This window comes from Tachysurus vachellii, chromosome 2, assembly GCF_030014155.1.
Source record: "Tachysurus vachellii isolate PV-2020 chromosome 2, HZAU_Pvac_v1, whole genome shotgun sequence".
NCBI lineage: Eukaryota > Metazoa > Chordata > Actinopteri > Siluriformes > Bagridae > Tachysurus > Tachysurus vachellii.
In genome coordinates this window covers 14618071-14833070 of record NC_083461.1, presented here as the reverse complement: position 1 = coordinate 14833070, position 215000 = coordinate 14618071, and the positions used below count along the sequence as shown (strand labels likewise).

Genomic DNA, 215000 nt, shown 5'->3' with positions numbered 1-215000 from the left:
TTGTGGAAACAACACAGAATGCATTACACAGAAGATATTACTTTTCAACAGTCATGTGGAAAATTTGCCAAACCAAAAAATAAAAGCTTTATTATATTGTTGCATCGCTAGATCTCATTACTAAACAGCAATATATGTGGATAAACACAGTATGTTGTATTTGTTTCAAGTATTGCACTGAATGCAAGTTATCTTGTCATTTAATCGGTTTAGTCTATTGCATTCCACTGTGCATTGCTTTAAAGATAAACTGTAACTAAACTATAAACCTCACTGCATTTCTTAAATGCTATAGTAATGCAGCATTGCTTCCATATTAAAATGTAATAACTATCCTATAATATCCTGTAATTTAGATTAGCTGAACATTGTGTGTATATATAGTGTTGTATTATATTATAATATATTATTAAAAAAATATATATTATTTGAATTATACAGGGCTTAGTGGTTAGCACGTTCGCCTCGCACCTCCAGGGTTGGGGGTTCAATTCCCACGCGTGTTTCAGTTTGCATGTTCTCCCCGTGCCTCGGGGGTTTCCTCCGGGTACTCCGGTTTCCTCCCCTGGTCCAAAGACATGCATGGTAGGTTGATTGGCATCTCTGGAAAATTGTCTGTAGTGTGTGATTGAGTGAGTGAATATGAGTGTGTGTGTGCCCTGCAATGGGTTGGCACTCCATCCAGGGTGTATCCTGTCTTGATGCCCGATGACGCCTGAGATGGCTCCCCGTTACCCGAGGTAGTTTGGATAAGTGGTAGAAAATGAGTGAGTGAGTGATTTATACAGGAATGGAGCAGGAACACATCCGGTAATGCCTTGCATTTCCAGGATACAAGAATTGATCCTAAGCTCATGTTACTGTCTGTGCAGGGTTATACATGTTTTGCCAGTGTCTGTGTGATATCCACAAAACATGCCATCTGCATGTGAGTGAGTGTGTTTATGTATAATGCTTTGGATTCAGCAGATTGTTCAGGGTATATTCCTGTCTTACAGTATGTGTGTGAAACCTCTCATCCCTGACCGGGTTGAGCAGTTACTAAAGATGAAGAAATAAATGGAAATAATATCATTGAAATATTACAGTTCAATTTTATTTGATAACTTGGTCTAAACCACATAGCTTGAGTTCAGATATGAAAGTTTTAAGCATTGCTTTCATAGATTAAGTTCAAAACTACATAATTTCTGTTTATGGTTCATCTTTATACCTGTCATGTTTTATGTTTTATGTTATGCCTCAGTTTTTTTTCAGGCATTTGTAATATTACATCCTGCTATAGAGGATTTGTGATAGGTCTGTATTAGACTGTACCCTAGCCTCAGTCCACTAAAGAAGATTTCAGGTGGGTTTGAATTTGGGGTTCTGCCCTGGCCTTTTCAAAAACTTCATTTTGAGCCACTATGTAGTGGATTTGCTCAAGTGCTCAAGTGTCAGGAATGTTGTCCTATTGTGAGGGACATTTTGCAGCTCAACTTCAGCTTTTGACAGATTGCTTCCTTCTACTGAAGTATTCTCTGGTTCACTGTGGAATTTGCCTGACTCAACCTGAGAGTAAAATGCCAAGCCAAGAAAAAAAAAAAAAACTAAACCACAATGTTCATATCCATGTTTAACATTTCTGTCAGGAGCTTAAGTCAGTGAGATTCTTGATCTACATCACGTTGATTTCTAGCAGTTTTGACCTTCTCTATTGACCTGATCTGTGCTCTTTCTTACAGCTGACTCATTCACTTTGTTGTTGCACAAGAGACACCTGTATCTGTTACTTTGGATGTCTAGTTAATAATTTTGACATTCTGCATTTGTACTCATTAAAGGATACTTGGGATTGTATGAATTTCTATTTGTATTTTAGATAAGGTAAATTCATCAAATTGAGTAAAAGTCATGCTTGTTATGAAACCATTGCACAGTTTTTTGTGTCCTTTAGAGGATAAGGGTATCTAGGTCACAGATTAAGTTCAATCCGACCTGAAGCTTTATCTGTCTCTGAGGGCTACTGCCCCTCACAACAATACCCCAGTTCCGATCTCAGGTCACTGGATACTCTTATCTCTGTTTAGTCCTTCACCCTAGTGCACAATAAAAGCATGATCAGCCTGGCACTTTAAACAGGGCTCTTAGGACAAGTTGTTATTTAAAGTCTAATTAAGTCCGGTGTCTTTGCAAACACAGACTTATCTTTAAAACACAAATATTTTTCTCATATAAAAGATTACACAGAAAGATTACAAATAATTTCCATATGTGCTTTATACGTTTTTCTGTATTGCATTAATTCATTCATTCATTCATTCATCTTCCACCGCTTATCCGAACTACCTCGGGTCACGGGGATCCTGTGCCTATCTCAGGCGTCATCGGGCATCAAGGCAGGATACACCCTGGACGGAGTGCCAACCCATCACAGGGCACACACACACACTCTCATTCACTCACGCACTATGGACAATTTTCCAGAGATGCCAATCAACCTACCATGCATGTCTTTGGACCGGGGGAGGAAACCGGAGTACCCGGAGGAAACCCCCGAGGCACGGGGAGAACATGCAAACTCCACATACCTCCAAGGTGGAGGCGGGAATCGAACCCCGACCCTGGAGGTGTGAGGCGAACGTGCTAACCACTAAGCCACCGTGCCCCTTGTATTGCATTCGATTTGTTAAAAAAATCTTTTAAAGAAATCCATTGTTAGATGCTTGAATTCTGAATGTAGGGCATACTGATATACATTTACTTATCCACTTCTTTCCCACCTCTTCCTAACACACACAGGTCTTATCAATAACTGCTAGCTGTCAGAAATGTTAATGCTATCCTAGTTTGACACGTAGAGATAAACTGAAACTGCACTTCTTCCTTTATACCATTTTTTTCTTCAACTCTCCCTCTTCCTTTCAGCTTGTCTGCAATATTCACTGAAATAGCTGCTTTTCAATGAACAATACAACAACTTCAGCAAGGTCAGCCATGCACATTACGTGACTGTTTATTCCTGTGTTTTTTGTCTGTTGGTGCTGTGTGTGGTTAGGAGGGCAGTGAGGCAGGAGTAGGCTAGTAGGCAGCTGATGTGGATGGTTAGGCAGTTGAAACTGGTCTGAATGGAGGAGGGAGGTCTTTATATGGATTTAGGTTTTGGTTCAGTGAGGTGAGATGCACAACCAGCACACACCTCTTTAATCCTGCTGAGCTCAATCAACACGCGGTGGCATTCTGTTTATTCCCTGTACAAGAAGTGACCAAGCAGATTATAATAGAAATAAGGAGTTTTATTTAGTCCTGAAAAGGCATGAAGCTTGGTGATTGGCCACAAGGATGTGATGATGGGGGAAATCACTGTGATTCTATGTGATGCAGTGCTTAACTAGTTTGTGAAGGTTAAAGTCAGAGTATTACAAGATGAGAATGGAGGAAAGAGTCACTGAAAGAGTCCTCCATAATCTGGCGTAGAGCCTCTGAGCTTGCAAGAGTCCAGCAGCAGTTCTCCTCCAGATGTGGTTATCACCTCCTCCTGAGGAAACACACACCAGCAGCCAGACAAATGAGCAACAGCCCAGGTACAGACAACAGCATGCATATGTTTAGTACTGAAATCAATTCTCTCTGTCAGTAGCACAGATGGAAGGACAGTTGTGCTTACTGTGGTTGTGTTAGTCACACTCCTTGAGCTTTTTGATCAGCACCCTGTGAGTGTTTGCATGCCACTGTGCATGTGTAAGTTTGACAAACTATGTGTGTATTCATCCCAGAACAAAAAGTGTTTTTGAGAAAAACTTAAGTAAGATTGCAAGAAGTTAACCTTATGGAAGTCGATGAGGTCAGCTAAAGTAGCATGGCGGTTTTGGTCCACTCCAAGGAAGCTGTAGTAATCACCCGAGGCATCGATGAGAAAGTGTTTGAAGCCAGAGGCTGTCCGGTAGGACAGCGTGTATCCCCAGATCCTTTCACTCACTCTGACTAGGAAACAGCCTTCAGAAGCATTCATTAGCAAGGACTCAGACTCTTGCCGAGAGATGATCCCTACAGGTGTGTGCAAAAAAAGTGTGAGAAGGTGTGATCCATTGGGTGAGATGGATAGATGACATAAAGAATGTGAAAAGAGAGTTAAAAAAAGAACAAGACACATTCAGATTGAAGAAAAGCCACCCAGAGCAGACATGAGTCAGAGCATGGCAGACAGGACAGAGACATTGAGTGATAGGGAATGGGTTGTACGTGCTAGAGAGCACAGATGCTTTGGCACACTGTTGTTGTCCGACAGGCCTCACTGTCGTGTTGCCATGGTGGAATAACATCACTTTGACACTCATTAATCTTATCGTTTCCCCAATCAACCAAACTGCAAGCTGTAAATTACTGAGCTTGAGTTTTGCCACCTCTGTTTCTCTCCATCTCTGCAGTCTTGTTCTAACTCTGTGCACTGCACCTCCACCCTGTCATCTGTTTCTTTTACCACTTGCTCTCTCTCGCAGTCCAATCGATACTGCTCTCTCTGTCTAAAACCACTAATCTAGTCTCTTGTTACACCAAAGTGCCTGTTACCCAACTTAGCAACCTGGAAGCTTATTTTCTTCCAGGCTTGGGAAGATTTCTTTGCCATTTTATCTATCATGAACCTCTTAATATAGTTTCTTAAAGAGAGCATGAGATGTTTCTTAAAGTTTATAGGCTAAAAGCGTAGGACACTGAATATTGCATTCTTTACCATAGAACCAAGGGGAAATGGTATCTCTGCTCCTCTCATAGCCGGCTCTTCTGGGCTTTTGTTCCTCTTTAAACCAGCGTATGATGGATTCACGAGATGTTGGCCTAGGTGGCCGAATCCACACTGGGCTAGAAAAGAAAATAATATTGAAAGAAGATTGTAATATTATTGTAATTATTGTGTATTGAAGTATTAGTACATTGGTGTTAATGATCAGTCTAGTAACATATAGGATTTAGAGGTACCCCTCTGATATTGACTGTGTCTGTGGGCTGCTGTATCTGCGGTTCTGTCTGCGGCGGCACTGGACAGGGGCGACTGCACTTGGAACAGCAGGATGTGATTGGCTAGCATCGGATGGAGTAGTTGATGGCCGATCAATGACATCACTATGGCGCCGGTTCTGAGTCGAGCCGTTCAGATGCGTCTTCTGGAACAGTCCACTTATTCCAGCCACAAGGCCTTTCTCGATGGCGCGCAGGGACTGGCGTTTGTACTCATCTCTAGCGCGGCGAGCCTTACACTTCATCTCCTCATCAGCCGCTTTGGAGCGGCGCACTATGAAGCACACAGAGATTTGAATAGAAATCAGACGCTTTAATGGGACTGGCCCACTTGTACAATTTCTTCTTCCACTCCACTTGCTTTCTCACATTGTTCCTGCCATTCCTTGTCATCCCTTTCGCTTCTCTTTTCTTCCTGCTTCAGAGAGATGTACAGTTCCTTCGCTCGCTTTTCCTCTGTTTTTCGGATTTCCTCCTCACCTCTCTGTCTCTCCTCCTGCTCACATTTCTTGGAGCCAAAGATAAAATTAATTGATCATCCTCATCTCTACTCAGATAAAGTGCATTGCTGGAAGAAAATTCCTCTGCTGCTGATCTGATTTTCATTAACGACTAAGCTACAATGATTAATTTGGAGGATTGTATCATTAACGCTGACATTATCCTTTTAACTCTGAGCATCAAAGATCAGACCTACAAATGTTGGCCTTGTCTTGCAGAGATCACTATCGTCATTGTGCGAGATTGCCAAGTTTTAAATAATTCAACATGGCCTCAAAATACATAGTAATTAGGTATAATTGAACCCATTCACCTTTGCTAGTTAGTAAAGGCTTGAGTGAAGTAGAAAGTATTCTGATACTACTTTATCTTCATGGCAGTGTGTTGAATTAAACTAATAGGATTGGAGAAGGATGTCATGCTCCACTTGACATTGTTTTGGTCACTCTATTGTAATCAGTTTAAGTGGGGAAGACTATATTTGATTTTGCATTAGCATAGACCCACCTTCATCTCCTCAAAAACACATAAATACAGTCTACTTCCTCCTCAAAAGCCCCAGTTCCCCCAGTTATGTCATTATAGTTTAATGCTCTTTGCATCCATATATGGCATTGCTTATATAAGTTATCGTTTTTTTTATTATTTAATATTAATTATTTTATTTATTAGTTGGTATGTGATTGAGATGCTGCTTGCCTTTGAAGTAAATATGCTCATTCTTATCTGTGAGTCTTATCTGTGAGTCTTATCTGTGTGTTATCTGTGTGTCTTATCTGTGTGTCTTATCTGTGTGTCTTATCTTACTTTAAGTCTCTGTGTTGTTTTATGTAGCACCAAGGTCCTAGAGAAATGCTGTTTCATTTCACTGTGTACTGTGCCAGCTATACTGTATGTTTGAAATGACATAAAAGCTTCTTGACTTGACTTGACTTGAATTGAGAACTACTCAAAAGATTGAGTGATCTGAACATGACAGATTATACAAGGAGCAAAGGTTGTAGGCTTCCATTCCATACAGGTTCTTTGAATTTCCATTGGTTGAGATCTGGAATTTTTTTTTTTAAACTTTAAGCAGATTTGCATACTTCACTGTGGCTGAGAGAAAGCCTTATATCAGTTTGGGGAAAGAAATATATATATATATTATATACAAGCACATAACTAATACATTTATTATGCTGATGTTTATTTTTTCACTCTGTTTAACTGATAAAGACTACATATGTTTTGACAACACCAACCTTCAGCTCCTCTCGAATACGATCCTCTTCCTCCTCCTCTTGCTTGGCTGCCCTTCTATCATCTGTCTCCTCCCTCCATTTCTCAGCGACAAACCGAGCCTTCTCCTTTGCCATGGCATCCCGAAACTTCTTTTCAATCTCGGCTTCCTTCATACGCCTCAGAAAATTCAACAGGGAATGTCTGACACACTGCTCATCATCTCACTTTCAGTTAATCTCTCTCACTCACTCTTCCTCCTCATTTTAGGTGACTCACATCTGTCAGTCTTCACACTTTCCTCCAATCCCCTTGTTGCCTGTTCACCAATTTTTATATCTCTTACTCAATCCCTTTTCTTTGCCCTCCTTCTATTTCCGTCTCCTTCTATGTCACCATAATAGCATCTTTTTTTATTATTATTCATTTCATGCTCTTTCTCTCCTCCCTATCAATCCCTCCCTCCTTCCCTATAGTCCCTGCATTCATGTTTTTAGCCTCTCTCACCAGAGCTCCTTTGCCTCACGCTGGGCCTGCTTCCTGGCCCTTTCCTCCATCAGCTCTTCTACAATGTCATTGTAGGGCTTGTCTCCTTTGGCCTCCCCCATGACCCAGACCCACACGTCGCCATCAGAGCCCAACAGCCACTGAATGCCTCTACGGTCACCTGCCCAGAGAACACACAACCAAATACATTGAGAGTATTCTAAAATCCCTGATATGATAAAGACACAAGAACACACTTGCTCTCTCTCGCAGTCTACAGCAAGAACATGATAACTTGCGATACTAGCAGTATAAATCTAATAAGTATGTTAGAACAAAAACATGACATAGCACATAGTCATCTGGTAATGCTGTCAGAAAAGAAACTAAAACTTATTTTACTATACTACTGTTATAGTAAATGGAACATCCCATCAGCTACTAAAGTCTACTATGCAACAATTTGCAATAAAATGTTCTGATGAAAGTTATGGGAAGGTAAATAGTCATAGCTTTTACTTTTTTCTCAAACAAATCACTCCTGCTTGTTTTAAATTTTGATCTGTTTCATTATTTCCTTGTACCATATGCAACAATATTGTGAGCAGTAGCTCTTTTTGCTAAAAACTGCATATTACTTTTTCAAAAATTGAGACTGGCTTTGTCAAGCCAACATCAAAATTTATCATGACAAAATTTCTATAATAAAATATAGCTTGTAATGTTGTTTGACACACGAGAATGTGCTATACAGATACCCTGAACATTATACTCACTCCTTTTTTTTGGACTGGGAACTCTGCTCTCCCTTTCGTTCCAGCGGCGCACCTGCTCCTCACGGATCTTATAGAAGAGAATCTGCTTCTGTTCTTCATTTAGCTCCTGTAGCAGTTCTGGCTCGATGTACATATCTTGAAGAATTTGCTGCATCATCTTGACGGCTGTGTAGTTATCACACTCGTAATCCTTTTCCTTGTGGTTCAAGTCTTGATTGAAGAAGGCTTCCCCAGGGAGAGGAAGACTATACTGTAGGTTTTAAATGGCAAGGAAGGCCCAGGGTGTGCTCTGTTTAACATGGAGTAAATATATATCACTTAAAAGCCACATTCCTACCAGCAGCCCTAGCATTTCTAGAACTTTCTTTCCCATGCACTCTTTTTCTACAATTGTCCTCTTTTTCTTCCTCTAGCGTCTTGCAGCCTCTTTTTTCTGCTACTTGCTCTCTTTCTCCTGGTTTTGCTTCATTGCGTAGCTTCCCTAAGGGTTTTAATTTCACCCCTCTACCTGATTCTCTCTCTATCTCTCTCTCTCTCTCTCTCTCTCTCTCTCTCTCTCTCTCCCCCCACACACACACACACATACACACAAACTCTCTCTTTCTGTCTCCTGCAGTGACCCTACAGACAGGTGTCCCTGACATCAGAGTCTGTGCCTGACAGTTTTAAGACATTTTCCCAAAACGTGTATACATACATCTGTTTGCTGTCACCATGTTGTGGGATTCCTGTCTGATGTAAAAATGTTGTCACTTTGGTTTTATAATAATACAAAAGAGAGAGAAAGAGAGAGAGAGATAAAGAGAGAGTTCATGCATATGTTTGTGTGTTACCTGACCTGTCCCTTTCTCCCCTCCTTTCCATAGTGCAACTTTATCTGTGCGTCTCATGTTGCTGTAGCACTGTAGCAGATGGTGTTAACTCTCCTCCCCCTTGCTCCGCTCTCCAGGTAGCCCTTGAGCTTTGAGAACATCAGTCCCTCACGTCTCATTATGTCTTAATGCTCCCTACACCCCTAATCGCCAGTAACCGCTTTCTAATTGTTGTCTTTATTGTTTTGTATTCATTAATGGCTATGTAATTGATATATTGCATTTTTTAATGCTTGTTTTATTTCACGCATGCTCATTCTTGTGTTTTGACATCTTCTAAGTCCTTTTATAACTACATTCTATCTACAGTGGAAAGCTTTGTTTCATTGTATCTGCTGTGCATAGAGACCCGATGACTTGCAATGTACCGTTCTGTCTATTTGTCTTGTGTTACCTTTTACATCTCTCACACCACCATCCAAGGAGCCAGGACACAGAAAAACACACAAGTGCACATGCACACACACACACACAACCTTATTAGAAGCCATGGTCTAGACAGTTGCATATTATAAATAGAACAAGACAAATTATACTTGCAACCATTTATGTAAGCTGGTGTCTCTTTGTTCTTTTTTTTTTAAAATAGTATTTCTATTATTTCTAATCTGTTCTAACTGTAACTGCCACTCAAAAATGTTTAAAATGAAGAGAATGGGTTAAAACCTAAGCTCAGTACAAGAACATATAAATCTAGGACTAAAAAAACACAATATTTTCAAGCATACAACAAGTAAGTACATCAATTACACTGACCTATTTAATGTTTTATTCTTTACCCTCTACGATGCTGTTGGAAAGGTGGGTTTCTTTGTTTGTTAATTTACATAATTCATAATGCCAACTCCAAAATAAACACTAATTATCCCACTGATGTAATAATCATGTCTAACAGTGAGACTCATTATCAAATGTAATTAATCAAAAACAAAAGCCTGTCAAGTCTTTCAAAGGCTACACTGTTAACAACAGCAGGGTTAATTCATAGTAGGTGAATTTAAACAGACATCAAAACTAAGTAATTCTTTTGGCCTCTTTCACTGTGCAGCACAATCTATATTTTACATTTGCTTAAGTTTAGAAATCTCTTAAAAGCCTTATGCATCTATTACCTACTTGTTCCATTAGAAAAAAAAAACCCTGGTCTCTGGTTACACATAAAATTAGGCTAATTAATAATTCAGTAAAAATAGATTTGGATACTGCAAGGAGGCAGACGGTCAAAACTCATGTGAAGATTCAACAAAGTCTAAGGAGATATCTGTATGGCAAAGGTTTATGAATAACGATGCGTAAATGTTCTAGAATTATTGTTAAGGCTGATGCTAGTATTATAATAACTATACTTTTTACAATCAAATTTCAATCATTTTACAATAAACTACATACTAATATTGTCTTCTTTTTTAGGTCTTAATAGATAGTAAAAATCAAATGCTATAATACTGATAAATGCTGCTTAGAGTCATGGTGATTGGTCCATTTTCAGAATCAGGATCCAAGCCTGATCCAAGTTTAAGAGTATGGGCAGTGCACACCTTAATCCTTAATCCTAAATACATGAAGTAATCTTTGTGTAATCTTGATCTTTATTTATTTATTTATTTATAATAGTTGAGTTAAATGGGGGGCACGGTGGCTTAGTGGTTAGCACGTTCGCCTCACACCTCCAGGGTCGGGGTTCAATTCCCGCCTCCACCTTGTGGGTGTGGAGTTTGCATGTTCTCCCTGTGCCTCGGGGGTTTCCTCCGGGTACTCCGGTTTCCTCCCCCGGTCCAAAGACATGCATGGTAGGTTGATTGGCATCTCTGGAAAATTGTCCCTAGTGTGTGATTGCATGAGTGAATGAGAGTGTGTGTGTGCCCTGCGATGGGTTGGCACTCCGTCCAGGGTGTATCCTGCCTTGATGCCCGATGATGCCTGAGATAGGCACAGGCTCCCCGTGACCCGAGGTAGTTCGGATAAGCGGTAGAAAATGAATGAATGAATGAGTTGAGTTAAATATAGAAGTGAGAATGTAGATGACACAGGCTTATACAGTACAGTCAGTCAGTGGTTCTACTCACCTACACATTTGTTAAACCTTACTCCAAAATTTGGTACATTTAGTAATGACTTTTCCATCACCTTGTTTCCAAAACTATCAGCAAAGCTGTGCCAGATTCATGTGGCTTTCACATCTGTTTCTTCAGATCTCCTCACCACCACTAGGAACTGCTGTTGAATCACAGCTAATCTTGATTAAGGTCATCACAAACAATTTTGACCACTAGGGGCTGCTCATCTGCTCATAGTGTTGTCATCTACAGGTGAAGTGGAAGGTGGATTTTTTATTTTTTTTGCTTTGTGCCTTTTCTCAGCACATAATCGTGGCTTCCAAGATTGGCAGAGCCTGCCTGTGGCTCTATGGAACTGGCTCTGTAGACCTCCCTGTGAGCAAATGGTAGTTGTGGTAGTCTAGTGATTAAAGACCTGCTCATGTGAGCTGATGGGAGGTGAGCCTGAAGCCAGAGGGCTACCAGAGCTACTGTCCTTTTGCCCTTAACCTTCTAATTCTTCAAGGGTGTCCAAGTGTCAGATTATATACTTTCTTTCATTTAAAGAAGGGGTTTGGGGATATTTGAAGAGAAAACATCATATGAAATATATGGTTTTACATAAAGGAAGGGACATGAAAGGAAGTGGATATAGACAAATAACTTTATATTACATATGAAATAAGACAAATGGAAGACTGATGTCAGGTGGATGTTTTTAAATGCATCACATTCACACATAAGAGTTCTCGTGGCTTAGTGTGTCTGAATCTGTGTTTTTTATTCCACCTTACATTCCTCAAATCCACTTTTTGACAGTTGAAAGTACATGAAAATAAGCTACCATCTGTTTTCTGCATTCTGAGTGAATTACAGAATGTTTAATGTCTTCAAAAAGCCCTGTTTTTCTTCTCTTCTCAGCATGTCAGAGTTTTTACCTGTCCTCAGTACAGCTGGTGGTGACACCTCCCTCGCTGCCTGTTAGCCTAGCGTAGTCGTAGTATGTAGTATAGGAAAGACAGTACCAAATATATAAGTATACAACCTTGAGGGACCTCAGTGGTAGGCTATTTTATGAATTGTACTATTTCCATTCCTTTACCTTAACCCATTACATTTTTACAGAGATGACATGATTTATGCTAATATAACAGTAACCTAGCACAAAATACAGAATGCTGCATAACATTAACCACATTTGAAAGCCAAATATAGGCAATTAACAAATCCTCTAATAAAGGTGCACTTAGTAAGTGATGATTCCTTTGATCAGACCATAAACCTGCAGTCTTTCAATCAACATTATTCCTATTGCCTACTCACCGACTCACTTTATTCATATATTTTGCAAAAGAAAAAATAAAATAAATAAATAATCGAGAATAGTTCATTTCCGATTGTTTATCTAAGAATTAAGTTAACAAAAGACAGGATTAAATCTCACATGACTTTTCAGTTAGCACAGAAATGCGGCATGAATGCTAATAGGAGAAAATCATTTTGAATCAAGGATGATGCTAAAAAGTCTAAAGATACTTAAAGTCATGACCAAATCATTGTTTGATCTTAATATTAAATAATTCATCTTACATATCCTTTCCCTCTTACAAATGGTGACACTACATGTGATGACTATCTGTTCTTGAGCAAGTGATGCTGTGAATCTGTATTATGTTCTATTTTGTATTTTTGCTTTTAATACAGATGCCACCCTTTTGTATTTCTTTCTCAAATTCTCAGAAGAGAAGGAAAGACAGCAACCATTTCCTGTGGTAGATTCAACCTGTTCTTCTGCTAATTGAAGCAGATATGATGTCTGATTCGTTTAAACACCACTCTCTGCACCACTCTGTAACCTCAGCACGGCTGTCGGTCTGGGCCAGGATGTTTTGTTGTTTTTTGTGTGTTGAGGTTAATTAGTATAATTAGGCAGGATGACTGTGTGGGCTACAGAGAGAGAGAAAGAGAGAGAAACGTGCATCTGATTGAAGTACAAAAGGATAAGCCATCAGTATTGGTATGCTGCCAGGCAGATACCCTGCCATCAGGTATGCCGCCATCAGTTGGGTGATTTTGGGGCACCAGCGGGGTCATTCTCTCACACTACATTGGGAGTAATTTGTGCCCTTGCTGTTGGTCCAGGTGGCCATCTTATGGCTGTGCAGCCTGCAGGGAAGCACTTAAATATAAAAGGACTCACAGTCACTTTTAATATTGACTTTATAAAAGCCTCAAAATCACAACAACAGGAAATGATTCTGTACCAAATTTCTGCTTTTTTGCTTTAGAAAGCACAGTGAGTGCCATAGAAGGACTCAAAATCTGTATTCAATATACTCAATATTTGGACATTTGTATTACTTAGATCCAGCATTCAGCCATCCAGTTAGCACTATCATCAACTGGGCAGAAATGACAAAAAACTGGCTGTGTGAGTTGTGTTCTTGTAACACTCTCTCTGTGAATTGGACATCTGAATCTAGTTGATAATTCCAGTCAAAATTGGCCCAAGTTGGTAATGCAATACAGACTTGTCATGATGACTCAAAACACTGTGCCTTAATGTATTTTAAACCTTCTGCAACTTAATTGTTTTTAGTAAAATCTTACATTACACATCTGAGAAAAAGAACATAGTATTTTTCTTAACTGGGGCTTTAGAACTAGCGATAAGAAGTGCATCTGTTTTATAGATCTTAACTTCCAGAGAAGTGTAATCTGACAGGCCATAAATAGCTGCTAATTTATTGTGTAATTTATTATGATAAAATTGCTAGGGAAGGGGAGAAAGATAAAAAAAAAATGTATAAAAATATACTAAATGTTATAACTTATTACAATTCTAGTGCCACTATAATACAACAGGCTTAGTAGAGATATATATACAGTATACAGTAGTGTCCATTGTTAAAAGTGATATTCAAATACAGTTGACATATATTTTCTACCCCATTCTACGATGGGAGAACATCTCATTTTTTCAAATTGGTTTTCAGTATGTGGATGTGGTGTAATAATTCTCAACATTAAAGCATTAGTGTGGATGGAAGCTTCTTTTTTCCAGAATATGAGGTTAATAAGGGTGATATTAGATTACATCTCCATCCATTATGTAGGTTCTTTGTGCACCTTTTAAACTTATATGTACTTTCAGTGTAAAATGAGTCTATAAATACTTTATTCATTCCATTGCTATGGCTAATAAAGTAATACACTGCATAGGGATAATGTAGGGATATTTCACTCAGGTGTCAAACTGTGTGTAGTTTCAAACAAAACATGACACGTTCTTTTATATCACAGATTTACTTTCATTTATAGGATAATCTGAACAGACATAGGTAGATGAATTGTAACATTGCCCCAGTACTTTCTGATATTAAACTTAGAGGATAACACATCTTTTCAATTTATGAACTACTGCACTTTATTTTACTAAACCATTGACTGGCTACAGTAATGTACAGTTGCCTTAATAACCAACCCCAACCCCCCCAAAATGAGCTTGCTATTTCTTCTTCTGCTTGATATTATTATTATATCTGTATAATATTTTGATGCAAACAGCAAGAGGCATGATTCAAAATAGCATATGATCAGAATTTTTAATGTGATTTTATATGCTTTGATATTGCATTGTAGGCCAGATACAGATTGTGTTAAATAGTTTAATATTATATTGTATTAATATTGTATTTTTGGGAAAGGTTTAGATTTTATATGTTATTTAGATCCTTAGAAGAGAAATTATTTAATTATATGCAGAAATTATTTCATTGTTACATTCAGGATTATCTGATAGAAATATTTCAAATGAGATTGGTTGATTAATTAGCAGATTTATTGACTTATATATTTAACTTTTAAATTATTTTATAATATTTATTGTTTCCATTTTTGAAAAGTTGTCTAATTCAAATTGTGATGTAAATTCCAGAATACAGTTATTACATAAAAACGTATTTATTAAAAGCTATAAAATTCTAAATAATATATTTATTTCTTTATAGATTTCTTGGAAAATGTCACTGAGAGGTAGACCATATTTAATTTTCTGTTTCTTTAGCTATACATGGTGCTATCCCTACCTACCTCAGCTCTGCTGTAGTGTACCTGCGTGTAAATTTTTCTAATTATGTTCATAATAATAATCACATTGTTTTTATCGATTTGTCTCTACATGAGCTAATAGAGGAATTATAAAAGACATGGAAGGCTATGGAAGGCACCAGACCACCAGTCTCATATTCGTAGACACACTTTTGTTATTAAAACAGTAATGGGTTTTTAACTATTGTTTCAGTTTAAAATTACATTTGGTATAAATTACATATTCCACATGCTATGAGAGGTTTAAAATTTAATTTAAAGTTAATGCATTATAGCCTATTTTGTTGGGTTCCCTGGTTTCCTCCCACTGTCTAAAAACATGTAGATAGCTCGACTGGCTGCGCTAAATTGCCTCAGGTGTGAATGTGTGTGCGTGGAGCCCTGCAATTGACTGGTATCCCATCTGTGGTAAATTCCCTTGCAATGCACCCAGTGTAACTGACGATAAATGAACAACTGAATATAGTCAATGCATATTTGTGAATGTATGATGTATGTAGAATGATGTTTATAAAGTCAGATGACAGATGTAACTACTTCATTTCTTTAAATAATAAATAAATAGTGAATTAATTGTGCAATATTTGCCTGACTCTCTAAGGTGGCAGTGGCTCATGACCATCGATTTTTTTTGTGAGTCTGGATTATTCTATAGTCTACTATCTAGTACTGTCTCGTATCCTTGTAAATAAGTAGTTGAAAGTCATCCAGCATGCAGGTTACTGGTTTTGAGTAGTTTTAGATATACCTTTATAAAAGTGGGACATTAATAACTTAATTTAATACAGTTATTAAAGCAGTGCGTGGTATCACCGCACAAGTAGGAAGTTTAGCAAATCAACAGAACCTAATGGGTTTCAAAAAGAGACAAATTGTTGCTCACTTTAAAGACGTCATTTGTATTTAAACCTCTTTTAAATGTATAATTATTGAAAAAGACTAAAAATAATTTTGAAGACTAGTATATTGATAGTTATATTGACATTTATTAAATGACTGATATACATAAATGATAAATAGGCCTCTGTTCCACCTGCCTCTAAGCTGCCACTGCTGAAGGTTTTATGGAAGGTGCATCTTAAAGCTGGTAGAATTCCTTTATATTCAGTAAGACCTATTATCTGTCATACTTTGCACCAGTCCGTCTCACTCAAGTGGAACTTCAAGCCTATATGAAATTCCAGCCTGCACCAGCATTGACAGGCTCTGTGGTGTGGAGATGTGGGGGTCAGCCAGTTAATTCAGTATATTAAACATGCAGAACTGTTTCACAGAGACACTGCTGCTCATTTCAGGTGACAGATACAGTACATCTTACTTCTTTCTCCTGCCCTTATTGTGTCTATTCTCTCCCAATTCCTGTGATGCACTGTGCTCTTTTCTGACCAGTCTCTGTGGCTCGGCCCTTTCCATTCCTCAAACTGTTAGCCATCTCCCTGGGGAATCAGCTTGCCTACGTCAATAGTTATAGATATAATAGATGGTCCAATTTAGGAACAGTCAACAATACAATGTAGTCAATCATATTATCATCCAGCTAACAGTCTTTTGACAAAAGCTTTACAAGATATGCTTCTGAGGAGTAAAAAAATAGCTAATACTGGGAGAGCTAGAAAAAAAAAAAACAATCCTATGTACCATTAGTCGAAAAAAAGTGTAAATTATTACACCAAACAAGGTGAAACAAGTAATTATCTTTATCCAAATTAATTCCCTTATAGAAAAGTCACATGAATAATTACATAATAAATATCTGTCTGTCTGTCTGTCTGTCTGTCTGTCTGTCTGTCTGTCTGTCTCTCTCTCTCTCTCTCTCTCTCTCTCTCTCTCTCTCTCTCTCTCTCTCTCTCTCATATACAAGCTTTTTTACACGTTTTTTAAAGAGTGAAAATATTACGTGACATGCTTTTCCTGCTGTCTTTTCAGATATAGTGAATATGTTTCTTTTTTTCTTTCTTTCTTTTTTTTTTTTTTACACATGATTTATTTATTATTCACATTCAGGGTTCTACTTTTCACATGTATTATGTTATTTAAAAATGTCACATTGATTTAATTTTCAGGACATCAAGTAAAATGCACCTTTGCATATTTTTTGCATGATCGCATATTACATGACATTACATGTGAAAGTTTTCCATAATGGTTGATTATTATATTGGTTCCTGCTCAGACCACACGAAGAGGAAATATCATGTCGTTCTTACTGAATGATGCCAGACACAGAGCCATTATTTCAGTTGTATTTTGTTTGTAACGTGTTTTAATATTCATGCTCAAGCCAAATCATTTTTCTAGCTTTTAGGGGGAACTTCTTTCATGTTCGACCTTTTGGTAGAAGGCTAAACATGAGCAGAGACATCAATAGCACCAGTGTTTAATATTTTTGCTGATTAATTCCACTAAAAAACATTCTCACCTGAAAGAAAATTAGGCTAGTTAGGAACTTCTTGCTCTGTTTTTTTCCAGTTTGAAAATAGCTGATGCTAAATAATGAGTTTAGATTTAATTAGGGGAGCTACTTTTGTGGATAATAAACAAGTAAATGATTAAATCTGCTGACAGTCTGCTCTGGTGGAAACTTGTGAGGACTATCTGACTCCACGGGTCCTTGTTGCCATGGAGACAGCGCTGGTGACTGACTATCTTCCTATTGGCACGTTTTGTAGATTTGTGCCAGTGATTGCTGCAGATATCTGTCTGCCATGCATAGAGTGGGTGGCAGGAAATAGAGCATTGATCACTGTGTAATACCCGCCAGTGTGTGGAGACATTCTCTGATCAAATCACAAGGTGACATAGAGATTTTATTCATAAAGCACCAAACTCACGTCTTCACGTCCTCAAGCAAAAACAGAGAAAAGACAAACTTGAATTGGGTTATGTCTTAGAATGGTAGAGCTGTTGGAAATGAAAAGCTTCCTGTTCATCATATTCTGCATCTTTATTTTTGTCCTGTTGTATGTCATATATATCCTATATATGACATACATATAATTAAGACATCTATTATATTTTCTTTTCTTTTCTTTTTTTTTTTTACAATAGAGAAACAACATAGAGATGACACACTATTTGGTTTCTAAGTAGAAGCATTTTTGTTAAATAATGGCATATAAATCTCTTTTCTTTTTTAATGCCTCTTTAAATCAACATCCCAACCACAGTCATTATATAATTTCATAATTTATTCACATTGTATATTCAGGTATCCAGTGTTCTGAATTCTGTCATAGCAAGTTCTTCCTGTAGTCCACAATGCAGTTACAGAGTTTAGAGTGTAAGTCTCGTGTCAGTAAAAGGGAGGTGAGGGCAAAGGAATAGAGCCTTCATGGATTTTAGTGTTTCATTCTTTCCAAATCCACTGCTTTAATGTTAGTTTAATTCTCCAGTCCTCTGAAGTTATCCAATCAGCTATTAGAGGCTTTGAAACTGGACAGACCCTTAAGCTCAGTGGAAAGGTGGCAGTCTCTTTCTCTCCTTATAGGTGAGTTGTATACAGCAGCCCCCTGCTCCTCTTTTTCCTTGTGAGTAGACTGGACTTGCTGATGCTCTAGTCTTCCAGGGGATTTGGTCGAGTTGGAGGATTGGTGCACACGCTCCTTCCCTGATCCCAGTACAGTTATAGAGATGACTGTCTTTGCCTTAGTAGACTCTGTACGTGGTCCCAAAGCTGTCGTGTAAGTGACAAGGCTTTTGTGTTTGGTTTGGTTCCCCAGTGCATGTGATTCCAGGCTGCAATTTGCCAATGACCCTACTTCAGTCTCTGAATTGATAGGTTGGCTAGCAGAGGCTCCATCCTTATAATGCAACACTGTGGTGCTTCGATCCTCTGCTCTGTCCTCCGGGTTGGATGCTTGAACAGAGGGGATGATGGGAACAGAGCAGGCACGATGAGAAGGAGGAGGAAATGCAGTTCCCTGATCCAGACGAGTGCAAGGAACATCAGCCAGGGTCAACCTTTCTCTGGAATGGGCAAAGGCTTCAGTCTGCATATTCAGAAAGGAGCGGCTGTACTGATTACCTTCAGTTTGGGAGTTACACCTAGAGAGAGATAATAGATTGTGGATTAGCACTGCTATGAAGTATTTTTCTTCCCATTTTCTTGACTATATTTCACTTACCCAATTGAAGAAACCACTCAGACTTAGAGAACATGGTGTGGATAATTTATTCTCAAATCATCTTCCCGGTAGGACACTGACTTTGAGGTAGTGGTAATGTAAAATCTCTGTGTAATTGTTCATAATCCACAAGTCAGGCTACCTTCCTTTGACAGCATTAACTCTGGACTTTTTCCTACCCATGAAAGTCTTATCTGAAATTTAAGTCCTTCATATCAAAGCCTGAGCGTCTGTTACCTGGGCCTGTGAACTGATGAATACCCATTTGGACTACTTCATTTGAAGGATAGCTATTCAATTTACATGCTCTGATGCCTTATCAGACCCTACACACCTTATCCGACAACAGCCCGAAGAACCTAGATAGCACATAGCTCTAAACTGGGACAGCTCCCTGGAATAATGAACATGGTTCCTGGGATGTGCCCAAAAGACCAAAGCAGGTTATTCAAAGTTTGTGTCAGGTAAAGTCCCAGAGACTCCTGCCTGCTTTTTATCTGTCACGGTTTTTAAGGCAGCACAACTGCAGGACCTCGACCCAATTACCCACTCCTCTAACTCTTGCCATCCACATACAATATTATAGGAGGGTAAAATATGCAGCCTTTGTGTTCAAAATATATATATAGTGACTAATAAAATAACCCGAAACACTAACCCATAGTCTTGTTATTTGATATTAAAGCCTAATAACAGGCTATAAATCAGTTCTGATTCATAAAGGACATCGGTAGTGGCAGTTTAACTTGCCACATTGACACATATAAATATCTAAATACGCTATTCCTGAAATATCTATGTTATAATAGGATCTACTGTAACAGGGTCAAATCTATCTCCTATTCTAATCACTCTTATTATTTCTCTCTGTTCTTTTCTTTCTCTTTCCCCCTTGCTTTCATGGGGACACCAGAGGGTGTCTCCATGGCAACAGGAGGGGGAGAGGGTTAGGGGTTGATGTTGATGTTTTAAGGTTGTTAAGTCTAGAAATAGGTCAGTGTAAGATTGCCTACTTGTTCCTTTCTCTACCCCCAGTTCACTAAGATATTGTATTAGTTTATCGGTTCTTAATTCTGAACAATACTATTAATTACCAATATACAATCTTCCTGCTGAGACACAGACCCGAGTTTCGCTCGTGTGTGCATGTGTCTTTGTGCTGAGACATGTGGAAGATCTACTCAAAACCCTTGAAGGCAAAACTCCAAAGTACACGGTTTACGAATACAAATTATGGAAATAGGGCAAAATAAAAGAGCTGGTTGTGAGATGAGTTTATGACTCGCTGTGAAGTTGGATCATGTTGACAGCAGTCGAACATCTCTAGTGTAAGCACTTCATACTCATAGGGTTTAATGTTATTGAGGCATATTGCAAATATTTTTATTTGCAATCTTAACTTTTAGCTTTTAGTCTTATTCACAGAGCCATGTCTTATCCTTGTACTTATTTGTAATACTTTAAAGAAATAGTGTCAAAAAAAAAGGAATCAAAGAATAGTAATATCTACTATATAAATATATAAAATATCAATTTCATTTGAAAAATTTGTAAAGCTTCTTTAAGACTATGTCTATTGTTAAAAGCATTATAGAAATAAAATTGAAACCGAAATTGGAATACCTTCTCAGAGACTCTAATGCAGCATCTGTAGACTCCACCTCTCGAAGATGTTTGTAGCTATGAATATAATCCTTCGATCCTCCAGTTAGATAGTGTCCTGCTCTAGAGATGGGTGGTGTCCATCGTGACGCAGGTTGATGATTAGATATTGTCTGTTTTGCAGCAGGACTACAACAAAGATAAGACATAAAACTAAAATGAGAACTTATCTAAAATAAATTCAAAGGTGCCATTATAAGACACTCAGGTAATCTGGTCAAATACAATTAAATTTTTTTCGTTACAAAACGTGAGACACGTTTTAAAATCGTGCTTGAGTGTGCATGCGTATGACTCTGAAAAATCACATAGCTTAATTGTTAAGAAGCAAGAAGAGCATAGGATAGTTAATTATACATGATTTGCAATCTGTCGAGCTGAAGAATGCCAATTATGCATTCAATTCATGTGCCTACTGCCAAGTGTAAATCATAAGTTAGTTCTGAATCATTTTTTTTGGATGTCATATTGAAATGCATTTTTGTGCAATATACAACACTTACGCAACAATTCTTTTAACATTATTTATCTTTACACTTGTCTGAGCATATGGAGTCGATTAATTCTCCTCTATTCTTGTGTATATGCATTGGGAAAGGAAGAAAGCAAGCAAAGGAGAAGAAAAACAGGGAAATACCTGCAACTTTTTGCTGTAACCAGACTGCTGCTCTGCTTGGGTGACGAGACTTTGTGATCGTTGGATCCTATATTGTGGCCTGGTGTCAGGGATGACCCATGGGCTTTGCAGCACTGTGGAAAGTAGATGACAGGTGATATGTTTCTAAAGGTTAAATGCTACTGCTGTGACACTGTTCTGCTTTGTAGCACTTCTCTTCCACATTCTCCTGTCTTTCAATAGATCTATCCTTCAATTTCTTGCACTCATAAACCCAACTTGCCCCCCCCCCCACACCCACACACCCACACACCCACACACCCAAACACACACACACAGACACGCACACATGTTCTTGACTCTTCAGTGCCAGAGATTGAACAGTGAATTATAGACTAAGCAGTGAGGCAGAATGTAGTACATTCAGTGATATATGTCCCCTCAGCGAAAGGAGAGCCACTTTAATTAGATGTTACATTTAAACAGCAGATTAAGAGAGACACTCTCTGATTACACTCCCTGTCGACTTTCTCAGTCCTTCTGCATGAATCGGGAACTAATCCCAGACAAGATTACATTAATGGATTCCTAAAGAATTTCTTTCATTCTCTTTTTTGCTCCCCCAAAATTAAATCCATTATCTTGTAACAGGCCAGAACATGGAGACTATTCAAAATGCAGCCTCAGATGCCCCCTAAAGTCATCTGAGTTACCAGATAATGCTCTTATTCTAGTAAGTGACACACGCTTGCCTCCCTTGTCCGGTGAAATATCATTAAAGCTACTGGTTTCACTTGAAAATAGTGTGAAGCCTTGCAGCTGATAAAGTGTGTCATCCTAACACTTGTCCCTCCTCAGGGACCTGTTAGCATTTTTATTCTCTCTAGCAGGAAAATTGGATCATTTTTGGCCACCCTCTCAAATCCTCAGCTGGGTGAGAATGCTCTACCGGGAACAGAGCTGACGGTCTCACCGGTGTAATTGCAGGAACTTTCGGAGAGTTTGGAAAATGTAGATTCACGCCCAATTGAAAGTTAACCCAGGGCCAGAAATGCAGACCTTTGGGTGCAATCTATTCAATTCAAGTTTATATTAGTGGATTTGAGCATATTATACATTTTCATGACCTACTGGTAGAGATTTATTACTGTTGATACACTTTACTTACAGATGCAATTTTGCATGACAGCTCACACATGGCTATGATAACATCACCAGCCATAACATGTTCAAGACTACTTTTACCATTGAAAGAAAAAGTGAGGCTTGAGTGAACTTATACATTGTTGTTTACAATTTTCTGAATGATATTAGAATGTTATGACAGCTCAATTTGCAGAACAGTGTAGCTCTAACATTATTGATCTCTGTAATTCTGTTATATCAGTTCCACACAATCTAAGGCGAAATGATCCAATTTGAAAAAAAAAAACAAAAAACACCAAGTGTTATTTATATTTAGCTATTTATAGGGGCTTTTTTTTGCTTCTCCGTTTTCTTTAGAGCATGATAATGCTTTTTTTTTGGTCAAGAGAGAGAAAAAAAGGTTGCTGAAGGAAAAACTGTTTATAGCTATACAGCATAAATGATTACAAGGAACTTGTTTTGTGAATTTTCCACAACAGTAAATATGCCCAAACCATTAAAAGTATGACTGGTAATTTATTAATAAATTGAAAAATTGTAATCACTGTTAAATTCTGGGATGTGCTGTTACAGGAAAAAAATCTGCCCCAGGGCAGTTCACGTCACAACTCCCTGTCAAACAAAAATAATAACTAAACAAACATTAAAAAAAACAGTCGTATGCACATATCTACTCACTCACTCTCACTCATTTTCTACCGCTTATCCGAACTACCTCGGGTCACAGGGAGCCTGTGCCTATTTCAGGCGTCATCGGGCATCAAGGCAGGATACACCCTGGACGGAGTGCCAACCCATCGCAGGGCACACACACACTCTCATTCACTCACACAATCACACACTACGGACAATTTTTCCAGAGATGCCAATCAACCTACCATGCATGTCTTTGGACCGGGGGAGGAAACCGGAGTACCCGGAGGAAACCCCCGAGGCACAGGGAGAACATGCAAACTCCACACACACAAGGTGGAGGCGGGAATCGAACCCCCAACCCTGGAGGGTGAGGCGAACGTGCTAACCACTAAGCCACCGTGCCAAATATGGTAATGCTTCACGATTTTGCGTGTCATCCTTGCCCAGGGGCCATGCTAATCTTCTCTGTATCGTTCCAATTTTAGTATATGTGCTGCTGTAGCAAGCACTGCACATATCTAATTAAGACGAAATATGACCTGGAGTAATATAGCTCAGGTGCACGAACTGACACAGGCAGAATTCACACACCATGCAGACAGCATTGGCATGACAACATCTACCATTTCTTTTAATCAATGTAGGCTGCACCCTATTTGGGTTTACGTTATGGACATTAGGAACAATGTGCAATGAATCAGTTGTCATAAAAGCCTTATGAGTGTGTCATATAAGGTTATGAACATTATTATAATTTCTGCTTAAAACAGTACAAGCTGAGGAAATTAAGAATTCTTTATTCAGTTCTGTACTTGAACTGTCAGTATCCTTTGGTCAAATGAAAATCATTGCTTATATCCATGGAAGCAAAAAATAAAAAAAGAAATGTCAGATTTTCTTTCTATTTCTATACAGTTCCTCTGTAGAGAAGCTTTTTTTTGCAGCAGCAAGGTAGACTGCTGATCAAATGGATGTGATGTTTACTCAGAGCTATATGCTCTGCTATTTCTGTCAGTGTGAGGGATCACTGGTTATGGTGAGAGCCATGGAGGGCATCATTCCCTGAGCTGCCTGCTGGCCAATTGTATTCATTACACATGACTGTTATATACAGAGAATGCATTTTGAATTCTCTCAAAGTCACACATGGGTGGCTTGGTTTCCCATCATCTACATAAAATAAGCTGATATTCATGAAAATGAAGGTGACACATTGCTCATTACAAGTCTTTCAACACAAATAAGACAAATGCTCCTAGTGAAGTGAAGTGTCCCAGATATTTCACCTTTTGATGCTGGAGGTCATAATCAATCCTGGGGCTAGATTTGGACATGAGACGGGAAGCAATGAGACTGCAGTCCCTCAGAGTGCGGATCTCAGTCTGGTGGGCTCTAGGCTTTCCCCTTTGTCTCCTGCAACATATTAAACAGTTATAATCATGTGGTTTCTAATAAATCCATGTTAACATTTCTTTTGTTTACTTTTTTAGCAACGAGGACAAAATGAGTTATTTCATTATTGTAACTTTCTGTAACCAAATGTCATGTTAGCTCAAATATCACATTCACAGTCATGGACGTCTGTCTGTTTCTGCTTAATTTGATAGTAATAATCAAACTCTCATGACAAGTAATGTGAGTATATCATCAATTATATTTTCACATCTACATTTTTTTCTTCCTTCGGCTGCTCCCTGTTCGGGGTCGCCACAGTGGATCATGTAATCTGCTTATTAGATTTGGCACAGGTTTTACGCTGTATTCCCTTCCTGATGCAACCCTCACATTTTTACCCGGGCTCGGGACCGGCACTGAGCTTTAACTCTTCAGTGGCTGGGTTGGCGCCTTGCCCGGGAATGGAACCCGGGCCACGGCAATGAAAGCACGGGATCCTGCCGCTGGACCACCTGGGAGCATTTTCACATCTACATATTTTCAGGAATTACACATAGATGATATTTTTGTTCCATTTTTACACTGAATAGCAGTTTTGCGACTTTTGCGAATAAACCTACAAGATTGGATGTTTGGATGGGTTTTTCCAAAAGGAATTTGCTGGCATGCAGCCCGCTGCCTTTATCTTCATGTCAAATTGACGTAACACTTTAATCAAATGACATTTTTGTTCATATAATTACAACATAATAACGGCTTACTATGCAGCTTAGTGTACTTGTTCTATGCTGGACAAACATAATGGTGATGTGCCATAGCTTTCCATGTGAGCTTAACTGGAAAATCGAACAAAGCAAAGCACTCCTATAAGATACTCTACAGTGTTTCCCTGCACTCAGCACTTAGTAATAATATTGACATGAACTTAAGTTGTAACACTGTTCCATACCTATGGTTTAAAAATATGTGCAATATGTTTTATAGTGTATGATGTATACTGTGTTCTCTGGTCCGACATGAAAGTGTGTTTCTTATTCATACAGTATATAAGTTTTTTTTATTGAGGATGGGTTCACTTTTGTGGCTGTAACTCTCATAGTTTCTTTCTTATGTCATCTCAGGGAGTTTATACTTGCCAAAATTGACTCTTCTTGCCAGTTAGGGATAAATATAAGTTTAAATATAAAATGTAATAATATATATTTCATAATTTAATATTTTTTATTTTCCCGCTTTTCGAAAATGTCCACTGTTAAAAGTGCTATACAAAAAAAAATTAAATTGAATTATTAATAGTTATGACAATATCATAACACTGACTGCAAATTAGTAGTCAGAAATCATCATATTGATTATCGTGAGTAAACCGAGCTGCATGCTCTCTTTATAATGTTCTAACATATAACATAAGCCCAGGCAACTTGCATGAAACTAGACCTTTTGACTGCTGATGAGTATTTTATAAATGTTTATTTAGAACTAATCCTATGGTTTATGCAGGTGTCATTCAACTCTATGAAGTATTACTAGCAAGAATTTTAGTTTTCTTAATAATTTTGTACTTCTGGTTTCAGTAATTTATGTTAATGACTCACTTGTTCCTGCAGTAAAGAGCCATGCAGGCCAAACCCAGCAAGCTGATCCCCATGGCGATGCTGAAGATTGACAAGATCTGTCTCTGGTAGGTCTCTCCACTCTCTGATAAGACAGACACAATAATGGTCCAAAGTTAATTCGCTGTGTAAATTTGCCATCTCTGTGTTGGTCCTTATTGACTCTCTGCTTGTCTGTATTTATTAATTACAGGTGTGTGAAAGTATAATATTGAGCAGTTTGGACAAGTACTTCATGGTAGAAAGATAATATCAATTATTAGACATAATGGCGATATATAAAATATGTCCTCATCTGGCTTATATAACTTTTGCATGTTTATCCAGAGATATTTTTTTAATTAAATTGTGCTAATGATTTGTATAGAAAAAGCCATCTATAGTGATGAGCTATGTGTTTGTCTTCTTTCATTATCTGCTTCGCTGTCTCTGTCACTCTCTCTTTGTTGTTCTCGCATACACATTTTCAGAGGAAGCCATCACTGACACTTAGATAAAAAAAACAGTAGTCTAATGAATGTGTGTGGATAATCCCATTTCTCTGATGATCTCAGGGTAAAAATGCACTGGTCAGTAGATTTATTGTTTTCACAATGACATATATCTGGGGAACACAGTGACTCATAATTTCTGAAAACAAAAATATGACAGAGAAAAACAACAGCTCTGTACTGGATTTCCTCATTGTATTTACATCCCTCCTGTCAGTTATGTTATAGACATGCCCTCATTTTTACTGCTAAATTGTGCAAGCATAGCAGAATTCAGTGTTAAACAGCCCCCATTGGCAGAAACAATTTTTGTGGGCAAAAAGCACAATCTGTTGCTCTGTTTACTCTGATGCCAAATGAAATAAAATTTGTAAAACTGGGGGCTGCTTATGAAAGATGGACGCGTTCCATGATAGATAAAACAGCTGACATCTAAGAGAATAAAGCTTGATGCTGACTTCCACCATCATGAAGGAAGCCTAGGGAAGTTAAAACTGGTCATTTGATCAATAAATGATTTTTTTTTTTTACCATCTTTATAGCTATCCTTGTCACAATTAGCAATCTAGTTGAAGTGAATGGGTTTGTGCAGTTAACACTGTAAATGCCAGACATACAATTTTTTCCAATGCCCTTATAGGATAGCTGAAATGTACAATTTGGGAATTTTGAGAAATTTTGTTGTAGATAGTTCAAGATTTTTAGCAGGGTCATCCACAGGTGAAACACAGTCCTGGTGCTGTCCCAGAAACGTATTTCGGTTGAAGACACATCTAATCACAGTCTGTGACTCTAGTCAATAGAGACAACCTGAAGTGCCAGTGCAACACACAACACAATCACTCAATCAATAAACTCAGGCTTATAGAGCGTGAATAGGTTATGCACTAAAATCACCAACCATAAAATTGAAATTATTGTTTAGTATTTTTTTTGATAGTCTTGTTGGTGATGGTCACTTGACAATTTGTTGACACACTATAGATAATGTGTTGACAGTTCATAGGGGTCCATAGTGGAATATTCAAAGAATGTGTTCGAGGTGGGAAGTTTATTATTAGTTAATCGTAACTATTCTAAATCACAACTTAATAATAATTAATCTTTCTATCACTGGCAGTTCATACAGTAAATATTCATCATACCCGCGTGTGATTATTAAAGGAGAAAGTGGCGCTGGATGAGAGTATTAACTGTGTAGTCAGCTGTGATGCAGGAGATCTCATCTTGTCTTTCTGTCTACATATTTCTCTCTTACACAGACAGAAACATATATTATAAAATGGCTGTGACCAGACTCATTTAAGATCCAGATTAAAATCACTGGAGAGTAATACATATCCATTTCTCTCCTTTTTCCTCCCCTCGTCTCTCCCTCTGTCTCACTTTCAGGATGTTTGAAGTAGAGGTACTAAAGCAGACATGTGAACCTAGGCTAATAGAAAACTTCACTAGATTCACTCATGGAATATATTCAGCTGTCAAGCAAATGACAGAGGGCAGTGGGCGTATGGGAGTGCGGGCGTAGAAAAATGGAAATGACTTTTATCACAGGGGAAGAAGATAGCCAGTGACAGATAGAAAAGTGGGGAAAACAGCTTCTATAAAAAATCCTCTTTAGTGCAGTTTATGGTTCCTGTTTGTTGACACTGCTTAAAATCTGTGGCTACTCCAGTTTGTCAGTTAAGGCAGCCACTTATCCTATCGGCTGTGTGGTGTTTCTTTTCTCAAGAGTCACATTATACAATGTGCAACCTCGGCAAGTGATATACCTTTGGGCTTAACAGGTACTAACTGGGACACTAAAAACACACATACACACACACCCTAATATATATTTACACAGAGACACAAAGGTATCATGTACACACACCTGCATATCTTGCAACACTTAAATAGAAGCTGCAGGTACAGCAGGTCCTCTGACCTCCCATTACCTAGCACATCCACTACCTGTGTTTCCATGGTAACACCAGGGCAGCAGTCAGAAGTTTTAATGTTTAGGCATGCACTTTGATGCACATTAATTCTGTGCAAATGAAGTCTGTGTTTTATGTGGTCTGTAGCCGGCAATCCTCAACAATGCTACTGTCAACAATCTCACTAGGGGGGGAAAGGACTGTAGGCTCGCGCACTCCCCTGCTGCTCAGAAGAGTGCCAGCCATCCACATAGTAATCACACGATACGGCTGAGTGGTGCTTGACAAAGTCAGGAGGTAAAACAACACAGGTGTACACCCTCGGCACCCTTTGATTTGTAACACTGCTGTGTGAGAATGGGAAAACCTTGTGAAACAAGTGATAACTAAAATGATAAATTGCTACGAAGAAGAAACAGTGCATGTGTTTTGTGAGATGAATTGTAATTACAGAAAACGTTTTCCTTACCCATGAACTCGATGCCAAGCTCATCTGCTGCTGGAGGGAGTAAAAGAGAAATAAGTGAGTGGGGGAAAAAAATCAAATGTATTTAGAATAATAGACACATACTTATAGATTCTCCTACTTTCTGACAAAGACATTTCAGAGCACTTGCAGCATAACAAAACTATTCAGTGTTATCAGCCAAAGCAACATATTTCTGTAGCACAATGATTGAACAACAAAAAAAGGTTTGTTCCAGTCAGCCCAGGGGGAGGGAGGCAGAATGTACACACACCGTTAAATAGCTTGCATAAAAGTCCAACTCAGCCTTTACCACTGCCTCTCGATTAGAATTACACTCCTGCACAGATTGCCTGTGGAAATAGGCTCTGCAAATGCCTTTGTTTGTCTCACACACCCAAGGGATGCTCATAATTGTCTCTGTTGGTCACAAGTTGTTATTCATTCCTCCTTTCTATCCTGCAGTCTCCTCTTTAAGAGTGCCTGCTCCAGTGGCGCAGGTTAACGGACGACTAGCTTTCTAAATGCAGCTAGGGCTCATTCTCAGTCTCGCTCAACCCCAGAACCTCAGGGTCTGATAAAGAACTGAGCACTTGTGTTCTTTTTATCTGAACAGCACCCCTTTTTCATGCCACTGTAACATAATCTCATTTAAATTAAAGGCGAACCCTCACACATAATTGCTTTTCTGAAAGAGGTGGGCTAAGGTTTTTAAATAGACCATGGCTTCCCAAGGTTGTTGAAAGATTATTTTTCATGGATATACTAGACATAAAAAGGGGAAATAAAACACACAGACAGGAAACATTTGTTAGTTGATAAATTGTAGGAATTATCAATGCCAAGAGATTATGAATATTTTCATGCAGTAGTAAAACAGATTTAAAATGATAAATATAATTCTAGCTGAGGCACATTAATGTAATAGACATTAAATAGACATTATGTGTTGCTTAGTGATGACAGTAGATAACAGATTGCTCAAACATTCATTAAGTAAGATTGGTAAAAGCATCAGGGCTTAGAACTGGTCAGATGGATTACATGAATAGAGACTATTGTTTCTAAAGTAGCTTTGAAAAAAAAAAAAAAAAGCTTAAATAAAATTACATTGAACAACTAGGGATATTCTCAGGATTTCTGCCCATTTTGAGGAACATGGCATGCTGTGAATTAGACACAGTAGACAATGGCTGCAGAAGAGGAGTAAAACAGCAGCTGATAAACTCATGGCTTATCCTCCCTCCTGCTCGAGTACTACATATTTGATCAATTACAGAGAAAGCCCACTGTTTATTGACAGCTTGTAATTATTTCATTATACTGTGCTGTATTATGGGACCGAATTCATTTGAAATTGGAAGCCTCATCTCTACAAAGGTAGATGTCCTGGCATTGCTATTTTAGTACATTTTGCTGCTCAAGAGTCATGCTATTTAATATGTGATGTGGAGAAAACAGATGCCTTTTAAAGCTCTGAAAGACAAAAAGGCATGGGTGGCAGCCCAGGATGTCATATTGATGCTGCCAGTGCAGCTTGAATGTTCAAGCAGCTGCTGCTTCTGATTGCCCACCCAAACAGCCACATATATTCATGTGTAATTGCGGTGCTGTCACCAGCTGTACCCACGACATCATTAAACTTGTGTATTGGTTCTTCTGGACTGGCATATAATGCATACTGCCCCATCCCAACTACAGAGTACCCTTGGGAGAGACTGCCATCAGGAGATAGGAGCCCCAGTAATGCCAATGTAGACAATGACCTGACATCAATAAATCATGTTGCCATGTATTGTATGGAAACAAAAACATAATTGTTTCAAATTCACAAGATTCACTTTTTTTAGTTAGTAAGACTTGAAAGCATGCCTAAGTGCCACTTATCACTTAGTGATACCAAAATAGAGGCTTTGCCATGGGCAGTCATGAAGTCTGAGTCACTGAAAACACAGTTAGACCCCAACAAGACTGCAGCTCCTCCAAAAGCAAGTTCCTCCATACAGTATATTCTGCAGTTGAATATCAGCTGAAGGTTATGAACACAGGAGTGATCTCATAAGTTTTCCACTAAGCTCTTCTTTCCAGCTTTTAACCTCCCAGAACAAATAAATTGACAGACGACATGGTAGGGACATTTGACCTGACATTCTGCACACATAAACAGTGAGCTTTCACTAGAGTCTGACCCGCAGAGTTTTAGTCATTGTTCTGAGCATTGTTCTAAAGCTGAAAGCTGGGCAGAGAGAGCTCATATCAGTTAGATTGAGTGCTAAAAAAGCCTGCTGGCCCTCTGTGATGGTCAATCTGAAGATAAAGAATGATGGCTGATGATGATTTTCTATAGTCCAGTGTGCAAAAGATAGATTGTTTGAGAAGGATAGAAAGACAAAAAAATATAACAACAATGCTTGATGGCAGATAAAGTCTCCAGGGGGTGATTTGTGGCTCATTTGGTGGGTTAAGTGAATAAAGGTGCACTGACCCACAAACAAACAACGGGCGTAGCAGCTGAGTGAAAAAAAAAAACAGAGACCTCAACAGAGTGGAATAAAGAAACATTGGATACATAATGAGCTATGAAAAATGCAAACCGTGTAATGTGACATGATGTATTGGTCTTGGGATTTCTCGTTATGAGGGTTGCTCTGTGACACTGTATTTGTTTTCATGGCAGTATTCTAAATTAAACACATTATCTGGATTTACTGGCTCATCTCTGTCAAAACTGTGTGAAAGAAAACAGTCTAAGCATCCTATCTTTTGGGGGATCATAAGTATTAATGTCAAAACCATCCATGACCTGGAGTCTAAGAGAACAAGTGGTCCACTCTGGCTCTCTGGGTGGCCATGGAAGCTGTCAATCAAAGAGAGACTCTGACCTACTACAGCTGCTTTGAGGCCATTCATATAGAACAGGGAAGTTGGCACTTATTTCTGGCTAGTAATGCATTAAGTTCAAAAAATATGTTGTGGTTTTATACATCACAGAGGAAGTATTAGCTAATCCTCGCCCTCCCAGGTGTGGAGTACTAGTTAGTAAGTGTAAATAAACAATGACAATTAAGAGGACAAAAGTGGGGGAAAATGGGTAAGAAAAAACACACAAGACTGGATGCTGAAGCAACCATAAATAGCCTTGTTGACAATTTGCTGTGCCATTTCCCCCATAACCATGCAGGTGCAGTAGCAGCGAGATAATGTAGGTGCATCTATGATAAAGACGATGGGGCTCCCGGCAGAGAGAGATCCACCTTTTGTAGTATTATATACAGACACCAATGAATGTTCTCTGTGAAAAATACAGATATGGCAGACCAAATTCCATTACCAGCCACACAGCAGGTTCGGTGACTTCAAACAGCTGTAAGTGGAAGTTTCGGTTTCTCTCTCACTTACTGTAAAAGATCACTCCTTAAAAGCAAAAGCATTCATAGGCCGTTCAGAAAGAGCTACTTCTAAGATACATGCTGGATATCTCTCTTTGCATGGGCTCCTTTGCTTTTTCCTCTCTATTTCCCACTGTGCTTTCACAAGACAACAATAGCTCTGCAAAACCACAAAATCAGCAAGATTTTTAAGCTTCTATTTTGCCAAGGATTTATACTTTGCCATCTTTGGTCACACAACAAAATAAATGGCTTGGATAAGGTAAGGTAGCTAGAATAGACTACATAGACTATTTGATGTAAAAATATCTCAATTCTGAGTGTGATTCAGAGGGGGATGGGCTTCTCCTTGGGATTTTTGGTTCTTCTCAAGGATTCTTTCTTTTTAGTTTCATCTGAGAGATGGGATGAGAGATGGATTTTTCCCGCCGCTGTTAGCCTTAGATTACTTAGGGGTTAAGCTGTGTTGAAACAATCTGTATAGTAAAAACCACTTTAAAGTCTAAAACTCTAAATTACATTGACAAAGGAAACACTGGTAAGACAAATGAGTCAGTTATCTCTCTATGAACTTCTGAAATCATCTGTCAGTGTCCGTCTTAATCTGTTTGCAAATGCCCATACCAATCAAGAGTCCAATCTAACTCCAAAGAAACTAATGATTTTAGTATTGACCTCAAATTAGCAAGACAATTATTGCCTTTCTCTGTATTCTGTTCACATAAAGGAAAAACAAGGCCTGCCTGCAAAATGTTAAGTTTCCAATGAACCATGATCCTTCAAAGACTCACATTCAACCCCAAATCTACCTGTTCTATCATAGAAAATGCATTTTAAACTAGTTTGTTTAAAACACCAATAGTTTCACATTCAAATGCTAAGCTCCTAGCTGTCTAACCGAGAAGACAGGATGCAAATGCATGCTGATTAAAAACTATTTTCTCTTAAGACTGCAGCATTGTAATGTTCTGCTAATTTCAGTACTTAAGCTGGAGAATAATTAGCTTCCTTTTAGCATATTTGATTTTTGGAAAGCACTTTCTAACTTTTGCAGAACAAAAGCCTTTCAAGATGGATGAAAAAATCTAAAATTATTGAAAAGAAAGTAAGAAAGCAAATTAAACAGGATTATGTGTTCCACTGACTTTATTGGGGTTCATATTGAGGCTTGTTTCATCATTGATGTATACACTTGTAGAGCTGGCTAAATTCTGTCTTGATAATGAGTTGTCAGTTTCAACCACAGTTATCTTGTATGAGGAACAAACAAATAGTTCCTTTACAAATTCCAGAAAACCAGTGAATAGGCATGAGGAACATACTTGGGTTGGAGAGAATGGGGTCTGTCTTAGGAACAAACTGGTCACAGCGAAGTCCACGGTAGCCTTCTTTACATCTACAAGGAAAGAGGGAAGTGGAGAGGAGGGAAGAGAAGAGATGAGATCAAAGATAAAAGAAAATTAAAAAATCTGTAAATATCACAGACCTAGATAATACATCTAACAATTTTCTTCAAGAGATAATTACATTTCTCTAGCATATAGCCCATTTAAAGTTATTATTTTTCTTCAATTAAGTAAAAAAATAACTAGCCCAATAAAGATAGGAATATCCGACAGTTTACGGATAGATCCCTAGTTCTCTAGGGTAAGGAACATATTTAAGTACATAATTATGTCAATGAATGGTAGGACAAAAAAGTGTGTGTGTGTGTGTGTGTGTGTGTGTGTGTGTGTGTGTGTGTGTGTCCAGGTTAGGTCATTTTTATCACAAAGATTTTATTCTGAGAGTGAAATGCGGATATATGAAAGGCTAAGCAGAGTTTGAAAATGTATGAAGGGAGAAGGGATAAGAATAAGCTAGTGTAAAAAAAGGAACGACAACAAGGCAGGCTTGGCCAGAGCTCTGTGGTGTCTGCATTTGCAAAGATAACACTGTCTTGGTGCTAATGTCACCACCCAAAGGATCTATGTGGCTGAATTGGAGGCACAGTTTATTGGACTCTTGCTGGGAGATCTATGTGAGATAGACACATCCAAGCTAGAGCAGCATAACATTCGGAGTCTGTAAAACTATAGTGATTACCAGCTTTCCTCCAGCCAAGTACTTCAGAAGCACTGTGAGAGAGCTTTCTAATTTCTTATCCCCTTCACACCTCCTCTGTTCATGTTCTTTCTCATTCAGCCCCAAAGCAATTGGACTACTTTATATAAATACCATTAACTGCATTGCTGCCAGATATACGGATATACTGAGTCACATCTGTTTACGTACAACTCAGAGCTTCAAATCTGCATTAAAATCCACTCACATTTGCTGGACACATTGTCATTTTTACAATTATAACCTGGCTTTAAACAAATAATGCACACTAATGACAATGCAAAAAAAAAAAAAAAATGCAGGAAAGCTAAAAACCCAACTGATTTCATGTCTCAAAATTTCCAGAACATGGCTGACAGGCAAATGTCTGTGTGCTTGTATGTCTTTTTGTGTGTCTGGTTTAGAACAGCAGGAATGGTGGTGGCTCTGAATGAAACATTGGAATAAATGACTTTATTAATTAGTCAAGTGACAGTGCACGAGTAGCCATGGAGCAGGTGAGTCTGATACGTCTAACATTTTATTCAGGCTCAGCTTTCTGTGCACTGGCCATCTAATGCTGACTCATGTCAATGGCAACATGAAGATCTCTATCAGCCAGACTGTTTTATTTCTCCTGGCAGACATTATATTGAATTTTGAAGTTTCCTTTCATCACCAAGAAAACATAATACTTCCATTCTTAATTGAACATCCACATAAACAAAACAGCACACAAAAACTCCCCTGTTTATTATTCCATTCATGCATGTCCATGGATCAAGTATATTTCACTTTTGTCCAAGTAAATTTATTTCCATATTAATGTGTATGGGCAGCATATCTAAATATATTTTAGACTATACTTGCCTATTACTCTCATTTACACTTCATACATAATCATTACTTTGGTGAAATCTGAGAACCTCGGGAGAAATGGGTATGACTTTAAATTAGCAAGGATGATGCAGTTGGATTTCATTTGCTTTCAAACAGGCTGAAGAGTACATTTAAAGAATATCCAGTAACACTTCCAGTAAGCAGAAATGTAACCACGGGATTTTATGTTTTGGAAATCCTACAATTTAGACACTTTTTTAATGCCACTAAAATTAAACTTTTAAAGAGAGCTAATAAATTTGAAAGTTGAACAAAAAAATAATAATATTAATATTAATAATAATATTAATACTACTACTACTACTACTACTAATAATAATAATAATAATGATAATAATAATAATAATAATAATAATAATAATAATAATAATAATGATGATTATTATTATTATTATTATACTAATAATGACAACAACAACAATAATAATAATAATAATAATTATAATAATTATAATTATAATAATCTAAAATCATTTTAAATCTCAGGTAGAAATATATCTCATATAAAGATTTCAGAATTGCCAATCCATCCAGGAATTTTGTCAGACTGGAGCAGACTGACCTTGATAATTGAAAAGTTTCCCTCCAGCAAGACATAAAAAATGGTGTAAAGCCAGAAAAATAGTTCTACATGGGAATTATGACCTTGGGGACTGATTTCAGATCAAATTACTTAAAGAGAGGAGTATTCATCCATCACATACATCTAAGCCATTTCAGCATAAAATGATCATATTTGACTGGTTTTGAGCACTTTTGTAAAATAACTGAATAAATGTACATATGGGATTTATTTTTGCTGAATTACTGTTCATCAGACAATTTAAAATAAAGAACAACAATTTAAACTTGTAATAAGGCATAGAAATAGATCTTGTAAAAGATAATCAAGCAGTTTAACATGAATGAGTTCATATATACTATATGGTCTTCACCAGTCAGTGCTCCTCAGTCTCCAAATAACTTGTGCAGAGGAATAATGGAGATATGCAAGTATGAGTGCTTAACAGAGTAAACAAGATTATAAATGCGAGTGCCTTGAGGGGTATTTATTATTATAAGTAAATGTGTATTTTGGGTTTTATTAATTGCGCCCCCTGTTGGTTCTCTTACCCTGTAGAGAGACAAATGGAGTGAGGAAACCAGAAGGTGAAACAAGAGTGAGAGAGAATGACAGAGGAGAGAGAGAGAGAGAGAGAGAGAGAGAGAGAGAGTAGGATGTGTTCACAGGAAAGGAGGGGGAGGAACAGGAGCAGAGCAGAACTCAGCCTTTAATTAATGCTCAACTCTTTAATTAATAGTGAGTAAATGGACATGGGGTTGGTAGGCGACAGTGGCAAGTGTGTGTGTGTGTGTGTGTGCACGTGCGTTTGTGTGTGTGTGTGTGTGTGTATGTGCGCGCGTGTGAGTGTGTGTAATTTGCAGCTTTGATGCTTTATCTCCTCACTGCATTATGCACATTTATGCTGTACAAGCTCACACCAACAGCTGATCACTGCACACTGTTCTCTCATGCAGGCAGACGAACACACACAAGTTGTAAACATATTTGAAAACCATATATACCCTTGTACCTTATTGTAATTAAAGTACATGGGGTATCTAACAAAAAACCCTTTCTATTATATATATTATAATACTATATACAGGGAGTGCAGAATTATTAGGCAAATGAGTATTTTGACCACATCATCCTCTTTATGCATGTTGTCTTACTCCAAGCTGTATAGGCTCGAAAGCCTACAACCAATTAAGCATATTAGGTGATGTGCATCTCTGTAATGAGAAGGGGTGTGGTCTAATGACATCTACACCCTATATCAGGTGTGCATAATTATTAATAACTTCCTTTCCTTTGGCAAAATGGGTCAAAAGAAGGACTTGACAGGCTCCGAAAAGTCAAAAATAGTGAGATATCTTGCAGAGGGATGCAGCACTCTTAAAATTGCCAAGCTTCTGAAGCGTGATCATCGAACAATCAAGCGTTTCATTCAAAATAGTCAACAGGGTCGCAAGAAGCGTGTGGAAAAACCAAGGCGCAAAATAACTGCCCATGAACTGAGAAAAGTCAAGCGTGCAGCTGCCAAGATGCCACTTGCCACCAGTTTTGCCATATTTCAGAGCTGCAACATCACTGGAGTGCCCAAAAGCACAAGGTGTGCAATACTCAGAGACATGGCCAAGGTAAGAAAGGCTGAAAAACGACCACCACTGAACAAGACACACAAGCTGAAACGTCAAGACTGGGCCAAGAAATATCTGAAGACTGATTTTTCTAAGGTTTTATGGACTGATGAAATGAGAGTGAGTCTTGATGGGCCAGATGGATGGGCTCGTGGCTGGATCGGTAAAGGGCAGAGAGCTCCAGTCTGACTGAGACGCCAGCAAGGTGGAGGTGGAGTACTGGTTTGGGCTGGTATCATCAAAGATGAGCTTGTGGGGCCTTTTCGGGTTGAGGATGGGGTCAAGCTCAACTCCCAGTCCTACTGCCAGTTTCTGGAAGACACCTTCTTCAAGCAGTGGTACAGGAAGAAGTCTGCATCCTTCAAGAAAAACATGATTTTCATGCAGGACAATGCTCCATCACACGCGTCCAAGTACTCCACAGCGTGGCTGGCAAGAAAGGGTCTAAAAGAAGAAAAACTAATGACATGGCCTCCTTGTTCACCTGATCTGAACCCCATAGAGAACCTGTGGTCCAATCTATTATACTAGCATGTTTTCGCTGCAGTACTTGAGTAGCTGAAAGAACACAACAACAACAACAACAACAACAACAACAACAACTATTAACCTGATACTGCCATAGTATTACCATATAGCATCTAATGTATTTACAAAGCTGTGGCCTATTTCTTGTTCCCTACTCAGTTTAAGGCCATTAATGAGGCAACATCAGAGAAGTTTACATATAAAATATGCACCACTAAAGATCATATGATTATGATAAAGATGAATAACGATTGGCATTAACATTTTCCTTTAATGGTGTAAGAATGACTAGGATTATAAATGAGAGAAAATTGATTCAGTTAGTTTGGCATATGTAACTGTCATGTTTAATATATTGTGATATAATGTATTGTGCTAAAGCCATCAGACCTTATAGCATTTGCCAATAACAAAATTAGCAGCTTGAATAGATAACTACTTGTCAAGCTTGTTGTTGTAGTGTTCATGTGTTGTAGTGTGTGCCACAGTCTAGCTTGTAGGCTGGAGGTTTTTGTCTCGTATCCACAGACAGTTCCTGTTTACGGTTCACAGTTTTTGGTTGTTTATGAATCACGTAATAAATAATCCGCTCTCGCATCCACCTCTTCTTCTATTCCTGACAAGTCCTAGCAATAAAGATTTGCAAATCGTGATTTTTTTTTATGTTCATTTTTGCAACGGATTTAAAAACCCAGACACAAATGAAGCACACAGTATACACAGAGGTGTTCCTCCAGTAACACTCCAGGGACACATTTTTGTGTCCCAATCAGCCCTGACAAATCTCCTCACTGTTATTGATGGACTCAAAGGCTGTGATGAGTCCAGTCTCTAGACCAATCTTACATCAATTCTTCTCATCCCCTCTCTCTCAATCTCTCTTGCCCTCTTTCTCAAAAAAAAAAAAGCCTGACTCTCCTACATTCACAGTCAGTCCATAGTCATATCTGCCAGTGCAGCCCTGTTTGTCTGAAAGATTCAAAAGAAGGTGATTTAGCTCAGAATGACATTGACTGATGACCGCAGCTTCAGCTGTATGCATGTGAAAATGCTATGCGGTGCAAGTATGTTCTTATGTTCACTGTTCCTTCACAATCTCATTCTGAGACAGCAATGTGGAGTTTGTTTTCCTTGCGTGAAAATCATACATAGATAAAAAGCAATGTATAAATGAGATCTCGTCCTGAAGGCGTACTTTTGTACTGAACTGACTCCAAACTCAAAGTCTTCCACCTTTCAAGTGCTTTGTAAAGCGACAAAGTTTTACCTTCAAAATAAAGCTATTAAAATGGTAATCATGAGTGAGCAGATAAGCCTCTTTGTACTTTAGTTTGTAAAGCACAAACATTCTACTCAAAGAATGTTTTTTCCTGACACTGCCATTGTCAAGACTGAGCACAGGGATTTGCTAGAAATTATCTTCTAGAACCAAAAACCTATCAGTAGGGAGCACCTTCTGTTTGTGAACAGTTCATGAACATAGTTCCAAATGCCTGAACTTGTCAGGAATAATGTGGAGACAACTCAGTGTACTCAGTGAATTGTTTCTTTCCAACATGTTGTGGAAAAAACATGACTGTTATCATGGGATGTAATAAAACTGGATACCTCAAATGCTCTGTAATGTTTTTTTTATTGTCTCTCTCTCTCTCTCTCTCTCTCTCTCTCTCTCTCTCTCTCTCTCTCTCTCTTTCATATACAGTAATTAAATATTTACTTACGTTTTTAAAAAATACATTCAACTTCACTCCATTTATTTTTTAGCACAGAGAAATGCCTTTTCCAGAGTAAAAAGATAATAAAAATGCATTACACTCCAGAAGAGTATAAAACAATTAAAATACAGTATTTTTTAATGATTTACTTTTACTTCAGTTTGTAAAAAATGAAACAATCAACTTCACCACATTTATTTTTGACCACCCTTACAGAGTAAAAAAAATTAAAATAAAAACGCATTACACCCCAGAAGACTTGCAAGTTAATTAAAAAACACTTTTTTTTTTTCATTTTAAATAATAAAATTCTGAGACCCAATCAAAATAAAGCAGTTTCTGCCAAAACGCTACACTGCAGATGCCAAATATTTAGTCATGTCTGAGAAAGTAGAGACAGATGAGCATCCCTGGCCCAAGTTTCTTCATTTTTTTTAATGCTTCAGATGAAACAGCATGAAAATGATCTATAAGCCAAAAAGTGTGAACATCCAAACTGCAGAAACCTGTACAAGTAAGCCATACATTAGCTGAGTGAACTAGACTATCTAGCCCAATCTTTTGATGTTTTACAGCAGGAAAGCATTGTTGACTTGATTATATCCTAACATACTCGCTCCTAAGCGTGTAGCTAACACTCAGAATATTGACAAAGGAGAATCTTACTCAAAAGCTAAAAACCTATATGAATTCATATCAGCAAGCTAGATAAAGTAAAAACACAGCAAGCCACTGAAAACAAACCAGGATTTGGCTTTTCTTTATAAATATACTTTTTTTCATAGAATATAATTTTCTTTATTTAATGTTGAGACTCATGATGATTTTAACTCCGAAAAGAATAAAAAGTAAAAGTTGTGCCAATTATAGACATTTAACAAGTAATTGGTAAAGTAATTTTTCAAGCAATTTTTCAACAAAATACTAATTCACTCTCAATTCAGAAAATGTCACTACTTCTAATTTTATTACACTAAATTATTACTAATGGAGCACTACTTTTTCTCAAGTTGATAATTCTTCTTTCCATCAATGCTTCTTACTAGAAGAAAAACAGTAGTAGTTCAGTTTAACGCTAGAAATCAAAGAGACAGTTATAATTGACTCTTTATAATTTAGCACAGATCACTATTGTCCTTTCTGAAAGGTATTAACATTAGCTGTCATCCACCAGAACACTAACACTAGTGTTAGTCTTATTATAGATCAGTATGCATTTGGTATAGTTTTGCCTGACACGGCTCCCACTTGTAATTTCGCATAGCCGGAGAGTGCTGTGGTACCATGCCAGCGTAAAGCTGTTTCTGAAGTGTGTTTCGCCAGCTGTTTGGAGGGTGGGGCCGAGAGATGGAGGGAGTGAGAGATAAGAGAGAGGACTGCAGCATGGCCTTTCTCTGACTCACCACCATGTAAGTGTGGCACAGATTCAGGTGCAGGTGCTGTTCAAAACCTTTAAGATAAGAGGTAAAAACAAGGCATTCAAGCTGCTGTCAATACAAACAAGAAAAAAGAGGAGTCAATCACAGAATGCCAAGCCTAGCAGTCAGCCACACAGACCAGAGGCGGAGAAAGGATGCTGTGTCACATCCCAGGCACATCCCTGTGCAGTGCAGTTTTTTAAATGTCAAAAAATAACATAATCTCATTAATTATATGTGTACAACACATACCATCATTTCTCAAGAGCGTTAAAACCATACGTTCAACCATACGTTCAACAGCCGAACACTTAATTCTTATACTCAGATTTTTGTGTTCTTTTTCATACAGTACTACAAAACACAAACACACAAATCACAAATGGATTTATTTAAAAAATATATGCAGAATATAAAATCGGTATTGAGCTCATTCCGTTCTGCAAGTCTATAAGCATGGCAGTCTTTCAAAGGTTTATAAATGCTTATTTTTATGGCTCTATACATTATTTGGCTGTTCTGCTTAATACAAAACAATTCCTTTCAACCAAAACTCCATTTCCTGCAAAGACAGGGCTTAATCATTTTTATTATAACCCTATCCTGAAAAATATTAATGCCAATTAAATAAATCTGTGAATGTGCCTGCTGACAAGATAATGATCAAGAAAGACTCTCATAGAATTGATTTTTGGATATAACCCAATAAGCTGATGAAACTAAGCCTATCTGTGAAATCATTACCACCTGGTCTCACATAAACACACAAAGCGTATTAGACAGTTAGGAAGACATGCAGAGTCATTCACTGCAAATATTCGAACTATCCGAGTGTCTTTCTAGGAATATGGATGACATATAATCAGATGTGGCTCAGCAAAAGCAGTCGAGATGCAGAAGCTCTCACTATTTAATGCAATTCTTAGAGCCCAAGATCGGTGTTTCCCTCCTGCTTTACATTTCAAGAGCACACAGATTATGTCTATGGGCATATCTGGGAGCATTTTCCAGACTGAATGAAGTGACTGTTGACTTTGTTTTTTTTTTTTTTTTACTTTAAAATGCATGCATACCTTGCATAAAATGGCAGCCCGATGATTCTGGAATAATTTTACGAATAAAGCTGGGGATTCGAGCCAAGGTCACATCCCCAGATTTATTACCAAAAGTGAGATTAAAGGGATAAAACGAAACTGTTGAGGAATATTTGCTAGATTGCGGCCTAAGCTGAAAACCGGATGAGGTTAGAATGAGGGTTAATGGAAGGTTTACAGAATTTTTTCTCATTTTTATCCTTTAATCTTTATAATCAAGAGAAGATCAGTAGAAGATGTACATCATCAAAGCTAGCGAACCTGGTATTGATCGGTTTGGTTATCCAATCAAATAGCACATTTTTATTTCTACACATGCCTTGTTGGTTAAAGATTCATCTTTGAGATGACCTTTCTTTTTGCTTTCAAATGTTACTGGAGAAGTGCTGGACTTACACAATATAGGGAGTTCTAATATATTTTATATGTCATAGCAAGATGATGACATATCCCAAACGAATACAGGATCCTTAGATAAGCCGTAAATGAACTCTTCCTGAGGAACTCGCTTGTATCATTAAAATCCACCCTGATCAATTGAAAATGAATTATTGATAAATTGCTCTCTCCTTATGATGAAGAATGCTTAATGCTATTTTTCTCCTCACTGAAAAGCTTTGGGACTAGTTGGATTAAGAGTTGTTGATGGCTAAAGGCTTCACACATGCCTCATATTGTCAACATCTAATTAAATCTGCAACATAGTAGTGACTGCAGGCCAAATGAAATACATGACATATGTTTATGGCATTTTTGAGGTCTTGGTTGGGCTCAAATTAGAGGATATATTTAGCAACAGAACTGCTGGCCTTTTGAAGTCATCATAAACTTTCTGTACATTCTTTCTGACAGCTCCTTCTTCTGGCTTGAGTAATAGCAGTAGAGGCAGCACTAGAGGCAAAACCCCAAAAAAGATTTACAGAAGCATGTGCAAGTGCATTACTAAGTTTGATACAATAATCTATAGCAAGATGTTGGGAAAAGGGTTTGATAGCTGCGTTCATTCTGAAACCGACAACCTACTGTATGTACCGGCGCTAATGTTATAAGAGTCCATAGTGGAAGAAAATGTCCCAGACCCCATGTGCCATAGTCATGAATATTAATGCCATTGCAACCTTTTACATGTTCATGTTGCTGCTCTCACTTATGCTGCACGGATAAATCCAGAGTGGTATAGGCGAGATGAGCAGATGTGAAATTACTCTAGGGACTGTTGCGTGTTGGAGCTGAATTTTTAAATTCCTTTCCACTTTTTTTGTGCTATTCTGGAAATTTATCTCTGGAAGATCCCTCTGTGGTCGGCTCAGAAGCGTCCTAGCCAATTAAGCAGCCAGAACCTCCATGTTAGATTGCTGCTGCATTCATTACAGAGGCTTGGGATGGGCTTGAGAATTAAACTGAATGCACTGAGCTGAACGTCATTGCGGCATGCATCAGACGGCTACGGATAAGGAGCAAAAAGATTGTGTTTTCCTAGGTTTGAGTGGTCTTGTCACATCACAATGCATTTTCTGGTAGTGCTAACACTCTAGGCTCCCAGAGGTGCAGTCTCATGGGTATTAAATTAACTCAAAGATTCTCTGGGCTCTGGATATTGGCAGTCACCAGCATACACATTTGCTCCTTTTGCCAATTTTTCATATTTGCTGTTATCAGCTGTACTCTTCTTCCCTGTTAGACCACTAATCTGAATAACCAAAAAGCTTTATTTTTTCCTTGTGACCTTGCTGCTTACAGCCTCACACATGCTGGCATTTTCAAATTGCTCCAAGCAAAAAGTGGTGTTGTTGTCTTTTACAAGCAATGTGTGTGATTTTGACATTTGCCTCTGTGATTTTAATCCTGTCAGTTACATTTGGAATGATTGAGATCAAATAATCGCAAATGCTAATGTGCTTGAGGGGACAGACACACAGATTTATCATGCCCAATAGTGGACATGTACAAAACAAATCTATTCAAATACACATTTGGGCTACCATCAAACCTGCTATGCACTAGGAACAGCATTTAAGCGAAAACAAATGAATGCACCACTGACATACACACATCACGCAGAGGCTTAGATACTGTATAAGTGGAGCGGTGCCAGACTTGGACACTCTTCTACACAATCAGCTAGAGGTGATGGATTAAGGTTCTCTCTCACTCAGATGCACTCTTCAGCTCCCTACCGCCTCCATCTCTTAGTCGCAGTGAAGGGTGAACATTTTGAATGTGGCCCTGCAACTGCAACACCTGGCTCATCCCCAAACTGAGAGGTTTGTTTATGGCCTCCATGGAACTGCATGTCCATGTGGAGAGGACAGGCTTGTCGGAGGGCAGAGGGAGCTCTTCTACTTGCTCAGGAGTGGCTAAAACCCATAGGCTGACATCATGCCAGGGATAATTCACTGCAAGAATCTGGCCAGAGAATATCAAGAGGTAATTGAAGCATCAGGGGTCATATATATTTGCACACAGAGCACACTGTGAGCATGAGCTCATGCATCTTTTCAGGCTCTTGCAGGGGAAATCAGACAGCCCTAAGCAGCACAACTGGGAGAATTAAATTAGAATCTAATCAATAGCAATTCACTGCTGTCCTAAGTTTTACAAATAACCTTTATTCTAAAAATGCCCTTATGAATAAATCAGAAAATATTGGTGTATTTACACGATGTTGGTGAATATATATCACTGTCCACCTCATAAGTATAAATCTGAGAGTTTGACAGTCAACTGGGAGGTTGTTTTTCAAGCGTAATTTTGCCCTAATGAGATTTTTAACCATAACTTTCCCTCAACAGGCCATTATTCAATTCTATGTGCATCACAGATTCTTACTATCATTGGATCCTTTGTCTCACAGAAAGGTTCCAAAAGATATTTATATATGTGGCTTTAAATCTCAAACCTGATCTGCCAATTCTAGCATTCTAGCACTTCAGGATACTTTCAGCTTCAGGCAGTTGTCATGGTGATAGATTCTATCTTGTATATGTACTTAATGAGCAGTTTAGAATGTATGAAGGATAAATAATAGAAATATAGACCTATTTTAAGAGAAATCCCTTCCCTGTATAAATGTAACTAACAGACAGGTTTCATCCTTCATTATTTAACATTTTAGGAGCAACATGTAGACACTTAATAAGCACTCGCTTGCATTTTATGAGAGCATTTGGCTCAGTAATGTTACATAGATTTATATGTTTTTGAGAATGGAGGTGGTGTTTACTTCATAGCTCACTTAGATAATATAATTGTTTAAAAATGCATTCCTCAGATATAAAATAACACTGTCAATATTTTTTTCTTTTTTCAACTAAGTCTATTTTGGACTCTTTCCAGCCCCAAACATGAATATAGTTTCCTTCACATATGATCATATTTCCCCTACATAACAAGAACTCATCTAATCTCTGCAGGGAACAATTTGACTCCATCAAGTGCCCTCCTCTTGCTGGGAAAAAGAACGTGTCAGGAGTATCATGTATATTTGCGGAATAGTAGTGCTGTGTGAAATAGCATCAAAGGTTTGAGGCACTAATCAATTTGTGAAATGTAATAATTCATTTTTTCGAAGAGTCATCATAGCTTCAATCTTAAGTAATGGGATAAAGAATACAGCTTTACCATCTAATACGTACTGTATGCTTAATTGGAAGAATCTTAGAAAACCGCAGTGGTGGAGAATTGAATTTATTCTGCTGCTTATCTGCTTTAACAGATTTAACATGCACAGCCAGGCACTTGCCAGAGACTCAGATGCAGGCGAGGAGCAGCACAGATATGTCTCTCCTCTGCTTGGTCATGCTCCTGTTGTCCTCACTGACAGAGGACTGAAGTTGATTAGTGTCTCCATACCAGTAGCTGTCAGATGGACACGCGTCTTTAGGTTTCATTAGAATCTAATTAAAACTGCTTTTAATGTCTTAGTAAAGCATTAAGCTAATTTGCTATCGCAGTGACGACCAGTCTATTAAATTCAGAGCAAGCAGAGTTTTGATTAGACCTTACCGTAACTCCGGAAATGCATAACAACAGTGATTTGCATGAGATCTCCAACGTATTTTCCTGTAGTTTCCATGGATATGGTAATCTGTTAGTTTTCATCTCAGTGCTTTGTCTGGTACAGATGGATGACAGTAGCATGGATGTGAGTGTGCTGTGCAAGTGGAGGGAGATGAGATGAATATGGCACATCTTTTCACACTCCCATCACTACTGCTACTGGAAGAATGGGTGGGTGAGGGGGCTGGGTGCAAGTTTTACTAATGACTTTCTTTGATTCCATACCACTTAATTATGCATTGCTAGTCAGGATTTCTACCATCAGCTTTCGCTTACAAAGCTGAAAAGTGCATGTGATGGAACCTTAATCACTAATGTGCTTTGGAAAATGAAACCCAGTCTGTGAAATCAGGTCTGATTGCACTCAATAAACAAATGCATTTCACGAGGGCGGAACATAATCAAGATTAGGCAGAATACGTGACCCACTGCTCCAGGCATGTTTGTGCATGTGATTTCTGAATTAACCAAGACACTGATGGAATATCAAGTGATAGTCAGGTAACCTCTCTATGTCACCATCCAATTTCCACATCAAGTAGCAATGAAAATTGGACATCAACAATGTGCAAAGACAAAGGAAAATACCCCCTGAGGATTTTCTTTTTTTCTCAAATAATAAAAAAAAATTCCAAGAGTAGGGTCTGATTGTCAGCTCAATGGCCCCTGGCTTCCCACACAGTTTCTACCTACACACACAAAATACCTTCTCGGGACTGATTAGCGAAGTACATATTAAAAGTAATTATCTGTGAAAGACTGCATTTTAAATTTCACTGAATTTGTAGCTGGAAGCCCCAGTATAAATCCTAAGGTACCAAAATTAAAAATGAACTTGACTGAGATATTTATAAATTACCATTCTTGGTTGTCCCAGGCAGCTCTTAATATTTTTATTTTCCTTAGCATGGCAGCATCCTCTCTCAAACTTTTATCTCTCTGCCTGGACCAGATAATTCTCTCCTCCCCTCCTCCATATTAATACTTGTTCTTTCTCTGATGTATTAGTTGCTGATACAGCATAGCAAAACATCCCAACATGGACTCTTAGTAAAGATAGAAAAGAATAGTAAACAAACACAAGCATAGCATAAGCCAGTATCCACAGAGGCAGAAGATCAGGATGTACCTTGGACCTCCTTTTTAACAAGTACTGTGTGGGCTTTGTTTACTTGCCTGCTACCTTGCTACCTTGTAATGGAAGAGTTCATACACCATTATACTCAAACCCCATACACACACACACACACACACACACACACACACACACACACACACACACACACAGTAGAGCACAGCACAGCACAGCACAGCACAAAGACTACTGCTCATTAGTGGAACAGCAGTTGTTGCAATTTAACCAGCTCTCACTTGGAAACAGTCTAACTGAGATGACCTCCAAAACCACTCATCAGTACAGCTGCTTTACTGCAATAGCAAGCTTTTCCACATGTTCATTTAAAGCAGCGTACGTGATGTTACAATGTGGTCATTTGAGGGCATCCCTCTGATTGATTAGAAACAAATGAGTGTATAGCGCAACACAGCAAAACAAGTGAATGAGATGCTGGAAAGTCTGGCATCTAATGTGACTGTCTTTTCTAGATTAATTTCTCAGCAACTCTCTCCTCAAAGCCCAAGCCTAATGTGATGCTATGACCTCAAGCAGCCTTAATGGAATAATAAATGTGTTGGTGCTTTGAAAGTTGGAACGCCTCATCCTGGAAACACACACATATATAAACACACAAGCTTTCCAACTGCACAGACAATGCCATTTTCTCTGATTTGTCCACTGGTTTGATCACAACTCTGTACGAACGTAGGATTTTCTGTAGAACATTGTCTATCCATGCGTGTAAGGACTGAGGGTCGTGATAGACAGCCACGGAATACAAATTCATACCTCACACTGTTACATTCTTCATCTCAGTAGACATATTTGTTCCCAGTGGGCTGGATGAGATACTGTTGCACAACACAGCATCAGATTCTTGATGAAAGGCATGCTGTACGTATAACTCAATCCACATATTGTTACTAAACTACAAAAAAATACAACAACTGTCTCATAAAACAGAGAGCAAAAATCAAAATAACATCAAGAAAAATCAGAATATTATATGTACACACAAAGAACTATACTAGCACTGTACTGTACTGGGTAGCAACTCACATGAACCTGAAAAAAGCCTCAGTTTTTCAGTCATTTATGTTGCAAATGTTTCTTTAAGATTCTTGTAAATTGTGACATGATTTCATCATGCAATATTTTTGAATTTTCATGTGCACTTTCATGCTTTGAATCTCCTGTTCTACTACATCCCCAAGGTGCTGTGCTGGATTCAGACTCATTGTCATTTTCATGAATGTCTTTTGCTTTGTGACATTGTGCATTACTTTACTTTAAGCAAGCCATTAGAAGATGGCATATTGTGGCCATGAAGGGATGCACATGGCTAACAGCAATACTCAAACAGGCTGTAGCATACAAGTAATGATTGATTGGTTTTTATCTGGTCCAAAATGTGCCAAGAAAACATTTCCCACACCATTATACCACCTCCACAAGCCTGGACTGTTGACACAGACTGAGTCCATGGATTCATGCTGTTGGTGCCAGATTCTGATCCTACCATCTGTGTGCCACAGCAGAAATTGAGATTGCTCAGACCAGGCTACATTTTTCCAGTGTTCACCTGTCCAGTTCTGGTGTGTCTGTGCGCACCTAACCCCTAACCCTAACCCTAACCCTAACCCTAACCCTCAGCTTTCTGTTCTTGGCTAACAGACGTGAAACCCGACATGGTCTTCTGCTGTTGTAGCTGATCTGCCTCAAGGTTTGATGTGCTGTGCATTCTGAGATATTTTTCTACTAGCCACAATTGTTCAGAATAGTTATGTGAGGTACAGTAGCCTTTCTGCCAGCTTGAACCAATCTGGCCATTCTCTGTGAGCTCTCTCATCAACAAGGTGTGTCTGTCTGTAGATCTGCTGCTCACAGGATTGTTTTCCTTTATTGCATCATTCTGAGTAAACTCTAGAGACTGTTATGTGTGAAAATCCCAGGAGATCTGCAATTACAGAAATACTCAAACCAACCTGTCTGGAACCAACAGTCATGCCATGCTCAAAATCACTTAGCTCACATTTTTTCCCAATCTGTTGGTTGTTGTGAAGTTGTTGGCCCGTATCTGAATGATTTTATGCATTGCACTGCTGCCGGAAGATGATTAAATAGTTTCATGAATGGGTAGGTGTACAGGTGTTCCTAATAAACTGCACCATGTGTGTGTGTGTGTGTGTTTGTGTGTGTGTGTGTGTGTGTGTGTGTGTGTGTGTAGCATAGGGAAAAGTAAAAAAAAATAAAAAATGCTCCATGGTTTGAAGTTAATCTCCAGATTCCATATTGATCTTTTTTCTTTTTGATGAGTTACACATTTGAAGCTCTGATACTCATCTCATGTCCCAGTCCAGTTTTTATTTTCAGTTGCCTCTGTTCCTGATTCTAATACTACATATTTTTTTTCTCGAGGAGGAGCCCTAACACAAGCCCTCTAGCATGCTTCTGAGACAAAAAAATTGATTTTCTCCTTCAACATGCACTGATACTCTGTACATTTTATGCCTCTCAAGGTAATTCATTGTGTGATGAAAAGGATTCTTTGAGTTTGTAATGGCGTACAGCATCTACCTGGTTACCTAGGTGATATACCTTTAAGCAGTGGTTCAGGATGTACAGTATTAACCAGATGCCTCCAGTCAGTCTGTATCCAACTTACTGTAGCTTTCCTCAATACCTCATACTCCAGAGTGCATTGCTGCACGTGCACAGAAAAAGAGGCCAGTCAACATGTTTCTAGGTCTATAAAGGCTTAGGGGTTCAGATGAAGAATCTGATAAACATGTGGATGGTAATAACAAGATGGAGAATTAAAACAGCATAGTAACAATAAACTGGCACATATGAATAAGGTATCTTTTATGTCGCATTTCCCACTGATGTTACAATGTCCATATTTATTATTCAACATAATAAATTCTGATATTCCCAAATTTGATAGTTTGCATCTCCAATCCTGATAATAACTTTTATATTGCTAATTATTGATTATTGCTAATTATTTTTTATTGCTAATAATAACGGTGCATTCAAAAATTCATGATTTAGTCATTAAAGCCTTTATATTGCATTAATTGAATAAATTAAGTCATTAACAGAGGCTCTTTTAGTCACCAGGGAGAGGAACTAAACAGATCTGACAAGAGACCATAATTCCAGAAAATTCCTCCTCGCGCTGGTAGGTTGGTCAGTAAGTAATGAGAGTAATCCTCCTGATCACTTTACTGTGATGTGATAAATGAAGATTAGCCTTATGTAAATGAGCAACATTCAGTTTAGGGCATTTCTAATGATAAGATTAATAGATGCAAACTGAGAATCCCTATGGTATAGTATCAGACAGGGGATTTGTAGCATAAAAGTAGATTAAGTCTTGATTAAGCAGAGAGGCAATTATTTATGGTCTAACTCAGCTTAATGTAATGCAAGCAAATAAAGCTTATATTGCAGCTAATTCTAACAGCCACAAATGTCATCCTACCCAAAAGCATGTACAGTAACTGACTTGAAACAGATTAGCATAGTATAGTCGTGCAAATCTAACCTACAAACAAATCAAGACAGTAATCCTGCAGCACTTATCCCTGTATCAGCTATAATTATAGACACATTTCTTATGATCCCTATGTTTTGCTCCATTGAGACAGCTTAAGCTCTGGTATGCATCTTTTATACAAAACAGAAAACAAAAAAAAAAAAAAAGACCTTACCTATGAGACATGTTTCGGCTATATTACAGAGAAAACATAATGGCTGCTTTCAGTAGGATGACAAAACCCAATTATAGAACGTACAGTACCATGTTAATTGGTGCTTAAATAATGCTTAGTCTGTAATAGCTATGTAATATTTGCGGTAGCATTAGTCTCTCAACCCTAGTATAATAATAATTTCCCATTTGCAACATTTCTGCCTTCTGATGTGTTTTCAGTACTCCGGCAACTGTTGATTAATGAACTTGCAATTGTGCAAATTGAGCCTCATTATAGTTTGTCAGGCTTTTGTGAATGTGTTGTAAGATGCAGAATGTTGTTGGCATGCCAATTCTACCTATCCCACCATTTCCACTCGTCTTCAGTGCAAGACAGGCTACTGTAAATTATTAACAGTGGCAGTGGTTTTAGATCAGACAGAGAAATAGTTTGAGATCATATGAATGTTTAAAAACATGGCACTTTGACTGGAGTGTTGCTTCCATTTCTAATTTGAGCAGATCACCATGGATAACACAACAGCATTCAATATTCAATACAAACATTATAAGTCACATCACTATGCGCAGAGACAGACATTGTTTCAGAGGATGAAAAACAACAAAGAGAGAGAGAGAGAGAGAGAGAGAGGAAGAGAGGGAGAGAAGTGTAAAAATACAGCTCTGCTGTTCACATTTTTACTAGCTACCATTGTGAGGAAGGATGAATATTTATCCTTTATTCAGAATTGTTTGCCAAGTCCATTTCTTGGCTAAGCTGTGGATATTGTTCTTGATGGTGCAGTGTTTGCTTTTCTCTCTGCACAGATAGCCTAGCAGCACCTGGAGGGTTTCATATGCACTTCTGCAATGGCTTTTCTGAGCACTTTATTGACCAAAGGGCCCAGTGGAAAGTTCCACCCATTATTCTATATATTACAATCTGACGTCCCATTCAGGATGTGTTCCAGCCTTGCGCTCATTGTTCTGAAGCTAGATTTTATGAGCCTAACCAGGAGAAAGCAGTTAAGGAAGATGAATGAAATAATATAGTCTGAATCTGATCTGACCATTCTCCTCTCACATTTTATGAAAATTCTCAAAATGTGCATATAATAATCTCCTTTGTTTCAGGTTATTGCTTCTGTCCAGACATAACAAAAGCAAAATGCCAGAAAGGAAGCACAGTCAATGGAACAGATTTATTCATTAATAAAGCACTGATGAAGTTATACTCGCTGTGGATTTAACAACCTCACCTCAAACATTTGTCAAAGTAATATTTTGCCGGTGATGATTTAGACTGACCTGAACATATACATGTTCCTTTTAAGGAAAGAAGAACAGATCAACAAGCCAAAATGTCTGCTGTCTCATCCACATGGACAGAGTAACTCATGCTGATCGACAGCAGGCAATGTACTCTATGCTAATCAGACGGAAATGTAGATCGGAATCATGCACATTATTGCTGTTTGTCAATAGAGTGTATCATGCTTGTTGAAATGAACAGGTTGGCTGATAATGTTTAATATGTTAAAAGTTTAATAGCTGGTTGACTTTGCACATCTCCCAGGTCCCTAACATTATCACACATCATGATTATATAACATATGCCAGCCTAAGAGACAAGGGACATGGTGATGAAGCACTTTATTGCATAAGCATGTGTGACAGTCTGAGACAGGTCTTTATATAATAAGCATAAATGGATTTAGCCTGTTCTTTGGCATGACAATACAGCTGATACCCCACAATGTCTGTTAGTTCTCAGAGATCCTCTCTTTCTATCACATATCACTATTCTAGCAGGGATATTCAAACTTTTTTATTGAGGCACAAGCAAAGAAAAAAGGGAATTACAGGCTACAGGCTATGTGCAATAATTAAAATGCATAAATATATAATAGACCTGCTTGACAGCCATCATTACTTTTCCTGTAAATTTAAAACGACAAGCTTAATAAGCGAGGGGTTTCAAGCAGTTTGAACAGTGCTGTGTGAATTAATATTTTACACATTTCACTCATTAGTTGCATTTCTTAAATACAACAACTGAGTCCTGACAATTAAACAGATGCACTCCCCTCTCTGTGAAAAAAAAGAAAAATATTAATTTAGCCAGCATGCCTGCTGTCCCCTGCAGTTCTGTTTTTCTTACCTTTATTAAGAAAACAATTTACTAAAAGAACACAGACTTAATCAGTTTAAAATATCACTCAAATTGCATCATGTTTAACAAAGTCCACAACATTAACATTCTCATACTGGCCACAACAAATATTAAAGCATATGCAACATACTGTATGAATACATGCATATTAAATAATAATAAAAAAAAACCCTTCAAAACCCTTGATACAGCTTAATAACAGTAAAATAGAAATTGAAATGCATTTTTCTTAAGTTGCTGAAAAATTAGTAGAAAGTGGTAGTTGAGTGATTAATGCCTTGGAACTCAGTTTTTGAGTTTATATTTCAGGACCACTAAGCTGCCACTGTTGGGTCTTTGAGCAAGTCCTTAACCCTGAACTGCTCAGCTATATAAATGTTGTTATTGATAATGGGCATCTAGCCTCTTATCCATCAAGGGAAGTTAAGGGAACCTACAGATTGTAGCTTATCGTTGATACTGTAGATTTTAAGAGCAGGTTCAGATGGGTCACCATTAAAGTAAAATATAGTTTGTTAATTTTTAAATGAATTTTGCTTGAATTTTAATTTTGCTTTGTTAGTTATGACAAAATATATTAAAGCATCTGGAAAAAGAAGTCTTACAAATGAAGATGAATGAAAACACTATGAATGTGTTTTTTTTATAAAATATAAATAAAAAGAAGTTTGGAAAAAAAAAAGAATATTGTGAAACAGGGATTCAGGAAGAAAATGGCAAAGCAAAGCCATCAGTGTGGATCAGCCTTCAGCGGAGATCAATAGAATCAACTAGATATTTTTACGAAAAGACTACATAGACTTTTTGCAGTTGGTGACAGTTTTATAAGGACTGGAATTTTAAAGAAAATTGCTGCGTGCTGAACTGGATAGCTATGTAAAATATTACCACTGTGATTATTGCCATTCTGAGAATGCACCCATAATGGTTTACAGAGCTCACAGGACCATGCAGATTTATAGGAAGAATCACATGGCTGCGTGTTCTTTTCTATACCCCCCTACCCTGTATCGATTCCAGCCTAACATCTCCATAATGGAGAACACTTGTGCTAATAGAGAGTGATAAAGTAACTTCATGCTCCTACTTAAACCTTTCCATTCAGTCTTTGTAGACCTGGGGACTGTATAAGTCAGCACAAATGACTTTCTGTGCATCAGGATCTGTACAAACAGGGCCCCTTGTTTTATTACTTGCATAAATATGATGAATCAGACCTTTTATTTCATCTTATAGTTGAGAGCCTATTACATGCGCTAACTCCACTCAAGTTAGTAAAATGTGTGATTGTCTGATTTCTGCTTGACGCCCTCACTCATGAGCTGAGCTGGAATATATTCAGTGAAAAATAACTATCCCAGTGTACAGTATGTTTGTTTAATCTGCCTTGGTAGATGACTAAAAAACTGAAACAATCTATAATTTTTTCTATAACTTGAAAAATATAGAAACCATAAACAACACCAAGAAACCCAACATCAACACCAACAATAATAATGCCACATCAACGCCAACAGAAACACACATTACACATTACACCATCACCTCTAATAATAATAATAATAATAATAATAATAATAATACATGCCACATTTGGGACTCTAATGCTCGGTTGTATAAAATAAAAATTAAACAAATAATTTACCAAATGCCATAACTGTAAGCATATACAAATGTAAATGTAGTATTACTTCTATCAGCCTACTACTACTAGTACTACTACTACTACTACTACTAACCATTTTATACTATTTGGCAAGAGTAATAACAAGGATCACATTTTGCAGTGCCTTAGTTTTCTCACCTCTCCACACATCTGAATAAACACCACGATAACTGTTCGTGACCTTCCTGTGTGTGTATTCCTCACTCTGGCCTGACATTCATTAAATTGAACAGTTCATTACCATTAGCGGAAATTAATCCAGTCTAAACCACTTGCAGGCAGGCTTTCGGAAGAAAATGAGAATCTAATAGCCATTTTGTTGACAGAAAAAAGAATAGAAGAAAGATGGAGAAAAGTGTTTAAAAAAGCACATACATTCTGCTTCAGAAGTGGGAGCACAGTGAGTTGTTTGCTCTGTGAGCTGACAGTACAATGGCATTGGCTTTTTTTTTTTTTTTTTTTTTTTTATGAAAACAACAATCATGTGCTAAAATGATGGAAATAAGTGTGTCCTACATCCTCACTCCTCTGTTTTTAGCATATTGATTTGATGCTTTGTGAGAAGAGATGAGGACACAAGTCAAATCTGGGTGAAGCCTGATGTGCAGTTTCACACCCAAGTGCTTGCGCTCTTTAGAGGGAGACACTAATCAGGTCACAGATGCTGATCAGATACACATGAGGAATGAGCATTATGGCATCACGAGTTAATACAAGGATGTGTAAAATCAGACAGATAAGACTTTGTCAGACCTCGACACCAATTTAAAAATGAATACTCATTCACACAAGTGACCTGTAATCGTGACCACTCACATGAGAAGCAGAAGCAAGAGAAATGGAATTGAAATGAAAATAATCAGAATAAATCGAGTTACAGAATGAAATGAATCTGAATGTGAGAAGGCTATCTTTACTCTCCTTCTCTCCTCCTGTTATCCTTTACAATAGTTTGTCCATGCATCTTAATGCCACAACTTCCTATTAATTTCGAATTATTTATAGCGAACACACTTTCCCTGAGATTGCAACTCTTCTTAACACATTCTGCCTGAATCTGGGCAAAGGCGTTCTCATTTGCATACATTTGCATGTCATTAGCACATCAAACCTTCTGACTTAAAAGGCATGCCATGTCAAAAAGTATTTTGCATCTCTCTACTCTTCCTATTTCCTTTGCTCTTTCGTACTCACTGCATTTTTCTGTTATGGATGTCAGAGTAGAGAAAAAAATCTTGGTGCTTACTTTTTGTGTGGATTTGCTAAAAAACTAAAAAAAAAAAAAAAAACCCAAATGGTTTTATAGTAATATACATATGTGTATTTTCCTATAAAAGCATGTGTTCCAATACTTTCGATAACCTACAAATTGGGTGGTCTAGATGCTGAAATTGTGATCTGTGTGTGTATGTGCTCTGAATGACTGAAAAACATGATCTATAGCTATAGCACTTTTGTCATTTAAATGGTAATTGTTTATTTTTTTTTTACTAATTACCACAGGCACTGAGATGATGAGAGTGTTAATGGCTCATTGAATTACATATATTAGAGTTAACAATAATGTCAACGCCCCTCCTCAAGCTTTTCAGTCTCAAATGACCTTCCTCTGAGCAATAACACAAGTCTCAACAATAAAGCAAGCCGTAATTAAAATCCTAATAGAAATATTTTTAACTTAATTCTTACCATTGAGCAGCAAAGTATCAAGTCCAAATCTGAACTATTATATTAATTCAAATGTTAATAAAAGGCTGTGTGGGCTAATTAGGGATTAATTCTGTCTCTAACCTTACTATGTCTCCGGGTAGGTTTTTTAAAGCTGGATCTACATTCCTTCATTACCTTTACATATTAATATGATTAAAGCTCATTGAAAAAGTAAAGACATCACAAACATTTTGTGTCTCAAGCCTAAAATTTCATTAAATGTTGCCTGTAGCTCTTGGTTGATTTAAAAATTAAGCATTGAGGTATTGTAATACTGCCCTGTGGCAATGAAATTCAAGCTAAACTTTCAACATCGAATGAAAAAGATTGCAAGGTATGCAAAATGCTTGTCTGTTGAAACCAAATACGTCACTTATACATCATACTGTACATCTTGCATAAGATTCATGTAAAGCAGATAAGCTGTTCAAGTTCAATCATCATAAACAAGAGAAAATGAGCTATACAGTATAAAGATATCTCACTGGCCTCTAATTTGACTTCAGAGGGCTATAAAAAAAAGGATATGATGATTCTTGTGCCCTTGGTTAATCCCGAGGAGGTTATACGAACAGTAGGGTGTATCACTCTTCTGAGACTTATATAATGCAGATCTTTATGTGACAACAATGTAATTTATGAAAGATGAAATTCATACTCCCAGCAATCCCATATAATATGATTTAGGTCCAATGCAATAAGACGTGGTAACATACAATATGAATAATGGAGGACAAACAGTTCAATTATAATTCTAATATATTTTTGATAGTTGTCGCAATAAAAAAAACTAGAAAATAAATCCAAGTCAGTTATAAGTTTAAGAGAAAGATCTGGGAAAGAGGAATAAGCGTTATCTCATTCTGATGACTAGTATGATGTTTGAGGTTTCCATTCACACAGATTTTTTTTTTAATTGCACAGATCCTGAAAGGATGTGCCAAAAACTAGAAATATTTTCTGAAGGTGGCATATAAATTAAGATTCAACAGACGCATTTAATTAAAAGCTCTTTACTATTTACTTGATTCTTTTCTTTTCATTATTCCCAACTTTAGACTGTTTAAGTCATGTTCATTAAATAAAGAGCCTAGCAACAATCTAGTGACTTTTTGAACAGATAGCAGAAGGAGTATTTGACATGGCTCTCCAGCTCATATCACAGCTGCTGATTGGTTGAGAGATCAGGTTCCCTTTTCTGTAAAAATGAGTTAACCCACTTTAGAAACCAAAATGACGTTTGCTTCACACACTTACAGGCTCAATAGCTATGAACATGTCTTCCCTTTCAGTGTCTTCTTGTTTTTACATTTCTGGCCCTTACTCAAAGCGACTTATATTTAATCTCATTTTATACAACCAAGCAATGGATGGTTAAGGGCCTGTGGACCTGGGATTCAAACTCACAGCCTTCTGACTGGTAATCCTTAAGCACTAAGCTACATTCTTTTTGCTGTTATTGTGTCTTGTTACTTCCCTTTTTTTATTTTACTTTTACAAAAGCAAACACTTACAATATCACATATACACATATACTGTACCTATCCGGTTAATATCTAGAAGTGTTATAGAAAGTGTTACCACAAAGTGTTAGCTGTAATGCTCCTTTAGAGTCATGGAGCTTTTAAAGTTCTCACTCCAGAATGCCAGGATGATGTGATTACTGGACATTTACAGTATATAACCTTTCTCTCAGTGTTAGCACACTTAGTATGATTAATTATGTCAAGCCCTCTGCCTGACAACTTGCCTCACTCAAGATGGAGAAAGAGCAATACCCCCAGCCCCCACCCACCTCCTTTGCTCTGTCTTTTTCTATTCTTTTCTCTCTCACTCCTATCCAGTCCATTCAAATCCAATTCACGGAGCACTCCATCTGCCATCATGGCTGCCACGCAACAACAACAGCAATAGCAAGAATGACGGCAAAACAGAGACATAAATAACATTGCCAGTGTATAACAAAGAAATAGCTCAAGAACAGTTTAACAATTTAGTATCTAATGGCTTGTGACAGAAGTGTTCAATAACGCAAAGTAACTTGGTACACCTTGGCTTTCTGTGCTCTCTCTCTCTCTCTCTCTCTCTCTCTCTCTTTCTTAAGCTGTTTTCTGTTCTGACATTAGGAAGACGATCAGTTTCCTGGAAGAACAATCACTGTCTCCCTCTACACACTCATTTGCAGTATAGCACTCTTGACATGGAATCCCTTGTTTATCTAAATAGGCAGAAACATGTGTCTGTGTTTAAACATCCATGTTTCAATCGCACAGGTCTGCTCTCTGGTGTCTGCTGTGTAGGTAATCCACTTATACACACAGAATGAATTGTCCACAGATGTTCTTCCCCCCACACAATCTCAGCAGCCCAGAGGAAGGACAAGACTGGCAGACACTTCTGCCATACAGTGCAGATTATCAGTAGTACTGCCATATGTAGTATTATGGTGAGATATGCTCTGATGTATTGCTTTGAATTTTTGAGGTTTTGCTATATGAGACATTTTGTTGTAGGCCTTTGTCTAGGAAGAATGCAACTGGCTGTGTTTGGAACTATATTTGCATTCATAATCAGCTACTCTGATTAGCATTCATTTACAATTGTGCATAGCTAATCATATTAATATCCATTGTCTGTAATAAGCAATTCTAAAAGCTTATTCTACCCTTTACAACCATGCAAATTTGACATACAAGTGGTTGCCTTTTTTTTATGAGGTAATGCATGGCTTATAGGATACAGACATGTCTAGTTCACTATCTGAGGAGAAATGAGATAAGAGAAGACTGCAACTGGGATTAACACAGCCTGTCGTGATCTGACAGCCAAGGGATAATTTACTCACAGGCCACTCCTGCGGGAATGGACAAAGAGTTTAAAAAGCGAATGTCCTCATCATGAATGTGATTTATTTTGTCATATCAGATCTTGTTAATCCCCTTGCCTTGGCCTCCTGGATCTTGCATGGTCATTTTACACCTCTTTCTCAATCATTTGGTGTCAATGCTGCTGAGAAATCCTTCCTTGTGATATTTTCTGTGACAGAGAAGCATTTATTCATTCATGACGCACTGCTTTCTCTCTTTTTTCCTCCTTTAATTTTTCCAAATCCATAACGGTTCTCCTTCTCCCTCGATACAAGCACACTTTTCCCAGAAATGTAATAACATTAAATAGTGGCGAGGTAATTGTAATTTAAAATGCATGACATTCATTTAAACTCAAGCTGTTTTGGATATAACAGTTTGTACCCTATTATGAACCAACGCAGACATAAACTAAAATAGTATCATGAACTAATATGCTGAAGAGTACTTTTAAATTGCTCTCTATCCTCCTTTCACAAAAGTGGCAAAGGTGAGTAAAACTCTTTCTCATCAACTCATGAGCTAAAATTTTTTTTTAAAGATTAGACCTCAATATTGCGGATTGGTTTGGTTAGAGTTTGTTACTATGACAATAACAATTTACGACACTTAAAATCACATTAGCTTTAAGTAAGAAAAAAAATCAAGCACAAAAATGTGAGTGACAGCTAAAGTATTGTAAATGTGTGCTTTTTAAAGAGTTTAAGTGCATATTAACTGGTTGAGGTTGGTACTTAAGGGCCTAAGATGGCTCAGGCTAGTTTGAGTTTCCTTCAGAAGTGTCATTACTTGATGAGAAGCAATATTCCAGTCTGTCAGTATAAATGGGTTTGAGAATACAAAATAATGCTTCATGTAGATTAAATGAATAAGCATGTCTAAATTATCAAAAACAAAGTTTGTTTCTCTGTTGCTATTCATCATTATTTATTATTATTATAATTTATCTTTCAGAATTTAGACAAGAAATTCTCTTGGGTATAGAAGCCATATGTTTATCAGGTGGAAAAAGACCATACCAGACTGGGCCAAGTTTTTTCTTTACTAGCTGAGTGGTTTTAAATTAATGTAGCATAAAATACCTTAAATAGGTACACTGGGTTGCTAATGATTTGTAACCCCACCATTTTCCTGCCTGTAAAATATTCTTCAGTTTATTGTCTTGGGCAATTTACCAAAAAAAACAAATGCTGTAGAACAATAGATAGCAATTAGAAACCTATAGCATTTATAGTTGTGTGTGAACTGAAAAAGCCTAGTGCCTGAGAAATATTTGTGCACAAATTGATGTATTAAACATAAGTGTACAGTTATACGAGATATGTGCGAATGAGTGTATATGTATGTATGTATGTATGTATGTATGTATGTATGTATGTATGTATGTATGTATGTATGTATGTATGTATATATGCATCGAAAGTTAAAGAAACATTTGTAAACTGCTATCACATTTGAATTTATTGTATATCCAGTCTAGATGAGCTGGATGAAGTAATTGCTTTATGTATTATAATGCCTTCCATTCAAGAAAGTAATGCAAGGGCATTTCAGAGCCATAAGAAACCAGTAATTATTCTTTCAGAGTAGAGTCACTCATTTCAGAAAGAGCTGGCAGCATTCAGATCCTCAGGTTTTAGTCAACGGTCCCTCCAGTGAGGAAGCTCTGACCATAATTACACTTTCTAATACAAGAGTAGATCCTGGCTTTCAAACTCTCATCACATGCACACAAAAAGTCGATTACAGAACAGCTAATAACTCATCCTATGATACTCTTTACCTCTTTCTGGTAACACATTAGGACACCGTGCTTTCTTTTGTACAAAACTGTATAAATTAGCAGTTACACAGGTGTTCCTGTTAGAGTGGACAGTGAGTATATATATATACGTACAAACACAAATAGCCAATACTTAATACAGCAGCACAATACATAAAATAATGCATATACAGGTCAAGAGCTTCAGTTAATGTTCACATCAAAAAGAATGAGGAAACAGTATGATCTCTGTGACTTTAACTGTGGCATGGTGGTTTATTCCAGATGGGCTGCTTTGTGTATTTCAAAAACTGATGATCTCTTTGGATTTTCACATGCAACCTTCTCAAGAGATTAAACCCTGAGTAAACCCTGAGTGAGTGACAGTTCTGTGAGTCGAAACACGTTGTTGATAAGAAAGGTTAGAGGAAAATGGCCAGATTTATTAGAGCTCCTAAGTTAGCTATCGCAACTCCTATTATCAGTCTTTACTACTGTGATGAGCAGAGAAGCATCTTAGCACACCCAAAACATTGAACCTTGAGGTGGACGGGCTACAACAACAGAAGACAACATTAGAATTCGTTCCTGTCAGCCAAGAACAGGAATCTGAGGCTATCATTGGCACAGGCTCAAACAAACTGGACAATTGAAGATTAGAAAAAATCATGTGTTTCTAGATTCAGTGAGTCTGAGGTAATAGCTTCAGCGTTACTATAGACTTCCTGTCAGCTAAGAATAGTCTGTTCAGTCTCCTCCAACATCTCTCATCAACAAGGTGTTTCAGCCTTCAGACCCTCCACACACAAGATGTTTTTTGTCCATTCTGTGTAAATTCCTGATACTGTTTTTCTGGAAATCTGCAGAGATGAGCAGTTTCTGAAAAACTCATACAAGCCTATCTGGCACCAACAACCATTCTCTGGTTAAAATCACTCAGATCACATTTTTAGAAGTTTTACAGATTTTAGCTTTCAGTATTTTCAGCTAAAGAGTGAGTCTGTTATTCACACCTCAGATCTGTCAGGATTTCCAGTAAAACCCACCGTATGACACATTCAGGTTTTTCAATCTATGTCAAATATGACCAACCAGATGTAAAAATGTGTGAAATTATGTATTTTATGTACAATTAACAAATCCATATGAAAAGTCATTCAGAAAGATTCAGAAAATGGGACACAGAACCTTGAGGGGGGGAAATCAAATTTAAGAAGCTAATTTAGATATTAATGCTTGTTTTAAAAATATATTTTTTGCATTCCTCGTGGGATGTTAATCCAAAAGTAATGTGTCCTGTGGCAGAGGTGGTTGCAGTTGCAAAGATATGAAGTAAGTAAACAATAAGCAGGTAGCAAATAATCCAGAACATAGAACAAAAACATTGGTCATAAAAATGTGCAATGGTCATGCTGCTCAACAAATAGAACAGACTAAATAACCAAAATCAGAATATGAAATACTGTGAACAAAGTTTGGCATGCCAGGAATAAAAACAATAATGCATGATGGAATAGTGTTTGGTGTGTATTTATACAAGTGAGTATATTGACTGTGACATGGACGTATAGGCAGTTATGTTTGTAGTTTGTTGCGTAGTCTAGGAGTTGGAGTTCCTAATTTGAGTCTGGCATTTTAATTTCTTTCTGCTGCTTGTTCAGTTGTGGTCTGGTGACTGAAACATTGAAGCACAGCTGGTGAGTCCAATCTGGTAGGATTCAATAGCAACAGGTTTAGATGGTAATATTTATATACATGTCTATGCACTGAAATAGGTCAAGATATGTGGCAGTGAGTGTGGTAGGCAGTTAGGTGTGTTCTCTGCCCTATGAAGAACCAAGATCCTCTATATACTGTATGGCTGTTGTGTTGTTAAACTTGTTTTCAGATTTCTTGGTTGGCCTGGACCATAGGAAACAGGTGAGTGATATCCTGAGGTGAGAATGTCCATGATCCCCAATTCTATTATAAAACTGGACTAAAACTGGGACTGGATTATGTGCCCCTGTCACATGCAAGGTGCTCAGTGATACCAAATATCTCAAAAGGGTTGTTTGGCAGTTGCAAACGAAGGGAATTTAGAGAAGCAGTCAATGATAATTATTAAGACTGTGTTTCCTCAGGAAATGGGAAGATATGTCACAAAATCAATGTTACCATGGTCACTGATGAATGGGCAGAGGCATATGTTTACTTGCCGATAGGGTTCTGGGGACTTTAGATGAACTTGTTAAGCATGCTTAGCCACCAGAATTTATTATGCAGGAGCTTGTGGGTTTAGTGAACCTGTGGATGTTCAATGGCAGGGATAAGCCAGGGTTATGAGTTTGTCACTCAAAATAGTGGGCACATACATGCTTCCCATAAGGCATGAACCATGGCACAGGGTCATCTTATGATTGGGTCATATCCATTTTGCTTAGCATGACTTGAGATGCTTAGCAGTCTTGATATACTCATGGTTTTTGTGGTTGGTATAGATGATAAAAGGCTCTTTGGCCCCCTCAAACAACCGCAAATAGTTATTGATTACCATTGTCACAGTTTCTTTCAGCTGACCATAATTTCCAGGAACAGAAGGCAATGTGATAATGATTGGGTTTGTGTCTTAATCAGAGAGAAAGCACAGACCCAGTGCTTGTTTCTGAGGTGTTGATCTCCCTGATGAACTGTCTGAAAGACCCGGGTGATTAAGGATTAATCCTTAATCCTTAATGATTTTTTTCAGTAAGAAAAAGTTTGTTCACTTTTAATTTCTATATCTATATAGACCAACTTTCACATTTACAACTCAAATCACAGCTTGACTTTTCACATCATTCAGTTCTTCTGAAGGTGCAATGGAGAGGCCATATGACATGGCACAATACCAGAAGTGTTGCTAAAAGCTGTTTTTCATTCATCACCCTCTCTGTTGTGGATGAGGCCATTTACACTTACTGTAGCAAGTCCAGTTTGGTGAATGTTTTTGTCTTTCAGTGTTGCTCTAGGTATGATGGAGACAGTGTAACATGATAGTAAGGGGAAAAGTGAAAAAGTGAACTCCATCCATGAGATCTATGGGTTGCAAATGTATTTCCAGGAAGAAGTCAAGTCAAGTCAAGAAGCTTTTATTGTCATTTCAACCATATATAGCTGTTGCAGTACACAGTGAAATGAGACAACGTCTCTCCAGGATCATGGTGGAGTAAGTAAGTCCTAGCCACATAAAGTGCAACTGTGCAACCTGGTGCAAACAGTGCAGGACAAGACAAACAAGACGGACAAGACAGTGCAGGACAAAGGACAGTGCAAACAAAAAAATACAAAAAAGACAATACAAAAAATACAAAAAAGACAATAAACAGAAACAGCACCGACCAGTGTAAATACTGTATGTTCAACAATATTGCTTGAAGTAATACTATAATGAACACAGTTTCATAGCAGAAGGTCCCTGGGATAATGTAAAGAATTGTGCAAACAGCAAATGACTGAAATGCAAAAAAGTTTGCAAAAACAGCATGTAAACAGCATATAAACAGGTTGATGGATGTATATTGGAAGTGTGTGTATTTGGTGTAGGTCGGTGCAGTCCATACAGGTGATGTGCGTGTGTATGTTGTGCTCAAAACAGTTCAGTTTCAGTTATTAAAGAGTCTGATGGCTTGTGGGAAGAAACTGTTACACAGTCAGGTTGTGAGGGCCCGAATGCTTCGGTACCTTTTTCCAGATGGCAGAGGGAGAAGAAAGTGTGTGGGGGTGTGTGGGGTCATCCACAATGCTGTTTGCTTTGCGGATGTAGCGTGTGGTGTAAATGTCCATGATAGAGGGAAGAGAGACTCCAATGTTCTTCTCAGCTATCCTCACTATCCGCTGCAGGGTCTTGCGATCTGAGATGGTACAGTTCCCAAACCAGACAATGATGCAGCTGCTCAGAATGCTCTCAATGGTCCCAAGAAAAACCAAGCATGACTGGGAACTTGGTGGAGGGTACTGACTTGCAGTTAAATGGGTTTGGCAAAGTGTGAAATTTGCCACCTCCAATTGGTCCTCGGCAGAGGGTTTGTATTTGGAGTGGAGACTGAAAAGGACAGGGTTTCAAGGCAATGTTCTTTTACTAGAACCTAGTGTGCTATGATGCCATTATTCTGGGTGTTCTATTTGTGCAGGCTCTATTTGTATAGGCTTTATGATACTTGGGTTAGGAGAGGACTATTCTTCCAAGGGTTATGTGCCTCACCATTTCAGAAGCTGGCAGGGGCAAACAGACAGGTCAGTAAATGAATTTAGTGTAGCCTGATTGTCATGGAAATCCAGTTCCGTTATGATGTCCAGACATAATCCTTTGCTGGTACACTGTCTTTAATTTTGGTTTGTTCTACTAGCCATCTACCACTGGCAACCAGTGCCCCGGACTCTAGACAATATATAGAGAAGATCTGGTTGCCCTGTTTGATATCATGGAGCCCTTTCCCCGAATCCTTTCCCTCTGAGTAGGGTGCAAACAGTTGAGGAAAGCAACATTCAACAAATGACACAGGCTCACCTCTTTCTTAGAAATTCCGCCCTATTCACTTGAATATAGGGAACAATGTAACAAGAAACTCTTACACAGGACTGGATTATAGGTATATTTCTGGGTGTGCAATGAGTGGGAGAGCTTGATAAGTGGGTGCCACCTGTGGCGCTGGCTGCGATGGCAGCATGCTGCTTAACTGTGTCTAACATTGAGCTGGTTCAGCTGTTGTAGATATTCTCCTACTAACCTTTCTTGAAAAGCAAGTGCTCTGTCCACTCGAGCTTACATGCTGCATATATATATATGTATGATGCTAAGAGTGATAAACTCCCGACCCCAATATTGTCTGCATAACGCAAATTACGTTAATGATGCACCTTTGTGTGTTTTATGAATTTGATTTTGTATTAATTGCATGCATTAATGCATTAACGTTGACAGCCATTATATATGTATGTATATACTGTATAGGTGATTGGCGAATCGTAATAAAGTCCAGGTAATGTGTAGGCACTTCACGTTCAATGTGTAGGCTTGACGTAAAATACACAGATTTCCACTGCCCACCACGCATGCTATTAGCTTATCAAAAGCTTATTTTATTTTGTTTATGGATACTTATTAGTAAAATAACTAACAAAAACTTGAATCATAGATACGGATTGTTGCAGCATCATGTAGCAGAAACATGTGCAAAGAATGAAGCAACCCTAAAAATAGTTTCACCTGTGAGAGTAAATAAAGTCTTACCTGCAGTGTCTGTGAACTCCTGCCACTGTCTCGATGATAAAGCATTCTCCTTCGTTCAGACAGAAGGCTAACTCTTGGCTGTCTTGGCAAGGTTTGAAGAACTCAGAGCGGACAGTTGGGGTTGTAGGTGCGACTTCATGAAAAACAGACAAATAGAAAGTAATGAATAAAAATTTAATTTACTTAAAAAATATATTATAATTACAATTTACAGACTGTCAATTCTCAATAGGAAAAATGTTCTATGTTATGGCATTAAATAAGTTCATAATTTTCAATAAAACAAATTTCATAATACATCCTCTGTTTTTAATTGAGTCACTGAGCAAAAAAGATAGTCCAACATGTATTGTACAGTGGCAGGGTTAATAATACAGTGCCACAGACAATAGACCAGACGGAGAACACTTAATGAGAAACAACTATCTGTTGGTAGTTAAATACAAACGTTCACAAAATTACAGTACTTTGGTGGCATACAGCATAGCATATGCTATGTGAAAACAATTTATTGGCTGCTTATTATCATTTAATTAGTGTAATACATGGTAGACTAAACTCAATTCCACCGGCTCAAATCACAAATGAGTCAATACGAAGCGAAGAGCAACATTGTCTAAAATAGTCATTGTGTTATTTTGCATGTGCAAATAATATGCATTGATCCAGCTGTGCTTGTTTTATTCTAGAATGCTAGCATTATGTACCCATAGCAATACCTGCTGCCAAGCTCAGCTGAAAGACATGCACACTGCATTAATGCACGCAAATACACACACACACACACACACACAGAGAGACAAAATTTAGAAACATATCCATCAACAAATGCAATAATACACAAAAAAACTGGCAGCAGTAACATGACAGTAGAATATTGCGCTACTAATGCCAGCAGACTGGATCGGTTATCAGAATGTTACCAGGGACGGTTGGTTAGAAAGGGCTTGCAGGACTTTAAAGATAGATCACATCAACATATGTGCCCATTTTTGCACCACCATCAGTCATGAGTAAAATAAAAAGAATGGCAAGCAATGCCGACAATGATTTCTTTCTAGCCCAGGCTGTAGCCTATTAGTAACAGTCGTGTCAGGTTATTACATAGAGCAAACACCCCCTGATATTCTCAGTCTGTAATGAATAAAAATAAGGTGGATTAATTAACTGATACCCTATTTATGGAGAAAATAAAAATAGACATAAAATATATTGTCTGAACCCACAAAAATACAGATAACAGAGCTGTTTTGTGTTTAAAGAAAATGATTACCTTTTGTTTTCTATGTTTGTTATTCTGATGAAACATGCCATGAACCCAATAGGCATTATGGTCTAAAAAAACACCTTAGTGTGGTTGAGCATGTTTTTATATCTTGGACCAAAGGCCCCAGAAGGATAGCACTATCTAAGAGTTTGACAGGGCCGTACAATGAACAATGTTTTTTGTTGTATTAAAAAAACATTAAAAGAGCCTAAAGGGAGATTTTAGCTCCCATCAGAAATAATGACTGGCTGTCACTGCTCATGACAATGGGCAGGCATAAGGGCAGGCATTTGCAGTGTTGTGGTCAAATCAATCTGTTGTTCTCATTGATTGATGAACTTCAGGTCAGAAGATTAGCTCCTTTAAGACACTAATGGATCAGAATGGTGTTAAGATGAGAACATGAGGAGACAGGGATACAAAGACTACTGTCCTATAGGCTTTTTATGCAAATTAAGACCAGCACCGAGGCCTATGCACCAAAAATAGATTCATGAAGTTCTATGTACATAATTCAGCTGCGCCATTAGGAGGCATCAGCTAGAGTTTTATCTTGTCATCTAGCTCACTGTAAACATTGTGGGGTTATAGCAGGATATAAATCATCTGGAAAGTATTGATCAGAAGCCTACTGCATAGAATGTTTCTTTGTAAAGGCAGAAAATGCTACCTCTTCTAAGATTATTATTGTCAGTTTTATCCTCTAGCGTACTCTTTAAAACTAGCCAAGAATACTACTACTGACAAGACAGTTGATCAGCAATCAGCTGCGTTTACTGTGTGACCCAGGGCCATTCATAGACCAGATATTTCACCACCAGATTTGATTAAGATGCTCATAAAAAGGGACCATCTGCAGGCTACGAGAGCAGAAACATGCAATAAATATCACTGTGCATCAAATTAAAATTACGAACCATCAATAATAATTGCATCAATATGGGTGCTCTTGAGGGACTGGGGAGGTGTTTAACGAATTAATGAACATTGTAATCGATGCTCAGGGATTCTGAGCAGTTATTAGCAATCAGCAACCTTTTATGTCAGAACACTGATAAGTTTATTAGTTCTTTTCCTAATTGATTTTTGCACATCAGCTCAAACTACAGTACTAGCCATACTATTCACAGTTTCCAGCTGTCAATGCTAGTGATTTTTTAACCTTTAGGACATTTTTATAGCCTTGACATAAATCAAAGGACTACAATTTGCCCATATAGCATGGATGGTGGCTCCCATCAATTTTTTGCCCACCTCATACAGTTCGCTCAGCTTTTCAGCTGAGGAACAATTTCATTACACTTTGTATACATTATATAACTACAATAGAACTATTAGTTTCCTGCTGTCATTTAACTACAAACAATCTCACCAGCTTCAATTTTTTTGTCTCTTTATGCTAAAAAGACAAAAGAGTTATTACTATAGAAAGGGCAACCTATTAGGATGATAACATTAATATAAAACCTGTTTGAATGTGAATCATTTGAATTACTGCCAGAACTGTGAAATCTACAGTACAGTACAGATAACAACTGTTCATGTACTTTATTAGATCTTGTGAGAAATCTAAACTTTTATATATATATATATATATATATATATATATATATATATATATATATATATATATATATATATATATATATAAACACATTCATAGATTTACAAAGCAAATTTGAACAAGAGTGTTTTGGGAATATTAACTAAACCAACCAAGAAAAAAAATTAAACCAGTTCTTTTGAGGACCTCCACCGGCATGGAAGCTTCCACATCTGTAGACAATTTAATAAAAATGAACTATACTGAAAGCAAGCTGAACAGAAATTGAAATTTATTGGTTGCTGACCCCTACCAACTGCAATATGAAGTCTGCGGGATTGCAAACATGTTCTGTTTACCACTCGGTGTAATGCTGTGACCTTCCACTAATATTGCTCAGTAATGTGTAAAAACAGCTTCAGTAATTGCTCAGGTGCTGATGAGATAATTGTTCAGTCTCTACTCAATGACAGAATTATCCCTGTAGTTATTCCCTTAATACTTTATTCATCCTGGTCACTTCAAAAGTAGCCCAAAATGCAATTTAGTAAAGACATCAATGTCATATTACCCCCATGTAGAATACTATAATATAAACATGGTCCAAGTAAAAAAAAAAATAGTATTCTATGCCCAGAAATATGACATGTACTACATTGCCAGTGCTATATAAAAAGAGTGAATTAATATGTATGTGCAAAAACATGAAAGCTGAAAGCATAAAAAAACCAAACCAGACTGCTTCCATACATACAGATTCAACAGATTAAACTGGATCTGGTAGAAAATAAATACACCAAATACCTTGTTTCAATAGATATTAATTCATTAGATATATTCAATATTCAATATAAGGCATATGTAAATTAATAGACAACAATGGAAACTATGAACATACTGTTTTTAGGAATTGGCAGAGATATATTATTTAGCTATAGAGCATACGATCTAGATAAATATATGCAGCAAATATAATAATGAAATGTGCATTATAGAAAAAGAAATGCACACAGTCACTCAATCAGCATAGGAACTGGGATGTACATTTACATTTGTAGTAGCTTTCTGAACACCCTGCCTGTAATCACCCTGCTCATTAGTGTGCTCAGGCTGTGGCTGATCTCTGGGGAGAGTTCTTTCACACTGTTTACAGCCAAGCCCATCAAACAGACTGTAGAGGATACTGCCTTTACCCATCATCCCCCACTCCCCACAGCCATTCCTTTTTTTTTTTTTCAAAAAAAGTGATAAGAAGTGTGAGTTTGGGGTTGTTCTGAGACAAGTCCATGTCTGATGGAAACTATATTGTAAAGTAGTATTCCTGGTTCTTTTTAATCGTATTAATGAACAAAATGTGGTTCAGTTAGTAATTTGGAAGGTACTTGCTAAAAGCAATGAATTTTTTATCGTTGTCTCTATAATCATACAGTTATCTAGGCAAAACTCTGGCTATAAGAGAAAAGGTCGTGATACCAGGCCTGATAGGTCACAGGTAGCATTCGCTTTGTCAACACCTTTCTCTTAACTCCATCATGTTCGTCACAACATCCTCTGTCAGACAAATGGAGGTTAGTGAGGGGGCAGAAGCTTAAAAGGGAATGTGCTTCTGGCCAGCAGGGTGGTGGGCTGCGAGGATTTGGCTGCATTGACAGCTTGGAATAGCTGTAGACACAAACATCTGTCACACAATCACAGCCCAACTTGTCCTTCACCAATCAGATGGACAGGCCCCTAAGGGCAGTCTCCTGAAACATCTTCTGAGACATGTCTGCAATCTAAGCACACATCACATCCATCAGAGAAATCTCCAGTAGGCTATAGATCTGAAAGATATTCTAAGGCCAATAACAAGCACATTTCTCTGTCACTGTGTGTTTTTTTTTGTGTCAAAATACAACCAGATCAGTAAATTATCAGTTGGTGTTAATGATTCTTTTTATAACAGAAGCTCTCAGTAATGCTGGATATAATTCAAATCACAGGGTTAAATTAAATGTGCATATTATTGTTTCCATAGTAACAACTTATTTACTCTGACTTGAATGGTGGATGCTCAACATAATATAAGGTTACTTGGAAATTGATTAAAATATCAACATCAACCACCCCGTTGTTGAGTTTTTTTTATTTCATACATAGGCAACATTTCAAAATATAGTGTTAGCTGAGCCAGTAGTTCCCTAAATCTACAGATGGGAAAAATGATGTGTCTGTTATGCTGTTGGAGTATTTTCCTGGCATGTATTTGGTCCAAATGTCCACTTAGAGTGATGTGTCACTGCAAATCACCTTTACCTTTTGATGAAACAGGGCAGTCCTATAATTACCCCATCCACAAGGCATAAAGACTTAATGAATGATGTCAGATGCTTTGAATTTCATAGTCACCAATTGAACCCCAACTGGATTTTGGGGAAACGTGTTAAAGAGAACCCTCTAGGAACATCATCAAAACAACCGAGGGTAAATCTTTTGGGAAATTGGTGTTTGTCCCGCCAGTTCTATTGAAATGACTTGCAGAGTCTATCTACTGAAGTTCTACTGTGCTTGTCATAGGCCAACACATTAGTAAGACACTTAAACCTTTGATGGTTCAAATGACACAACATGTGACAAAGCTGAAACCACATCACTTTAATCCATATAAAAAAGGACTGCTGGGCAGGTACATCCACTTATCTGATAATTAGAGTTTTTAAGTAAACAGTGATTTAAAGAGCTGTGTTAGCATTAAGTTCATCAATATGTGCCTTTTGGACTGGCCTTGAGAGACATGTAAAGTGCTCTTACAGAGGGGGATGTTGAGAGCAGCGCATTTAGTAATTGAGGAAATGATGTTGATGAAGAGAACAGAGTACTCCTCTCGTTTCTTACTTGCTAACATCAATAATGTTGATGTTAGCAAAGTTGTAAAGTTGAGGCATCTATAGACAAATTTTTTTTTTATAAAGAAGAGAGGGATGTGGTAGCCTAGTGGTTAAGGTGTTGGGCTACCAATCGGAAAGGTTGTGAGTTTGATTCCTACGTCCGCCAATGCTGGGCCCCTGAGCAAAGCCCTTAACGCTCAGTTGGATAAAAAAATTTAAGTCGCTCTGGATAAGGATGTCTGCTAAATGCTGTAAATGTAATTTTAGGGAATACCAATTAGTAAATGTGACAGTAAGACTCATAAAGTGATGCAATATTGTTGAGAAACTAGCAATATTCAAGATTCAAGACCATGGGAAAATAAAAACAAACTAAGCTATACCGGTTATTTAATTAAAATAACAGGCTAGTTGTCAAACCAGTTACCTAGCTACTGTAGACTAACATTACATAGTATAGTAATAGTATTCCTTGTTTAAACTTGTTGCAGCTAAAATAATAAAAGAAAAATGCTGTATGTCATTTATCAAATAACCAAATATTGGAAGTTAGGAATAATTACCCTGCAAAAAATTTCATTTGCTGCTTCAGGTAAATGTTACAGCAAAGTTAGCTATACAATATGGTCCACTAAGACAGTATAAATTGCTAGTACTCAGAACACCAGGCAATAACAGGCAAGTTACATTATCAAATACAGTAGTCAAATGTATTTTAAGTATTATTCTGTGTTTGACACAGATTTTATTTCCCAGTGTAGCTAAACTGGAAGATACTGAGGGAAGAGAATTGGTCACCCATGTAAGGAAAATGTCAGAATGCCCTGGAGTGGGAATTAGAGAACTCATTCTTCATAGAAATGACAGAAAACAGAGCCATTACTGAATAGAAGCAGAGAGTATGAGATGGAAGGTAAGACACTTTACCTTTTTGAGAAAAGGTAAATTGAATCCTCTCAGCACCCTGAAATGACTCCTCTACAGATGATGACAGCTCTGCATGGACAGAGTGTGCCTGCATAACCTGAACTGACATTTAGGACAAAGGCTAGCACTCCAGAGGATGTAAAAACAATTTTAACTGTTTTATGCAAGCCCGGGCAAACATAAGTTCATGATCAATTAAGCACAGAAAGTATCTGAGTGACATGCCATCAGCAAATGGCTTTAATTAAGCAACATATCTAGCTAGTCTTCCTTGGTTGTAAAATAAAAAACAATATTCTTTTATTACTCGTCAATTGTATCCTAAAATGGCTTAACTACACAATCCAGACTATTCAATTATGTCCTAATGACATTACAAGATATATTAAGCTTTGAAGCCTGTGCCGTGAATGCTGGCTTTATCAGTTTAAGCCAATATAACTGATTGTAGCATTTCCAACTCCAGACCCACAACTGATGCTTCATTGACTTCTGTAACGTACATCCTTCAGCCTTTGACTCAGAAATCTTAAGGAGTCTCAGCTTTTTATAAAAAATAAGTTATTATATTATGTGTTTATTAACATTTAATATCATTTTAAAATAAAAGTAATATTTCACAAAAGTAATTTTAAAACAAGATGAAAATTGAGGATAAGTAGAATCTTGTTTTGGTTCAAATTTCATCGCTAAATATGTACATGGTACACATGGTAACCAACCACATCTTAATCCTCTTCTTCACTTCTTTTATTTCTTACACTTTTTCAAACAAATCCAGGAATATATAGTTGTTTTGTATGTTGAATGTCGGTGACCTAAAGATTTCTTATTGTGAGATCTTTCTCCTGTATCCCACTGTGGATGTTCTTACAAACAAATATACAAAGAAATATCATTAAAAATAAGTATAAATGTATGAATTATTTCAAATTCTATAATATATTAGCTATGGTGGTGTTCACTCTAGTCTTCCTTTTAGCTTGTTCCTATTTCTTTCCTCCTTTTTTCATTTTCTGTTTTCAAGCTGGTTAAACTAGAGCTTTTGGTCAAACCCCAGCCGTCTGCCATTGCTTCAGTAAAATATATCTATACAGCCACTGTAATCCTAGGCGTACTGCCTGGTCTCTGTTTCTTGTTTATTTATAGTCTTGTATGGGCAGCCTGAGCACATACAGAATAACTGACAAGCAGCATGGATGGCTTTCTTCAAATACTTTCTTATTTGTGTTCTAGAACTTTTTACTTTTCTCATCTTTGCGCTGATGTGTTTTATCTGGCCACGCTCTGCAAGTTTGGTGATTAACATAAAGAAATGGTTTTTGAAAAATGAGTAGTTTGGACAAAAAAATGTGCCTTTACCTTGTGCCATTACCTTCATGATTTCTGAGCATGTGTTAGTAGTTTCAAGTGGCTTATACTACACTACGTGTAGATAACCTAAAAGTAAATGCATATTTAATGAAGCTTGACTGCTTTTGAAGGAAAACAAGTGAGGTGCATCACTAAAATGAGCTTCAAAGTATTTTCTAATGCAGTGTATTGATGTGAAGAGAAATGCAATGCTACCGCAAGAGATATATGCAGAATAAAACTCCCTGAATGAACCCTACAAAGACATTAATTGATATTTTGGCACACATAATCTTGACAATGAGGCTGATAAAAAATGTACCACCAGAGTTTCGAATTACACACTACTGTGTTTTAATGATGTCTCCTTGCAAATGCCAAGCAACCCAGGAGCCTTTAGCCTTCCCAAGTTCCCTGATGGACTGCAGATTTGGCCGGGTTTTCATCATTTGATCTGCTCAAATGGCAAAGCCTCCCACAATCTCAAAACACATCAGACTGATTCATGCCATGATTAGAGAGGGCTTAAAGAAGAGGCATACTGCATTGCATTCCAGAAAACATAAACAATATAAATGTACACATTGATATTTTAGGTGTTTGATTTATTGTGTGTATAACCAAGATGCCCCAACATTACAGGGCATCATACAACCCGAATAAACCGTATATCTATGAAAGAGAGAACTATAGAAGCATATATTTAGGAAGCACTTTTCTCTTTGAGTAACACAGACAAGTTTCTATCCACTTCTGGAGAGGCACATACTTGAACTAGACCATTCAATACAGTAAATATATGACAAGAGTAACCTTGGCTAAGAGTGGGAGCTTACAAGGGCAGAGGGCGTCTCCTTTACCTCTGTGCCCTCTATCTCTCCTCCCCACTCAATTTCTGCCCCAGAGAGGAGACCCAGCTCGTTCAGGCTCACTGAAAGCACGGCTATATTTAACGTCCAATGAAATATTTATCCACTGGCTGATACACGGGAGAAAGAGGATGTGCAGAGCAAGCATAAACACGGGGAATGAGCCAGAGACAGAGAGAAAGCCAGAAAATGAGTGAAAGAGAAAACATGGAAATGGTTCAAGTCATGTGAACACAGAACGCTTACATGTGTAGATTTGCAAACAAGTTACATATTGAAATGTTTGCACAAATGTTTACTCTGTTGTTTTATTCATCCATTTTCTCTTTTCCCTGTTTGTCGCAAATGCAAAATGGTAAACATGTGCGCACATTAATTCACGAGGCAGATAAAAGATGGAGCATGATTTTAAATTCAGATTCATCTTTTAAGAACAGTCTTCAGATGCATTTCTCAGCTCTTAAATTAATCACACCTTTTTTATTTTAAAAGTCAATCTCTGAACTTAATCCCTTCAAACAGATGAACTCACATTGCAGAGATGCAATGTTTGTACTGCTTAAGCGCATACAGTACGACTATTCATAAGTTGCATGCTTACACTCCATGAATTATGCACTCTGTGCTTTTGCTTGCTGATGAGAATAGGCAGGTCTCTCAGCAGGAGGTTTGGAAAGGCTTGGAAGCAAACCAGCAAGCTTGTGAAACCTACATGGAAAGATAACACACCGGCATGCCAGTGTGTATCAAGTTTAAAGGTGATATGGTTATTTATTTTCCCCCTGGATCCTTCCTATTTTTTCACTAAAGATCGGCCTTACCTGTAGGGCTTTTTTCTGGCAGCAGCATGGTGGCGTTGCTGCTTCACAGCTTCAGGGTCCACGGTTCAATCGTGAGCTCAGGTTACTGTGTGGAGTTTCATGTGTTTTGTGTAGGTTTACTCCCACTATCGAAGTACATGCAGTTAGGCAGGATTGTGTGTGTGAACAGTACCCTGTGCTAGCTTAGTGTCAGTATGTGTATTTTACATTAGCTGTGTGAATTAACTGTAGCCTAATTTAAACCACCAAGACTAGACATTTAATAATGTTGCTAAAAGCTGATGTTAGGTGAACACTATCCCACATCATACTTGCTCTTCGTGTAACATATAATCTGTTCAGCATGAATAATGTTAGATCTCTGATTTGCTTGTACTGTACATGTCCAGGCCCATGTGTTTTAATGAGAAAGAACAATATTATGTAGTGCTCATTAGTAGCTCTGAATGAAGTATTCTTTTAGTGTGTATGGACACAGCTTTGGGCATCTGAATGCCAGTCACACTGTCTCACTTAAAGTCTGTTGGCATTGCTCCCAGCATACGGCTCACAGCTAGCTACACTAAGGACATGCATTAGGACTCTATGACACAGTAGCCAGTAGCCTGGCCCAAAAATAACACTGTGATTGACACTCTTTTGTGTTTATTTTTTTTTTTGCAATTTGCTTCAAAATACAGACTACTGAAGAAGAAATGTGAGGAACGGCTTTCACATTTCCTTCCAACAGCCAAGATCAATGACGGACTCCTACTCTGAATGACTGCTGTTTTTCCTGTGAGGAGAAATATGTGGATGTGCTCACTATCTAATCTTCAAGTCAATATGCGCCACTGTGCTTTGCTTCACACACCGACTTTATTCAAACAAACATTAGGTACACAAGATCCTTGGAACTCCAGCAAACAGGATTACAAGCCCATGTCTGAGATTCCCCTCTCACAGGCACATCAGAACCAATCATCCCGACACACTCAGAACAAGAGAGGGGTCATGCTATGTCCCTTCTGGAGTGGCTGTTACAGCCTCTGGGTCCTGGCGCCTCTGAAGCTTAGTGTGTGATCATGTTTAACCTTGGTACCCTGCTAAGTGTCATGGTCATGCCTGCTTCGTGTGCATACTTGTACCACTACAATATTGGTAGAGTGGGAGAACTGAACAATGCAGAGGAAGACAAGAAACATAATGCAGAGCTACAGAGCTTTCTTTCTATGTCTTTCTCGTTCTGCCTGATATATCCATTAACCAGCAACCCTGTGATTTACAAGGCAAGTATTTATAAGAGAAAACCTAAGTGTGCATATATACTACTGCAAATGTTCTCTTTCTCTCTCTTTCTCAAATGCCAAACACATCAACACAATAGAATCAACAAATATCCAGTTATACTAAAAGCTGTGCAGGATATTTTTGATTGAAACTATTAAATGATAAATATTTATTTGCAGGAACTATTTGTACATAAGTGATTCACTCTACATAAGTGCATGCTGTAATCAGTTCCACCAGAGTGCGAGTGAGTCTCATTTCATGGTGTTATGTGCATTATTATGCCTTGGCAAACACATTTTTTTCACATATTTATATGCATGCCATTTATGTAGCAAAAAAAAAGCTCATTCGTGCATTTTCAATTTTCAAAGTAACAACCAAGAGAGTTTTAGCAGTACAGAATACTCTTTCAACATACAAATAATTGGTGTGATTAAAATGTTGCCAATGTATAGCTTACATATTGGTTGTTATTTAATGCAGCGATACAAATATTCAGCATACATTTGTAGAGCTAATGTATACCTAATAGACTAGATAGACTCTAAACTATCAAGATCAACCTTTTTCACCCCCCGTTATTATTTATTTATCATTCAAAATGTGGCAGTGGTGGCTCAAGTGGTTAAGGTTCTGGGTTGTTCAGCAGATGATTGGGGTTCAAGCCTCAGCACTGCCAAGCTACCTTTGTTTGGCCCTTGAGCAAGGCCCTTAACCCTCCCTGCATCAGGGGTGCTGTATCATAGCTGCCCCTGCGCTTTGACCCCAACCTCCTCAGCTGGAATATCTGAAGTAAAGAAATCCACTGGGTTGTAATGTATATGTGGCTATAATAAAGGCTTCCATTTTTTATTTCATTTCATTTCAAATGTTCAGATGTACTTTCCATGATCTATATTTAACACCACAGCAACTAGGAGCAAAGACCAATGGAACGAATTTGTAATATCCAGAACCTACACTTTTCTTGACACAGGCCTCTTCAAACGTTTCTCATTGGGTTCTTTAAGTACTTAAGGGAAATAACCTTCCTAAATTCTGACTGTAGGGTTCTTAAGAGTTTTAGATTTGAGTGTTGAGTGCATGCCTACCTATTTGACCAACCATACCATTAGAAGTACATATAAGTATGTACTTATATTTATTTTCTGTCAACACTGAGTATGCCATGAATGTATCTTGCACCTTGGGTTCAGGAGAAACGTTATTTAATCTCACTGGGTACTTCAAGTTGTATACGGCTGTGATGACAATAAAGATGTAGTTGACTATAAAATAAAAAGAGTTAAATACAGTAAAAGGCAGAGATAGGTCATGCAATTTTTTTTGCTAAACTCTTTAATAGCATGAAACCTTGCAAACCTTGTAGCAAAGGTCTGATCTGTGCATTATTGTACTGATTCTTACACTATGATGTATAGTTGTGGTGGAAAAAATACATGGTTCTTACAATTTTACAATTTACTCCACATACATATGTACATAGTCCTTTTTTTTTTTTTTACAGATTCATCAATATCTGTCCCTCTTACCATTTACTTTATTACATCCCATATTTTTTTTAAGATTTACTCCTTCATCTATTTCTATTTCTATTGAATCTTTTTTGATTTGCTAATTTATAAGCAGTTTGTTTAGTATGTTACATGTGCTGTCACCGAGACAAATTAACATATGTGGCAAATAAAATTGATCTGTGTCCAGTCTGTGCTTTTTTTTTATCCTTAATGAAAAGGACTCTATCATCTATACCATGTCACACAGACATTATTGGACTGCTGAATTATTTTGTTTGCATTGAGAATATTGGAATAACATTGCTCCAGAACTCAAATGACTGTAATGTATCTTTTGATGGATGGATTTATTTGTATTTTTTCATGAAACACTTCTTTAATTATTACAGGCCATTTATTTAAGTAATTTATATTCCTTCTAAATCTCTCTTTAAAAGCCCTTCTTTCGATTTCTAAGTACTTTCAAGAGCTCTAGGGATGCAATGTATATATGAAATTGAAAATGAAAGATCATAAACCTAAGGCTTTCTTCAAATGTGAGTGATTATACATTAAAACAGTAGAAAACAACACACTCTAGGATTATTCAAGTCTGTTCCCCTGACTGCGTACTAAATAATGTGTAAAGTGTAAAGTCACCACTTAGCAGTTATGAATTTGTCATAATTTCACAGCACTGTTAAGGGGACTGTCTAGTCTGGCACATGGCCTAGGTATTTGAGACTCAAAGAGTGGACTTAGCATTATTTTTATTACAAAATTGTAGCAAAATCTAAAATCATAATTACTGAGGGAAACAGAAAACTCTCTCACCACTAACAAGAGGTTTTGTTTTATATTGCAATCTTATATTAGGCTGCTGCACTCTCTTTATGCATCATCTAAATCAATGTGGTGTATCATTGCACAGCACAAATAGAACCTACTGAATGTTGAATCTAGGTAGCTAAAACACGATCCCTTGCTGAAGCAGAAGAATTTGATGCCCAAGGCCTCATTGTAGTTGTACTGTCTGATTCATAGATGGAAAAAGTAGTAGTCAGTTAGTTGAATGATATTAGCTAGCTAAATAAAACACCAAAACACACTAGCTAAAAAGAAGGAACAAAGTGCACATGCCTGTTATGTAAATTATTATTTGTGTATTCTCTTCCATACTTTTTCTTTCTGCTTTATATTCTCTGGCCTGTTTTTTTTTTTTTTTTTTTTTACCTAGTTTGCTTATATTAGCTGTCATTAGCTTGTTCCCTGACTATTTTACCAGAGTGAATATAACTGACAATTACAGGTCTGTGATAATGACTCACGGTAGTTTTTCTCTCCTGACTCAGTAGTGCCAATTATTTTATTTTTAACAACGATGGAAAAAAGATATTAAATCAAAAGCATTTTAAATGCAATCAGGAAGCATTTATTTAAATGTATGTTTCTTAATTTTCAAAGTTTTTTATAATTTTAAATAGTAAGAATGTTTTTGTATTTCTTGATTTTTTTTTTTTTTTTTTTTGATTAGTCATCTCCAATTTCATATTAAAATATTCATCAGAAATAAAATTTTTCTTATTTAAACATATTCCTTTGCCTGGGGATAGAGACTGCTGGAAGTTTGAATGAAGTCGACAAACCTTGGCAATGAGAGAGATCTGAATGGAAATATAAGCCTAATACAAGCTGATGACTCATACCACTGAGGCTGTTTTGGCTATTGAGGCTACTGATTCATGACATGTAGTAGGTGGCACTCAAGCTAGCCAGGCTTCTGACCAAGGAGACCATGCTGTGTATTTTTGCACGTAGTACATAAAACTAGGGTAAAGAAGTAAAAAGTAGGCTGTGGGTGACTGAGCAGCAGTTTCAGCCTCTTCACAGGCTGTATTGAGCAGTTTAAAAGTCTGGACACAGTCAGTGGTGGAAAGAGTAATGAAAAGACATTTTAAAAGAAAAATAATACATAAAAGATAAAGAAAGAAACAAATTAACTATGTGTGTTATATTGTTTTTTTGTGCTGTTCAAAGCACAATAATTCCCCTTTTCCACAAAAAAGAACCGAGTGCTGGTTCAGTGCTAGCACTGGTGCTGGTTCAAAGTTAGTTCCACTGGGGAACCTTCTAAGAACCGGTTTGCTTTTCCACCGGCTAGAGAGCCGTCAAAGAGCCGAGTCTGACGTCACTGTATACGTGTCACGTGTGCCAGCAACGTTAGCACAGCAGCGGCAAACACAAACACATCAACAATGGCGGATGTTGCTTTACTGTTAATGCTCATGGCTTTGTGAACCTACATTAATATCCAAACGCGGCGAATCCAACATGTACGTGCAGCTCCATGTAATTTGTATAAATGGAGGTTGTAATCGAGAAAGTACATAATGTTATTTTATCATTAACACAGAAAAAAGTTAGCCTTAGCATGTAGCTACCTACTATTATGTGTGCTGATAATGTATCATATCGTGATAAAGTAAAAGTGTATTAAACATTAATATACTTAAGGTACATTATCAAATGTACTAACAGTAGCCCCGCCCACAGCCCCTGACGCAAGCAGTTCTTAAGACTAGACCAGCAATCAAAAAAGAAAGAACTGGTTCTAAATTAGGCTCTGGCTCCGAACCAGCACCCAAACTGCCTCGGTGGAAAGATAATTGAGGCATTGTACAGAACTATAGGTAAAAACCAATCAACCAGTTTTTTTTTTTGTGGAATATGAATCATCAGTCATTTTAAAAGACATTTAAATGTCTTAGATCAGCCAGATGGATTGGGTCTAAGGCGGACTTCTGTATTCGGCAGTGGCCAAATGGTGGAACTGTAAACAAAGCCACTCTGTAGCCAATGGTCTTTTGTTATAAATCCCCATTGATCTACTTTCAGAGGATAGAGGCATCCCATCAACAACCTTGTGATTATGATGATATGCGATAAAGCAATAACAATGAGAAAATTAGCTAAGATCAAAGGATATACTTCTCTGTTATACTAAGTGACAGAAGAATGGGATACAGGATGAGCATGGCATTGCAGGCACCATTTATAGGCTGTGATGAGGTTATGATCACAGTCATGGTCACATGGTGAAAATTCTGCAAACCCCTCATGGTGGTCTGAAAATAGGGAATTGACTAGATGTTGGAACATTTGGGAAAATAAAATTAAAGACAGAATCGTGAGGGTCTTTAAAAAAAGCATATAAATACCAAAATACTCTGTCTAAATATACTACTGTGTCTGAAAGTGACTACATATTAGGTAGTAGATTTTATATATGTTAAATCATTCGCATGTAAGAGAAGACAGATCTAACACAAAGAGTATTGGATTTTGTATCATAGATCTATTTCAAAATAAATAAATATTCAAAGATGTGCAAAAATAGACTGGTATTGTTTGCTTGGGCACTGTAATTCTTCTATAATGAAAATTTAAGTAAAAGGGTGTTTTGCTCTGAGGCATATTGCTATTTCTATAAAACCATGCTTTGCAAAACAGCCTTTCAAACCTTTGGCTTGTTGGGTAACAAACAAGTATGTAGAGGTGTGACTGTATATTTGTGCTTCATTGCATAAGCTACAGCCAGAAATGACAAACTCTCACTTTTTCTATATGTCTGATACCTTTTCGCTCTACATGATGTAACCCCCAGGACCGTGAGGCCTAACATAGTGATCTGAACTCATTTCTATGATAATACAATTTCTCCTCGCTTTCTGATTCTCAGTCGCTATAATTCCTTTGCATTGTTTACAGCTCAGTGGGACTCCTGAAGCTTTAAACTTACAAACTCAATATGTGATGCTTTGTCTCCAATTTTGTTCACTACACGATGTCACAATCTGTCACTTACAGTCAGAGGTCTTAAAAATGTCACTCGTAGGTGATATTAATGAGCTGTCATGAGACAGCTGACAATTTTAAAGTTTATGGATAATGCCTATATGATACAAAAATAAGCATAATTTAAAGTAAAGACATTTCCACTGAGCAGACTGTCATTTTACAACAGTTTTAATCAGAAAAAAAAAAATAGGCCAGCACTGAGATTGTTAGTAGCTAAAATGACACAATCAGGACATTGCAGCAAAGTTTTGTCTCAGCAGTTCGCACAAATCAAAGGTTGGAAGTTCAAATCCTGGGATTACCAGAGTGTCACTGTCTGGATCAAAACCCATATACTACATTAACAGTATGCTTTGTTTAGGATCTGCTTTACTTGGAAGCAGCTAAAAATACGTTCCAAGTTAAATGTAAAAAATGTATAACTGACTTTCATTTAGCCATAAAATCAGGAGTTTAACCAAATTGTGTTAGCATTTTTATGTACCTTGACCCTTGCTATCCATCTAAATTATATTTCATATCATCTAAATGGAAGAATTCCAAAATGCCAACTAAATTTTAGTGCTCAGAACATAATATAAGTGGACAAATGAATTTTAAAGTGACACACTGCATAAAACAATATATATTCCCAGAACAATTTATGCACCTTAATAGCATGCTAATAACAATAAGTATCAGTGGTGTGAAGCACAGATTAAACAAATGCTTGACAAACTGAAATCTGCTTTCCAATTACACTTTCATCTTCCATCTGCTATTGTCAGTGAATGTCTGAGTCACAGCTGAGCATCGAGGGCGAGCTGCACTTCCTGGGATTCTTTAGATGGTTACTTCATTTTCTTTTCCTTGTAAACAAAGCTTTTTTGGATTACTGTGCAGTCAAGCCTAACTTTTTCATTATCCACTTTTCGCTGTAGGAAGGCAGAAGTCCACTCCAACTTAAAATATATATCCAGCATTGAGTCATGACTTCCAAATTGAATTTTACGACTGGAACGTGTGAAAGCTTCAGCACATTTTATTCCTGTGTTGGTTAAAACAGTGAAATATTTATCATTTGTTGTATAACGTGTTCTTCTCTCTATATATCAGAGGATGATAGGTGATAATCATTGAATGGAACTCAGTTCTTCCTTTTTTCATCTTCCCTGTCACACAGTAATTCTCTTTTTTATTTCTGTCACACAGACAGACAAACACTTATTCGCTTGTCTCTTAATTCTCTCTCATACAGTCGCTTAACTCTTTCTACTGTCTCTGTGTCTCTGGAGGCACCAACCCACACACACACAAACACACACACGCACACCGCACACACACACCGCACACACAGACACACAGACAAACAGACAGACACGCACACATACACACACAGAGACACACACAAACGCACACACACAGAAACACACACACAGACAGACACACACACATGCACACCGCACACACACACAGAGACACACACAAACGCACACACACACACACACATACTGCACACACAGACAAACAGACAGACACGCACACATACACACACAGAGACACACACAAACGCACACACACAGAAACACACACACACAGACAGACAGACACACACGCACACCACACACACACAGAGACACACACAAACGCACTCACACACACACACACACACACACACACACACACACACACACACATACACACACACACACACAAAGGTTTTACTGCAGCTCTTCTTTCACAGTTAAACTCATCACAGTGCATCGTCCTGCTCATGCATCAATTCCTGCCCCTGTCTGATAGGTTACGCTCTGCTGCTGCTACTTCGTATAATTAACCTGTCAACGCTATCAGCTGGAGCTGGGCATTCTTGTCCAATTTAACACCTAATCCTAATATATTTACAGCGTCAACTGAGCACATCTGGATGTTTTAATTTCATAAACCTTGATCTCTTTCCAGGTCACTCCTCTTTAAGTCATGATTTTTTAGTATATTAGTACAGAAACCTCCTTTTCAATCAAAATCTTGATACTTGGTTGTTATTGCTATTGAACTTTGAATGGACACAAAGGCTTCAGAACAGAGGAAACAGAGGGCTTCTGGTTTCTCTGTAGCATATACACAATAGAGTAGTTTATGCATTTATTTCATGACAAAGGAAAAAAGAGATTCTGGAAGAAATAAGTATTCAAGCTGCTATAGCATAAGTGAAACAGAAACTTTTCTCACAGATGTTCGGTAACATTAAATCTGTAACAGTACCTACAGTAACTACAAATGTTTTACCCTTTAGCATGTTGCTCAACCACACAGTTACACACATTTATCATTGTAATTACAAAATATAATGTTCTCCAACATTTTAATAAACAATTTATCTCAGGGTGATTGGTTATTGATATAACACTGTCATAATTCACAATATAGCTTTAAAATCAATATGAAACCTGGTGCTTGATATTACCACCTAAAATATTTGGTAAAGTAAATAAAATGATAAAAAATCCATAGCTTGTTTTTCTTTCCATTCTTGATGTTATGAAGGTATTATGTTAGAGTCATGCTCCTGTATTTATGTATGATAAATGTTACTACACTGTTGGAGATGATGGAGATTACAACAATTATAAAAATGAATATCTATCAATAAACAACAAAGCTGCACATGTGAACCACAGTCTTCACGGTTTATCTAACTAAGTGGTTGAGAGGTTTGATTACTGATCAGTATGCCATGAGTTTAAATCCCAATGCTGACAATTCTGATCAAGGCTCTAAACTTCTCAGATGATTTTACAGTATAAGTGAAATTTTAGTGGGATAATAACCCTAACCCTAACCCTAACCCGACAACCTAACCCTTACCCTAACCCTAACCCTAACCCTAACCCAATGCAAAATGCTGTAAATGTTAAAAAGTAGGGTAACAAACTAGGCAAGCTCACAAACCACACAGTGATGGGTTAAACTACTGTTAGGTTATGGTTTTTTTTTAATATCTAGAATAAAGTTTCTATGTGCAGGTTGTGTAGATGATATACTTATTGAAAGTCACAGTCATGTTCCTGTCCTGTCTAGTCAGAAGAATTGTTGAAGAATACATAGGTAAAATATTTAAATATAAGGACTTTAATGATCAGCTGTGGTTAAGTGGTGCTTTTACTGTTTACCCTAAAAAAGTGGGAAAGCCAATATAATACAGTATATTACTCTTAATATAAATGGTGAATTTGAAAAATGTTTTAAACAAAACAGAAACAAACACCGAACTTCTGTTTAATGTGAGTCAATTGGTATTTTTTGTTAGTTTAAAAATACATTTGTACATTTTGCCAATGTAAAATTTAAACTGTTGGCAAATTGCTGTGATATAAGTGGACTATAACACTTACTGATGTAATTGGAGATAATTAAGTTTGGTATGGCATCATGTTTTATTTTGTATACCTTCTAGACTCTAAACACTAGACATTTAGATTTTAAACTCTCACACATAATATGATGTTTTCTAGTTTAAAGATAAATCATGAATGCAAAAATAAATGTTGTAAAACATAAATAAAACAACTTTCAGTGTTGAAGATACAGGAAGATCGTTAAAAACTCTCAAAATCAGGTGTAATAAAAACATCAGGTGGGTGTGTGCGTGTGTGTGTGTGTTGTGAAGACTGCGTCATTGTTACATTATCTCTCTATATATGTTAAAATATATTTAAATATCATCTAAATATGCATTCTAAAATCCCCCCCCCTTTAAATAAGCTTGCTGTACCTCATCGTAAATTTGAAAATACAAAAAAAATAACGATATTAGCACAAAGATGAAACATTTGCAGCAAGGTGTAAAACTCAAAATGGAGTCTGGGTCATAATAATTGGAAATGATAGAGCAGGTCACATATGAGTGGATTAAATAACCCATTCAGTGCAGTCCTGACTCTCATTTCTGAAATCACATTCTCTACATGTCATACTATATATAATTACCTCTTACCTCTTATTATAATCAGCCACCTATAAAACACATTTACTTAAATATTTAGTAGGATAATATGCATGAATTAGGACTGGTTGGGGCAAAATGATATCTACTGTGCTGGGGCTGCTGTTGCACGTATATGAGTGTAAGTGCGGGATTGTGTTGCAGTCGTGCGGATTGTCACAGCTAAGCTTAGGAGTGACAGGCATCAGGGGAAATAACAAAGCCCAGACGCATGTGGGACAGCTGACAGAGGAGGGAAATTAGTGAGTGAAAACAGAGCCAATGAGGCATGAAGGAGCCTCTCCTCCCTCTCTCTCTCTCTCTCTCTCTCTCTCTCTCTCTCTCTCTCTCTCTCAATCTATCTATCCCTACCTCACTTACCCTTGGCAAATGGAGTTGCCCTGCCCAGCTACACTAACCGTCGCAAGGCAACAAACCCCAGGAGAGAGAATGGATGGATGGATGGATGGTTGAAAATGGGAATGAACCAGAAACAGGTTTGTTTAGAAAAAACGTCAAAGTAAGCCATGCCCTCCAGGCTGTCAAAAATAATCCACATATTAAGGTGCGTAATAACATGTGCACTCACTCACACAAACACACACACAGTTCCATTTGAACGCTGATTGGTTATTACTATTTAGCTTCTATAGGCTGCACTCATCACTCTGATGCTGATTGCGTATAAAGATCTAAACCTAAGCACAGAACCGGAAGCATGCTCTCTCCTGCAGCTTCTCATTATTACTCTTATTATTACTAAAACCTTAGGGGCTGATCGGGAAAATATGTTTCAATTACATCCAGTGAGAATTCTCTATCATTTCCCATTCTGCTCATTCTCTTGTCAGGCAATTTTTGTCAGGCCTCTTAATTTACGTTCACATGTGTACATGGATTCATACATACATACATACATACATACATACATACATACATACATACATACATACACACTGTACTCTACTGTACCTCAAGGAACTTTTTCAACAGCCTCTAATGTGGGCAGCTGAATTATTATATTGCACTTTACACTTTCTAGAGTGTGCCATCACGGCCATCTGCACATCTTCCTGGTTGACCGGAGATGGTACAAACAGACAACAGTTAAAATCTACTGAGATAGCTGAGATATTTTACTGAAAAGGCCAGAAGGTTTGGATCTGTTCAACAGCTAGAAAAGCAGACTGCTCACAGGACAGAGAAAAAACAATGCTCTGTTTGCTTTCTTTCTGCTGTGTACATACGGTATATGTGTTGTGTGTATAAAATGGGTTTGGACTAAACCCTACATTGATTTTACCAATCCATTCTCATTGCAGAGTCTATGACAGAAACACAAAGAACAGGGTGAAAGCCACTTCTGCCGTGACAGACATTCACCTCTACTATTCACCGCAATATATACCCACCACGTGCTAGAGCATGAGGGCCGATTTACGAAACCGACTGATCTCCCTGTGCTGGAGAAAGCAGAAGGTGTACCTGCAGTGACACAAGTAGACTTGTAGAAGTAGAAGTAGCCATATTCAGCCTTATAGTCTACACTAATATCAATTCAGAAACATAGTCCATATAATCCTTGTAATGATCAGCTTCTGCTTTGCACTGGGCTGTTATACACTACCCTAAAGTTGATGATTTTTTCTCCATTTTATTTTATTCCTTATGGTCTCTATGTATAAGTGCTTGCTTATGGGAATGGATTACTGCTCATTGACACCGGTCTAGATTTAAGGATTTAAAGATTATAGCGAAAATGCACAAAATGCTCCCTGGATTTTCAGGACAATGCACTGTGAGATCATTTTTGTCGCCAAGTTGTAAATTCTACTCAAGCGGAAGAAATGGCCTGCTATATTGACCGCCTGGGTAGCTTGTGATCTCATCTAAAAATCCCCTGCAACAATTCTACCCCTGAAACAGGGATCCCTAAGGACATGAGGACAAGCATTCTGACCATTTGACCTGCCTTTCAGGGACAATTTTAAAATATTGACCTGTTAGTGTGTAATCTTTGTGGGGATTGCTTTTATGAATTAGCAGAAACTGCCTGTGACCTTTAGTGACCTTTTTAGCACAAATGTTCTGGCTGGGAGTACGAACAGACTGGAGGATAATTCATGAAGTTAAGAGCTTATACTGATAACTCAGGACACACACATAGCTGATTTCATTCCTCACTCTCATATTAACTCATCAAATTTGCTCTCCATCCATGGGGAAAATTCAGAAGGTCTTGTGCAAAATTTCTACTATTTGCTTTGTTCAAGTACTTAAGATTGACTTTTCCCAAATGTTGAAATTAGGTTTAACAAGTAATCCAGCTCCTTTACTGGGACCTGCTATCCTGTTACCACTCTCAGATGTCAGGCTACACAATATATGATTTCTGTAATTCTTTTACAGTTTAATTTCGTAGCTTTCCATGTGTTTCTGATTAAATATGAACAATACCATCAGTTTATACCATATCAGCAGAACATACTGTACAGCTCCACTAGCACTGCTGGTATTATTCCACATTAACCCATACAGTATCATTAACTTTACTGTAAATCTCAGTAACACAATCTTTACATGTAGCTGATAATTTATGCTGAGTGACTAATTTTCCAATTTTCATTCCTTCCATTATATTGTCATCTAACCTTTTGCTATAACACATTAATTATTTTTAATATTAGTATAATAACTATGTTGGAAATGTGCAGTCATAAAGCAGGCATTTACAGGTAATGGTAGCCAGGATAGGTAGCTACTTTGCTACCTATGATATTTTAAATAGATAACACCCAATAACTTTATTTGGAAGCCCTTGTTATTTTTTTCCCCTTCATGGCATTCAGACTATTCTCTCAGACTGTTCATTTTAGCAGTTTAATACAGTGTAATAACACTCAATCGTTTTAGCCGTTTCTTATAGTATAATCTGAAATGTTAATTTTTCTGAAAACTGGAATTGAATAAAAGCTTAATAATAGATGGATACAGTTTTTCATTGTTGTTTATTATGTTGATTTTTCATTCTTTCGCAATTTTGCTTATACTTTATACAACAGTAGAAATTTTTTACAGTAATAAAATATTAGCAATACATGGCTCATACCATTATATACTGAACTTATTTATATCACATCACAATAAATAAGCATTACAGTATGATTGCTGTAATTATAAATTAATCAAACTGCTTGGCAACCCTGCTGGCAATATTTAATGGTATATCTGCAAAGTAATTCTTCTTATCCTGTACCAATTATCTATAGTTGCTCAACTATAACTAATTGTAACTATAATTAACTCACTTTAAAAGTTGCTGAAGCTTGAACGAGAGAATTACTGCATGTTTTACACCTGTATGTATGTGTAAAGTAATTGGAAGTATTTGTTCCTCTGTGTCTCACTCTGTTTGGTATATCAGTACTTTCTAAGCCTTAAGGTGCTTTTTTTGGTAGACATGCATTTTTTTTTCCAGCATGTAGAAATCCTCTTACACCTGCCAAGCATGGCTATTATAAAAGGTTTTACATCCCAACACTTTCACACACACAACCTTTGATGAGCTATGGTTTTTATGACAGGCATCTGACAATGTGCTGACAGAATCTGCAATTCCAAAATAAGCTGATACAAGATGCAGACTTTTCTTTAACCCCCATTCTTCCACTTTTTAAGAAGGTCCCTTGAAATTTTGGTTGGTGAATATTTACTAGTATGACAGCCAATATTCAAGGGTGTGCTTGGGGTTTTATTCCACACTAGAGTGTGTTTATTGCCCCTGGCCATGCACCAATCATGCATAAAGACTGTCTCAGCCAATCAGTTTACTTGATGTATAGTACACAGGTCTACCGGAAAGAGAGAAACCTGCAACGACTGCAGATGAACTATTTTTGGAGCGCGAAAAAAATACGGCTGAGATTAGATTTCATTGTGTGGGAAGTGCTAGGAAATGGTGTGAGCAGGAAATTTATGGTGTGTGTGTGTAGGGTTGGACTGTGTGAGAGAGGGAGAGAGACACACACAGACAGACAGACAGACAGACAGACAGACAGACAGACAGACAGACAGTTACACATAAAGATGGACAGAATATATAAAGTATTAGTGGGATTGTTTGCAGCACCTCTTACATGACCAGCGCACAAGTGACTAACAATGCACTTTAATAAATAATAGAAGTGTGATTGCTCTTCCAGATAGACTGTCAATTAGTACCAAGACTATAATCAAGACAGGCCACTAGTCAATCAGGTAGTTCACTGTTAAGATACACTCACTTTTTTTGTTCTTATATGTATGAAAACACTTTCTGCCTCAACAAGGCTTTCACAGAGGGTAAAAAACAGTTGGTCACCCATGCATTGTCTGTGCTTATAACACTAACACATACTGTATACAAAACCATTGGGGAACGAATGACAGAAGTTAGGTGTTAGGCTGCACCGAGGGCTTATGTGTATTACATAAGCTTATGTGTGTGTCTCTCCAGATGGATGACCCATGCCATGGACCAGTCTACCCTCAGGCAAAACACAGGCCACTGAGAGGTCTCACTGCTGTGACTGAAATGTAAGCAAGAAGGACACTGAAGTGAAGGTAGCACAGAGCCAGCTTCTAATTGTAGAAAAATTCCATTCTATACACAGCAGCGCTGTAAATGTTAAGACATATGTTTAAATCTCTGTATTACTTGCTGTATCTAGATATTTTTGGTTCCTTATATTGAGAATTTACTCAGGATGATTCTGTTTGTCTTGCTTTTTAATTTTTGGAAGTGGAAATCGATACTCCACTGGTCGAGTTCAGTTGAAGACATGAGCGTAATAAAAATCTAATAATCAGACATTAAATGAAAATATACAGATTAATAGGTAGAGATGGATTATATTGAGCTCCATTTTTTTGGATAGAGGCTGCATTTAAGAACACTCCCAGCTTTGCTTCATGCCTCCTCTAGTTTATATGTTTTGGGTAAATGCCCAGCTTCATGTTCTGAGGTTGAGATACAATGCTCAAGGGGGAAGCTGGTTGTGGGTTGAGAACAGAGGAACATTATAGCAGGACAAGGGAATGGAGGACTTAGAAATGAAAGTGAAAATGAATCTTGCCAAGCCTAGAGCATGAGAGCTGGAAGGTGAGAGGCTTTCAATCTATTTCCTGCACCACCTCTGCCTGCCCTTGTGCTCCATACACTGGGCTTGTAAATGGAAGGTGACAGGCTGTGAGCAAAATCGGGCTGTGGAGGAGGCTAATCGGCCAACTCCACACCTCCAGTTTCCCAGAACCAGGATCAGGCATAGCCCTCCTGTGTGTGTGCGTGTGTGTGTGTGTGTGTGCGTGCGTGCGTGCTTGTGTGTGCACATTATGTAGTCCCGTGTGTGTGGACTATACACACATACATATATGTGCAGCACAGACGTTTGCTCACATACACCCCAAAAGCAGGTTCAGTGGGAAGCTGATGACTTATAACCAATATAGGAAACCTGGCTCTCTTTCCAGTGTGCAGGGTTACTCATGTGAAAACTCCAGCTCAATGAGGGAAGTGTGCTGAATACAAAAATAATCATCATTAATCACTGCCCTGCTGGCTTGGGTTGTGTTACCAATTAGCATCTGGGAACTGGCTTTCACACCACAAACATCCCAGCATGCTGTGTTTGTCTTCTCCTTCACACATACAGTATATACCCCCTCAAGTCATATCCAGTCACACACAGCATTTGTTTAATACGTTAGCAGGGAGTGGGACTCCAGACAGAAGAAAATGGCTCCTCGAGGGTTGCTTCAAAGTTTAACAATTATTGTCATTAGCCTTTTTATCTTCAGAAAATTAATGTTGCAGTAACACCCTGTCAAAATTTATATAACCAAAGGCCAAAAAACAAGAAACAATGCTGACACTGTGAGATTTTAACAAGTATGTAATAAAATTCATTCCCGGTGTCATAAAACTATCGACTGTCATTCAAAATAAACCATAAACATTCATTGCTATTTGATCTATTTCAAATAAATTGCAATTGAGCAGAACATTTATAAAAGATCTGCGGGAACCCATAGTGGGAAGTCTTTTTTCGTTACTGACCCGGCGGTGAAGGCAGATGCAGCACAAATCAGACTATGACTTGCAGAACTAAATCTCTGACAGCATTGGGTTAGGAGATGCACACATCTCTGTGCTGTGCTGAGTGGCAGCTGATGAAGAGATGCGGCCTAGCTGACATTTGGAATAAAGTCAACGATGATTTGAACCTAGACGAACCCCCGCTTAAAAAATGAATGTTGCAGCATGTAATGCTCAGTATATTGGCTATATTACTTAAATATCAACTATCAGTAAATCTAAAATCCCTACTGCAATTTTAAATCTGTGTAAGAAAGGACATCTGCAATTCGTTTTTATTATATGGGTATATGGGTCTCTTTCCTATTCGAGTAGATAGGAGTCCGGTGTTGGATGACCGAAAATAACCACTCAGAATATTAAGATGACCACAGAGTGGACAGAAGTACTTTCTACCATTTTGTCCATATCTGTCTGTGTATAGGCAAATCCATCTAACAGGGACAGCTCAGCTTTTTGTGTCTTCTTTATTCATCTAACCTAACTTAATGTAAACCTTATGTGAAATGGACATGAACAGACAGACCCTTACATCAGATTGTCTTCGACCAAGCCTTGTGACTTAGGGAATAATATAAAACCCTGCTGGTCTGCTTGTGCTGGGGTAATTGTTATTGATAGAGCTAGGTGATGAAGGTGTAGGCCTGCCTTCATTACTTACACCATCTACAACATCTAGGAAGAACAGACACTTGATCTGATTGCCATCTGTGTCATCAGACTTTATCTCTTAGATTTTTTTATTAGCTTTTGTAAATAGATCCCTATGATACTCATGCTTATACAGTGTGAAATTAGAACTCATGATCACACACTGGAGAAAAGCAGCATTTCCTCTAACAAGATAATACAGAAAAAAGCTATTGCATTGCTGTTGAATTATTTAGATTTATTATCATAATGAATATGATTTTCAGGCTTTCAATGGCAGGGAGCCGTTGCTATGGAGAAGGGCCGTGGTGAGCTCACACATGCAGATGTGTTTTGTTCATTTGCCGTGCTGAGACAGGGAGCATTCGTGACTGAAGGGGTTGGTCTATTGCCAAAGATGAAGCGCACCATGGGCTAGATACTTTATGCGATGATTTATGCAATGATGGTGAGGAAATCTACTATTGGTGAGGGAGTACATTTGACATATTGTGAATAATAACGACATATTTATGCTGTTGATTTTGGGTTTTGGCTTTGATGAAAGACACTTACTTATATTGCATCAGTATTTGCATGAATATGTCCCTATTGGGCAACAATAATGTAAACTGAAAAGAAATACAAAGCACACAACAAATTGCTAATAGCTTTAAAAGCCATAATAATTTTCTCAGCGGACATTATGTGTTGAAGATACCAATCAAATACAATTTGTCTGACACATTCCACTGTGCATTCTGGGAACATGTTCAGTCCAATAATCAGAGCTGAATGAAGACACTGCCTGAAAAGCTGAAAATGTCAAGCTGTGTAGAGGTTAGCAGCGGTAATGGGAGAGGGAGAAATGAGCATGATGGATATGTTTTAATCTTCTCAGATCCTCAGAAGTTTTAATCTACATTAGGTCATTTTGGCTACTTGACATCAGAAAGAACCCATACTAATAGTCAGGCGAGGCAAGCGCGCACTCACTCACACTGCAGTTCAGCCCAACTACACACCCACACATCTTAATGCTTTTCATTTGCACAGATGCCAAAGAATAACAATCATAGCAAGTAATCAGAAAAATGTCTATATCCTGCATTAAAAAACATCAGTTACAGAAGGCTACAACAAATTAAAATCCATAAATAGAAATATATGTTTAAAAAAAAAACACACACAATGCATTTTTTTTATTAAATTCCCTGCTGCTTTATTCTAATTGCAGCGAAGAAAAAAAGGATTTAAATTTTATATAATCGGTTAAAGGGATATTTGTATTATTTTAATTACAAGAAAAAAAAAACACCGAAAACAAACAAAACAAAACAAACCAACAAACTACTCCTGGAGAATAAAGACAAAAAAGAGATTTTTTTTTCATTTTAGCAGAAATTAGAAAGAAAACAGGACAAATTCATTTGTTAGAAATAATAGAAAAATAAATACAAATTTAAATACTCATTTTTAATCAGTGACAGTTGGACAATGCAGACATGATGCTGCCTGGTGGAGTTAGTCTGTGTCAGAAAACAGTTCTGATATTTATTTATTTATTTTTTGATTGATTGATTGATTGGTTAGCCGTTACTTATCCTGTACTTAGCTGCCAATGAACCTATTGAGCCACATTCATAAAGACAGCTGAGACATTATTTTTATTATTTGATGAAGCTTTGAGACATTTTCTCAAAGTAACTTTACCGTATGTGAAGTGCGTTTATCTCTTTTTTTAATAGGGGTTTGGAAATTAGTTTTCCCCTTACCTGACAGGACCAGGGTCCATTTGTATTAAGCGCTATAATGAAGCACTGCTCCAGTGTAAGATTGCCTCAAACTAGAGTAGTAATCAATTTTGCATTTATAACACCATTATGAATCAGTTATTTAAGAAGTCTGGTAAATGAATGGGAAGTCAATAGAAGATGTCTCAGAGCTAATGGGTGTGCTGCTAGTAAAAAAAAAACAACAACTCATCACAGATAACAAGAAAATGTTAACAAAAACATTTACTACACAAATGTAGTAGTACATTATCCTGCCGCATTATCCTGTTGTGTTAGTAAGCAGAATATTTACTTTTTTTTGTGTGACTGTTTAAATCAGCATCTGCTTTTATTTTCAACATTCAATGCCACTAGTCAGAACAGCGAGTGAGCGATGTCTGCTAGGTGTGTCGAGGATCTGTTGGCTAGTCGGGGAGGTGGAAAAAAAAACAGTGAGGCAGACGGTAAACAAATATATGAGACTTGTGTACTTTGTTAGGCTTAAATTATTCAAAAATATTCATCTGCCGTCAATTCTACAGTCAACTGCACATTAGGTAAGTCAAAGCTGTTTTTATGTATTTATTGAAACATTATTACTTTAATATAACTTAATTTAATATAACTTAATTTAATATAACTTAATTTAATATAATTTAATATATAGTGAAATGTAAAGAGGCACACGGGACTGATGCTTATAATACCACTCATACCCAGTGTAAAGAATTTCCACAAGGGGTTATTTAGTTACCATTTAAAGCTAAATAACATTTGAGGTAATGGCATAGTGACTTCCATTCTGATGAATGTTGTGTAAACGCTGTAAATATAAAACTATCCAGTTCCACTACAATAGATACAGCACAGTATACAGTACCAGCAGACAGAGACAGATCCAGACTCGTTTCTGAGCACTACTGAAACTGACGTTAAATATGGCAGCCATTATCTGGAAAACACTGAAACATCCTCCATCTGTTGATGGGCATGCCTGTGGTGTTTACTGTCAGTTCCTCTATCAGTGAATTTAGCAGAGCTTCTGTCATCCACATGAGTAGATCTTAATTTATTTATTTATTTATTTATTTATTTATTTTAACTGCTATGTCTTCATAGAGGGAATATCATTCAATGAATTTAATGCTTTTGCACATTTCCTGCAATGATTTGTTTATTTTTCAGTTTAAAAAAGTGTAAGTGTTAATTAAAGTTTGACATGTTTTTAGCCGTTATTTATAAGCATTAGTTTGCACTAATAAAACAGCCAATACTCAACAAATACTCATGTTCTAAATCAGTTTCAGTAAAAATTAATCGTCTTACAACCCCTAAAATCTACCAGCTACACATGTTCCAGGCTCCCATAAATGATTAACATATTTTTTTATGGCAAAACCTCTCACTGCTGTTGAGGACAGCCTGCAGATACATTACTGTGGCTGGTACCATTTAGAAACCACAAGAATGGCTTTGATCTGCATTTGCCAGGAACAGTTTTGCACTCAAATCTCCATCATTGAACAGTTATATACAGTATATCAGATAACTTTAATAAAATACACTTCATCTCAAAGCTAGAAGGAATCTTGGTTAAATAATTGTACTTTTTGTGTCAGTGTCAACTAGATAATGCTGGATTCTCTTTTGAGTGTGTTTTGACTCACTCCTAATATCATCTCAGGAGGTTTTTTCTAGCTACTGTCACCTCTGGGTTGCTCATTAAGGATAAATTTATACATTTAAAATTTATACATTACATATTACAAGAATAAACACTAACAACTGAATTCATACTCAGCTCACCAACATAATAAGATACTATAAGTAAAAGACATTTATAGCTTTTTATTTCAGTAAAAGATTATTAGGTCTAAACCAAGGAATGATGCCTCATGTAGATTGACCATATTTTGTAGAACTAAAGAGCTCTGAATGTCTGTGAAATCATCTATCATAATAAAGTGAGCTATTTAAACTGGACTTGTCATTGCCACTTAACACATTTAAAAGATTCTCGACACAAAAGGCCATATTTAGAGTGTTTGTGAAGCTGCTCATTATACTTGGGTTGTTGTTTGCTGATTTTTCACATCTGTATCAGGAGACTACTGGACACATGAGACAGTTCACACTTCATTCACCACTCTAAATGCAACCACACTCAACCAGAACGCATTTTCAGGCAATCTCGAAAAATCTTTTATTTATGTCTCTAGAACACAAATTTGAAGCATGCCACCCATATATTTTCCATTAGATGCTTCTGTCTCGTGGCTCGTTTGGCACAGTCTCCCGCATGTTCAGCTCTTAAAGCAATTTCTTCTTTGTCTCTCAGAGTTCAATGACTGGATAGAAAAGCCACAAGACTTCTCTTTGGAGAATATTTCCATCTGGGAGATACAGAAGCATTGTTCTAGAGGCAAGTGCCACTCCATGTCAGGGAGTGTGTGTGTGTGTTCGTGTGTGTGTGTGTGTATTCGTGTGTGTGTGTTCGTGTGTGTGTGTGTGTGTGTGTGTGTGTGTGTGTGTGTGTGTAAAATGTGCTCTTCATGTGTACAGCTATAGGATTTGATATAAATCAGGATTGTGTCTAAGAATTTGTTTGTTTTTCTTCATTGGTTACTGACACCATCTTACTGACAGTAAGACAACTCACGTCTTGTTATCAAAACTTGAGATGGCTGAGAGAAAGTCACATTTACAAGGAATAAATAGTCATATATGTTCTGTTGTCAAGTAAGAAGGCAGTAGCGTGTGTAGCCGATCCACACATGTGCCCTGAGTCTGATAAATACTGTGGATTGACGATGAGATCAATGACAGATATGCAATAAGCATCCTGGGGAAAATTTATTAGTGCAGAAAAGTGTGACGCTATACATTTCGATGAGAAATTCAGACGACTTCCTGCTCTGAAGAAAGTGCTTCAAAGACAGAACTATGACAATTCCATGACCTATGACCTTCAGCAAAAACATTTAGTTTGGAGGCACAATATAAATGTTGATTACTGAAGTGAGATGTAAAGTAAACCAGTAAGAAATAATGATCATTTTCACTTTGCTCATAGTTAAGATGAAAAAGCTATTTGGAGATAAGGAATTGTGAGATGAATACATCGCTGATATGAGCGACTACAGGGAGTTGGTATTCTTCCTAACAATGGGTATGAATAGCATATCTCTGGCACCAGAGATACATGAAAGAAAGCAAGAATGTCTTTTATGAGTATCATTGCACACACACACCGTCAATGACAAAACTACAAGCACTCTACTTGTACATGAGCAAAAATGAGTTTAGAAAATAAAGAATTTGTATTCACTTTTCTAGTCCTCTAAGAAAAAACATCCCCAGGAACTCGTGTTGTCTTTTACCATGCCCCTCATCCCTGGGGTATATATTTAAGGTTGAGCACAAATAAAATTCTTTCGCAGTCCTTCACCATAAGGAAAACATAAAGGAGCAAGAATTTTCTGACCTGCATGAGTCAACTATTTAAAAAAAGACAATAATGCCATTAAGCTCTATAAAAAGACTAGAACAGTTAAAGACCTGCTCAAAATTGGACCTATGAGGAAAGGATAGAAAATTATGATAGAGGCAAAAAAGATGCCAAAGATCACAGGCTCAGAATGGCACAGTTATTTGATTCCCAGTCAAGTTTCAAATTAAACCCCACATCCGTAACAACAAACTCTTTGGAAAGGTTGCAAAAAAGAAGTCTCTCTTGAGAGCAACCCACAAAATGAAGCACCTGAACTTCGCCAAGCATCATTGGTACGACAAAATTGGAATTCGTATAGTGTGTTGGCATCAGATGAAACCAAAATCAAACTTTTTATCCGTGGACATCATTGGCCTGTTCAGCAATAAATAAGGATTGCGTACAAGGTAAAGCACCTGATACCACTGTAAAATATGGTCGATGATTGATGCTTTTGGGAAACTGTGTGGCTGTCCAGACAAGGACACATGGCATCATGAACACTGTAAAGTATCTGAATGTGTGCAAACTTAAGAATAGAAATCAACTTAGACTTAAACGTTAAAACATACACAAGTATCTCCAACCTCACTAAGACATTACAGGAAGAATAAGAGACCTGTTGTTCTCTCTAAGGCAGGACTGTCAAACATAATTTTAGAACGGATGTAAATTATTGATTAAATGATGATTAAATAAATGAATGCAATAAAAGAAAGTGTTTCCATGGGTTCAGGTTTTATATCTCATACATGTCTTATTTATTCTTATGCTTAAAGATACACACCATGTCTGAATTTGTTCCCTATTTATGTTCAGTGTCGGCCATTTTGTAAGCATTTTCAATAAAATGATAAAATTCCCACAATAATTTACTATATTATGAACTATAAATACAGTGTACAAATATTACACACGGCATCTGTACAGAAATGATAGTATTTCTGTCATGACAAATCCCGGAATGGATTTAACAGTTTTTATAGATGGCAATACAGTGTACTGTATGTACGTTTGGTCTTGGCAGACTACAGCTGCTACAGACCTGCTGCTGCTGATGCTGAGAAAGTATGAAGACTTAAAGCTGCTGTTGCTGTGCAAGGTACAGTGGGAGGAACCCATTTTATTGATCACTGAACCCAACAGCAATTTGTTAAATGTTCAATGCAAAGAAATATTGCTTTGCTGTTTCAATTCCCAAGCAAATTACAGGTAATTTGCGATATTAGCCAATACGATTTTTTATATTAGCAGTATAAATATTCACTATTAAATATACTATTATTATTAAGTCCTAAATCTAACTGACTTTGATGGCTACTGGTGGAACCAGTAGCATATTCAATAGTGATGATATCCCAAAGGTTATTGCAAAAATGGACCACTACAATAAAAAAAAAAAACTAAAATAAATATTGTCTAAATTCAGTCTAGTCCCTTGCTAAATTATATTATATTATATTATATTATATTATATTATATTATATTATATTATATTATATTATATTATATTATATTATATTATTCATTCATTCATTCATTTTCTACCGCTTATCCGAACTACCTCAGGTCACGGGGAGCCTGTGCTCAGGCGTCATCGGGCATCAAGGCAGGATACACCCTGGACGGAGTGCCAACCCATCGCAGGGCACACACACACACTCTCATTCACTCACGCAATCACACACTACGGACAATTTTTCCAGAGATGAAATTCAACCTACCATGCATGTCTTTGGACCGGGGGAGGAAACCGGAGTACCCGGAGGAAACCCCCGAGGCACGGGGAGAACATGCAAACTCCACACACACAAGGCGGAGGAGTTAATCGAACCCCGACCCTGGAGGTGTGAGGCGAACGTGCTAACCACTTAGCCACCGTGCCCCCCATTATATTATATTATATTATATTATATTATATTATATTATTTCAGTCAGACCTCCACTCATGCATACATACCAACAGATTTGTCTCACTATCCTTGTGAGAAGCTTCCATTCATACAATTATTAATGCTAGACTTACACATAAATCTAACCCTAACTTTAACTTCATGTACCAAAAGGAAACCTCTAAGTCTTTTACAATATTTTATGTCAGTTATAAATGTAATAAGAAAAAAGTGGGCAGTGGTGGCTCAAACGTTTAAAGCTCTAGCTTGTTTATCAAGAGGTTGCAGATTAAGCGCCAGAACCACCAAGCTGCCACTGCTGTGTCTTTGAGAAGGCCCTTAACCACCTCTGCTGTAGGGGCCCTGTATCATGGCTGACCCTGCACTCTGACCCCAACTTCCTAAGCTGGGAGGTACAAAGAAAAGTATTTCACAGTGCTGTATATGTGAAAAATAAAGGCTTCATTTTCTACTTGTTCTTAAAAAGAACTATTTCCCTCAGGGGGATCAGCAGAATCTTCCCACAAGGTCAAATTGTCAAGTTATAAAAACAAGATATAAAAACATGTCTACAAACAGTCTTGAACCCACAAATTGATGCACGCTGAGTTGCTTTGTCTTCAGTCAGACCAGTTATATTTTCCTAAACACATCTCCACACCTTGTCTCTCTCCGGTAAATAGATACACACACCCAAAGAGTTGTGTAAACACATACACACCGAGTGTGCAATGATGAACCTTTGCAAGCCATTTTAGGGAATGCATGTCAGAAAGCCTGAGACAAAAGGTGGGCTGTGTTCAGCTGTGAGGCATGCAGTCGTCTGCTGCATTCAGCCATAACAAGACAATAATTAGACCAGCGGCACTGAATAAACTTGTCTGACAAACAAATGAACCATGGAGGAAACAAACCAACGAGCCCCTATAATAGATCATTTGTCCCTGGCCTCTAAGGTGCATCACTTCACTTGCACAATTGGTTCTAAAACGATGCATCGTTTGCTTGAAGTCTATAATTGAGAGATAATCATGGGCTTGCACAGTACAGGGCAAATCGAGTCTGCAGTAGTTTCAAAGACTTATTGTAAAGAATTATAATGGGATTTCTGCAGATGTGTGATGCCACTGTTAGCTACCTATTGCTGCAGCAAGATGGACTGCAATGGATGAGGAGCCAAGTGAGAAAACAGTGTCATGTTGGTGCTATAATAAGCAGATGCCATGAAGAAACCATAATGTGCTCCTGGTTTTGTGTTCTCATCTCAGGCAGTGGAACAATTTCTTATATATGTCTGCCTATAGCACTAAAAGCTCAATAGCTCACACAGGATTCCTAGTCCAGACTTCTTCCACGAAATCTCGAAATACGCACTACCATACAGCAGAGCAAATGGAGACAGATGAGAAAGAAGCAGAGTGAGATGGCTACCGTGGGGAGCAGGAGGAGCCATTAATAAATGTCTAGCCTGAGTAACAAACTTAATTTAGCACTGGTGAGAAGGTGGGGGAACATGTTGGGTTGAATATGTCATCACCAGAAGGCAGGCATGGTGTAAATGTTGCTGAAAATGTAACTTAAAACACATTTCCTTGGCACAACTGTTCGAATTTCACAAATGGGAACTGATCTGTCCACACCATTACCTCTTCTTGTCAGAGTGATTGGGTTAAGCCCTAAGCAGCTACAGTCACTTTCCACCAAATGAACACTCCTGAGATGCTTAACCAAATTACTGCATGTCATCATTACTTAATGGTGAAAAACTTCTGCCCTCACATCCTTTCCAGGATAAGAAATGGAGGGAATATTGTCTTTCAAAAAACAGTACACACCTCAAGGGATAGAGCCGGAACTTGGCCGAGCCCCCATGTGTGACTATTTTTCACAGGGGGATGGCCTCTTCTCTGACAAATAGAACGGAAATGGAGCATCTGGCCCTGCCTCTCACTGTCAAGAAAATATATTCCTCCCTCTGTGCCTGTATTTGCGGCAGCTGGCAGGGCTTACCCCAGCCTCTGCTTCAAGGCCATGGGCTTAATTTTGATCCCTGGGGCTGGATGTATCATTCATCTCTTGCATTTTTTTAATTCACTTCTTTCTTTCTTACTCATCTCTCTCATACACACACACACAAACACACACAATCTTTTTGCTACTTCTTTAATGGTCATCTATCCAATGGAGTTGCTTATCCATGCTTGGAACAATTCATGAACGAAAAAAGCGACCAGTCTGCTGGATTGACAACAGTAGAGTTTGAGCCGGATGTGGCAGGCAGAGATGGGCACCAAGAGCTCTGAGGGAACAGAGAGAATCGTTGCATATGGGAACATAGCAACAAAGCATGTGTCATCCTGGTCCAATTCACAAGACCACACAGCCATGTATTCATCCTGACATCTTTCAACAGGCTGCTTTTCATAACCTGTCATGGTTCAATCTCAAGGCTGTAGACATGAGTTGAGTCTGCTGGAAGAGAGAATTATACTGAAACGCAATTCTATGAGATGGAAAGAATAAGCTCAGGGATGGAGAGTGGGAGGAAGAGCAGAGAGAGGAAGAAGGACCTCTTGTTATAGCTTCACACACCATTACTGCCGGTCCTTCTCATTATCTTTCTGAAGTGTGTGGGGTGTCTTTATAAATGTGAATTAGAATGATTGTCTTTCATGTTCATTTTAATAAATATTCATCCCACAATTTAATCCAAAATTAACTCAGTAGAGGAATATGTACACGCTTCAGCAAGTCTGGAAAAATAGCGGTTCATTAACAAACATCTGCATCTAACATGCATTAAGAAGCCAAAGGTCTCTTGTAATCAAAGGGAAATTATTTCCTGCCTCCTCTCGTCCAGTATTGTAGAATTAGACTTTGACAGTCTACCTTACAAATACATGGTTTTAATGCTGCTTACTATAGTATATGAATAATGGCCCCAAAACATTCAACAAAGTACTCTTGGTTTCAATTTAGGAGAATGGACACAATAATTACTCTTTGACATCTATTCAAGTAATGACACATATAATTACATGCATCTCTTACTAAAGTCCCACATAATAGAACAAAGAACCTTGAACAATATAGGCATGATGGATGGTGTTGTGACATCTATCTTTAGTAAAATTAAAAACGACATTTTTGCTATTAAAGCCAAGCCAGTCCTCCTCAGCCCTGAATTGCCTTACCTCTGAACCTCCGACTATATGCACTGACATCCATTAGCTCAGGTTTGTTATTGATTCAGCCACTTAAGTATGGCTAGGAGTTTTAGAGACTTTGAAAACCATATAACTTTTAACAACAATAAGTAACTTACACAATGAGTACATTTCATGTGGAATGATGGAAAGAAGAAAGAAATTCATTCTGCTCCATACTGGGCAATAGGACCTTGCTAGATGAAGTATTTAAAAACAACTGCCAAATATATTAAACCTTTGACCAGCTAATATCCGGCATTTGTCTGACATAACTGGATCAGATGTGCTGTGTTCTACATTCCTCACCGGTTTCAGGAGAAACTGTTCATTCTTTCTCAGTCAATTGGTCAAGCACACATCTAGAAAACAGATGGTAATATAAAAAAAAGCACTGGCAGGTGTCAGCATTAAACTGTTATGCCACTAAGCCAGAAATCACTGGACTGTGAGTAACAGCTTACAGTATCCCCTGCCAAACTTCCTGTGCCAAAGACTGTCCAGTGACTTCCACATGGCAAAAGCTCACAATTGTGTGAAAAGAAGCCCAGCTAGCAGCTGTGCAGATGTACTCAAATCTCAGAATAATAACTTCAAGATGGCCGTAATCTCAATGTGCTTTTTACTAATCGGTTTAAGCGAACAGATATATTCCGGCTTAGTCTATTTTTATCCACATATCTGCTGAACAGTGGCAATATAGATTTCAAAAAGTCTGAAGCAGAGAAAATTCACTACGCCAAAACATAGTGAGCTAAACATAACAGAATACTGTTCACAATATGTTTTATATAATGTAGACAGTATGCATTGTATGTTTTTACAAGATATTTGTATTATACCAAAATCAATATTAGTAAATTCTGCAAAACGAATTAAATGATACTAGACAGATGGAGTCTAACTGAAAAAAGGACAACGTAGAGGGGATGAATGAGACCATGAGCTATTAATGATCAGAGGTGTGTATTTAAGTGTTAGGAGTGTGTAGGACTTGTGTGAATTGGGTGTGTGAAGGTGTGTATGATAAGATTTTGTATAAACTCAGACATCTGTGGAATAGGAAGCTGGATAGTCAACGTGGTAAGCTTTACCTTTTTGCCTCTGTCATAGCCCTTTGTCTCTGTACTCAAAGAAAACTGTTGAAAATGCCAGTGAATGCCAGTGAAGGACAAAACAGCCATGCTGACAGCAAGGTGATAACGCTTCTGTCAGTAATAGCTCAAGAAAATACATTATCCATCTTAAACAGCACTGCAGTCCATTCCTGTCAGGTAAAATTATCTTAGAAAAACCCTGGCGGAGAAAGCAAGAGTTTCCCAAGAAACAGTCCAAGGGTATAAGACATAATCACCAGTCAACAGTTAAATTGTCCATAAACTCCACCTGGTTGGAGACACAAAATCATTTGGTAAATTGTGTATGGGAACATAACGGTTAATAGTTGGGAGAAAAACTGTTTTCCTTTATGAGAATTTCGAAGATAATGTGTTTAAAACATTAACTAATATTTAAAATGTCCAGAGTTATACTCAGCTATATCAAAGACTGAAAAAAATCTGACAGCAGTTCGAAATGAAACAGCATCAAGATGAATTCTGAACAGAAGGCAAATACATAGTAATAATTAAGAAATAAAAGCATGGAGCTCATTTGTTTCCTATATGCATTAGTGGTGTAACCGACATACATAAGGGGTGAATTATCAGCAGTTATTACAGTATTCATTATCTAATTACACCATTATCAACTAATAATAGAAAGCAGCAATCAGACATACGTCCCTTTCATGTCTGATTGAAGAAAGATGCAGAATATTATCTGAAAGTCTTGTAGCACTTTGTAAAATGACTGGTGTGAATAATAGGGGGACATCATTTTATAAAATGGGTCTTAATTTCCTCTCTTGTAGTGCCATTTAGTGTGTCTGTGTCACTGCATGATTACAAACACCCTCTGCATTGCACAGAGGGTGGAACAGCCTGGAACTGTGTGGCCTTGTCATGCCTGAAATGTTATTAAAGCGCTGCTCAGTATCAAAAGTCTGAAAAGAGTCTTTCAGTTTAATAAATCTATCAGAAACAGGCCATGCTCCACTCAAGGATATTCAGAGAAATGCTAAAATATATGTACTGCTTAATTTTACATACAGTATCTTTGGAAAATATACAGACCCCCTCATTTTTTTAGCAATCTTTATGGCCATTAATCTACACACAATAGATAAAACGTAATGGTAAAGCAAAAACATACTTTTTGAAATGTTTGATTTATTTATTAAAAAAATATATTAAAAATCTGGGAAAAAACAATATCTAATTTAGATAAGCATTCAGAACCTTGCCAGAGGCACTCCAATTTGAGCTCAGGTGCATCCTGATGTGATGAGATGATGAGTTCTTTAAGACTGAATGCCAGGGGCTATAAATGGTTAAAAAACAAAATAGTTACTGCTCATCAACTTCCCTATGATGAAGCAAGGTGGTGGGAGCATAAGCTATTTTTCCAGTATCAGGGACAAGAATAAATCCTTGACTGAATGCAGAAAGTTAATTAACTTTTCCTCTAATACATATATAATAAATATTAAATATAAATCTTAAATGTAAATGTAGAATTTAAATCCCACTTACTCACATAATCTTGGAATGTGCATCATGGGAAAAAAAAAACACATGCCGGTAGGGTCATCAGGTTTGCACCATTCTGTGCTAGTTGTAGAAAATAATTGTGAAAAGCAGGTCCACTGATGCCATTTTTGTGCTGATTTAAAAACAAGAGACTTTGTTTTAAACCAATAACTTGATTTAAATCAAACCAGTTTCTACAAACAAATGGTAAAAATATAAAAGCAGAAAGTTTAGACCTATCTCTGTGGAATTTTAATTTTTTCTTGTCTCAAAAAAAAGTTGTTTTTACAAGATCACAAGCTATTTTTCTCATGATATCAAAACCCCTTTCTTTTTTTCTTTAATCAGTGGCTGATTCTAGAGACAATAGCTACCACAATGGGAAAGATTTTGCTTCTCAACCCCAAAATTTGGGGTTGTATTCTGACCTCAAGTAACTGAGTTGCGGCGTTGTGTTTTCCCCAACAAATAAACCCATCTACAGTCATTGGAAAAAGGTGTCAGGTTATCAGGTTATCAGGGTCTAAATAACAATGTTGTGGTTCTTACCAGCTTTTATGTCTTCTGTACAACATTGCTGTTGTTTATTGAATTTTGTGGGCAACCATTCATGCACAGCTCTCATATGATCCTGCCACAGCATCTCAACTGGACTTTGACTTGCCGTTTAAACATCTTGATTTTTTTCTTCTTTAGTCATTCAGATTTTGATATCCTGGTGTCATTGTCCTTTTGCATAACCCAATTTGGTCCATTAGAGTTCCACATGGGCTGTGCCTCCAAACAAGCCTGGATCACCATCACCTCCACCACTATGATTGACAACTGTTGTGAGGTGTTTGTCGACCTATGACTGATGATCAAACTTCACCAACTTCAGTCTTCAGTCTAAAGGATATGATTCCAGAATATTTGTATTGTTTGTGGTTTGTTCAGTTGCAATTTTGTAAATCTAATTAATGCTTCTTTTTGGAGAGAAGGGTTTTTTTTTTTACTAGCCACCCTTCCATAAAAACCATAGTTGTTTAGCCTTTTTTCTAATTTTGCTGTCATAAACTTAAACATTTAATGTGCTTACAGAAGCCTGCAGACCACATAATGTAGCTCTTGGGTTTTTCTTTATATCCTTTATATCTCTGAGCATTAAATGGTGAATGGGAAATGAATGGAGACTAAATTTGCAGGGGTACCTGCTCCTGGGAAGATTGGAAACTGTCTTGATGGCTCTCCATTTGTAAACAATCACACAGTGGAAAGATGAGTTTCAAATGATTTGTAAATACCCTTATAACACTTCCCAGATTGATGGGTAGCAGCAGTTCCTGCTCTGAGGTCATGGCTGATGTCCTTTCTTCTTGGAATAATGTAGACACACACCAGAGTGCTCCAGAACACCAAAGTACTACTACAGAGGTAGGTTTTGCTGATTAACTAATTGTTCATTACTAACACCTAACTGGTAATTACTCTCTTAATGCTTGTGTGAGTAGGCTGTACGTATTTTTCCCACCTGGATTCTTTGTTGGTTTCAGAACGCAGTGACGCTGCCAACTACTGTACACTACATTCATACTACAGGATTGTTCTACATATTATTTCAAAGTAGTAGATTAGATATTTGTTTAAATTCCATTTGGCTTAAGAAATTGAAAAAAAAAACAATAACTTTTGATTAGAATACTTTTATCTAATCTATACAGCTTATACAATATCTTACATCTTACATCTGACCAAACAGATATTCCCTCTTTTTAAGTGTACATGCGTACAAAGATACAGAAGAATGTAAATGTAAGGTAGATAGCACCTGTTGCACTAGTTATTCATGTAGTCATATAAGGTAATGAGCTGTGTACCTACTTCTTTGCTTCTGTAAGTCTGTAATCTAATAGCTAAGACTAATTTAGGATTTACCGGTTTCCCCTGAATGCAAACAAAAAACACCACCACCTGCAGGCTTGTTCATTACATCAGCTGCACTGTTTCTAATCTAGCACAGTACAGTATGGTGTAAACTTGGAAACCCTACAGCGACTATGGTTACCAGCACACTCGGAGGAATGTGGTAAAGGAATTTGGCATACAAACAAAACATTCAAGTTCAACATTCACATTTAGATTTACGTTTAAACTTATATCGATATAAGAAGATTAAGATATAATTTTAAGAAGTAGGTAAAACTTACATATATAAAACATTACAATTTCTATTTCAAATTTTTGTTTATTTTTACCACCTATATTTAACATTTTCATTTAATATGATACATTGAAATTTAGAGTCTCTATCTAAATGTATCAGGATGGCCTGAAATGTTCAATAAAATTTCTGAGAATTTAAAAGTGTATTTTTTAACATTTGGAGCTCCATAAAAGGAAACATAAGGTCTCAGAGGAAACGATGCTATTGAAATACTGTCAGCTGCACCACCATCTCACCTGGGGCCTCTGTTGTGTTCATGAATGGCCATAAAAATCTAATAATGTCTTGTTTATCAGATGAATTGTGTGAATCTCAAAATATTTTTAGTTTCTGCTGATCATCGGCTCTGATTAGACCGGGCTGTCTACATCTGAAAAAATCAGTAAATAGCCTACAGTTGCCTTTTAGTTTCTATTGTGTGTGAAAGCTATGAGATAAACAAAGCAAAATATTCAAATGTCAAAGTGTGTGCTTATTTCTTTTTAATACAAATCAAATCAGTTCAATCAAATTACTGTTTTGTAACATAGCTCAGTGATGGCAGTCTAATTCACAGTACAGCTGTATAATTTAATAGCTTTAACCCAAAGGTCAGTTGCACTCTACAGACTTCATGTCACTACCTTGGTGTAAACTCAGAGCCTTCCACAGTATTCCTCCATCACTGGAGCTTATTATCTGCACTGAGTGCAAACACCGTCATTCTCCAGTAGTGCACACTTACAAGAAAATAATATGCTATGATCCAGCTGCCATTATCCACCTGTCTCTACATCAAGGTAGACAGTTCTCATCTTCCTCCCCAAATACGAAGGTGGCAATTACAGCTCCTAGGTCCTCTTCAACAATGTGACTATAGGAGAGATTTTTATATAATCTGATAGTGTCTATAATAAACCTGCTAGAGCTTTCTGCAACACATGGGAGGCTGACAATGTTTCTGCATGGCAACAGTCAAGGGAGGATGCAGTTTCTGGGCAGTTTCTAAAGGATCTTCTTTGAAAGGGGATCAACCAAATTGATTGTGTGGGAAAAGTGGCATTAATGCTTGATTGCCTCAACATGCCTTAATGAGCTCCATGGCTACACAGAAAAATGAATAAACCTCCAACAGATGGAAATCTACATCACTCACAGGAATATGATGTTACTAATAACTTATGTAAGGCTAGAATGAAAGTTGGTTCTGATGACTAATGTAATGCAACCTTGAACACTATTTAACAATGATGTCTTTTTAAAATGTTCTGACATAACCTTGAGCATTAATGCCATAAAGAAAGGAATTTCTGCCTCCTTCTTCTTTCTTACATTGGCGTACATATTTACTGTACGTAAATGCAATGCATTGAAATGAAAGAATTGTGGAAAGTTCAAAGAGCAATTTGTCCGTTTCTAGGAATTCTTTTTCTTTTTGTAAAATAAGACAGCTGTGTGTGCGTGTATGTGTGTGTGTGTGTGTGTGTGTGTGTGTGTGTGTGTACGTGTAAAGGGAGCAAGGGAGAGAGAGTGTGAGAGAGAGAGAGAGAGAGAGAGAGAGAGAGAGTTTACAATGCTTACAGGCCATGCTCCAGGCTACTTTACAAAGCAGTTAATGAGTCTGCTCAACAAATTATTCACCTCAATATGGGAATACACTTCACCTCGAACTTGAACTGGCTTCAGAAAGAAGATTTGGGATATGATACATTTTAAATACTCTTTTTGTAACTTGTTAGCACGTTCGCCTCACACCTCCTGGGTTGGAGGTTCGATTCCCGCCTCCGCCTTGTGTGTGTGGAGTTTGCATGTTCTCCCCGTGCCTCGGGGGTTTCCTCCGGGTACCTCCCCCGGTTTCCTCCCCCGGTCCAAAGACATGCATGGTAGGTTGATTGGCATCTCTGGAAAAATTGTCCGTAGTGTGTGATTGTGTGAGTGAATGAGAGTGTGTGTGTGCCCTGCGATGGGTTGGCACTCCGTTCAGGGTGTATCCTGCCTTGATGCCCGATGACGCATGAGATAGGCACAGGCTCCCCGTGACCCGAGGTAGTTCGGATAAGCACTAGAAAATGAGTGAGTGAGTGAGTGAGTGAGTGAGTGAGTGTGTGTGTGTGTGTGTGTGTGTGTGTGTGTGTGTGTGTGTGTGTGTGTGTGCGTGAGTGTGAATGAAATGGAAGAGTATGCAAATTCTTTTCCTCTAACATCACACAGAAGACTGCGCTCAATCTTCAGGAGTCAATGCAGCAGTTACTGACATGCAAATCTGCTGACTTAAGAATATACGACACAGCCGGCCATCCGTGTGGGCGCAGATGGACGCAAGATGTGCAAGCTGTGTCCATGCATGCATACATCTAAGTGTGCAGGAGGGACTTCGTTCTGCTGGATTGGTCATCATTACTCACACACAGGCAGCTGCATATTAATTCAGGCACTCAAGTCCCTGTATACACAAGACTTATGAAGGCTGTAGCATTGGGTTAAGCAGCTCAATCAACGATGCATCCATTAATGCCTGGCTAAAAAGGTGGACTGGAGCCCATCTTACTAACTCGACTGGGCATGACCCCATCAACCACTCTCTGTCCACAGGGGGCTTTGTCCTTTCTCTCCTTGTGTCGAGAGAGAGAGGGCCCAGCTGCTGCTTTCTGAGCCAGATGAGCTTCCACACAGCCACTCTATCAGCAGGTAATGAAGAAACAACAAGCACACATGAGCACTGTACTGCACTTCCCTACAGATCATAAGATACCACTCAGTTTGTCAGGAAGGAATACGTGTTAAAGAAAAATGGAAAAACGCAAAGGAAATGCAGCTTGACCTCAACATATTTCAAAGAAAGTTCGGTCAGGACCCCCCAGGACTTTTGTCCTTAGTTGACCTTTCTTCATAAGTGACAGCTGAATGAACCTCCTCAGTGGAAAGCATGGAGCTCTGTGTTCATTTAAGCCTGTCCACAGGCAAACAAACACTGTGACACTTTTTTCATGCTGACTATCTAAGCAGCATGACAAAGTGTGTGCTGAGCAGCGTTGGGGAGATTACTGTGGAAATGGAATGTAGTGCTGACTATATAAGCAGTAATGTAAGATTTGATTTGGATCTTACATGTTCCACTAATTGAATCTCCATTAAATAGTCAGCTTATTATTCAGTCATTCATCATAAAGCACATTATTTACTAACCCACTTAATTGTAAATTAATAGTTACATAATTGTTGTTACTACAGTAAAATTAATAAAAACACTATGTAATAACATGAGCACCCACTGACATTTAAAGGGTTCGTTTAAAGAGGAACATATAATTCATTTACTACATAAAAGAATCAAAAGAAGAGTGTGCCTCTACACTCATTTGCATTCGCTCAACATTCAGTTTATCCTGGTCTGGGTTCATGGTGGATCTGTTGCCTGTGGTCTGGGTAACAGTGGATCACCGTAACACTAGATGTGAGACAGAATACACCCTAGATAGCACCATTCACACACGTATTCACATACTTATTACACCTAGGGGCAATATATCTTTGTCAATCCACCTACTCACATGTCTTCGGAAGTGGGAGAAAATTGAAGAACCCAGAGGAAACCCACACAGATGGGGACAACATGAGGAACTCCACAAATACACAAGCCCTGAGAATCTGGAGTTTGCCAGCATGCTGCCTAAAGGGATTCTTTACATGTGTATAAAAGCCTAAAGCCATAAAGATATATTAATGACAGAAAAATACTGTTAGTCTTAGTCACAATTTTATTGTTCAGCAATATTGTATTATGTTATATTAATGTTATGCAGCTATTATATTACTTTATACCAGAGTGCTGTTGAATGCTTAAATGTGATTGGTCAACAGAAGCTCATCTGTAATACAATCTACAAGGAAAACCACAGATATATATGTTTATAAATAGCTTTATCCTAATATGCATTAATTTTTATAGAAACACTAAATTGCAAGGACTTGTATGGATGTTGATCAACATAAAAAAAACAAAAGGAAGTTTTTAAAGTTATCTATTTAGTTTCGTTTGAGGGTGTCTTCTTTGTCAGTGCTTTGTAATAGTCTAATAATCTGTAATAGAGGTAATAGACTAATAGTCTGTAATAAATCTGTATCTTTATGTTTTTCACCACAGAAAGATGCCGTCTTTTTCTGTAACATGACAAACTGCATTTCTTTTTTAACTACTTGACAGTCTATAGTTGTTATGTATAATGTAAGTAATAACAGGGACTTCATCCATCCATCCATTTTCTACCGCTTATCCGAACTACCTCGGGTCACGGGGAGCCTGTGCCTATCTCAGGCGTCATCGGGCATCAAGGCAGGATACACCCTGGACGGAGTGCCAACCCATGGCAGGGCACACATACTGTGTGTGAGATTTCAGATTATATAATCCATGTGTATTAATAATTTATATATTTCATAATCAAAGAAAAAGAAAAAAAATCATGTATATTTCATAATCAAAGAGGTGTGAAAGAGGTAAGATGTGTGTGAGGAGATGTAATATATATATATATATATATATATATATATATATATATATATATATATATATATATATATATATATATATATATATAAAATGGAATTTCATTGTAATTTGTTATTAACATAATAATTTAAATTATATCAAGAGATAATATCTCATAATAAGTGAAAGTCCCATGTAATAATTGAATGATTCAGGCTTTAAGATAACTGGTACTCAACATTCTTTTGCCATCCTTGTAATAATATATTGAATGCTACAATGATAGATTCCTGTGTCCCTGTGGTTTACTATGGCTCCAGTGCAAACCAAAGAATCAAACTTCAGATACCAAATAAAGTGAATAAATGACTATGCAGGGATAAAAGAAACTTTCAGTCATTGCTTGAAAATAAGAGATATTGGCAACATTCTGAAATCAAGAGCGTTGACATTGAGTTGACATATCTGACTTCACTGCATTAAAGCTGGTTTTGAGCAGAGGCTGAATGATGCAATGGCTAATGCACTGTTCACTTCAAATAGGGCTTTAGATTCCCTCTACTTAGCTTCTCTCTCTCTCTCTCTCTCTCTCTCTCTCTCTCTCTCTCTCTCTCTCTCTCTCTCTCTCTCTCTCTCTCTCTCTCTCTCTCTCTCTCTCTTTCTCTCTCTCTCTTTCTCTCTCTCTCTTTCTCTCTCACTTGCAGATATTAAATTATAGATCACATGCTGCTTCCAGGGAGATGGGGAATTAAAGGGCAATATGGACATGCCCAAGGACTTTTTTTGCTCTCTCTATGCTGACAGTAATTGCACTTTCACCAGAAAGAACACACGGGCGAACACTTGTACCTGAGAACTAAAGATGAAGATGATGTGTAGTGTTAAGCCCTAGGTTTAAGTGACAACAACTGGCATCATGTGAGAAGACATATTTATCTAGAGTAAGCTGTGTGTGTGTGTGTGTGCGTGAATGTGTGTGTGCTGCTACAAGCACAGAGGACTGTAACTTTTCCCTTGCACAGTACATTATGAAGAAGTCTGGAGTTTAGTCTCGACGGCTATATGGTCCTCAGGGTGAAAATATATTATAAAGCTATAACTACCCTCACAGACACTTTAACACCAGCAACTACTTATTTACACATACTGCACGCTGCAATAAAACACATAATTCCCCTCATAAATATATCCCTCCTCAAGGTGCTCTCTGTCTATCTGTCTGATTCATACCTTAAAAAATGAAACAAAATATATTTTAATAATGCATTGTGCTGCCTCTATCAGGGTGTGTGTTTTCTGATAGCACACATAAGCACAGGCACCTACTCTCACTTTGATTTGTGCTTACAATTGCTGACTGCTTTGTTATATGAATTCCCACTTTTGTTGCAGGAGGACCATTGAGAAAACACACAACACATTTCCTGTGAGACTCTGAATTGAACTCTGCAACTTTTCCATTATACCTTCAACCTTTCTGATGGTTTTACAGTCACTGCAAGCACTATTGTTATATATTTTTCGGCTAAAGATTATGTTTTCAAAAGTATTCACACTAACTTGTTTCACCCCAAGCTAGATATACCATTTACTGGTAAGATTGTCCAAAGGGTTGTGTATGCTTATTCTGCAATATAAATGCATTTTAATTACTTGACTCTGTGAGATAAAATGTGTTTCCATCCATGAAATAAACTTATAATAGATTACTACATGTACAATTAGCTACCCAAATGGTCTACCTAGGACTATAGGTAAAGGTTTACCTAGGGCTATAGTGAAAACTAATTCTGCCAACTCACACATTGCAACTTCACTTTGCTTTTTCAGGATGTCAAATAAAATTTCTATTTCTAGAAGGTCATGAATTGCAGATGTAGCATTAACTTTACCCTTTCATAAAATTCACCTTTAAAACATTTCTGCAGCTGCGTCCTGTGATCTGTGCTGACATCTCGGCACTTTGACGTTTGAGAAGGTGAGAGTGTGTAAGGCTGATGAGCTTTCTTCCTCTGTGAATCACATTCATGGCACTGAAGGAACTGTACAAGAGTGAATGTAGAAAGCACATCCTTCATGACTCATTCGTTTCTAACATGCATACAAGTTTCAACATGAAGGTTGTTCATTCCTTGCTGAAGTGTGGTAGTTCCCTAGAGATAACTTAACTGTAGGAGTCCACCTACAGTGTATAATTCTCCTTTCTTTCTAAAATTCTTAAATGTGCTGTATACAATCAGTTGTCTCTCTGTCTTACCCAGAATGACCCTAGGATCCGAACCAGCCAATCTTCAAAGCAGCATTCTCCAGAGAAACCTCCCTCGTAGCTGTTACTGAGAATCATCAGGCTATTAGATCAAAACAAACCTCAATGGTACTCATCCTCCCTGACCTTTCAATAGCTTTCAACACTGTCAATCACAAGACTCTCCTGTCCATTCTCTTGGAATTAGTTTCACAGCACAGTTTGCCTCTTTCCTGGATGGGACAACCATATCAGGTGATATGAAGGGTATCTGCTCCATGCAGACTCTCTTCCAGTGTCTCACAAAGCTTATTGCCTAGTCCACTTATGTTCTTCTCCTACACTGGGTCTCTTTGCATGGTAATATTCTCAAATATTTTTTTTTCATACCACTTAAATGTTGAAGGCACCCAACTCATCCTTTCCTTTCCTCCTTCTGAAATTGCTGCTCTGCACTGTTACTAGCATGTCTGGCAGACATCTTATCACAGCTGGCAGTTTACCAACCAAAACTAAGTCCTGACAAGATTGAGTTGCTGTATATTACTGAAAATACATTGCCATATCAAGATCTTTTGATCTCCCTGGAGATTTCTTGAATCACACCATCTAGCAATGCATGCAACATTGAGATACTTCCAGACAACCAACTATCCTTCTGAGCTCACATTGCTAACCTGACTTAGTCTTGCAGTTTTATCCTTTATCAACTGGGATCTGGCCAACCCTATCCACAGAAATCATTTTGTTTAGCTCCTTGACTCCTTAAAATTGGACTACTGCAACTGATTCCTGAAATTTCTTCCCCTACCAAAAAATGCATCAGCCAAATGCTGCCCTCACTCCACTGGCTTAAATAAAAACACTAATGCTTACATACAAAGGCAAACATTGATGAGCAACTTGTTCCCTTTGAGCCTCTAGCATGGTTCGACATGACACGCTGGTTCTCAAGGTACAAGGAAGACTTCTCTGCATTGGAATCCAGGTGGTGAAATGAACTTCTCTTGGATGTTTGAACTGCTAAATCTCTACCAGTTTTGCTGTACTAACTTCTCTCTAACAGGGTCCAGCTTGATGGAATTTGAAGAGCTGGTTATATTAAACTAGCACACGGTTATGTTCCTAATGGAAACTACAAAGCATTTTTGTACAGTAGGTCTGACTGGATAAGGGTGTTTGCTAAATACTGTAGATGTAACTTTACCCTTTCATAAAATTCTAGGTTAAGTGTGGTAGTTCCCAAGAGAAGAATCCTTAATGGATGAATCCACATCTTCTTTCTCAATCTCTTTATCTCTCCACCCTGAGGTATAGAAGGTCACCCTTTAGCAGCCATGTGCTTGATGACACCTGCAAGACTACATGGAAAAGCACTTCATGTTTGCCTGCATTTAACCTCCAGTCTGCAGAGTTCACACTGATAAGAGTCAGCTCCATTAATAATTATGTAAGCAAAAGTCCTTCTATGTCAAAAAGGCTTTTATATGAAATATAAAATATTAATTATGATGAGGTTAAAGTTTTTTTTATTCCAATACCTGCCATCTTTTATATTAGCAGTCCGGAAATGAACCATAGTTAAATGATTATGCAACTTTTCCTCCATCATGCAACATTCTCAATCAAATCAAATGCAGTAAAACAAAGCAGCATTACACAGCCCCTTGGAAACATTAGATAATGTGAACTGAATCAGACTGTGTCTCAAGTAGCATTGCCAGTGATGTTTCTTTGCGAGAGTGAATCAATACATACTGTGGCACTTTTACCCCAACTGGTCAAGCTGGGAAACTGTCCATGCCAATCTAGGCATTGTTCTCTGTTATGGCTAGATGTATGTAACATTAAAAAAGTGTAAATAAGTTGTTGCGTCTGTATCAACCCCTGCTCTGAGTATCAGCAATTGGAACAGATTGAATCCAAATGGGTGATGGATTATATTTTCTTATTTATTATATGACTAGGCAAAAGAAATCTATGAAAATCTAATGAGGCCCAATGCATGGAAGACATTTACTGCCTGCCGATCTATAAGGTCATTATGGAGTCTTGATTCATCTTTGACTGAGCAAGGTTATCTCTTTCTAAAACTATGTGCTAAAGTGAGAAAATGAAAAACCTGATGGCTTGGTTAAAACTAACAATGAGTTGCCAGTGTTCTAGAAAGTTCCACAAATTGTTTCTATCCCTATAGGGCCGTAGCAATTAATGTCAGTATCTAGCATTGAGTTTGAATACAGCCTTAAATTTTAAGAGAAATATAATCCTTATATAGGCCATATAATGGTAACACTTTACAAGATTGCTCAGGTGTTTGTGAACACCTATCTTATTCCTATAAAATGTTAAGGACAACTACAGTAGTTAATTACTTATGTTATTGGGAGAATGCAGTAATGAACTGAGACTTCAGCAGTAATTGCTTAGCATTACATTTCTCCTATAGAACTACAAGTAAACTCCAGCTCCTTTGTAATAATGAATAATTAATTACTGATCACAAGGATTAATTTCCAATAACAAAGCCACAGATCAACTAGCTCAACCTATTTCAATACTTGTATCTTAAATAAACATAAAATGTAAACTAATGTAAAGTAATGACTGAAGTATTATTGTGTTGTTCTTCAGTATTTAATGACGCTCTGGAATAGTATTATAAAGTGAAACTCATTAGTAATGGATAAAGAGTTACTGTGTTGTTCTTCAGTTGTTAATAACTGTGGGAAATTGTATTACACTTTGTAACCCATTACCAATTTTTGTTATTTAGAAAAAATAAATGATTTATAAAAAATGTATGTTAATGAAGAATATGTTACTCATTGCTGCATTACAACCTTGTACATGTGTAGGTTATGTTTGTCCATTTTTCTCTTTATATCTTGACTGGCTGAATAAAAACATTTCACCAACCTTGTGCACCTCTGAGGAGACCTAGTAAACACATAAATCATCTGAATTTAAACACTGAGGTTGAGGTGAATTAGGTATTAGATCTCCAGTAGGAAGATAAAGCATTGTTATTGGCAATTATTGCTTTTTAGTGTTTAGTGTAATTTATTGTTTTAGTTATTTTTCAGTTATCATAAAAGACCCATACTTTACTATTAGTTCTGCAGCAGAAATGTAAGATAAATGTAAGTAATTATTGCTTAAGATTCAGGTTATTAATGCATGGATAATATTGATCTCTTACCACATACTTAATGTGTAATTAGCTAGTTATTAGTATTTTATTCATATTTTATCTTGTATTTAGGATTGTACATTTTTACCCATATAATAACTGTGACTGCATACAAGAAATGTCCAGGGTAAATATATATATAACTTGATGGATCAATAGTGTTTTGGGGTTGTTCTGTGACTATTGTTCTAGAAGCACATAATGGCAACATGAATTTGATTATAGGGTATTTAAGCCTATAACCTAGTTGGTTCTGCCAGGAGGTTAAGATGTAAGAAGATTTGAAGGGGTGATGTAAAAAGATGATGACGTAAATAAACCTCCACAAAGATTTGCACAAAAATCCTTGAATAAACGCAAGCCTAAAGATCATCTGAGTCTCAACCAAAGATTACAGTCCTGAATAGACGGAAAAATGTATGAATCTAATAATATAAATAATCTTTTCATTTTCTGCAGAAGATCTGACCTTGTTAGTCATGACAGAAAGACGTTAATGCCATTCTTTTCTATTATTTTATTTTTTTTATCAGCTACTGTACGTGTTTGGAAAAAAGTGTGGTTAAATAAAGCATCACTAATTCCATGTGGAATTATTGCACATTTGGTTATTGTCATAAAGGGTGCCATATGTTCAGATGTGTAAATTCACAAAAAACATATGCTATCAGCAAAATGAATCAGGAACAATATGTTCTAGCACTATACGGTACAGTACTGCATGTATCTAAGTTCTATATACAAATAGTATGGTATATTTACAGCACATATTATTGTAAGTGACAGGTCATCCAGAAAAAAAAGGAAAAGAAAAACCCTATGGTCTTGTTTGCGCAACATTGTTTTTTGTGGCAAGGTAACTGAAATCCCCAGCATGAAACTTCAAAACAGTATGCATTAAGAGAAATATTTCTGACAGCTGACGGCAAGAAATGAAATTTATTTTAATGAAATAAAATTTCCAAACAATCTGTCAGCTGTCTGAATTGCACCATTTATTCCACTATGTCTTGGCATCTTTGGGTTTTGTGACACTTATACAGTTCTATCTGTAAAGCCCACCAACATTGGATCAAAGCCTATAATTGTGTCTGGTTTTGAATTGCCGCTGTGTCGTTATGATGCTGTGAAATCAAGGGTAACCCAGCATTAAGATAATGTGTACTCTTTCTGCGGGATAGATAGAATGAATTAGCACATTTGCTCCCCATGCTCTCTGGGTCCAGGCCACTCCAGAACGGAAATGAGCCATGAATGATGTGATTTGTTGGATGATCCCTGAGACCTTCTATGCACCGGTCCACTGCAGCATACAGCCATTCTACAGTCGGTCTGTTCAAAGCACCCATTAGGCTCTTACATTAGTGGTGCACAATAGTAGGTATTATCACTCATAGGAACAAATGACTTTCTAAGGTTTGCTATAGCTGCACTTTTAGTCTGCATAGTTGTACTCCTAGCATTGAAGGTGGATGTAACACAAATGTGACAGATACTGAAATCACAATGAGTGTGGCATTTATTATTTCTACCAAATACATGCACATAAACATATCTGTGAATGTGTGTGAGTGAGACACAGAGAGCGATAGTGCATTATGCAGCACAGCTGTGCCTGGATTACAAATGCCTGCATATTAGAGGTTTATATCAGATGGCCCTTGCTGCTCCTGCCCTAGAATCCAGCCCACGAGTTTAAGCTCTCCTCACTGCATTGGCTGGAATGAGCTCATAACAACTGCAGGCACCTGTTATAATAATAGCATACTGATTATCATTACCACCTCCCCCACCATGGCAGCCACAACATCAAAGACGACTTCTAATCCAGCTATAGCACCATATAATAATTATGTCCAAGAGTTTATTTGCTTTATTTTGCTTAAATGAGAGACTACACCATATTATTAAGAATAGCTCTATTCAGGGCTGCTGCATTGCAGCCAATTTTTGCTGCCAGCCATCAATTTTGCTTAGGTTGACACATCGTTTTGTTAAGAGAACATTTTAACAATTAGTAACCCTCATACATTCAGAAATGAATATAGATCAAAATCTAGAAATAAAGCTGACCGACTTTGCTGCTAGACAGAATAAGATAGAGACTCAGAGTCTACATTTAATCAACTATATATTTAAAACCAAAACACATTTAAATTAAATAAATTTTGGTCCCTTTAACATAGCAGCCATCAGTAGGTCCGGATTTATTGTATATTCCGTACTCTTATTATTACCTGTTTTAGAATAAAGTGTCTTTTTTTCTGAATGCTTCATAGTATTTATTAAATAGCTGAATAATTTCGGAATAAAAAGCAGTGACATGCGATTGAGATGACAAAAAAATATGAAGTTACTGAAGGGTTATTTAGTTATCTCAAATCTACAACACATGTTAGTTGGGTCTATATTATCATCTATTTTAATAATTTCCTTAAGATATATTTTTCCTGAGATAAAAATAGTCAGGGAAGGGCTCTGTTCATGACCGTTTATACAACCCACCAGTAAAGTTCTTATGAAATCAAGACAACCGATTTTAAGCTTAACAAATGTGGCTTCTGACATCAAATGGAATCATTCAAACCCGAATCAGAAACTACACCAGAAACTATGCTCCCTTAATTCTCATCATTCAAATTAGCTTCATTTATTTTCATTAATTTCATTCATTTCATGAATAATAAAGAGATTATTTCTGAATGACAAAGATAGCCTCACATTCTGCGCAGAGTGTCTTTTTTTTCTTGATCGGTTTCTGAAATGGTGCTTTTAAGTTGTTACTGTAAGAGTGAGGCCTTACCTAAGCAATCAGCCTGTGTACTAGAAGCTGTTAAGCCATTTGTGGAAGCTGTCACAGTCTCCCTTTCCCTCAAATCTGAGCTGTTACACAGTTTAAAGTGCTATGCATTTTATTCAAACCCTGCCATCTCTGGCACCAGGAAGAAGAAAAGAACTCTATTTTTGTGATCATAGTGCAAAAACAAAACACGTGCTAGGTACGTAGTGCATTTTTAGATTCTTTACGATCGTCAGCACAGATGGTGATGTAAGTAATGTAAATGTGAAAATGGGGTTGGGATCGAAAGAATTTGAGGTCGATATCCTATCAAATCAACCCCTCTCTTTCCCTTTAAGAGCCAACGGGTAATGTTTCCATAATCAAATATTTTACAATCTGACAACTTTTAGAGCAGCAATAACCAGCTAAATGACAGAGCTTACAGCAAAACTGTCTGCTAACCAGTAAATTACATTTTCATTGGCAATTGTTGTGTTTTAGCTAGAGGGTGGGTGGCTAGCCCTTTAAGTCCCCTGCTGACTTGCTTCTGCAGCAGAAACAGCAGCATGAGCTTTCACCTGTCACAAGGGCTTGAGGTAGGGGGCTGAAAACAGCTTGGTAATGCATCACAATTCATCCCTGCCACACCTTCTTTATAGACACATACACCAACACATGTTTTGATAGAATAAAGAACCCAGACATTATTTATCAGAAAGACAACACCAACATGACCCTCTCTTACCTGCTCTGTGAACAGTGGGTCTATTAATCTGTTAATCCATCTATTAATCTATCCATTATCATTATAGAGCACTAGCATTCACCTTATCTTAACCTTTATCTTCCCCTTTATGTTCCCCTTTATCATCCTACATTCATGTTTCATTGCCGAAGAGCACCGCATTACAAGAGTTTCATTCAGGTAATCATTGTGTGACAAAAGGAAAGCTGACCCCTGAAGTCACACACTTATTAAAACTATAATCCCTTGGAGTGTTAAAACATTCATGTACAGCCATTAGCTTTAATAGATAGCTCTTTGTTCACTGCATTTTAGAGGTTTTGAAAAGAGGAATGAACCTAGAAATGCTGTTGCACACTAGACATCACCTCCAATTTTGAAAAGAAATCTGCAAAGGATTAAAGCCCTGAAGTCTAACTTGTGCCCCAGTGATTGACTGTTTAGGTAGTCTAATGATACAATGCTATTCCTTGGGGAGGCATTTTCTTGGCCTTTGCTCTTGCTGTCAATCAAGCGTGCACCAAAGCACAGTAAATCCCAAAAATAGCATCAAAGCCTCCATTTAAGCCTCATTAGCAAACACACTGTTGCCAAGATCAAGTGCTGCTCCTACACCTCAGCGGTTAAGCCAGACGATTTACAAGATCATTTAAGCAAATCGTATCTGGCATTCCGTGGACAAAATAGTGAAAGTCAAAAAATCTCCTCCACATCTTTTTTTTTTTTTTTTTAAACATTTTTTATACCTGCACTTTATCTGTCTGTAGAGTCTACACATTACTGTTATAGAAGCATTGAGGTGGAAAATATGATCACCCAAGCATCACTGTGTGAAATGCTTTGAATACCGAGATATTACATGTTTTTGTGTCACTTCCAAATATGTCAGATTGTTTACTTTAGCACACACAGCTTGAATCGTGACCACATTAGCTCCACCCCCACAAGAGACCAGATTATACCCTTTATTTAACCCAAACTTCATACTGATCAGAATTTTCCTTTTTACACTGAAATGAAATGAATTTTGTTAATGTTGATGAATGTTGGTTCTGTTTTGTTTTCCTATTCCTTTCATTACCGTGCCATAGATAATGTTGATGTGTTATATGCCTGCAATCCTTTTTTTAATCATGAGCTGAGGTTATTGCATGCATGGAGTTTTTCATGTTTTTCTGGGTTTCCTCCAGGTTGTGCAGGAGTCCTGTCCACAGTTTATTCCATATGGTTGGTTGTGTATTTCTGGGGTAAGCCCGATTTGACAAGGATAAAGTATTATAAAGATTTTAAAAATGTTCTATATCAATTAAAAACCTCTGACTAACCACTCAGAAAATCTTGAAGCATCATAAGTATTTATATGTAATAGTAATCAATGCCTTCTCTCTGTAACAGGTGTCTACACAAAAATTTCTAAAATAAAGAATCCCATTGGTTTGTTTAGCCACACACACACACATTTTAAGAGTGAGTGAAAGACAAAAGGAGAGGTTGGCATCAATCCTCCTCTCACTCTGATTGAATGGTAAGGTTGTTATCAGAACTGCTCACAGTGGACAGGCTTCTCACGGCAACTATCACACAGTTCAAGCCCGCCCAAATATTCATCTACAGTACATGCTCTACAGAATAACATCCTAATTTTCCTCAAAAGCAGTGCTCTGACATACAAAACAATGCAGTGCTAACTAACCTCTCTCCTGTGCCCTGTCTTCCTCTTTTCCTGTCTTTCTCTAGTGCAGCCATCCACAAAAACTGCTGCTTTCTCTATTCTCTTCCACTCTAATCCTCAGATTTCAGTGTTGGACAGCTCCCTGTCTGCCAAAGCACTTCAGTGTTCCATTGTTTCAGTCCCAGCGTCATTAGACAGCTCTCCTCATATTTACAGCCCTTGGCAAGAAAAAGCTTTTCCTCTTTCCTTGCTGATGCTGACAAGCTTAATGTTTACACACTGTGGTTAGTGAAAGCAGGTCAGAAAAGATGGTGATACTGAAGATACAGAAATGCATTTTGAATGTGCAATTAACCTAGTCTGATATCATCACCATTGTTTGAAGGGTACGATATTGTTTAATATTGCTTGTTACAGGGTGCTAAAATTTTAGTAGTAATTCTTCAGGCACTTGCTGTAGGTTTTGAATATCAAGGCAACTCAACACTGTTTTCCCGAGTACACGGAGCAATAATAAGACAATTTGGTTGTTTATTCATTGTTTTCATTATTTAGATTTCTGAACTTTACCTTTTTTTGTATGCTCTCTAAGCTATTAGACATTGTGCCAGAACACGATTCATTAAAGCAATTCTGCAATTTAGCTGTAGCCAGCAGCTTGCACTGTGGTGGTCTCACAGCCATCATGACTGTGTATGTGTGATGTGTGGGTGTGTGACAAAGAGAAAGAAAGAGAGAGAGAGAGAGAGAGAGAGAGAGAGAGAGAGAGAGAGAGAGAGAGAGAGAGAGAGAGAGAGCATTGTGTACTGATTTTTTTAAGCAAGATGAATGATAGAAAGTAGAGACCCTGAGACCAACATAGAACCAGGAGGAGAAGGGAATTAGAGACACTGTCAAAAGGAGGCTAGGAAATAGAAGAAGGGGGAAAAAGGGAGAGATAAGAGACCTTCCTTGTTAGAAGAGTGAGGAAGTCTTTAGAGAATAAAAGAGAGACAGTAGAGACACAGGAAGTGAGCAGATCCATTTTACTCAGCAAAAAGCCTTAGGGCACTAAATGGAGAGTGACATTTTAAACAGTATGCATAATGAATAAGGGCTAGCAATGAGAAAAACACTACTGAGAAATAGCCCCTCTACTGCCATCTTAGGAGCAGCACAAGGGCAGCTATTACACTGATACTGTGGCATTTCTGTATAATGTCGATGTGACCGCTATAGTAACTACATACATTCATGAAGTTCAAAAATATCATACACTAATACCAATAATGCAGTTTCATTTTTTATCTTTTTTGAAAGATGTCTGTCCAGATGTTCCTCCAAACCAGCAGGGGGTGACAGAGAGCAGGTGAGTAGCTAGATTGTTCAATTTATCCTCTGTAGTTGAGCAGACCACAACAACAGGCACATGGAGGGGCACTGTCATGTCTAATCCTCTTAAAGTAGATATACAGGCTGTCAGGCCTGGTGCAAATTACCATATATCACAAACTGCACAGTTCAGCCCAGACATAAGCTTCTGAAATGGCTAGGATGAGAGAACAGACAGAAATGAAATGGAAACACAAACAGATAAATACCCTGTCATGGATTCTATGCCTCAATATGCCAGAGAAGGTAAAATGCTGCTTGAAGAAAGCTTTGACAGCACAACTATATGTGCAAAATTCTTGGTCACAGGGCAGGAGAAAGAAAGACATAGACAAAGAGAGAGACATAGTGTTGTGACAAGAGAACGAGACATAGTGACAGACCAGGGATGAGCATTGGAAGGGGATATCTGTCTTCCAGTTTGATCCAATGTCATCCTGTCCTTAATCCATCAGGAAGACTCAGAGAGGGCATAGTGAAGAAGGGAGCAAGACAACAAATAAAAAAGTGAGGCAGAGAGAAGTTTAATATGTTTGTGTATAAAATATTTAAGATCCCCGTATTAATCTGCTGCCTCTCTGTGGTCACATGGAACAGGACATGGACAGGAAGCTCAAGCTTTATCTGCCTTCTGCCACTAGAGGACAAGGCCTTCTGGACAAGGTCCAGAGCAAGACCATCTTCTATTAACTCGATGATGGGGCATAAAGATGAGCAATGGTCTGTTTAGTACATGCTGCTGTTTGTCTGATTAATAAACAGAAGACATGTTTTCCTCTCTTGTGTACTATAAATGCACAGAGGATGATTAATGGCATCGGTTTGGGATGTGTAATGAGAGCTGACCCCATGAGCCTAAAGCCCTCACCCACTGTAACAATGCTCAGTGGCACAGGCCTGGAGGGGTGCAGTAGCTAATCTAGGCCACCATATCCACAGCCGCCCCATCTGGACAAGTAGTCACTGCACACACACACAAACACACACATACACATAGAGTCATGTATACCAGCAGAACAGATGTTGTGGATGACTGAGGCACAAGGCTGGGCTCAGCTATTTTACATCACATGCCCAGTATTTACTCGATTGAACCTGGGTCTGGCTTGGAGGAGGAGCAAGTCTAGTCTTATCAGTGTCCTAGTTGCTTTAAGCACACCCTCATTCATACAACATAGTACAGGTTAAAGCTCGGTATCCCACTATATACAATGATAACCTCTTCCTGTTTATCAGAATGTGACTGTACAGACACTGAAGTGTTTAGATTTAAGTGGTGTTCAGGTTGCAGCCACCCCAACAGCAATCCCATACATAATGCAGTGAAACACCAAAAAATAGACATGGCTATTTGCTTTTCTACTGCATTGTCCAAACTTATATGATATTTTTCATTCAGCCATTGTTTAATTATAAGTAAGCAATTTATCCTGGCCATAGTTTAGTGGATCCAGAGTTTATGCTGAGAACACAGAGAACAAAGTAAAAAAAAAAATACACCTGAGAAGGGACACTAAATTCATGCCATGACATTGCATACACATTCAAACAAGGGAAATATAACAGCCAGTTCACCTACCAGCATGTTTTTGGGAGGTGAAATGAAACTGGAGTACCCAGAAGAATCCCACACGGACTCTTTGCTGCACCACTGTGCTGCACGACTCAGCTACTTCTTGCTCATCTTCCGCCTCCAAAGTGCATATTGGTTGGTGTGTAACCTAATTCATGTTATGAAGTTAAAAATTAGAAAAATGTATTTGTACTGGTGGGAAAAGACAATGGCTTGGCTAGTCAGTGCTCTGTGGTTGCAGTCTTCCCTTAACTACTGTTTAATAAGCAGTGCAGTATAATGTAACAAACTTAGATATGGAATAATATGATAAGAAGCTTAGATGTCCTATATAAATATACTATATGGCCAAAGGTTTCTGGACACCTGATCTTCACATTCATATGCACTTTTTTAAACTTCCAATTCCAAACGGGCTCCCTTTGCTATTACAGGATTGTCTGAAAGGACTTTCAAGCAATGCTGTCTGGATTTTTCCAACTCAGGCACTAGATCATTCATGTGGTCAGGTACTCATGTTGGACAAGGAGGAATGGGGTGCAGTCAGGGTTGCCAAAGGTGTTCTTTAGGGATAAGGTGAGGATCTAGGGCAGTCTGCTGTCCTGCTGGAACTAGAGCTAGGCCCTTTTGAAATAAGCCCTTTATTTCCAGTGGAGAGACATTATATCCAATTGTGTGCTTCAGACTCTGTAGCAACAGTTTGGGAAAGGCCCACTTATGGGTGTGATGATGAGGTGTCCATAAACTTTTGACCATATAGTTGGTAAAATCACTCAAGGTATGTATGTAAGAGCTATAACGCTACTGACATAATGGTAGAAAAGACCTTTTTTTGCCTGCAAGACGTCTAGTTCAGATTTTGAGAACCCAGTTTAGTTTGATGTCTGTAGCAGTAGTGCCCACTAGAGCACTAAGATCCCATACAAACTTGTGTTCAGTAAAAGGCACAGCAGGGATATTGCTGCAAGAGAGTCTGTATACCTGCATTTTTCTTTCCCTTATTGCTGATAAGACTATCCAGTGTCAGCACATCTGACTATGCATCACATCATGTAGGTATTGCCCACACACTCACCACTACAACATATTGCATCAAACTGCAGACATCGCACATATGCCCACCTGTTTGCACACTCGTACACCAAAATTATGAATCATCCACATTCTATATGTAACTTTTTCAACAATCACTTGAAACACACGTCCCTACTTTCACCCTCGATCCTGATAAAACACAGCTGGCGTATTACTCCGTTCAGTAGTTTGTTTGGGGTTTTATAAGTAACCCACTGCTTTCTTTAAAAATAAACTTCCTTCAGGCATTTCTAGTATTCCCTCCTACTGTGACTTCTAACTGCATAACCCAAACTGAGCTGTTCTGACAGAGAAAATCATCCATCGCCATAACCACTGTCACACTGCCTCTTTTGCTCTTTCAGTACTAAAATGACTGCAAGTCAGATACACAAAACTGTGACCCTACACCAAATACATCTCTGTCTGCTCAGCTCCCACTTGCTACCTGTAAGACCCAGACATGGCTCTAGAAGAAGAAAAAGAGTGAGCTGATTTAATGAAAATGGATCCGGCTCTAAGAACGTAACACGGCGACAGGGAAAGGGAAATCCAACCATCTCTCTCTGTGACCCTCAAATCTACCTCTTCAATCTCTACTTAATCTCCATTATTCCACTTATAGTTCCACTCACTCAAGTGACTGGCCTGGTTTGCAGGAACAAGGGGGTACACAAAGGACACACCAGCAATCCTACAACCCGGATGGATATACTGTATAATAAACAGAAATTGAGAGATGTGTGCCCACAGACACATGAAATCTTACAAGGAAGGTGAAGCTAGGAGTGTGGCTCATCTTGGCTTAATTTCACTCTGCGTGCTATAATACATCTTATTATATCCCTACAGTGGCACAGAGCCTGCTATGATCAAAGCTTTCATATCTAGCATTGGAGGGTCTGAGTGCACAGTTTGGCACAGAGTTTTAAGCTGTTTAAGCTCTTCCATCACTAATGAAGCTGCAGGACTCACAGAAATATGTGTGTGCAGGGGGTATTTTTATTTAGAGCTCCATCCTGTTTTAAAACTTACAACAAAATGATGAACATATGAATTGTAGTCATCATGTAAAAGACAAGGCCCTGATAACATGTACAATATAAGCAGATTTACATATACAAATTACAAAGCAATCTTGGAGTGTCGTGTCCCTGTATAAGCAAGGTCTCCTAGTTAAATTACAACCGAGAAGACAAATGCCAAATTCCAACCAAGGACATCTACGTTTACTGTTTTGCAAATCTATAAGTTGTTCAAGGGGCAGCAAGGTGGAACAGTGTGTATCACTGCAACCTCACAGCTTCCCAATCTCTGGTTAGATCTTGAGCTGAGGTTAATGTGTGGAGTTTCACATGTTCTCTCTGTGAAAGTGTGAGTTTGGTCTGGGTTCTATCACCTCCCGAAACATGCCAGTTGGTGTTAGCTACTCTAAATTGGCCCTAGGTGTGAATGAGTGTGTGAATGTGTGTCTGTCCTAAAAGGTAAAGTATATTAGCTCATGTCTTTTCCTGTACTCCCAGCCTAGTCCTGCCTGAAGAAGAATGAAGGATATGGGGTTTAAGAGTTACATTGGTTTAAGTCTAAAGAAGTGCAGGTGAACTGCCACAGAGTTAGTCTGCAATGTCACAAACGTAACAAATGTCGCAAACAACTAGCTCCTACAATGTCATGTAATTGAGAAAATTGGGGAAATTAAATGTTAATGGACAAAAAATTACAGCCTACGTTAATCATTCAACCTTTAACCCAAAAGAGGATATAGTATGCAAATACACAATCAGGGACATTTATCTCCTGCTTAACTGCTAACAGCTTCAGTAATTTCTTGTAAAATGTATAAATTTAAAATGAGTATTAATTGGAGTAGCATCACATTAATGTCAGTGGCAACAATGATACCGGTTGGGATCCACTTTGGGAATTTTGCCACTGCGTTATCAAAAAACACATTTTGGAATACCAAGGCTCTAACTGTCTTTGTTCAAAATTGCGTTATTTACACAAAGTGTATCTGCTTGACTTATTGGTATTATAAAGTTTATCTTGTGTATCATCATCCAACCACAATTTACCATTTACCTTCTTGGCCAATCCAGCGCCTCCTTTCTACGAGGTGCGTTTGAGTTGCATTAAAAACAGCTTCATTTTTATTTTCATTGTTCTTAATTTGAGGATGCAAATGTTTGTGTGTATTAGTTTTTATAAAATTCAATTTTAAGAGTTTCAACTACAGTTTCATTTTAAAGTAACATGAATAATGTCTTTTATTTGTTTATGAAGTTATACTAAAATATTCTCTAATAGAAAAACAGAGTCACTCAGACCAAATAATTCAAGTTATAAATCAAGTTATAGACTGTAGTTATAGTGCATATAATTTATGAAGTAATACTTGCTTATACTTTTGTATGTAATTGGTAATTTAGCTACAAAATATACAAATATAAACATAAGCCTTTTATGACTCGGTTGTATAAAAATATATATCTTCTTACTACTAGAAATAGACATTTATTAAGAAGCAATGCATAATCCATCATTCTAAGACACTCTTTAAAGAGGTACAATCCCATTACTCCCTTTTACCTCTTTAACATTGTATTTAAATAATCACTAAAGAGAATGGAAGTAAAAAAAAAACGGAAGTAGACACACAAATACAGGCCTTAATCTCTGAGGTTTGAAACCTTCATGGAGCAAAATATTTAAATCACAAAACATATTAGAATTCTAAAAGGTCTTTATATAGAAATATTATGCTGACACTCAAACACAAACAACTGGTCACAGAAAGGCCATCAGAAGCACAAAAAAATCTGCTTTCTGGAATCTTTCAGTAATATACTGACATCTGGCTATGAGGCAAAGCACAAAGTGAAAATTTTCCAGTATAATGTCCAGAAAAGGTTATTAAATGCTGAGTGAAAGAGGAACACCAGAGGGACCATGCAATCTGAATAGAAGCCAGTAGAAAACTGGTCCAGATGCCAAAGCATCGACCAATAAAATATTTATGCTACAGAGATCTACAAGCTTCATAGAAAAGTGTGAAAAACTTGATTTTTTTTTTTAACATCAACCACTGTACATTCTGTAGCTGCTGAGTAGCAGAACAGAAAAGCATTTGGCATATTGTCGGAAGACTGCGTGTTCAGTTCACAATGATGACATCCATGACCAGGAGCCAAGAGAGCTAATTTGGCGTTGTTTCTGGGTAGGAGGTGTTGTTTTACTCTCTCTCTTCCCGTCAGTCATAGTGACACTATCCAATGGTGGGTGCCTGTGAGAACATGTAATATGTTGAAGAGGGCAAATAATGCTTTCCTTTGAATATTATTCTGCAGCATGAGCTGCAGTTTGAAAAGGTGTGGTTGGCTGGCTTCACTTGTCTCAGAGGAAACATGTGATACTGTAGCTTTTACCTTACACACTTGGCAGCTATTGCATAATGGGGGGAGCTGAATAACAATGGGAATTGGTATTTAAACAAATTAGAGAGAACAAAATAAATATACAGAAATGTAATAAAAACAAGATATAATCAAAGTTCTACTTGATTTGCCATATTGATAACCATACACCAATCACTCATGGTTAACCATTAAGATCTAACAGTTGCAGCTATTCGGGCAGATTAGTTGCTTTTCTGGATCTTTGTATGCTAGGAGTTTCAGGTAGCTAGACCTTCACAAATTTTACTTGACCACCCAATATAGATTTATTTCTAGTATACTTCTGTGCTGTTTTTATATCAGTTCCTCTCACTGGGCTCATGTGTTCTTCTCAGTCTGCTTGTGACAGGTGTTTCATGAGCTGAGCGTTATTGTTCAACATGTACCCATCAATGATTTAATGCCCAACATCAAATTGAAAGACTGAGATGTTGAGAAGAGTATTCTAGGCAGAAGATCTGATATATAATTCACAATGTTGCCTCACAGACTAAGCAACTGTTGTTTTTGACTCTCTAAAACATAGAATGTAAGTGAGGAGATCTTAAATTATAATACTGTTTTAAAGTGATAAAGAAGTAGGTTTGTCAAATTAGGAAGACATGGAAAGAAAATAAGACAGCAATACATGGGAAACTTTTCTTTTCCAGGAGATGGTATCATCCCCCTGGAGGAGACTTTCTTCACCATACCAGGATTACAACAGCGAACCAGACTTTGCTAGTCCAGACAAAAGTGATGGCCTCTTTCTCACTCAGTACCTCAGGCACACTTGCGTCTGAGTCACTTAGATACTCGCATGCACATATCCCACATGGCACACAGCACAAGGCTCTGCAGAGTTGCATTATACATGAGCAGCTAGCTACCACACTCCCATGTTTGCACAGTTACAAACACCTACATAATTAAAGCTTATAATACATGCTTTATGATGCAAAGAGCCTGACTGCAACTGAAACAATGGGACTGATCCTTAAGTGTATTGTTCTCATCATATATGAATTATTAACAAACCCTTTGCCCTGACCTTGAACATATCTCAAGCGAGCTTTCTTACAAAACCACAGACACTATAACACAAGTTTCAGCAGTTTGCTTTAAATGTTTTTCTTTTCTCTACAGTAATGCACATTAAAATAATTAATAATCATGGCACATTAATAATACCATTCTCAATTTTAGCATTTGTCAAAATAATTCAGAGGAATGACTACAATTCTCCTGTTTTATGCAAAATTTTACGCAAAATTGGAGATTAAAAGTCAAAAACTTAAAAGGGTAATTTTTATGTTTGTGAATACACACAATAGATCACAAAAGAGATTTACACAGTGATTTGTAGCCATAGAACTGCCTGTTAATCCAGCTTGTTATTTAAATTGGCTAATGTTTGTCATTGATCCAGTGTATCCGGTGCTGATCCCAGGAATACAGCCCAGATAACATGGTAGTCCATCTCAGAATACACAAACACTCACACATACACACACACACACACACAGTCATTCACATCACATCTTGGGAGCAATTTATCCAAGCCAAATTGGTAAGAAACTAAAGAATGTTTATGTTGAGGAACCTCTTTCACAAGTTTGGATTTGGTAAATTAAGTTAATAAGAATTTTGGGGTGACATTGACATTGTTAGGAATACAGTAGCCAGTAAAAACATTCTATTTTTTTTTTCACAGGTACACCTGTGCATTGTTTGTGTTGTCAGACACTTTTTGCTTTTTCTCACCGGGAAGGGAAGCTTATGAAAGTTAGATCCTCCAAAATTTAGACAGAGTTGGAGAGGGGGAGAGAAGTATGTCTCCTCAAAAACATCTATGCCCTTCTCCTCCAATCAAGGAAGTATGGTAAGACTCCAGAGCAAGCACCCATAACTCAGGCAGAACACAGCTTCCTGACAGCATCTAGACTCCCAGTGGGTTTGCTGGTTGCTTTCACGAACTAGAGCAGCAGCGTGCTGTCAGTGATGGGTCTGCATATCCCACATCCTTCACTCTTTCCTATTCTAATTACTCCCGCCTCCAACATGGTGGCACTCTGCTGAGAATGTGCAAATCTCGCTTCAATTCATCCTTCCATCACTGGGTAAATTGATAGCGGATTCCATGGGGCCCTGCGGGTGTGGAATTCGATAGAGGGGATCTAAGTGGCTGAGATCAGATATGATGAACTGTAATCCCCTTGGCACCAGCTCAGCTGTGTGTAATACTGTCTTGCTCTAGCTATAATGCTCGTTACAGAGAAGGATATGAGCTGCATTCGTTGTCTGTAAAAGCAAGGGTCGCATCGCTACATGAACGGCCATGAGTATCTAGATTGCTGTGTCTTACATGCCAGTAATCTGGATAAATTACACCACCCTCATAGATCACCATCAGCTGAGCAGGGCTGCAGTGCAGGTCTGTCAAAAGTGAACACTATGGCTATACTGCAGTACTCTACCGCACTCCTGCTCTGGTTTCAGACCCTGACAGATACATCAATCCAGGCTTAAGTACCCAATTACCATAAGTGATGTAAGGTGAGTGTAGATGCTGATCCCACTCTAGAGTAAAATTTGATGGCAAAAAAAACTTGAGGTTAAAATGCTAAAGTCAGGGTTGGTATCTTTTTTATACAGCCAGAGCAATATAAACTGACAACAATTCAGAATGTGCACTTTTTTTTATATGAAAAAGTCGTGCTTCTCCTTTTGGCAACAATGTCTTCTGTCACGTTGCTAAAGGTGTGACTTTCAGGTACATTCAGAAAGCATCTGCACTCTAAATTGATTCCTCTAGTACAGCCTTCCTGGGACATCCTTTCCATATTTAAAATAAGGTTTCATTAATTATACATTATTCATCCAACACGCATTCCACATGTTTCCCTTCCTGGGCATTAATATTTCAGCCTCTGCCACAGCATCCCATGTGTCCAAGATCTCTGCATTCCACTGGACATTTTGCTCTCATAAATCACTTGGTGACATTAAAGAAGCCTAAGATGGCCTTCAGTGCCACTTATTGCAGCCAAATATTGAGCCACGTCAACTTCCCTGCCTCCCACTAGACTGTAAAGGGTCAGACATACAGCAGGCAGAAATGTCACTGACAAACAGGGCCAGGCTTGAGAGGAACCTCTGTCCAGCCAGAATATAGATGGTCACTGTAAATCTTACCCACAGCATGGTTAAATGTCTTCAAATCCAATTCACTGTAAGAGTAAAAATCTTTTGGGTCACACCTGGCTTGGAGATATCATTACAATGCCAGAAAGCAAAGTATCACTCCCTAAGGGTCTGTCTGTCTTCCTATATCTCTTATCATTTTGGATTGGTTGCTGAGGGTCATGTGACAGTCCTGCTGCTGGTATCTGGGGAGAGCAGTGTGTTGATGGCAGCCAAAGCCCAGATGACCTCCCCTGGGTCTGCTCTAAATGGATTTCTGTTTTTCATCTCTAATCCTAATGTTTAAGCATGTGCAACACTGAGACTGCTGACGCTGACGCTGCTGCAGCTGACGTGAACAGTAGGCATGCTCCGTGTTAGCACATCAAAACAACTCTGCGTTTGCCTTCACTCCTATTACCTGAAAAGCCTTCTGTTTGATTGACTCGACTGCTATTTCTTGGTTGTGTGTTTTGCCAAAGATCTAGCCTTGCGTATTCCCTCCCTCCCTCCCTCCCTCCCTGTTTCTTCCTCTGCATGCCTTCATTCCTGACAAAAACCCATACTAGCACTCTACCTTCTGACTCGTACCACTCTAACATGGAAGATGCGTGTAGAATAACAATGATGAGTTGGTTGGTGTGCCTCTCCCCCAATTTTGCCGGCAGTCAGCAAACTGCTAGATGCCTCTTCACCTCCTCATACAGGAAGCAATGAGGCTGTGCACAGAGCAAGTGCACCAAACAGAAACACAGACACGGGATGTGAGGGGACACTCACACACACAGGGTGCACAGACAGGCAATTTAAGAGAAAGAGTGGAAGATAAACACAGATAAAAAGAAGAGTGAAACAGCTAAACAGGAAAGGAAAGAAGAGAGTTTCACAGGAGGAAAAGGTGAAGTGCAGTACAGCTGGAGACAAACAAAAAACAGGTTCTCAGATTTCACTGCCATTCCTAATAGATGGCTGCAAACCCACTGCAGAAGAAACAGAGATTAATTCAGACATGTCTTGTGTGATGGGATCCATTTGAGTGATATTAAAATGTTGTTAGTCTCTCTTATCCAATTCGCTCGGCTGGAATACAAGCACAGGCTCTCCCGATGTATTATCATACAAATCTAACCTAAAGATGGATGTTCGGGCATCTGGTCACTACAGGCCATTTTATCATGCACTTGCCCAGAAGACATTGTATGGCTCTGGCTCGACTGGAATAGATTACATTAAATTGTGATAGATTACCTTATACAATATGGCAGAAAGAAATTGAAGTCTATTTTACAGGCAGCCAAACCTCATTCTTTTACTGCCACTAAGGATGAACTTAAAAACGTCACACATTTCCAACAGCAACACCTATCATAGGATCCAAAGGCCATGTGGAGTGTGTGCCTTAGGGGCAGCTCCCAGTCCTGCAAACACATAAAGCTGTAGTCATAAAGAACTCAGCTGTATAACCATTGCTACCTCCATCATGATCAAGGATGTGACTGAGAATGTCATCAACACATGAATAAATGAGGGCCATGAGGTCTGTAGAGGCTTTCAACCTATCCATAAACACCCCACCACCACCCACCCAGGTACATAAAGAAACATCATGTCACTGAATATAAAAATAAAAATTGAATCACAGCATATTTATGACATCCTAATATTATGTTTAACCAATATGCTGTTAACTGGATAAAATATGTGAAATTAATTTGACTCACTCTTCAGAATTCTACATTCACACCTATTAGTCTGAATCAGAGTGAAATTTGGTACCTTTTACAAGCCAAAATGCAAACCAAACCAAAAAAAAGGGAAATGTAGCGTTGAATTTGCTCACAAAAAACTAATTCAAAAGCTTTTATACCTATTAGTCCGTTTATAGCATCTACATCAGTGCAAAATGTAATGTTTTTTGGCCTGTTTGATATTTTGTTCGCTTGGTACCTTGAATGTTAGACGGGAAACCTGTTTATATGAATCTGATGCCTCTTACAGTACAATAACAGCCAAACATAAGGTGCAGGTTTTACTAATATCTTACTTATAGAAAACTGATTTCACACCAAAATCTGAAATCCAATTCAATCCATTAGGACAAAATCTGCTTCTCTTCTGAGTTGAGGTGAGTTTAACAACTTAAAGGCATCTAAAATGTTAGGTAATTTTTAAGTATAATTTTTATAACACCTTTTTCTTTGATATTCAACAGTTGTTATAGTTGTCTATACCTGTACTGTGGTAATTGTGATGTATAAAAGGGTATTTGATTGATTTTTAGATAAGGGTTTAGTCTGTAGTAGTAATATAATATTTATTTAGACTAAACCTGTCACATGTGAAAGGAACAGACATGCACTGCACATGATTTAAAAAAAACCCTAAGAACAAAAAAAAAAATGCCTGTGTTTTTTTAATTGTTTGCATTAAATCAAATTTCTTAATTTTTTCTTAAATTTCTTAAGAAATTAAATCAGATTTCTTCAGCTTAAAAATTGTAGGTTTCACCTTTCAGTAAAATCTGTGTAATTTTTGACCAATACTAAACCAGACAACATTACTGATTTTAAGAATTTTGAGCTTTTAAAAATTGGATCCTTAAAGTTTTTGTTTCACATTAATCACACCCTAATCCATAATGTAATTTTAAAAAGGAAATTAGGGTGTAGAGATGATGCACGGACACAAAAACCTTGGACCGATACCCCTTTACAAAGCACTCTGTGATGAGTTAATGCATTAAGCATTAAGCCCTATGTAAATTGCTGAAATTATCATCTTAAAGCTGATAATTGGTAGTGACACTCACAATTGGTGGCCTGTTTTTAGGACCCTGCTTTCTAAATAAACAGCCTTCTGGATTTGATTAGAGAAGAACATTTAATTAGCACACAGAGTAGTGCTAATTCCCCACTGTGGCTCATCCTCTGGATACAAGTCATGCTGGTGCCATTAATATTTCCCTCTTTTATCTGAAGAGATGAAGTAATTTCATTAATGCCTGGTTATCACACTACTTTGAGAATGGAGTTAGTGTTCGCAAAAAGCATACCTGAATATGTAGATAGAACTGTATAATAGACAAGTAAAGAGAGATATACACTTAACAGCAACCAGGAATCTCTGCTTGCAGCTCTTTTGTACCTATAATGAAAACCTTTCTAGAGCCAGAACCTTCCTTCGTACTCTCGTCCTCCCTGTGGTAGAGCTCTCAGACTAGTTTGCGGCCGCTGTCTCCAGTCTACCCGCCATACCTACTGCAGTACTCATATCTTCACTTATCTAAATGGAATCTTTTCCTTGAGACTTGATCTGTGCTGACAGAGGCAACAGTGCCCTCTCCTCTTAAATTCTTCTCTCTTCACTATTCTCGCCTTTCTGTCTTGTTTGCTCTGTGTCTAAGGGTTGCGCCTGATAAGGGCACAAATCTCCAATGCTAGATCAGCAGTCAGATTAGGCTAGTGCTACTGAAAAAAAAAAAAAAAACACAGAATATAACATGAAGCCATGAATATAAATTTAGATTACTAAATTTGAAAAAATTAAAATAAAATAATTCCAAGAGATTTATATTAAAAATGGAGTTGGATGAGAGAGGACTCATGTGAGCCCTCATTACCATGCACAGCTAATGAGCACAGCAGCACCAGCACTATTAGCCTGCTTGACTGCCTCTTTTGTAAGACTGATCTGAAAAGCAGTGTCTATGTGAATATATCCACTGTGTTACAAACTAACTCTCCTTTGCATAAACAAGCGGAGGAAAATTGAGGTACTGTACTGCATGACTGAAATCACAGTAAAATAAATTATTCTTTAACAATCACCTAATCCCAAAGCCAAACATTGAGATAAATTAAAAAAATGAAAAATATGCATAACGGCTAAACAAACATCAAATGTATACACACAATGATGTTACAGTGGTGGGTGAATAGACTTACGTGTTCTGAAGCGGTGGTGAGGACGAGTGGGCTTGGTGGAAGGCCCCTTGGCGACACGTCCATGGTTTAAGCGCTGGGTAGGCCTAGTAGATGTAGTGATAGGTGGGGGCACTTGGGTAGTAGCTGTGCTTTTCGCTGTAGAAGTAGTGGTAGTTGCAGTAGTGATGGAGACTGAGCTTGGTGGTACAGCTCTGGATGAGGGATAAACATTTCGGCTGCCACCTGGACTTGACTTTTTGACTGTGGTACTGCGTGGGGTCACCTCTTTTTCCCCAGGTGTAGCTGTGCCATTCCCTCGTGTGCCAACCCTATTATGAAGGTGTGGGGCTCTATTCCCAGAGCCACCCTCCACTGCTCCAGCTCCTCTTGCCCCACTGCTGTTGCTGCTGTGGTTTGAAAATGTGCCTGATTGAGTCCTGCGCACTGTAGAGGTCCCATCTGCAGCTGAACCAGGTACCGGCCCATTAGTATTGCCTGGGGAGGTAGTGGATGTAGTGGCAGCATCTGGGCCCTTTGGCAGGGCACTAGGTTTGGAGAGGAAGATGGGGTCCTGCCCAATACCCTTGGCATTCACTAAGTCAGTGGGCACATAGTCCTGCACTGAACCCACTACAATCCACTTGAGTAGCATAAGACTCAGGCCCAGACCCACAAATCCCATCAACAGGGGGACAGCACACAGCCATGTCTGCTGGCGGGGCCACATGGCACAGGGGCCACAGCGGAGGGGGCCCGGGACCCGGGGAGAGACCTCTTCAACCCCAGGCTCCTCCAGGGTCATGGTCTCCATAGTGGCCCCTAGAGCTGTTCTCTCACTCATGCTTTTGGAGTTTAGGGCCCAGCTAAGAAGCGATGCAAACAGGGGAGGGGGTTGACCAAGAAACCAGGGCTGGGCATCTCATTAACATTCAAACATGCACTCAGCCACAGCTACAGAGACAGATGCAATCTCTGACAGATCATATTAACAGCGCACAGGACCTTAGACTACACATAACTACCTGAATGCAAATTCTTAACAACACAGTACACAATAATCACAAGCCAGTAATAATTACTCACACAAACATGCTGAAGCACAGACACACACTCAGAGAGCAGAGGTAAGTAAGGAAAAGGGAAGGGGGGGTTGAGAGACGTGCCTCTATCTAGTTCAGTGTCCAGAGAGCTAAAGATAATTCCCAAGGTTCTCCAGCAAGTAAAAAAGGTGAGAGCAAGAAAAAAACAAGCTTGACAGACGGAACAGTGGATCGAGGACACTGCGGCTACCGTTAGAAGCACGCTGTAAATCCAAAGCTAAGAGAGAATGTACCCGGCAACTCCCTGCTGCAGCCCCTTCACAGCTGCACCAACGCAGCAACCATCGCAGCTGATGCTGCTCTGCCTTTCAGCGTTTGTGTCTGTGGCTTTGCGCTGGAAAGCTGTAATAGCGGTGGGGACTCTATCTTCACTCCAAAGGCACGTCTGCAGCTCACTCTTTCCACACACATGCCAAGCTTCCGCTCCTCATCTCTCTTCACTCACCAGCGGCTCTCCAGACGACTCAGGCAACTGGTAATCTCCTCCCCAGGAGAAAGCAGCTGAGCGATGGACAACGATCCAGGGGAATTAATCACAGAGGGCACAGAGGGGCTAAATCCATTTGATCCTTTTTTAACAATCCATGCCCTTAGCTAGACCCTTCTGTCCACACACATCCAGACGAGTGTCCAAAGTCCATCCATGCGCTCAGATTGAACAGCAGCACTGCCTCCAAGTCTGCTACATTCCCACACTAGGAGACACAGACACTGGCACTAATACAGTTAAAGAGAAAGAGAGAGCAAGTGAGAGAGAGAGAGAGAGAGAGAGAGAGAGAGAGAGAGAGAGCACACCAGAGTGCTAGCAAAGAAGGAGTATGTGAGTAGGCACGAAAGAGAGAGAGGGAGAGAGGGAGAGAGAGAGAGCAAGTGAGAAGAGAATGGGAGGAGGGAGCGCTGCTCTGAAAACTGATGCGGCTGCTTTTCTTAGAGGCTGCAGTCTCTGTGTGTGTATATGTGTGTGCAGGGTTGGACTTTGAGTGATGCTGTCTTTCAATTTCCTCCTTCACCTGCTTCCTCCTCCTTCAGACCACAGTTCCTATTAAGCATGTGTTTGTGTGTGTGTGTGTGTGTGTGTGTGTGTGTGTGTGTGAGAGTGTAAGAGAGAGAGAGAGAGAGAGAGAGAGAGAGAGAGAGAGAGAGAGAGAGAGAGAGAGAGAGAGAGAGAGAGAGAGAGAGATAAACAGTGACAGATTTAGCAGGAAAGGAACAGAATAAGGGGGGAGAAAATACAAAAAAGCTTAGAGAACGATAAAAAAAAATGAATGAGAACAAGATGGGTGCAGTGGGAGGAGGAGAGAAATGAAAGTGGAGTATGCAGTAAGTGTGAGGCAGCAGCACACAATGTAAAGCCTCAAGGCTTACAGACACTCCCCCAATTCCACAGAGGGATATGATAGAGAAACGAAAGACACAGAAACTGTAGAGGAGGAGAGAGGTGTTTGCATCCGCTGTTTTGCTGTCACTCGCAACACAAACCACATACACACTATACAATCACTACAAGCTTTAGCAGAAGGTTGAGTGTCCTTGCATTTCATTATGAACAAAATTATAAGACAATGAAATGGAAGGGAAAAGCAAAATAATATTTTGTGCTTTGTGTTTTGCGGACCTGAATGTGCAAAAGTATGAAGTAGTGTATATTCCGTGGGCTGTGAGGTAGTCAGTATTTTTGTCAGTTAAGTAAAATCCTTCAAAACACATAAACATGGATTAGGCTAAAACCTCAGAATGCAAGAGAGAGAGGGTGCTTCTGAATTGACAGAAAACATGGTTGACAGGTAAGTAGAGAGGGCTTCTTTTCATGACTAGTTGGATGTTGTGCCTCCATGGAAACTGGAGTTTCTACTCTAATTTTATTGACAGCTGCTGTAATGTGATGGGAAGAAATAGCGCAAGTGTGCTCTGACTTAAAATCACTAACCCACACCTTTAATAGAAATAAAAACAAATGTAGAGTGGGATGTATGTGTTAACAAAGGTGCAACATTTCACTCCTTTTTCACTGAAGATGCAAACATTGGAAGAATATAAGAGTGCAAATGTAGTCGGTGCCCAGGGAATGACAAGGAAAAACATTTTCTGCCTGTAGCAAAAAAAATGTTTTATTTTGAAATATATATGATGGTTATGTTTAATCGGTGGATAATTTCTAAACATAACAGTTGCCTGATATTGCTTTATTTGCATGCAGACAGGCAGGATAGGATATTTAAGAACATCTTTGATTCACGTGGACCTCATAATGGATTCTCGGTCCCTTGTGTTCAATGTGCCACTTTTTCCTTGGAAATTTCTTAATCAAAGAGTATAGTTTCAAAGAGTTCTCTCAGTGAAAGCTGTTATAGTGAGCCATCACATTCCTCACAGAATCTGAAATGTGCAGTTAAGATGGAATGCAGTTAACATGGGACTGTGGTGGTTATGAGTGACAGCACGCCACAGCTACACTACGCAGGCCTGTCACTGAAGAGAGCCCTGGCTCTTGAATTATAAAATGAGGAGGAAGTGGAGCTCCATTTGAAGGCTTTTCCTACCTATGTATCAGAGAATAACACATGGGTGTTGGGCTTTAAGACGTGAAAAAAGCGATGCAAGGATGCAAATGTCCCAAAACTGGAAATCCCTGGCACACTCAGAAAACCTTCTGGTTATTCCCACTGTGTGTCCCACAGTGCAAAATAAGCATACACAAAATAGCAAGGACAAACAAACAAATGCATATCTATTCATACTGCTAGCTTTGGGAGAGTGTGAAAGGCTCAGCTGGTGCTGGCGTGAGCTGTGTGTAGAAGAGAAGAATTAGGGTATGGGGTAAACAATCTGTTATAGGAAATCAGCATACACTACATACTGTCTGCCAGCAGGTGGCAGGGTTTTTTTTTCCAGCTTATTAAGTGTAAAAATAAAACATCATCCAAGGAAAAAAGCATTTCTCATTGAGTTTTTTTAGTAGTGCAGTGAACATTGTTGATTAATATATGAAATCTACAAATTGTTTTACAGCCATTTTCTAACTGATTTAATCTTTACATTTACGAAGACATGAAAGCCATTCTCCTGGACCTTCTCCTGTGGCCACGACAATGATTGATAAGGTTTAGTTTTACTTCAGCTTATGATTGATGCATAAAGACATCAGTGTAGTCAAGTGCAGTCATATTGTAGTTATTTTCATTCCATTCATTGCTTACAAAATAGTAACTTAATGCAGGGAAGAGAAGAACTTGCAAAGGAATAAACTGAGACAAACGAGCTCTTACAAAACCTTGTAATGTGTAAAAAATTTATCCTAGATATCCAGAGGCCATGTGTTACCTTTTTTTCCTCAAAATCTCAAATTTACAACTTAACAACAGCACCACCAACATTTAAAAGAAAAATACACTAATGAAATGAAGTGAGCAGAGTTAACAACACTTTTTAGCTTTCTAGTTATCACCAAAAGACATCGTAGGCTAATTTGCATACTCATTTATCCATCATGATCATTTGCATCCAAATGTGTTACTTAAATGGGAAGGATTTTCTAAAAACAATTGGAATAGAATACACAATGCACTCCAAAAGTATAGGAACAAAAAAACATAGATGAAAGATCAGAATTTCAGCTTTTATTTACTGCTATTTACAACCAGATGTGTTAAACAGACTGTCCATTTGGTCAAGAGATCAAAAATATTGGAACATGAAACTGACAGGTGTTTCATATTGTGCAAATGTGCCATGACTGTTAATTACTGACAGTTAATAGCTCTGAATGTCTACTCTTGGTTTGGAGCCCTGGGTTTTGCCTAAAAGGACTGCATTTGTTGTTAAAAAGGATAAACCTGCACGAAGACTAGAAAGCTGGCCAGCAAGAAGACCAAATCAATGTAAAGCTCAGAACATAGAAATAATCTTTCAGACCCCTAGAACAAACAACTTAAATCTGCAGTGCAAATCTGGTGTTTGGTGATGGCAGTGGGTCACTGGGTTGATGCAGTTATTGCAAGCAAGTAATATGCTAGGATTTGGCATTCTCAGCAGAAGTGTGCTGTTTAGGGGCAGTGGTGGTCTAAACAGTTAAGGATCTGATTGTTGATCAGAGGTTGGTCAAGGGTTCAAGCCCTACCATGCTCAAGCTGCCACTTGAGCAAAGCCCTTAACGTGTTCTGCTCCTGGAGTGCATTGACATGGCTGACCCTGTGCTCTGACCCAAAGCACCTAAGCTGGGATATGTGAAGGAAAGCATTTCACTGTGCTTTAATGTATTTTGTAATGTGACAAATAAAGGCTTCGACTAAACATCGGTGTTGTCGTCCTTCGTCTGCTCCCTGCTCGGGGTCGCCACAGCAGATCATCCAATCTGCATATTTTTGAATTGGTGCAGGTTTTGCCCTGGATGTCCTTCCTGAAGCCACCCTTCCATTTTCTCCAAGCTTGAAACCGGGACTGAGAGTTCAGGAATCAAACCCTGGAATCAAACCCTGTCTTTGGCAATGAGAACACAGGATCTTGCACTGGACCACCATGGTTTTCTTCTAGAAACCAAATATGAAGTGAAATGCTATATATATATATATATATATATATATATATATATATATATATATATATATATATATATATATATATATATATATATATATAAAACAAAGACCAAAAAAGATGTTGATCACTGATTGGTCACAAAACGCAATGCTGATGAGTGATTGGTCATTGAGAACATTGGCTGCAATGAACATGGGCTAGAGCATGTTATCCAGAGAGGCTTTACACACTAACTGTCTTCAGTATTGACTGAGTAGGCATATGCAAAAAAAAAAATATATATATATAAGGTAAAATAAATTTGGACAAGGTGGATTACAGTACTTTCTTGATTATTGGTTTTTCAAAATGCCTTTGGTAGAGAAACTAGAAATAAAACTAAGCCCAAACAAAGTAGAAATTACATAATGACACAAAGTCAGTACCATAAATTTTTACCTGGTTTGAACAAAAGAGCTGTCAGCTTTTCTGTTTACGATGATTGCTATTCAGAAGAGATGTGGCATGATTGCAGATGTGAGGCACTTGACAAATAAATCACAATCATGAGTGGTACTGCCTGTCTCTCATTCAGTGGGTGTGTTCATATGTGTATTCATAATAGTTTTATCCTTACAATGAGACCCAGTCTCAACCATGATGGTTTCATAGTAATAATTCTGTCTCAGTAGAATGTTTAGCCTGATCATTCAACATTGTGACCAGTCATTACTGTGCTCAGGCATATAGGTATTATAGTATTATGAGCAATAAAGCAGCTTCATAGAGAATACAAATAATTTCAAAATTGGTGTATCTCCAGTGTGTTTTGTACAGTTGAATTGTTCCGTAGATCATTAGCATTCATGCTTGAATCCATAAACAAAGCTCTGTCTGCATTTTTTCTTAGTGATACTCAGCTGTCATTTCACTTCATGGACCCACGGTTTCAAGGTGCTCCTTCCCTAGGGAATGTGCTCACTGACCTGTAAGTCAAACTTTAAAGTGCAATTCCTGGTGTAGTTGGAGTTTATTTGTCTCTTTCCTACTCTTCATAGTTGGTGATAGTAATTTCCATTTTCTAATCATATTCGCTGAGTAAATTCTTTGATTTTTCTGTCATACATTTTTTCCCTTCTGCTCGTGAAAATGTGAGCCCTTTGCAGTTGTTTTTTTATTATCCCCTAAGCCAAAGGCTCATGTATTGAAATTTTGTTTCATGTCTGATAGGTAGCAGATGGAAGAGGAATTGAAGCCTTCTTCTATCTCCATGAGAATGAATGAACAAAAGCAAGAAAACAACTGGAAGAGCAGGGCAGCATGTTTCAAAGCTTTGATGGGCCATGCTGTTCACATCCCCATGGTATCCAGCGTAGTCTTCTGCTTTAAGCCTGCTGAATGTGATGTAAGATAAACAAACAAACAAGAAAACATTTGTTTAATAGGTGGATGGTGGTGTTGCTCCTATCTGAGCATGTATGCTAACTCTGAATTGCTTAATGAATAGTGGTTCATGTGCAAGATCTATGAAATGCAAACCAGCCACATAGGTAAATATTGGCATGATACATGGCAAACAATGTCCTGACCTTTCTGGGCATGGAGCTTTAACTAGGCTGATTAAACAGACACCACCCATATTCATTCATGTTTTAGGTTAAGAGCTACTGCCCAGAGCATTTAAAGTAGACAGAGTTTGTGTGAGTCTGTGCTGATGATAGCCACAGATTTCTGTTCATGGCTGACAGCAGTGGATCCTGAGGTGGTCTTCTTCTGTTGTAGCCCATCCACCTGAAGGTTTGATGTGTTTTGCAGGTTGAGATGCTAATCTGCTCACCACAGTTGTAAAAGTGCTTATTCTAGTTACTATAGACTTCCCATCAGCTCAGACCAGTCGGGTCATTCTCCCTTGGTCTCTTTCATCAACCTTTGCTCACAGAATGCGTTTTGTTTTTCTCAACAATTTCAACTCTAGAGGCTGTTGTGTGTAAAAATCCCAGGATGTGAACAGTTTCTGAAAGACTCAAACCAGCCCAACAACACTGGCACAGTTAAAGAGACATAAATCACGTCATTTCCCGATTCTGATGTTTGATATAAACATTAACTAAAGCTTTTGACCTGTATGATTGCAGACAATTTGCTAATTTACATGATTGACTAACTAGATAATTACATGAATCTACAAGTGCTTTGTTGCTCCTGATAATGTGATTGGTGAGTGGAAATTATGTAATGTTACAGTCGCATGCCTAAAATCTGATATCTAAGAATATCTACAAGCATTATTCATGACCTCATGACATACATGAGATCCCCAAGTTAGAGATGTGTGTGAGAGAGACATTAACATGTCATAAACATTACACACATATCACATTTCCCCCAAAATAACATGGAAGCTGCTATAAAGGTTTATTCTATTATTTACAGTACATTAGTGGCATAAAGATGGTTGAGTTGTACATTCCATTACATTAAATTGGTAAAGGCCACGATATCTTCATTTTGCACAGTCAGACACAATAATATTTTATCATATTCTAATTTTAATGCGGGGGCACGGTGGCTTAGTGGTTAGCACGTGCACCTCACACCTCCAGGGTCGGGGTTTGATTCCCGCCTCCACCCTGTGTGTGTGGAGTTTGCATGTTCTCCCCGTGTCTCAGGGGTTTCCTCCAGGTACTCCGGTTTCCTCCTCCGATCCAAATACATGCATGGTAGGTTGATTGGCATCTCTGGAAAATTGTCCGTAGTGTGTGATTGCGTGAGTGAATGAGTGTGTGTGCCCTGCGATGGGTTGGCACTCCAGGGTGTATCCTGCCTTGATGCCCAATGACGCCTGAGATAGGCACAGGCTCCCTGTGACCCGAGGTAGTTCGGATAAGCGGTAGAAAATGAATGATGAATGAATGAATAATTTTAATGCCAATATAGACAAACATGGGAAATGTTTCATCTGAATCTGGCTGCAGATTAAAGTTCATTAAATAAAGCACTTAGGGTTGGAGTAGAAATTCTAAAACATATTTCCATCTTAATGATATCAGTGTTGAACACTGTATAAACCGAACTGTGTTGTTTCCACAATAAAGGCAGTAAGGCTTCCTAAATTCCTAAATCCAAGTTTAAGCCCAGACAGATACTAAGGAACAATGATGTGACAATTCATTTTGGTTGCTAGTTTCTGAGTAAACAGAAAGGTATCAAGAAGGTATGAGTAAGAGGTGATAATAGAAATCCAAACTTTAAAAAGAACCATTTTATCCCATAGAAACGGGAGGAAGTCACTGCAGCCATAACAACAAATGGAAGCGCTTTTGAGATTTGGATTGATACTGATCCTCTTAAATTATGCAATGCACATCAATGCCTGGTTCATTGTTCCTAAAGTAAATTATACTTTATTCTGTTCAAATTTATCATTTAGAAACATTAGTATCTAATGCTATTCTGATTCTGGCAACAACACACGTTAATATTGCTGCCACAAAACACGAGTAATTTCCTGATAGAAAACCCATTAGAGCAGTTATTGCTTTAATGAAGCACTCTAAGTTTGAGTGCTCCCATCATTTGCTTCTCTCCCCTGCATAGCTCCACAACCTGGACTGGAGCCTCATGTAAATTGACCATTTTGATAACTAACAGGCTCCTGAATGCATCGTTTTCTCTCTGACTGTCTCCTTTCTGCCAGTTGGCTAGTCACAAAAGCCTAGTGTCAGATCCTGGCAAACATTACAGCAATCTGCATACGTTTGGGAACACTGTGTTGGATCTTTATCTTACTAATTCACACCAGTAAATGCTGAGTTGCTAGTTGTAGTCAAAGTGGCCATGAAGCATGACCACTGTTCCTGGCATGAAAGCCACTGTGGATAGCAGGTGAAGCATGCAGGAAAGAGGTGGGGGATCTTTTCACTTTCTCATGCACCGAAAGCGTAAACATAAGCATGGAGAAAGGCAATTGATGATCATGTTCAATCAGGGCTAAATCAAACAGAGAGCTCTCTCTTCTCTGGAGCACCTTCCCACAGACAAGAGACTGTGACACACAGGAGAGTGTGAGTAGCACACACTCAGAGACCCACACACACACACACACACACACTCACAGAGCATTTGCATGCAGAACAACACTCAAAAATAAGAAAGTGAGTCTGTTGAAGGACAAGCAACACAGACACAATATCAATGCACGATAGGCTTCTCTAAAAGGGAAATATCCCTCATTGACCAGATAGAAAATATGTTTTTCATGTTTTATTAATTCCATTGTATGTGTGTGTGTGTGTGTTATATTTATTATTTTGATTTATGCCTGAATGGTGTCATGCATATTCTCCACATACAGTCTGAATGTGGCAGTAGAGAGTGAGAGGAATCTTCTTATAAAACTATACACTAAACTTGTACCCATGAATTTCTGCACACATATTTTCCCCTCACTCTCAGTCTGGCACAAACACTCATAAATAAGCAAACACCAAATACAGGGGGAAAAAAAACTCCCATCTGCCCAGCTTTCATCTTCAGACATGGCAGGAATGTGCATGCTGCTGTGCTGATTATAGAGTGATGCAGCGTGGTGTTTCACACATGCACATCTTCACAGACCAGAGCCACAGCCACAGCAGTGGCCTTCACCCATCTGTGTCACAGCTATTATATACAGTACAGCTATTATGTACAACTCTGTATCAACTCTACTGCGTAATCATTAACCCTGTCACAACACATTAGCAACTCTTGTTTCTAGCCCCTTATTTTTATGTTCTCTAGAGTTTTTGATTTTTGAGCATTCTGTGTGTGCAGATGCAATAAATAAATAAATAAATAAATAAATACTATATAAAAAACAGGCACGACAGATTTCAGAAAGAAAATGGGTTTGATTGTTAAGGCACGAAAGCGATAGGAGACAATTAGTATGATAGAAAGATAGAAGATTTTTAAATATCATTCTGTGTCAGTTTGGATTAAGGGTCTGGTTGTTGCTGCATGTCTAAGATTTTGCTTATTTGCTTTTATAATTTGTTGCCTAACGCCAAAGGTTTGAAGCATTTTGGCTGAATTCTGGCAGCATCATATTTTTTCATGTGGGAAGTCATGTCTAGCATTTAATATCTCTAGAAATATCACATGAAATTTGTGATGGTTTAAAGACCCGCTTGTCGTTTTGTACATTTTGTTTATTGGTTGTTTAAACTTCAGAATTTGACACAAGTCAATAATATATGGTGTTTTTATGATAAAGTGACTTTTAGCATCAGCACCTATTAATATGGAGTCTATAAGCCACTAATTTTACTCATGTTCACAAATGTTGAAATTTTTATTTGAACCCCATATAAAATAAACTGGCCTTCAGTGGTCTTCACTGAACATTTAGACAGATAGAACACTAGCCTTTATATCTACTTTATCTTATGTGGCTGGGAACAATATTTCTGGAGATATTAAATCCTAAATATGGCTTACCGTTTATTTACTAGAACATATTATATTTTTGAGGGGACTGAAATAATGTGTTCATGTTAGTTTTTAGACAAAATACTTTGACAGACTTTGGAAAAAAAAAAAAAAGAATGAACAAAAGTAAGATCTGCTATTTAAATTGATGTGGAATGGCGCTATGGGATTATTTTGTTTTCCTATGATTATGTGAAGATGATAAATGGTTTAGAACCAATTCAGTTTGATATGTACACATATCTGTTTTTCTGGGTCACAGTGCTTTTGTTCATGTTTTTTATGTGTTTTTCCCTTAGCTTAGCCTTGGGGATGATCTATATTGCCTTAACTATGTCCTTTGTATGCACACATTAGTATAAACATTGACTGTTATGAACTTATGTTTTGACTAAAGAGTGTTACAAGCTGTCTTACTGCGCACAATAAACTTGTTCTTTGACTATACCCTGGTTCTTAGTCTCCTGATTCTTCAGTCATCTTACTTGCAGTATTTTTCATCATCCAGAAAGATTTACATCAACCCATATGGTTCAAAGACTTGGGAAAGATCACTACAGATGCAAGAAGGCGTAGATCACTGGATTTCACAATGGGAATTCCTCAATGGGAAGTGAAAACATATCTTTTGTTTTTTATCTTTTCTTTTTTTATTCATTTACCTGGGATTAGACTTTCAGGCCTAAATTCATTTGAGGCTTTGATAAAAAAAAATACCACTGAAAATATGTGTGGGCTATAAGATAAGTTTAAACGGTTTGATATCAACCAACCCATAACACACAATGGTCCATTCTGTTATATGAATCTAATACATAATGGGGTGATATGATAACATAACCCTTTATACATTAGTTCCTCTTATCACTTACATTTTGGTAGCTACAAACCGCCGTTTTCTTCCTCTAGTTTCTTTTTTCTTTTTTCTTTTTTTGAGAAAAATGACGCTTATCTTGTTACAGATAATCTTCTATCCTGTCCTGACTGTATCACTGTGTATAAGTTTATTATTAGAGCAGGTAAAACATGCAAACATGTCTGAATGAACTGTTACTTTAAAATATATATATTAAAACAACTATTATACACTAATTATTTAATGTTAGTTACAACATTAATGTAAATGTAATGTAAAGACAATGGTCATCACTATTGTCATGGTATGTTTCTGACCAATCAGATTTAAGGATACAAAGACACCACAAGTATTTTTAAGTTAATCTTATTAATCTTTACAACAGAGGTGTCTGCATGTATTAACAAGATCTTCCCCCTGACACACACACATTCCCACATTATAAGCTTATATATTTAACGTCTGTCTGGTAATATTTAATTGATTAGAGAACCACAATTGGCAACAAAGAACTGATTATAAGGGTTAGTAACTACACAGCATACAAAATACATTTCTGCAAACCTATTATGCACCAAATTTTATTTTGTTTTTCAACACACAATGACAATTTAGCTAGAAGTTAAGGCATAGAGAAAATGCAGACACTTCTCTTCATTGGCTATACTGTATTTCATTAGTGAAATATAATGAAGCTCCATCAACATTATAAACTGGATATAAACTGAGGGGTTTTTTTGCTATTTGAGTTGCAATGTTAACTGCAATTCTAGCAATGTCTTTAAACTGGTTAGCCTACTGAAGGCTTGTATTTAGAGAACTGCACTGTGCGCTGCTTTGTGAGTATGTGTGTGTGTGTGTGTCTGTGTGTCTGTGTGTGTCTGTGTGTTTGTTTACTTACACCGGATATGAATTTGGGCAAATGTTTGTCTTGTCTCTGAGTCCTTTTGTTATTCTTCAAGGAAGGGTCTCATATATCTGCCATTCATCTGGTTCGTTACATGTGCTAACATTGATCAGAGACAGAGTGCTTCAGGAAAATGGCAGCAGGGTGGCGGTCAATGCAGTAGAACAAGTGCCTAAATCAATTCCCATCACTTCCCCCAAAATGGAAAAACTCTCTTTCACCAAATCCCGGAGGAAAAGGCTATATCCTTCAGTCAGTTGCTCAATGGATTTCAGTCCAGGCAGCTTCCTGCTCACGTTAATATGAGCACATTTTCAAGGATAAATCACTCTCTCCTTGCGCCTCTGTATGAAAAGCCACTTGCATAAAGCATGCTGTTTTCTAGTCCTGTTCTTTCATTAAACACTATTACAAACTATTCATATTCCTCAGCTCAGAGAATTTTCTGTGACATCCTTCACAAATAGAAGTCTTTATTTTGTTCAATTTATTTACCGTATATTCAAAAGATAAATCCTGCAACGCTGCTTTTGTTCAGTAAATTAAAACAATGCAATGGTCCATACTGGAGAAAAAAAAAAGCAAGGTTAGAATATAATTTAAGAAAATATTATGTGAAGTAGGTTTTCCTTCAATTTATATGCAAACAGTTTCATGAACTTCAGTTTCACTGACAAGAAGGTTTTGCCTGTAGTCAAAATAAAGTAAGAGAAAGATACCTGAAAGCCAAACAGAGCAAGAGCTGCATTTTTCAAACCAGAACTACTTTTTAAAATGTATGTTATTTAAAATGATGCTAAAATAATCACATGTTAAATTAATTGATTTCTTTTGACTGATTTCAAATTGTTCCCATGTCTAAGAAACACGATAACCATGAGCTCCACTGACAGCATGTCAAATCATGTCCCACACAAGACCAGTAACTAAAAATTATGTTATAATTAGGCTCAAACATTTCTCTTTTCTGAATGATGCACACTATCCATCAGACAGCAATCGCGGCAGGTAAAGGAATGGTTTAGCAGGAGTCAGCAGTGAGATTGTGAGGGATGAGCAAATTAACTTGGCACACTTGTCTCTCATTTATAAATGCTTAACTAACATGCTGATTTTCCTTAGCACCCATTTAAGAAAAGTCTTGGAGTCTTGGTAAATAAGCAAATGTGATATAAGTAAAAAGGTCAAGCAATAACAAATGGTCCCTGATATCAATTTAAGTATCTAAACATTCTGATACCCAGTAAGGTTTAATATGATTTCAAATGATAAGAGAATATTTGCTTTCCCTCATGGACAAAGCTAATGGGTAGAAACTGGAAAAGATCTTCTCTATTTCTATCTTTTTGTCTGTGCAGGGTCATGTGCAGTATCCAGCCATCAGTTGCCCTGTATAAGGCTTTATTTGTTAGAAACGGAAGTCTCTATTGAATGCAGGCTGAAAACAATATCCAGTGTAGCTTATGTAGTATAGAAGTGATATAAGCAGATCTTTTTTTGTAAGAACTTTGTTAAATATACTTTGTATAAATTGTAGTTGCTGTGAATAAACAAGTAACAATCATGGAGTAAACAAGGGAACCGGATATAGAAAGATATAACAGACTTTCAGATGTTTTCTGTGTTCAGAAAGAGGTAAGCAATATTCCATAAGTATTAAAAAAGCTTTATAGTGAGTAATATGAGACAGACAAGTAACAGTAAATTGATTCCCCACTACAGTGAAGAACCACCATGTCATATACAGTATGACCCGTACATGGCCACAACCAAGACACACTAATATTCAAGCAAACACGCCTTTTCAACAAAGCGGACATTCATTCTGGTGTCTCACCACACAGTTTGGCTATGATACAGTATTTCTAAGCTGTGTGCTTTCACTGTTTAGTATTCTTGGTTTGATCTCTGTCTCTGTGTTCCCTGCTTTCCCATTATACTAAGCACTCACAACCTATTACTCATTGCTCAACACAACCAGCATGACGGAAAGGCTGATGACGTCATGCTGCACATCTCCCTTCACACAGGTAAAGCATTAGAGTTTTGGGTCATCATTCTGTGCCTAAACAAAGGTGACATCACAAAGGCATATATATATATATATCTTGTTGAACATTTTTAGATCAATTTTAACTAGTCACTGGATGGCAAAAAAGCAGGAGAGGAGAAAATCTTTCAGTTCCTCATAGAACTGCCCTATTAAGACAGTAAACTATTCTCCTAGACAAGCCTGTCCTCAATCCTGACCTTTCTACTGGGGAAAGAGAGTCCACACCGACACCAAGTCTGCAAATCAGCAGCACCAAACTGATATATGATGTGTGAGACTACTGTGGTGAGGCTTCTCTCTGTATCACACAATGGCCCAGTTCCCTGTTCTCAAGAGGGATCAGAAAAGAGCATCTTGTGTATGGTGCCAACCACATGATAAATTCTGACCCTACTTCTATTTATAAAGCATGTGTACTTCATATAGGACTAATCTGTCTTATTAATCTGTCATAGCATCATCGTATATTTAGGATTGTGCTGGGGTTCCATAGCCTTGGTATCATGTTTGGAGCATGTCTGTAACCAAAGTGACCACAGCATCTGTGTCTGAATTTGATATTGAAATCCCCAATGTACATCAGTCCATAACAATCCCCAACTTTAATGCTAAATTTCTAGAAATGTTCAGTAAAATAAGAAAACCTGTGCTCTGCCAGCTCGCAATACGTTCACTCTTTGATTTCAGTCACAAGCTCACCTAGTTCCTGCAGAACCAAGAAGAAAGTTTTGTAAGAGTATATCTCTCAGATGTTTGCCCAAGCCTATATTCAACCTTCCATATCACCTGCTTCTGCAGTGTTCTTCTTCATGCAGAAAAGGAAGGGCATCTGTGTTCCTCTATTGATTCCAGTGCTTCAGATTGTGGTCAAGTATCGGTATCCACTACACCTTGCCCCATCAGCCTTAGAATTAATGTCTGCAACCGTCTTCACAAAGCATGACCTCCAAAGTGCCTATAACCTGATAATTAGTTACAGAGGACACAAGTGGAACACTTGATCCTAAATACTACCGTACACTCACTAGAGATCTCAATGGTGCATCTTCATTGTGCAGAAAAGGGATTTGTTCTTACTGGTCTATTTTCTGTATACTACTGTGGTGTTAAATGTTTTTTTATGTGAGTGGATCCTAGATTGCCAAATCGTGACAAACATCCAATTTCATCACATTTCCAATGTATTAGATTACCATATCATGTTTATTAAAGTCTTTGCCTTTTTGCTATTTTTATACAATTCTATCAGTTTAAATGTATTATTAGTTTCAAATCATGCTTTTATTCTACATCATATACATTGACAAGAAAAATGTATTCCTAAATGTGATCAGTTGTAGTAATCCATAATGTCCTTTGCTTGTCTTCTACTCAAGTGAGACCTGACAACCTCTGAAGAGCACACAGTGTATTCCCCAGCTGAGATATATATATTGATATATTGGAAATGTCTCTGAATAACGATCTGTATGAATTTGTCCACACTGTGAAAAATCAAACTGTCCTGATGGAGTTGTGTGACTTTTATATTTTCATGTGATGGTCAGGCAAATTTTTTTAGCTAAAGTATTAACACCTACCTGATCATATAGGATGTTTGGTCAAAAGTATCACAGATGTTATTGTCGCCTGCCTATAAATGTGTTGATTATTTATGTGTATTGTACATAGGCAAATTTAACGACTAAACCATGCATTAGTCAGGCCGTAGATTATAGGCAGCCCACAATAAATAGAAATAATTTGTTAGGCCATGGAGCAAGATGGATGATGTCAGAGGGAATGTCATTAGTCATTCATGCCAATTTGGAAATTAAACATTTAGATGCACATCACTTTCTGCACAGGAATAGGATCCAAAAATATCGCTGTGTAATTCCATTTCCAACAGTAGCCTGATATAGCCACACTCACACACACACACACACACACACACACACACACACACACACACACACACGTGTGTACACTGACTAATTCAAAATGTTGTCATAGTTTTGAAAATGAAACTTCAGCAGTGATTGATACTCCTCAACTAATAGTAAATCACACTGACAGCATCTTCTGCTATAAAGAGTGTTCCACTGGGCAGCTATTTGCTGCTGTAATTACACACAACACCCTGTTTAAATGGCAGTAGGCATATAGCATAGCCTTGTCCATGCCCATCTTAACCCTGCAGCAGTTAACTGATCATTTAGAGTTCAAATAAACAAATGAGATCTGATTGGCCTTTCGTTTTTGCATCTTGTTTTTACCAAATAAATTTTTTTGATACTGTTGTTTCTCACTCTCTCTCTCTCTCTCTATATATATATATATACATATATTTGTGTGTGTGTGTGTGTGTGTGTGTGTGTATATATATATATATATATATATATATATATATATATATATATATATATATATATATATATATATATATATATATATGGTGTGCACATGTGTGCACATGTGTGCACATGTGTGTGAGTCTGAGTATGTGTGTGTTCCTATGCACTAAACTGTTGAATTTATCAATATTCTTTATATTGATATAATATATATATAATCTGTGCTTTGAAGAATATTGATAAATTCAACAGTTTAGTGCATAGGAACACACACATACTCAGACTCACACACATGTGCACACACATACACACAGTAATAGGGACAAAAGGACAAGTCCTTGTATAAATAAGAGTTCTGCACTAGTTCACCCCATTCGGTAAGTGCAGAGGGAGAATGAGAAAAGTAATTGGTTTTCACACTGATCACACAAGCACAGTGCTTAGACCTCCATGTACCTTTTCATATATATGATGAAATCATTACTTTAAACAAATACACTGTGAAATGGTTCCAAAATTAACATTTAAACTGACAGCATTTAGCAGGTGACCTTATCCAGAGCAGATTACATATGTTCTCTCCATCAAAAACCTATCATTATGCTAGAAAAAACAGGTAAGGTCTAAGTATACTGTTAAAATGTGATAAAGACTATGAGTTTACTGGTATGACAAAGTAACAAGTAAATCCATTTGTATCTCTCTCTCTCTCTCTCTCTCTCTCTCTCTCTCAATCTCTTATATATATTAGATCATGCATTAAGTTTTTGCAAGGTACACTTGTTTTAAATAGATAGCCCTTACTGTAATCTATTTCTAAGCCTTTACCCATTTTTCTGTGAGTAAAGAAGAAAGGCTGGCTACTTCTAAATAATGACTCACATTAGTGTCTGTGCCAGCAGACAATCTGTGTTTCAGCCTTATCTGAGCCTCCCACAGCTACCCTGAGCCGCTTAACCAGACACCTCAGCTTGCTGCACTCAGCCCAGCAACAACAACCTGCACCTGAGGTGCCACTTCATTGAGTTTTTACAGAGGCTCAGCTTCTTATACTGAACAACCAACAATGACAATTATAGAGTGAAGAAAAAGTCCTTTCAGCTGCTGCCAAGCAATGGTTATGACCGTTGAATGACACTTGGTTTGGATTGTACCAACTCTTTTTGAGTTTGTAAGGCCACTCCATGGTGATGGATCAGGAATTTAGCCTGGTTTTAAAGCCCACATATTGTATCTAAGTACTTCTGTTAGCTACTGTAATGGTTATGGGATTACCTGTCCACAAAAGAGCAATCAAAACGGAATGATGATTGGAGCCTGAGAGGTATAAAAGATATGGAGTGGGCTGAAGACGAGATGATGACTGACGATATAGGGATTATGACTTGTATGATGCGTGTGCTTGATTTCTTCACTGGACTGCTAAACATTTTTAAAGCAATGGGCGATGGGCAACATACTGACATATTCTGTCCTGTGCTTTAATTCTTTTATGCTTGGTGATATGTGATCATATTTAAAACTGAGTTATTCAAGCATAGTGAAAATGTAATACCTAAATTACACACAGGTTTTTGAACCTCAGACAAACTCCAGATGAACGCACTACTCAAACAGTTCCACTTAAGTGAAGTGGGTGAGTAAAGAGGCATTTCTCAGATTTAACCTTGGATTTTTCTTGAGCAATGTTGTCTCAAAGAAAGAGAAGTATTAAACCTAACATATGCATAAAAAAATAGCAATCAAAAGCCACAGTAAATACATAAATATGACTCTATCTGTCAATTAACCATACCGTCCCTGTTAAAGCAACACAGAGGACATCAGAGGAAACAGCATCTAATTGGATGCAGGAACTATAGCAGCTTTCTTATTTCACAATGACTGGACAGCATTTTATATGACTATCCTTTAAATCAGATGCATGATTTCTATACAAGAGAAAACATCAAATGAACAAAACATTCTCACCATGATTTGGTATTTGGTTTCTTCTTCCTTTTCTTGTATGTGTTTTAAATAAGCCTAGACTGAATATGAAAAAAAAAAAAAACCTTCCTGCATACATTTTGACATAAAGTTTGAGTTTCCAAAGCCACTGACTCTGAACATAGTACACAAAGTTGAAAGATTGAAATGGAGACAGTGTAGCATATATACCATCTTGATTTGACAAGGAGCTCCTTGAGGTTTTAATCTTTTGGCTTTTTATCATAGACATGCTGAATAGAACCCAGAAGAAATTGTTCCAACTCCCTAAAAAAACTTTTACATCAAGCGATCGTTTGATCACAACATAGGAAATTACTTTCTATAAGAATGCTCAGGGAAAATACACTGGAAGGAAACATAGCCCTTTTTTGGAGGGCAGCATGATGGGATTTATATTTGTGGCTTGAGCCAGTTTACCACTGGTGCTATGCTATTGTGCTATTGAGTTATTCGCTTCACAATGAAGATTATTCTTTAAACATTACTGTTACACATTTGTTGTGTTTTTCTGTAGAACTGATGTTTCATGTAAATGACATTATTGCATCAAGCAATCCAAACTGTGAGTGTGAACAGTCTCTGTGAATTCTTAAGATGTAGTATTGTATACAAGATATAAAGTATGAAATATAAAAGATTTCATTCATTCATTCATTCATCTTCTACCGCTTATCCGAACTACCTCGGGTCACGGGGAGCCTGTGCCTATCTCAGGCGTCATCGGGCATCAAGGCAGGATACACCCTGGACGGAGTGCCAACCCATCGCAGGGCACACACACACTCTCATTCACTCACGCAATCACACACTACGGACAATTTTCCAGAGATGCCAATCAACCTACCATGCATGTCTTTGGACCGGGGGAGGAAACCGGAGTACCCGGAGGAAACCCCCGAGGCACAGGGAGAACATGCAAACTCCACACACACAAGGCGGAGGCGGGAATCGAACCCCGACCCTGGAGGTGTGAGGCGAACGTGCTAACCACTAAGCCACTGTACCCCCCAAATATATAAAAGATTTATCTAAAATATTTTAAAAGAATCAAATCTACAACATAAAAAGTATATATACATAAAAATGATATAAACAGTATATTTTATTTTTACATGAATAAATATATAAAAAAAGTAGAAAATATAAAATATAGTCAGTGTTTTTGAGGTGAAGAAGCTACACGCATTGCTGCTTACAGAGATATCTTAGTGAGAAGGTTGGGAAAACTGTGATCACATGTCCTTCTCGAACTCCTTCCATGTTTTTTTTTAATTTTTTCAGACTTCTGCTTTAGAACCAGTTCTCTATTGGGGACAAATGGATATCATGATCATGTAAGACATAGCTTCTCTAGCCTGCAAGCCACAAGGGGAATAAAAACTAGCTGCAAGATTGTTATGCTACCTAATCCTATAATATGAATTGTACCAAGTCTGAGGATATGAGTCTGCACCAGGCGTCGCCTGTCTTCTCCCTAGGAACCAGCCTTGTCCGTGCCCAAGCCAATGCGAGGCCACGCTCAGACACAACTGCACCTGCACCGCATCGTGCTACACCTTTGTAACTATTTTTATACATTTGTACTGCGGTGATAGATAGATAGATAGATAGATAGATAGATAGATAGATAGATAGATAGATAGATAGATAGATAGATAGATAGATAGATAGATAGATAGTTAGATAGATGTGGATATCAAAATCATTCTTATCTAATCCTGCTAAACACAGTGAAAATGGTGTGTGTGTGTGTGTGTGTGTGTGTGTTTTCTGTGAATGTGTGTCTGCTTTGCATTGTGCAACTGTCAATCTCTCCCACACCTTGACATTTGAACAATGCTGGTGTCTCCAGCATGAATGCTGAACATCAGCCTTATGGCATCAGTGAGACGCCTCAGAGGAGCCCCTGATAAATATCAATGAGGTTCACATCACAGCAATATCAGTACAATGCCCAGAGTGTATGCTCATCTGGTTTCAATGTCAGTGTCTAACCAGTATTAAACAGAGTATGAATTACACAGTGACATTCAGGTGTAATTGGGAAAGCAGGTGTCTTTATTTTTCTTGTAGGGGTTAAAGTCTTTAATAGTGAATCACAGTCACATCAGCACTACGTCTAGCTATAAACTGCAGCAGTTTCCCTTAAGACACCACCAAAGCTTGTTCAAGTTTAAATGAAAATGTTGTCGCTAACTAGCATGTTTCTAGGACAGCATGTGTTGAAAAGGTTAATTCCCTTTTACTCGCCAGCTTTCTAGCAACTGTGTTGATTTGATTGTTTCACAAATGGCATTAAACAACCTCTTATATATCAAACAACAATCTTCCAGTCTTCCATTAGCTAACTGTAGTCTTTGTGCATACGCATTGTTATTTTTTCAGATGGTAACAGATATTTTGTGGCATCAACAGAGAAAGCTGAAAGGGCTGATTTCCATTTGAATAGCCAAATGTCTGATAAAAAGAAATAATTTTTAATTGGCAGTTTAACATTACTGCAGGAGATCATGCCAGTATAAACACTGGGTATTATAAGTAACTGATGAATTGTATCCATGTTAATTGCAAGCATGTTAGCTTTCTCAGCTATTTCTGAAGGAATTCCTCTCTCATCATGGCAGCATTTTGATCGACTGCAATAAATGGAGTTAATAAAGTCATCCCGCCAATCAGTTTCTAAAAAAAATGAAAAGCAACTTTAATTATGGTAAGTCTTGTGATTAACTGTCAACTGCTTGATATTATATTCTTCATTACTAGCAAACCTGTACTGTGAACATAATAACATGTCATCAAGAATCATCACATTATCTATTGTGTGTATCTAAAAATGTAAGGCCATGCTGAGATGTGAAGGGCAAACACTGCTGCGTGTACCTGCATACTGAAGACATATAGGATATCTGTTTATAGGGGTGCAAAGCTGAGTGCTTGTGAGTGTGTGCATGTGAGTGTGTGTGTGTGTGTGTGTGAGAGAGAGAGAGAGAGAGAGAGAGAGAGAGAGAGAGTGAGTGAGTGAGTGAGTGAGTGAGTGAGTGAGTGAGCGAGCGAGCGAGCGAGAGAGAGAGAGAGTGAGTGAGTGAGTGAGTGAGTGAGTGAGCGAGCGAGCAAGTGAGAGAGAGAGAGAGAGAGAGAGAGATAGTGAGTGAGTGAGAGTGAGAGAGTGAGTGAGAGAGTGAGTGAGAGAGAGAGAGCGAGTGAGTGAGAGAGTGAGTGAGAGAGAGAGAGAGAGAGAGAGTGAGTGAGTGTGAGAGAGAGAGTGAGTGAGTGAGAGAGAGAGAGTGAGTGAGAGAGTGAGTGAGAGAGAGAGAGAGTGAGTGAGTGAGAGAGAGAGAGAGAGAGAGAGAGAGTGAGTGAGTGAGTGAGTGAGCGTGCGAGCGAGCGAGTGAGTGAGTGAGAGAGAGAGAGTGAGTGAGTGAGAGTGAGAGAGTGAGTGAGAGAGTGAGTGAGAGAGAGCGAGTGAGTGAGAGTGAGTGAGAGAGAGAGAGAGAGAGAGAGAGAGAGTGAGTGAGTGAGAGAGAGAGAGTGAGTGAGAGAGTGAGTGAGAGAGAGAGTGAGTGAGAGTGAGAGAGAGAGAGTGAGTGAGTGAGTGAGAGAGAGAGAGAGAGAGAGAGAGAGAGAGAGAGAGAGAGAGAGAGAGAGTGAGTGAGTGAGTGAGTGAGTGAGTGAGAGAGTGAGTGAGAGAGTGAGTGAGTGAGAGAGAGTGAGTGAGAGAGAGTGAGAGTGAGTGAGTGAGTGAGAGAGAGAGAGAGAGAGAGAGAGAGAGAGAGAGAGAGAGAGAGAGAGAGAGAGAGAGAGAGTGAGTGAGTGAGTGAGTGAGAGAGAGTGAGAGTGAGTGAGTGAGTGAGTGAGAGAGTGAGTGAGTGAGTGAGGGGGAGATGTAAAGAGGCAGGAGATGGAATCGTCTCCATACTCTGCAGGAGATGATGCACAGTCCTCCCACTGTAACCTTGAAGCACAGAGCATGGCTGAGTCAGTCTGCACCTTCAACCTGCCACCACCACAAATCAAATGATCATACAGAGGTAGGGATGACAGAGAAATTGTCTCCTTAAGCTCTCCCTTTATTGCTGAGAGCTATCCCCCAATAGGGTGTAATGAAAGCAAATTAAGGCAGAGGCAGAGAATGAATAAGAGAAAATGTATGTTTATTTTCCTTGTTTATTTTATACATAGGCTCCACTGTTATGTTTGGATTTGTCTCTTAACAATCCCCATTTCAGGGGAAATAAAAAATACTGGATTTTATTGGCTCCCCTTTCTGAATGATATGTTTATGTTTATATGCGTCTTATTGCACATCCCTTAGAGACATGCGGTTCCATCAGGTAAGGCAGAGAGAGACATTTATCAGATGATGAATACAGCCACCTTCTCTTACATCCTTTTGCTTGTGCTGTAGCAAGGCATGTCTGGAACTTTGTGAATCAAATTTTCTACATTCTAGACATTAAATGTGGGGGAAAACCGAAAAAGAATTAAAGCATCAGAGTCTTAGAGCTAGCACTTGTGCACCATTGTGTGCATAAATGGTATCATACTGTATGTAACCCTTCTTTTAGTCTGAGAACTGTTCTGATACTCACACTAGAGCAAGCTTCAGCAGAGTTCAGGGCAGCCTTCCATGTTTAGTACAAGAAAAGCATCAAAAATGTGTTGCTACTCTGACCATCACCACCACCACAACAGTAAAGTAACAGAACTCAGCAGTAGCATGTTGTAAATGTCAGCAGCTGGCTGTGCTTGTTGTTTCTAGGCAGAGATGCAGATCCCCTTTGGTCAGCTCTTTGCTTGATCTTAGGCCTTGTGCACACTGTGAAAATGGGACATTTTCAAACTGCTGCTTTTATGTTGTGGCCAAATTTCCACTTTCCACAATGCAGAGCCAACGCAATCAGGCTTACAAGGCATGTGTTAATGATGTATGATAACACAGAGGTTTTTTGTTGTTGTTGTTGTTGTTTTCTTTCAAAAAAAAAAGAAATCTTTGGGCTTTCTGCATTTCATGAATATCAGGTTACCACTAACTTGTAGACTTTCAAGCATGATTGTGTGAGGCTTACTTGATAAGCCTTGTAAGTCTGATTGAACATGTATTTCACAAACTTTATTCATGAATTACGCTACAATCATTATGCTTAAAAGAATACAATAATTTATTACATATCAATCCTATTCAAGCAGCAGTAGGTTTGTTTAGATATATTATAGTGGGTACATTGTGTTATATAAGTGTACTGTATAATGTATTGGTGTATCAACTGTTATGTCATTTCTAAGAGTTTGACATGCTTTGACAAGATGGACATAAATCACTTTCTTAGACAGTCATCATCTGTTGGACTGCAAAATTTCAAAAAGCAAAAACTAAAACTACTTAAAAAGCAATATTGTAGAAAAACCAATAATCATGTGAAAATGCACATGGCCATAGTTCAGTGACTCTAGTTTTCTAAACATAAATCATTGAGGCTCCTGAAGAAAATCCTCTTTAAAGGCTTTTCCAATAATTTGGATTTGTGGAAATTATTTAGCTGAAGGCAGCCCATTAGACCAGAACGTAGCAACAGGAATAAAGAAATAAGGTCAGAAATGTAAAAAAAAAAACAAAAAAAAAACGTAATTTACCCTCTCTGGGCTTCTTATTGAATAGACAAAAGGGATTATTTTAAAAACAGTAAACAGTAGACTTGTCCAAGCAACAGTGGCCCAGCACTTGTCTCGCTGTTTTAATGCTTCACATATTAGATGTGGCGTGGCGGCCTGGGCTTTGCACTGAGCTGGTTCCATGCTACACGCCATGCTTTTTTAATGCATTATACACTAGTTCACATAAACATATCATGAATATAACAATGAAAGCAGCCATATTTATTTAAAAAAAAAAAAAAAAAACCCACAAAGACAGGGTAAGCGTGGCATGTGTGGACGGCTGGGGTTGGGTATGGATTTTTTGACCCTGGGCCCCACAGCACCTCACCTTGATAGCCTGTTGCAATATGATGCTGGCGGGGGTCTATCCTATGCCATGGCCATGAGGGGTATCAGGGGCGGCTTTATAATACTTTATTAATAGCTGTATCAATATTATTATTATTATTATTATTATTATTATTATTATTATTATTATTATTATTTAATTATTTATTATTATGTCTATTTAACTGTGCCGCGTTGCCTTGTGCAGTGCGGAATCTACTGTGGTCTTAGTTTTGTTTAGTCCTGTCTCGAGTCTGTGTTCCTGTTTTGTGTACTGTTAATAAATCCCTTTTGTTTTAGCTATCCTGCATTTGGGTCTGCTTTGTCCCTCGTTCATGACACTACTGTTAATACTGTTATTACTATTTTTCATTTCTTATTAATTGGATTTATCATTGTTGTTGTTGTTAATAATAATATTAATATTGCTATTGTCACCTTCCTCATACCCCATTTTCCATTTTTTTGATGTGATATTATCTTTATCATTATTATTGTCATTAAAATTATTATTAATTTATTTATTTATTTATTTATTTATTTTATTAACTCTGGTTATGTCTGTTGTACTTCCCTACATGCTCCTTTATTCATATATTTCCACTCCCACACTCAGTTGCACTTACAGTTACACACACATACCCAAATTGTACTGGCTGTTATGTATGTTTTGTTGGTCTTTGTATTTTGCATCTAATTTCTCTTCTGTAAATATTGTAATTGTCTGTTTGTAATTGTCTGTTTGTCTGTAAATAAATAAAAATTACAGTAGACAACAAAAACGAATAATTAAAATGATTGGACAGTTAAGTGTTTGTTTATTCCCCCCTCATCACATTCAAAATACATTTCTCAAGGCATAAGTCATAATATGAAGCACCTCTATGAAAAAAATACAATTGATTTTGTATTATTTATAGCCGTAACCTATTAATTAAATATTAAGCATTTACAGGTGACTGTCGTTGCCATTCAGTCATACTGGTTGTTTATCAGGACCTTATTTCGAACCGCAGCACTGCATATAGCATTCAAAGCAGTTAGACATGAGATTGAAATTCATTATATAGAAAACAGTACAAGAACCGGAAGTGTGGAGATCAGATGACAATCATTCATTTTCAAAAAGCATTTGCCCTTATATTTAAACAACAAAATATATTTTCAGATTCTATTCACCTCCAGTCATTAGGCACAGATTGCTCACGATTTCAGCAAGCACAAGTAACGCATTGAGCAGAGCCACACATTCAGGCAAAAACATAAAATAATAGCCGCAGCAACTGCCTGAAATGTACAAGTAGACCTGTGTGAGTTGAGGCAAAACAAACCTAAAAAAAAAAAAAAAAAGATCAGACTAAAGCTCTGATGGCTTTGTGTCAAATGATAGCAATGCAAAGTTAACAGGGTGAAAATCAATTACATGCCTGGTTCACCTAATTGATATCTACCACAGCATGAAGATAACACCCAAAGCGATATATTTAGATAGAGTATGAATTAAAAACCCAATTTATATGCAAGAGGATGAGGTATTTTATTGCCGTGCACAAGCCTCCAAAATTCGAATTCAGATTAAAGCAAATTAGACCCTGATAACTACAGATGGATTTGGCCCAGGTGTATTTGTCAGGATGCAGGTGTGCTATCTCTTTTATGGGATTTAGTATATCTACAATGCCGAACATCACAGGGTTTTGTCAGAAGTAGATGGCTTTATCCGATGCTTTTGATCCTGTCTTGAATCAGTCAATAAAGATGCAGACACTGTCATCTCTGCAGTTCCCTGCATATGCAGTGAGCTGTCAATCCTCTCTCACTGTCTCTATGACACTGAGTTAGTATTGACCATTCCACTGACTCCAGGCTTCTAATAGCAGAGGAGTTACAGTGATCAAGATCAATACTGCTGTGATATAAATAATACCTTCACTCACTGGACATGCAAAAAAAAATGTAAGGCCATGTCATCACTGGAGAGTCATATGAGCTAAGCCTGAAAGTCCAACATAAAGGAAAGGCAGGAGAAGAGATCAATCCAATCTTAAATCTCAGTGCTTAGGACAGAAATATCAGTCAGTGCCTACTGATAATGTGATGGAGAAAATAATGCTGAAGCTCTTAGAAACAGATACTGTAGCTGAAGGAGTTTTTGTTTCAGAGTGCTCAGGGGTTGCACAGCAGGACAGACTCTGAGAGGTTGAATTACATACCGGCATATTTCTGTTGAACCTGCTTCACTGGGTTCTCTTTGATTTGCCCACTTATATGCCAGGGATTCAGCTAGGAGAGGTTTGTGATGAACATGAGATAGCAGGCGCTTACTCATGGAGAACTGCATTAAATCACTGTCATGTTTTCATTTGGTGGAAACACTGTTAGCCCTTATCACTGAATTGCCTCAAAATCGGAGCTATTACATGCCTATCATTTAGAGGGGCTCTTTCCACTGCTTAGAAAAAGGAACGTCAGGAAAAAAAAACAGGTGCTCACTATACAATTACATGCTTTATTTTATTTTACATTCAGGGCAACAAAAAATAATCTTAACTCCCAAACAGTATTAATGGCATCACGAGAACTGAGAGGAAGTCAAGTATGAAGCTTAGGAGTTGTCATCATTCGTAGTGGGACTTGCTAGAGTTAGATGATCAGTGGTGAGAAGCAAAACAAAGAGGCTGAGAATGAAAATTCACTGTCATCTACAAAACCATTCTGGGATCCTACATTATGTAAGCACCAAGGTTCTGTCTTCTCTTCAGCTTTGCTATTATTTTCATTATTAGAAAGATTTCACTGATGTGGATTATTGTTTGCAACATGCAGATTTATTTTCATTAAAGGAGCAAAACAGCCCATTTCACTGATACTTCTGAATCCAAGCCATCAAATGAGGCCAGGGCTCTAGCAGTGTGCCCTTAAATCATTAAAATGGAGAAGCAATGGGGCACCAAGTAGGGTGGCAGGAAGACAGAGAGTATATAAGAAAAGAAAAAGAGAAGGAGATTATTGTATGATTAAATCAATTGTCACCACAAGTGTGGGGAGCAGCAGGATTTAATAAGCCAGTGAAGAGTTCAGCTCCCTCAATTACATAGTTATAATTCAGCTGAGAATTTTCTACCAAAGAAAAGCTCAAAAATAATGATGTACACTATGTACTGAGTCTATTTGACGGGTGTATGAGTAAGGCTCAGAGAACATTTGCAATCTCAACTAGGCTGCATGGACACAAATCAGCCAACCTCCCAGCTATTATTCTCACAACAGAAAAAAAAAATACAACCTAATGGTTAATTGCAGTATTTAAGTACTTCTAAATTTAGTGTCAGTGATTCATTACAAAGGGGGAGCAATTCTGTGATCATGTTCCATATACTCAGAAAATAATTAGCCTGAGTGTGGCTTCTGAAGAGCATTCCTGGCTGTTTCTCAATATGTTACACAATAACCTTGATCTTTATGATCCAAAATGTTTACACAAAATGCCTGAAGTGAAACTGTACAATAATGAAACATCACACTCTTTGGTAAAGGGAAGAGACTCTGTGTATGCTTGTGCCATGTTAGTTGAACAAATGTGTTTCCAATACTCCCTACCGAGGTTAGTGGGAGGCTGTTTGTATATAGGTTAAAAATAAACCTAGCTGTGACATATTATAACATTTGCATGAGAACAACTGTGAAAATGCACATTGAAACACTTCTTACTGACTTTCCAACTTCAATTATCTCACTGTTGAGTAATATAGTATTACACAGCTGCTAAATAACAGAAGCACAAAAAAGGAGACGATTGTCTCAGAGGGGTACTGCAGACTAGAGCGGATGCTGCGAGCTTATTCAGACTCTACACAGCTCTTGCACATAGCCTGCTATTGTTCTTGGGTTGGTTTATTTAGCTACGAACCAGTGTGGCATATCTTTATGTCTGGTGTGTTGATACCAGTGTCTACTTTTTTCTTCAGGGCCCTCATTTATCAAAACAGCGTTCCAAATTGTTTCTCACACATAAAATTTTAAGTCTTATATACACAATAAGATTGAGATTCATGAAATGTACGTAGATCTTATGCATAGGGATAAGCTATGAGGCTTAATAAATACCTAGCCATCATACACATGCATGTTGGTGCTTATTCACATTTTATGCATTTTATGAATCACTTCAAAAGGTGCTTATATGCCGATATTTTGCTATTATAGAGGTTTGAGATTTTAGTTTAGAGATTTGCTATTATTTTGCTATTATATTATGCGGGTAAAAAAGAGAACCTTTTCCATGGCAGAGATTTAGAATATGAACAACGTTATAAAATAAGTACAGAGTTGTTAACATGTGCTGTTAAATATATTGTTAAATGAGTGAACATTAACATGCACATTGCAAGTCAGCTGCAGCTAAATGGAAAAGAAGTATTTGAAATGTACAGAACTGAATTTATTTTAACTATGACTAGAATACTCAAACTGTTGATGTCAGTAAAACTAGCGATTGTGTAGTAGTCCTGTTTCACATCTGCCTGTTGTGCACTGGTGTAGAGGAACTGGAAAAAGGTCAGACTAAGAAATATTATGGTGTCCTACAACGCTGCAAGCATAATCCCATTAATACATGCTGTATATATGCTATATCTGCAAATTCCCTCTGCATGCGCCTGGTTGAAAGAAATTGGGTATGCACAGGAATCACATTTGTGAGCTTGTGTAACTCAAATGATTGCACAAATCCATAAGTATCTGTTGTTAAGTAAATCAAAACTTTCAGGTAAAAGAAAATGGTCCAGTGCCTGAAAATATGCTCAGTCCATCCTCCGTCATCCTCCAACAGAGCAGGATGAGCCATGCTGCATTTCTTAACATGCTAACTTACCCTGTTAGCCTTTCAGTGCAAAATTGTTTGTATTTACCTCTGATTACGTTCATAGGTAATTCAATTCATTAGAAGTCATATGACGTACGATACATCCCTACGTAAGAGTGTGCCTGAGAGAACACATAACTTCTGGGTTTGTTTCTCATCGCAGGGTGCTTTTTGTACACACTCTGTTAAAACTCTGTATAAAATATGCACAACTCTAAGCAAACATTTCTTGTGATAAATCATATGCACTTTATTATGCACTGGTGATAAATGAGGTCCAAGCTCCCTTATATTCATTATTTGGACATCAATAACCATTTAAATTCAGCTGCTTGCTGATTATCTATGAAAATATGCAAATATTATTATACATCTTTGCAATTTGTACTTATCTTTACAGTCAAAAATGCATGTATTTACTAACTATTTTACTTCTTAGCATGATTTTCATCATTTTATATTAGTTACTGAATGAGAGACTGAATGAAGTTACTATGTACTTTAAAATCAATAGGTAATTACCACATACATATCTATTAAATATGAGATCCATACCGTAGTGCAATATAGTGTTAAACTAATTTTATGTATGTGTGTGACATCTCTGGAGTAATTTATAGTTGCATATCCATACAATGTTGTTTAGTATGTAATAGAAGTGAGGCGCAGCTCATTAAATTGCTTTGATTGACATAAAGGTCACTGAGGACACATTCAGGGATTTTTTTTACTGTCATTCTGTTTGCTGAAATAAACACAAGCTCTTCATTTGTTTAATATTAATGCAAGTTATGAAACTGGTTCTGGTCAACTGATACTGGTACTTGTACAATGTAAAAAAATGATTCCAAATGACTGAACTACTAAAAAATTCCATTCAGAGAATTTATTTACTAGAGCAAGTGATATTAGGTGCAGTGATTTCAATTTGTTGTGGTATATCTGCTTTATGCCTGTTTTCAAACTGTAGCACTTCATCGATCTGTTCAAGTCACTCACCGAAACAATGCAATGAAAAGAATGTGTGCTACAGTTCCTTTCTTGCCAACAGGAATAAAAGAGAAGGGATCACATGGACATGGCTTTATTCTAGGAAACAATAGTGCACTGATCACTAATTCAACCTTTATATTTACATTGTACAGATTCAGATTCATTCAGATTTATGTTGTGTACATCAGTAGAAATAAAGAAGGCCAGCGCCCCAATTGGCAGCTGTCGAATTGTTTAGATTTGATTTAAGATCATACATTTTACTAATCATAAAATTGTCCATTTGTCATTCAGACACAAAGGAAAATGCAACAGATTATCTTACTAACGAGTCAATCCTTCAGGTGAAGATGAATTAATTTATTAACTACATGCAGCCTAATTAGATAGGAGTAATAAATCTGCTGGAATTAGGCCGGGTTTAGCAGAAATTATTTTTTACATACATATAATCTAAAATACTTTAGTGTCAGTAATTTCAGATTATTAAAACATCAGATTTTGAAAGAAATACATATTTTTTTATTAATTCTAGCAAAAATATAGCAGATAACAAAAATGTCGAAGTAAATCAATTTACTACTGTTCAGTGAAAGTCCAGAATAGTCAAAAGAGTTATGGCTCTGTTTATTTCAATGTCATAATTCCTCCAGGCCAAAACACATGGCATATGGAGTGTTGATGTATGATGTATTGCTGAGTTGGCAACACATTTCCCTCTTGCTCTGAGCTGCAGTGTGGAGCTGATCCATGGCAGCCATGCAGAAGATAAACCACAATCATGTGAGCTGGGCTGCACTGGATTACATTTAGCTCAGGGGAGTAAGGCTACAAATGACCAGTCAGGCGGTTTTCTGCTCGCCTTTTTCATTTATCTTTATCACTGCAGTGCCTGGCTCATGTAAAGCACAGAACTCATTTGGACATCACAGAATTCACTTAATGCAAGTGCATATGACTGCTAGGTGCATAAATACGTGTGTGTGTGTGTGTGTGTGTGTGTGTGTGTGTGTGTGTGTGTGTGTGTGTGTGTGTGTGTGTGTGTGTGTGTGTGATGAATAACAGCACAGAGGGGAGGTACAGAGTGTTTTAATGTAAAAAGGTCGGTAAGAGAGATAATGCGTAAACTGTTGAAAAAGGGGGAAAATCCTGTCCCTGAAGCAGAGCCATAGAGCAAACATAATTAAAGTGCCATACTTTATTCTCTCTGACAACTAAAAAATGTGCTGTGTAATAGAGCAGAGCCTTTAGAATGATTGCATGTTTTGACTTTTTCCTTTCAGCTACAAAATGAAGTGATCTCTCAAAATGATAAATAGCAACAAAAATCACTGCATATCATATTTTGTTTCTGCTTTTCTGTGTATTAAACCTGGTCTGGTATCAAATAAAAATATTCATGGATTGGAATGAGTAAAATGGAGTTCAGTTCTCAAGGTGGGCTGAGATTTTTTACTCTCTTAAATCTACAGTGTGGGCTAGAAAGGAATCAGAACCAGCCTCTTTTCTTCGTACCACTCTGTGTATTATTCTTATAACCATTGGTGGTGCTATTGTGCTTGGATCGATCAAAACGTTAAATCTCATCTGCAAAGGGTCAGTGCGGGTACAGACTTTCATTCCATTCAAGCAAAAGTCACACCTTTTTTCTACCAGTTTAATCAGGTGTGGCTTCTGCTTAGTTGAAATGAAAATCTGCACCCACACCCTTTCTGTATAAATTTAGTCATGCCTGGTCCAAAATAACCACCTTAATTTATTTCTCAAGAGTAAACTCTCCTGTGGTATATATATATATATATATATATATATATATATATATATATATATATATATATATATATATATATATTAGACATTATTTTTTTTAAATACAGCTATACTCTCTCACTGATAAAAGCTGTGCCAGTTAGCAGTTTTCTTGCTTATGAACTTTTGTGACACGATTTTGACTCATAATTACAGTCATTGTTCGAAAAGGATTTGAAAATTAATTTTATTACAGCCTTCTCACAAGACATTCATTATCCACCAACATAGTCTCATGCTTGCAAATTCAATTTAATCGAAAGTTCTGAAGGTTAGGATTAGTGTCAGGATTGTGTAAGCTTTGTCGTCACATTTATTTCACTCATTCCAATCCATGAATTTTAATGTGTTTTATCACAGATATCATAGTTATCGCATCTGTCTTTCTGATGCCTTTGATGAGACATTGTGATATAATGCATTGCTCAACACTAATTGTAGACATTTAGCCTTCTCATCAAAAAGCATGACAGTTGTCATTGTATCTAACTCATACTGCACATGCCTCAATGTGAACAAAAACCTGACCCCTTCAACAAACCCAGTTTGAACCATTAGTAGATCTTTGAAATGCCTGGGTTAATCCTAAAAATGGCAGGAATTTGAGTGACAAAGATTAGCTGTGAGAGTGTGAAGTCCCCAGATCTGTGAACTGAGTAGAAGAACTCTTCTTTAATGAATGGTCATCATGTCCATCTTGAAGTCTGACAGACTGTTTTAGTCTAAGAGTGGTAAATGTGAAAAAGCTTAGTATGAGAGCATCTGTCTGCCATTCACAGACAAGGGGTAATTTATATGCATGGCAGAGGGCTTTTATTAATAGTGTGCTCTGTCTCAGAGCCTTATTGCTTATGTCTCTCCTGCATCCTTGTTTTTGTTCTTTTGGCTCAAACAAAGTTGCAAGAATTCATCTTTCGGGTAACTGTCCCTGCTTTTGGCCAGAGGGCTAAGCAGTATCGTGTCAGTCTCTCACACCAGCTTGGAAAAGTACTGACCAATTTTTTTTTACTCTCTGCTTGAGGGTATCCCAAGAGCAGGCTTCTCACTGTTTGCCTCCAAGGAATCTGTGGTGTATCTGTAATGGCTGACTTCATCTGAATGCAAGCTCCTGTGTAAATGGACGGTGTATATCCTTTTAGGCCTTAACACAATAGCCACTGGGACACATGTACAGCTGTGTTTTTCAAAGATGCCAGATCCAAACTGCCTTAGCTAAACAGAAACAGCTAAACAGCTAAAACTGTTTTTGCTTGTAAAATATGCAGAGACTTAACCGTTTCTAATCATGTCTTTGAAAGCAAAGACCTTCTGATTAATAAGTAAAGCAAAGCAAGACTAAAAGACTAAAGCAAAAAAAAAAAAAATGAAGCAATTTGGAAAAATTGCCTTTCACACATCTACCACCAATTTGTGTTCTGGCAGCACTCCAGAGAAATAATGTTTCTAAACTGTTTCAAGCCATCAAGGACATGTGAGGCAAAGCAAAATGAATATGGTCACTTAAATTATACAGACACAAGATAGAATCCATACTTTACTTTATCTTTTTTAATGTTAAGACTTTATGGAAGCACTAATTCTTAAATATAGCTGAAATTCCTTCATTCCTTTTGTTTAATAATCCATGCAAAGCAAGACTAAAGAATAAAAATGTAGGCAATTTAGGACAATTCTTCAACGGTATGACAGAATGTGAAGAAATGAGCAGATACGTTAGATCTTTGGTGTAAGAAAGATTTTTTCTAGTTGACAGTTTACTAAATGGAATGACTCAGAACAACTAAAACATGAACAAGAACTTTTTTAAAAAACACTTTAATCAGTCACGTTTGACTATTCTTTATTGTCATCAGTGGGGTATATATATATATATATATATATATATATATATATATATATATATATATACAGGGCCTCAATAACGACTTCTAAAATATACGTTATAATCACCAATGGCCGATTTCACCCAGAAAGGTTTTTAAAATTAAGCTGTCCTCAGGCATACAAGCACAAGCTGCAGAGATGTGCTGGAGCTGCAGCCAGAAGAGGCACACCAATCAAAGCCAGAAGGGGGGAAAAAAGAATAGAAGGATTTTCCCATTTTATTCTCCTTCTAGCACAAATCTTGACTCAATGTTTCAGAGACCTCATTCCAAGGCCACGTCTTTGATTTGAAGCAATATGTGGAGCTGGGGAGGCTTTGATGGGACTCAGAATGCACAGGTAGGAGAACATGCTGGGATCTGGACACAAAATATCAAGTAGAAGGAGATGACATGCCAGTATAGGATGTGGAATGGAAACGGTTCACAATGGGCCATGAGAGAGAGAGAGAAAAAACGAGGTTGGCCATGAAAAATAGAAAATGAGAGACAGGAGAACACAGACGTGAAGAGAAAGGTGCTATGTAACATTTGAAACTCCTGCCATGGTGTTGCTAGGTTACTATCTCATGATTAGTATAACCAGTGCTCTGTATACAATGCACATGTGCAGCATTTTTCATACGCTCACTATACTCCCAAAGCACCCAAGCACGCAAATACATTTTAAACAATGCACACAATATCCCATTGTTCTTTCGTTGCTACGGAATCTGGTGTAAATTCCTGTGCTCACATCACTTGCTGCTTCAGTTTGCCATCTGCTGATGCATCTCACATTTGATCCTGTTCTCTCTGTCGGCAAGGCAAGCTTTCTCATCACAAATATGCTAATGAGCTCATATTCCTGATCCCACTGAGTATACAAAACAGGCAAATGAATCTGCACTGAAAACAACCATCATCAGCAGTGGGGTGAGCTGATCTGAGAGGAGACTCATGTTTGTTAGCAGCCCTGTGATTGACATAATTACACCCCAGCCTTGGTAAGATGGAGGTAGGTAATGGTGTAATATGCACCCACCGTAGATGATTCATACGTGCATTTCACCGTTTGTCATTAGCCACTGAATTATCACAACGGGGAGTGAAGATTGTTTATACAAAGGCTGATGTGAGCACAAAATGATTTAAATTGATCTTAAAGTCTAATAGATAGATAGATAGACAGATAGATAGATAGATAGATAGATAGATAGATAGATAGAGAGATAGATAGATAGAAAGATAGATAGATAGACAGATAGATAGATAGATAGATAGATAGATAGATAGATAGATAGATAGATAGATAGATAGATAGATTAGATAGATAGATAGTGTCTAATGGTCAGAGAGTTAAAAGAATCCAGCTATGGACACAGACAGCAGAGGGAGAGATGGATGGTGTAATACGCAAACAATCTGATTAAGTGACTACTCTCACAGAGTCTCTATGTACTGACAATGCTCTAGTTGAATACTTTTTCATTTGACTGACATCTTGAATGAGCTGAAGAAAGACAGCAGCAAAATCCCAGCGGATGGAACGATGCATTATGTAGAAACACTTTGAAACAGATGTTAGAAGTCTCATGAAAAAAACAGATGTCTGAACCTTTTGAGATCATCTCCAACATCTGATCAATTCCAAAGTGAATACAATATGACAAGCAGAAAACATATACAGGATGAGTTTAAATATTTCAACAGCAATAAAAATTCTGCCACATTGATTTCACTGTCAGAAATACTATAAGCATATTGCATTGTTACCCACCACACAGTAAGCATAAATAGAGTCTCCATTGCACCTACTGGCATGTTTTGGTAGGTGGGAGCAACTCAGAGAACCTGAAAATAGCCCACACATACATGCAAAACTCAACATAGGCAGTAACCAAATCCTCTACCATGCCACCCCGTAGCATATTTATTTAAAAAGCAGTCCTCGAACACAATGATCATGTTTATGCATCTGAAAGTTAAAGTTGGATTAAGCCAGTAGGTGCTCTCATTGTTCTGCAGTTTGCACTGTGCACTATTTAAAAGGGAGCTCCAAATTGCCATTGACATTACCGAGACTCTCACTCAGTTTGGCATGTGAATCAAGCCGAGTGATAGTTAGCTGAAGCTAAACTTCCATATTGTGCACATCTGTGCTGTAATTGCTTGCATTTTTAACAAAATTAGTGAAGACTCAACGCAGCATTTCCAAGGGCTGTAATTAAAGCTCCAACAGCTCTGATGAAAATCACACTCTCCTAAAGGGTCTTAATCATCACTCATCTCTCTCTCTCGCTTTCTCTCTCTCTTACCATCATGCCATTCACACATCTGAGCTCTGATCTGGCAGTGCTCTGGAAAAATCATAACTCTACATAGTTATGGATCATCAAGGACATGTAAACCTAATGGTTGATGAAGCAAAGCAAATGCATATGGACACATAAATAGACAGAAGGTGGATCTGTTCTTTATTGTATTCTAATGGCCTTGTTATCATGTTAAGATTTTATGGTCAACCTGGCAGATTTCCTTTCCAAGAAAAGTGAGGTTTAAAAAGAACTTCTTCATATGATTGCATTCTGGTAGTTCTTTCTTTTGGATTTAACTTTTTTTTTTTATGAATGTCTCTGTGGCAATCTGTATATACTTTTATAGTTTCCTCTCCAGGTCCAGGCTAAATGTGTGGTAAATCTGTGCTACTAACTGATCATATTTTACCATGACTTTGTTTCATAGCAACTTTAGAGATGAAAATAGGACATACACATTCTTTCTCCACACCTCTTCACAGTGAAAATACTGTTTCTCTCTACCATGTGCTATTCATTCAGGCTTAAGGCAGCCATCATGCACTTATACAAGACATTTTTATAGCCCCTTTTGTTCTCAAAGCATGTCAGATTAGTTGCAGCAAAACTAAGCAAACTACATTCAAGCATGCGGCTCATTATACAGTATACCTGCACTATATGGGCTGGGTTCTGCATTTGCTGTTGTTACCAGACAAACACACATTTCTTCCAGGCTACACCTTAGGGGTCTCAAAGGAGCGTTTTCCTACCCAGTGTGAGGAATCCACTTGGATTTACAGGGGTATTACATGTTTGCAAATGTTGGCTGATTTCACCCTGTTTGCTTAAGACTCTCCTGAGTGAGATAATGTCAGCAGAAGCTAATGAGCTGCGAGGAATGCATTCATTATATCACCAAATAAGAAAAGAAGGCTAAGGCTATTAAAGGTGAGCAGGGTTAAACTGCGGATTCGGAAACTATGCTAATTTCATAGCTCTGATTAAGAAGTCATTGGGTGACAATAACCTTTCTGACAGGCTCATTAAACCTTGGGTCACCCAGTCTCACGCTGAAAAAGCCTGAGTGACATCCTAACTGGAGACAGCTAAGTTCTGTAAATGTGACAGAAGCCAAGAGGTCACAGAGCTCCAACTCCCTTAGTCAACTCTGAAACTGTAGGCTGAAAATGTCTGCTGTACTGTATGTGATGTACTTATTGATCCATCATGACTGTTTGGCTGATGCAGGACATGGTGGAACTGGGCAGTATTACTCCTGATGGCCAGAGGGGAAACCGAGCATCCATCTTTCTTGATCAGTCTTCTGTTTTCTTGTGGCTGATTTGCTTTGCTTTGCTGTTGAAGTAATGATTAAGTGACAGTTTATCAGAATGACGTGAGGATAAACCAGCCCTTAAAATGTGCCCTGTTTTCATCAGGATGAGCGGTGGTGATATTCTGCGCTGCATTGTCCTTTCATGCTGTTCATCATTTTGTCTCTCAAATTCATTACACAAACAAATATAAGCATTAATGCCTTGTCTACATCTCCCTGTGGCCATGCTATAATACCATGACAAAAAAAATTTTAAGCGGCTTGGACTGGAAATTCTTCAAGATCAAGATAAGGAAAAAAATGAAATTGTTGAGATCTTGATGTATTGTGAAGTCTTAAAAAATTATTTGCACATTTAGAAAGCATGTCACATCAGAGCAACCAAAACTCTACAAGCTTTGACAACTTAGTATGCAGTTCAATCATCTCATTTTGCATTATTTATCTCTTTAGAGAATACACATAGGAGGTTTGAAATACCCACAACTCCATATAACCCATTTACTGAGATGTGGCAGGGACTCAGAAGTGTACTTTATTATGGTAGATTTAAAAAGGCTACTCCTGGCCTTCTCAGATCATGAGCAACACTCCTTAACTGCTTAAATGCTCGCCTCAGGGTCCTGACTGTACTAAACTCATATTCCATCCCCAGGCCCAGAGCTCACATTTCCACCAACCACACAGCTATCGTCTTCCTCTACTTTTATTACATCCTCTCCTCCCACACAGACATCCAGACTCATGTTTCTCACAGATATGCTATTAAACCAGTTAACTGCATTTAAACAGGAAAAATGACTGGATTCTGTGAGTCTGAGCTGAATTGAGTAATGTTAATTCACTTGAGTGAGGTGGACAGAGACAGGCTGTTTCATATGTGTGGCTCAGACTGTAAGAGATCTGGATAATGTGTAAGGCTTAATTAGCAGGGACATGACAGAGTCAGAAAAGTAAGAGGCTGGAGGTTTGCAAAGAAGAGCCAGCAAAGAGGCTTTTATTTTTAAGACATGACCCATTTAGATATCAGCAGAACTTTTGTTATAGCACATTTCACCAGTCGGTTCATGTAGCTCAGTCTGTACCTCAAAATATCCACAGTGTCGTGTTAGCAAGGAGCTGAATTTTGCAGTGTGAGACCAGCATGAACAGACTTCTAAAAATGTGAAACACTGACAATAAGCATTGCTGACTTTTGTTTCGGCCTACAGTGCGTTACCATGGCAATGCTCTCACCTTTCTCGTGCTGTCATGACTAGGCTGCAGAAACAGAAGTCCCTCAGATGATTACCATAGTTAAGGCTCATGGCAACACAGGCCTGCCAGCACAGAGCCCAGCAGTCATGGAAGAACAGAGCAGGCCATGAGAAACATGGCTTAAATTAGGACTAATTAAATTGCACACGTGGTGCTCTAACTCCCACTTGCTGAACTTTTACTCTATTCTCTTACCAAATGTGCAACTTTTGCTGGCTTGAGAGGACTCACAGCATGGCCAAACTCCAATGTGGTTCTTCTCCAGAATCGTGACTGAAGGATTGAGATGAAGTCAGCAGAGGAAAAGCTTGATCTGTGTGGTAGCATACATAGCATTCACTACCCAAAAGAAAAGCAAACATTCGGGTTTCTTGATCATAAGCTGACTCGATTCTCTCTGCTGTGCAGGTGATGATTAAATAACACTTTCCCAAAGGGACCAAGGACAAACCAGCCTCTAAATCGCTCCCTGTTCTGTTCATCTGGATAACAGCTGTCCAATATTTTACTCTGCTTTGCTAGCCTGTGTCTATCATCCTTATGTCTCACTTACTGTCTCACAAGCAAAATTAAACATCTTTAACTTGTCTAATGCTCCCTTAGTCAGAAGTCTCCCACCAGGAGCTAAAGAGCAGTTCCGTAAACAAAAAGGACCTTTCGTTCCAGGGGTATAAAGCAGTCTGCTGAAGAACATCGAGCTGCACAGAGGAGGGTTGCTGCCTGAAAGAGTGCTCTCTGAAGACTACATCAACAGACAGCAATGTCTGAGCTGCTGACATTTGCAAGTGAAGAAGCGCCAAGTAAAACCTATTGACATGCACACTGGCCCCCTGTGGCCCACTGTTGTCTTTCAGCAGTCAGCAGGTACAGACGGACCTTTGACAAAGCCGGCACTTGCATTTCGTTTATATTATTTATTTCATTTCAAGTGGCAGTCGTGCATGGGCATATTGGCTGGTGGACAGAGGCAGTGGGAGGGTATCAGAAGTCGTACTTGACACATCAGTGAGCAGAGGCAGCAAAGAGGAACAGAGCTGTTGCTCTGGCTGGAATTGGCGATTTTAAGGTTAAGCTGTGAAACCTGGACACAGAGGATATTAGTGTGATCCTTTTATTCTTTGGAGGTGAATAAATGAGAGACACTATTCAAAAAAATCAGCTCATTTTTGAATTCCCTGTATCATACCGTGCTTCATTAACTTGCCACCAGCTGATCATTTCCTTCATCATATACTATTTTTAAAATTTCCTAATGCAGCTGAGAGGTTAAATGGAGTTATTTGGTTTTTTCCTTGTTACTTTGCCTACATACAGGTAGCACTGGTAGATGAGTACTGGTAATGATGAGGGCTTACATTTCTTCATCTAATGTAACTGCTTTATCTTGGTTAGCAGTGCAGTGAATCTGGAGTCTAAGACATACTGGATGGTGTATCAGCCCATTGCACTATGGCAGTAAACCAAAGTAGTCATCAAACATCTACCCATTGTTTGGGGTTGAAGGAGTTGACAACACAGACATAGGAAGAACGCATGAAACAGCACAGCCAGGAAATTTAGCTCATGAAAAAACCACGAACCCTGGAGCTGGTAAATACGCATTACTACTGATGAGTTATAAGAATGCTTCATATAGCCATAACCACAAGGTTTCATATCTCAGCAGCAATAAAACGGTTAAACACCAGAGAGCTGTATCCTTACAATGTGTGTCTCCGGGTTGTAAGAAACCTGCCACTACATAAAAGCGAATTTCAAATACCTTTAAATGTGAGCTGTTTGTTAGAATCATGTAGATTCTTTAATTAGCGATTAAATGTGACACTTTGACATTAGGACGATGTTATTGGGGCAGAATAAACACAAAATTATTTATAAAACAATGTCAGGAGGACACAAACAAAAATTTGCATAGGAAAGCAGGCTGAAGAAGGGCAACATGTTTCTCCCTGGAGCTTTGTGCATGTAACAAGGCAAACATGATGTGATCACCTGGCACTGAAGCACATCTCTGTGGGGGCAGCCATTTGTCTTTGTGTGTCCTATTACTTGCAATCAGTTCTCAGCTGATTAAAAGTGGTGAGGAATACAAAGTATAATGTAGTGAGAAGAGGAGGGAGGAGGAAAAGATGTGAGCACCTTGTGAAAGAGAACAGTCGTTTTTTTTCCTCTCGGCGTCATCTAAGATAAGATCGTTCTGTTCTTCCAGTAATACTGGCAATTCAGGGAACAAATTTCATACCTGATAAAAAGTCAGAACATTGTGACATTTTAAAACAATTCCTAGACGGTGTGCTGGGTTGGTATCTGAGATTACAACATGGGTTCAGATTTTGCATCATAGCATGAGGGGAAATAAGCTGATTACTGTTTTTCTATAAGCTCTGACCAAGTGCAGAAGCACAGCAAAAAAAACAGCACTGTGAAATATAAACAGCTGTATGCTTCTAGTAACCAACAGCTAAAGAGAAATTGGACATCTTCTGAGCAGGGACATATGGGAGATGTCTTCTCATATCATACCTACTCGTGATAGGAATGCAGATCCCAGTGCTCCACATTGTACAACACTGCCATCTGTTGACAACCAAACAGTAGACTGCATTTTGCTTAGCAGTATGGGGTGAGAGATGATTTCATTATCTTAAACAAAAGGCACAAAAACTGAGAGCACCAGAGAGACAAGCTGTATATGGCAAAATAGCACTTAAAGAGACATGGCTGATGATTGTATGATTGCAGTTTGCAGCACAGACATGGTGGTAGATGATGGCTCTTGTCTCAGTGGGGTGTCTGACTGCTGAAGGACTCTTTTTTATATCTTGCAGCAGGATGACACTCAAAACCTCACATCTGTTGTGTGTCTGTGTCAGAGGGCATGTAGTGACTGAAATTAGATGCAAATTATACTCACAGAAATAATCTTCTCCATAAGCTACTATGCAGATTCGGTCACTTTAAAAGACAGGTTGCTTCTACATTAGTCGGGATCATAAAGAAAATGAATGCTCTGTTTTGTGTAAGACAGAAAAGTGGTCATTTAATTTGCACTGCTTGAAAAATTGTTCCTTGTAGTCTGGCCACTAGATGGAGGGCTCTGCCGTTCATATTACAGATGTGCACCATGATGCCATTTTACACTTAAATCTCAGCTACTGTCATATGTGATCATTGATAAGATGCATATCTGAAATGTGGCCATGTGACCTGTTTTTTAACACCACACCTCATAAAAGTACATGCATATCACTGCCATAGCTATGGATCAAAGCTGGAGATACACAGATTTGCAAGAAACACACAACATAGATACAAAATCCATACAGAAATGATGTATGAGAAATATTCCAGGTTTTGTTTTGTTGTTGTTTGTACTGCATGTAGATCAGGCAGGTGCATGGCGCTTCTGACAGATGTGCGTCTCATCCGAACATCATTTGTAAAGACAGACAGATGTTATAATGCTGGATATGAATCAGAGTGTGTTATTAAAGTAACAGTCAGAGTTAACACAGCCTTAGCAAATGATCTAAATTTTGACACGTTTTCCCTTAAAGGACAATGAAACTTTTAGTAAATATGTTATTCTGACCAACACCTGTGTGCTTTCAGGGACCATTTTACAGATCAGTCAACATTTTCTTTATATTTAATAAAATACTACAGCTACAGCTTCTCTGTCATTTAAACACAATTAAAGTATGAACTGGAAATGTATTTGTTTGTACATTAATGCGTTTCTTTTCAGATTTTTTGTTTTCTTTAAGTAGTCCAGACAGGTTTTATAGGCAAGTTTTTTAAGCTTATTCATGTTAATGTCTGCATATTGTTTATTTAGTCATTCATTGTGCTTATATTGTGAGAACAATGGCCATGAGATCAGAAAACACCCTGAATGGGATCCAGTCCATCGCAGGGCAGCAGATACACACACACACACACACACACACACACACACACACACACACACACACACACACATTCATACCTACTTGAAGCATTTTTGGGGCCAATTCACCAATCTCTCCACCCCCCACCACCACCGATTTAAACCCAATCCACCTACCAGCATGTTTCTCAACAGTAGTTCCACACTGAAAAATGATGTGTATATACACACATGGCTTTTCATGGAGAGAGAAGAGAGTTCCCTGTTATTATTATAGAGGCCACATTATGAATTGGAACATTAATCCTTTCTTTTTAAATGAATACATTCTAATGAAATCACAGAAGGAGGAGTAATAGGCTGTAGTGAAGGCCAGCTCTGATTACACGTCGATCCTGAATCTGAAATGAGAAATCAATTAGCTATACAGACAGCATTGTTTAAATTACTCTGAATCAATATCCCAGACTGCTTATACAGCATGTGCTTTAAAGTGTGATTAATGCAGCAGTGAATAATTGTGCCCAGGAACCTATCCCTCATACTGGACACTCAAGATAAGATTTGTGGGCTTGACACATGCAGAACAGGATTTTTCCTCTTATCCGGCCTGCGTAATTGAAACACCATATATGATACTTCCTACCACAAATCTCACATTGATCTTACTTTTATCACCACTTGGATAGAAGAACACTGTAACAGCACTCAGTTTGATGAGACTAGCTGGCATAACAACCTGGCACTGTTATTTAATGTACTTTTTATATACTTTCTCAGTGTGTGTCTCTTACACAACACCCCCACCCACCCACCCACCCACCCAGACCCCATCACCTGCCAATCTATATACCAAGGATGTTGTTTAGCTCATCTCTTCACCCTTCATGACACATAAATTTCAATCTTAATACGCATTGCCGTATTTAATGCTTACACAGTAACGTAAATTAGCGTGCACCAGAAGAAAGCTCAACCTTATTACTGTACTAATGTAATCCTGTGGATACACACGATTGATTTTGCACTCAAACTTGCGATTGATTAATGGGTGGCCTTCAATTACTCTGATTATTTGCTTTGATGAATCTAACCAACCTCTTAACATGAGGCAGTGGTGTAAACAGCTAGGTTGAACCTCATGTGTTTTAATGACACTGACATTTCCTGTTAACTGGTTGATTAGTTTCCTGAAAGAAAGCCAGCCACTACGTAAAACTAAATGAGTCAGGTATTTACCACTAACAGTTGTCATTTGCTTGTATGAGATAATTATCTGCACTGGACTATATATATATATATGTTTTGAGCTATGGGAAGTCTTCAGGGTGGAGGACTTTCTTTCTTCATATCATGACAAGCTGCATTTAAGCTGGATATTGTCTCAAGGATTTCACATCATTAAATGTAATTATACATGGTTAAAAACATTTAAAAAACACTGTAATTGTTGGCAAACTGGTATACTTAAGGGCGGTGACATACCAACGGTTGAGTTTAATTTCTTACATAATAAAAGGGTTCTAAAACTTGCACACATACAGTATACCATGCATTAGAAACAATATGACCAGACCATAAAATGAAGGCAGATAAAACACCTGGATTGGACAGTGGAAATAAACAACAAATTATCTTTAATTAACAATCTTTTAATGTGATCCTTACTGTACATATTCACAACTCCTTCTGTCTGCACATTGATTAGGAACTGCACAGACTTTTTGATTCATGGCTCAACAGAGCTCATTTCCTATAAGGCTTTTTCAGCAGGATGTCACTTGTTTCCAAATTGGCTTTAAATATTGATCAGGCCACTTATTGACTTCTTTAAGAAAGTGCAGTGTTGAATAAAATCTTATTTGCCTAATTTATTACATTGTAACCTGTCAAACAATATCAATATCAATCACAAATGCTTTGTGAATTTCATAAAACACAGCAAATAATTGATCTCGGATATATGTTTACTTGCTAACATGCTACTGAGAGGCAATTAAAGCAGTGTGAAGATCTGGAGATGATAAATTGGACTGGCACTTGAGTAATTATATAATTGTATATTCGGTTAAATAGCTGTGTTCATCATTTACCAGTGAAAAGAAAGACTGTTTGATCGAGACATCTGTCCAATTCCTACTAGTAATGACTTACAGCTATACTCATAGTGATGAAAGTAAAAAATAATCATGGCAAATAAGACCTTTTTTCCCCCCAAAAAATAAAAAAATCTATACGTCTTTGTGGAATATTTTGAACATTAAAATTATGATGCTTTTATAGTGTCACTATATTCTTAACTGCAGTGTCAGAAAATTCTACACTTACAGTATGACACAGCTTTTAAACCATTGATGAGCCTTTCAGACATAATACAGTGTTACAGCATGATATATAACATTTTTGAGTTAAGTGTTCTACTTGAACCCTTCAAGGGTCCCCCCACAAGCACACAACCCTTGATTTAAACTTTCCTTTTTTTCAACAGTATGCACAGTATATACATGCCTTTTATGCACTTCTGACTCTGCAAAAAATAAAAGAATGACATGAGCAATAGATTAATAAAAAATATAGAGAATTGCTGGCATAACAACCTAGCACTGTTATTTATATATACTTTTACTTATACCACACACACACACACACACACACACACACACACACACACACACACATTTACAGAAAATAATGCAGCTGTAACTAAATAAAACCATAAAACTAATAATTTTGTATTAATCAACTAATCATGCCTGTCTTCTCTCTCTCTCTCTCTCTCTCTCTCACACACACACACACACACACACACACACAGAAAAACAGAGAGAGAGAGAGAGAGAGAGAGAGAGAGAGAGAGAGAGAGAGAGAGAGAGACCTGAGTGTCTCTTTAACATTAATCAGAGTGAATTTTCCTAACCCATAAATTCCAAATGTTTTTATTCATGTAGCCCATACTCTGAATATACAATGAAATCATTTATTTATTGCTTTATTTTTAATATAAAAGAGGAGCTAATGTTGATATTGACTATAGTTAAAGAATGTTTATAGCTCCTGAGGCTTGTTATTATCTATTATCCCTGTGAGTGAATGCTGAACTATATGTTTGTTGGCTATATTTCGGATGGGAAACAGAATATCACAAGCAGGTGACGCTATTGTTCTCTTTCCCTGTGTTAACCATAACGTGAATCTAACTTAGCCAAAAAGCAACGCAGGATAATTCAGCAGGAAGGGCAGCGAGGTAAAAGTGGTCCAGACAGTAGCCAATCCTACAGCAGTGTACAGGGAAGATGACGTCGCTTGTTTTAGGCGCAGCGACGCGTCCATGTTTAGATCCACTTTAAGCGAAGAGCGTCACAGAGCGCAGTGCCACTGAGCCCATGTGGGACACTAGAGAGGGTTGAAACTGCTCCGGATCGGGGTTCACAAGCTGAACAGTGGGAATAATATGCGTCTAGTATCGGGTATTGGTCACAAGTACAACTAACGCGTGCGGACAGACTGTAGTCGTGTAAAAAAAAAAAAAAGTGTGGCGAGATGAACAGGCTATAACTCCGTGCGCAGAGAGCCAGTTTACACGCTCTCCAAACTCCAAAGCAAATCACGCTAAGAAAACAAACAGAAGGAAATGAACCGTTTTGCTGTTGTGAAAGTACAAATCTTTCTGCTTTTGCTGAGGACACTTAACGCGCCAGTATAGAAAAGAGACCGGACATGTCCGTTACGCACGGGTGTACGCACTTCACACTGGATCGTTTTGATTTTTAATACTCGCGGACGTGATTGTGTTTGGGTTTTTATCCCAACAACAATATCAAGCTGAAATCGGAGTGTCAGACTGGATGTACAGCTGTACTATGTGTGGCCACTCTTTCTGGTGCGGTGCGCAATCAGCGCGCAGAGGATTTATCTGGGAAACCGTGTCTTGTAATAATTAACAAAGTTGATCCACTGTTAAAAGGGACCAAATTAAAAGCCATGATGACTTTCCAAACTTTATGGATATTGTTTCCTCTTCTAGGTGAGTTGATGCTTGTGTTTAAATGTTCGGTGGTATAATCATTTAAACATACTCACTGTAAAGAGCACGTTTAAATGACTTAAAAATGTTTTTATGTTTGGAGTTTGTAGTTTTCACCTTAAATATTCATTATGGAGCGTTTTTTGAACTAAGCTAAATAATTATTATCTGACATTATACATAATACAGCATTCTAATTTCCTATGGTGTATTTCTATACTGTATATAATACATATTAAACTCATGGGCGTGTTCTAACCATGTATTTTTATTCACACAGCCACATGTACATTTCAAATGCTTCCACATATCTTTTCGATACCGATTTTTAGATAAATGCTGTTTTGTGCAGATTTACTACACGTGTCACTGTGTGCTGAACTGGCGCAGACTCGAGCATCCCGGCTGGACTGTGTCCGGGCTCATGAGCAGTGTCTGGGTCGTTATGGCTGCAGCTCTGCTTTCCGCACAATGAGGCAGTGTTTGGCGGGTACAGGGGGCAACTTCAGCGCACTAAACGAGCCCGAGGCACAAGACGAGTGCAGGAATGCCATGGAGTCCATGAGACAGAGCTCTCTATATAACTGCAAATGCAAGAGAGGCATGAAGAAAGAGAAGAAGTGCCTGCGCATCTTTTGGAGTGTCTATCACAGTTTACAGGGTGCGTAAACAAGTGGCTGTTTGGCTTGAAATCATAATTAGTTCCTCATTTATGAAGATGATGAGTTTTGCAGTTAAACCTATCGTGCATGACAAGCGCACTCTGCTGTTAAATGTCTAGAAGAAACCAACGTTTTGACCTTGAGTTGAAAAACTTTTCAAAAGGGATTAATTGAGAATACAAATCTAGAGCAGCACATTTCCATCTAAATTGGAGTAATAATTCTGCAAGCTGTGTTCATGTATGTAATGCTTTGCAACTGCGCTATGCAGCCTCCTGGCATTTCTCTTGGTGTTGTTTTCAAGTGTGCTAATTGAGTTGTTTGTTCTCATTTTCCAGGCAATGATTTGCTGGAGGACTCTCCATACGAGCCAGTGAACAGCCGCCTGTCTGACATATTCCGCCTGGCTCCCATCATATCAGGCAAGCCTGCTGTGGTTATAGCATAGCCTGCTGAAATACAAAGAGCATTATAGAGGCAATATCACAAACTAGAAGTCTAGTAGTTGTTTTATGCTGGGCCTAGTCACTCTTGTTAGGTTATATAAATGTGCTCAGTTGGTGTTGATTGTTTTCTGGTTTCTCCTGCTGCTTTATCATTTTACTGGCTATAATCATGGCACAGCTACACTTTATACACTACTAGTGTCACAGATGATTAAGTCACTTATCTTTGGTATACCGCTGTAGACCTGGATTGATGAATGTCTTCTAAGAAATGCGAATGCTTATCATGGACAGGTTAGGAGCAGGCTATTGATCATTGGAATTTATGGTTTACTGTAAAGACCTGATGCTATGCTGGAGTTGCATTTGAGAGAAAAGCAATGATCTGCAGGTGGTGCTGTTTAACCCTTGGTAAACTTCTACAAACACGTCTTTAATAGAATTTGAGTACTCTATTTTTTATATAAGGGCTATCCTTCCTTTTGAACCTTGCAAGAGTTCATGGCTGCTCTTAATTATTGTTCTGTCTCTGTAAAGTCACCTGAAATTCGCATTTAAGAAAAAATGTCTAGCAATCAATACAAATTCATCATCCACCTTTGTTCTTCAACCACCTGTGTCAGAGTTTTGACACAGTTGGAGCAGATGGACACAAGCACAACCCAGTTAAAGTAGAAAACATTGTTCTGAATGACCAGGTCTCTACGACTGATGTAATTACTTTTTTCCCACTAGTGGAAAATAAATAACGAAGCTGTGAGATTGAGGTGTTTTTATGCCTCAGTAATGTTCACATCACTCTGCCTGTGTGCGTCAGTGCGCTGCAGGTGTATTAAATCATGTGAGTTGTACAGACTGAGAAAGGAGACTGCACTTAGCAGAATTATCTCCATATATGGAGGAATTGCACTGAGACATTAATCTGGAGCCAAATCTAATCATGCGTCCATTCACCTAACCTTCTAATGTCCAGCAGAGTTTTGGTGAATACAGGGCCATTATAAAAGGGTGTAGTGGTCATGGCTGGTCACGGCATCCTTCAGTATTTGTTCACAGCTGTCCCATGCAGGTGCAGGCACCATTTTTATAACTGCCACCACAAAGCTGTTCTGAGAGTCCATTTGGCAGAGCTGTGAATGGTGAGAGAGCAGTCTGATTCTTATTCTGAGCCTCTCACTACAGCAGGCAGACTGTGTAACTGAAATAGGCAGCAAAGCTTTCACAAACAGAATAGATAAACCTTTAGAGGATTCATGCACAGTGGCTACACTTACAGTCATTCAGATGAAGTCTGAGATCACCTCCTCACTCAAGACCATCGCAGTATTTTAGCATTAATCCATATCCTGTTTTCTGTTCTAGACTATTTTCCATTCTCAAAACAACATGTCTCTGGTATATATTTATAAACCTTTTATTCACCCCAAAAAATGAAATGAAACATAATAAATGCATTGAAATTGATTTCTTTAATCCTAAACCGGAATTCAAGGATATTGTTACATTTGGCTAACTAACTAATATTGATCATTAAATACATTAGACAAGCTTGTTAACCATGTTTATAAACAAAACACATTTTGGTATTCCCACATATGGATAATCCATTTACTTTTTAATATAAGATTAAAATAATTATTAGGCCAAAATTTGAAATGACATGCAATTTTAAGCAATTAAAGCTCCTGAAGATTTTTGTATGAAAGGGTTAAATGTCTGCATTCTATTTCACTAGTAACATGAATGCCTATTAAATCTGACTTAATCCACACACCTGAAAGTAAACGTGTTCGTGGAACATAATGAATGACTGACCTTAATCTAGGCACTTTCTCTCAGCTCCTCCATTTACAGTGGGAACCAAAAGTCTGATAACACAGTAAAAAATCTTTTCAATTAAAATGGGAAATAAACAGAAGGTTTCAGAATCTTTAACTATTTAAACACAGAAAGTGAACGTGCAATATCTCTGATATCTATTTATTGTTGTATTTCTTCTTAGTAAACCAAATACTAAGAAACTGAAATTCATGTAAAGTTTCTTCTTTTCACTCAAGATGTTGCGAAAAATATAACTTGTAATAAAAATTTTGTATTAAATTAGAGAAGAATGAAAGATAGAAACATTTTCTCAGATGTTTGGACCCCACTGTATATCCCGCAAGGTTGCAACACAGGTAAACACACCACATCTTTAAACAAAGCTTGAACCGAAAAAAAAAGGGTTGTCATCAGAGTATCTACTTTCACTGACTCTTTTGTTTCAGTTATCAACAAAAATGTCTTCTCTAATTGCTACAGTAACAGGACTTAATGAAACAAAAGTGCCATTATGTTAGAAAATGCCTTTACTAAGCCTTTACACTTCCATTAAGGAATACTACACAATGGGATGGATACAAATAGCTGCATTAACAAGCAGCTCATTGCTGAGCAAGACACTTAACTTACATACCATCAGACCAAACGAGTCTGTCTTCCTTCAGAAACAAAGAATAATTATAAATTGTGGAGATTATCTCTCTGTTAATAAAAATGGGATCCAGGCTTGTTTTAGGTGTAGCTCTAAGATATCAGTGGAACTGTAGTGTTGTTGTAGAGCAGCTCTCACAGCCGGGGTTGTATTGCAGCTTTCTGCTCTTTGATGTCGTGCCAATTCTGACAGGTCTGCATGGTTTTGTCAGCATTAGGCTTTAGTAACAAATCTCCTACAGTTACCAAATGGGGGAAAAGTCAGTCTGATGAAAAAAAACGAGAACAACATACCTCAAGTTCCTAGAAAATAGCATCTAGGATCCAGGGGTAAATTCTGTTACATGTGAAGTGAAATGGATATTAGCTGCTGGTGGGTGGCTCAACTAATGACAGTTACAGCGATTATGGTTCCTATGCTGTTATTATATTCTACAGCATTATGCTGTTTGTTTGCCTGAATCGGCACAGATTAGGACAAAAGGAAAAGCAGGCATGTCTGCACTGGCTGCTCAGTGGCTTGTAAGGAGCCTCAGTGTGACCCAGGTCTTTCCTCAGATGGGTTTATTACACCATTTATCCAAACCAAGCAGCATGTGACATACAGACTAATACCCATTAGAATGAATTTACAATGAAGTGTTGAAATTAAAACATTCCTCCGCTTTATAAATCAGTAGAGGACAGCTTTGAGAGAGCATTTATTCAGCCACCTACAATAGGTTTCATCCTGAACAGAGAGGGAAAGAAAAACACACAGCAAAAGAGAGAGAGAGAGAGAAAGAGAGCGACAGAGAGAGACAGAGAGAGAGAGAGAGAGAGAGAGAGAGAGAGAGAGAGGGAAACATGCAGAAGAAAACACATGAATTAGCAGTTGCATATCATGTAACTGAAATGATCAGTTGCTCATTTGGTTTCAGATAAACCAGCTCACTGTACACCTGAATAAATAGCTTTATTTGCTGTGATCAAATTTTTTAATGGAGAAAAGAGCTTTAAAACAACACTTTCAGGAAAATGATAAATGATGAAAAACATATCAGGACTAAGTAAGTAAATCAACATGGATGCTGTTGTTGGAGATGTGTTGTTACTAAAGGTCTTAGTTTAAGGGAATTCAATGCTTTTCAGTCTTATAGCCCCATTTCATTATGCCAGTAAATAGTAGCTTGGTTTTAAAATCTCTTCACTTCTCTTGGCTCCAACGCCAAAATTCAGGCAAGTAGACAGCTTCTTGTCATATTAACTACCTACATTAGATAGATAGATAGATAGATAGATAGATAGATAGATAGATAGATAGATAGATAGATAGATAGATAGAACTTTATTGTCATTGCATTGTACAGGTACACAGCAACGAAATGCAGTTTGGCATCTACCAGAAGTGCAAAATGTAGCAGTCGTGCAAAAGTGCAGATAAATATCTAGCATATTTACAGCAAGTGGTATATATGGAAGCATATACAGTGAATAAATATAAAGGCTATAACAATGCAGAGATATGTGGACATACAGGAGTACAGTGAATAAATATAAAGGCGCACAGTGAATAATCATTTTAACAGCCTGAACAGCTAGCAGTTACCCAAACACCGAGACCGAGCGTATCAAACTGGGAGAGCATTTTTGCCAGTTGATGTTGTCAAAAAGAAAACCGCTCTGAATTTTAGTTACTAATTCTCCATCTAAACACAGGTCATTTTAAGGAAAACAAAATTAAACAGAATTGCAAATCTGTATTGATCAGTTCAGTCAACTATTAAGGAAGACAAAGACGGTCTAGCAGTTTGACTATCTCAGCCAGTGTTTTACAAGCCAGTGAGACCACCCTGAATTTTTCAGTAGCTAAATCTCATTAGTAACAGTTCATATATCAGCACAAAATAGGGTTTCAGACATTCTGCTTTTGAACAAATACTACTATTGTGAACACAGCATTGGACTGGAGGAAGAAGTGGTGTACACCAGGACACTGTGGGAGCCTTATAACTGATCAGCCATTATTAGCCATTGAGATGATAATAAATCCTACGTCAGACCTTGTTAATTGATTTCCTTGTGTCTCTGCACTGGTTTGCAAGCTTGTCAATAATTTAAGAAGTAAGAATTTAAACACAACCTTAAAATCTTGTAAAAAAAAATATTTTGTGCTACACGGATTTATGTCTAGAACAATGTTCTAGAGGTGAGGAGAGATTTTCTTTGCACCATAAATTTGATGTTAAGTAGACGGTTGGGATCTGACAGTTCAGTTGAATGTAGAAAGTAATCTGATTAATGAAAAGTAATGCATTTTGTTATATAGAAGTTGAAATGAATCTTTACTGTGAGGCTTCCCAGACTTGAACGTCAGAATTTAATTTGGCACTGCAGATGCACTTCTGCTTTGGCTGATGAGACTTGAACAATCAAATTATACCAGTATTGGCATTCTGCTATGGGACACAGTATCGTTTATGTATCTTCTGTCAGCTGAATAGTGGTATTTTGAGGTATTAAGATATTGTATGACTAAAATATATTAGATATATTATATTATATGACCATTTCTACTATTTCAAATCCTCCATCATCCATCATCTACACTTTAAGATGTTTAATTCATCTCCAAGCAAATGTAAGGATGATATATACATCTCAGAAACTAAAATAAACCAGTTTACATACGCTTGCTCTAATATGGCCTAAGCAAAATAAATAAATAAAAATAAAATAGAGCAATGAGTGATGTTGGCTTCTGGACTGGCTGCTTATTTTCTCCATCCTGAAGTAAGCTGGTGAGAAATGGAAAAAATCTAGCAAGCAGCAAGTGTTCTCCTAATAACAGCTCTAAAGATACACCGGTTTCCTGAATAATTCAGTAAAATCCCACCAAAATCCCTTAGTATCTTTCGATAAAAGAAGTCCAGAATGTGTCCATGACTATTCTCCTGCAAGATGATGAAAGAAGGCAGCTGTGTGTGTGTGGGTCGATGCAGTTAAAGTGTGCGAATGGATTGTATGGATCTGTCAGTCAGATGCAAGGAAGGGGATGGAGTTGAAACATCATGGCCATATAATTAGAGTTGCAATGTGGGGATTATTAAGAAGCTATTGAATTAAGCTGAATGATTGTTAGCTGAAATAATTATAAATACAGAGTTGAAAGTCTTTTCATTTCCTTTTTATATAAAAACGCTATTGATGTGACTCTAATTGAATTCTGGATATGAATATGTTTAGAGTGGGATTTGATTTTATTAATACTTACTTCTAAAGACATAGCTTAGTATGGAAAGTAGATTCCATCATTGTTTTAAATATTTGCCTTGGTATGAATCAGACATCTAACTTAATATTCTGATGAATTGGCAGTTTGCTTGACGGAATAAAATCCATTCAATTCATTCTCTGCTATTGGCATGAATCTCACCCAGGCTATACAAGGGAGAGACTTTATTAAAAATGGAAATATGGCCCTGTCAGCGGTTATTGTTTGGAAGTGCAATTCGATTCGGTCTCATTTCTCAGCATTGATATTGACACTGGTGTATGCACTGTGTATGAATGCCAAGTATCCAGGCACCAGCAGCATGTGAGATGTAGAGAAAGGAAAGAGTGACGTGTTGAAATATAGCAAATAATCTATACATCATAAAGCAACTTGAGTCTACTGTTTAACTGTCTCTGACACCCACACACATGGCACACACGAATGGTGTTTAGTGTAGGATTAAACACTGCTCTAATGTGAACTTTATGAACCTTCCTGAGAGTATCGTGTAGTATCACACGGTTTCAGCAGGAATGTGAACTCTGAACCGCTCGTACACTCCTCAGACAGTGTTGGCCTTGATTATACAGACATTACATATAATAATGTCTACAATATAGTTTGCCCCTGAACTTAAACATAACAAGCAATTCGTGAATTATACGTATTCCTGAGACAGCTATACTAATATAAAGTATGTATCATATTTTGTGTGTGTGTGTGTGTGTGTGTGTGTGTGTGTGTGTGTGTGTGTGTGTGTGTGAGAGAGAGAGAAATACACTCACCTGCACACCTGCACGGATATCCAGTCATCTCATCAGTCAATCATAGCAGTTGCACGATGCATAAAATCATGCAAATACAGCTCAAGAGCTTCAGTTAATGTTCACATCAAACATCAGAATGGGAAAAAGTGTGATCTCTGACTATAGCATGGTAGAAACTGAATAGTTAAAGATTTAGAGATTTAAAGAATAGTTAAAGATCAAAATTTGATTTGATTTGATTTGATTTGACCTGGTCTTTTTCATGTCTTAAACTGTCAGTGAGTCTGTGTTTATGATAGCTTTAGTTTCCTGTGGTTCTTCTGCTGTTGTACATTCTGAGCTTGAACATGAGATTGTTATGATTGAAAATCACAAGAGATGAGCAGTTTCTGAAGCACACAAACCAGTCCATTTGACGTCAACTTCCACGCCATGGTTAAAGTCGCAGTAAATCACTTTCCCCATTCTGATATTTGATGTGAACATGAACCTAAGCTCTCGAGCTGTGTTCTGCTGGATCTTTATGAACTGTGGTGTTGCCACGACCAGCTAAACTAGTAAAACCAAACAAACACATTATTAACATGCTTACGTTTCTCATCCATGGAGTTGTCAATCATGCAATTCACATCATCATACAATACAGTTGAAATATACTTTTATATATACACTGAGATATACTGGAGATCAGATTAAGCAGGTGAGATATGCATCCTGAAAGCTCTTGACTTAAAGGTTTAAAGATAATCTATCTGAGCAGAAATAAGAATATCTACTCAAGAACATCTATCCTATCCTGCATGGCTGTAATTATTTCCTCATCTTAGTAGATAAATATCAAGCTAAATTATAATTAAATGTAAAGGCAAATTGAAATGAACCCGAAGCAGAGATGCTGTAACGAGTAATGTGAAATAACCAGTCTAGACTGAAGCACTGCTTTGCTATATATAGTTGGTGGCCAATGAATATTAATTATAATTCTTTTTATCACATTTAAGTCATGGTTAAGTAATATTTACATTAGAATATTAAAGTTAAAGCTCATTTTGCTAAAAGAAAAAAGTTCAGCACACTCAGCAGTATCACTTCAGTATTCCGAGTCGATTTATTTGTACTTTATTCCCAGCCCTGTGTATATAGTCTGCATATCAGAAAGAAAGGAAGCTCTTCCGTTAACATAAAACTGCTGCAAAATGATTACAATGATTTTAGCATAAAGTTAAAAGATTTTTTTCTACAGCACTCTACAGCACAGAATTCATAATTCCTCCTGAATTATAGTAATGTCATTACCCTCAGACAGAGTAACAAGGATGATTAGTTATCACCTATTAGCATGGGTCACACTGGGGCTGTAAATAAAATGGGGTAAGTATTGTGTAACCATATTTAGCACCAGTTTTTGTTGCAGTTTGCACTGTTGAGAATTGACACTGCATCCCAGCATGGCAACGATGCATCCATCATAAACAGTAGAATTGTTTCCGCAGCATTACTGGATGCATTCGGGTGAGAATGCTGTTAAAGTCACCGACTTCTAGCTCATAAAAGTCACCGGCTCATAAAACGATTAAGGGACTTGGACACATTCCAGAGTGGATATACACACTTTTGACAGAAGATTTAATTGGACATTATGTAATGTGAGCAGTGTAGACTGTTTTGTAATCAATTAAAGCCAATAACCTTTTATCAGCAGCATGGAAAGAGGTACTTATACTTCTGAGGCCAGGGAGATTTTCTCCGAAAACAACTCCTGGACAAAAAAACAAAGTAATATTATGAACATAACCCGACTGCTTGAATATGTACCACATTAGGCAAACATGCTCTATCAGTTTATGTTGCTATGACAAACAATTTCTACCTCATTTTGTATAATTAACATCACTTTTACTAGGCTTATTAAAACTGTAGTAAGTTGATACTTATACTTGTTTCAGATTTTTGAGTTTTCAGCCACTTATACTTGGAATTAAAAAACGTAATTATAATTAAACGAAATTAAACCTGTCACGTCTTAAATAAAATGATAAACATGTTATGAAGGACAGCCGACTTTGCGAGTCATGGAGATATGTTTTCAAATATCTACTACTTTCTGACAGATTGTTCTCCAAACCATTTCTGTGTCCATACGACTCATTTTCTTTAAGGTTTCAGCAGATAAAAGTTTAGATGGCCGCCGGCCCGGAAGTGAGCGTCATGAACCAGGAAGTGTGGGAAGAGTGCTGACAAAAATTGCACATATAATTAAAACTAAGTGCTGTCTGGTAGTTTTTTCAGCCTGTGGGATCCAGAGATGCAGCTGACGTTTAACTTTAGAACCGATGTTTGTCCAGTCGAGAGCTTCAGCTTGGGTTAAACCCGATTTAATTATCAAAGTGATAATTAATAGAGATTTTCTGAAGCTGTTCGGTTATAACTGCTCTGTTTACATGCAACTCAGACTAAGAATTCAAGTGACTGTTAAAAAAGAAAAAAGACCAATATCTATAGGCCAATAAATCACAATAACCTGATTACCTGTCTGTATACTTACCAGAACATACATGATGTTAATCTTCATGTCTAGTCGCATATGTTTAAAGTACAGTAACTGTAACTGTAGATGTACCCTAGTTTTACAATGTAGCATGAATTGATACAGTGCCATATAAGACATGAGTGTTTACACACGCACAGAGTAGTGAGCAGGAAGGGAATAGTCTTCCTTCATACTGTCTATAAGCACGAAATTAAGAAAAAAGCCTGGAAGAGGAATGGAGAGAGAATCTCTTATTTTGATGTCCTTATGCCAGAGGACTGATTCTTCATGGTGTGAAGAGAGAGAGAAAGAGAGAGAGAGAGAGAGAGAGAGAGAGAGAGAGAGAGAGAGAGAGAGAGGGTGAGTGAGTGAGGGAGCGAGAGGGAGAGAGAGAGATTGAGTGAGGGAGAGAGAGAGAGAGATTGAGTGTGAGTGAGGGACAGAGAGAGACAGAGAGAGAGAGCGTCAGAGAGAGCGAGAGAGAGAGAGAGAGTGTGAGTGAGGGAGAGAGAGAGAGACAGAAAGAGAGAGCGTCAGAGAGAGAGAGCGAGAGAGAGAGAGACAGAAAGAGAGAGCATCAGAGCGAGAGACAGAAAGACAGAGCGTCAGAGAGAGAGAGAGAGAGAGAGAGAGAGAGAGAGAGAGATTTATGAAGTCGGCTGTAAATATGGCTCCAGAGACATGATCTGTGTGACTGTTGAGGTATTGAAGGGTTTACACTATACACGGCTTTCTCTCTTGGATTCACTTCTGGTCTCTCAGACTCACTCATATGCAGCCGATATTAAACACAAAATAACACACCATACCTCTGATAATGTCAACTCACATTCTGGCACTGAAATTTTTAAGTGTCAAGTACCTTGAATAATAAGTTTAAGAGTGTGTCCGATATCCATTTCTGCACATTTATCTTATACTACGTAGCTGCAGTGAACAGAAGCTTGGGAAAGTGCCATCTGGAAATGGTCTAGTCAGTAGTGTCACTGTATTTTATTTTTATTCCAGTAATGGCCCAGTGCTGGCTTCATTTCTTACTGATTAATAAACAGTGGTTCAATACTAATGCATGGAGATTGAAAGCACGGCCCTACGAGTACTAAAATGGCAGCGGCCAGTGCTCAAGCAACAAATGACATAATAAGCATATTAGACATTGATTTTTCTGATAATTGAACTACCCGATGCCATCTGATGCTTTTTACATCACACACATGGGCTTGATGTGGTTTGACCCGACGTTTGTGTAGCGCTTTTACTTTCTTGTTTTCTTGGTAAAGCTGCTGCTTCAATTCCATTTCACTGCTCTGGTAATAGTAACCAGAAATCTGTGAGCTTTCACAATTATACAGGATCAGTGTAACGTGGCAGAACAGTCAGAAATCTCCAGTAGTCTTAAATTGCCTATTATATGAACCTGTCAGATGTCAGGAGTTTTCTCATACTGCCTGCCTCAGACAGCTGCTTGTCACTGGAGATAGTAATGTTTTAGATGAGAAACAGAGGGACGTGATCTATGTCTGAATTATCCACTAGTTGGTTACACTGCAAAATTTTACATCTTAGCAAGTCAAAATATCTTGAATATAATCAAATTAGTCAAATCTAGTTATTTAGTATTATTATTATGACAAAAAAACAAATCTAAGATTATCAAACATATTTCTATACCTATTTTAAGGTTTCTAAGCTTTACATTTTCTTGTCCTATTGGAAGATTATTTTAAGCATTCATTTATACAAAAGAAACAAAATTACTTGCAGGTACAATAAGAAAAAAGCACATATATACATATGTACATTGAAACAGTAATTAAAATATGGCTAGAAATATGTTTAGTAATCTACAGTATAATTTGGTTTATCTCATAATAAGAAACAGTTTGAATATAGTTTAGGTAATTTAACTAAGGTTCTAGATATTCTCACTTGCTAAGATGTCATTTTGGCAGTGTTTGTGTTGTCATTTAATTCATGAGAAAATTGGCTACCAAAATTGTTGGTACCCTTCGGTCAATGAAAGAAAAACTCACAATGGTCACAGAAAAAACTTTAATCTGACAAAAGTAATAATAAACCAATGAAAGTCAGACATTGCTTTTCAACCACGCTTCAATGGAATTATTTTAAAAAATAAACTCCTGGAACAGGCCTAGACAAAAATGATGGTACCCCTAACTTAATATTTTGTTGCACAACCTTTTGAGGCAATCACTGCAATCAGACGATTCCTGTAACTGTCAATGACACTTCTGCACCTCTCAGCAGGTATTTTGGCCAACTCATATAAGCAGTACATGGCACTTTATAATATTGTGAGATTGTGTTAATATTCAAGTGCTCCAATGTGTCACATTGATAATAGGCCTTTAGACATTTTTTTGCATACTTAGATTTTTAGCATCTGTCTGGATAACTGAATGAAATTGGGACATACAGTAGAAGCCTTTATTATTGTCACATGTAGAGAGCGCAGGGGCAGCTATGGCACAGAGCCCCAGAGCAGGGAGGGTTAAGGGCCTTTCTCAAGTGCCTAGCAGTGGCAGTGCTGAGGCTTGAACCCTGACAGTCATACTTACCCCATGACCACTTGAGCCACCTCTGCCCCAAAACTATGAGTCTCTATTGTATGAACCCATTTCATGAATTTTCTTTAGGAATTTGACCACAGAAAACACAAACTGAGTGCTGTAAACTGCTGTATGAAATGGTCTTCAGGCATTTTTTGAATAGTTAAGGGCTTTTATATTTTAGAGGCTTTTAGAGTTTTCTAAAGTGGATGTACTTGGAGCCTTTAAGGGTTCATCTAGAGGGACAAGATTCAGTTTTCTGGATGTTTCTTCTTTTAGTAAACTGTCTGCATTTATAATTCTTTACATATTAGTCCTTTACCAATAATTATACCATATATTTTTATTTGAAAGACTCTAGTTATTGGCTAAATCCACTTGCTATCTGATCCACTTTGCAGGTTAATTACTGCTAAAAGCAAGCTAAAGGAAATCATCAATAAATCAATAGACTCTCTCAATATATATTGTCCAAAGCTAACCAGCAGGATTCCCTCAATTCCCTTAAATGTCCCTGGGCAGTTGTTTATTGGAATGACCATTTGTACAGAGCACACAGTGCTGTTTAACTAATAAAGCCTCTTCATTAAAGAATGAAAAGATGGCCATAAGAGAGTCCATCTCATAACATGACTCAGCACAACACCCGTACTGACTGATGAAGACTTGACAGTATATTGATTCAGTCATTTTAATTCCTGCCACAGATGATGTGGATGTGTAGGAACAACTAATGATGAATAAGTAGTGAGGTAGATGAGTGTGCAGTAAAAAAGAAAAGAAAAGAAAAGAAAACGGAACTGTTGGAGAGAGCAGGATGAGAGTGATAGAAAGAGAGCGTGCGAGATAAGAAATGAAAAACAGGAAGAGAGACAGTATTAGTTCTATTATGAAGGTCGAGTCCCTGGATGATTTGATTTGCTGCAGCAGTGTGCGTTTTTATTCAAGTGTGGCAGCGACACTATTAAGTGCCACTCAGAAGAGCTTCAGGTGCCCTCCATCAGCACTTTCTGCCTCCACTTATTTTAAATCTACATTTAATCTATCTGTTATTGTACATCAACAGCAAGAGCACACAGTCAGCCAGCCAGACCACTGCATGCACACGCACACAAACACACACACACACACACACTCATATGAGCAGAGATTTTGAGCTGCATAGCTCATATCATATTGGAGTAGTATTCTCTAAGTAACTCACAGCGAGATACTCTAACACTCTGTACTCTGATTATACAGGAAAAACGCTTCTTTAACATTTTATAAAATGGCATCCAGACAAGGAAGAATAGCTGTTGCTCTTAGGATTTTAGGAGCAAATATTTAAGTCACGTAGTCATGTTACTGTTCTTGATGTTCTTATTGATTTGGTCATTCATTCATCTTCGGTCAACAATATATCCTTCTCAAGAGTCATAGCAAATCCAGAGCCAACTCCAGAATTTATGCATTTATTAACACAATTAGATTCACCCTCAACAGCTGATCTGTCTGCAGAGAGGTGAAAAGAAACCAGAGAATACACCTGTTTTCGGACAGGGAAAACATTTGAAACAGGAAATCCAGGGCTACGAGGCAGAAACGCTACCCACTGCACCATCATGTCATCCCATCATCATTCTGTCCCGCAGAATATTTTGGAATATGTAGCAAAACTCTAATCCACTTGAAAAAAAAATGAATCATGACTAACTCCTTGATTCACAAACATTCACAATAAATATCCCTAAATTTCACATCGGATGCATAACCAGTGAAAGCAGTTTGCACTGCAGGATTTAATGAAGTGAAATTAGTGAAGCTAATAAAGAGATTTAAAAAGCACAGAGCAGCTTCATTTCCTCCTTCTACGGAACGCACAGAATAATAAAAGCTAAGTAAAGTGCAGATGACGGTCTGCATGGAAACATATATTATCTTAAATATATACTGCAGGATAAACACAGTAAGCGTGCATTTTTATAACTTCATCTATAGCAGTTCATTTAAGAAGCCACGAAGATCAGTAATATAAAACTTTAGAGTGTCTATGAAATGAGATTTAAACATCCAAACGAATCCGAACACAGATTTTAAAGTCAGTGTGTTTTTAGTCGTGTGGCTCGCTTCTATTCTCATTGCTAATTTGCTCATTGCAATGTTGTTGTGTTCAGCACCCCAGAGCGGAGGTTCCCAGCCATTCAGTTCAATTTTATTTGTATAATGCTTTTAAAAATAGACATTTTCACAAAGCAGCTTTGTAGAAATCCACCACGCCTCATCAGCTTTTTCCTCCTCCACAGTAGTGAGGGCATTAGGCTTCCCACATGGGAGAGAAAAAAGATTAACACAAGGCACAAAAATAAAACTGTTGAGAAACAATCTGCTTAGGCAACATGCAAACATAGACATATATGTACACACACACATACACACACATTAACCTGCAACAATATCTCCAAATGCTCTCCAAGTCTACATATTTTCTGTGTGCATACTAACTACTCAACACTCCACATACTGTACACCATCAGTGCAGCTTGTGATGTTTTCTTCGTACGTGTTTGAGCTGAGCTCATGAGTTTAGAGGAGAAAAGAATACCGACACAATGCAGACAACCATATTTTTAACACAAAGAATTGTTGTTTGATATCAAGGAGCTGCCACTGTAGAGCCATCACTGTGCTCAAGGCACGAGGCAAATGCATTCTACAGAGACTTTAATTGGATGCACATTGGACAAGTACCGAATAAATGCACACTGTATCAACAAAGTCATCAACATTTAAGAAGTACTCATTTTCTACCGCTTATTCGAACTACCTCGGGTCACGGGGAGCCTGTGCCTATCTCAGGCGTCATCGGGCATCAAGGCAGGATACACCCTGGACGGACTGGCAATCCATCGCAGGGCACACACACTCTCATTCACTCACACAATCACACACTACGGACAATGTTCCAGAGATGCCAATCAACCTACCATCCATGTCTTTGGACCGGGGGAGGAAACCAGAGTACCCGGAGGAAACCCCCGAGGCACGGGGAGAACATGCAAACTCCACACACACAAGGCGGAGGCGGGAATCGAACCCCGACCCTGGAGGTGTGAGGCGAACGTGCTAACCACTAAGCCACCGTGCCCCCCATAATAACCTCATTAATCTAATTAAAATATATTTTAAGTAGAACTGCATGACAGTCTAAAATAATAATAATAAAAAATAATAATAACAAGTATTAAATAGTTTTATTGTTTTCCTTTAGCTCTGAAATAACCTTTTTCTTTAACATTGTAATGTCATTTCAATTAATTTCAGCCCTTTTTACAGAATAATTATATATATGGAGTACTTTCACACCGATTGAAAACAGATTTCAGATTTCATAACAGATTGAAAAATGGTTAAAATGCAATGCTTGGTCTTGGGGTACGAACTCATGACCTTCCGATCAGTAGTCCAAAACCTTAACCTCTGAACTGCCACATCCCACATATATAGTATATATATATATTTAATTATTATCTGCATTTTAACCATTTTTCAATATGTTTTTATGTTTTGCGCTTGGAAAGTCCTCCAAGCAAAACGTAGCCACATATTTAATCTTTATAATACTAGATATTACTATTGATTAATGTTTGTTTATTTTTATTTGACAGTGTGGGAGGAAAATGGCTTTCACAATACAGTATGTTTTAAAGACTCTATCAGCCAGAGCAGAAAACAAAGAAGAAGAAAAAAGAGCAGTAATTAAAGTAGCCATATGTTTACAGTCCCACCAGACCAAGAATGTCAGAGTGAGGTCCAGGAAGGATTCAACCCTGCAGAGATGTATGTTTTCCCTCATGCTGAGAAGGCCTCAGTAATTAGCTGATGAGTTGAATAAGATGTTTTAAATGAGGCAGAATGCTAGACTGTGCATTGCTGTGGCCCTTGAGGACTGAAGTCTAACATCAGTGCATTCTACAAAACAATTCTGACATATTATTTAAATGTCAGTCGCTTATGTTTATATGCACATATATTTTTATGCAGATGATGTAATCATGTACTTGTCCACTCATGTAGACCTGCACAAACTTGACATTTGCACAGACACATAATGAGCATTATGGCTGATTTTCATGACTCTTCTGTGATTCCTCTTTCTGTCTGTGAAGGTGAAGCTGCTTTTAGCAAGGACAACAACTGCCTGAATGCAGCCAAGGCCTGCAACCTGAATGACACGTGTAAGAAATACCGCTCGGCCTACATCAGCCCATGCACCAATCGGGTCTCCACCACTGAGGTGTGCAACAAGCGCAAGTGTCACAAAGCCCTGCGGCAGTTCTTTGACAAGGTGCCAGCCAAGCACAGCTATGGCATGCTTTTCTGTTCGTGTCCGTCTGGGGAGCACTCAGCCTGCTCAGAGCGCAGACGCCAGACCATCGTTCCAGCGTGCTCCTATGAGGACAAGGACAAACCCAATTGTCTGTCCCTGCAAGCCAACTGCAAGACCAACTACATTTGCAGGTAAATCACGAATCAGCTTACGGAGAAGGTGAATCCAAGGTTCAGGCAGGTAGTAATGTCATTCAGAGTAGAGGTGAACAGATGAATCATCACTTTCCCATTTTCCCATTCCTACCTGATGATGTGAATGTCTAGGATGGCTAATCACTCATACTATGTTTTTCATAGTATGTGAGGTGATCTGATTCAAGATGGATATTTATTTATTCCTGGTGTGCTACATTAGGTCTCGCCTGGCTGACTTCTTTACCAACTGCCAGCCAGAGGCTCGTTCGATATCCGGCTGCCTGAAGGAGAGCTATGCTGACTGTCTGCTGGCTTACTCTGGCCTTATAGGTAAGTCTAACAGAGAAGAATCATCTCACGTAACACCGTAAATATTTCAAGGAATACAGTAAAGCCTGATGGCATGGGCTGATATAGCATGTCTGGAAGAGTTATATTCCTCTTCTACCACAGTAAATTGCCAATTTTATTTTTTTATTGAAGAATGTCACATTGTAAGTTTTATCTGTTATATTTAATGTTGTGGAACATCTGCAAAACAAGTCAGTTCCTCCCTCAAAGAAAAAAACAAAAAATATGCCTTGCCAAGTTACCAAGAGACAAAAAAGCCCAACAAGTTTGATCCTGAAGACTTTCCTCAGTTAGAATACCAAAAGTTACAGCTTCAACATAATCCTGACACTAGAGGCTCCTTCCATAAATGCTAAATACGCATCTTAGAAAAATTTCACCATATCATTGATTCCTCATGTTTGTTATTACATGTATGTGAACCATCCTCTGTATATGCTGTTACTATAGAAACACATTTTACACATTTTATTACTTTATGTTATATTTAACAAAGTGCATTAATTCCAGCCTCATATTTGCCTTGGTCTAGAATTAATGAGAGTCAAAGTAAAACTCAAAATGCAAAATAAACCCTTACTAACTAAGCACATGAGAATTCACCAGCTCTGATGATGTGTTATATATTTACATCACTGCAGCTGTCTGGGGTACAGTGTACTCTATACTCATCATCACAGATTGTTGACTTCTGTTCTACCTTGAAAAATCACAGTATACTTACAATGTACAATGTATAAGGTATTTGTACTAGTAATTGAAAAATCTACCACAGTGACATATGTCCAGGTTTTAGCAATAGAGTCGCACACTAAGGGTTTGGACCACCTAATTATGTACATACAGTAACATAGAGATGGGTGAGAAAGGAAAGCAAACTCTGGTGGCTCTGCTAGAAGAAAGAATAACTGTAAATGAATACAAGGTTATTCAGACAGATCACTTTTATCATGAGATGAAATATTTCTACACTGATGGTCTTTTCCACAATCTCAATGCCCCCATACACAGAGAAAGGGCCACAAGGCACATATGATGTACTGTAAATCATTTGCTATGGCTTTAACTACTAACAGATTTCTACCAGTCCAACTGAACCCCCGTGAGACATTCTGGACAGATATGTGAGACACTTCCCTCCATCACTATAATCCAAACACCAGTCGAGGGAATATTTCTTGAAAAAATTAGTTTCAGGGATTCAATGTCAAGCTGTTCTGAAGCAGTTCTGGTAGCTCCTGGTGGTCTAACACTACTTTAATTTGATATTTGTCCTGTAAAATTGCTGACTTTAAGTGCGTATAAAGAATTTTGTGCAACATGAATGATATTTTCTTCATAGCTGCTGTATAGTACATAAAACAAAAAAACATTTCAAAATACTATAAAACTCCAATGTTGATTTTATTCAGCAGGGGGTATCATTAAATATGCCTGAAGTCATTCTGATTAATAATTATTTAATAGATGTGACTCAGATGCGGCTGTCAGCATATATTTGTCTAAACCTTTGGCGTAATTTGAGGTGACAGTTTAATTATAGAATAAATGATTCAATCAAAGAATACAGTGTTTAAAGTCAATGAAACAAGTGCTGTGTAAAAAAAATGAATACATCTCTTTATTTTTTGTGAGCCAGGCACAGTGATGACCCCGAATTACCTGCGTTCAAGCATCAGCGTATCTCCCTGGTGCGACTGCACCAGCAGCGGAAACGGGAAGCCAGAGTGTGACAAGTTCTCTGAATTCTTCACTAACAACCGCTGTCTCCGTGAGTCCTCCTGCACTCACTAATTCCTCAAATCAGCATGCTCCTACATGTCCACTCCTGTCTGACTGACAGCTCACTCGGTGTCTGGCAGTCATGTCATTTGGTGTACTACACAGTGGGTTGATTGACAAGAGTCCTACAGTAAGACAGGCCATGTCCAATGCTGCTTTGTTGCCCCCTTGTGATTATTCATTAAACGTACCTATAAATCAAATCTGTGGCCACTGCGTGAACATGGCATGCTCGTCAGGGGCAGCGAGACAGCATGTAGACAGACAAATCACGCTTAAGTGGAACAGCTACAGGGAGGCCTTGACAAAAAAAAAAGGCAATGAAGCATTATTTGGGTGTCTGAGCTGGAGAGAAGTGAAAAACTGGCATTATTTTGTCAGCAGCTTATTCAGAAGCATCCATTTAGATGGAGTGGGTGTGAGGGATAGACAGTGAGGAGATGGAAAGGAGGATGTCTTTCTGAGGCACTAGTGGGAAGGACAGCAGTGTCAGTGCAGAAAGCTACACTTAGCATATTATGACACGTTAATTAAAAGTGTAGTTAGAGACACGGAGTTACAGCCTTTGTACAACACCACAGCAACACAGTTGGCATAGTGTGCGTGATATAATGCAGTGTGTGATCTACGTACTTGAGAAGGTAATTGTGGGGGACATTAGCTTGTCAAATAAAGTGTAACATTTTACTCACTGATTTTAACGTCTACGATATTTAGTACACAATAAAAGTACCAAGTTCCTGCCTGTCTTTCTGTTTAAAGAGAAAAGGCCAAAGGTCAGAAAACGGAAAGGCATTTAAAAAAAGGAAACTAAATGAATCTGGTTTACTCACAACATAATGTATGTTTCTCTAATAAACCTGAAATAACACTATAACATTTCTAGTAAACTCATTCAAGAGCATTTCCATGCACCAGAGTGTGCAGATACAGATCAGTGGAGCATTGTGCCAAGAGGCAGATGTAATATTTACAGAAAAGTAAAAGCAGAATGATGAGGCAGCACAATGGAACTCAGTGCCTTTTAATATTAGGGTGCTGTAGGTTCAGATAAAGTTAACTCTAGATTTACTGCCACTCTTTAGTCAAAATTTAATCAACTTTAATATATTGGATTCTCTCCAGTTTGGTCACCTGCCAGTTCTTATTCATCATAAATTGCTCCCCAGTCTGGGCAGTTTCATATGCTTAGAGGAAATAGTTATCTGTCCTTTACTGCATACATGAGCTCACAGGCAGCTGCATTTGGCTAATGTCCCTGTGATCGAAAATTAATATATAAAATGAATAGCAAATGCATTTTCTGATTATTTGAGCTTTAACATTGGGAAGTTGAAAGTATTATATACTTTGTCAAAAATATATTTTTGTGCATTATTTTTTGCCAAACAATGGTTTCAGAATTCTTGGCATTCAACCTTCTTTATATTCTCTAAGTCAGAACACGTGGACTTCTCTTCTTTAGCGTGTAATTATTGTTTTATTCAATCATTTTGTGCCCATTGTTTTAAAGGGTACCAATAATTCTGGAGTCAACTGGAGTTCACCAAGCCCTTCCTTCACTGACCCATCAAATTCAGATATGCCATATTTGCTCATGCAGGACATTGTAACATATCAACACGTCTTCTATCCTCTTGCACTAATTAAAAAAGAGAGTGAGAGTGAATTGTGACCTTTCAAGGTGGTTAAAAGAATGAATTTGTTCAACAGAGGAACCTCTCTTATAATAAACCTTTTTATCATCCAAAAATTACAGAACCCTCCCGAGGCCTGTATGTTTAAGCAATAATACTCTGTCTGGAGCCTCTATGAACTGGGGATCTTTATCAGCTTATCAGTGCAGGCACAAAATAGAGTGGACCATACCTATTAATATTAGCTCTACACAAAACAAACAGTGATGAATGTAATTCCTCGGTCAGCATGTACGTGGGCAGTATTTTAATCTTCATGGGTGCATCTGTGCAGGTAATGCTATCCAAGCATTCGGGAATGGTACAGATGTTGGCGTGTGGCAGCCTCAGCCACCCATCCAACCAACTGGCCATTCCAGCACTCCTCAGAGAGGACAGGAGAGGACAATTAATGGACTAGATGACCCAGCTTTCACTAATGAACTGAACCCCAGCAATGGTCACCACCTCTATAGCTTCTGTGGAAACCTCCAGGTAAGATAGAACTAAGGTTTTAATGGGACTTTGACTAGAAATTTAAAATAGAAAACATAAAAATATACATGATAAACCTATTGGTGCATAAGCATATGGTGGTGAATACAATATTGCTCTCTTCAGGTAAGAGAATTCTGAATTTCTTTTTTTTTCTGCTATTTTCTTCTGGATGGTTTGTACTGGGGAAAAGGTGATGCCAAGCAATCCAGCACAGTATGGCCAAAAGTATGTGGATATCTAACCATCATATTCAGGCCTTCCCTAAACTGTTGACCCAAAGACTGAAGCATACACTCGCATGTACCTTCTACCATTCTGATTTATTTTCACTGGAACTAACAAGCACACACTTATTCCAGCATGTGTGGTCCACAAGCTTAAGAGACAAGTGTAAGAAATTGAATGACCGACACAGATACCTGTACCCATTCTCAAGTCAAGTCAAGAAGCTTTTATTGTCATTTCAACCATATATAGCTGACGCAGTACACAGTGAAATGAGACAACGTTTCTCCAGGACCAGGGAGCCACATAGAACAAAGACAGAGCTATAAGGACTTAGTAAGTAAGTCCTAGCCACATATAGTGCATCTGTGCAACCTGGTGCAAACAGTGCAAGACAAGACAAAAAGACAGAAAGACAGTGCAGGACAAAAGACAGTACAAACAAAAAATACAAGACATCACACAAAAGACAATACACAAAAGTCAATAAACAAAAACAGTGCCAACCGGTGTAAATACTGTATGTTCAATTAATATTGCGTGTGCAGAAATACTGGAATGAACACAGTATTATAGCAGCAGTTGCATGAGGTAATGTAAAGTATTGTGCAAAACAATCAACTGAAACGTGAGACAGCATGTGCAAAGAGCAAAAAACAGTGTGCAAAACAGCATGTAAACAGTTTGATGGATGTATAATGGGAGAGTGTGTAATTGGTATAGGTCTGTGCAGTCCATACAGTTGATGTGTATGTGTGTGTTGTGCTCAGTACAGTTCAAACATTCACTGTACACTCATGTCCAACATCAGTGACCAACCTCACTAAACTTTTAGTGGATAAACAGACAAGCCACATTTGAAGAATCTAGTGGAAAGCCTTCCCAGAAGAGTGGAAGCTGCAATAGCTGTCAAATGGAGATCCATCTACGTAGTCATAGATTTGGAATATGATGTTTAAAAAGCACATGTGGTTGTGAAGTTCAGGCGTCCACATACGTCTTACCATGTAGTGTATGAACAAAACAAAATTAGCAATTTGTTTGTCAGTTCATCCTTTACCTGAACACACATCTTTCCTCACTCAACCTTTTGACTGAAATGTAAGGCATTCTGGACCTTTAGATTATTAGTACATATGGTTGTGGCAAATAAAAAGAACAAAAACTAGAATTAGCAGAACAGCTGAACTACAGTGAGATGAATATCTTCTTCATCATTTTCCTTAGATGTGTATTCCCAGGTTAAGCTGGTTTATTAATTAAATTACAACTCCATTAGGGTTTTAGTGGGCAGTTAAATATGAAATCGATACAGTTTATTTTAAACTCAATGTGGTAGCTGGTGTCACTTGCAATTACGATTCCATGCTCTCACTCACTCACTCATTCATTTTCTACCGCTTATCCGAACTACCTCGGGTCACGGGGAGCCTGTGCATCAGGCGTCATCGGGCATCAAGGCAGGATACACCCTGGACGGAGTGCCAACCCATCGCAGGGCACACACACACTCTCATTCACTCACGCACTCACACACTACGGACAATTTTCCAGAGATGCCAATCAACCTACCATGCATGTCTTTGGACCGGGGGAGGAAACCGGAGTACCCGGAGGAAACCCCCGAGGCACGGGGAGAACATGCAAACTCCACACACACAAGGCGGAGGCGGGAACGATTCCATGCTAATAAATGATATTATTTTGTACATTGCTGGGGAAACTATTTATTTATTTATTTATAATTTTATTGATCGTATTAAAACTTAACCAAAACAACAACAGAGCCGATCAGTCAACTCACACAGCATGCATTCAAACATATTAATAACAATATAACAACAATGTATTGTTAATATGAGAGTGACCATGGAAAGGCAAAGGGCAAATCAAAACAAGTTAGTGTTGGGGTCTTGCTTGTTCAAGTAAATCCTATATCCAAGGGGCCCATATCCATCGGAATAATTCGGATTTCATCTGCAAGTCATGTGTACGTTTTTCCAAAGGGAGAAGATCAGCCACGTGTGATAAACACATCTTCAAAGCTGGTACCTTTGGTGATGAGCATAGAATAAGTATACATTTATTTAAAAAAAAAAAAACACCTTTGACACTTTCATTGTAACTTTGAACAAATGTTTTAAACTCATGGTATCTTAAGTATGTAACTTAGTGAGCCAGCATTAATGTATTCAATGTTAGAGATTTAAGCACTTATGTACGTCGCTCTGGATAAGGGCGTCTGCCAAATGCTGTAAATGTAAATGTAAATTTATTTGCCAAATAAGTAATGACATTTAATAAAGAGTGAGAATCAGTAGAGAAATCTAAGGATGTTTTGCAGTTTAGCAAATATATAGTTGGAGACATTGTGAATTTTCTAGCCAGCATATTCTGAACCATATCATGTACCTCATGCCAAAAAGGTTGAATGATCTTACGAAACCATTTGTTTTTATTAGTGGCGATTGTTATACCCACACAGTCCTGATTAGGAGGTAAATTGGAGTTTTGTGTTATTTAAACGTGAACAAATTGTATTTTAAAACATACGTTTCCTAAATCTATTTTTTATAATGCTTATTAGGTGGTAGAACATTAGTAGCAGAGAAATTTTGATCTTTTGCCCCATTTTGCCAGAGGCTTTAATGCCGATTTGTGTAAGGGAAGTGGTGGCTCAGTGTTAAAAGGTTTTGTGCTGCTGATTACAAGGTTGCGAGTTCAATTCCGTGACAAACCGAGCTGCAGACTGAAGGTCACTGAGCAAGACACTTAACTGCTTCATCGTGTCCTCTCTCATTTGTAAGTCATTTTGGGGAAAAAAACCATCAGGCAAATGTATAAATGTCACTGTAAGCTGGCGGAGTAGCATATCTAAGCTTATGCTTTGGACACTGATTTCAAAGGGATACTGAAAATTTCAGATATTGACTGATTAGTGCCATTGTGGAGATCTGGACACACACACACAACACACACATATCATCATCATCATCATCCGAAGCTCTTTACAGCACCCGTGTGAGTATTAAATCCAGTCGTTTGCTTTAAATCCACACGTGAAGTTTGCTTTGAGATCTTTGTTTTTCACTTTTTTCAGGACTCTCCGGTGAGATTACAGCTCACTTTTGGCGGCTGTAAGCTGTCATAATGATAACATAATGATACCCACACACATATGCTAGCCCTTTGGATAGAAACGAGATTCATCAAGCCTAACAGAGCTGTCATGTCACGGTTAATTAGCTGTCACATTAACACAAGGAACAGCCTTAAGCAGGAACTACCCATCCATAGCACTGTGCCCTAACACCAGCGGAATGCTGACTCATCCAAACGTCCCATATCTGCTCCGATCATCTGCTTCAGCTGACTTTGCCCCGCATGACAGGCAGCTTCACGCACAGACAAAAAAACACACACATGCACACAGGAGCTCAGATCATTTGCAGGGTCCAGTGTGACTCTTTTAAGGATTTTCCAAAAGATTTCTGTAGGAACATCTTTATAACCGAATCTGATCACATTAGATATACACCCGTATCTTTCACACAGCTATATATCATAATGCTTTTAATAGTCATAATATGATTTATTAGTGGGCATATTTTCTTCAGCAGGATAGACCTCCAGGAAGACCATTAATCATGTTTCGCCACAATCCTAGTCCCCAAAATTACTTCCATTCTCTCTATTGTGGAGCAAGTTTATTATTTTCTTAACTCTCTATGGAATCACTTTATCATGCCACCAATTCCATCTGTGCGTGTGTAGGATTGTGAATAGCACAGCAAAGTTTTATGGAAAAAAAAGGCTATTATAATGTATTGCGCTGTCACACACACTAATGTAGTCTGTGCTGCCAGAACATAACTATACTCACACTGCAGATCGATTAGTGAAACATCGGTCCAGCGAGAGTTCACTGCAACGAGTTAGGATATTTTAATAAGTTAGAGCTCTAGCTTGATCAAGCAGACTGGTTTTAGTATTACAATTGTCTCAAGCTTAATAAGATTTTCAGTTACTGAACAGTCTAATGAATGTCTTACGCCTGCTGTCTCTCTGTTTAGGCCCAGAAGCTGAAAGCGAACGTCACAGTGGATGTTCTATGTGTGGTAGGTAAAGTTCTCATTTAAATAGCTCATGAATACTTACTACTTTAATTAAATTACCAGGAATACACTTATCCACTGATATAGAGGAGCGATAAATATACAGAGGACAATACATTTGTCTGTTTATTTTGGCTGATTATTGGTTTTAGATTGTACGTAGACTATTTCCGGATGTTTTAACCCTGACTTTAACCGCAGCTACAGGAATGCTACGCAATTGCCAAACATGTACAGTTTGAAAACAATGTTGTAAGAGTTTCATACAAACCCTGTTAACCCCGAAGGTTAACCCCGGGTTTAAGAATGTACAGTGTGAAATTTAATATACAGATTCTGAATTTATCGTTAACCCCAGGTAAACTATGAACAGTGAGAAACGTGAAACACGATAGCCCATGATAGGATTCCATTTAGCCAGGGTTTACAATGACCCAGCGTTAACTAATTCAAGTGTGAAAAGCCTTCCTCTGTTGTAGGGCTTTACACAGATCCTTTAAATCAAGGCTTCACAAATGATTAGCAACACACACCTTCACAAAAATGTCAAATAAATTCCAGCGAGCTCCACATCATTTTAATCCATCGATACAAATATTAGGTTTATTATTAAAAAAGTGAGCAATAATATCTAGTTATTTATTTTCCTGAACTTTCGACCAAGAGAACAAATAAAATTCCAGGAAGTTTTGTAGGCTTTTTGGAGTTAGCGTGATTAATAACTATACAAATTATTTATAGCTTAATAAGAGTCTAATAACTTTGGTAATTGTGGTATGTAACAAATAAAAAAATAATGCAGCCCAGGCCCTGCTAGACTGAAACTTAAAAGTGTACCTCACCTAAATTGTAACCTAAATAATGGCTCATTAGCTCTTATTATTCTGTGCTCCACAGGACCCTCCTCTGGATGACCCCAGCAGCTTCAACGCTATATCAGGGAGCTCATCCAGCCTCGTCCACTCCTTCGCCGTCCTCTTTGTTATCCAGCTCTTGAATTTGTAGCCGCTCTCCATTCCAGACTGCTCCTGTACCATAGTCACAGCTCCTCTAACGCAACTGATGCTGTACCAAGTGTGATGTCTAGATTTGTTGAAGCCATTTTCCTTTTTGATTCCTGCTGGACAAAAATGGACGCAGTGTTACTGTCATGGAAATAAAAGGTCACCGGTCAAAAAAAACGAAGTGGATACCTTACTTTTGTCACTATTTGCTCTCAATGTGGTAACTTGTGTTGGAAATTGTGTTTTGTGTAGAAGGTGTATCCATCCACAGTTTTGAAAAGGAGCTGCAGAGGAAAATAAGGATCATTAAATGCATTAAGAAGGACCCCCTACTGCAGCAAGTCCCTTTCGGCTAATGGGAAAAGACTCGACAATTTACAGATGTTAATTTTTCTAGAGACAAGCTTGTAAACTCCTTGCTACAGTCAAAATCCCACATATCCCTGAAAAGCATCTGCCTTCTAATCCAGTCCATTAGCTCTTTCAACATGAGCAGTCATGGTTTCCCCTGTGTGTCTGCAGCATGGCCCTGATACACACTGAGACTCACGGCAAAAGCATGAGGCAGAAAAAAACCTTCAAGATTTTTTTTACAAACAGGGGAATTTTTTTGTTGCTTGATGTTGCTCAAGTAAGACTTTAAAAGCCAAATGTCCAGCATCAATTGCATTTTCTGAGGAGAAACATTTTACGCACTATTGCTTTCAAATGCTATTTTTTGTTTAGAATAGCTTTTAATTGATCAAATGTATGCCATAAAATGACCAGTGCTGGTAAAATACCACCTGATGTGTTTAACTGTGTGCATTAATGTTCGACTGGAAGCAAAAAAGAGACAAACATTTGAATGTTTAAAGCCACAGAATTCATAATGGTCTGGTGATTGTGTTGTGCGTTCCGAGAAGCTTTTCTGCTCACCATGGATGTAAAGACTGACTGGTTATATGAATTCGCGTAACCTTCATGTTAACCAGTCTGGCTGTACTCCACTGATGACTCTCTAAACAACTGGTTGTTTTTGATTGTATGTTTGTTTTGCAGCATTATATGTAAAATCTAGATCCTGAGGTGTGTGAAAATCCCAGGACATCATCAGTTTAAGAAACACTCAATCATCCATACCTGACTCACTGAGATCAAAAACCCACATGCTGATGCTTGATGTGAACATTAAATGAAGCTTATGACCTGTATATTCATAATTGTATGCACTACACCGCTGCCACGTGATTGGCCGATTTGGATATATGCATGAACGTTCAGGTGTTCCTAATAAAGTGAATGGTGAGTGTATTTCAATGTTATGTTTTATTCAGTGGTGTTAAAACAATCAGAATTCAAACACTCAATTAACACTCAAATTTTTAGGTCTCTTTTTTGCTTCTATATTCATTCAAAGCAAAGGTCTTCACACAAAAGGTTGATGCGTCAATCTGGAGCACCTCTACGTATAATGTGCTGTAAAATAAGTCAAAATGTTTTCTCTCTCTTTTAGACGAGGTGTTCTAAAGATTTCAGCATTGTTGTGGTACCGTGAACTGTTAAAAAAAAAAATTTGAAAAAGTACACATGTATAATAGGGCTGTAAGTAATGTCACGCTGATGAATACATTAAAAGAATCAAGGAAGAGCCTTTAATCTCCGTGAGATCTCTTGTCTTTAATCTTTATGCCTTCAGAAATCCTACATCATTGCACATGATATGAGCCAGACCACTTCTCATCGTCTAACAAGCAGGAAATACAGAGACCCTGCTAATGAGCCTGAAATATCTGTCATATCGGTACTGATAATTCAAGGTCATAAGGCAGATGCTACATGTATGAACATCTTAAACTGTCTTTCAAATTGTTTAGTGAGTACCATGAATTATTCAGTAACTACAGTGAAGCTAATAGTTAAGGTTACAAATGTCTGGTAGTCAGCTGAACCATTTTTAGTAACACACACACACAAACACAGCCACACACACGTAATCTAATGACCCTCGCTGTCCATCTGCTCAGCTAGGAGGCAAGACACAAACCCGTCAGAGAGCTGATTTGCTAGAATTATTC

At 38.0% G+C, this 215000-nt stretch overlaps 3 protein-coding genes and 1 non-coding gene across 5 annotated transcripts; 1 reads left to right on the top strand and 3 right to left on the bottom strand.

The window, feature by feature from the left end:
* Nucleotides 1–3424: 3424 nt before the first annotated feature.
* Nucleotides 3425–8136, bottom strand: sh2d4bb (SH2 domain containing 4Bb). Its single transcript, XM_060890245.1, has 8 exons — nt 7980–8136; nt 7225–7384; nt 6741–6897; nt 5365–5503; nt 5017–5269; nt 4712–4839; nt 3806–4026; nt 3425–3517 (listed from the first exon to the last, which is right to left on the bottom strand). Exons 1-8 carry the CDS (start codon nt 8134–8136, stop codon nt 3425–3427), a joined length of 1308 nt encoding a protein of 435 aa, XP_060746228.1.
* A 9988-nt stretch (nt 8137–18124) lies between these two features.
* nrg3b (neuregulin 3b) lies at nt 18125–140231 on the bottom strand. Of its 2 annotated transcripts, none has more exons than XM_060890220.1 (9): nt 138558–140231; nt 66678–66810; nt 33777–33850; nt 29069–29098; nt 26172–26274; nt 24468–24594; nt 21421–21533; nt 20745–20912; nt 18125–19041 (listed from the first exon to the last, which is right to left on the bottom strand). In XM_060890220.1, exons 1-9 carry the CDS (start codon nt 139375–139377, stop codon nt 18408–18410), a joined length of 2202 nt encoding a protein of 733 aa, XP_060746203.1. In that variant the 5' UTR covers nt 139378–140231; the 3' UTR covers nt 18125–18407. The 2 variants fall into 2 exon arrangements, with proteins under 2 accessions (XP_060746203.1, XP_060746213.1); XM_060890230.1 differs by having other exon boundaries at nt 29069–29095.
* On the bottom strand, nt 23584–23690 carry LOC132842063 (U6 spliceosomal RNA). Its single transcript, XR_009647989.1, has one exon. It is a non-coding gene; the product is annotated as a U6 spliceosomal RNA (small nuclear RNA).
* A 45247-nt stretch (nt 140232–185478) lies between the features above and the next one.
* Nucleotides 185479–214516, top strand: gfra1b (gdnf family receptor alpha 1b). Its single transcript, XM_060890206.1, has 9 exons — nt 185479–186083; nt 186436–186744; nt 187084–187167; nt 202935–203286; nt 203513–203622; nt 205283–205414; nt 207397–207596; nt 211898–211942; nt 212837–214516. Exons 1-9 carry the CDS (start codon nt 186041–186043, stop codon nt 212942–212944), a joined length of 1383 nt encoding a protein of 460 aa, XP_060746189.1. The 5' UTR covers nt 185479–186040; the 3' UTR covers nt 212945–214516.
* Nucleotides 214517–215000: the final 484 nt, after the last annotated feature.

Excerpts from the sequence above, each read along its gene's own strand:
- nrg3b (XM_060890220.1), bottom strand. The coding sequence starts at position 139,377 with ATGAGTGAGAGAACAGCTCTAGGGGCCACTATGGAGACCATGACCCTG. Across the intron at positions 20,913-21,420 it reads GTTACAGCAAAAAGTTGCAG|TCCTGCTGCAAAACAGACAA; the intron begins GTATTTCCCTGT and ends TCTTTGTTGTAG. Across the intron at positions 19,042-20,744 it reads GCATTAGAGTCTCTGAGAAG|GTGTAACTCCCAAACTGAAG; the intron begins GTATTCCAATTT and ends ATCTCTCTCTAG.
- gfra1b (XM_060890206.1), top strand. The coding sequence starts at position 186,041 with ATGATGACTTTCCAAACTTTATGGATATTGTTTCCTCTTCTAG. Across the intron at positions 186,084-186,435 it reads GATATTGTTTCCTCTTCTAG|ATTTACTACACGTGTCACTG; the intron begins GTGAGTTGATGC and ends TGTTTTGTGCAG. Across the intron at positions 205,415-207,396 it reads CACTAACAACCGCTGTCTCC|GTAATGCTATCCAAGCATTC; the intron begins GTGAGTCCTCCT and ends GCATCTGTGCAG.
- sh2d4bb (XM_060890245.1), bottom strand. The coding sequence starts at position 8,136 with ATGATGCAGCAAATTCTTCAAGATATGTACATCGAGCCAGAACTGCTA. Across the intron at positions 7,385-7,979 it reads TCCCAGTCCAAAAAAAAGGA|GTGACCGTAGAGGCATTCAG; the intron begins GTGAGTATAATG and ends TTCTCTGGGCAG. Across the intron at positions 5,270-5,364 it reads CAAGGAATGGCAGGAACAAT|TGCGCCGCTCCAAAGCGGCT; the intron begins GTGAGAAAGCAA and ends TGTGCTTCATAG.